The 206,598-nt window shown below is 47.7% G+C and overlaps 3 protein-coding genes, 1 long non-coding RNA gene and 1 other non-coding gene across 33 annotated transcripts; 2 read left to right on the forward strand and 3 right to left on the reverse strand.

Moving 5' to 3' along the window:
• Positions 1-47,642: 47,642 nt before the first annotated feature.
• On the reverse strand, positions 47,643-48,804 carry LOC145528531 (uncharacterized). Its single transcript, XR_014070487.1, has 2 exons — positions 48,367-48,804; positions 47,643-48,251 (listed from the first exon to the last, which is right to left on the reverse strand). It is a non-coding gene; the product is annotated as an uncharacterized LOC145528531 (long non-coding RNA).
• Positions 48,805-95,111: 46,307 nt separating this feature from the next.
• Positions 95,112-95,184, reverse strand: TRNAR-UCG (transfer RNA arginine (anticodon UCG)). The gene has a single exon. It is a non-coding gene; the product is annotated as a tRNA-Arg (tRNA).
• Positions 95,185-95,430: 246 nt separating this feature from the next.
• Positions 95,431-112,589, forward strand: POLG (DNA polymerase gamma, catalytic subunit). 9 transcript variants are annotated; one of them, XR_014070488.1, is made up of 23 exons: positions 95,431-95,580; positions 96,312-97,079; positions 99,914-100,109; positions 101,001-101,165; positions 101,262-101,408; positions 101,554-101,633; positions 102,444-102,626; positions 102,732-102,886; positions 103,111-103,237; positions 104,147-104,383; positions 105,304-105,424; positions 105,577-105,663; positions 105,964-106,071; positions 106,846-107,006; positions 107,707-107,760; positions 107,861-107,978; positions 108,368-108,503; positions 108,602-108,848; positions 109,797-109,919; positions 110,035-110,203; positions 110,331-110,465; positions 111,381-111,541; positions 112,075-112,589. XR_014070488.1 is itself a non-coding variant. In XM_081547188.1 (23 exons), the coding sequence occupies exons 2-23, from the start codon at positions 96,472-96,474 to the stop codon at positions 112,131-112,133; spliced, it is 3,651 nt and encodes a 1,216-aa protein (XP_081403314.1). In that variant the 5' UTR covers positions 95,431-95,580; positions 96,312-96,471; the 3' UTR covers positions 112,134-112,589. The 9 variants fall into 9 exon arrangements, 7 of the variants coding, with proteins under 7 accessions (XP_081403314.1, XP_081403316.1, XP_081403315.1 ...); XR_014070489.1 differs by having other exon boundaries at positions 104,204-104,383; XM_081547188.1 differs by having other exon boundaries at positions 110,331-110,539.
• FANCI (FA complementation group I) lies at positions 111,805-175,862 on the reverse strand. 20 transcript variants are annotated; one of them, XM_081547167.1, is made up of 38 exons: positions 175,794-175,862; positions 173,026-173,128; positions 167,049-167,121; positions 163,888-164,018; positions 163,302-163,458; positions 163,164-163,221; positions 159,637-159,678; positions 159,184-159,307; positions 158,686-158,771; positions 157,002-157,128; positions 153,801-153,893; positions 153,033-153,169; positions 149,936-150,116; positions 148,472-148,559; positions 142,355-142,485; positions 141,812-141,882; positions 140,903-141,017; positions 139,321-139,443; positions 135,590-135,658; positions 131,904-132,005; positions 130,821-130,991; positions 130,623-130,744; positions 129,945-130,109; positions 129,191-129,370; positions 125,685-125,851; positions 125,276-125,352; positions 124,152-124,268; positions 121,993-122,044; positions 121,035-121,162; positions 120,864-120,932; positions 120,585-120,678; positions 120,113-120,300; positions 118,655-118,708; positions 118,446-118,505; positions 115,462-115,530; positions 113,827-113,922; positions 113,425-113,532; positions 111,805-112,499 (listed from the first exon to the last, which is right to left on the reverse strand). In XM_081547167.1, the coding sequence occupies exons 2-38, from the start codon at positions 173,107-173,109 to the stop codon at positions 112,419-112,421; spliced, it is 3,990 nt and encodes a 1,329-aa protein (XP_081403293.1). In that variant the 5' UTR covers positions 173,110-173,128; positions 175,794-175,862; the 3' UTR covers positions 111,805-112,418. The 20 variants fall into 20 exon arrangements, with proteins under 20 accessions (XP_081403293.1, XP_081403297.1, XP_081403294.1 ...); XM_081547171.1 differs by having other exon boundaries at positions 113,421-113,532; XM_081547168.1 differs by having other exon boundaries at positions 120,113-120,297; positions 175,736-175,862.
• On the forward strand, positions 139,402-200,403 carry RLBP1 (retinaldehyde binding protein 1). Of its 2 annotated transcripts, none has more exons than XM_081547195.1 (8): positions 139,402-139,483; positions 189,648-189,741; positions 190,010-190,138; positions 191,811-192,015; positions 193,892-194,070; positions 197,652-197,810; positions 199,605-199,715; positions 200,042-200,403. In XM_081547195.1, the coding sequence occupies exons 2-8, from the start codon at positions 189,730-189,732 to the stop codon at positions 200,198-200,200; spliced, it is 954 nt and encodes a 317-aa protein (XP_081403321.1). In that variant the 5' UTR covers positions 139,402-139,483; positions 189,648-189,729; the 3' UTR covers positions 200,201-200,403. The 2 variants fall into 2 exon arrangements, with proteins under 2 accessions (XP_081403321.1, XP_081403323.1); XM_081547197.1 differs by lacking the exon at positions 139,402-139,483 and adding an exon at positions 189,089-189,271.
• The last annotated feature ends 6,195 nt before the right edge of the window (positions 200,404-206,598 follow it).

The following is a 206,598-nucleotide window of genomic DNA, read 5'->3' on the forward strand; positions in this document are numbered from 1 at the left end:
TGGGGAACCAGGTAGGAAACTTACCTTTTCAGTCTACCCTTTGTACAGATGCTATATTTTAGAATGTGCTTAAAAAAAAATCAGGAAGAAAACATAACATCCTAGATAAATATCCAAGATACTTTGTTATCCAAAGTGATAAATTTAGATTTCAAAATCGTAGGTACAATATGACCCCTATTTTTGTAGAGAAAAATGTACACTGTATCTCAGTGTACAGCAAAGTGTTGCACTGTGTGCTATTTTAACTTAGTTTTATTTGACATTCTCCTGATAAAAATTCAAACAGTAGAAAAGAGGATAAATATAAAAATATACCTCCCCCTCCCGCTTCCCTCAGGTCAGCTCCCTGTTGCCTCTGTTCAGCTCATCTTACCAGAAACATTAACAGCTATTAAGTCTGGGGGCAAGACTGCAGGGGACATTTTCTTTTTTGTGCTTTTCTGAAAGTTCTAATGTTTCTCAATAAGCATATATGCTGCTAAATTGCTTCAGTCATGTCCGACTCTATGCGACCCTGTGGACTGTAGCCTGCCTGGCTCCTCTGTCCATGGGGATTCTCTAAGCAAGAATACTAGAGTGGGTCACCATGCCCCTCCTCCAGGGGATGTTCTTGACCCACGGATTGAACCCACGTCTCACACCTCCTGTATTGGCAGGCAAGTTCTCTACAACTAGCACCACCTGGGAAGCCCCAAGCATATATATTACTATGGAAATAGGAAAAAATACATACATTTTTTAAGTGCTCAGAATTAAGTGAGGCCTGCCTGGGACTCTGCTGGTGGTCCAGTGGCTAAGGCTCCAAGCCCGCAAAGAAGGGGGCTCGGGGTCCATGCCTAGTCAGGGAACTAGATCCCACGTGCTGCAAGGAAGATGGAAGACCCCACATGCCACAACTAAGGGTTTGTTTTCACATGCCCCAACTAAAGACTCCTCATGCTAAAACAAAGACTCCATGTGCCGCAACTAAGACCCAGCTGCTGCTGCTGCTGCTGCTAAGTCGCTTCAGTCATGTCCGACTCTGTGCAACCCCATAGACGGCAGCCCACCAGGCTCCCCCGTCCCTGGGATTCTCCAGGTAAGAACACTGGAATGGGTTGCCATTTCCTTCTCTAATGCATGAAAGTGAAAAGTGAAAGTGAAGTCATTCAGTTGTGTCCAACTCCTAGCAACCCCATGGACTGCGGCCTACCAGGCTCCTCCGTCCATGGGATTTTCCAAGAGTACTTGAGTGGGTTGCCATTGCCTTCTCCCTAAGACCCAGCATAGCCACATAAATAAAGAAATATTTTTTAAAATAACAATATTTTTTTTAAAGTGAAGTCTTTCTTCCTTCCTTCCTTCTTCCTTCCTTCCCTCCCTCTGTCAACTCTGGAGAAACAGGCTTGGAGCTCCTCCACCACCGTCTCCATCCACACCAACCTCCCTCACTTTTCCAAGTTCCTGGAAAGGCTTCCAGCTCCATTTTAAATAAAATTCTCCTCTTCTCCTCCTGCTCAGGCCTCATGGCCTCTACCCTCCCCTCCATCCTTAAACCTCAGCCACCCAGACCTCCTTTCAGATGCAGAGCAGAACCAGGGAAAAGAAACCTGTTGATTTTCTCGAGGGACTGAACCCGAGAATTCTGTCTTGTTCCTCCTCAGAGATTCTCCGGAAATGGATCCGAAACACAGAAAGGCAGAAGGGAAGCAGCCTGAAGACTCCTCTTTCAGGAGATCTCAAGATCTCGTGTTAAAAACAACCGGCCTTGTTAAAATCGCACCTTAATGAGGCTCCTTCCAGGCCTAATTGTCACCATGGCAATGACCCCTAGCGGCCATCTTTAATTAACTCCAAGTCAGAGTCACCAAATGAACTCCTCCAGTAAATTGTCCACCAGCCCAGGCAGTCACGCGGCCCCTCTTCTGTCCTTTGCCCTCCGGCACAAGTGATGGGGCAGAAAATTCTCAACCCTGGCTTTCCTGTCTGTTTCCTGATTCTACCTGGCAAGGTCAGGGGAGGGGCTTAGATCCATGATAATACTAGTAATAATAATAATCATAGAAATGATAAGAGCTGCAATGCTAAGATAATTTGCATTATCTCTCTTCTGAAAGATTTAATTATTTATTTTTGGCTGTTCTGGGTCTTCCTTGCTGTACGTGGGCTTTCTCTAGTTGTGGTGGAGGGGGGGCTACTCTTCCTTGTGGTGCACGGGCTTCTGGTTTTGGTGGCTTCTCTTGCGGAGCATGGGCTCTGGGTGTGCGGGCTTCAGTAGTGGTGGCTCACAGGCTTAGTTGCTCCATGGTAGGTGGGATCTTCCCAGACCAGGGATTGAACCTGTGTCCTCTGCACTGGCAGGCAGATTCTTAACCACTGGACCACCAGGGAAGCCCTGCATTATCTCTTCAGAGTAATCCTATGAGGATTGCACTTCCAGATGAGGAAACGGAGGCACAGAGAGACTCAGCCAGTAAGTGGCAGAGCTGAGATGTAAACATAGACTCTAGAGCCACCCTTGGAATCCCCCCACTGGAGATTAAGTTCGCAAGGTCACCTGCTTCTCTTGAGCACAACATATATCTGAGGTTTCCTGTCTACTGCTTTCCAGAGGCGTGATCTTGAGCCACTTGGTTCACATCTCTGAGCTTGATTCCTCATCTAGAAAAGGAAGGGGGATTCAAGTGGGTCAGGGGGTTGCAGGCGGAACAGCCTCATCAGTTCTGTTCAGTAATGACTCCCAACTCCATCAGAACCTTTCTGTTGTCTTTCCCCTGGTGTGATTTCAGAAGCAAGATGCCACAAAGGTCAAGAAATATAAATGTGATCATCTGTGCAAAGCCCTGAGCCCAGTGCCTGCCCATAGTAAGTGTTCAGTGAAAATTAGCTGTTACTGTTTTACTAAGTGAATTAAGTGGTCTCAGCTGTCCAAATGTGGTGATGGCCCTGAGAAAGACCTCCTCCAGGATAGGGCTAACAGTCGGGAACATGGGGGAAAAGGAAGCCGTGGGGATGGCGCTATTGTCACCAGTTTTAGGGTGGGTGGGTGGAAGGCTCAGGCAGCTATGGGAGAATACACTGGAAGAGCACAATATAGCTGTGGACCAAAAAGGAGAGCCACCGTCTTGCCCTGGCCTTGCCCCTAAACATGCTTCCATCAGCCTAACCAGAGCAGGTCCACTGAGGCACATTCTAGCCAGAAGGAAGCTGTAGAGGTTAATATGCACTTTCCCTCCCACCAGGAACACTCCCTGGAAGGTGCACAGGATACTTCTGCTTACACCCAATTGGCCAAAATGCAATCACATGTTCATAACTAACCCCAAGACAGGCTGAAAATGCAGTCTTCCTTTTGGGCGTGCAGGGGGAAATGGAGACAACCCAGGCTTTGCCACAAACCTTCAAGTTCTTCACAACACCCCGAGTAATATTTCTAAACTGAAATTTCTGACCATGTCTAAATCCTAAAGACAATGTCTCCCTACTGTCTTTAACATGAGCTCCAAATGTATGAGCATGGGTTGTAAAGTCCTGCTGGATCCATCTTCATTACTTCCCACTGACCCTGCATCCTAGCTACTCTGGACCACTGGCCTTCTCTAAATCAGCCGTGCTTCCGTGACTCTACCCCTGTGCCCAGGCTTGGAATGCCATTTTCTCTCATCTTCATTTAGTTAGATGATTACCTCCTCTCTAGAGACTTCCAGGGTCAGAGAGGAAGGGGTGAGCAGGACAGACAGGAAAGGCTGTGCCTTCAGACACAGGCTGGAGAAGGAAAAGGAAGTCTGCTGTCCAGGGCTAAAGCAGGGCCTGACTTGGAGGTACAGCAGCCTTACGTGTGCAGCAGGTGGCAAGCTGGGGCTACCCTTGAGTCTGTGAGATGGGAAAAGGTTATGGGTTCTAGTTAGTTCTTTGGCCCTTATTTGACAGATGAGAAAACTGAGACCCGGGACTTCCCTGCTGGTCCAGTGGCTAAGACTCTGTGCACCCTAGGCTAGGGGACAGGGTTTGATCCCTGATCAGGGAACTAGATCCCACATGCAGCTAAATTAAAAAAAAAAACAAAAAAAAAAAACTGAGACCTGAAGACAGGCAGTAACTTGCCCAAGGTCACACACAGAGGCATACCTTCGGTGATCATACCACACTTGTATTACTAGGTTTAGCCTGCATTTGGGTATTTTATGGGACAAGGGGGCAGTCTTGGGGGCATCATGCCAGGAGGTGTGGTTCATAAAGGGACTGAATGGGCAGGGGGTACCCAGAGGTCCAGTCTCTCAGTTGCAACATTGGCAGCCCCAGAAAGACATACACATACACACACACACACACACACACACACACACACAAACACACCCCATGGGGCCTGGGACCTGCACTTGGTCTGGCTCTACAGTTCTCCTATGACTTCAGGAGGGGACACAGAGCCACTCAAGAGAGGCTATGGAGGCCGAGGAGCACCCAAGGGAACCCACTCGAATCCATCTGCTCCACTTCTGCACCCGGGTACCAAGAGCATGAGGTTGGTCCTTGTCTCCATCTTTGGTGCTTGAGACTCAGGGCATCATGTGCCCTCACTAGACAGTCACAGCCATCATTCCAAAAATGAGCTCTGAGTGAGAGAGGCCACCTCTGCTTCTCAGGGCTGCTTCTCAGGGCTGCTCATCAAGGCTGCTCAGGGATCACTGCAATCCTAAGTTCTGGGGACTCTCACTGAGCCCAGGGTCCCAGAGAGAAAAACCTGCTACCATCTGCCTAAATAAGAGACCAAACAAAGCCTGACCACATCTGGGGGCATTGTTTCTTTCCCAACTTGAAAAATAAGGCAAAAAGAGATGTCTACTGCCTCCTGAAGGGAGGCTGAGCAAGAAAGGTGGCTCGGAGAGCCTCAGGTCTGGGCATGGGGCCTGCCAAAGGGTATGTGGTCCAAGGCCACTCAGACTCAGATTCACAGGTTGGAGAAAAGAAAGAATATGCCCTGATGCTCCCAGTGCCCACCCCAATCTGGTCTTTATGAGGTTAAAGGGCTGTGAAGCTCTGATCCCAGAAGGTTGGATGTCAAACCATTTCATCAGCTAGGATCTTGACTTCAAATAAAAAAGAAGAGGGAAATGAAAACTCCCCCAAACATGTGTGCCCTGAATGTCTTACTAAGGTTTAGATAGGTTCTGAGCCGATTTTAGAGGCATATAGAAGGTGAGGGCATGGTCTGCCAATGGGGCACTTACCTGGGTGAAAATATTTAGCCCAGGGTTTTACCACCTCTTGGGGTTCCTTCCCGTTGGCCTCCCTGCCAGCTCCATTTCCCTCCTCCTTAGCCTGTCTGACCATGTCAGTGCAAGCTACCATTTCCTCTTACTCTCCTGGTCTTCCCTCTGCTCACCAACTTAGACCCCCATTTCTCAAAAAGGATCTCTTTGGGGAAATATCCAAGGGTCAGTTCTCAGTCATTGTACTTGGCCTGTCAGTATATAGACACTTTCAATCTCTTTTTCCTTCTTAAGGTATTATCCCCCAGACCTCAAGGATACCACTTTCTTGTTCTCCTCCTACTCAAAGACTCTCCCTTTTGGTTTCTTTTACTGATTCTCATCTTCCTCCTCTCAAAATCAAAGTAACCCAGTGTCCAGCTCCTAGAACAATTTTTTTTCTTTCTACACTCACTCCCGATTATTCTCATCTTGCCTTGTAGTTTTAAATAAGACCTATAAGGTAACAACTTCCAGATTTAAAATTCCAGCCTGGACCTCTCCCCTGAATGCCATGTCTATAAGTACAGCTGCCTATGGGACCTTTCCCCCACCCAACTATCTGATAGGCCTCTCAGACTTAACATGTCCAGAGTCAGGCTATCTTTTTTTTTTTTTCCCAGTGGCACTGCTTGTGGGTTGTGGAATCTTAGTTCACTGACCAGGCACTGAACCCAGGCCCCTGGCAGTGAAAGCATGGAATCCTAATCACTGGACCACCAGGGAATTCCCAAGCTGATATGCTGTTGTTCAGTCACTCAGTTGTGTCCAGCTCTTTGTGACCCCATGGACTGCAGCACGCCAGGCTCCTCTGTCCTCCAGTATCTCCCGGAGTTTGCTCAAGTTCACATCCATTGAGTCAGTGATGTCATCTAACCATCTCATTCTCTGCCACCCCCTTCCTCTTCTGCCTTCAATCTTTCCTAGCATTAGGATCTTTCCCAATGAGTGGCTCTTTGTATCAGGTGGCCAGAGTATTGGAGTTTCAGCATCAGTCCTTCCAATGAATATTGAGGGCTGATTTCCTTTAGGATTTACTGGTTTGATCTCAAGCTGACATCCTCATCCCCCAGGTTCTGCTCCTCCTTCTGTCATCTCAGTTCAGGAAATAGAAGCCTTATCCTTTCAGGAGATCAGGTAAAATCCCTGTGATCATCCTTGATTCCACTATTTCTCTCATACCCCACCTCCAGTCCCTCAGCAAATCATAGCAGTTTTGTCTTCAAAATAAATGAGCAATAAGCCAATTCTCACCTATCTCCACTATCTTCATAGGTGTTTAAGATGGGAGAAGTAGGCAGGGGCTAGAATATAGAAAGAAAGGAGAGGTCTCTTGGCTGTAGCAAGAACATTAAAATTTTACTCTGAATTATATGGGAGACCATTGGAAGGTTTTAAATATGATGAGATTTGCCTCTTAAAAAAACTTCCCTGGGTACTGAGTGGGGAATGAATCGAGGCGGCAAAACTGGAAGCAGTGAAACCCATTAGGTAGCTATTGAGGTTTGGTGGCAGGATGATAATGGTGTGCATTACCTTCCTTACATGAAGAATCCCCCACCTCAATTCCCCAAGGAGGAGCCCGTCTCAGAGGCTGGTAGGAGGGCCAGGGTGTGGCTGAACCAGCTCACTCTGTGGGTAAACCCAGCAGAGGCAGTCTGTGTTTCAGCACCACTGGGTGGACAGCTCCTGCCCCATCTCAGAGCTGGGAGCCTCGGGGTTCAGCCCTCTCCCAGCGCCCTAGCCCTACGTCGAGGCAGGGGGCTAGGGGAAGTGTCCCTGAACTGGGCTTAGGCGAACATCATTCCTGTGGAAACCTCTGTTTGCTACACTCTAAAATGGAGGTGGTAACACCGCCACTCCACACCACAAGGCTGCTGCGAGGGCCAATGAGTCCACTATTCAAGGACTCTGGGCACCAGTGGATGGGGCTGCCTGGAGTGTCTGCACAGGCTCGGAGTTCATTTCCCTGACTTTTGAGAATTTAAAATGAAGCCGAATCTTCCCTTGAGGGAAGTAGCTGTTGGAAACCTAATCTGGGGTGTTTCGCCAGGCAGTTGCTGGTCTCCTACACCCCTATGTCACATCGCTGCTGACAAAGCTCTGGATAACTAACTGCTTCTCTGAGAGTTGGACAATCAGTCTGAATTGTTTCAGGCACAGTGCAGATTTTCTCCCTCCAATAGCAGTTTCTCCAGGATGAAATGGCAAGAGTTAGGGATCCCATTCCTGCCCTTCCCCTTGCTGGGCTCTAACCAAATCTAGTTTCTCTCAATGTGTTTGAACTGGTTTGGTTTTCTTATTTGGAGATTGGCAGAATTCCTTTTCGTGGAGTTGGGGCGCACCACTTGGGGTCAGCGGACCGAAGGGACCTTGCTGTGCTGGCTCAGGCGATCACAAGGCACACTCTTGCTGGATCAGGGAAGACAAAAGGCATTGCAAGATTTCCCTCTCTGAAATGAACTCTGGGTTTTGGGTCCCCACAGAGGAGCTATCTCTGAGATTTCCTGAGGGATAAGGGAGCAGAGAGTCAGACTCTAGCCTTAGGTTTACTGGCAAACTACAGCGGGAGCCAACCTGGGCATCTGGAATGGCCCCACACTGCTAACCTTGCATCAGTCTGGCTCTTCACTCTTGTCTGCAACTGCCCAAGTCCACACGGTCATCCGGCTGCCCACTCCCCACTTCCGCCTTTCTCCTTCCCTTCCCTCCAGAGTGAGGCCCAGAAGTCCTTGAGGAGCCTCCCTACACTGTGAGAGGGCTCAGTCTTTAGGCCTGCCAGTCTCCAAAGGGACCAGGGCTTAAATGTCTCAACTTCAGAACCACTCTGCCCCCAGGGGAAAATGAGGTGGATATGGAAGTGGGAAATGTGGCTGGGAGTAGGTTTCTTGGTGTGAAAATGTGGCCAGACCAAGACGTCATTCAAACTCCAGCTCCTTCTCTTTGCTCACTCACTAGGTGACCTTGGGCAAGTCTCTTTTCATTTTACTGCTCTCAGCCTCAGTTTGCCCAACTGTGAAATGGGATGAATGTGGTTCCTCCCAGGGGGCTGCTGTCAGGAGTCACTGAGATAAAGTAAGCCTTTTACCACAGCCCCAATGACTCATTAAAATGTGGGTGCCCTCCAGAAAGCGAAGTGCCTGAGGAGAATCTCAGAATTAAGGGAGACTTCTCTCACCCCAACTAGTTCATTTCCTAGTATCTCTCTAGATCTCTGTGACCTCCATTGAGGACTGGGCAGGCATGTTCACACTCATTGTACAGATGGGGAGAGTGAGGCCCTGGAGGTGACCTACCCTGTCTAGGATCCTGCTCTGGCTCCTCTGACCAAGACTCAAGATGAAGGGAAACATCCTCCCTGAGCCAGAGTTACCTTAAGTACCTCTCGTCACTTCCAGGAGCTCCAGTACCCCATTTCAGGAACTTCTAAAGGAACTTGGGAACGACTGCTCCTTCAACTTTAAATGAGGAGAAAAAGCCTCCTTAGATGAGCATGAAGATTAAATTAGATAAAAATGCAAGAGTGCGTCCAGGATTTACAGACGCCCCAAAGGAACCCACGTATCACCCCCCTTCCCCGCCGCAAGGGGCTAATGTTTTGCCTCCAAAGGGTTTATAAATGGAAACGAGTGGCTCTACTACTCCAACTCAAGTTCTCTTGGAGCCCCTGAGAGGGCAGGAGCCAGGCTCCAGACGAGTCGGTGGAGGGGCGGGGCAAACGGCATGGCCGAGGAGCCCCTAGGGCCTGCGAGGCCGCCCACACCTGCGCCCGAGTCGCTGGCTCTGACTCGTTCCTTGGGCCCCTTGGGGCGGGGAGGAAGCTGAGTAGAGGCATCCCAGACGGGTCCTCCGCTCCCACCCCTACTTGGGATTCCGGTGCCAGACCTCATCCTCACCCTCGGGGCAGGAGATCCTGTGGGTGGAGAACCCTCCTGCGGTGGGGAGAGAAGAAAACCGTCTTTGGTCATTCGTTCCTCAATGTCTGACGCCTGCATTTTCAAAGCCCAAACTCAAACTGGTTTTTAATTAGCCGCGATGATGGATTGTCAGCAGCTCTGATATTTTAAAATACCTATGAAAACAGCTATTACGTAGATAGATATGCATATATACATACCAGGACTCCCGAATTAGCTCTTCTCTCAGCTGCGGACCGCCACCGCAGGGTAGCGGCGGAGAAAACAGCGTGGCAGGAAGCGGAACGCAGAATGTCACGGTCAAGGCCAGATCGCACGTGGCATTCCCGCCTGGTGCCAAAGGGGCTCAGGTTTTACCCCTTCCCGGGTCTGCTCAGGGGTGGCGTGAAGGGCTGGGGGAAGGATACGGTTTTCACTTCCAAACTGCCCGGAAGGAGGGCCTGGCGCCCACGCCTCCCAGGCCACAAAGTCTCCCCCAGACTTTAAGCGAGAAGTACAGGGTGCCTATTCCATCCGAGCTGGTTGCTGAGGGCGCAGCGGTGAAGCAGAGCGTACGGCGGCCCTCCACCAGCGCGGGTCATCACCAACTGGGCTTCCCCAGCCCAGGCCGGTGCAGGACCCAAACCCGGGACCCTCGCGCTCAAGAAATCTGGCCTCCACGTCGGAGTTCTTTCCAAGTAAGGCGCCACACGGCTCTACCTGAGCCCCAATTTCCCGGCTATCCGACAGCTGCGGAACTCGCAGGTGCCCAGCGCACAGTGGGTGCTCCGTCGACCGTAATTCTCGCAGGAACCCGCCATGCTGCGGCGAATCGGGCTCCCCCTGCTGGCGCCCTAGGTAACGACCTGAGCTCGCACCAGCAGCGAAAACTGGAGAGCTTTTTTTTTTTTTTTTTTAAGCTAGGGGTTCCTCCAACCATTGTCTACCAACCCCGACCCCAGCCCCGCCTCCCGCCAAAGTTACACACGAGAAGATTTCGGGAAGATCTTATGTTCCTACAACTTATCCTAAATGCAAACAAAATAAAGAATGCACTCATCTACCCAACAAATATGTTCTGAGCACTCTAAGATTAACCACCTTGCATGGGTATCTGTTTCTTTCTCCAGGGGGTTTTCCTAACCCAGAGATCAAACCTAGGTCTCTCGCATTGCCTGCCGGCGGATTCTTTACCAGCTGAGTCACCAGGAAAGCCCAAGAATACTGGGAGCACTCTAAGATTAACCACCTTGAGTGGGTAGCTGTTTCCTTCTCCAGGGGATCTTCCCAACCCAGGAATTGAACTCAACCCAGGAATTGAACCGGGTTCTCCTGCATTGCAGGCAGATTTTTTATCTGCTGAGCTACCAGAGAAGGCAGATTGCTTACTAGCTGACCTACCAGGTTAACCACCTTGGCTAACACTAATTGAGTGCTTACTGCATGCAAGACATTGTTGGGCTCTTCTACATGTGTTAGTTCATTAAACGCTCACAACAGCGGTAGCAGGATGGCACTGTTATTATCTCCACTTTACAGTTGAAGATACTCAGGCTCCAAGACATGTGTCCAAGGTCACACATAGCTGGTAAATGGCTTTGAGTTTAGGCTGTCCCCAGTGCCCAGGCCATCAGCCAACACATTACATATGGGACACTGTGGTTAAAAAAAGAAAAAAGACATTGGAATTGGCTTCAAAGCAGCTTGTTCTCTAATTTCCCTGGGGAATTTCTCCTAGAAAGAGAAACAGATGAATGTTTCATCTAGAGAGAGATGTAAGGGTTTTCTTGGTCACTTCCTGGGTATGTATTTCCTTGTGGCACCAGAATAAGATGGTTTCCCCACATTTCAAAGGAGAGGTAAAGTTTAAAAAAAAAAACAAAACATTTTTCAAAACATGTAACTCACTAGCAGTTTTAAGATCCCCACCTATCCCTTCAAAATTGTACTTCTTTTCCAGAAGGGAAGAGAATGAGGCTTAATAAAATTCAGTAGCCCATTCTTCACTTCTAAGATAAGCCAGGAACCATGAAGGAAACTGACCTATCACTGCCTCAAGGTGGACCTGTCACACTCTTCCTGAGCCTCTCCTTTGTTCCTTGGGGCTGGCAACGGGCCCTGGTAAAATTACACTGTGCAGAGTTGTGTTAGAGAATGACTACCCACCATGGAGAGAGTGTGTCACAGTGAGAAAGCCACGAACCCAGATGGAAGTCCAAGACTGTTAGAGTAGAGAGAGGCCTTGGATACCAGTGACTCTATCATTTATCCAACACAGGGACTTAAAGGTGCCGCAACTGTACCTTAGGCACATGACATTAAATGGGCCACTCCAGTCCTTGATATTGATATTCCAATCTGGAAACTAGAAACTCATTTCACTGTCTTCTACTCAGCCCCAGTGTCATGCCTATACCCTGCCCCAGGCCTAAATATTGGATGTGGTTGCCCCTTTTAAGTGGAATAGGAAATGGCAACCCATCCAGTGTTCTTGCCTGGAGAAGTCCATGGACAGAGAGAGCCTGGTGGGCTACAGTCCATGAGGTCACATGGTCAGACAAGATTGACCAACTGCGCTTGCACGCATACACACCCCTTTTAAGACTCTAAGGTTTTTTATTTATTTACTTTTATTTTTGGCTCTGCTGGGTGTGGTGTTATTTTATTTTATTTTTTTGCTGCACACAGGCTTTCTCTAGTTGTGGTGAGTGGGGTTACTCTCTGGTTTCGGTGCAAGGGCTTGTCATTGCAGTGGCTTCTCTTGTTTCAGAGCATGGGCTCTAGGACTCATGGGCTTCAGTAGTTGTGCTCCTGGGCTCTAGAGTGCAGGCTCAGTAGCCGTGGTGCACCAGTTTAGCTGCCCCTCAGCACGTGGGATCTTCCTGGACCAGGGATCTAACTGGTGTCCCCTGTATTGGCAGGCAGATTCTTAACCACTGGACCACCAGGGAAGTCCAAGACACCTTAAGTTTTTTTGAAGACAGGTTTGTATGTTACTCATCATTGTACTCTGAGCTCTGAGCACAGGATCTGACACAGAAGTACAGGTGGGGCTGAACTATTAATAAACAAATACCCCCAAAGCATCCCTGACTGGTGATCATCTTGTCGCTATTTGAATCCTCCTGGAAATGGGGCACTCACTACTTCTCCATGGGAGTGCTTCCCCTGTGAGTCAGTTGGTAGGTTGGGTTCTTCCTTTTGTAGCTTCCTAGACCTAGTATCACCCACTGAGCCTTTCCTGAGACCTTTGAAAAGCTACAGATTGTATTGGAGCCCAGTTGGAAGGGGAAAACTGGAAAAGGGAGATTTCTTTTTCCATGGGGAAACCCACCTGAGCCCCAGAGGAGAATCCAGCCCATGCAGAAGTTGAACTCACACACAGGGGGTAGTTTGTTGGGGCTTACTCTTGAAACTCTCCTGAATGTCTGGTCATGAGTGTCTGGGAGAGGCTGGCCTGGCAATGCTAGAATGACACTGTAATGGCATTTCAGATCCAGAGTATTTTCCTGTATTTTCATGTCAGTGTGAGCTAAAGGATGTGCATGTGTCCACACGTGTGTGCATGACAGTCTCTGTATATGAACATAGAGATTCATTCTTGGATTTCCATCTAGGCTGGGCAGGATCCAAGAACATGACCAGAAACAAGCCTATATCCTGGGGAGGGAGAGGGGTGTGGCATCACCAGTGTGCACAAGCTGGTTAATGCCCTAGAGCCACAGAAGAAATGGGGTCCGGAAAACTCTAGGGGTATATACACACGTATGTATGAGTGTATAAGGGGCTTCCCTGGTGGCTTAGCGGTAAAGAATCTGCCTGTCAAAGAGACAGGGGTTCGATCCCTAGGTTGGGAAGATCCCTTGGAGAAGGGAATGGCAACCCACTCCAGTATTATTGCCTGGGAAATCCCATGGACAGAGGAGCCTGGTGAGCTACAGTCCATGGGGTAGCAAAGAGTTAGACACGACTTAGCGACTGAACAGCAGCATGAGTGTATAAGAATGTGTGTGTGTGTGTTCACAAAAAACTCATCTGGGTGGATAGCGTGAATGTGTAAAGACAAAGACAAAGACGAGTTGGTTCTACGTCTGGGTGACAATGCATGTGGTATGTGTGTATATTTACAAGCATTTCTAACCTGGTTTTGTGACAATTGTCATTTTGTAGCTGGTCGTGTAGGTATGCATGTAGGCATGTGTGTATGTGTTTATAATGTAATCCCAAGACTAGATATGAATAACTAGGGGTGTTTGTGTATTTAGATGCAAAACCATATTTCAGTCAGGATCTGGATGATTCTGTATGCCCATGTGTTTTTCCTGCACACCCCAGCATGTTCCATATTCCCCAGCCTCATGGACATATGTGGATGTTCTGACTACAGAGGCTGAGCCCAGGCAGGTCCCCAGGTTGGCTGAGCATGTAGGAGAGTAATTATGGGTGACTGCTGTTTACGGGCAACCTCACAGAGGCTTTGTCTGATGCCCACTCTCCATGGCCCCTAAATTCCTCATCCTGGCAGGACATAGGCTGTCCTTCCTTCCAGACCGTCTTCCCCCAAGGAGTCCCTTTAACTCGCAACCCCTTTCCCGGCCAGGAGGCTGAGAGTTGGGGGATATTCATCTCCGGGCAGGTTTTTGTTCCGTCTCATGAAAGGCCTCAATGGCTGGGAATACCATTCTAATTACAGGGAAGCCCAGCTTATGTGGGGGACACAAAGGGCTGTGGTCTCATAGCAGCTCCTTCCATCCGTCAAATAAGGCTGTCTAATGACGAGGTGAGAGCTGTGAATGCCTAAAACAAACTCGAAAAGGAGGGAAAATAAAGCCGCCGGGGGCTTAAAATATATTAAATTACCCTGATTAGGAGTCGTGGCTTTGCAGGAGCTGGTTGGAGAGGCTTCGGGTCCCGCTATTCACTGGGGGGGGAGGGGTCAGTAGGTCGGGAGGGGTTCACAGAGCCCGGCCCATTCTCATGCTAACACCAGGAACGCACTGCAGGCTTAGTGGGCTGGAAAATAGAAATGAATTTGCCATAATCCTCCTCCTCCTCCTCCCAAGCCCAGCAGAAGCCTTGCTTAATTGCAGCCCCTTAGAGCGTGCTGGGCATTGGGGCAGGGCCACACCCTGGAGCCTGGGCCCCTCAGCCTTCTCACCCCTCACTCATTTTTCCTATAGGGCAGGTTCAGGGCCTAGCAGCAGATTCCAAAGCATTGGCGGGGGCGGGGGGAGGGTGTAGTGGGCAGTGTGCATGTACATGAGTGTGCACACACACTCACCCTCCCTCCTTTCGAGGGTGCCAATATTCACAGTTATCCCTTTCCACCTATTCATGCCATGCACAAACACAAACACCCTTCCACTCCTCCAAACACACCCCTTCACACACACTTCTGTAGACACAAATGCAATTCCACACAATCAGCAGATACATGTACCCCTTCCTGGGTGAACACACACAGGCCCTGCCATATTTTCACAGGCACCCATTGCATGGACACACACTCCTCCTTCATGTGTGCCTCTGTGTGTGTCATGGACAAACAGGCTGCTTCCCAGACACAAACATATCCCTCTAGACACGTCCCCTCAAACCACAGACTTAGGACAATTTCAATGCTTACAGCAGAGGAGACTGAGGCTTAGAACACAGCCAAGGGACTGTGCCACTGGTGTCACCCTGACTGCTTCAGGCCCTCGGACTGGTCTCTTTCCTACCTGGGCCTCACTTTCCTACTGTAAAAAGGAGGGGCTTGGACTAAATGTTCTAGAAAATTACAGCCAGGGGTACATGTGTCTACAGATTGTGTGGTGTTGTATTTGTATCTACAGAAGTGTGTGCGAAGGGGTGTCTTTGGAGGAGCAAAGGGGTATTTGTGTCTGTGCATAGCATGTATAAGTGGAAAGGGATGACTGTGAAAAATCACCCCTTGGCTAGGAGGCGTCAAGGGTTAGGGGTCACTCCTCCCGCGCCTTCCCCGCCTCTGCACTCAGGTGTGCCCTCCTCAGTGCTCTCCACGGGGCACACAGTCACGATTTGCTCGTTTTCGCAGGGTTACAGACTGGAGGCCGGCCCTGGGAGTCCAGTGGCCTGCATCCGCGCACGTCCCGCTGCAGGTGGCGCTGCCGTCCCGCTCACCCCACCCACCTTCAGCAGCGCCTATCTGTGGCTCCATCCTAGCGACTCTGCGGGTTTAGGACGCCACAGAGCCCCGCAGTGCGGCGCGCGGAACCCAGGAGAGACATCCGACCCCGCGCTTCTTCTGCCCGGGACGCCCTCTGCCGGCGGATCTGAAACAGGCGCGCGCGGAGGAGGCCGGACGAATACACTTGACCCTCGGGCCTGACCCGAAGAGTCCGCGTGGCGAAATCCACTGGCCCCGGTACTGCGCTTTGCTGAGGAAAGCTAGGGAAGCGCTGGCCAGACTGGAACAGAGATTGCGAAAGTAAACTCCGCAGAGGGAGCGTGGGAACCCCAAGGCCTCGCCGCCCCTTTCCTCTCGCGATCTCTAAGAACATCCCTGTATTCTTGCCTAGAGAATTCCACAGACAAAGGAGCCTGGAGGGCTACAGCCTATGGGGTCTCACTCACTCACACACACACACACACACACACACACACACACACACACACACACTTCTTCCAGCGCCTCGCAGTGAGCCCCCGGGAATAAGTGAGCCGAGGGGTCTTACTGTCGGGGCCAGGGGCCAGAGTGGGCGGCCAGCGGCCCGCCGCCAGCTGCTGGTAAACCTGAACCAACCGGCCTCAGAGTTTCCATCTAAGCCGTGGGCGAAGGATGGCTCTGGGCAGCCGAAGAAGCCCCAGAAAGGAAAGAAACTTCCTTCCAGCCACCCCATGCAGAAAAGGCGGGGACCCTCGAAGCCTCAGAAAACTTCCCTCGACCCCCTACCCTCGGGGTCAGCCGAGGCCGCTGTCGCCCCTCCTCCCTGGAGGGCGGCGCCAAGGCTAGTTGCTGACAATAGGGGCACGGCCCCCACCCCGAAAGCGGTGGGGACAGAAAGTGCAAGTGAGATCCTCCGGGCTTGGGCACCCAGACCTGCGCCGCGGTGGGCGGGCATCACTGGGGGACCAAAGAGGCTCGGGTTTAAGATAGAGGCAGGATTGATTCACAGAACCGAGAGGTTTCAGAAAACCAGAGGGAACAGAGATGGCAGGTCCTTCCCCATCCCCTCTAAGAGTTCCATGGTAACTGCAGCGTGAAATTTTCAGGGCCACCAGTACCTCCGAGGTAGAATTAACACGCAAGGGTCTACTAAGCCTAGTTTTGAGGTCAAATAACAGGTTTCACGTGACCTCTGCACTCCCTTCCCGCGGGAGCATTTGCACTGCTCCTTCCTCAAGTCTGGATCCGCAGATTTCTGTTTTGGGGATTTATCTAGGCCAAAATTCCGGGCCTGGAAGGCCCGTGCACTCGTATCTTGGGGGCAGAGAAACTCCCCTGGGGCTACTCGTCCAGAAGAGCCCAAATGAAATGTGGGGAGAAGTTGGAGAGGCTGTTTGAGGACAAACCACGCTGCGTGGAGCGGACCTGGCTCATGATCTTCGCTGCGGCCAAAGTCTCCAGCGGAGGGCCTCGCCTGGGATTGTAGCTTTTCCCAAACGACTGTCCAGGCCTCGGGCCTGGCTGCGCCTTTGGGTAAGCGACCCAGCTCGGGACCCGCGGGGCCCTGATCCGGTGCAACTACGCTCCTCCCAGGTCTCCTGGGGAGGCTGGATCGGAGCCCCGAGGGACAGCAGTTATGGAACCAAGGGCGTGGCTGAGAAGGCTGAAAATGGGGGCGCCGACTAGAGAGGATTGAGCCCTTATTGCCCCCAAATCAGGCTTTAGCCGCGCCTTGGTGATCAGTCCCAGTATCTGGGGAAGCGCTCCTCCCGCTCCCCTAGCCCTCAGCCCCTCACTCTCCAGGCACTGTCAGCCGCCCGGGAATCTGTAGGTTCCTGTGGAAGTGCGCACAGCGACTCCATACAGTTTATTGAACGCAAATCTATTGGAGCAACGAATTCGAATTCCAGAATTTTCTCCACATAAAATAAAACTTAAAGAGGCGACACTCAACCTCTAGACCACGAGGTGGGATAGCCTCTCGCCGGCAGAGAAGGTGTTTGTTGGATGCCCTGTGGGGCGAGAGGGAGCCCCTTCCACCCGGCCCTCCCGGGGGCGCCCCGCGGCCCGCTGTCTGGTGCCCCAATTCTCAGGGAAAAGAAGGCGCCCGCCAGACTCCGCGGCCACACAAGGAGCCGCAGTGGGCTGGAGGCGGCCCAAAAGGCGCGGCGCAGAAATGCCTGGGTTCTCCCAACACAGGAGCCACCCGAGGCCAAAGTATAAGCCAGAAACTGGAGACAAGGGACTTTCGGGCCGTCCCTAGTTTAGAGCATTTCTCCCGAAGTCGCCCTCATCGTTCCCTTGTCTGCCCTCACGCCAATGGCTCACCCCATTAGTTACCTCTCTTTTATCACAAAGAGATGCGGGATCTTGTTTTGTTTTTCTAGAATATTCCAAAAAATGAGCGGCTGTATTTGGGTGAATTCCAGCGGAACCGAGCTTGCGTCCTTCGGCATGATGGAGCCGCCAGAGCTGGGGTAGGATCTCCGTGGGCCCGGGGCGGGCACCGGGAAAGGGTAGGGACTCGGGGCCACTGGCATTTCTGCTGAGAAGCGCAAGCCAGAGCTCCCGCAGCTCGCGTACCGCCGCAGCCTCTGGTTCTCATGCTAAGACCCAGCATTCTCCGCTGTCTTTAGAGGAGAACCCGGTCCCCACGGCAGGTCTCCCCCAAGCCGAGCCGGTCACACCCATCAACAGTATAGCAAGAACCCAAGGGTTCTACCCAGTCGTTGGCAAGAGACTGGAGCCTGGATTTGCAGTGGCTGCCTGCGTTCAGTATAAAAGGAACGAGCTACGAAACCCCAATAAGCTGCGATTTTCTGACTATCCCAGGTTCCTGAACCCCGTGTGACCACCGCCAGAAGCTATGCAGGGGCTGGGCAGCAGAGCTGGGCTTTCGGCAGTGGCTCTGGGCTTCTATTTGTAAAACAATAAAATCCAGAGAGCCGAATGAAAACAAAGCCATTTTAAAACGTTCGATTGGTGAAATCTCCACACTTAGCAAACACTTTGATTTTCAGAGCTGTCTGTGGCCACACGTTGGTCCAGAAAATCGATTGTGTTTCCTGGTGAATTCCAACCAGGGAACAGAGTCCTGGGAACCCGCCCCCGTGTACAAATGTTGGAAGGGATGGATGAGAGGCTAACAAGCAAGCCCCCAGGACGAAACGCCTTTGTAAACTCACTGGTGTGACTTTGCAGGCATCTACTTTTTTTTTTTTTGCCTGTTTACGCTGCTTCTATACCCTCCGTGGAGCTGCCATGGTTGTGTGGGCCTAGCAGGCCTCCCTTTTTCTTCCTGTGCTCAGGCAGAAACCTCAGCCGCTTCTGCCAGAAGCTACCGTTCGGCCCAGCCGGGCCAGAAAAGGCTCCCTTTCCTTGTACCGTGGAGATTCTTATATCCTGTGTCCTGCCTGCTCACGCCTTAACAGTCAGACACAGGTATGGGGCTCTCCTGGAGAGAGGGGAGCAGAAGATAAGACGTGCAGGGGCCCCAGCCAAGGTTGACAGGCACCACGGACACCTCGGGCCAGCGTTTCCGATATATGGCCCCATATATTGGAACTCGTGGGTTTTGGGGACTCGAGTTTGGGGACTCGTGGGTTTTGTGCAAGTGTGTCCACAGGACCCCGTAGCCAGAACACAGGACTAGCTTTTCTGAAGACTGGGCGTTCTGAAGGCTGATTTCTGTCAATGGGAGAGAGGTGGGTTATTGACCTAGCGGCCTCCTCCTCTCCATCTATTGTCGCAGCTCAATCACGCACTTACCGGAAGAAAAGCGAGTTTATCTTAGCCTGGAGGAGTCTCGTGTTGCAAGTGTGTGTGTGTGTGTGTGTGTGTGTGTGTGTGTGTGTCTAAAGGGTGGGGGAAGTTCTGCAGCCATGACTGTGCAGATGGGTTGAAGATAGACACTTTCAAAAAAGGGCCAATTTCCCCTTCACAATGAGCGCTAAGTACCTGATAAATGGGGCTGGTGTTTATTCATGAGCAGGTACTTTGGAGATGGCGATTAGAACAGCCGCCCGCGCCGCCTCGCCAAGGTACTTAAAGCCGGGCAGGTGCAACGCTGCGCGCGCCCCGAGCGCACAAAGCCGGCGGCCGCAGAGGCGCGGGGAGGGGCGTGAATGAGGGCCGCGCCGGGCCCCGAGGGCGCGCGGCGCGCAGGCACCTTAGCCCTTTGTTCCCCGCCCGAAGCCAAGGCCACTTCACCAAGGGGCGTCCCGGGAAAACCTCCCCTCTAATTACCAAGAATTCCCCTTCTTCCCTCCTCCCGGAGCCCAGCCGGGCAGCTCTCGGTCTGGCGGACGCAGGGACTCAGCGTGAGACCAGACTGGGCATTTGTGTAAACGCTGCCTGGAAGCTGGCTATTAGCTAACCAGCTAAGTAACTCAACAACTAGGAAAGCCGCAGAACCCGGGCCTGGGAACAGCGCGGGCACGCGGCTCGAGCCGCCCCCGCCGCCGAGGCGCCACCTCTGGCCGTGCGGGTAACCTCGGGCTTTCGGGTTTTGTTTCAACTCCAAGGGGAGAAAATTGGGGTCTGTTTCTTTCCACAGCTTCCTGGCGTCAAGGTCGTGGGACAGACCGGATCTCGCCCTCAGAGTGGCTCTGGAATCCCTAAGAACCGCCAGCTTTTGCCCAAGATCGGCGTCTCGGCGCGCGGGGAGAGCGCAGCTGGTGCGCGGGCCTTGGGGGACGGAGAGCCGGGTCCTCAGCCTGCCTGGCCGTGAGCGGCCGAGTATCTCCCTTGGAGTCCCATAGGGCAACCTGTGTCTCTCACCCCCCTGGGGCCCTACCCCCATCCCGGGCAGCTACGGTGCTTGGTGCTTCGTATTGGCCATGTCCGGGGGTCTGAGGCACTCAGACAGTGGAAGGGACAGTGTTGGCCTGTTGGCCTGATATCCTCAAGCTGTCTGGTTGCCTGTTTTTTTTGAAAAAATAACTGTTTTGAAAACAGATTTCTCTCCAGTCCGGAGAATCAGAGAGGAGAAATCTATTTCAAGCAAGCTGGATTACTGGTGGGGAGAAAAATTCTTTTGACTGTAAATAACAGGCAGGGACCTTACCTGACCCATCACAAGGCAGTTTTTTTCATTTTCTATCACAAATAAGAACCAGGCGGCTCTGCCGCTAGATGCAGATTGACCAGGTGATTGTAGACATTAATGTTCATTATAGATTTTTCTCGGAACCTTGGGCTTAGAATAAATTGCAGATATAAGAATCTCAATTCCCCAGAAAATCCGCCATCTGGGATGTGAGCACAAACCAAAAGTGGTAACCCAGAGGTGAGGCAGGGAGGCAGGCGGAGGCCAGTCCAGCACCGATGGACCAGGTCGCGCCGCCATCAGCCAGTCTGCAGTCCAGGGCGACCCAGAGCCAGCCCGATGGGCAGCTGCAGTTAGTTTAAAGGGATCACTAGAGAAGGAATGGATAAAGATAGTTGGATAGCATCACTGACTCGATGGACAGGAGTTTGAACAAACTCTGGGAGATGGTAAAGGACAGGGAAGCCTGGTGTGCTGCAGTCCATGGGGTCGTAAAGAGTCAGACATGACTTAGCGACTGAACAACAACAGAGAAGCAGAGCTTCCCCTTGTGTCTCCTGCTAGGACCTGAGTTTGGATCCCAGAGTGCAGTGTTATCCAGGGTTACAGCCTGCATCCCCTGCTCTAAGGGGATTGCGGGCTGCTAGCCTTGGGGAACCTGAGATGTTTAGATGCAGCCTGCTCCTTGGAGTGTCGCAATGATTCCAAGGCCATGCAAGTAGCCTCTTTGCCCGGCAGCCTGGAGTAAAAGGTATGGGGCAGTTGAGGAGCTTGGGACAGAGCCGTGCTACTCCCTACGCCCGAAAGGCATGGAGTGGATACCGCAGGGCCCTGGAGGCGAACCTGAGATGGATGTAGTGCAGCTCGGCCTCCTCTGTTCTTACCGTAAAATGGCTGCTGGCCCCGGTGTGGGACCCCAAATTTAGGCAGGAGTGAAAGATTGGAACGAGTGCGGGCGGTGGTGGAGACTACAGATGACGCATCGCAAGGCAGTTTTTATATTTCTATTCCCAAGACCTTTAACGCGCACCCAAAAAATGCAGGTGTGACCAGGAGGAGGGCCAGCAATGCTAACGCCCACGATTGACTTTCTTAGCATTACAGATTTAGAACACATCAGAAAAATAGAATGAATAGACTTCCTGGAGAAGTAGACAGGCCCGGATGTAATCTTTGGCCCTCCTCAGGTTGGCTTCCCCCAGCTGAAAGTTTGTTTTTCTAAGGAAGCCTTTTGGGCAAATGCCGTTTGTGCTCATGTGGGCGTGGGGCATCTCGCTCTAGCAAAGCCCCACTAGGCAGTCTAGTGAGTTAGGCTCTGAGGCCTGCTAAGTTGGAGCCCTGGGCAGAATCCCTCAATAGGGTGCCCCCTAAGTCTGACCTTAGACCCGCCAGTGCCAGAACTCTTTCACCAGGAAGAGCTTTATCAAGTTTTGGAAAAAGTTAGGTCAGAAGTCTCCCATGGGTTTTGTTACTCCAGCTGTTTCATCACAAATGATTCATACGTTGATCAGTTGAATGTAGCTCCTAGAAAAGCTGGGAATATCTCAGTAACCTAGCATCCTGCCCATCACCCTCCCAGTGACTGATATAGAGTGCACACTGCTGAATGCCAAGTTTTGACCAGAAGGCTTCAGACTAGAACTCGGACTCCTTGATCCGCTGGCCTCGGTATGTGTTGGCTCTTCCTGGGGTCCACCTCACACACCAGCTTCCTCCTCACAGCACCAAGGCTCACCATGGATGGAGTGGGACAAGGTAGCACTGAAGATGGAGCCTGTTGTGGGGGAACCTGAGGAAGAGGTTAACTGAGGAACCCCTTCCTGATCATCTCACATCTTCCCTCTGGGCTTGTGATGAAAGAGATGAGGTTTCTCTGACCCTGAAGAGTCTGCAGTAAAGGAAACAGCCCTTCAGCCCAACACCTTGACATGCAGGACCAGAGAGTCAGTGAGTGGGCTGAGATGTACAAGAGACTACAGGTCTGATGTCCGCTTTGACGGTGACCTTGGGAAAAGACCCTCCCCATCTTCAGTTTCCTCATCTGCCAAGGGAGGAGGGTTTTCAAGAAGACCCTTAACATCTCTAATCTGAGGCTCCAGTAAGTGTGAGAGGGGGCTGCACCGGGAACTCCTGCAGACTTCTGAGGATGCTTGGTGTCCTCCCAAGGGAGTGAACATTTCTGTCTGAAACCTGGTCCTTTGATAAACAGTGTCATAGTGGAGTTAGTGGAGCCAAGCTGCTTGGGTTCAAATCTGACCCAGATCTGCCATTTACTAGCTTTGTGGCCTTGGGACACTTGACTCTCTGGGCCTCAATTTCCTCATCTCTGAAACAGAGAATGATAATACTTAAAGGTAACTGAGCTAATCTTCATATATATATGTAATGCACCTAGAAGCATGCTGGCATGGACAAGCTGTTAAAACGATCTTCCTAGACCCTGGATGCAGTCTCATCCCTTCCCACCCCTCTTGGTTTCCTCCACTGATGGTCACTGTTTCTGTTCCTGCACCACTGTCAGGATCATAGCTCTGCCTGGGTCCAGGGAGTCTGGAAATGGGATGCAGGAGGGCAGGACACCTGTGTATTGCCCACTTGATGTGTACATTGCTCACTTGATGAGTACATTGCCCGAGGAATCTCTGCCTCAATCCTTTACTTATTTTCTGATATGGAGGGAAGCTGAGTCATCTCTCTCTCCCCTTCTCTCTCCTCAATTCCACCCATAGGCAGAAACAGCTGTGTGAAAACACATGCCCTTGGCTCTAAAGGGTGAGCAAGGAAGGGAGGCCCAGCTGATCTATCCTCACCATGAGGGATCCTGCTCAGAGGCAAGTAGGGCTGCACTGCACAAAACAATGGACATTTTCTCCACCTCTCAACACAAGAGGGAAGCCCCAAGAATACTGAGGCGGGTAGCCATTCCCTTCTCCAGGGGATCTTCCCAACTCAGGGATCTAACCTGGGTCTCCCACAGTACAGGCAGATTCTTTACTGTCTGAGCCACCAGGAATAGATGTATGTGCACTCAGTAGTGTCCGACTCTTTGTGACCCCATGGACTGTGTAGCCTGTCAGGCTCCTCTGTCCATGGAATTTTCCAGGCAAGAATACTGGAGCGGGTTGCCATTTCCTTCTCCACGGGCTTCCAGACCCAGGGATCTAATCCGAATCTCTTGCAACTCCATTAGCAGGTTCTTTACCAGTTGAGCCACCAGGGCAGCCCTGAGCCACCAGGAAACCCCTCTCTAAATACACACATACACAACTGTCAGCTCCCCAAAGGCAGGGGTTATTCTGTTTTGTTTGCTGTTGTAGCTCTAGTACCTAAAAGTGATGCCTGCCCACAGAACAAGCACTCACTAAATAACTATTAAGTCAGTGAAAGGAAGAAGTGTCCCCACTGATCAGATCAGCTTCTGTAGCAGGGTCTAGTGTTCATTTATTTTCCTCATCAAGAGGCAATGGCCAGATTTTAAAATAAGAAAGAAAGAGAGAACTCTTCATCTCAGATTTCTCTCCTTAGTCATCTTCTGGCTCAGCCTCTAATTCTCTTGATTATCTACAAAGTCCTTCTTCAAACATCTCCCCAACACATAAACATCCTTGTAAGGAGTTAGACTCCAGGAGGGACAAGATTTTAAGGGTCTGTGTTTAATTCATCACCTTCAAAGACATTGGGGATCCGTGTGCCCTCCTGGGGGTCTGTGTTATCTTGTACAGAATGGAGCAGCTGTCCTACCAGAATCCAGACACCTCCTCAGATGCCTGGTTGAAGCATGTGGAGACCAACTGGTGTCAGTGTTTTATTTTCTGAGGGGAGGGAATGTTGCTTTTTGATAATGCAACGTGACAGTAACATCGTCATTAAAGAAGACTGCTGTTAAAACAAAAATGGCTTTCCCTCTTGGAAACATTTACTACGTCTCAGGCACTGGACCAAACACAACATCTTATTTTATCCTTGCAACAGGCCCCGGAGATTGATTTACAAGCCCATTTTACAGATGAGGTAATGGAGAACGGGCAAAAGTCATATAGTTTGTAAGGGAGAGAGCCAGGGTTTGAACAGAAGATTCCAAATGTTGAGCTGTTCATCCTCACCCTCTACCTTCTTTCTCTGATAAGGAAAGCAAGAGCGTCCATGTGAAAGGTGATTTGGGAGGCATTTGCAGTGACTAGCTCAGAAACAAAGCTCAGACGTTGGTAATCAAACACAGTGAATTTGAAACTAACAGAATATTGTAAGTCAACTATACTCCAACAAAATTATTTCAAAGAAATAAAATAAAACTGCCTGCCCAAGTTCAAAGCCCAGCCGAACCACTTTCTGCTGTGATGCTGAAGACGGTTTACTTAACCCCTTCACATACCAGTTTTCTCTTCTGTAAAAGGGGGCTAATAACAAGACCCTGTCTCCTTTAGTTGGAAGGGCTGAGTTCATATATATAAATTATAAATTATTTTCTCAGCTTATATCAGAGTAGTATTTACACTGCCCTCTGCAAACTGCTGCCTTAAAGTTCCTCATTCTACCCCTCCATGAATTGGGCATCTTGGCTATTGGGACCAATATATATATATAGCAGTTTATCCAAGATGTCACGATAACCCAGAGAGAATCAGATTAGACTCAGGCCAGAAGTTCTCACGAGGAAGAGGAAGGGTCTAGAGCAGACTTTGCAGAAGGTTTTGAAGGAAAAAACGTTTCTGTTTCCCTTTTTAAAAAGATGTAAACATCTTCCCAGGCTCCTCTGACATCAGCTTGTCAGTGATGAATCATCGGGAGCAAAAAGACATGCAGTAGGTAGGTCACAGTCTCCATTTTTAGTCAACTTCCTGGTGGCCCGGCTGAAGCTTTGCAGGAGGGCCCAAGATCTGATGCAGCGCAGGAGACCTCAGCCCCTCCAAGCACTCAGAGGACTGGGTTAGATGGAGAGGGAAAGACTAACAGAGACTGAAGGCCTCCCTTCTGGTATTTCTTTTTAAAATCTTAAAACAATTTGCACAGGATTTTTTTCCTTTCTTTTTAACAGAGTACATGGACCCAGCATTTTCCTGTTAATGCTTGTTTGTGAATGAGACCTTGTATGTAACGGAACAGAGGGAAGCAGTCCCTGGGAGATCTCTCAGTTTGAACCAGTGTTTATTTAAAACAACAGCAAAAAACCCTCAGTCCTCAATGGTTCCTAAATTTATATGTATTTGATTTTTTTTTTATGAATCCATCCAGAAACCATTTCATTTATCGTGTACCAAGCCCTTGGCAGTGCAGCTGAAGATGTTAAGAGAAGCAGAGATGCGGAGGAAATCCAGGCAGATCTCCTGGAGGAGGAGACACTTGGTAAAGTTTGGCCAAGTGAAAATGGGAAGGAGTGTATTCTTGGAGGGAGAAACTTCATCATGACTAGAATTCCAGCAGTAAGAAATCTGGGAGCTACACAGAGAAGCAGGGAAGGAACGCAGAAGGGGAACAGTGTGAATTGAGGGAAAAGCCCATCTCCCCCTTTTTATCTTGTTGCTTCTAAGTGGCTGTGAATTTAGAAACCAGGTAACATGGATGTTAGGATTGTGTGTAAAACATCAGCACATAAACAACCTCAGAGTGAATATCTGACAATGAAAGGCAGGATGGGAGGGGGACAAGGTTTGGTCGCTCAGAAGAAGCCTCCTGTGCCCTTTCAGTCTCGCAGTGTGCAGATGGGTGAGGTACCAGCTAACACCTGCCCCGGCACAGAATCCAGGAACCAGCCACCGCAGGAACAGCCAGAAGTCCTAAGCCATAAAAAGGGAGGCTATCTTACGGGCCCTGCACCTCCACTAAATCACAGCCCACTCCCACCCCACCCACCACCATTTGGCCCAGGACCTTAATTTAGGTGCTGGAGATGTGGGGGGAGGGAAGGTCCGTAGTTGATTCTCCCTAGAACCGAGCCACACTCACGCCCCTCCAGTTCTCCAGAAGGGGCCTCAGGGCCTGGGGAGCTAGATTCTAACTGCGGGCCCCTCCTGCAGGATCTGAGAGAAAGCGAGGAAGAGCAAGATCAACTAGCGCGCAGAAGCGGAGACCAAGGAGGTTAAGCCGACCAGAGATAGTGAACTAGACGCCCCTGGGAAAGGCCGGCGACTTCACCGGATAGACACGGGGCATCCTTGCCCTCTGTGCCCCCCGCCCCAGGCCTGGGACCCCTCAGAGCCCTGGAGAGGCAGCGCCCCCCGCCCCCAGACCCGGCGGGGCTCCCTCCCAGCTTCCCATTCTCGTTGCAACACACCGCCCTCCGCCCTGTTCCTCTGGGTCGCAGAGTGCGGGGCTAGGGGGCGGGGCAGAAGGGGTGCGGGCGAGCCCCGCCAGGGCTTCTTACCTAGACGCGAGCATCCGTCCGACCGAGCTCGGTCTGCTGCTGGGACTGCGGGGCTGGGAAGGCTCCCACGGACTCGGATCGCGCCTACCCCCCGCCCCGAGCCCCCAGACCCTTCGGTGGCCCCGAGCTGGGGCGCCAGGACCAGGGGACAGGCGCCGCGCGGACGGAAGGAGGCGGCTCCGGCGGGGCTCGGCGGGGCGGGGCGGGGGCGTCTGCCGGGCCCCGCCCGGAGGGGACTTGGGAGCGATTCTCTCTGGAAGGACAAAGGCGGCCAGGGAAGGCTTGGCGCCCCCCACCCCCATCCCCGGGGCCTGGCCCTGAACTTGAACTTGTACTTGACACTTTGTCCGGAAGGTGGCGAGGGAACCCATCTGAACTAGGATGGGGGGTCGTCCGTCCACCTCTCTTCCTGGGGAGGGGGCGAACCCGGCCTCTTCGGCGCCCAGAGGGAGCCCCTGCCTCCCCAGGTGCCCTCAGGGCCGGGTGCGCCCCCAAGAGGCCTTAAGTTCGAGGATCGTGGGGTTCCTGCCCTCCTCTTTGGAGAATCGGGGTGCGAACCAGGCCGTGGGCCTCCCGCCCGCAGGAGTAGGAGCGGGCCCTGCGCCCCCGCCCTCCACCCCGCCCCGAGCCCGGCCCGCAGCCGGAGCCGCGCGGGGCCGGCCGGATTCTCTGCACGTCGCGTCGGCGGCCGCTATTCAGCCGCTAATTGAACGTTAATGGCAGGTGCGGATGAGGTCACCAGAGCTGGCTTTTCTCACACATTTTTCATGCAAATTCGCGAAACTCTAAACAAATTTAAATAAAAAGCTCTTTGTGCCGCGCGCCCCTCAGTCTTCTCCTCCCGCCCGGGGTCCTGGCTCCTCCCGGGGCCCCGAGCCTGCTGCCCAGCGGAGCGCGGCACGCGGCGGGGAGCCGGGCGCCCCGGGACAGCGCCGCCTGCCGGACGGCCGGGCCCACCCCGCCGCGCCGCCGGCGGCCCCGAACGCAGCCCCCAGGCGCGGTGGAGCCGGGATGAGAGACGTTTCACTAGGGTTGCCCGGCAGAGCGAGGCTGGTAGGGCGCCAGGCACTTGGGGAGGCCGCGTGGGCAGGGGTTTGAATGCTTGGCATCTGGGCAGGTGTGCCTGTGCCGACATCCTGGCTTCACCCATCCCTGCACCTACCAGCTACCTCAGCCTCACTTTCCCCGTTGATTAAGCAGGAATTAATACAGTGCCCATTTTGTATAGGAATGTCTGAGGATTAAACCATGATTTAGGACATGAGCAAGCACTTAGAACAGTGCCTGGCACAAGAAAGTCTTGATAATTGTCTGGGGTCCCAGGGCCTTGTGAAAAGGGATGCTGTGATATTGCACATTCATAGAGAACCTTGTCAGGGTCTTTCAGCAGATTTATGAAGCCTTGCATCCCATTCTGGTCACAGAAATGAGACCTGGAGCCCAGCTCTGTTGCTTCCCAGCTGCATGTGTGCATGTTTCTTAGCATCTCTGAAGCCTCCGTTAGCTACTCTGCAAAATGGGATTGACTCTTATGGCAGTGGGTGTGTTTGTCACTATGAGGATTAAATGAAAAGACACTGATGGAGGTTTGGGAGCTGCTTCAAAATCCAGAACCTACAGAACCCCACTTCTGAGGGTAGTACACCTAAGATTGCCACCCTCAAGGCTAGAGGTAAGCCTTGGGCCAGGTAGCCAATGGCTTTCATCCTCTTAGCCAGATGACCCTAGCCCAGGTCAGGGAGACACTTTCCCAGACCTTGGGAGGGCTTCTTGGATCCATACCAGAGACCCATCACACCTGACACAGCAAGAATTGTCTTTGCTAGTGGCTCTTACTTTCCTCACCCACATCCTTCACACAGAACTGACCAGACACATGGAAGGCTTTGCAAAGAAACTTTATTTGTTGTGAGTTGAGAAGAGTGTGTGTGCATGTGTGTGTTACTCACTCAGTTGTGTCCAACTGCAGTCCCATGGACTGTAGATGGCCAGGCTCCTCTGTCCATGGAGTTCTCCAGGCAAGAATACTGGAGTGGGAAGCCATTCCCTTCTCTAAGGGATCTTCCCAACCTAGGGATCAAACCCGAGTTTCCCGCATTGCAGGCAGACTCTTTACCATCTGAGCCACCAGGGAAGCCCATGGGGAAGAGAGAGGTGAGGTTTACAGGATGAGAAGAGGCTTCTCTTGCAGAACTTGCCCGAGTCCTCCCTCAGCACCATCCAGGGGGACCCCTGGCCTTGCAAGAGCCCCAGTGATTCCAGATCCCTGAGTGAGATCTCTGCTCACTGACTGCTGCTTCTGCAGCTTCAGCTTTCCTTGAGGACTTCATCAGGCCAGACTCTGGGAAGCACTGGGACAGGCCCGGGAGTGCCCATCAGGCTTCTATCAGGTCAGGGGAGAAGCAGAGTCTGCAGAAGTGTAGGTGACCTGCAGCCAGGGGACTGGGGGGCTACAGCATTTAGACCCTCTGACCCCACCCACTCCCACTTCCCATTTCCCACCAGGTGGAAGCCCTGAGCCTTCCCCAGTACCTCGCCCCCACTTTCCAACGCTCATTCAGGCTTGTCTTAATCAGCTGGGCTGTATCTTTGCCTCCAGGCCACCGCCCCCAGGAAGTCCATCTGGACAACCCTTCTGGCCCTGGACAGCTCTGGGGCCAAATCAAAGTCTCTATAATCCTCCTCCCCACCCCTCCATTGCCCAATCCAGGGCCAGGCATACTGCAGGAGCTAAATGGCATTAGGTAAACTTGGGGGAAGACCCCAGGCAAGCAATCATTTGAGGAGGTGACCTTGCAGAGGAGGGGTTAATATCTCTATGAATGGGAGGTAGCAAGGAGGGGTTCCAGCTTTGGGGACCTCCTTTTAATGGCCATGCCAAACAGGATTTGTTTGTGGTCTGGAGTAAGACTTCACAGTCCGAGAGACTTGAGTTTGAATCTCAGTTCTGGCACTAACTAGCTGTGTGACTTGGGACCTAAAACTTAATTTTTCTGGGCCTCAGTGTCCTCATCCATAGAATGGGTGGGTAACAATAATACCGACAGTCTATAAAGTTATGAGGAGTCACTGCAGCACTCTGCCCATGGTCTATTTTAAATTCTTCTTCCCTGCTCACTCTGCAAGTTCCACAGCTGATTTGGCTTGACTGTAGGTGTCGCTCAGGCCCCAGGGACTACTCTGCAATCCCATGGATTTCCCAGGGTCCTCTGGGTGGCTACCTGGTCCAGATCTATGGCCCTTTCCCCCCTCCTACCCCACCCCACCCCACCTAGGGCCCACCCAGGCCCACCAAGGCCCAATGGAGAGCTCCTCTAGTCGCTGTGGCCTGTCATGTGTGGAGTCAGACCCACACCTCCCACTCCTGAGACCTTGTGTCACTCCTCAGAGACACTTGCTGGGCCACTTGCTTTCTCTGGGGTGAAGCAAACAAGGAAGGCCAATGGCAAAATTCTCTTGGAGCTCCTACTCCAACTTGGTTAATAGAGGTTAAGCCTGATATATTCAATAGCCTCTTTACATTTCTCAGTGAAAATATTCCACAAGCATGGAAAGAAAATGGAAGACTGCATTCATTCCTTCCCACCCCCCAAAGGTAGTCTTCTAATACACACACCCAGAATCGCTTCACATATAAGCATACTTTTGACTTTTAAATACACACACATAAGATCATGTTCTTTTGCCTGTTCTGTGATTTATTCTATTCACCCAACAATATATACTGGCCAGCCTTCCATATCAGCTAATATTTAGAGACCTACCACATTCATTTTTGCAGCTGCATAGTATTTCACACAGTATGAATGGACCACAGGTTCATTTCCATTTCTTTACATTCTTAAAAAAGAAATGCTCAGATGAACATTCTTGTACATTCTTCTCTGTGAACGTCTACATGTTAACCGTATAGTAAATTTCTAGCAGTGCAATCTGCTCATAACTAAGTACATGCGTCCTTTACATTCTGATATTGCCACATTTCATACTTTCCCACCAATGGTATTTGAGTGTCTTAGAAGAGATACGTGATGGCAGAGAAAGGCATTGAGAGAGGCAGCAATGTAAGGTATAGGTCATGGAAGCATCCAACGTGCCACTGAGAATGACGCTGGCCTGGCCTGTTGCCCTGAGGGCAGTTGCCCAGTGCCTTTGTCTTGTCCGGGCCTGTGTGGTCTAGTAGTCCAGAGGTGCCCTGAGTCAGAGGGCAGTGGGCCCACAGGGGCGCTGGGAGTGGAGGGCGGGCCAGCATGGCTGGAGTCCTGCCTGAATGGTTTCCTGCAGCCATTGTCTCTGCTCTGCCTGGTCTCCTTGGGGGGAGTTTATTCAGGGGACTTTGGAGAAGAGTTGGGCAGGAGGAGGGTACGTAGCCCTCACCAAAGGCACCCAGGAATGTGCCACAGGGAGAGGAAAAGGGAGGGGAGACCCATCCCTGGGAGACACGGACGTCAAGAACCCCTGACTAATGAATAGTGAGTTTGCCCTTGAACCTCACTGGGCTTCTCCATTCTCAGGCACAGAACAAGAGCAGAGACACGTCTGAGCCCAGCTGCACGGGGACGGCGGCGGTTCATCTCAGACACTTTGACAGGCCGGGCCTTTTCGCTGCATAGCTCGGATCTGGCTCCCGGCTCCCCTGGCAACAGCACAGCGGAGTGGCCCCCAGGTCCAGGCCCTGCCTGCTGTGAGCAGGAGGAGGGAGGAAGAGGAGCACCAAGGGGAGGACAGCTGGGGAGAGGGCATCGTTAACTCCTAGAAGGCTGGAGCCCCTTGCTTGGGCAACCACCCGGCACGATGCCCTCGGTCCTTGGGGGCGGAGATGTGGGGTGGAGCTTCTGTTTGCTGGAACACCCTGCACTGAAACAGGCATACAATGTGACGAGGGCAAAAAGGGTGGCCCACAGGTCAAAGGCCAAGACCTCCGCAGGATGGATAGGGGGGTAGGGGCACGTTTCCCCATGTCCCCAGCCAAGTCCCAGAAGGGCAGGAGTGGGAGCAGAACCTGCGCTGTGCTCTCTGCCCCAGTCCTCCTCCACCATCCTGGCCCCTGACTGCTGCAGCTTCAAGACAGCAGTGACTGCATCTTCCCTTTCTGCTTGGCTCTTCCGCCTCTGATGATGGTGCATGTCCTGGAGCAAGGAGCATGGCTCTGGATTCCAATCCGGTGACCTTGGCAAGCAAGACTCACAGCTCCTCTCTGTCTCCATTTTCAGAGAAGCTGAAAAGAGGCTGTCCCATCACACTTCACAGGACAATCTAGAGATAAGAGAAATAATACGTGAGAAGGAGTTCGGCCCTCTGGGGAGGAAAGTGTCCTAGAAATCTCATTCAGGTATTATTAGGGCTGAAAGTAGGTATTTCTGCTCCCTGGGGCTGGGGGGAGGAGCTTCTTGAGGCTGTCTCATAACCTCCTCAGCAGAGCAGGCTGAAACTCAAAGGCAACAGGTTAGGAAAGGCAATCGTTTCTGTCCGTGGCCTTTGGAGGCTCAGCTTGGATGGGAAGGTAAGACAAACCCGCTGTATATTTTCGAGGAACTTTTCCTGTATCATTGCTCTGCCTTGCTGCAACTTTATGAGAAAGGTGTGGTGATCCTCATTTTAGAAGTAGGAAAAGAGAGGCTCAGAGAGGTTAAGGGCTAGCGCAAGGTCGCCCTGGTTATACAAAGACCTGAGCCCATGTCCCCTGATTCTGTGGTCTGCACATGTGTCAGCTGTATGGGTGGCAGAACCACCTGGCTGGGGTCCTGGGGAGGCGGGGGCAGGCAGTGAGAAGCAGAATTTCCCCTGTGGATTGCTTCTTGGGGCTTGGACCTTCTGAGTCTGAAGGGCCTGGCCGAGGGAAGTAGGACAGGGCAAGTCCCAAAGAGAACAATGCAAGCCCACTGTGAGGGTCTCTGGTGGCAGAGTTACAGGACACAGGCTAGCCAGGGCAAACAGAAACAGAAGAGAAGGCCCCAGATCAGAAGCTGGGAACTCAGCTAGACCTGTGCTCTCCGGACACAGTCTCGCCCCACGGCAGGTCACATCCCAGCCTCAGGTCCCAGCAGGCAGTGAGCTGGGTTTTCGTCTAAGGCCTCTGGATGAAGACGTCTCCCTGCATCCCAGGGCAATTTGGAGACCACACTGGTTGGGTTTCCTGTGAGCCAGGGGGTTGAGGCTGAGGGTTACTGGCAGGTAGCAGAAGAGAAAAAGCAGGAAGAACTTCCAGATTACAAAATGTCACAGCTAAAAGGGACCTTAGGTGTCATCCTAGCCAATGCTCCTTTGCCAAGTCCAGAAAGGGAGAGGGTTCACTCAAGGCCAGAAGAAGTCCAAGTCTCTGACTTCCAGCTAGTTAGGGTTGTGCCTTCCCATGTGACTTGGCATTCTACCAGGCCACCCTATGTCCTCAAAAGCAGGGATTTCACTAAGTGAGGCACAGAGAAGGACCAGATAAAAGAAGTTATTGCTGGTGAAGCACACCACGTGTCAAGGGGTGGATGCTGGAAGCCTGGGGCTGGGGCATATGCTGCTTTGAGACCAGAAGCCTTCCTGGAAGACACCATTGTCACCATCATGCAGGTAGGGACCACAAATCTTGCCTGGCTGATGACAAAACAGGAATGAGGAGATGGATCAGAACACAGACCAGCCCTGAAGCCTGACCCTCAATGCGTTCCAGAAGGGTCAGGGAGGAGCAATGGCTCTAGGGCAGGTGGGAGCTCCCAGGAGAAGCTTGTCCCCACAGAGCCTGACGGTGGAACCTTAGCCAGGGCAGTGTCTGGAGCTGGGAAGGACTTCTGCTCACTGCCCTTGGCTGCCGGGTCCTCTGCCAGGTGGAGCAAGGGACCCCATTCCACGCAGATCTGACCTGCTCAAAATGCAAAGGAGGTCAGGGACCCTGCGTCGTGCAGCCTTGTCAGGAACTGCCCTCGAGGGAAGTTTGTGCGCTGGCTGATGAAGGGACACCCGATGGGACAGAAAGACACAAAGACAAATGAACTTCTTTCAGCCCAGCTGTGCCCTCCCTCCTGCGCTGCTGGTTTGGGCCAGCTGCCACCTGACTGGCCGGTGTCCACAGTTAAATATCCTGCATATCACTCTGTTCTCATTCTCCGAATCATGGCTGCATCAACCAACCTTGAGAAACTCAGAACCTCCATACCTGTCCTGGACCACAGGGGATAGGAGAAAGAAGATGAGCCCTGTTTAGTGCTGAGCGACTCCACTGGGAGGTAGGAATTATTCCCATTTTACAGATGAGGGCTTAGAGGCTCTAAGACATTCAGGGGTCTGTTGCACAGTGATGCCAGAAGCAGAATGCCAATCTGGGTCTCTTGCCGGCCCCTCCTCTCCAGCCAGGGTCCCAGGCCCGGGCCATCACCAGCCTAGGGGGCTGCAAGGCTCTGAAGGGCCTGGGCCTGGGCCTAGCACCCCCACCTCATTTTCTTCCCTTCCCAAGGTTCTCTCAGGGTTCGGTGTAAGCACGGGAGGCATACTGCCCAGCACACTTGATTCGTTCTAGAACAAATCCCCCAGCCCGAGCAGCCCTGACAGCATTTTCTTGGCTAACCAGGGGGAGGAATGTCTGCCATGCTCAGAAACAGCTTCTCCTACTAAGACAGGGAGCCTGAGGATTTGGGAGCTGGGGTGAGGGTGGGGACAGCTACCAAACAATAAAACCTTAGCCAGGCAGAAAGGGTGGCAGAGCCTTAATCTTGGGAGCTTTCCTCCTGAGGAACAAAGCACAAGGTCACCCCGGCTGCACGCAGAGCCCGGGCCCCAGCTCTCCACTGGGTACCACCCATGCTGGTCCGGCCTCGGAATGGTGAGCCGCGCCTGGAATGTGATTCTCGGGCTTTGTGTGATGCTCCGTTAGCAGAGTGCAACTCCCAAGATCCCCTGTCACCCCCTAAAGCCTCTGCCAACCCATCCCCCAGCACCACACTGATCACCAGATTAAGGGGCTCAGGGCTACAGCTGAGGTAGCTAACACCCTGGAGGGAGGGAGGGGTAGGGAGGAGTGGGGAGGGGCAGGGAGGGCAGTGGGCAGCTCTCCCAAGGCCTGCCTGCACTGCCTCTTTCTCTCCCACCCCTACTGAGGGCCCTGGTCTCTGTTCCTGCCTGAGCTCTAACCTCGACACTCTTCCTCGTTTAGCTTCTGACCTCCCCTCCAGACCCCTAGATGGAGCAGGGCAGGAAGTGAGCGCACCTGCTAGGGGCTGGGACTGGCTGGAGCTCAGGGCCTCCCCAGCCAGGACTGCGCGCCCCCTGAGGGGGATCCCCGAGGTTCTCTAACCAACCACCCACCTCCAGAGCAAGGTGCACCCCCGCAGCCTGAGAGAGCAGGAGGGAGCACCAGGGATGGGGAGGATGGTGAAGAAGGGACGAGAAGGAATGTGGGCATTCGAAGCACTTCCCTAAGACCCCAACACTTCCTGAACCAATGCCATCCCCAAGCACTTAAACACAGGAAAAGAAGTTCCCTTCTGTCTGCAGAGAATCACCAGGTCTGTAAGAAATGAGATGGCTAGGTTCATAGAGACCCAATGGGAAGGAACTGGAGGTTCTGGCCCAGGAAATTTTGGACTGTGAGGGTCTCAGACTTACCTTTTCAATCACTGAGAAGCTGTGAAGAGAGGACAGGACCAGAGGGGCTGGGTGGGAGAAAGGCAAGAGAAGGGCCATGAAGCCAGCTCCCCTGGAACCTAAGACTCCTGCCCCTGGACAAGAGGGGCCATGCTCCAGGTCCCCGCTCCCTGACCTTCCAGCATTTCTGTGCAGGGCTGTGCAGACCTGGAAACTCTGACCCATAAAGTAAGTCATCTGGAGGCCCAGCCCAGCAGGCGTCCAGCCCCATCCCAGCCCCGTCCCCCATGCCAGGGCCTGCAGGGGGCGACCGGGACACACCTAGGGCCTCGGCCAGCAGCTGCTCTCACTCCAGTTTTGCATTTGCTGCCACTGCCAGGCTCTCCTCTGACAGCCGGGGCCTGCTTCCCACCACTGCAGGGCAGGGGCAGCGGAGGAGAGCCTAGGGGTCTGGGGGCAGGGGTGGTTCTGTGAGGACCTGGGCAGAGAGGCTCTGCCCACTCTGAGAGCAGAGGCCCACTCCAGTGTCCACAGGGGTAAAATCCTTCCTCTAAGCTCCGCTCACCCCCTGTCAGAATTCACTGGTCCCATGCCCGTCATTCTGCTCAGGGAGTGCAAAATCAACACAGGTTCGAAATGATCACAACCATCACAGGCTTTCCGAGTTAGAAGGAACCAAGAGATTCCTGAAGTTCTCCTTGTTCATTTTGCCAGGGATAACACCTGGATCCAGTGTGAAGGATGAACCGGCCTCCCTGGGGTCACGCAGTAAGCACTTGCTCCTGCCGCGTCTGCTCAGGCCCAGGCTCCTACAAGGGCCTAAGAGAGGGCTTCTCCGTTATACCCCAAACAAGATCCTGGTCCAACTGTGGGCGGCGGGGGTCTGGGGCCAGGGGAGGCCGTAATGCGATAAGCAGACTGGCCATCTGGCTTGGGGATGGAGGAGACTGGCCGCTTCTGCTGCCTGGTCCCAGGGGGCCCTGTGTCGCGAGAGACAGACGGCCAGATGGACGGGCGCTGGCCCGGGTCTGGGTGGAAGCCAGTGAGTTCCCTGTAGCCAGAGCTAACCAACTCTCAGACGTGGCAGGGTGGGAGCAGAGAAGGCATGGGGAGCGACGCCAGGCCCCTCTAAAATGGCAGAGACAGGAAAGCGGGCTGGGGAGCCGAGGTTCCCACCCAGGCGCAGAGCCTGGATCCCCAGGTAAGCCCCAGCCTAGCTCAGCTCCACAGCCATAAACAGGTCCCCCTCCCAGGGAAAGGCAAACACATCTCCCCTGGCACCTTCTCAGACATGCATGCAAAACTAATTAACATGGGGAGACATGCGAGCAGCCGGCCAGCTCCACACCCTCGAGTCCACGCAAACAAGGCGAGCCCTTGTCCGGGGGACGTGCACAAAGCTTTGTTGCTAATTTAGGCATCTGTCTCTGTCTGGTCTGGTCCTCCTGCCTGCGCTGGGGTTTTTCCCAGCCCCTTGGACAATGCTGGGAACAGGCTTGCCGATCCCTTATTCAAATCACACCCAGGACAATGAGCTCATTGTGCAGGCCACAGAAAAAGGGATGCTGGGGGGCGGTGTGTGTCAGGGGGTGGGCAGTGTAACCGGGCATCGGCATGGAGAAGGGTGGGGTGGCGAAGAAAATGGGAACCCAGGGAAGTGTTTACTAACACAACCCCTGCAGCTGCCATGGGCCCCTCTCCCTTCCCCCACCAGGCTGGCAGCCGGGGAGAAGTCCCGGGACTTGACTCGGAGGTGGGGGGGTCCCCGGAGTAGATGAGGGGCCTTGAATCTACTGGGCCAGTGGATACAAAGTCTGGCTCAAATCTTTGCCTTATCGCCTTCTCCCATCTTTAACAGTCTACAGATACCCCTGATTGTCCATTGCCGGTGTGCCTTTTGTAACTGAGTTTGGGGGTTCTTTCTTCTCTTACTGCTGACGGACTGCAGACGAGGAGATGGGGCTGGGGGGAGAGGTGCTGGCGGCTGCGCGGGGTGGGACCTGCTGTCTCGGCCATTGTCTTCAGGCAACATTTCATTTTCTCCTCCTTCCCCGCTAATAAATTAGAGAGGAGGCCATGAGCTTCGAAGGGACAGGCTCCCTACGGACGGCAGGCGGGCAGGTGGGAAGGCAAGTCTGTGAGCTCTTGGCAGATGGGGCTCACCCAGCGCTCGGCTGCTCACGCCACACCTGGTCAGACACTTGCACAGACTTCGACAATCAGCAGCATAAAAATACCCCATGCGTGTGTGTGTGTGTGTGTCTGTGTGTGTGTGTCTGTGTGTGTGTGTCTGTGTTCAGTCCTGTCTGACTTGCCCTACAGACTATAGCCCACCAGGCTCCATAGGATTCTCCAGGCAAGAATACTGGAGTGCCATTTCCTCCTCCAGGGGATTTTTCCAACCCAGGGATCAAACCTGCGTCTCCTGCCTTGGCAGGCGGGTTCTTTACCACTTGGGCCATCGGGGAATGCCCATATATATATACATACACACACATATATATCACATGTAAATTTATATACATTATACAAACCCCCCAAGATTCCTCAAGGGGAGATCTGGGGCTTGAGCCCTTCGTCCTAACACTTCCCCAGCTCTTGTCGCACTGAGCCCGCCGACGTAAACAGACAGGCACAGCCTGACACTGACACGCAGACATAAAAAGAAACACACACACCCAGAGGCAGCCCCAGACACACACACTGACAATGGTATAATGAATGCAGGACGGCGAGAGCATTCAGTCCAAAGCCCACATTGCTGGTCCCCGGCACCAGGGTGGCTGAAAGGTTATGGAGAGGCTGCAGGCCAGCTCCCCACAGTCTCCTGTCCCAAGCTCTCAGCTATGCAGAGCTGAGGTGCAACACCATGCCAGGCACCCAGGTGGGAGCAAATATCTCCTGAGACTGAAAGGCTTGGAACTGGACTCAGCCTTGAGTCAGGGCAGTCTGAGCTGCCCTGAAGGATTTTCTTAACAGTGAAAGAAAAGGTGTTTAAAAGTCATCTCGACTGTCCTGCATTTTGAGATATGTCTTGAAGTTGGGGCAAAGTGGAAATGTCTTAGGTCGAACCATACAAGATCACTAATACTTGACTATTTATGATCTATCAAAAAGAAATTTCATATGGGCCAACCTAACAGGCAACTGGCTTCAAGAACTATTGAGTGTATTTTTCCTTTTTAAATTTCCTCTCCAGACTGGGTTATTTTATTCTGAAAGAAGAAAAAAAAAAAACACCCAATAATCCAAGACCCAGATCTACTTTTGGAGCATCTGTCTATAGCCACATAACTACGTCGTGCAGAGACGTCACAGTAGCCGTCACAGGAATGACCTGTGAACACACACACACACACACACACGCGTGTGTGCACGCGCACACAGCCTGTGGCCTGTATCAGGCCAGGACCCACCTTGAGACTCCTCCACCAGGGCTCCTGCTTCTCCTTTCCCCATCTTCTGGCTCTGGAGCATGTCCTGGGGAGGACAGAAGGAACAGGAGACTAGAATGGCATGGGCAATGGGGCGGCCGTGCTGCTGGCTTCTTCTCCAGAGAGGTGTCCAGGCTAGCTGAGAGTCTGTGCATGTACTGGAGGAGACATCAACCACGCAGCTTTGAGACTAAAGCGTGCGCTGTCAACTGGCCACCAAATATAAACCCAAGGCCAGACTCTGCGCATATGACACTCACTCCAACTACCTGTAGGAGAGCCATGCCCAGGAAGCTAGAAGGGTGCAAGGGCACCCAGTGTGAGGAAGGCCCACTCCTTGCCAGCAGCTGGATATTTATGGTCCTGTTGCTCACAAAACACAGAATGTACCACACCTTCCCAAGAAATCACTCTCACCAATCTCTCCGGAGTTTCCCAGGGGAGGAAAGATGGAAGGTTTCAGAAGCAGAGTCCAGCAATGCCCTGCATCCCACTACCTGCTTCTTAGTTGTCCAGAGAGGAAGGCCTGTTTCACAGATGCTCATCTTGCCCACCAGTGACAGCTGGCCCATCCCAATAGAAGCTGAGAGCAAGGCACTTCCTTGAGAGCCTCCAGGTGACCTGGGATTCCAGTTCCAGACTTCACAGATCTGGAACTACCTTCCATGCAGCAGGAAGTCGCATGGTCTCTCTCACACCTCTGACAAGTACTCTGACCACAAATGCCCTGTAACACTGACGTTTTAACTTTCTAAACACATACTACATTGACCTCAACAAGAAAACCACCAAAACACGACCACCAACAAGCACAGTAAGATGAAATCTGTTTGGCCTTCCCTCTCCTGGGAGGCAAGTGAGAGAATGCGAGCCTGTAGTCGGGGCTTCAGAGATGGTAGCTGCATTTGCATGGTGGGCTCCAACCTAGCGGCTACCTGGGTGACTCTTCCAAATACCAGACGTGTTGAGAGCAGGTATCTGGGTGCCCACCACTGCTACCTTATATGCAGGTTCACCTCCCAACCACTGCACTCGGAACCCAGTCGGAGCAGAACCAGGAGAGAATTCCAGCCTTGAGGTGCCAGTGTTGGATTTCTTCTGAGGAAAAACTTTCTGCATAAGAATTAGAGGTAATTTATCATTTGATTGCATTTAAGATGTTCCTTCCCAAGCTCAGGGACTTCTCTGGTGGCTCAGACAGTAAAGAATCTGCCTGTAACGCGGGAAACCCGGGTTCTATCCCTGGGTTGGGAAGATCGCCTGGAGGAGGACACGGCAACCCAATCCACTGGAGAATCCCATGGACAGAGGAGACTGGCGGGATCCAGTCTAGCCTCAAATGTAAATTTTGATAGGTGACTGCTATGCTGATTCCTAGGATTAAAGCTGTGTTTTAAATGAAGAAAAGGCAACTGAGATGTCACAGTTCTATAAAGAACCAATGGAATCTGGAAAATTAAAGTCCTAGGCCAGGCTAAATGGCAGCTTAAGGTCACCAAGGGCAAAATATGACATGGCCTCTACCAGGCTCTGAGGGTGTGGAGAGGGGCAGGGAAGCCAGGAAGCTACAAATGGGTGAGAGCTGTCACACCCCCAGTGCCCACTAATCCAACACCCTCTGCCCAGAGCCTAGCCTTCCGGTCATGAGTGAACAGATGAAATTCTATACCACACAAGCTTTAAAGGGCTGGGCAAGGGACTGTGGTTTTCTTCTCTGTATCCTCAAGGCCTTGCCCAGAGCCTGACACAGAATGCTCGGTCAATGAAAGCTGAATGAATAAATGAATGAAGTAGAAAAAATACAATCTGGTATGGGAAGACTTCCAATTCCTGAGCTCCACGGTTCCCTTGCTAACTGGGGTATGGTTCCATGCACAGCCCAAGAAGCGCTGAAATCCAGGCCAAGAGCCAGCAGAGGTGAGAGACCCAGGGTAGATGCGTCTACTCGACTCAGGCTGACCAGGCAGCACCCCACACCCACCGTGCACGTGGTGACAAGACCGCTTCCCTCAGCCTGCCCTCCGTTGTCACTGTTCTTGGCCTCCACCATCTGACCTGGTCTTCATACCCAAATCTCTAGGTCAGTCCTGTAAGACTCATGCCTACACCTGAGCCTCTGTTCAGGGAGTCCTGCCCCTCCTCAGCCCAGAAGACCTCTTTGGCTACAATGAGCCTGCTCTGATGCTCTGCCCCACATAAATTCCTCCTCGTTTAACTTTGATGGCCTGAGTCAAGCTCTGTACATCTCCAATGTGTGCATCCTTAAGCTGCTTTCTGCCCCGAGGGCTCAGGAACGGTCAGGACTTCTCCTGGGGTTCTCTCTGGACCTCGGAGCTAGGAGCTGATGCAGTCAGGGATGCCATGACTTACTGCAGACTGACTGAGCCTGATCCCTTGCTCACCGCCTTTCCTGCTCCTTCCCTCATTCCACATGTTTGGCCCACCAGTGAAATGGCTCCCTGCAGCAGAACCTTGCTGGCTCCTCCTCCCAACACACATACACCTGCTCCAGGACAGCAGGTGGGGGATGCAAACTGACATTTCTTGAGAGCCACAAGGTTAAGTATTACTATCCCCAGCGCTACAGATGAGAGAACTGGTTGGGAGACAGAGAGTGTGCCAAGGGGTCCCAACTAGGTCAGACAGACCCCCAAAGCAAACTGAGCCACACGCACTTCCTTACACCACCATGACCTTGAAGCCTGCAATCCAACAGCAGAAGAGAGAAAAACAGACTGGAAACAACTAAAAATGGGGTAAGAGAAGCTGCAGACTCAAAGGGCGGGGGTGGCTATAAACTGGAGACCTCCTCCTTTTTGCACTGTCTCCCAGCACTCCCCACGGACATGACACATCCTCAGGGGCATGCACCACCTCTCTTGTCCTGTGCCGCCAAACTGGGTGAACGGGAAGTGGGTCTAAGGGTCTCTGCTTAAGGATAAGATTAGACAGAAGATTTGAAGACCTCTGCCTTCTCCAGAAGACAGAAGTCCGAGACTTCCCTGGGGGCTCAGTGGTTAAGAACCCATGTTCCAATGCAGAAGATAGCATGCCACCTCAGGGCATGTAACACTGCAGAAGGCAGAGCTTCTATCTTGTCCCAGGCAGGTGTAATCCCTTGGCACCATGGGCAGACTAGTGGGCTTGAATCCACCCCTGACTTCACAGACTGAAGCATAGCCAGGCTACAGACCACATGGACAATTAGGAGAAAGCCAGGGCTGGTGGGTGCTTCTCACCCCTCTGAGCACCTCACCAAGACACCCAGGGGCCCAGCACTCAGCCTTCCTACCAGGATCATCCAGGTATAATACCAGCCCAAAGCGGAGACACTACAGAGCCATCCCCTGGCAGCCCAAGTGAGCTCCTGCTGCTTTCTAAAGCCCAGGCTAACTCCTAAGGACACAAGGACTCACAGGGGACACAGATGGCCCCACCCAATGGCTCCGGCTTCTGAGACACACCTCATGCGAACACCCCAATGGCATCTGGCTTAGAAAAGAAGGGCAGATTCTAGATTACTTTTATCACTCTCTCTGCTCCCCAAGAGACAGGCGTTAAAGGAGATAAACTATGCAGAGCGTTAGCGCGGAACTTGGCACAACATAAGTGCTCAATAAATGGTTCCTGTCACCATTATCATGACTCATTACGGTTTCCTGGCTGCCCACTCCTCACCTCCCCGGCTCATGTGAGGAGCCTTCTTTTCGTAACCTCAATGCTTAACGAAGCTTAGAGGCCTTTAGCCCAGTCCAGGGTTTCCAGGGCAGGAAGTTTCAGAGATGGGGAGGTAACTGGGAGCAAGGTTGGACCCAAGGCCAGGAGTCCTCCGAGGTGAGAAGGCCCCTCTGCCCTCTGACAGCAGGATGGGCCCAGCGCCTCCCCAGAAAATCTCGCTGAAGATCTGAGGCTTGGCAGAGAGCCAGGGCAGGAGGTTTCTCCAAGAAGATGCTGGCTCTGAGCCAAGGCGCATCCCAGAAGCTTCAGCTCCCAGAGAGCAGCAGAGGCGGAGGGGAGGAGGGGTCTCCAGAAGAGGGGCAACGAGGCTCCCTCAGGCTGAAGCAAACCTGCTGCAAGTGGGTCTGGCATGAACCTGGGATGCATGGCTGTCTCTTCATGCCCTGAGGGCTCCACACATCTGGGAGATGATGAAATCACTTCGAGGACAGGAGTTGATGGGGGGACGTGTTCCACCCCGGGACCACCCTCCTGTCATCTACATCTGTGCCCCTACAAACTCCATCAGGCACCACTAAACCTCCAAGCAAAGACTCTTCTGGGGTTCCCCATTAGCTCTCTTCCCCCCACCCATCCTAAAACCTAAGAAACATGATGCTGCCTGTAGATTCAGGTCTTCTGTCTCTAAGGACTGAGGGGTGAAACATGTTAGTCACTCAGTCGTGTCTGACTCTTTGTGACTCCATGGACTGTAGTCCACCAGGCTCCTCTGTCCATGGGATTTTCCAGGCAAGAATACTGGAGTGGGTAGTCAATCCCTTCTCCAAGGGATCTTCCTGAGCCTGTGTCTCCTGCATTGCAGGCAGATTCTTTACCATCTGAGCCATTAGGTCTTCTGCCTCAAAGGACTGAGGGGTAATCCCCATTTAAAAGGCTGTACCGGCCTCCTGCCTGGCTTTTCCATGCACAGATATCTCATGGCCAGAGATCTTTCAGGGGTTGATCAGCATTAGTTACTGAGCACTGGGGCTGGAAGAGGTCTTAATTCTCTAGTCTAGCTCAATGAAAATATAAGTGGTATCACTTTAAAATTTCCTAGATACTTCCCTGGTGGTCCAGTGGCTAAGACTCTGTGCTCCCAATGCAGGGGGCCCACATTCGATCCCAGTCAGGGAACTAGAACCCATATGCCACAATTAAAAGATCCTGCATGCCCCAACTAAGACCTGGTGAAGTCAAATTAATTAATAATTTCTAGAAGCCACACCAAAAAGTAAGAACAGTTAAAACTAATTTTATTTTATTTTTTAAATATTTATTTAGCTGCGCTGGATCTTAGTTGCAGCACGCAAACTCTTAGTTGTGGCATGTGGGATCTAGTTCCCTGGCCAGAAATTGAACCCAGGCCCCCTGCATCCGGAGCGTGGAGTCTTAGCAACCAGACCACCAAAGAAGTCCAAAACTAAGTTTTATTTATTTATTTTTTAAAAAATTTTTAAATGCAGGAGGCTTTTAATAGTAAAGGGACGATTAATATAAGTTGCGTGTATGCATGCTCAAGTCACTCAGTCATGTCCGTCTCTTTGCAACCCCATGGACTATAGCCCACACCAGGCTCTTCTGTCCATGGGATTTCCCTGGCAAGAATATTGGAATGGGTTGCCATTTCCTTCTCCCTAAAAATAATTTTAATAACATATTTGAACCCAGTATTAGCATTTTAGCATGTTGCACTCACTACAACTCATGAGACCAACAATGGTTAGCATACTGGACAGCGAACTCTTGACTCCAGCAACCTCCCCCATTTTTGGAGAAGGAAGTGGCCCAAGTATCTAAGGAGAGGGCACCGGGGTAGAAACAGAGGCCCCAAACTCCATCCCTACAGCTGAGCCCATCAGCCTTTCCCTTCAGCCTCCTGGTAAATACTTGTGGCCTATGAAATAGATCATTTTATGATAAATACAATTTAAGGGGACTGTAACTTAAACCTACTTGAAATAGACAAGCCGGAGAGGAGCAGAAATAGATATACTTGACATCACGCGCTCTGCTCCAGAACAAAGACCAACAGGAAGGAACAGACGGGAGGTTCTGGGAGATCTCTGCATGGGAGGCAAGTCTTGATGAGGACCTCTGTGTGTGGCATCCGTGAGCAGGGCCACCTGGCTCCTATGGGTTGTAAATACCCACACTCCAGCCCTGGGTCTGGTGATTCTGCTACAACGTCTCCCTGGAGGAACTACCCACAAAAGCTCCTCTCTGCTTTAGAAGGCAAGAACAAGTCGTGCATTTACCCAGTGCTTCTAGTCTTCTTACTCGGAGTCGCCATGCCAACACACAGTCATAATTACCGAGGAACGCGCCAATAGTGGCAGCATTGACAAAGACACTATATCAGGGCCTGTGAGCTAAGCAAGGTCAGGCTCCTCGCGGCCCCCAGCTTCCTGCCCACTTCCTTTATTCCACTCTGATCCATCTCTTTCCCTTCATTCTCTTTCTCTCCCACCCAGATGGTCTCTGATTATATTTTCTCTGCAAAGAAAGGCGCTATGGCTCAGTGTATAAAACACTTTTATAGCAATTAGGAGACAGGTTCTCCTTTGAGTCCCGATTTTAACTTGTGGGAAAAGTCACTTGAATATCTAGGCCTCAGTTATTTCGCTGTGAATGGGGAGAATATTTTTCGGACAGTGTCTATTCAGTGGGTGGGCGCCTGCATCTAATTTACCTACTAAATTTAGAGGCTGATGCGTGTCCAGTCAACTCTAAGATCTTCTTTATGATTAGCCCCAGAGGTACCAGAAGCTCAGGGAAACAAAAGAAGGTTCAGATCAGAGAGGGAGCTGGTTCTATCTAATACCCTGAGAACAGCAGGGTTTATATCTCCTCCCAGGAAGGGTGCAAATCTCAGAAAAGGAGCCAGGAGCCGCTGAATGGTGGCCTCTATCCGATTATAAAAAGATGACTGGGATGGATGAGAACTATCAGACTAAGTGACAAGCATCCTGAGGCCCCTGTGAGAACAGGGACATGCACCCATTTAAAATGAGAGGTCAGGAAAAGAAGGCAGACAGCCATCACCCAGGCCCGACACAAGAGCGCCCCAATTTCAGAACACCCAGTGCACCAACATCTGAACTTACAAAAGAGATAAATTGGAGGCTGATGATTAGCATCACAAAATGATTATTCCCTTTGTAAAAGGCTTCACTGCAGGACTGCTTTAAATAGTGCATTTAAACCATGATCTGATTTGCTAAATTCGATTTATACACATCTACTGCCTAAGCTGGCGTGCGGCTGTATTTACATGTCTTCCCTTGGCACGGAGGAGGGGAGAGGCCAGCCATTATTTGGGGCCTTTAATCCTTGTAGACAGTAACTAAGCTGGGGAGCTGAACCCTGTTTTTCTTCCACAGCTGGGGCTTTAGTTGTAGATTGACCTCAGCTCTCCACTCTGCTATGCCTGGGCAGAGTCGGCCCAAAGATGATGGTCAGGATTGGGAAAGGGTCTGTTGGAGCCTTGCTGTCCAGGGGGACTCCTCACCAAGAAGCAGACCCCTCCCCACCTCCCCTCCACCTGCCAAACACAGCAATGACAACTTTCCAGTACAAGTTTCCAGAGAATTTGGTCTATGACAGGCTCACTAAATTTATTTAGCACCAACAGTTATCATGCCATGGGTTCAAAGGCTACCTTTTGGGAGCCATGGAAATCTGCTAATCTGTATCAGTTCTGGGGATCTGATGAGCCACAGTCTGTAACTTGTACTTAAGCTGTAGGAACCAAACCTGAGCAGGCTCAGAAAGGCTAGCTTTGCACCCAAAGAAGACAAAAGAATGGGTCCACCAGGTCTCACAGCAGCTGTGTGTGCTGGGGCCATGGGGAAACTCTCCTTACTTCACAAAAAGAGACTTGTAGGTCTCTCTGATGACATGTCCCTTCAAGACAGAAATGATCCAGGGACTTCCCTGGTGGTCCAGTGGTGAGGACCCCGTGCTTCCACTGCAGGTGTCACGAGTTCACTGGTCAGGGAACTAAGATCCCACAGACGACGGAGCCAAAACAAAATAAAAATAAGAGAGAAGTGGCCCCTTCCTGTTAGGTCCAACAATGTGATAGGAGCCGGACAACTACCAAAAGGGGGAAATATACCACCTAGTTTACACCATCTACCAAGAGCTGCTGCTGCTGCTGCTGCTGCTGCTAAGTCGCTTTAGTCGTGTCCGACTCTGTGCGACCCCATAGATGGCAGCCCACCAGGCTCCTTCGTCCCTGGGATTCTCCAGGCAAGAATATTGGAGTGGGTTGCCATTTCCTTCTCCAGTGCATGAAAGTGAAAAGTGAAAGTGAAGTCGCTCAGTCGTGTCTGACTCTTCGCGACCCCATGGGCTGTAGCCTACCAGGCTCCTCCGCCCATGGGGTTTCCCAAGAGAGATCTAGGCAATTCATGGGCTCAGGGATGTTCAAGAAACAAAGTCCCTCCAGAGGACTGAAACCAGAACGTTTCTCCATCACCAGATACTCATAGACACCCACAATGAGGAGACCAGCCTAGCATCAGGAACCAGGGCAAACAAATTCATAGTGGGGATGGAGCAGTCACTAAACACAACCAAACCACTACTGAGAACCCCAAGAAAGCCGCTCATGAGAGGATGGAAACTGGACTGGGAATCAGGACTCCTGGGTCCCATTCTTTGCTCTGCTAAGCAAACTTCATGACTTTGGGAAAAATGAATCTCTCTGGGCTGGATCCTCATCTGTGACATGAGCCGCTGACCTATGTAATCACCAAGCCTTAAATTTTCTATAAATCTTCCAGAGGAAAAAAAAAGTCCCTATCTCTAAAAATCCTGATGAGCTTCCTTTTTTGAACAAGGTTATAAATTATCATGCTTTCTTCTTTCTCTTGGCTGCTGGGAGGCTCAGAACCACAATATTAAATTAGAATATTTATTTTAGGCTCAGATGGTAAAGAATCTGCCTGCAATGAGGGAGACCCCGGTTCAATCTCTGGGTTGGGAAGATCCCCTGGAGAAGGGAAATGCTACCCACTCCAGTATTCTTGCCTGGAGAATTCCATGGACAGAGGAACCTGGCAGGCTACAGTCCATGGGGTCGCAAAAAGTCAGACACGACTGAGCGACTAACATATTTAGGCCAAGAGGACGGGGATGATGGGGTGACAGGAGCGTCCTCTTTTGTGAACCCTCATAGGTGATGTGGGGATGAGGATTTGGATTCGGGACAGGCTTGGCGTGTGTTGGAGAGATGAGACAACAACAGATGAATCCATGAGTCTGTTGTTATTTATTCAAGTGCAGTCTGTGGGTAAGAACTCAGGCTTTGGGGAAGACAGGCCTGAATCCACCTTCTGGCTCTGCCACATCTTAGCTATATAGCCAAAATCACAAAGAGGTAATCATCACCCTATGTATCAAGCTGAGACTCCGATGCATGCTTAGCAGCGGGCCAGGCACAAAGCAGGACTCAAACACAGAGAACATTACTGGAGTTTCTTTGTACGAAAGCATAGGCGTGGAACCTGCTTTAAGGCAGAAGCAGGACTGAGCTTAAAATTTTCAACCAGGTGGACGGGGTTGGGAGCACCTTAGAGCCACAGCTCTGACCTTTGGGCCGAGGCTCGGAGGGGGCGAGCTCAAAGTGGCTCCAACTGGCCAGCGGAGGACGCGACGGCCCCGAAGCAGTCCCAGATGATGCGAGCAGTGCCTCCAGGCTCGTCCTCAGTCCCCCACCACCGCGGCGCTGCCGAGACCCTCCGAGAGAATGCCGCCCCCGTCGGCGGGGCTCTCTGCTCCTCAGCCCCCTCTGTCACTCTCTTGCGCTCCGGGGCACACCCAGTCCGGGGAAGAGTGGCTACGGTCTGCTCGCCAACTCGGGCCTCGCCGTTTCAAGAAAAACCGGGCGTCAGAAATAAGAGTGCGAAGCGGGCCCGCGGCTCCGGGCTCCAATATAACCTCCCTGTCCCGCCCAGTCCGCTCCAGCCCTGCCGCAACCTGCTCGGGCCTCGGAGGAAGGCCGTCTCCGCCCCCGTCTGGTGCAGGTTAAGTGAGGCGAGCTCCAGCCTGGCGCCTCTTTCTCCAGCCGCAACGCGCAACCGCCGGGCTCCGCGTCTCCCGCCGGGTGGGAGCGCACGGAGCGGCCTGGGGACCCGGGGAGCAGCAACGGAAGGTCCGGGCGGGAGGTGAGGAGGACGGTGGCCGTTCCCCTCGCCAGCCGCCCTACCCCCCCGGGGTAATTATTGCCCGAGGGCCTGCCAAGGGCGAGCGGCGGCCGGGACACGGCGGGGCCGGGCGCGCTCGACGCGCTTCCCGCTTCTGTGGGCCCGCGGCCCGGCGAGCGCAGGGAGGGACGAGGAGGAGCTCGGCGGGGCCGCGACGCCGCGACCTACCTGGTGCCCACGCAGCCATCTTGCCGCCGCTCCTCGCGCTCTCAAAATGGCCTCCCGGGCCCCGCAGCGCGCCCCACCCGAGTCTCGGCGCCTGTCAGGAGGTCACGGCTGCGGGCCCACCGCCGCCTTTCCCGCCGACCTCGGCCCGCCCCGATGGCCTCCCGTTTGCTCAGCCCCCTTCCTCAGAGCCCACGCTGTGCGGCCTGCGGGCGCGTCTGGTTCCGAAGGCCGTAGGCCCAGGCAGTGCCCCGGGTATACACGAGGTGTGAAGGCTTACAAAGGAGTCTTGCTCAGCTTAGGCTCGCGCCACGCTGCAGCCCTCTAGTCTGTGCCGGGGACTCCATTTTCTTCAGCTCCATCCTTCCCGGGCCAGCCGCGCACACCCAGGCGGAGGGGCAAGGCGCAGGCTACTGTGGGCCTCGGCCTCCCGCGGAAAGCCGACGGTGTTGGGGGGAGAGACCGGGTGTCCAAGAAGCCAAGGCCAGAAGCGTCAGGACCGCCATTTACTTGAGGCCTACTGTGTGCTACCCGCCTGCTCCGCGCCAGCCCTGCCGAATTGTATCACAAAGCACCGCAAGCCAGAGAGTGTGTTGTTAATGGCATCTCACAAGGCGTTGGGCGTGTGTGTGTGTGTGTGTGTGTGTGTGTGTGCGCGCGCGCGCGCGCGACATTGGATCTGGGCTTAGGAAGGAAAGGGCGCCTTTCTGGTGACCCAGGTTAAAACACAGCCGCTCCACCGTCCCGAGCTTGGAATCGCCCAATCTCCAGGCCGCCGGCCGGCGAGCCGGCTCTTGGAGACAACTCAGGGCAGAGGTGGGTGCGGGAGGGCAGCTCCTCCTTCCATTCCCTGGCTCTTGGCCACTCACCTTGCCTCCGGCGCGCCCTCCTACGACAGAGCCCGTGCCCACTGCTACTTCGTGCCCACGAAGAGGGCGCCGAGTGCAGGCGGAACAGCGCCAGGAGGCAAGCGCTTGCAGGGCAGTAGCTGCAAAACAGAGCGGAGAATCAGGAGCGCGCCCCACCCCCGCCCCGCTCCTCAACCCATGCCTACCCAGAAGGGCGGCCGCGTCCACTCGGTCAGGTAGGGGCATATGCGTCCTCCAGGTCAAGACCACAGCCCAGGGAGGCCTCTGGGCGCTCTCCGCGAGTCTCTCTTGCCCGCCCAGGACTCCGGAGGGAAGACGGGCGGAGGGGAGGGGGCACTGGTGTACCGGCTAAGGGGGATTCCGGCCCGAGCTCCATATGGCCAGTGGGCCAGGCATCCACCCACCAGCAAGGGTGCCTTGAATCCCTAGGAGGTTCGCTAAGAGCTGGAGCTCCAGAAATGGAGAATCGTGAATGGGGCACTTGGGTTAGTGCAGAGCCTACAGCGCCCCAAAACGCTCCTGGCTCTCCTCACAGATGTTCATGAATCCTGAAATTCAGAACCTGCCAGAGCTGGGATGCTAGGCGCCGACTGTTAGAAATCCCCAACCCCCGAATTGACAAGGACCAACTGGTTATGCCCTCTTGGCAGAGAAAGTCAATCCCTATCCCGCTCCCTTCAAGTCTGTAGACATTTGTGTGTCCTCCCCAGCCTGCCAAACTTGGACCTTTATACCTGGTCTAGCGCCCCCCACCCCATCCCCCAGAAAACTGGGTGCACCTTGGAGTCCTGTTTTGCCTCTTAATTCAGGGGCCCAGAGGGTAATGGCAGGCACTGGTCAGTTCTTCCAGGGGGTTCTGGACATCCATTAGTGCTTTCACTCTGTCTCCAGCAGGTGGAGGTTTGAATTTCAGATCCAAGTATTCATGTGCACCCCAGTTTGACCCTGAAGGTAGCTATCATTGACTTAACACCTACGTATGCTATACTTTATTTGTATATTTTACTTAATTCTCACAGGACCCCTGGACGTGTGGGGACTATTCCCATTTCACAGATGGGGAAACAGAAGCTCAGAGAAATGTGACTTGTGAAGGATACACTGAGTTGTAATAGCTAAAGCATGTCCTCAAATCCTGCCACACAGGCATGGTCAGCCCCACCCCACCCCCAGCTGCTGCCCTTCTGAAATCTGGACTGCTGGATTATTAACCCATTCCAGGATAGTTCTGAGCTCTCCATCCTAGTGCCTCAACTCAGGATTGTCACCCCGAGTGGCAGAAAAGGTCACAGAGGAGAGCGTGTCATCCTGCTCTCCCCATGACCCGTGATGGGGAAATGCTGCAGCCCTTCTGCCCCCCAACCACCTCCCCGGAGGCATTTCCACCCTCTTTAGACTGGGTCCAGAACCTTGAGGGAACCTGGCAAAGCCTCAGGCTGGCCAGTAATCTACTCTTGATTTTTAAAATCCCAGTCTACACAGTAAAAGAATTGGGTGACTTGTATTATAATCAAGATAATTCAAGCAGGAGAAAATGAGATGAAGGGGCAGGAGGGCATGATATTTTTACACATAACCCCAGTGGAGACCTGGGGGGATTCAGGAGCTAAAAAGACGAGAGTTATGAGAAAATGCCCCTGTCTCTGGTTCTCCGCAAGAAATTTCAATCCCAATTGATAATCAGACAGGAAGCTAGCTATAACTCCCCCAGCCTCCAAGCTGAGAGGTGCTTTTTCTTTAAATGACGTTAATGTGACGTTAATGTTTTTTTTCCTTCTCTCTTTTTTATGAAACCTCTGTAAGAAACAACCTCTAATAATTAAAAAATTATGTCCATTGGACCAGAGGTGAAAGAAAGATAAAACAAAATGTTGGGGGGAAGTTTGGGCTTTTTCAGAAGAGGACCAGGGAGACAGCCCCCACCCTCAGCTGCCTGACACAGCAAAGATGGCAGCTGAAGGTTGAGATGGGGTGGGTACAGCCAGACTGGAGAGACACTAGGAACAGGGGAAATGGAGGGAACAAGAATCTGAAGTCACACACACACTCTCCAGGGGACAGAGGAGAAAGGTTCCTTTCAAAATAAACTCAAGTGGAAGAGTGGGAGACCAGCCTAACTTGGGGCAATGGCCATGGTACCCAGCCCCTCCGTTCCAGTTTGCAGTCCATCCCCACCCTAACAAGACAGAGAAGGTTTGAGAAATGCCACTCCGCACACTCCTGCAACACACAAAGAACCCGGGTTTGGCCAGAGACAGAGGAGAGCAGCTCCACTCACAGCACCTCCTAATTCATGGGGGGGGACAAAAACTAGGTTGCAAACTGATTGCAGGGGTGGGGGGAGGTGAGGCTGACCAGTGAGGGGCTCCAGTGCTTGTGCAGATGGAAACTGAAAGGAAGTTCTAATTAGCACAAAGCCGGCACCTTCCATTAATAGCTCTCCATCAGCTCCTGGATGCTGCTGATGGGAAGCAAGTTGCAAAGGCAAGTGTGAGCTTCACCTGTCCCCCATCGTTAACAGACCTCAGGTGAGATCAGGGCTGTCATGAAGGAAGACCACCCCAATCCAGCTGCCCCACCCAAACAAATCTAATTACAGGTCGGGCTTCTGGGCTCACCCAAGGGGAGCGTGTTTAACTTGACACATCCACAAACATGAAATCTAAGAAGTCCTAGCACACATTCTATGCATATGACACTTTAGATGGGTCAAACAGATCCATGGTAGGCGATAGCAGAAGGGGGTTGGGCAGGAATTGACTGGGAGGAGGCAGGAGGGAAGTTTCTAGAGTGAGGGAAATGCTGTCTTGAGTATTGGTTACAAGGATGTAAACGCACTGTACACCTATAGCTGTTTCTACGTGTAAATTATACCTCTAATAATATATATGTAGGTGTAGAAGTATGTGGCAGTATATCTCAAACATATGCACACAAAGGTCTCAGCCGATGACCGATTTCTCCATAGCCTGTGATCTCCTGGATGTGAAGGTTCACACCCTTTTCAAGGGTCACAGTAGAGAAAGGGGTCGGAGCAGATGGGGAAGTGAAGCCGCGCGCATCTCCCAGACACAGGGCCTGGGCTGGCTGGGTAGGGAGGTTGAAGGTCTGAACTGAATCAATTAGCTGCAGAAAACTTCAGAAAAGAAGTAAGGCCCTTCATAAAAACAAAGCCGCCTTCTTAATCCCCAAAGGCAATCCTTTCCCCCATTCCCATGGCCATTCCTCAGTAAACAAAGACATCCCCCCTTCGACATCCACACCTCAATATTCATTAGGAGGGGACATTAGAGACTGCATTCCAGCCTCCCTGAGTGCCCTAACGACTGGAAACCCAAGGGCAGAGGACTGAGGGGGTCTCCTCTCTCGGTCTCTCCCTCTGCTTTCTCTCCACAGCTCCTCTCCCCTTCTCACGGAGGTCTGTCCTTTCTCTCCTCCCCCTCTCCCTTTCTTTTCCTCCTTTTCTTCAAATTAGTGAATCAGCAAATCAAGGCAAAGACATCACTAACTGTACTTTGTTCATTTATTTTGACAAGTGCAGTTTAATTTTAATTATTTATGATAATACTTCATAGTAGAGGAGTAAATGTGCTGGGGTATATTTGGTAACATTAATGAAGTCTGCCTAATAGGAACCTTCACTCCAGCACCCTGCCTGGAGAGCTGCCTGCTGGAGAAGTAGGGTGAGACCAGTGGTCTGTGATAGGGTTTGCAATTTTTTTGTGGGGGCAGGGGTGGGGGTGGGATGGGGAACTTAATGGGTTTGAGGAATAGCGAAGGGAAAATTAACCCAATTCTAGAGAAGAGGCAAATATGCGAGCCCATAATCATGTATCGATGTGGACTGTATGTATTTAAACACCGAGAGAGCACACTTTGTGATAAGGAAGCCCAGCCGTGCACACATGCCACATGCATATTTACACATGAATCTCAAATATGCAAATCAGCAGAGACCCAAAGAAATTAGGCTCTGGGCAATTAAAAATTGAAATAAAAATGGAAAATGTGATACATAGAGTTCTATATCTCTTCAAAGTACCTTCTTCCTACTTATCCTACGTCTCAAGTGGGCAAACATGGTGCAAAATGTGGAAAATAATAAGAAAGGTAGAGAGGGTTTCCTTCACTGGTGATTACTTGGGAATGTTCCCTCCAGTACACACAATGAACCATGAAAAACAGGTCTCAATCAATGCAATGTTTGAAATGGGAGTGATCTTTTTATAGCTCTTCCTTAACTCTGCCGCCATCCTTAACATAACTGATTGTCATATAAGTGTATGATTCAGTTAATATGATGCAGTTTACAGATCACATATATACAAGAATGGGTATACTGTACATACGGTTGTGCAGTCATTTGGTCCAAGCACATAGATATCTGGTACACCTCAAGACATAAAGCTCCGAAGCATTTACATTATTATCTACAATAACGATAGACTTATCATAATACAATTAATGCTTAATTTTTAATGTAAAGAAATAGTTGACCCTTCATTTAAAAATAATAGGGGGGGGAAGGACCTCAAGTTTCCCTGTTTCCCATCTCTGTCTTGCTTGCTCATACTTAGGGTGGTGTAGGGACATTTCAAGAGACAGAAGTGGGTTACCTTAAGACCAACTCCACTGCCTGCCTCAAGAAGAGACCAGAATTCTCTCACAGTCTACAGACTAAATTTGGTCCAGCTCTGGGGTCAAGAATGAAAACTCAGCAATTGCTGGTTTCTCTTACTGGATGATTCCAGTGGAAAAAACCAAGGCTGCTCCTCAAGTAAGGTGTGCCAAAGGCTCAGATAAATGGGCCCCTTTCTTGGCATAGCCATGTGTGTGAGAGAGGGGTAGTAGAACCTGCCTGCGCCCATGAAATGCCTTACAACAAACAACTCCCTGCCCTCCAACCAGAGGGATGTCTTGGCCATTAGAGCAAGATCATCAGCTGGAGACACCTGGCTCCCAGCCTTCTCGCCTGGCTCCAAGCTCCTCAAGCCCGTCTCCTTAAAGCCGTGGTCTGGCTCTGGCGTGGGAAAGGCAGTTTGGAGCTTTTCACAAATCCAGTATCCCCTTGAACCAAAACCAATTAGCCTGGCCCAAGGTCCTGTCATTGAGGCCCTGGCCCTCTTTTCAAACCCCTGCAGCTCAATTGCGGTGAGGGGCTGGCCAGTGAATGCCGGGACCACTTAAAGTGGTGCTTAAGCCGGACCGGCCTGGAAGGAAGAAGCCAGCACTATAGGAGCTGCAGCGGCCCATTCTCAGAGCCACTGACCAAGGTTTTGTTCCAGGCACAGCCCCCCGCCCCTGACTCGATTTTGAAAAACCCTCCCCTCCTCTCCATTTCCCAGCTGTCTAGAGGAGAGATGAAAAGCTGGCTCTAGGAAGCCATGAGACACCCAAACTTGGCTACCCCAGACAGAGAAGACATCCCTGAGTTCTGAGTTCTGTCCCCAATCATCTTGCCCTCCCTGCTGAAGGAGGAGGTCTAACATTGATAGAGCTCCCACTGTGCACTCAGTATGTCCCATCATGAGCCTGCACACTAGCCCACCTTACGGATGATATTAAATCTAAGAAGAAGTGATTTGCCCAAAATCACAGCACTTAAGATAAGAGCAAGGCAATCTGGGGAGAGGGGAATCTGAGACCCCCAGAACACCACTCTCTGAGGAAGAGAAACACAGAAGAGGGTAAGAGGTTGACCAAGATGAGAGACAGAGGGGAACACCACCTGGAGGAATGGGAAAACTCCTGAAAGAGCAATTCCCAGCATAAGCTCAGGTCTCTACCAAGGCACTGCCCACGTCATCCATTCTCCCCCTGCCTGACCCAAGATGAACTGACCCTTGAGAGAATGGAATTGGAGTAAGGATAAGGTGCCACAGCCTTCCTCCAACCCCCCACCTGTCACCACCTTCCTGTCCAGGCGGACTGAAGACTCACCCTCTGTGATGGGCGGCACTGCCAGGGCGCCCTGACTGTCGCCATGGTGACGCGCATCCCACCCTAGGCCAGAGCTGATTGGTCACTCCATCCAGGCTGATGGAGGAGGGCTAAAGTCTAGGCGGGATGGGGGACCGAGACACCCCGACACACACACATTCAGACACACACACACACACATACGAAAAAGAGAAATGCCAAGGGGGAACTGAAGGCTATTAAAATGGCGCCGCGGCCTCTACGGGGCCGCTGCTCTGGGTGCGCATAACCGGGTTGGAGAAATCCGGGTGGTTTTCTTGACCGCGCCGCGTCGCCTGGGACCTGGAGGGCGCATGAATCCCGCTGGGGCTGCCCCGGGGCTCGAAGCAGACCCCTCCCTGCCTCTCCACGACCTAGGCGTACAGGACTGCACACCCCAGCTGGCCGGATCCGCCCCGCGCGCGGCACGTTCGGGCAGGGCGAGCGCGGAGGATTAGCCCTGAGCCTGCAGACCCGAGGGCGCGGGGCCGGCGCGTTTGGGGGTGTGAGGGCAGGGCGGGGCGGCGGCCGCGCCTCTAATCCCAGCGCTGCGTGTGGGAGCGGCCGGATCAGGGAATTAGCGCTGTAACTTCGGATTAGTAACGCTCGCTAAATGAGCGCCTAATTCCGACCCTTCATGCTTTTCAGCGTCGCGGCTGGGCCCTGAGAGGCCTTCTGGCCTCGCTCCCTCCGCGCTCTGGTTCCATTTCCCGGGAGGTCGGCCCGCGACCGTGGAGAGCTCCCTGACCAGATTAGATCAGGCCTCTGGCCAGGCCGCAGCCTGATTTTCGGCGGCGCCCATCGGTGCCAGCTTTTCATTCGCTGGGCAGAGGCCCCGGCAGGCACTCCCGGTTGGGAGTTCGTGGACTACTGAGAAGGAAGCCCTTTATGTCTCACTCCCCACGGTGGCTACTCTGATCCTTGCCCCACTAGTGGCTTGCCGTGCGACCTTTGGCGAGAAACCGGCCCTCACCGAGGTCGCTGTTATAAATGTCAAATGAAAGGGGTTAGGTAAAGAGCATTTTTGAGACCCCAACCACTCCCAGCTTCCAAGCTCCATCTTGAATTACGTTCTCAGGCTCCCTAAAGCTTTTTTGAGTGTGTAGCAGAAAAGTGGGGCAAAAATGAAGCCCAAACATGGGGAGCTTAGTGGCCAGAGGAGGCTTGGGGGAAGGCCTCCCTGGGGCATGGAGAGAAGAGCCAAGAAGGGCCAAGGCCCGGCTGGCTCCTCCAGGCCCGGAATAGCTAGATGAGGTTTGATGGGGTGAGGCATCGATTTTGACTCTGTGCCTCGGGCTTTCAGTGTCCAGAGGGGATGTCTACATGGCTCTGTTAGGGCCGGGCATTCATACCCTGAAGCCCAAATCCAGCGGGCTGGCCTCTCTCCGAGGGCCACTTCTTAGTGGGTGTGGGTTGGGGTCCGGGAGATTAGGATGCAGGCGCTCTCTGTACGCCAAAGCCCTGCCACAATCCTTTCCCTGACCCGGGGGTTTGCATCAACGAATTTTCATAAAAAGCGGAAAGAAAACCGTATTCTCTCCTGCTCAGACTCCTCCTCCCCTGACCTAGATTTCAGGACGGACCAGAGGGTTTGGGACCCTCGTGTTTAAAAACAACCAAACAAAAAACTCATTTGAATTGTGTAGACACAGCTGTGAAGGTGCAAAGCCATCAGGCTACTAGAAAGACTAGTTCTTGCAAAATAGCAAAGGATAGGGATGGTGGGAAGGAAAGATGGAAGCCCGGGACCCAGGGCCAGCTGGTTGGGAACAGAGGCAGGAAGGGCTGCTCTGGTTTCTTCCAAAATGGGGTCACGATCATTGAATAGACTCCCAGGTGTGCTGAGAGAGGAGGGCTGACCCCAGGGATGCTGCCGTGGCCTCCAGGATCCTGAAACAAAATAGCCATCCTCTCCCCACCTCTTGCCAGGAAAAAAGGGGAGGCTGGCCTTTAAAAATGGGAGGTGGGTAACACACAGGATGGGTGAAAACCTTCTACCTGGTGATTATCTCTAGGGAGGAGAAGGGGGACAGAGGGAGGGCAACCTGAATTTCCCTGCCTGATCTTTTGTTTTCTTCTTTAATTTTATGTTCAATAACTAACATATTCAAGTGGTTCATAATTCAAAAGGTGATGTGGTGGAAAGTCTCCATCCACCATTTATCTCAGCCACACAGATCCTCTCCCGAGGGCTGACGGACTTCCCTTCTGTACTATTTGAATTTTTGCCTTTTACACATATAACCCATTTTCAAAAAAAATTTTTTTTTTGTTAAGCAAAGACCAAAAAAAAAGGCTTAGAGGGATGAAAAATGGAAAAAGATTTTCTGTTATTAAAAAAGGACTGGGCAGTTTCTGAGTAAGAGGATGGGAATGATAAGCCATATAAATACCTGAGGGAGATGGTCTGGGGACTGAAGTGGGCAGAGACGGGAATAAGACCTGGGCCCAGCTCTGCAATTCTGAGCTGAGAGACCCTGAAGGAATCACTCTAGGCCTCCTGATTTGTTTCCTCCTGTATAGAAGGGAAATGGGATGGAGGGTCGTGTCTAAGCAGTGGCTCAAGTTCATTCCAGCCTGCCTGTCATAGCACTCACACACGTACATTCCTAGAAAGCCCCCCAAAACCATCAGGTCTGAACCCACATTGGCTTCTTTCTTCTCTGAAGCATGGCAGGGTGCAGGGCTGGGTCTACAGCCACTCATCCCTGGGAGCCCAGGAGGTTCCCAGGGCTTCCAGAACAAGTAAAGGTGCCAGGGAGGAAAGTGACCTGGAGGCAGATGAGGACCGCAGGAGGGACCCCAGCGCTGTGTGCTGTGTGGGAGCCTGATGCCCATGCAGTGAGCAGGGGTGCGTCCCCACACCCAGCTAAGAGGGGCTGGGAGCCTGAGTGGCCGGGTGTGCTGCATTGGGTTGCCATGGGAACGGAATGCAGATTTCCCCCAATTGCTTTTTTATTTGCTAGACATTGTAATACATCTTATGTTGCAAGGGGGTGGGGGTGGGGGTGCGGTAGAATAGTGGGAAGGCGCCAGGAGCCTGCCTGCACCCTAACCACTCCGGGAAGTTGGGGAGGCGAGGGCGGGAATGGCCGAGCCAGGGCTGGTGCAGAGGTTGGCGGCGTTGAGCTCCGTCCTTCCCGCCCGCTGGCTCGCCAGCGCTAGGTTTGTATGCAGAGCAGAGCCGGCCCGTCGGGGAGGGAGGCCCTCCGCCCCGGCCCCTAGCCATTGAGCGCACTTCTCGCCGGTTCTGCTCCGCTTCACGCTGCACACAGACCCCCCAACTGCACACAAAGGCAGCTGCCAGAGCCCGTGAAAAGTGATCAAATTATCAAGAACTTGACCTCACCGAGGGGCGAGGCTCCGGCAACCCCCAAGCCGTATGCTAATGACGCTCAGGGGCTGACTCGTCGAATAATTCGATAAAGGGCGCATTGTTAGCGGCAGGGCAGCCCCCCTGCCCACCCTTTCACTTCCCCCAACTCCCACCCCCTACCGGCCACTGTCTCTCTCCGTCCACATTTGCATCCCAAAATCCCCGTCCGCAGCTCCGGGAGAGGATTGTTCCAGCCTGATTTATGGGGTGAAGGCGAAGGCTGGCGCCTTCCCCGCCAGCGACCCCTCTGCAACCCCAACCCCCTCCCTTCCCCCGGCCCGCTCCACTTTGGGGTTCCAACTTCGGCGCTGGGGAATCGGTGGGGGCGGGGAAAGAGGAGGAGGAGTGGGGAAAGCTGGCGAGTTCCTCCAGGGTTCGGAAAGTGTCTCAGGAGACAGCCGAGGTCAGGTACCTGGTCCGGGCGCGGCCGCTCCGCCGGGCTGGAGTCCGCTGGGCCGTCACTGGGCTCCTCCGGGTTCCTCGGGCTGGTGGGGGCCGGGGCGGCCGGCGGGACGGGCGCTCGCACGCAGAAGTTGTGAGAGTCATTTCTACTTTCGGTTATCTAGCTTTATGACGGCTCTGTGGCACTCATACAGCTAGATAACCAAAGAGAGAAACGGGCCTCCCTTCGCCACCGCCGCTGCCGCGCCGCTGGCTCCACGTGCCGCTGCCCACCGGGCGCGGAAACCGGACCGGGAGCCGCTCTCGGAGCCGCTGTCGCACGCGGAGAGCCGAAGGGGACCGACAGACACACAGACACACTGACTCCCAACAGCCGAGGCCGGCAGCCCCCGCCCAGTCCTCTCCACCCCTCCCTCCATCGCCCTCCTAGAGCGTTCCTGCCCGGCTCCCCGCGCTGTGCGTCCGGGCACCGGCGCCGGCCGCCCGCTCCGACGGCGCCCCGGGGCGCACCGAGGGCACCCGCGCGGCGCGCGTCGGCAGCCCCAGGCGCCCCGGCCGCCCCCAGCGCTCTGGACTGCCAACCCTCCTCTCTCAGGCTAATCGCCCCGCGGGGAAGTGACGTCAGTCCAGGGTTGGCCAATCACAGGCCCTCATTCAAATCCCAGCCCCCTTCCCGCGCTCCGCACCACCCAGCCTTACAATGGCCTCGGCGTTCACAGCTTCCCCTCTGCGAGCGCAGGGAGCGCCCCCTCTGCTCTCAAAAGCGCTGGGGCTGCGCGCCTGGGTGCGCACCATCTGGCCTTCCCCCCAACTCCTTTGCCTTCCCCCAAGTCCCTGGGAGCCTGCCGGCCACCGCGGACCAGTAGAGTTAGGGAGCTACGGTGACAGCTTTTGGGGACGCGCTCATGGGGCGTGGTGAAGGTCTCCCTAGAACGACCAGAGATACGCGCTTGGGAGGCCAAGAGCCGAGACTAGGCGCTATTTCACCTTTAACTTGCCTTTCCCTCTCCCACGCCCTGCCCCTTGCAGTGGACCCAGCTCATGCCCTCGCGGAGACTGAGTGAGAAGGGAGGGAGGAAGTAAATGTCCTGGTGCGCGTGGGTCGGCGTCCCACCCATTAGTGCGTGCCTGGCACCCAGAGGCTCCGGAGCCGTGCGACACTCGGGCCAGGCCCTGGCGCTCAGTACCAGGCTGCTGGATCCCTCCTCTTTCTGCAAGCCTGGGAACGTACAACCGATTGTGCCCGACCCCTTGGAGATGTCCTAGGCCCGAACTGTGATGGTGGTTACATTTCTGTGCCACTGAAAAATGAAAGCACAAAGCCTTGCCTCGGTTCTCCTTCTAGGACTCTCACCACCCGCCTGGCCTATTCACTGCAAGCAGCTCCACAGGGGAAGGGGCTGCCACCCAGGACCTCCCAGAATCACCCCCAAGTAAGCCTGACACAGATCTGGAGGCCCCATTGTAGCCTTTCAGAGGTGCATGGCCAGGGGTGGCCCTTCTCGCTCACTCCAGCCATTATCCCTTTCCTCCTTGATGCTGTGGCTACCCTCCAACCTTAGGCACTGAGATTCACCTTCCCATGCCAGCCATCCCAGGGAGGCAAAAGATTAAATGTGAAAAAAAAATGTGTTATATTTGCTCCCAGATACCCCTCGCCCTGGGGGTGGGGTACTGAGTCCAAGAGCTAGGGAGAAATTTGGCAGTGGAATAGGCAGGTGGATTCTCCACTTTCAGCAGCCAACACACCAGTTTTCTGCGACCACAGACTGCTGCCACTGAGCAGAGCACCGGGGAGGTTGGGCGGAGGTCCCCATGAGGATCTATTTTCCTGGGATCCAGGGGCGCTGAGCCACTCTCAGCCAGGCAAATCTCCACAGGATGTGTTCCAAACAGGAGGGCCAAAGAGGGTGGCTTGGAAAGGATTTCACGATTTTTCTAAATATCCCTTTCTCCCTAATCTTCCCCTAAAAACACGACACATTTCCATTTTGCCAAGTTCTCAATTTTGTCAATTCCTGTCGCCCCACCACTTGTTTCATCCTGAACCTAAATCCAAGGCAGCCTGCATCCCATTCCCATCCCAGTCCACTTTTGCCAGACCAGCTGGTGTTTACACATCTCCCCCCAAATCCCATTTTGCACATACATCCCTTTTGTTCCCAGAAGGTGAACAAGAACTAGACAGAACCGCAAAGACGAGGAACAGAGAGTCTGACAGCAGCCTCCAGGAAGGAACCACCTGAATTTGGGCCTGAGACAGTTAATTCCAAAGGATTACCATAATTGGGAGGCGCCCCTTGCTTCCCCTCCTCCAGCAGCTCCAGGAACCCGCACCATCTCCCCTTCTTGGTGTGTGTGTGTGGGTGGCCTCCAGAGCCCTAGTCCTCTGGGCCACCCCGGGGTGGGAAGGGTGGGGCTGCAGAGGCAGGAAGGGGTGGAGAAGCACTGCTCACCTGCAGGAGAGGAAGGGAAGAGAGGGAGCGAGGGGGAAGAGAGCGAGGAAGGAGCCCCTCGGAGTGTGATTTAACCAGGATTCTGCACAAAATGGCTCCTCAGCGATGCTCACGGTAACACAGCGGCGACGCCGGAGGCCCGACTGGCCTGCTGAGGGCGGGTAGGGGCTCTGGGAGGAAGAATTAAAAGCCCGATTTAGACTCAGTTCAGATGCGAGAGGCCGCTGTCCTCAGGGCCACGTATCCGCTACCCTTTCTGAGAAACTGAGTCCCTTGGTAGGGAGCAGGTGAAGCCAGCCAGCAAAGGTCCCAGGCCCTGCCTGACCGGGATGCTCCCAGAATGAGCGACCCCTCCACCTTACTTGCAGCTGGCCCTTCTAGCACTGCTCCCAGGAAGGAGGCTACAGACAAATCCGACCTTGAGGGCACAGGCATTGGGACGGAGACCACTCTGGGGGGTCAGGGCTGACGTGTTCTCCTCAGGCTGGTGGCCGGCCTCCACGCACAGCTTAGACGGGGCCCAGGAAACTGCCCAGGTTGGAGCCCGCCCGGTGGAGGTGCATTGTGTGGGCCTGACACTGTTAGCTGAGGTGGCAGGCTGTTGAGCAGGCCTATTCCAAGCCCGACTGGGGACAACCCGATCTGCCCTGGCCCAGATCACTCTCTTCTCTGCACAGTGGCATCTACAGGCTTTGTCCCACGCCAAGCCCCTGGCCTTGGCCCTGGGGGCCCAGCACAGGCCTTATGGGAAAGCAGGCACTGGGGCTGACTTGAGTGCTGGGTGGGGAGATGCAGGCGCCTGTGGTGTGGCCGGGACCTGGCCATGGTGCTGAGAAGCACCGGCTGGGTCTCTCTTGCCCCCACTCCCTCTTCCTCAACCCAGTCCCAAACCAAGCTCCAGGGGCACAAGCAGCTACCAGGGAAAAAAGGAAGCGGCCCCTGAAAAGAGTCCTGCTGGCAGGTGACTCCTCAAGAGGAGGCTTCCCTCCTAGGCACCTCTTCCAAGGGCCAGAGATTTCATTTTTCATACTTGAGTCTCACCAGAGGACAGAGAGGCTCATGGGCCCCTCACACCTGCATCTACAGAAATGCCCATTCCTGCTGCAGCCACACGTGCCCTGTAGTCCTTCAGAGCCACGCAACCTGAAAACCCCTCCTCCCAAACCTGGCCCAGGCACCCATCTAGCAGCCAGCCTAAGCCAGGCGGCAGGTCCCTTGCCCACTTCTGTGCACAAGCGTTCTCATACCCACTGGCAACCTCAGCGGCTAGGGCTCCGAGACGGCTTTGGCCCAAGTTCCTGTTTCCTCTTGGTCGTTACACCACTCAGTGCAAGGGCCCTAACCACCCCACGGGAGTGTGAGCCCCACTTTAAGACACAGTGAGGTAACTGGTTAAATGGAAAGAGAGTGAGCAGTCCTGACTCCAGCCAACAGCCCTGTGCCAAACCCATTTTCCTGCTACCAGACTTGCCCTTATCCAGAGGCTGGGAGCCTGAGACCCACAGGGCTCCCCAGGCTCCAGCCCAGGCAGATGCAGCCACCAGACCTGACATTCAGCCTGGATCTTGTGCTCCCTTCCTGAGCTCCTCTGGGACTTAAATAGGAGACAACATCCCTGGTCACAACCCAGGCCAAGTCCAGAGTGCCCTTTCCCCACTCCCTCCCTTCCTTCCTCCTCCCTCAGGCTCAAGCTTTGATTAAAATGATCTTCCTATTGTCTGGAGTCTGGAAGTCCAACAGTGGACTGGCTTGGATGGATCCAGCTTCCTGCACCCAGGACCTCCACATCACCTTCATGGCCACATGGTCAGCAGGGCTGTGGTGCTCTCTTATGGCTGCCACATCCAGCCTCCCTTTCCTCAGCAGCTAAGGCTTAGACATCCAGGGTGTGGGCGCTGGGGTGACCCAGGAACCTGAAAACAGCCTTCCTGAAAAGATGTGGGCAGAGCAGCACCTCTCCTGGAGGTCCAGCTAGCATCGTTGATAGAGGCTCCTGTGGTGGAGCTTTGTATATTACCCCCACCTCAGTGCCCACCTGTCTCACCTTCTGGCCTCTGTTCCTTGATTGAAAGCCAGGCCTCCAAACTCCATTCTCTCCCTCTACATCGCTAGAGAAACCACCTTTTTCAGGGTAAGGGTGGGGGGCGCTCAGAAAGGAGTTCCCTTTCAGCCCCAGCATCTCTGTGTCTCAGTCACAAAGAATCACACTGTGTCTTTTCGGATGCATGCACAGCTCCCATGAACTGGCCCGGAGCCACTCCCAGCTTCTGCTACCTCCCTGCTTTTCTGGGGGGCCAGCCTGGCTACCGCCCCTGCCCAGACTTCTCCCAGAGAAGCCCTTCACCAGAGCCTCAGCTTCCACTGGCACCCTCATTCTTTCTCAATTCACTGGAATCCTGGCTGGAGAAAGCTGCAGACACCTCCAAACAGATCCAAGAGGCCTGTTCTGGGGCATGGAGAGGGGAGCAGAGCAGAAAGGGTTTCCCCACAACTTCCCATTACAGAAGGGGAAAGCCTGCCATAAATCTTGTCTAGAGTGGGTGCTGTGGGTTGCAATATTCCTTAAAACATTTTTCCAGAAAACCACTTTCTGGATTGTTTGGGGGGGGGCGGGGATAAGAAGGAAGAGGAGCTTTAGGGGCGGGGCGGGGGTGGAGTGGGGAAGGGGAAGGTCGGGGACTCAAGGGAACCTCACTTCGGAAACATTGCCTCCTCTCTACTCAACCTGTCGGCCGTCCCACAACTTCCATCGGCCGTGCGCCCCTCCCTGCACACCCCGAGTCCTCACCTCTGGGCGCTTCCCACTGCCCCACGACCCTTGACCTTGGCCTTGGTGATTTGTTGGGAATGGGGGGATCAGGATCCAGAGGCGGATCCCGCCTTCCACCCGCAGTCGGAGCGCACCCCTCACCCCGCCCGGCGCCAGCGGGAAGCCTGGAGCCGCCCGTGCTGCCCAAAGGGGCTGAGCAGGGACGTCCCAGCCCCCTCTCCCAGTCCAGACCAGCTTCCTAACGCTGCCCTAGGCGAGGCTACCGCCCTGGCGCCCGAGACCCCGCTCCCCAGCTTCGCTGACACACAGCAGGCAGCGGCACTTACGGACCGGGAAAGGGGCCGGGGGCCCGCGAGGCGGCGGCGGGGGTGGGGCGGCTGCGGGGACGGCGGCTCCGCGGTCCGTGATCTGGCGCGTCCCCGGGCTCAGGCCCGGCTCCGGCCGCTCTCCGGGCGCCCCGGCCCCGGCGGACGCACGGCCAAGAGCCTCCGGAGGCGAGCGCGGCAGCGGTGGTTCAGGGGCTCCCGGCGGTACGCGGCTTCTCAGGCTCTGAGCAGCTCTCAGCGCCGCCTCCTCGGGCGGGCACGGCCCGCAGTGACGTCAGCGCGGCTCCCCTCCCGTTCCCCCTCCCCTCACCCGGACCAGTGCGGAATGGAGGGGGCGGAGGCAAGCGGCGAGGGGCGCCCAGCCCCGCGCCCCGGCGCTTGCGCCCCCCGCCCCGCTCGCCTCCCAGCTTTTCCCGGGGAGTCGCGGCGCCATTCGAGACCTCCTTTCCCCTCACGCCGCCTGACTCGCGCAGAGCCACCGACAACTGAAAGCAGCGGGCTGGAAGCCTCGCTGGCAGCTCTGAGCTCAGGGACCCGGGGAGAATGGAGAGCTGGGAGGCTGGGGACGTCTCCTCTCCGGGCTGGAAGGGGAAGTCTTACCTTGTTCCCTACGCAAGTGTGGGTTAGGGTAAGGATATCCACGCCGATAGGCCGGAGCCCCCGTGGCAGCTCAGAAGGGGTGTTTTAGCATGGAGAAACGTGTCCCGTGCGGAGCGCAAGGAGCCCTCCAGCCTGGGTCCTGCCTCTCCAACGCCCAAGGCCTCCGCCTCCTCTTCCCTGCCGGCCCGCCCGGGGCTGTGCACCTGCAAACTCCACGGGCTCGGCCGACGGCGCCCCGGGGCCGCTGTCCAAATGCTGAACCCGGTCTCCTTAGAGGCTGGCTCCGATGCCCCCCTCCCCTCTTCCAGAGCGCTCACCGGGGCCGGCAGGGGGTTCTGGGACACCCAGCGCGGAGTCCCGGGAAACTTTGGTGCTCCACGCAGATGTCGGAAAGCTTCAGGGAAGGAGGCGAGCGGTTAAGGAAAGGAGGGAGCCGAGAGGGCAGGCAGAGCCGCGCGCCGTGTCGGTCGCCCAGCCCTGTCGCCGAACCGTCGTCTTCCCCCGCGCTCCCTGGCCGCGCGTCCCGGGTCCCCTCTGCTTGTGTGTTTCTCCCGCCGCCACAGCAGGGGAGGTTCCTCCGGCTGAACTTGTCAGCGGGTTTCACCATCCATCAAGAGCCAGACAGACAGGCCAAGTTCACGAGCAACGCTGTTAACCCCTTGCAAACCGAGCGCCTCCCATAAGAAGGAGCTGCCTGGCTGGGGCGCGCTCTCTCCGATTCTAGAGGCATTCATTGCCTCCCCAAAGCTGTGGTCGCCACAGCACCTTTCTTCTTTCCCGTTTCTCTCTTTCCTGAATAACTTGAGGAAAGCGCTGAAAGAGAAAAAGGTGATTTGTCTCCCCATCCCACCACCCCCAACGCATTTCCTGACCATTTTCCTGTCATTTTGTTTACTCTTTTGGTCTCCATAAACTCTCCAGTTTCTCTTCTTCTAAATTAGTTTGACAGCAGTGTAACTGAGTGCTTTTCTAACTGACTCCCCCCTTTTCTGCTTTATGACTGTTCATGGTGGGAAAAAATGAGATTTAGAAAAATATGAGATAAAAATAATAATTGGCCCTAATTTCTAACCTAGAGGCCTAACTTTAAAGGAAAAAGATAGAGAAAAAAATATTTTCATTAGAAGAATCTCTATTGCTGGTCCAGTGGGTGTGGGGGTGGGGTGAGCAGAGATGGGGAGGGCATCCATCCTTCCTGAAACGGATGGAGAAAGGAAAACAAAAATAAGCTCTGAGGAAAGGATCAGAGAGGGAGACCTCTCCAGACAGATCCTGCTAGAGGAGCCTCGGAAACCGGGAGATAGAGGGCTAGATGCAGGGACCCAGAGAGAGAGGGTACATTTAGAATCTCTACTGGAGAACAAGGGCCAGGCCCAGTCACTCCATCCCTCTCCCCATCCTTTGGCCCCCATTCTAGCATCCAAAGTCCAAGAGAAGGTTCTTATAGCCTCTCTGGGCAGCCCAGCTCCTGAGTCTGGTCCACAGTGAAAGCCTGGGGTCTGGATCCCTGCACTGGGCAAAGACTCAGTCCTGCTGGGGAACCCTAGCCTCCTCCAGGAGAACTTTCTCAGCCTCTCCCTGCCGTCCGGCAGACTTGGCCTCCCCCCACCCCCATTTCCAATTGAATTCCTGGCGTCTGGTAGCTGGCGGCAACTAGGGCGACCTACCAACTTTTCCCCTGGGCATTTTCTCACCCCCTTCCACCCCCCAGTGCTTTCTTTTCTTCTCCCAGAGCTCTTTTTGAAAGGAGGCACCCAGGCCCAGAACGTGTTCTGCAGTTTAACTACTTCCAAATTCTTTGTTCGGGTCACCCCGGGACTCCATTGTCCGCTTTTGAGAGCTCGGGGCGGGCGCGCTCCTGCCGGCGGGCCTGAATCCATTAGGCCGCTGCTCGGGTCCCTGCCGCCCATTGAGGCGCCCGCCAAACCCAGGCTCCGGCGGCCCCCTCCGGTCCTCTCCACTCCCGCGCGCCCAGCTGCCCTTTTTGGAGGCCTCGGTGGAGTCCGCCCAGGTTTATCTGGGTCTCTCCCCTTCCGAAGGGAATGGGCGCAGATGCAGGCCTAGTATGATTCTTGCTGACCCTGTCCCAGCCTGCGGGTCCTCACCCTGGGGGTTGCCGAGACCCTGTTGTCTGCCCCCCGGGCAGCTTTTGAGGAGGCCATAGTTTCGGCCTCAGGACTGGGTGGTGGGGGAACAGCCAGCGCACACCGCTGCAACTTCACCACCCTCCCCGGCTCTCCTGCAGCCCGAATTTCCCTTCCTCTCCTCCCGGCCCAGACCCCCAGCTTCCAGTTGGTTCAAGCCTCTCCTGAGTTAAGGGAGTGAAAAAAGGCAGCCCAGTGTTAGAGGAGAAGCACAGAAGGGCTCATCGGCTCTGTCCTGCGCCCACCAGGCGCCCAGTGTTCCCCTTGTAGGCCCGTCTCCTCAGCATGACAGGTCTCCTCCCAGATCACTAGGAAAAGGACAAGAGATGCTCTGGTCTGGCGCATGACTTTCAGGCTCCCAGGGTGCCAGAGGGGGCTCCCCAGCGGCCTCACCTCTCCTGCCTCAGGACCCGAGGAGAGAGAGTACCCACGAACCCCTCGGAGGGTTCAGCTCGGTGGTGCCAGCCTGGGAATCCGACTCCAATGCCTAGGCCGTAAGGCGCGCTCCAGCGAGTGTCCCTCTGGGTCCTACAGGAAGGTGTTTGTACTCTGAGCCCCCAAAAGCCAAGGAGAGACTGAGAGTTCAGCTTGAACCCAGGGGGAGAAACATCGAGATTCCAGAACCGGTGCCCAGGAAAGGGTCGGTTACTGTGAGCACGTCTTTTCCTGGCTCCCTAAGGTTCTCTTACCGCAGCCCCCATCCTACCCTCCTACTTCGGGACTATGGCGTCACAGAGTCCAGGGTGAATAGACGCCTGGCCCCAGAGGTCACTCAAACCTCTGGCTCGACCTGCTTCGTCCATTTCGAGGATCGGCACGCCCTTCCCAGGAGCAGAACTGGGGGAAAGCGGTTAGATGAGCTCATAGGCGGGCCGCGGGTAGGAGGAGGAGGACCGTACCCTTCGCTGGAGAAGGGCCCGGGGGCGCAGAGGAAGAGCGCTGGATGGTGGGCTACGCAGGCGGAGAAGGGAGGGCGGGTGGGCGGCCTCTTTTGCACGATGTCTCCCACGAAGCCCCGCGACTCGGACCCCTGGGCCGGGACCGCGGGGGGAAGCGGAGACTTCGAGGAACCGACTGCGGCCTAGATGGATGGCGGTGAGGCCAGACTAGCGCCCCTGGAGTCTCTTCTGCCGCCCGCGCAATGCCACCTGGACACCCTCCTTGCCACCGGGTTCCAGACCCGAATCTGGAGAGGCTGAAACCCTCGCACGCCCAAGTCCTGGCCATGCAATGCCAGGACTCTTGCAGGACGCAGGAGTTATGAGGATATCCCGGCCTCCCACCCTAAGCCCTCCTGTTCTTTCCGCGTGTCCGCGGTCCTCCTGTTCACTGTGTTGACCTCGCCGCCCTCCGGAGCGCGGCTCGGCGCGCTGTCCAACAACGCCCTCTTGCGGTAGTTCCCTGGAAGTACAGGCGCACAGCGGCGCGGGCCGGAAAGCCTCCAGATCCGCGAGGCGCCAGCCTGATGGTTTAAGGTTGTCTCTTCTCACCCCTGGCTCCTCTAGTCCCCTCAGCCTGCACGCCCATCAGCCGCTCGCGTGCACGGGGCCCTCTCACAGGAAACAGGCACTCAGGTAATGGAAACAACAGTGAGGCAGCCAGTCTGCAAGCCTAAAGCTCACCTGTTATACCTAGGACTGGGGTCTCTGCTATTCTGGCAACCTTCAGAAAGATCCCATGAAGACCAAGGGGGATCAGGCAAGATCAGGACCTCCCCCCGAGGGTTCTTGCAGCCAGGCAAGCTGTGCCTCTCTTCACTTCCCAGCTTTCCCCTCCCCACCTCTGCAAAAAGTCTGAGGAATGAGATTAGGTCTGAGGAATGAGAGATGGGCCAAGGGAACGGTGGGATCTGTGGACAAAGCCTGGGGTTTGGAGAGTCTTGAGTTCCAAGAGAGTTGGAGTTGGAGAGTCTAGGCTCACACCTCCAGTGGTAGGAGCATCTCTGCCCGTGCAAGCATGGTGTTCTGCTTTCTGCCTCATCATGTTTTGATAGGTTCTTGACATGCATTCAACAGAGCTGAGCTCCAACTACATGCCTCTGGGAACAAAGCTCAGAGAGGGGAGGTAACTTGCTGGAAGTCACACAGCTAGAAGTTGCTGGAGCTGGGATTCACCTTCAGACGCACGCCACCCTACCTCCATCTCTCCTCTTTCACCTGAATGATTTCAGAGGTCTCCCGGCTGGAGCTCCTCTTCAGAACTCAGCCCCCTCCAATATGTCATCCACACTTCTGGACGAGGACCCTTCTAAGATGCCAGTCTGGTTGTTCATGTCTCCTGCTTGCTCAGAATCCTTCAGTGGGTTCTGCTACTTTCAAAATAAAAGCCCAAGTTCCTCAGAAGCATTCAAGCTCCCCCTGTGACCTGACTTGTGACCCCTTCTCTGGGTCCCCAACACTCCCGCCATCCCAGATGTCTTCACTGCCCCAGGGCCCACATCTTGCACCACTCAATCCCTGCGTTTGTGTGACCAACCCATTCCTCTGCCTGTAATACTCCTCTGTCCTGAGTATCTTTTGGATTCTAGGCAAATGTCACCTCCTCCATAAAACCTTCTGACTCAGACATAGCTCCCTTCACATAAAAGACCAGAGGGGCCTAAGTGGCCCGTTGGGGCTACTCTCTAGTTGTGGTGTGCAGGCTTCTCACTGTGGTGTCTTCTCCTGTTGCAGAGCACAGGCTCTAGGGCACGTGGGTCTCAGTAGTTGAGGCGTGTGGGCTCAGTTGCCGTGGTGCACGTGGAGTCTTCCTGGACTAGGGATTGAACTTGTGTCCCTTGCATTGGCAGGCAGACTCATCCACTGGTCCATCAGGGAAGTCCTAAGTGGACGTCTGCACCTCCTGCGTTCTTTCCTCCCCGTGATGATCCGTTGATTATATCAGGCATGGCCACTGGCCCCCTGAGCCTGATTTCTGGCCCAGGTGGAGTCTCTCCTGAGCACTGAAGTGAGAGCAGGCTGAGCAGGTCTGCCTGGGCCTGATGGATGCTGTGTCAGCCTAGGCGATGGGAGCAGAGACGCTGAGAAGAGAATGGAGCCAATGGACAGAGAAAACCTCCCAGGGCTCCAGGAAGAGAGGGCCTGAGACTTTCTCAGAGAGTTTCCGCCCCTCCCTGACAGGAGAGTCTTGCAATAAGCCTGTATCCATTGGCCTGCTTCTGTTCTCTGCCCCTGACAGCTTCCTGACCCAGAAAAAAAAAACCCTCCTGTCAAGCCTGGCCTTCCTCCCTCGTGTGCGTGGGCACCTCCTGGCAATGGGCACATCTCTCGGAAGCGGTCCTCCTGACCACCTGGCAAGATTCACACTTGGCGTAATGCGGGCGCTTCTGTTGCGCCTGCTGCGTAGCGCCACCGTGTGGCAATTCTGAGAAACACAGCCTGCCGTCCACTGGCGAGCCAGCCCGGGAAAAATGTGCTTATTGATTAACGTTTAAAATGTTTTAGAGTTTGCATTTTTCAGATGTGTTCAGGGGTGAGAGTTTGCTAACAGTTAATTGAGTGAGAACAAACCAGTCGATCCTAAAGGAAATCAACCCTGAATATTCATTGGAAGGACAGTTGCTGAAGCCAAAGCTCCGATACTTTGGCCACCTGATGCAAAGAGCTGACTCATTGGAAAAGACCCTGATGCTGGGAAAGACTGAGGGCAGGAGGAGAAGGGGGCAACAGAGGATGAGATGGTTGGATGGAATCGTTGACTCAATGAACTTGACTTTGAGCCAACTCCTGGGAGATGGTGAAGGACAGGGAAGCTTGGCGTTCTGTAGTCCATAGGGTTACATCCAACACAACTTATCGACTGAACAGCAACAATAATTGAGTGAGTGTGCTATCCTAGCACTTTATGATTAATCTTCACAGCCATCCTTATTCCAAGAGGTTCTTTCTCTCCTCATTCAACAGATAGGGAAACCGAGGTACAGAGAGGTTAAGTCATTTGCCCCGTCACAGGTGGGCACTGGATGTGAATCCAGAGTCCACGTTCTTTACCACTATATTACACTGCCTCTTAGTAATAGTTTTCCATTGTCCCACTTCCTGTTCAAATCATCCAAATGTTCTTAAAAAAAAATAAAAACCAGGCAGCACTTTTTGTCGTTGTTGTTTAGTCACTTCAGTCCTATGCAACTCTTTGTGACCCCATGGACTGTAGCCCGCCACGCTCCTCTGTCCATGGGATTTCCCAGGCAAGGATACTGGAGTGGGTTGCCATTTCCTTCTCCAGGGGATCTTCCTGATCCGGGGGTCAAACCTGCCTCTCCTGTGTCTCCGGAATTGGCAGACAGATTCTTTACCTTCTCAGACTCTATTGTACATCTTGTCTGTTTGCTCTACACAACTGTGAGCCCAATGAGGGAAGAAATCCTGTCTTACTCATCTCCACATTTTCAGTTCCTAACACAGAAGACACGGGCAGCATCTCTAACAGATGACTTTTTTTTTTTACGCTTTTATCTATGGCTGCATGGGTCTCCATTGCTTCTCGAGGGCTTTCTGTAGCTGTGAGCAGGGGGTGCTCTTCATTATGGCTCATTGCAGTGGCTTCTCTTGCTTTGGAGCATGGGCTCTAGGGTGTGTGGGCTTCAGTAGTTGCAGCTCTTGGCCTCAGTAGTTGTGGCACACGGGCTTTAGTTGCTCCCGCACATGTGGAATCTTCCCAGACCAGAGACTGAACCCGTGTCCCCTGCATTGATTGGCAGGTGGATTCCCACTCACTGTACCATCAGGGAAGTCCAGGCAACATCTTTAGAAGCTGCACCCTTCAAGAGATAAGAAGCTGCCGAAATGCGCTGCATATTTCTGCTTATTTTCACTACTCCAATGGCAAATTCTGGCATTTCTCTTCCAGAGACAGCAACAAGTCTTTGAATTATTGCATGTAAACTTCCTCACACAGTGTATTCTAGAGCAGGTTTTAGACAAAAAAAAAATTGGAGCTTCCTTGTGGACCACAGGCTGCTGTCTCCTTCTTAGTGCATCCTGAGAGACTAGGGTTATGCAAGTCAGAGATTTCAGGAACTTGATCTGCACAAACAGGAAATGGGCTTCCTGCTGAGGTAGTGAGCTCCCTGTTGTTGGAGGTATGTAAGCAGAGTCAAGAGGATGGGGGAGACAGACAGGGATGCCCTCAGGCCACAGTTCATCTGGGGCTTCATGAACCATGTTGAAGTACATGTGTTAAGCATCCAGCCCTTGCAGACCCCACCTAGTTTTATCCTTTAATGGGTTGCTGGTCTCCATCTCCTTGCTTTCATGCCCTCATTTTCTCTTTGCCAGGCCCTTGTGATTTGGCTGCCTCGCTGTCCCTTTTGGTGATTGAAGTCACCCTCTCAGTGAAGGCCAGGGGATGCCAGCCAAGGCTTGGATACCTCCCTCAGGCCTGAAACAAGGAGACTCGGGTCCTTGCTCTGGCTTCAGAAGGAGCCTGGCAGGCACTCTCTCTCCCTGTTTGTGGACATCTCTGCCTATCTTGGTGATTGCAGTCCCCACACCTTGACAGTCCAGCTTTGACAGCTCGTAGAGCTGCCATGTTCAGCTAGGATTTCCTCCCAAGCCAGGGTCACCAGGCACAGTTGCACAGGTTGGGTGCTACATTTCTCCAGGGGGTGCCATTCATTTGCACCCCAGTGCTCCCCCCTCCCAGGGTTGCATATTGCAGAGAGGGAACCCTATCAGAACAGTGTGGTGATTTGGTCACTAAGTCATGTCCAACTTTCTGCCCTGATAGACTGCAGCCCACCAGGCTCCTCTGTCCATGGGATTTTCCAGGCAAGAACACTGGAGTGGGTTGCCGTGCCCTTCTTCAGGGGATCTTCCTGACCTAGGGATGGAACCCAGGTCTCCTGCATTGCAGGCAGATTCTTTACCACTGAGCCACCAGGGAGGCCCTTTAGGTAAGGAGAAATGTCATTTAAAAAATATATATATCCAGGGACTTCCCTGGTGGTCCAGTGGTTAAGAATCTGCCTTCCAATGTTGGGGAACTAGGATCCCACATGCCGTGGAGTAACTAAGCCCGAGTGCACCTACTGAGCCCATGTGTCACAACTAGAGCATCTGTGCGCCACAACAAAAATCCCGAGTGCTGCAACTGAGACCCAATGTAGTGAAATAAATCAATAATATTTTAAAAATACATATCCATTATTGGGATATAATCATCTTTTGAAAAAAATGAAATCCTTCATTGTTTAGGCAAAACAACCGTAGAAAGTAAAGGTGGACTAAATCTTCTCTTCTGATGGGGTCTGTAGAGAAGATCTTGATTTTCAATGGTGTGTGCAACTGGCAGGAGAGAGCAGGAGATGTTTGCGTCTTTTAAAAGGTGATCAGAGGGACTTCCCTGGCAATCAGTGGTTAGGACTCTGGGCTTCCACTGCAGAGGGCCTAGGTTTGATCCCTGGTCACAGAACTAAGTTCCTACAAGCTGTGTGGTGCAGAATGCACCCCCCTCCTCCCACAAAGAGTGATCATAGAAAAATGTTGAGAAATCTGGTTGTTCCAAAAAGTGGACAAGCTCCTGGTTGACACCTCCGAGTGTCCAGCAGGAAGTGAATGCATTTTGGAGGGCACCAGATAGGCTGGGGGAGGGTCAAATGTGGTAAAAAGGCAGGGGGCCTGGCCACCAGCAGGAGAGGTGGGCCAAGGGGTAGCTTTAGGCCCCATGTAGCCTCCAACAGCCTTCAAGAGCTCCCCCCAAAGAATACCGATGATCACGATCCTACGCCATGTAAAGGAGGAGGAAGAAAAGAACCAGCAGAGTGTTCCTGGCAGGGCTCATGTCAGTCTATCCATGCTGCATTTTGGGTGTCCTACATGGTTCCAAAAACAGAGTCAGCACTTAGCGTCCCCTGAGGCCTCTCTCCTTGTGGATGGCTGTCCTCTCTTCCCCGAGTTTTCACATGGTCTCTCCTCTGTGCTGTCTGCGTGCTATCCCCTCTTCCTATCAGAACACCAGTCAGATTGGACTACAGCCCACTCTGAGGACCTCACTGCAACTTGATTACCAGCCTGCCGGGGCCATTGTGGATTTGGGACAGAGGGGTCATCACCATGCAAAGACCATGTCCATCCATGTCCTAGGGCATGAGGTCCACGTCCGCAGGTCTTACCTGGTCACCAGGTCACTGGACTCTCTTGCTCCCCCTCCCCAACAGTCCCCACCACCATCCTTGCCTGAAGCCTGGTGTGTGTGGCTCCTTGAGGGACCCACTGTCTTCTGATCCACACTCACCTGTCTTCACCCCGCATGTGCTCAGAAATCTGCCATAGGCTCCTTTTAGCCCTCAAGTCCCACATTTACCCTGGAAACTTGGATTGTTCCAGGCTGACACTTGCCCCAATTTCAGCCTGGTTGGGGAGAGAGGTTCTGTTATTTCACACTTCCCTTGTCCTGTCTCTGCTCTCTGGCCAGCCAGGGCCAGCAGTGGGCATCGCCTCACTCCTAGCTAGAGCAAGTCATAAGACCCATCCCTGCAAAGGCCTGTTTTCATCTGTCCAAAGCCCTTCTGTCTTAGAGACAGCCTGGCTCTAGATCAGGACAGATTTTGTGGCATAAACCCACCACGTTCCCAGCAGCCTGTGCAGGCGGCATCTGTGGGTGTTCACGTCTCAGCTAAATGGAAAGGCAGCGATGCCACCCTTCTGTGCCACATGGGCGACTCCCAGCCCTGCTCACTAGTTAGTCATCACCTTGGCAGAACCCGCAGATCCACATAAACCATCTGGAATGAGGAAGGCCAAGTGAAGCGAGAAATCAGTGGAAAATAGCCGAGTGTCCAGGCAGTCACAAATATTCTTGTGTAAAGGAATATGTGCAGGCACAGAAAAATAATCACTTGATAGTGTCGGATGAAAGACAGGGGTGTGGGTGCACTGCTCACACTGAAAATGACAAATATAGCAACTTCACAAAGTGCACCCACTGAAACGTCAGCAGTGATTATCTCCGGGTAATGGGCTTGGAATATTCAAATTCTCTTTTTTTGTTGGTCAGTGTGAGGGTGGTGGTGAGGACCAGCTTGGGTCTAAATGGGATTCAGACAGTCTGGGCTGGACTTGTGGATTAGGCTATTTGCATGTGACCTCTGGGAACTACAATTCTAGTTCCACAATCCCACCAACCGGGATTCTTCTTCTTCTTCTTCTTTTTTTTTAACATCTATTTGTTTATTTGGCTGCCCCGGGGTCTTAGTAGCGTCATGCAGAATCTTTGTTGTGTGTGTGGGATCTTTAGCTGCACCATGTGGGAATAAGTTCTCTGACCAGGGATCGAACCCAGGCCCCCTGCATTGGGAGTGCAGAGTCTTAGCCACTGGACCACCGGGGAAGTGCCCATCAACCAGGATTCTGGTGACTCATTCTAAGGTGTGTAGGAGGTTTCCCCTCATCACCAGGCAATCTGTTGCTCACCAGCTGGGTGTCGTGTAATCCCACTCAATCTGACACTGTGGAGATAGCATCAGACTCCACAGGTTACGGGCTCAGGTCCGCAAGATCACCCTCCATTGTGGGTGTCCGTTGCAAGTCCCTGTTGTCACCTGGGCTTCTGACTGACTGGCTATAAATCAGAGGTTTCCATGACCCGTTCCTTGGGTTTGATGAAATTGCTAGAATGGCTCACAGAACTCAGGAAACTCATTGACTCACTAGACCACTTGTGTATTACAAAGGGCATTAAAGAATGTGAGTCAACAATCAGGGGAAGAGAGACACAGGACAAGACCCTGAATAAAGGAGCCTGTGTCCTTGAGAAGTCTGGGGAGTTTGGGGCCCAGCAAGGTAGCATGTAGAAGAGTTCTGGTTCATCAACCTGCAAGCTCCCTGAACCCTCTCCTTTTGGATTTTTCTGGCAGCTTCATGGCATAGGCGGGATTGATTAATACATTGATCATTGGTGATTGATTCCTCCTCCAGCCTCACTGTCCTTCCTGGAAATCAAGGGGTGAGACTGAAAATTCCACCCCTCTGTTCAGTGTTGGTTCCTCTGGCCACCAGCCCCCCATCTTTAGAGGATTTCCAAAAGTCACCCCATTAGCATAAACCCAGAGGTGGCGGAAAGGGGCTTGTGAATAATGAGACAAACATTTAACTTTTACAGCTCTGAAGTGATTTCAGGAACTGAGATTGTTCTTGTTGTTGTTTAGTCACTAAGTCATGTCCGACTCTTTGTGACCCCATGGACTGTAGCTCCCAGGCTCCTCTGTCCTTGGGATTCTCCAGGCAAGAATACTGGAGTGGGTTGCCATTTCCTTCTCCAGGGGATCTTCCCAACCCAGGGACCGAACTCATATCTCCTGCTTGGCAGGCAGATTCTTTACCACTGAGCCACCAGGAAGCCCCCAGGAACTGAGAACAAGAGACTAAATATTATAACAAAAGATGCTGTCATAGCTTTCATCGCTCAGGAAATTCCAAGGGTTTGGAAAGCTATGAGCCAGGAACCATGGATAAGGACCAAATAAATGTACATTTCTTATAAATCACAACATCACAGGAATCTTCTGAAAGTTTATAAATTCTACAATAATGATAGCTAACATCCATATTCATTATAAGGGACTAGATATTTGCCAAGCAGTTTGTTTGATTTTGATGCCTACATAACCTTGGTATCCCTATCTTACAGATGAGGAAACTGAGGCCAAGAGAGGTTGAGTAGCTCATCTAAGGTCACACGGTGCTAAGAGCCCAGCTTTCAACCACTCTCTCTGCATGCTCATGCTCCGTCATGTCCTTCTGTGACCCCATGGACTCTAGCCCACCAGGCCTCTCTGTCCATGGGATTCTCCAGGCAAGAATACTGGAGTGGGTTGCCATTTCCTCCTTCAGGGGATCTTCCTGACCCAGGGATCCAACCCACGTCTCCTGTGTCTCCTGCGTTGCAGGCGGGTTCTTTACCCATTGAGATTTCAGGGAAGCCCCACTCTGACCACCCTTCAGATTCCTCTGTGGTTTTGAGAATGACCTCCCTCCATCTTCCCATCAGAGAAGCCAGGCGCTCAGGGTGCCATGCTGGGGGCTAGCTGGCATGCAGACAGGCCTCAGTGAACTGACAGATGGTGTGATTTGTCCTTGAATCCATATGAGATGTCCCCAGAGGTTCTGAGGAGTACCTGAGGGTAAGGGCTGGGGTCATGGTCGACCTCATCCATCAGAGGGCAGAAAGAATGAAAACCACAACCACAGAAAGCTAACCAAACTGATCACATGGATCACAGCCTTGTCTAACTCAATGAAACTGTGAGCCTCACCCGGTAGGGAGAATCAGTAATGTCAGTAATTCCAGCTGTACCCACAAGGTGCCGCCACCAGGAGAAAGAGCTTACTGCTTTTTTTTTTTTTTCTGTTGCATGGAACTTTGTTCAGTCTCTCAGTCATGTCCAACTCTTTGCGATCGCATGGACTGCAGCACACCAGGTTTTCCTGTCCTTCACCATCTCCCAGAGGTTGCTCAAACACATGTCCACTGAGTCGATGATGCCATCCAACCATCTTGTCCTCTGTTGTCCCCTTCGTCTCCCCGATCTTTCCCAGCGTCAGGGTCTTTCCTGATTCAGCTCTTTGCATCATGTGGCCAAAGTATTGGGAACTTCAGCTTCAGCATCCATCCTTCCAATGAATATTCAGGGTCGAATTCCTTTAGGATTGACTGTTTTGATTGCCTTGCTGTCCAAGGGACTCTCAAGAGTCTTCTCCAACACCATAGTTCAAAAGCATCAATTCTTCGGTGCCCAGCCTTTTTTATGGCCCAACTCATCCTGATCCATCAGAGGGCAGACAGAATGAAAACCACAATCACAAACTAACCAAACTGATCACATGGATCACAGCCTTGCCTAACGCAATGAAACTATGAGCCATGCTGTGTGTAGGCCACCCAAGACAGACAGGTCCTGGTGGAGAGTTCTGACAAAATGTGGTCCACCAGAGGAGGGAATGGCAAACTACTTCACATTCCTGCCTTGAGAACCCCATGAAGAGTATGAGAAGGCATGGAACTTTAAAAAATTACAAAAGTGATCCACACCTCTCATAACAAAGCAGATGTGTATAAAGAAAATGCTTCATCATCCCCTCACCCCTTACTCTTCCCCAGGAAAGTCAGGTTGACCCTCTCCACTCTTCTCTGAGTTCCAACAAACATAAAACACAGAGGTGGAGGATTTTTTTTTTTTAATCTTTGCCTTACTTGTTTATTTACTTTTTACAATATGGGGTCATCCTGTAGTCAGTACTTTTCAACCTTCAGTCTTCATTGAACTGTCACGGGCATCCCTCTAGATTAGAGAACGGAGGATGCTCATTATCCAGTAGTCATGTTCTGTGCTGCTGCTGCTGCTGCTAAGTCGCTTCAGTCGTGTCCGACTCTGTGCCGACCCCATAGACGGCAGCCGACCAGGCTCCCCTGTCCCTGGGATTCTCCAGGCGAGAACACTGGAGTGGGTTGCCATTTCCTTCTCCAATGCATGAAAGTGAAAAGTGAAAGTGAAGTCGCTCAGTCGTGTCTGACTCTTAGCGACCCCCTGGACTGCAGCCCATCAGGCCCCTCCGTCCATGGGATTTTCCAGGCAAGAGTACTGGAGTGGGGTGCCATTGCCTTCTCCGGTCATGCTCTGTAAAAACCCTCAAAACCAGGGAAGAAGCGAAGGCTGAACCAGCTCTCCTAGGGCAACGTGGGGTTGGATTCCTGCCAACCTTGGGTCACTGCATTTTTCTCAGTGGATCGATAGGTAAGTATATAGCCTTGTTTGGGGGGATGTTTCTACTTAAAGACATCTTTTTAATGTGTAATGTTGGTTCATTAATGTTGCACTCAGGGTCAATAGCTCTATGACTTATGTCTGAAAAAAGCTAATTGAATGACCGTATTTTCACCTTAAGGCCCATCACATGCTGATTCTGCTTAGGAACACCTGACAGTGTTTCATCCACCTCTAGGCTTGGGGGTCATTATAAAGATCAAAATCGCCTACCAAAAAAAAATGCATAAGTGTGAAAAAAAACTATTCTGCGTAAATTACCAAAAGGACACTTGTTTGGGACCTGAGAGCTGAAAGGAGAAGGCAGAACTCTGCCTTACTGGGCCTCAGCTAGAAACACCAGCGCCCGGCCACTCAGATTTTTCTCAGTTCTGCTCATGTTGGTGAATGACCGTGAAAATCCCACAGGTATTGATTTTGGGGGTTACAAGTATATGCTAGAGAACATGTGAATTCACAAATACAGAATCCGTGAATTATGAGTATGGATAGTGTTTTTTTTTCTTTTTTCCTTTTTTGGGTGCTCTGGGTCTCCCTTCCTGCGCGTGGGCTTTCTCTAGATCCAGTGAGCTGGGGCCACTCTCTAGCTGTAGCTTGCGGGCTTCTCATGCAGGCGGCTTCTCTTGTTGCCGAGCCGGATTCTAGGTGTGCAGGCTCAGTAGTTGTGGCTCACAGGCCTGGTAGTTCGGGGCATGGGATCTTCCTGGACCAGGGATCGAACCGGTGTCCCTTGCATTGCCAGGAGGTCTCTTTTTAAAAAAGAAATGTTATCTATTTACTTTTGGCTGTGCGGGTCTTCGTTGCTGCATGGGCTTTTTCTCTAGTTGTGGCGAGTGGGGGCTCCTCTCTGGTTGTGGTGCTCAGCCTTCTCTGTTGCGGAGCACAGGCTCTAGGGCACGTGGGCTCAGTGGTTGTGGCACATGGGCTTAGGTGCTCCTATCATGTGAGATCTTCTTGGACCAAGGATCGAACCCATGTCTCCTGCTTTGGCAAGTGGATTCTTTACCACTGAGCCACCAGGGAAGTCCTGGCAGGAGGACTCTTAGCCACTGGACCATCAGGGAAGTCCTGGATTGTATATTGATTAAGACATATTTTCTAAAATTTCTACAGTTCATCTGTGGGGTTTTTTTTGAGTGGGGAGGGGTGGTAAACAGAGAAAAAAATATTGCTTACTTAAAAAAAAAAGGCAAGGGTTGGGGGAGTGGTTGAGCTTTCATCTCCACTATTAATTCCATTTGCCACCCTGGTCCTCCATGCAGAGTTAAAGGGGAAGCAGTCACTTCAAATGGAGGTGGCCCTTGGCTTGGGCTGTGGCAAGTGGGTGAGGGGGTTGGGGGAGTGGAAGGCCACAACTCTGTCCACAAGGCACACAGAACTTTGACGAGGGCAGGGAGCTGGGCAGTGTCCCGAGTTTTCTGCTCCTGAGGGCTCACCTGGTTGTGAGGGAGGCAAGGAGGCATTTTCTCCCCATTTCACAGATGAGCGATGGTGGTTCTTAGAGGTCCCCTTCTGCGGTCACGTAGCACTGGACGTGGCCCACCACTGGCTCAGGCTCTTCACATGATGCTTTCTCCCAACATCCATGGAGTCGGTGCTGCTCTGCGGCCTCTGGGGGCTAAGTGAAAGTTGCTCGGTCGTGTCCAACTCATTTAACTCCATGGACTATCCATGGAATTCTCCAGGCCAGAATACTGGAGTGGGTAGCCTTTATCCTTCTCCAGGGCATCTTCCCAACCCAGGGATCGAACTGAGGTCTCCCACATTGCAGGCAGATTCTTTACCAGCTGAGCCACCAGGGAAGCCCTTGGAAAATTCTGGGGGCTAAGCCCCTGGAAAATAGTGTATTTTTCCCTTTCCTCCTAGGTGGGTCTGGCTAGAGAACCTGGAGGGCCTAACGGGCTGCCCCCAAGAGCGACTGAGCCTGTAAGCAAAGCCAAGCAGAGGCCTATGAACAGAAGGAATTTGAACCCTGACACCACATGTTGAAGCCGTGTGACCTCCAGCAGAGTATGCCGGACCTCCCCGGGCCCGAGCCCTCCTCTCTAGAAGTGGGAAGCCTTGACTCCAGAGGGAGCCTGTAAGGTTTCACTGCAGTAACAGGGGCTGATTCCACACTCGGAAAGGCTCTGGGTGTGTTCCCCCTTCTCCAGAGCTGGCTGGCCCAGCGGCAGGGCAGGTGATGGCAGGCTGGGGCTAAAGAAGGTGGCCAAACGCTTTTTCATCATTTGGCCCATCCTTCTGAATGCAGTGACCCAAGAATGAGCCATTCCACCCGACACGGAGGGGGATGGTCTGTGTCACATCCAGGTCACACCCGGGCTCACTCCATGGCACAGGGCGTGGACTTTACAACCCCTGAAACCAAAGCCACCAGAACACCCCCTGCCCCAGACCAGCCTCTCTAGCCCCTTTATTTTACAGAGGGCAAGACTAATCACTTACAGTGCTTTTAGCTGCAGCACCAGAAACCTGATTCACACCAGTTTTGGCAGACAAAGGGGAAATGTATTGGCTTTCCCAGCCAAACTGCAGAAAGGGAAGGAGGACAGGAACCTGATGTCATCGGGGTCTTGTCTGACTCTCCTTTCCTCTCCTCTCCCTCCAGGTCAGACCAGCTTTCTCCACACTGCAGATGCACGGCTGCTGCAGATTTGAGACCTGACCGCCTCTTCTAGCTGCCATTTAAAGAAATCCCAGGCAAAGAGCCTGATGGGGTGCCTTTGGCCCACCTGCCACCTTTAGATCAGTCCCTGTGGCCAAGGAGGGGGTCTGCAGCTCTTTACAGACCACCTGTGGGAATCCATGGCTCAAGTGGTAAAGAACCCACTTACTCGGGTTCAATCCCTGGGTTGGGAATATTGCCTGGAGAAGGAAATGGCAACCACTCCAGTATTCTTGCCTGGAAAATCCCATGGGTAGAGGATCTTGGTGGGCTACAGTCCATGGGGTCACAAAGAGCTGGACACAACTGAACACACACACAGGCACATTGTGGGAAGCCAAGTGTGTGCTCAGGGTGGGTGTGAAGTATAGCATGGAGGGTCCTGCTTGAGGAACCATAGTGACTTGACTGTTGCCTGCAGTTAAGTTGAACGTATGTTAACCATGGAAGTGAGTAAAAGTCGCTCAGTCATGTCCAACTCTTTGCAACCCCATGGACTGTAGTCTGTAGAATTCTCCAGGCCAGAATACTGGAGTGGGTAGCCTTTCCCTCCTCTAGGGGATCTTCCCAACCCAGGGATTGAAGTGAGGTCTCCTGCATTGCAGGTGGATTCTTTACCAGCTGAGCCACAAGGGAAGCCCAAGAATACTGGAGTGGGTCGCCTCTCCCTTCTCCAGGGGATTTTCCCGACTCGGGAATCGAACCAGGGTCTCCTGCATTGCAGGCGGATTCTTTATCAATTGAGCTATCAGGGAAGCCCTAACCGTGGAAGTAGATAATAATATTATATGAAGGGGTGGGGATCACTTCTTTTTCTCTTTAATTGAATCACTGCTTTTCTTTTTAGTTTTCTTTTTAGTATTATTTTTGAACAATAACAAGTTCATCATTCGAAATTCAAGAGCTGGGAATTCTCTGAAGGTCTGGTGGCTAAGGCTCCATGTTCTCAACACAGGGGGCCACGGTTCAATCCCTGGTCAGGGAACTGGATCCCACATGCTTCATGTAAGAGTTTGCATGCCACAACTAAGGACCCCGCATGCCACAACTTAGACCTGGTGCAGCCAAACAAATAAATACTTAACAAAAAATATATATTTTTTTAATTCAAAAGCTACCGCAGGATTGAAGTGAAGATTCTCCCTGTGTCTCGCCTGGGGGCATTGATGGTGCCAGTTTTCTTGCATTTTAGGGGAAGGCGAGGAGCCCTGAGAGGTCCCCTCAGGATGTCCAGGGTGGAGGGGAGGTCACTGGGAGGACCAAGTGCCAGTGTTTGCTGCTCCCATCAGGCCCTGGATGTGCCTGCTTTCTCGGTGGGCCCGGCCTCCCCGGCTGAGCCCTGGGAGAAGCTCGGGTGACCCTGGTGCTGCGGCGTGTCAGCAGCTTCCACAACGCCCTCCCCTTCTCACCTCCGCCTGCTGGGGCTTAGGTTCCAATTTTTAAGGCTGGCCTGATCATGGCCTGCCCCACCCCGGGGTCTCTTCACAGCCCTTCAGACCCAGGACTGGCAGGAGGCTGAAGCACCCAAACTGGGTGGTCAGACTCTGCTGTCTACCAGGTATGGGTAGCTGAAGGGACCACACTCACTCAGGAGGCACCGAAGCAGAACAGCCAAACCCCACACACCTCGATGGGTGAGGGGTGAGGAGCCCTGTGCCGGTGGGTCGGGGCGGCCGCCTTTGCTCTCTGACCCTGCAGTGAGGCCATCGTTTTCCCCTGGGTTCCCCTCTCAGACACCAGTCACACTTCAGTGGCCTTGGTTTCCATCTGGGAGTCACTGAGTCTCTCTGCAAACCCAGGGAGGGGCAGCTGGGCCTTGTCTTCTCTTGCTGTGGGTCCTGGAATTATACACCCTGCCCAGGACCCCCACACCGGCGGCATAGCCCTTGTCTGGAGCCACCAGGCTTCCCCAGCAAAGTCTTCTGAGTTCTTCCGTTTGCCTGATCCAGGCCTGCCCTCCTGCCCAAGGTCGCTGGGAGGTCCAAGAGGCCGCTGGTCCCTGAGCTGAGGTTTCTCAAGCCCAGGCCTTCAGCTACTCTTTCCTGCAGCCTCTCAACTCCTGTGAGTAGGGGTCAGGAGGTTTGGTTTGCTGACACTTTTTAGGAGTAGCCCAGCAGTCCCTCTCCTAGATCCCCATTCTTGGGAACCCACAGAAATTTGTGTGAGAACTTGGCCATAAACCTCAATGGAGCCCTTGTTGTCCTCAGAGCATGGGTCAGGCCCAGGGTAACGAAGAAACAGCTCCTGCTCTCAATGCTGGGAGCCAACGTGCAATTCCCAGAGGCCCTTGCAACTGGGGTTCTGGCTGTAATTTATATTCTGCCTGTGAGATACACATATGAGAGATCTGAGAGGCCAGAGAGAGGCAGGGACCGCCTCCCTGTGGCCTCCGCACAGACCAGCACGCTCTGGCTGACATGATGGTTGTCGCAGCCCAATTTGGTATGTCACTCTCTAGTTGCTGGATTCGCATTGTGGCGGCAGCCACAGTGGTAGCCGTGGCAACAGTGGCCCCCTTCCCTCTAGAATCTGGCTCCAGGTCCCCGCTGCAGTGGTGTGACCTTGAAGCAAGTCACCCGAGACACCCATTCTGCCAGCCCGTCCACCATCTTTATTCTTGCTGATGAAGTCCTGTACCGAATTTCCTCTTGCAGGGAATAGCCAGAGTGTTCCCTAGTTCCTACTCTGAATGATGTGGCTATGAAGGTGAAAAAGAATCTGTTCTCACAGGGGAGATTCATTGGTCCACGCCACAAATATTGGCTGGGCACCTTCTTCCCGCAGGTTCTGTGATGGGTGCTAAGGATATAAGGGAAACCAGACACAGCTCTCAGCGAGCTTGTGGCTGGGGTGGGTGAGGGCAGCAGGGAACTTCTTAAGCACACCATGGCCATATGATCCATACCAGAGAGCGCAATGGGAGCCCAGAGAAGGGTCCTGGCATCAGTCAGTGTTCAGTTTCAGGAAACAAAAAGCTTTCCAGATATTTTTGTTGTTGTGTTCAGTCTCTCAGTCGTGTTCGACTCTTTGCGGCCCCATGGACTGGAGCACACCAGGCTTCCCTGTCTTTCACTATCTCTCGGAGTTTGCTCAAACTCATGTCCATTGAGTCAATGATGCCATCCAACCATCTCATCCTCTGTTGCCCTCTTCTCCTCCTGCCCTCAGTCTTTCCCAGCACCAGAGTCTTTTCCAATGAGTCGTCTCTTCGCGTCAGGTAGCCAAAGTATTGGAGCTTCAGCTTCAGTGTCATATTTTTTTTAATTTATTTGTTTTAATCGGAGGATAATGACAACATTGCGATGGTTTTTGCCATACATCAATATGAATCGGCCATAGATATACGTGTGTCCCCTCCATCCTGAGCCCCCCCTCCCACCTCCCTCCTCACCTGATCCCTCCAGGTTGTCACAGAGCACCGACTTTGGGTGCCCTGTGTCACACATCAAATTTGCACTGGTTATCTATTTTACATATGGTAATGTATATGTTTCAATTCTTTCCCTTTCCAGATATTTTAATACACAAAGGACTTAGCGCAGGGAATTAGGTGCTTACAAATCTTAGGAAGGGCTGGAAGGTAGACCCTTAGCTGGGCCTCTGGAATGAACTTCCAGAACTGACCCTCCAGCAAAGCGACCATCCTGCCACAGTCACAGCCAGGCCTGCAATTTTGCACCAGTGTAGAGCACCGAGCATCGTGGGGAGAGCTCCCAGGGGTACAGCGGTAGCTCTGGTGACCTCAGGCCTCTTGTGTTTACAGATGAGAATGGCCAGGGCCCCTTCACGCTTCCTGAAAGAGTGTGCAATAGAGACACTTGGTCACTGTCTGGTTTGGATCACCCCTGTGGGCTAAGCTTCACTGCACTGACATCTAGTCTCTTTCAAACATGGCTGGCCCATAGCTACCTTGGCCCAGGTACCTGCCTGAGCCCAGTCAGTTGTGGTTGGGGGAGCACAGCTGGCTTCCTGGGGGTGGGTCTTTGGGCATGGCAAGCCCTTGTGCGCCTTCTGGCAGGAAACCCTCCCCTGTGGCTGCTGACCCCACCGGACCCTAACCTGAGCTCCTTCCTGGTTCGACGCTCTAACTAATGATCACCTGATCACAACTAACCTTGTTCAGTCACTATGTTGTGTCCGACTCTTTGTGACCCCGTGAACTGCAGCATGCCAGGCTTCCCTGTCCCTCACCATCTCCTGGAGTTTGCTCAAACTGATATCCATTGAGTCAGTGATGCCATCCAACCATCTCATCATCTGTCACCCGCTTCTCCTCTTGCCCTCAGTCTTTCCTAGCATCAGGGTCGTTTCCAGCACAACTAACCTTTGCCACCTTAAAGTCTTTCTGGGACAAAGCAGGGGATAAATAAGTAAATAGTCATGACAGTCCAAACTGAATGGTGCATTACAGGTACCAAATATGTCCGTCATTTCCCCTGAAGGACAACAGACAGAATCTTCTCTCGAAACCCTGACAATTAAATACCAAGGCAGGATGACCATTTCCTTCCCAAAGTGGGGTACTAGAGATGTTCCCCTACATGAGAAAACCTGCTCTCAGAGAGTCTTGCTCTCATTTTCCCCCCATTGAATGAATAACTTAAACCTTGTTACTGGGATGGGATGGGGTGTGTCCTCTTTTAATAGGAGAGCACGATTGTCTCTACAAAAATTCCTGGTGCTTGGAATTTAGCCCAGTATGACCAAGAAATCCCATTACTGTGCATATATGCAGAGAAAAATCATAATTTAAAAAAAAAGATGCACCCCAGTGTTCATTGCAGCACTATTTACGATAGCCAGGACATGAAGTGAAAGTGTTAGTTGCTCAGTCGTGTCCAACTCTTGGCGACGCCATGAACTGTATTCCGCCAGGCTCCTCTGTCCATGGGATTCCAGGCTAGAATACTGGAGTGGGTTGCCATGCCCTTCTCCAGGAGATCTTCCTGATCCCTGTCTCCTGCACTGCAGGCAGATTCTTTACCATCTGAGCCCCCAGGGAAGCTTTGCCAGGACATGGAAGCAACCTAAATGTCCATCAATGGAGGAATAGATAAAGATGTCATTCATATATACAATGGAATATTACTAAGCCACAAAGAGGAACAAAGTTGGGTCATTTGCAGAGATGTGATAAACCTAGAGACTGTTAAACAGAATGAAGTAAGTCAGAAAGGGAAAAACAAATATTGTATATTAATGCATGTATGTGGAATCTAGAAAAATGGTACAGATGATCTTATTTGCAAAGCAGAAGCACAGACATAGAGAACAAGTGTATGGACACTAAAAGAGAACGCGGGGTGGGAGGAACTGGGAGACTGGGATTGACATATATACAGTATTGATAGGATGCAGAACATAGATGACTAATGAGAACCCTACTCGATGTCTGTGATGACCTAAATGAGAAGGAAATCCAAAAGAACAGGGGATATATGTGTGTGTGTGTATATATATATGTATATATAACTGATTCACTTTGCTGTACCGTAGAAACTAACACCACTTTGTAAAGAAACTATACTCCAAAAAATTAGCTTAAAAAAGTAAAAGAGTTCAATCCAACATACTCCTCAAAGGAAATATCTCTGTAGGAGAGAGCTACACATTTCTTTTAATTCTGCAGCTTATATTTTGAGCATAAAATCTTTAGAGACAAACAAATAGCAAGAAACCCATTTACCTTCTCCGGCGGGCACATGGAGTGGCCACTGCAGGCTTAGGCTCTGTGCTGTTCTCATCCTGCAGGGGACACTGCTCACCAAGCTGGGCCAGGCCAGAATCTAACAGATTAGGATGTGAGATTCGCAATTTTGCAGCTGGCAAAACATGCCACAGGGCCTTCACCAGGGCTTGGAGCCCATGGATACTTCAATCCTTCAGAAACTGAGGGTTCTGCCCTTCTCTGTCTGGAAGGATGCCATGGCCCCCAGGATGGATCCTTGTGGGGATTTTTTTTTACCCAGTGATTTGTAGAACTGTTACTTCCAGAAGTTGGCATTTGTTTAGTATGTGAAGTATGTGTAAGGATGCTAATGTCTGTCAGAGAAGGCAGTTCAGTTGCCTTTCTGGTGGTGTGCACATGTGGATTGAGATGCTTGGAGCTGATCAATATTACCATTGTAAAAATGAAATTGTCTTGTTGACCCAGAACCTCCTCTTTATCTTAAACTAAGATATGTTAACCGTCTCCTTTCTGCAGAGTGTTCATGACATTTCATTCTTCTGATGGAAGAACTTACTTTCAGGTGTGGGTTTTTTTTTTTTTTTAAGGATTTTTGGAAATAATTTTATTTTTGTCTGTGCTGGATCTTTGTTGCTGTGAGGGCTGCTCTCTAGTTGTGGTGCACGGGCTTCTCATCATGGTGGCTTTTCCTGGTTGCAGAGCATGGGCTCTAGGGCACAAGGGCTTCAGTAGTTGTAACGAGTGGGCTCAGTAGTTGTGGCTCCCAGGCTCTAGACCACAGGCTCAGTAGTTGTGGCACATGGGCCTAGTTGCACGTGGGATCTTCCCCGATCAGGGATTGAACCTGTGTCCCCTGCATTGGCAGGTGAATTCTTTACCACTGAGCCGCCAGGGAAACCCTCAGTTCAGTTCAGTTGCTCAGCCGTGTTGGACTCTTTGTGACCCCATGAACCACAGCACACCAGGCCTCCCTGTCCATCACCAACTGCCAGAGTCCAGCCAAACCCATGTCCATTGTGTCAGTGATGCCATCCAACCATCTCCTCCTCTGTTGTCCCGTTCTCCTTCTGTCCTCAATCTTTCCCAGCATCAGGGTCTTTTCAAATGAGTCAGCTCTTCGCATCAGGTGGCCAAAGTATTGGAGTTTCAGCTTCATCAGTCCTTCCAATGAACACCCAGGACTGATCTCTTTTAGGATGGACTGGTTGGATCTCCTTGCAGTCCAAGGGACTCTCAAGAGTCTTCTCCAACACCACAGTTCAAAAGCATCAATTCTTCGGCACTCAGCTTTCTTTATAGTCCAACTCTCACATCCATACACGACCACTGGAAAAACCATAGCCTTGACTAGATGGACCTTTGTTGACAGAGTAATGTCTCTGCTTTTTAATACGCTGTCTAGGTTGGTCATAACTTTCCTTTCAAGGAGTAAGCGTCTTTTAATTTCATGGCTGCAATCACCATCTACAGTGATTTTGGAGCCCAGAAAAATAAAGTCAGCCACTGTTTCCACTGTTTCCCCATCTATTTGCCATGAACGCTCAGACTACCGCACAATTGCACTCATCTCACACGCTAGTAAAGTAATGCTCAAAATTCTCCAAGCCAGGCTTCAGCAATACGTGAACCGTGAACTTCCAGATGTTCAAGCTGGTGTTAGAAAAGGCAGAGGAGCCAGAGCTCAAATTGCCAATATCCGCTGAATCATCAAAAAAGCAAGAGAGTTCCAGAAAAACATTTATTTCTGCTTTATTGACTATGTCAAAGCCTTTGACTGTGTGGATCACAATAAACTGTGGAAAATTCTTCACGAGATGGGAATACCAGACCACCTGACCTGCCTCTTGAGAAACCTGTATGTAGGTCAGGAAGCAACAGTTAGAACTGGACATGGAACAACAGACTGGTTCCAAATAGGTAAACGTCAAGGCTGTGTATTGTCACCCTGCTTATTCAACTTCTATGCAGAGTACATCATGAGAAACGCTGGGCTAGAGGAAGCACAAGCTGGAATCAAGATTGCCGGGAGAAATATCAATAACCTCAGATATGCAGATGACATCACCCTTATGGCAGAAAGTGAAGAAGAACTAAAGAGCCTCTTGATGAAAGTGAAAGTGAAGAGTGAAAAAGTTGGCTTAAAGCTCAACATTCAGAAAACTAAGATCATGGCATCCGGTCCCATCACTTCATGGCAAATAGATGGGGAAGCCTTCAGGTGTGGGTTTTTGTAAATTAGTTGAATTTCTTACTGGTGTTTGTTATTTTTAAATTTTATATGTTAAATTATAATTCAATGTATTTTTAATACATAAATTAGCTATTATATACTCATTTATGTTGAAATTATATTTATGATGTGATAATTTTCAGCTTATGGTAGAAATAAATCATTTTCTTTGTAAATACTTCTCTGTATCAGAGATAGCTCCAGTATCATAAATTGTTGTGTAGCTAAGGTGAAATTAACAGCTGCAGAGCACATTGCAAATGGAAGAATCTTGTGTATTGGCCTGGTGAAATTTACTTCAGTGAAATTTAGCTGAAGATATTTTTTAAAAAAAGCTCAATCATTTATTCAGCAAATATTTAATGAGTGCTCAAGCCTGCTGGTCGCAACCACTGAGCTCCTGTGCCACAACTAGAGAATCCATGTGCTGCGACGAAAGATCCGACATGATGCAACAAAACCCGGCAACTGAGACCTGACACAGCCAAATAAGTAATTATTGAAAACAGTTACCCCTCTGAAATATGAAGCACATTTTGAAACTAGCCTATGCCTCTCATCTCGATTTTTACACCCATGCCAGGGTGATCCCACATGCGGTAGACAGAGACCTGGGACTCCGCAGGAGCTGACCTCAAACAAGCACTCCCTTTACCACGTGTTTTTGGTAGAAACAGCTCAAGAGAGATGGTTGCCTTCTGCCTTCTGAAGCCTGGTAGTGAAGGTCTTGTTATTTCAGGGACGGACGCCCTGGAGGTGCTCATAATGCTGGTACAGCTTTTACGGAGATGCTGACGTAAGAATAATCACACAGTGTATTTTGTGAGCGATTACTCTGGGCCAGGCTCTGTTCTCAGTGCTTTACACTTAGAACTCATTTGACTCTTACAGCAACTGCATGGTGCTGATGCTATAACTGCCCCGTTTTATGGATGAGGAGGCTCATGAACTGCATAGTAAATAATATTTGGTTAAGACACCTCCCCTACCCACTGCTTCATCCTGTTCCTCTTGTCTAGCTCCTTTGGGGGGTCCCACTGGTCAAGCACAAAGGAGGAAGTCTCATGAAAAATATTACTACACTCACATGTAGTACACACTGCTATATTTAAAATGAATAACCAACAAGGACCTACTGTATTGCACAGGGAAGGCTGCTCAATATTATGTAACAACCTAAATGAGAAAATAATTAAAAAAAGAATAGATACATGTATATGTATAACTGAGTCATTTTGCTGTACACCTGAAACTATCACGACATTGTTGATTAACTATATACAATATAAAAGAAAAAGTAAAAAAAAAAAAAGACCTATATCACTCAGATACAAATGTAAAATGTTTTTAAAAAATAAACTCACATTTGCTTTCTGACAAATATCAGAAGGGCCACTATTGGTGTGACCTGGGATCTTATGCCAGTTACTCTAGGGCAGGCCTGTAGCAAATCCAGAATCAAGGCTGGCTTTCTATCTTTTCAAACCTGATTTCTCACCTAAACAGGGTGTTTAGTGGGCTCGAAGAAATGCCTGGTGGGTTGGGAATCATACAGTGCTTGGGTCCTAATCCAGGCCCTGCACTGACTGTATGATTTTCGGATAAGTGAGTCAACCTCATACTTATTACTGGAGACTTTCTTTTCTCCTCTGGTTCTCTGAGATGACCTAAAGGGGTGGGATGGGGAGAAGGGAGGGAGGCTCAAGAGGGAGGAAATATATACATAATTATAACTGATTTGCACTGTTGTAGGGCAGAAACCAATACAACATTATAAAGCAATTTCCCTGCAATTGAAAAATAAATTTTTTTAAAAAAACAGAAAGACTGGGTATTAAAAAGAAAAAACAATGAACATCAACCATACCTTTCTATCCTAAGATTCAATTATACCAACCCCAAATTATTACTTTAATATAATTAATATTAATATAACTATTATAGTAATATATAGTACTAATATATAGTACTATTATAGTAATATAATCTCTCTAATAAAATAGTTAACACTGAAATAAACTAGTATTGTGTGCGTGCATGTTAAGTTGCATCCAACTCTTTGCAATTCCATGGACTGTAGCCCACCAGGCTCCTCTGTTCATGGGATTCTCCAGGCAAGAATACAGGAGTGGGTTGCCATGCCCTTCTCCAGGGGATTTTCCCAACCCAGGGATTGAACCCAAGTCTCTTATGTCTCCTGCATTGACAGGCGGGTTCTTTACCACTAGTACCACCTAGGAAGCCCCATAAATATAGTTAAAAGAAAAATCAAATAATAATAGTACCTATGTGCTAGTGGTAACGGAGAAGGCAATGGCACCCCACTCCAGTACTCTTGCCTGAAAACTCCCATGGACGGAGGAGCCTGGTAGGCTGCAGTCCATGGGGTCGCTGAGAGGTGGACACAACTGAGCGACTTCACTTTCACTTTTCCCGTTCATGCACTGGAGAAGGAAATGGCAACCCACTCCAGTATTCTTGCCTGGAGAATCCCAGGGACGGGGGAGCCTGCTGGGCTGCTGTCTGTGGGGTCGCACAGAGTTGGACAGGACTGAAGCGACTTAGCAGCAGCAGCAGCAGTGGTAAAGGACCCGCCTGCTAATGCCAGTTAGACATAAGAGATGCGAGTTTGATCTCTGGGTCTGGAAGACCTGCTGGAGGAGGATATGACAATCCACTCCAGTATTCTTGCCTGGAGAATCCCACGGACAGAGGAGTCTGGTGGGCTACAGTCCATAGGGTCACAGAGTGGGACACCACTGAAGCGACTTAGCACACGCATACCAATAGTACCAAAGGGGTCATTGAGCAGATTGAAGGAGATGCTACTCTAAAGCGTTTCGCCTGGTTCATTTGGCAGTGGTAGCTTTTGTTAAAGGTAGAACAGTGATAGTTTCTCTCTGAGGCAGAAACTGCTGAAGCTGGGCTTGGCAAAGATGACACAAAAAGGTCTTCAGGAAGGAAGCTCCCTAGAGGGACTGTGGAGGAGAAGGCAGTGACTGGAGAGTCCCTTAGTCAGCAACAGTGATGCAGAGTCGCCCCAGCCTGCATCTCCAGCCTCAGCCTGTGTCTGGCCCAGAGCCTAGGAGCAGGGGTCCTCAGTTTTCAGGGTTAGTGGGTGTTCACTGAGTAATATAGTAGAGCAGGTCTCCCTGGGTTCGAATCTTGGGAAAACTGCTACTTACCCGCTATAGGGCTTTAGGCTCCCTACTTTACCTCTCTGGGCCTCAGTGTCCTCATCAGTAAAAGGGGATAATAACAGAATCTCCATCCTAGGGCTAATGCAAGGATTAATTAATTTAGATGCCACAACTCGACATCTAATATGTGCTAGTAGTTATTACTAAGTTCCAGCCAGGTCCTGGAGCAGAGCATTCAATGAGACACAAGGTCAGTCTTCCTGGGTATTTAACAGCAGTGAAAGGGGAGATTAAAAAAAAAAAAAATCAGCTTCTGTTACACCTGAGATTCATGCTTTGCAAGAAAGTACAAAGTGTTTCGGTCTGGGCAGGGGGTTCCTAATGAATTTGTCTCTTGTTCTGTGGGAGGAGAGGTCCAGGGACTTGTAGGAAAATGTATGTGGTTTCTCAGGTATTACTCCCTTGGACAGCAAGGAGATCAAACCAGTCAGTCCTAAAGGAAATCAACCCTGAATATTCATTGGAAGAACTGATGCTGAAACTGAAGCTCCAATACCTTGGCCACCTGATGTGAAGAACTGACTCACTGGAAAAGTACCTGATGCTGGGAAAGATTGAAGGCAGAAGGAGAAAGGGATGACACAGGATGAGATGGTTGGATGGCATCATCGACTCAATAGACATGAGTTTGAGCAAGCTCCAGCAGACGGTGAAAGACAGAGAAGGCTGGCATACTGCAGTCCATGGGGTCACAAAGAGTTGGACAGGACTGAAGCTACTTAGCCCAGCACAGTATATATACTAAGTACATCTAGAACAATGTATAAGCAAAATTTCATACTTAAAACTAAAGAAAGGGGAAATGTATGGAAGGATCTAGGTTCAGTGCTACTGTGCAGTCTTCAAGCCATGTTCTAGGGCTTCTCACTGCCTCTCTGGGCATGTTCAGTTTGCAGGATCAGCGGACAGCGTGTTTTTCCCCTTGTTCAGTGGCTAAGTCGCATGGGACTCTTTGTGACCCCGTGGACTGCAGCGCACCAGGCTCCTCTGTCCTCCACTATCTCCAGGAGTTTGCTCAAATTCATGTCCATTGAGTCGGTGATGCTATCTCACCATCTCATCCTCTGCTGCCACCTTCTCCTTTCCCTGGGTATTCCCAAACCACACCCCTGAAAAATACCGAAGTCGCTTTCTCAAGTCAGTCAGTCAGTTCAGGGTGTCCTGGGCACACCTACGGCCTAGGAAGTGGGGACCGACTTTCTGCGAGTCCTGAATTTTGTCCCTAATCAGCTGTGTGTCCTCAGGCCTGTCTCAAATCTCTCCCAGCCTCACTTTCTTCATCCACCCGGCTGAGCCTTCAGGATCCAGCCTCCAGGTTCTCCTCGTCTGCGTGGGCCTGATTCTTTGCGGTACTTTACAGTTTATCAGAGGCGCCTGGAGCAACAGGAGGTGGATGGAGACAGGAGACCGCGAAGATGGAAGGCTACCCCTGCTGGCTCCTCGGGCCGGCTTGTGAGTCAGACGCGTTGGACGAGAGCTTAACACCCGGCGACAGATTTGGCTTCAAGGGGAGGCAGTATTTTTACTCATCAGAATTGACCAGGATGAAGAGAGGGAAGGGGCTTGCCTTCAAATGTGAATCTCTGTGATTCCCACGTATCAGTTGATTTAAAATCGGGGTTCCCGAAAAGGATGCTCCCGCTTCTCCACCAGTGTGGGGGTATGAGCGCGGATGGTATATTTTTTAAAAATGGACCACCACTTCCGCCCACCTCCATATAGCTGTAGCAGGTAGAGGAACAATTTCACAGGGACACTGCCGGGTGGGATGTGGGTGCAGTTACTTCGTCGGATCTGGGTGTTCCCAGACGTGAACGAGGGGGTGATAATCGGCAACCTTATTTCCATACCGTCCTGTCACTTAAATTCCTAAGAAAGGATAAGCCAAAAAGTAACTCTTTCTCTCGCGACCGCGGCAGGACTCGAACCTGCAATCTTCTGATCCGAAGTCAGACGCCTTATCCATTAGGCCACGCGGCCGCCCGCTAACTACCTCTCCTTGGACAATCTAAAAAGTATTATTACCGCCCACAGGCTTGCCTGGGACTAACCCACCTGCTTCTCGAGCAGGGGAGGTTGGACCTTGGTTCCCAGAGTTCAGCAGGGGAAGGTCCACCCGGAAGTCCTTTTCCCCCCCTGCGGGCGGACCGGTCCACTTGTGGCTCTCCTATTGGTCGCGCTGGGAGTCTCCCGCCTGCCTCTGGTAGCCGCGGGATCTAGCGGGGCACAGACGGGAAGTTGCCCCTGCCAGCGAGGAGGATCCCTCGGGTGGCGGCGCTACGCCACCCCGAGGCTGCACAGGCCGCGCGGAGGGAGCCCGGGCGTCGCCAGCCTGGGGTCGGGAGCCGCAGACCGGGAGGCACCAGGCAGACTGAGGTTTCCGGCGGGTTCGGCGCTGGGGGGCGGGCGGCCGGGTCGCTGAGCGGCGGCGCGGCCCCTCCCTCTCCAGTCTGGGAGCGCGGCCCTGGGCTGGGCGGAGGCTCGTCCCAGCGCGCACCGCGGCGCGGCCGCCGGGCGCAGGCTGGCGGCCGAGGGCCCCTGCGGCCCGCTGGGCCCGGGCGGGGGTGGGGGCCTCGCAGGACTGCTTCTCCCCCTGGCGGGCTCGAACCCGGGCGCCGGCCCCTAAGGGCGCTAGGCCTTCGGGCTGCGGCGGTCGGGGCACCTGCAGCCACTGTTTGCCGAGCACTTGCCGAGGGCCGTGCCCCGCGGCAGCTTCGCTTTGTGTGTCACCCGAACAGCAGTCCTGTATGACCGGCAGAACCCAGTCACCCCATTTTCCAGAGTAGGGAAATGGGGCCTAAGGCGCTTGCCCAAGGTCACACGTCTCGGAAGAGCTGGAGCCGGGATTCAAACCCGCGTTGTCCCCACCAGAGTCTTGCGCTCTTAACCACTACTGTCTTCTTCTCTGATGAACTTAACGTGAACCTCGGTTTTCCGAGGGGTATTGATATTTCCCAAGGTTGCTTGATGATTAACTGAGAACATACATCTAAAGGCGCCTGGCACCCTGCTTTGGGACGCAGGCAGTGCTCGCAGAAGGAGGGCTGTTGAGATCGCACGTGCACTGCATGTAGTTGGTAACACTGTACATCATCTGTCTCCTTTAGGATTTGTGGGTGGAAGGCAGGCATGGTCAGAACCATTTCCCTGGCAGGAAAGCGGAGACAGGACGTGTCCCTCTCCACGTCTCTCAGCCAGTGAACGCTGCCAAGCTGGAGCCCAAAGCCAGGTGTCCTGACGCCCACCGGGGGGCTTCCTGCACCCACCATGAGCCGCCTGCTCTGGAGGAAGGTGGCCGGCGCCACCGTCGGGCCAGGCCCGGTTCCAGCTCCGGGGCGTTGGGTCTCCAGCTCCGCCTCCGACCCCGTCCCCAGCGACGGGCCGCCGCCGCCGCCTGTGCCATCCTCGGAAGGCGGGCAGCTGCGGCACAACCCCTTGCACATCCAGATGCTCTCGAGAGGGCTCCACGAGCAGATCTTCGGGCCCGGCGGGGAGAGGCCCGGCGAGGCCGCGGTGCGCCGCAGCGTGGAGCACCTGCAGAAGCACGGGCTCTGGGGGCAGCCGGCCGCGCCCTTGCCAGACGTGGAGCTGCGCCTGCCGCCCCTCCTCGGGGGCAGCCTGGACCAGCACTTCCGCCTCCTGGCGCAGAAGCAGAGCCTGCCCTACCTGGAGGCGGCCAACTCGCTCTTGCAGGCGCAGCTGCCCCCGCGGCCCCCGAGTTGGGCCTGGGCGGAGGGCTGGACCCGGTACGGCCCCGCGGGGGAGGCCGAACCCGTGGCCATCCCCGAGGAGCGGGCCCTGGTGTTCGACGTGGAGGTCTGCTTGGCAGAGGGAACTTGCCCCACGTTGGCGGTGGCCATATCCCCCTCGGCCTGGTGAGTAGGGAGGGGCCGGGGTCAGGGGACTTGAGCCCACTTTGGGGGCCCCTACTCTGTGTCTGGTGGGTGAGTTTCCAGGGACTGTGGGCTCAGTGGTGAACTGAAATCAGCTTGACCCCAGCTTTGATAGAGCTTACTTTCTGGTGGGGAAGGTGTGGGTGGTGAAGGACACCCTAGCAAGTGTCAGGTGGTGACGGGCTCAGCAGAGTCCCAGTAACATGTTGTACTTGAGGCTGACTGGGAGACCAGTTGAGATTACCTTGATTTGGTGCCTTTACCCCTTCCCCTAATAGCTTCCTGAAAAGTTAGTCCAAGACATTTGAACAGTGTTTCTATTTGGGGATGTCAGTGGTTATTTTGGGCAGGAGAAACTTCCCTTTGGTGGGAATGTCCCAGGCAGCATAAGACACTTAGAGTCCCCACCTGCTCCCTTAAATGCCAGACCAAATCCTACCGGCCCCCATTTCAGTTTGCAAATACTCCTCCCCTCAGGTAACACCTTGCAGACCACCCCTAGCTAAGAAACACTTCTTCCATCCCCCAGCCTCCCAAGTAGGCCCACAGGCGTTTTGGTCCCCTAAATGTATATCCAATCACTCTTTTCTTTTTGAGTAACTTTCTAAGTGCTACCCAAGTTTCTTTTTCAAACAATGATGGCAGTACTGTTTCTCCCCTTTTTTATTCTTCATTCCAGGATTAAAATACTATTTACAACCTTAATGCTTTCAGGCATGGCCAGCAAAAAAAAAAAGTTGGCAGTTTCTTTATTCCTATTGGAAGCTACATCTTTGTAAAGAAAGCTGCGAAATGTTAAATATGCAGTTGAAAATGGTGAAAACATGGCTAAATAGATAAGGTAGGCATTAATGGCTGAAAAGAGCAAAACCAGATGATTCCTGATTGATTAGTTCCAGTTAAAATGAGAATCTCAGAGCTTACTATGTAACTTGATGGTCAAACTACAGGGAATACTGTCCATCATTTGAGAAAGTAAAGTAGGCTGTGGTGGCTGAAAGAAAATTAGGAAACCAGTGAAAAGAACTGTTTTTCAATCTTTCGGTCATTCTTGGCTAGTTTACTTCTAGTCCCCTCTTCCTCTCCTGACTTTTCACCTCTTTCTCTTCCTGTCCTTTCCATCATCCTCTCATTCTCATACCATTCTTGCCAGTGGTACTGGGGGGCACGGCTCAGTTTGCCTGGCAGTGGAAGTCATCACTGAGGACCAGGCTCATACAGGGCCTTCCTCATGGGATCCTGACTGTGGTGGGGGGTGGGAGGCTGGGGCCCTGACAGCAGCCCATTTAACTTGGGCACATTCCTGGCACCTGGCTGTGTAACGTCAGATACCTGAGCAGCCTGCAGTTTCCAGTGGAAGGGAGAAGCCTTGCACGGGCCAGAGGGCAGCTTCCCAAAGGCTGCAGGTGAGGGCTTTGGTCATCAGACCCGAGGGACATTGCACAGGCTGTCAGTGCTGAGCTGAGGTTCACAGGGAAAGTGTAGTGTTAATGGCGTTGGTTCTGACTCATCTTAAATATGCCAAAGGTGTTTGCATTTTGGCTTTCTTCTTTTTTATCACAAAGGAATTTAACAAGATGGTTCTCATGCACAGCTGCAGACCCAGATCTTGACACCAGTCTGGCTTTTTATTGCAAACCAAAGTCCCTGTCATCACTGCAGCCTCTGATATTTGACATCCTTCAGCCTTTTCTTCCATGTTGTTATTAAGGGCTTTGGCATGCTAAATTGAGAGGGAAGGAGGTTGCAACTTGAGTTCCTGAGTGTTTTCCCATTATTTGGGGTGTGGGTTAGATCTCACCAGGTTTGAAATTAGGAACCACTTTTTGCTAGTAATCTCCTCCCCTAGAGAAACCAGTTTTACGTTTGTTGTTACTTGTTGTGGCAGATAACCCCTCTTCCCCTCCATAAGGGAGATAGGGAGCTTGTTTGCAGCTTGGTGGCCACACAGGTGGCCTCGTCACTCACTTTGGTGCTGAGTGGCCTTGACCTTTTGGCGTGATCCATGGTTCACAAGAGGCTTTTGCTCAGTGGCCGTTTCCCCACACTTAGCCTTGTGGATCTTGAGCAACTCCAGCCTTTTCCCTAGTCATTGTCAGGCCCCCAACAGGCAGCACTCACTCCCTGTCCCCCAACCCCGCCCCCCAGCCTAGCACATACTTCTAGAACATGTGCATACATCTCCTCCTTTCTGGCACTTTCCCTGGTCTGTCACTAAGGGTGGTTGCTCAGAGGCCCAGCACCTTCTACAAGGTGCGTGACTTGCTCTTTGTCCTTCGGAATCTTTCCAGCCGTCAGATGATTCATCCTGTACATGTATGCAGCATTTGTCTTTTTTTTTTTTTTGCCACTTTCAATTAAAAAAAAATTCCACTTTGGGTCCTGTTATAATTGTCTGTCCCCTTTATTAGCTCTTTGAACAGGAGCTGTTTCGTGCTCATAGATGTGAGGGGTCGGTAACATTCATTAAGACACCTCAGAGCCAAGCACAGACTTGGTGAGCCCCAGACCTAACAGACATCTTGATGGCCAGGCTGCATGCCCATCCGGGACACCGGGGACTGTGGCGCGTAGCTGCCTTCCTCTCTGTGGAGGCGGAGAAGTAAAGAAGGCTTTGTAACTCCTCCTCACTCCCAGCACGGCCCCCGACAGCCCCCCACCCGACCTTCAGCTCTGTGAGGGTTAGGAGACCTCATCTCCCTTGTGTCCCCAGCTGCTAGCGCAGGACCTGCATGTGGTGGAAGGTGTGCAGTGGGGCTTATGGAGCGGGGCGTGCACGTCTCTGGGCTGAGCCTGCCCGCCTCTCGCCTCCTCAGGTATTCCTGGTGCAGCCGGCGGCTGGTGGAAGAGCGTTACTCTTGGACCAGCCAGCTGTCGCCGGCTGACCTCATTCCCCTGGAGGTCCCTGCCAGTGCCGGCGGCCCCGCTCAGCGAGACCAGCAGGAGCAGTTAGTGGTGGGGCACAATGTGTCCTTCGACCGAGCCCACATCCGGGAGCAGTACTTGATCCAGGTAAGCATCCCGGGCTGAGTGCAGGTCCTGCCTCGGGGTGGGCTCAGCACCCGGCTCTCAGTGGCCAGGGAAGGACTACGTCTCCTGGCTGGCACCTCCATCGCCTTTGTATCGGCTCCAGGGCCCCCTGTTGACCAGCCCTGCCCGTGGTCCCTGTGCCCAGCTCTTGGGTCCCCAGGATCCCTGGCACAGGACATGAGCTGTCACAGTACTAATGGCCCTCATCTGTGTGCAGCATTTTAGAGCTTGACCTGGGCTTTGGAGGCCACGGGCCCCACAGCCTGGGCACACGTCCTGCCTCAGCCGCTGGTGAGCAGCATGCGCTTCTTGACACCCCCGAGCCTCAGTTTCCTCTTTTGTAAAAAGAGGGAGATAGCAGAAGTTGCATCGTAGGATTGCTGAGAGGGTTTGAACAATGCACATGTCAGACACTCAGAACCCTAGTGGTAGCACTTCTTGAGTTTGTGGAAAGTGCCCCAGGAGAGGTGGGGCAGGTGGGAGTACCCTTGGCCTCTAGCTGCAGATGCTGAGGCTCGGACAGCCTTGTTAACTTGCCCAGGGCCTTATAGCTGGTGAGTGGCAGGGTGGGGCGGCCAAGCCTGATAGCTCGGAAGGCCTGGTTTAGGCCCCTCTGTTCCCAAGGTGCCCCTCAGCGCTGTTGCTGGGAAGGGCCATGTATTGGGACTGAGCCTGGCCTGTGCCTTCCAGGGTGGCTAGGATCTAGAAGGCAGGCCCCTCACAGGTGGAGGGATAAGCACGAGCAAGCTTGAAGACACTGCATCTTTAGCATCTGCCTGTGTGCTGGGAGGGGGCCTGTGGTGGGGCTGGTGGGCTGAAGCACTGAGGTGGGTTGGGCAGGCCTCTCTGCTGCAGCCTCTCCCCCCTCTTCAGGGTTCCCGCATGCGCTTCCTGGACACCATGAGCATGCACATGGCCATCTCGGGGCTGAGCAGCTTCCAGCGCAGTCTGTGGATGGCCGCCAAGCAGGGCAAGCACAAGGCCCGGCCCCCTACTCAACGAAGCCAGAAGTCCCAGAGCAAAGCCAACGGCCCAGCGGTGAGGGCACATTGGGGGTGGGGGGACCTGGTCACCAGCCTGCCCATCTGGCTCAAGGCCACTCTGACTTGCCATGTCCCTTGCTCTGGCCCCCAGATCTCGTCCTGGGACTGGCTGGACATCAGCAGTGTCAATAACCTGGCAGACGTGCACAGCCTTTACGTGGGGGGGCCTCGCCTGGAGAAGGAGCCCCGCGAGCTGTTTGTCAAGGGCAACATGAAGGACGTCCGGGAGAACTTCCAGGTATGGCAGGGGAGGGGGCTTTGTGGGTGCGGGCAGGGGTAGGCCCCTAGAGACCCTGGGAACGTAGCTGCCACACCTGACCCTGGGCCCCAGCGGCAGTAGTGGGATGACTGCCCACCCTGCGCCTTCCTGTCGCCTATGCCAGGACCTGATGCAGTACTGTGCCCAGGACGTGTGGGCCACCTATGAGGTTTTCCAGCAGCAGCTTCCACTCTTCCTGGAGAGGTGAGGGAGTGCCCCTCTGGGAACCCCTGGGGGTCAGTGGGTTCCCAGTGGGACCTGGGCCCATTGTAGCCAGGTGCTGCTGGGCCTTTCTCAGGCTGGGGCCCTCAGCCTTTCTGGCCCTAGAGCCTGGAGCTGCTCTGTCCAGGAGTGGCCACCTGGGCCTTGGACTCTGGGGTGTCTACAGTCCTAGAGGGGAGGATCCAGGCTGTGCTTATTTCATGGTCTGCTCAGCTCCCTCTCTGAACCCAGATCCTGAGCCAAGGGCTTCATGTCCATCTCGGTTATGTGTCCTGGTGAGTCAGTCTGGTGATGTGGTCAGAGTTGGAAGCCTCAGCCAGACCCAGTTCTAATCTTAATTGTCTGGTCCAGCTCATGTGACCTTGGGCAAGGCATTTGGTTTCTCTGAGTCTCAGTGGTCTTGTTTGTGAAGCACACGCAGGCATACTTGACTACTCCAGTTGTAAGGCTCTTGTATGACACTTTGTGTATGGAGTTGTTAACACAGTGTCTGGCTCCTGGTCATTACTCAGCAAGTGGCAGCCATCTCCATTTTTGTGATCTGTCATTCCCACATTATCCCTGAGGATGGAATGATATTATCCCCATTTTATAGATGAAGGAAGTTTGGCTCAGAGAGATGAAGTCACTTAAGCAGGGTCTCATGGCTGGGAAATAGGAGAGAGCTGGGGTTTAAACCCCTATCTCTCTGTCATGGGTGGTTGGGTTGAGGATTGCAAGGCCGGCTCAGGGCTTGGGCCAGAGCCTTGCCTCCCATGGTCATTTATGGCAGCCCTGGCGTTTGTCCTCAAGGTGTCCCCACCCGGTGACTCTGGCTGGCATGTTGGAGATGGGTGTCTCCTACCTGCCCGTCAACCAGAACTGGGAGCGTTACCTGGCGGAGGCACAGAGCACCTACGAGGAGCTCCAGCGGGAGATGAAGAAGTCGCTGATGGACCTGGCCAACGACGCCTGCCAGTTGCTCTCGGGAGAGAGGTAGCCAGGCCCTTGGGTGGGCAGGGTCCCCCTGCAGGGGCCGTGCAGCGGGAGGCCTGGCCTCCGGCGTGGCCTTAGCCCTGCCCTGGTGAACTGGCTGTGCAGGTACAAAGAGGACCCCTGGCTCTGGGACCTGGAGTGGGACGTGCAGGAGTTCAAGCAGAAGAAGGCGAAGAAGGGGAAGAGGAGGGAGCTGGCTGCAGCCAGCAAGTTGCCTGTCGAGGGGGCTGATGCCCCTGGGGACCCCAGGGATCAGGAAGGTGGGGAACATGGGCGGGAGGCGGGGAAGGGAGGGGCCCTGGGAAGGGCCTGGGACCCGGGGGTCCCTTGGCAGTGGTGGCTCTAGCCTTCCAGAGAAGAACCCGCGCCCCCTGCAGTGGAAGTGCAGAGTTTGAACCACTGGACTGGACCGCTGGGCAGGTCCTAGGAGGGTCTTTCTGAGACACCCTTCCCTGGTCCTGATTGTCCTCCCCACCCTGTGCAGACCCCGGCCCCCCCAGTGAGGAGGAGGAGTTCCAGCAAGACGTCACAGCCCGCACCTGCTTGGAGCAGCTGAGGGGGACCACAGACCTCCTGCCCAAGCGGCCCCAGCACCTTCCTGGACACCCAGGGTGAGCCCTGCCCCCCATATGTCCAGAGGCCACCCTGTGTCTCCCTCCACCCCGAGACACTGTATTCTGGGCCCCAGCACGGGGTAGCATGCATATGAGCCCCTGCTAATGTGCTGCCATTTGTTCCTGCCGTCTTCCTGTCCTACTCTCACCCCCGGGTCACTGGCCTTGTTCAGTGCACTAAGCACCTGTGGTGGTCTGGGCCTCACAGCAGCCTCTGAGGGGCAAAGAGGAGCATAACTCCTTTCTAGTAGCTTCTCCCTGGGAGGAGCCAGCCCGCGCTGGAGTTGATATCCGTCATGAGACAGAAGAGTCATCAGTGTCGAGGCAGAGTCTAAAACTCTGCTTGGGGAAATCAAGGAAGGCTTCCTTGAGGAGGTGACCTTCATTCTCGCCCCATAGAGTGGCAGAGATGGGAAAATAGAGGCAACCAGACTGAACAGCAGGGGGTCAAATTTGTGTTTGCCTGAGAGGAGGCCTCCTTGAATCTGTGCCCTGGGTGCCTCACTTGCCTCGTTCTGGCACTGGCTCTGGTGAACAGCCCATGAGGGATGGAGCACTGGAGGCCCTGGTGTGCTTCTGGAGCAGCAGAGGTTGGGCAGACCTGCGCGCTGCTCTGGGCAGTTTCCCTGGTGAAGTGGAACTTGGCGAGGAGTCCTGCCCTGGGCAGCGTGTATGGGTCCTAGAACAGGGGGCTGACAGAAGATCTGTCCTTGGGGGATATTTGAATTATTCTAGGGGCCTCCGTGGGGGTCCTGGCTGAGTCCCAGAGGGAGGAGGTGGTGATGGCAGGCTGAGGTCACCAGCAGGCCTGGAGATGGGTGGGCGTTGTCACGGGTGGAGAGAGCCTTCCTTGTTACATGCCGTCCTCCCCCGACTGCTGTGATGCGCTCTCTGCTGGCGGCGTAGGTGGTATCGGAAGCTGTGTCCCCGGCTTGATGACCCTGCGTGGACCCCTGGCCCCAGTCTCCTCAGCCTCCAGATGCGGGTCACACCTAAGCTCATGGCACTGACCTGGGACGGCTTCCCCCTGCACTACTCGGAGCAGCACGGCTGGGGCTACCTGGTGCCCGGGCGGCGGGACAACCTGGCTCAGGTGCCGGCCGGCAGCGCCCCCACGTCAGCTGGGGCGGCCTGTCCCCACACGTAAGGCTCTGGCTCGGGGAGGAAGGGGCTGGCGTCTCGGGACCCTTCCCCTTGTTGGAGAGACCAAGCCCAGCTCGGGCTAGGGTGCGGAGCCTGAGTCGGAGCGTCTGGCCTCTAGTTGTTTTTTGATGGTGGTCTTTCCATCCATGCCTCTGAGCCCTGTGGAGTTGAGGGTGTGGTGTTGGAGTGGGAAGGGCTGAGGCCCTAATCGTGAGCCCGCAGCCCTGCTGGCCGCATAGGAACGTGTAGAGGGCGGGCTGGAGGGCTGTTGAAAGGGAAGGGTCCGTGGGCTTTGTGTGCCTCCTTTGAGTATCATTTATTGAGTACTGGTTACATTCTGTGTTAATAAATCCTTTAGAGTGCTTCCCTCGTTTGTTCCCCAGGCAGCCGTACGAGACAGAGTGGTTATCTTCATTTTAGAGCTGGCAGAAGAAAAGGCCATGGGGAAATCAGTCTCTTGGCTAAGAACCCAAACCCTTGAGCTTTTGACAGGCAGGTGCTTGGGAGAAGCCATAGCGCATGAAGTGGCCCAGAATTGAGGGTCCTGGCTCAGCAGGGCAGTCTGACCCGGCTGTGGGGCTTGAGGCCAGAGGGATGGGGGTCAGCCTGCACCTGTGAGCCGAAGAGTGGCTGCGCTGGCAGGAGCCAGCCTGGGGCGGGCCTGGCCCTGACTCCCCACTGCCCTGCTCCCCGCACACTCTTCTCCCGAGTCAGCCCGGGCCTCGAAGCCCAGCCTGCCAGCAGTGTGCTGTCGTTTGCAGCGTATCACTCGCTGTCTGTGAGCCAGGGAGAGTGCTGTCCATTCCTGCCTCAGAGCCGCTTCTGGGGACTGAACAGGGAACGGTGGAAGGCACCCAGCGAGCGGCCTGGCCCGGAGGGGGCCCGCAGTAATCAGGCTGCGGCTGCCGTTCTCTGCGCAGAGCCATCGAGTCCCTGTACAGGAAGCACTGTCTTGAACAGGGGAAGCAGCAGCTGGAGCCTCCGCAGGCAGACCTGGCTGAGGAGTTCCTGCTGTCCGACAGCGGCGCCATGTGGCAGACGGTGAGGGCAGCTCTGGCCTCCAGGACGGGGCAGCCTTTGGGTGGGGGCCGGGCGCCAGAGGCACTCGTTTGCTCACTCACCCAGAGTGGGGCTGGCAGACGTGGGCCAACCCAGCTCCCCGCATTACTTGCTTGGTGCCTGGGCCCCTCCAGGTGGAAGAACTGGGCTGCTTGGAAGTGGAGGCCGAGGCAAAGACGGAGAACTCACGAGAGGCAGTTCCAGGTCAACCGCTAGCTCCGGTGAGCTGGGTGTCTGCTCAGGGCTTCTCGGGGTGGGTGCTGGGTAGCCACGTCCTCCTCTTGAGCCCAAGTAGCTCTTTCCCCCTCAGTTCCCAGGTCTTGGGGGGCTGGGAGATGACTGCCGTGCCCTTGGGCAGCCCCACCCTTTCTGGAGGCCAGGGAGGGAGCCCGAGACCTCATGGCCATCCTGTCATTTCCCAGCTTCGTGCTGTTTCAGGCCCTTTTCCCACCCCTACCCCATGGCCCTCGCTGAATGCAGGTGCTGGAGCAGGGCCTGATCTAGGTGTGTGGCCCCCACAGACTGCTGCTGGTGGCCCCAAAGCCAGCCAGCCAGCTTATCACCATGGCAACGGACCCTACAACGATGTGGATATCCCTGGCTGCTGGTTCTTCAAGCTGCCTCACAAGGTGTGTGTGCTGGGTCACATCTCGTTCCGTGGTGTCCTTGCTGCACTCGGGGCGCATAGTAGGCCTGCGGAGTAACTCCAAGCAGGAGATGGCCTTTCTGTGGGAATGCCAGGAGTAGAGGGGCAGAGCATGATCTCGGACAAAAGTTGCAATCTCTCTGAGCCTTTGTTTTTCTTCTAAAAATCGGGTGGCAAGGGGCCTGGTGGCAGAATTAAATGACATAGGGCTAGAAAAAAGAGAAAAACGACATGGGGCATCTCTTTGTGACCCCATGGACTGTAGCCCGCCAGGCTCCTCTGTCCATGGGATTCTTTAGGCAAGAATACTGGAGTGGGTTTCCATTTCCTTCTCCAGGAGATCTTCCCCACAGGGATTGAACCTGGGTCTCCTGCATTGCAGGCAGATTCTTTACCATCTGAGCCACCAGGGAAGTCTTCGAGCCTTTGTTTTTCTTCTAAAAATTGAGTGGCAAGGGGTCTGGTGGCAGAATTAAATGACATAGGGTGAGAAAAATTACATGGGGCGTGTCAGGGGCCTAGTACCACATCTGGTGGCTGGTGGCTGATACTGGGAAGGGAGCTGGGTTTGAGTCTGTGTGTTAGTGCCTGTGTGAATGTGTGTGTGTTTGTGCCTGTGTGTGTATGTATGTTGCAATCAGGGATTTGCCCCAGGCTGCTCTGCTTGTGGGGCAGTCTGGGCTCGGTGTTGGGCAGTGCCTACGGCACTGGGGATCCGCCGCACGCCTCTAGCCCCCAGTTCCTTTGCTCTCTGCAGGATGGAAACAACTGCAATGTGGGCAGCCCCTTCGCCAAAGACTTCCTGCCCAAGATGGAGGATGGCACCCTGCAGGCTGGCCCAGGAGGTGCCAGTGGGCCCCGGGCCTTGGAAATCAATAAAATGATCTCTTTTTGGAGGAATGCCCATAAGCGTATCAGGTGGGCTATCAGGGAGGGCAGAGACTTGCTGCTGTCCATACCTCTGACCAGGTCACTGCTCTCCTGGGATCCCTTCCCCTCCCCATCCCCAACCCCGGGGCCCCTGACAGCTGCACTACAGCGCAGGGCTCGCCTGGTCTGGAGGCCAGGCTCTCTGTGGTCCTGGTGCCGTGGGCCCACGGGCCAGGCTCTTTGCCTCTCCAGCTTCAGTTTCCTTGTTATGTAAGAAGATTGGTACCTGTAGGTCCCTGAAGGCCCCTCCCAGCTCTGTGAAGCCCCTTGTGTGAAGGGCTATTGGCCTGTAAGCTGTGTTGGGGGCTGGGTCCTAGGCCGGGAATGGCAAATGGATCGAAGTCTAGTTCCACAGTGGAGGTGGCTGCCAGCAGCACGCTCCTGTGAGAAGAGTCTGGCAAGGGCTGGTGACGTCTGCCCTGAGCGTGGAGGAAGCAGTGGTGGCAGGGCTGAAGCGGGGTGCCTCACAGTCACCCCAGGATGCGGGCAGAAGCGGCCTCAGCTGCCTGGCCATCTCCCTGAGGGCTTGTGCTTCTGGATGGTAGATGGCAGGGCCCAGCCCGAGTAGGTCAGCAGAGAGGGTTGAGGCCGGGCAAGGAGGACACGCAGCAGAGCAAGGTAGATGAGGCCATGTTGTGAGGGGGTGACTCCTGCCCCCATGGCTGTGCTCAGCAGTCTGTCCCCACAGCTCCCAGATGGTGGTGTGGCTGCCCCGGTCTGTGCTGCCCCGGGCCGTGACCAGGTATGTCCTGTCGGGGTTGTGGGAACAGGAAAGCTGAGGCAGGTCGTAAGACCAAAGCCAGCTGCAGAGATTTAGGTCCTTCCCCCCCACACCCCAACAGGCACACCAGCTATGATGAGGAAGGCCGCTACGGGGCCATCCTGCCCCAGGTGGTGACGGCCGGCACCATCACTCGACGGGCCGTGGAGCCCACGTGGCTCACTGCCAGCAATGCCCGGGTATGTGTTCTTCGTACGTCTGGTCTCCCTGGCCTTCCTCTCCTGTGTCGAGAAGCTGGGGTTGCAATGGGCCTGTACTAAGATCTGAGTCTGGCGGGACACAAGTCCAAATCTGGCATCACAGCCCCTCCATTTCTTGGGCAGATAAGTTCTGGGCACCTGCTCCTGGCCAAGCTTGCATGGCACAGCTGTTGTGGAGTCTGCATGCGGCTGAGTGTGAGCCAGGCACGGGGCAGGGGATCTTTACCTGGAACTGGCAGAGCTGGCTGCATTCCCTAAAACGATGCCCTTGGGAAGGGCCACCACATCTCAGTCTAGTCAGGCCCCGGGGTGAGCGAGAGGAGTCGCACTGGGCACCTACGTGGGGTCTGACCTCCCTCTTCCCGCAGCCTGACCGCGTAGGCAGTGAGTTGAAGGCCATGGTGCAGGCCCCACCCGGCTATGTCCTCGTGGGTGCCGACGTGGACTCCCAGGAGCTGTGGATCGCAGCTGTGCTGGGAGACGCCCACTTTGCCGGCATGCACGGTGAGCGGGAGCCAGGGCTGGAGCAGAGTGGAGGCGGCCTGAGGCCTGGCCGGTGGAGCACTTCCAAAGCCGCTTCTCACTGTTGCCCTGCCCCCCAGGCTGCACGGCCTTCGGGTGGATGACCCTGCAGGGCAGGAAAAGCAGGGGCACCGATCTACACAGCAAGACGGCGGCCACTGTGGGCATCAGCCGTGAGCATGCCAAGATCATCAACTACGGCCGCATCTACGGGGCCGGGCAGCCCTTCGCCGAGCGCCTGCTCATGCAGTTCAACCACCGGCTCACGCGGCAGGAGGCGGCTGAGAAGGCCCAGCAGATGTATGCAGTCACCAAGGGCCTCCGGCGGTGAGGGTCACCCCCTTCCCCACCCCTGGGCCTCAGGCTTGCTTTATTGTCTTTGCTGTGCCTGTCTCTCTGACCTTCCCGTTGCCTGAGCCCTCATATGACCTCTGACCTAGCTCTAGGTGGGTTGCCCTTGTGATGTTTGCTCGCTTCACAGTCCGTTTTCCTCATAAAGCTGTGCGTTTGTTATCACTGAGTGGTTGCAGGTTGCCTACCCTGCTCCTGCAGAATAAACAGTAATGTGGGGGTTGCAAACCCATATGTTCAAAGGGCATGAGAGCAGGTGGGGGGGGCAGAGTGTTGTCCAGGGAGGTGAGGGGGAGACGGGGTTGGCTGGGATGCACTAGGGCGGCATGTGCTGGTGGAGGCGAGGCAGTGATGACAGAGATGGCTGGGTCTTAGTCGTGGAGACCTTTGAAGGTGTCATGGTGTGGACTAAGGGGTGGTGGGGAAAGCCTGTTGCCCCTCTGAGCAAGTGAGTGACATGACGAGCCAGCAGGGGACTAGCCTGGTGTTGTCTGAAGCCGCAGTGAAGCTGGGAGTCGGGGGCAGCAGGGTCCGAGAAGAGTGAGCGAAGCCTGGCTGTATGTCCTGTCTTCTGCCTTTCCAAGTGCTCTCCCCACCCTTACCCGGAAATGCAGGGTGGTTGCCTTTGCTGCCTCCTGGACTACCATGACACCTGTTGGTCACTGGGAAGTGCAGGGTCTAAGGTTTAGGACAGGAATGGTCCCGTCCTTTACTGGGCTACCGTCAGGTAGCCCACAAAATCCTGGGATCCTGTCTAGGCTTTGCTTCTTCCTGCTGTGTGATCCCACAGAATCACTTAGCATCTCTGAGCCTTTTGACCTCAGGGCGGTTGTGGAAATGGAGTGGTGTTGAACACTCCTAGCCCAGGGTTTGGCACAGAACAGGCATTCCCATGGGAGTGACAGTTGTGACACTGCCCCCCAGGTTCCGGCTGTCAGATGAGGGCGAGTGGCTGGTGAAGGAGTTGGACCTCCCTGTGGACAGGTCTGAGGACGGCTGGGTTTCCCTGAAGGATCTGCGCAAGATCCAGAGAGAAGCTTCGAAGAAGTGAGAACCTTCTGTGTCTTCATATCAGTGGGAGGGTTTGGGGTGGCCCGAGGAGAGCTGGCATGCTTTTGCTCTGAGATGGTGAAACACAAAGCTTGCCCTCTTCATTCCCCAGATCGCGATGGAAGAAGTGGGAGGTGGTTGCTGAGCGAGCCTGGATGGGGGGTACAGAGTCAGAAATGTTCAACAAGCTGGAGAGCATTGCCACATCTGACATACCGCGTACCCCGGTGCTGGGCTGCCGCATCAGCCGGGCCCTGGAACCCTGTGCTGTCCGCGGGGAGGTACTGCTGCCCTCGGAACGGGGGAACGGGGGCCTCAGGGAGGGCAGGGCTCCTGTACCGCCTCCTACTCAGGAGGGAGCTGGCTGTGGTCTGAGCCTTCTCACCTGTGCCTGCCTTCCCTCCCCAGTTTATGACCAGCCGTGTGAACTGGGTGGTGCAGAGCTCCGCAGTGGACTACCTGCATCTCATGCTTGTGGCCATGAAGTGGCTGTTCGAGGAGTTCGCCATTGACGGGCGCTTCTGCATCAGCATCCACGATGAGGTTCGCTACCTGGTGCGGGAGGAGGACCGCTACCGCGCAGCCCTCGCCCTGCAAATCACCAACCTCCTGACCAGGTAGACAGGGCCCATGGCCCCTCCAGCCTGACCCTCCGCCAGATACGTGGGGCTTGGACCACACTGAGCACAGTCTGAATTTTCATCCCCCCAGGAATAAGTGTTTCCCCTTTTATCTCTGATTTTTAAAAACTGTTTAAGTCTTAAAAAGACTGGCTCAATATTTAGAAAAGATATTTGGGGATTGAAAGTGTCATATTACCAGACTATATCACTGGGGTGGTGAGGTGGGAGAGCCCAGGGAGTACTCTCAGAGAGGAGGTCTCAAACTGTGCTCCCCTCAGAATACACCTTTGTTTTGAAAATCAAATGACAGGCTTTTCTCAACTCACAGAAAATTGATATACTTTTTCATTTGTAAACATGTACTCTTAAGTGCCAAAAGTTTGTTACTCTGATTACTAACAGAAAACATTGTTAACAGGGAAGCTCAAGTATACATATTGAGTTGTATTTTCTTGTAGTAAAATCTCTAGTTTATATGGTTGGATTAACTGATGTTACAGTTCCATGTTGATCTGCCACGAAGAACCAGTTTGGGAACCATGGTCTATCCTGATTAATGGGTATATAATGAATGTTTACAGTGATCAATACTGTTGCCCTCATCTTCTGACCAAAGTGGGGAAAAAAGGTGTGTTTTGAGTCCACAGTTGTACGCGAGTATCTCAGTGGGAGGCGTTGGGCTGCTGGATGGAGGGCTGTGCTGCCCCTTCAGCTTTCTTTGCTAAGTGAACAGAGTTGGTTGGGCAGGCCCTGCCGTAAGGATACCAGGTCATCATACCGGGCTTTTGTTTATAGCAGGGACACGACTGTTGAAAGGAGATCGGGTCTCTTTCAGGTGCATGTTTGCCCACAAGCTGGGTCTGAATGATCTGCCCCAGTCAGTTGCGTTTTTCAGTACAATCGATATTGACCAGTGCCTCAGGAAGGAAGTGACCATGGATTGTAAAACTCCTTCTAACCCAACTGGGATGGAAAGGCGATACGGGATTCCCCAGGGTGAGCACACCACCTTCGTTCCTCATTACACGTGGGATGGGAGGCAGACTAGAAAGTGGTCTTGGACAACAGAGGCTCGGGGCACTAGAGGAGGATAACCCCCGTCTTGTGCTGTGTACGAGGCTGTTTCGGTTTATAACAGGCCCCGAGTCCAAAGTGAGCATAATGTTCAGATCACAAAGGCATGTGTTTCTAGAAAGGTGTTCCTAGTAAATGAAGATGTGTGACTCTGGTTTCTTTCCTCTTCAACCACACACACAAAAAAGATTTGAACAACATTTATTGTTTAAAAGTCAAAGTGCGTTCTTAGGTGACAAAATTGTGCTCTGAATGCCAAAACAAGTAAATTAGAAAGCTTAAAAAGTCTATAAAATGTATCCAAGACAAACTTATTTTATACATAAAGAAAACAGACCCTCCCCAAATATGACCCTACCATCTTGGCAATCCTTTTTGACCTTAACATTAAGCTCCTTTTCTCAGTTCTGACTGCTTCGTGAGGGGGCATCCTAACGAATTGCACTATTTTTCAGGTGAAGCGCTGGATATTTACCAGATAATTGAACTCACCAAAGGCTCCCTGGAGAAATGAAGCCAGCCTGGACTATAGCCCTGCCTGGAGACTCTGTATTTGCTCCCATGGAGCTTCATCGGGGCAGTGCAGGCTCCTAAAACTCAGGCTTTCAGCTCTGCTTTTTGCAAAAGGGCTGGCTTCAGGCCAGCCATTTTTCAGTAGCAGGACCTGCCAAGAATGATTGCCTCTAAACTGAAGGTGCAGTTGAATTCAGAACCAAGATGCCAACGTGGTACAGGCAGTAGGCCAAGGGGGCATTGTTGCTTGTTGGGTAAAAAGAAAGCAGAAGCCCCAAAGTTCACATTAACTCAGGCATTTCATTTCTTTTTTCCTTTTCTTCTTGGCTGGTTCTTTGTTCTGCCCCTCATGCTCTGATGCAGTGCCCTAGAAGGGGAGAGAAGTAATGCTCTAATGTGAGAAGCCTGTTTGGAGGCCGTGGAAATAAAAACAGAAATCCTTTATCTTCTCATCAAAGCCTGTGTTGGTCATGCTTCCTCCCCTGTCCCACTCACGGGAGGTAACTGTTGGAGATGGGGCGAGCTCTGCAGTAGAGCAAGGTGGTGCGGACTCCTTCCCTTTGGACTTCTGTGATGATGCAGGGAACACGGTGACAGAGAAGGGGCATCAAGATGCTGCAGAACTCCCCTGAACTCAAATGCCAGGTAGGCAGAGGGAGTGGACAGGGCCAGGTGTATTATGGCTTTTAGAGTGTGGTAAATGGAAGCATGTAGATTCAGAATTTTTGAGAAGCTAGAAATCCAGGGTGGTTGATGTAAACTTCCAGTTTATTTTGGATATACGTAAGGTGATAGAAATTCTAGGCACCAGAGGTAAGGAAACAATGGGTTCTGCTTCAGAGATGCTGTAGGGCTCATGGCGTGCTGTTGGGACAGGTCTGTTCCTCTCCCTTTAGTCTCAGCAGAGGGGAAAGGAGGCTAAGAAATGCACTGACCCTCATTCAGAGTAGTGGCCCTTCTGTGAATGAGGACATAGTAGAAGAGGAAAAACTGGTTTCTGAGCCAGAATGCTTAGGCTCATAATTTTCCAATAGTTTAAAAGGTTATGGGGAGAAGACCCACAGTAAGACTTTGTTTTCAACATCCCCTTTCTGGAAATGTCCACCCTAAATGTATACAAGCCTGGGAAACTTCGTGTGTGGTTCACCGTTTACAGCCTTTCTCTTGAGAATGCTTCGTTTCATCTTTGACCACCTTTTGGTCCTTTCTCTGTGGCTACTCCATAGGTTACTGACAACCAGCCAGGAGGGCAGCTGAAGCATGCTGTGCTCCAGTTAGAAGCAGGCACTGACCTCTTCATTTTCATCCTCCTCCTCCTGCCGAAGAACCACGTCCAGGACGTTTCCCTTGATCTTGAAGTCTCGTGAGGTGCTGAGCTTTATATGCTTCATCAGGTTCACCTGGGACAGGATTGTAAACACAGGCACAGTGTCTTACCAATAAAACCTGCCCAGGGCTGCCTAAGCCATCCCTGACAAACCCTTCAGTTCCTAGAGAAGCAAGGACACACCCACTAGACTTCACATCAGGTTCCCTCTGTCAATGTTTGGCTTCAGGCCATCAGATCAGAAATAGCAAAGAAACAAAAGAAATGTAGTCAACCCCCCTACCCAGTGCAGTTGTGTTGCTTCAGTTTGCCAGGTCCCCTCACAGGGTAAGTGAAAATCAGTAGAAAAATAACAGAATATGCTTACCTTTGACCTCTTAGAAAGGTGGATGAGAAATTTTTCATACTGTTCAATGGCAAAGATGAGATTAGGAATTGGCTTGGTTTCCCGAAGAGCTCTGGCCTACAGGGCAAAGAAGAGAAGACCTAAATTTGGAGTTCAGGGGTGGTAAAGTCCTTTGAAACTGCCTGTAGCAGAACTGCTCGTGGCTTTGAGGGAAAGACAGTCTGACTTCCAGTGAAATGCAGTTTTACTCATACACCAGTCATTAAGATTTTTTTTGATAGTTCAGTTTCATCAAAGGACCTAAATGCCAATGGAGATGGCAATTAGTCCTACTTGTAATTCCTAAACGTGTTTCGTAGAGGCTGGCTGAGGGAAGGACCATGTGTGGTGTCTGGCTGCCTCTGACTTGGGATTCTTGTAACAATGAGCCCACTCTGCACTAGCTCTGTTTCCGCTCTAGTCTACAGATGCATTTTCATTGCGATTCTCTCTCCCCTCAAGTTGAATTGTAGCTTGTAGATCCTTCCATATGTTTCTTATGCATATAAACATATTTTTATATTTTTTAAACTACAAATGAGGACACTGTTCTCATCTTTTTTTTTTTTCTTTAACATTATCTTAGAATTCTATATCTGAACATTTAGCTTTGTATTTTTTCATGTCTCCATAGTGTTCTACAGTATAAATGTACTATAAAAGCCAGCCCTCTTAGTGGGCATCTTAGTTTTCCCAATATTTCACTTTTACTTACAACATTGCTAGGACTGAATATACACAGGCCTTTACAATTTCTCTATTCTACAAGTAGAATCACTGCATTAAAGACTGGTGCATGTGAACGGTTATTGCCAAATGTTCCCCTTGAGAGAGGACTCAATTCTTACTTTTCCAGCAGTGCCCTGGAGAACCCACTTTCTGGCACCAATCTTTCACATCCTTTAAGGGGCACCTTTTGCACTCACTAACTTTTCCTAAAATCAGCTCCTTCCCAGTGGTTATCCTAAGCTATTTCTATTTTTAAAGAGAGCTCAAGATTTCCTGGTACTTCCTGAATAGAGCATATACATAAGAAAAAGATGTTCCATCTGAACAAAGTCCACGAGCTGAGAAGCAGCCATACACAAATAAGCACATTTTCCTCAGCTTTACTGAGATGTAATTCACGTATCAACCAGTTTACCTATTACAGTGCATACTTTTTTGAGTGTGTTTGTGCATTCACAGAGTTGTACAACCATCACCATAATTTTAGAGCATTTTCACACACCCCATCCCCACAAGAAATCCTATACCCATTTTAGCAGGCACCTTCCCAGGTTCTCTAACATCTCCCTAACTACTCCCGTTCCCCAGTTCTAGGCAACCACTAATCTTTCTTTTTAGATTTGCCTTTTCTGGGCATTTTATATAAATGGATTCATATAACATGTAGTCTTTGTCCGACTGGCTTCTTTTACTTAATGTACTTGATGTATTTTCAAGGTTCATCAGCAACCATCTTTGTTTTTTGGCTGTACTGCATGGCATGCAGGGTCCTACTTCCTTGACCAGGTATCAAACTGGTGCCCCCCTGCAGTGGAAGCGCAGAGTTCCAACCACTGGGCCACCATGCAATTCCCAGTGGCCACGTCTTGATCACTGTCAGCAACTTACCATGGCTGTGGGACCAGCAGCGGTTTTCTCCTTTTCTCCTGTACATTTTAGGCTTTTAATGTGCTTGTTCTAAAGAAAAGGAAACAAGTTCTCTCATTCCTGAAGGTTTTTCTGTAGAGCGACCAGGCTAGTGGTAATTTTATAATACGATGATTATAGTGATCAAGGGGGAACTCGTAAGGAGGCCAAGTCTGGGTGAAGAGATTATCCTGAAGCAGATGCTGGACAATGGGAAACAGTCTGGGACACTTTATAATCCTCAGATATTTTTCTGCTTTTTGTTGTTGGGAGATTTACAGTCTTGCTCTTGGATAGGTCTATCACATGGAAGTGAGGGTAGGACCCACTGTTATTAATACTAGGGCAGCCAAGGGACTGTGAGCTACAAAAGAACTGTCAAGGTGGGAGTAGGACTATGCTATGCTAAGTCGCTTCAGTCGTGTCTGACTCTGTGCGACCCCACAGACGGCAGCCCACCAGGCTCTGCCGTCCCTGGGATTCTCCAGGCAAGAATACTGGAGTGGGTTGCCATTTCTTTCTCCAGTGCATGAAAGGGAAGAGTGAAAGTGAAGTCGCTCAGTCGTGTCCGACTCTTAGTGACCCCGTGGACTGTAGCCTACCAGGCTCCTCCGTCCATGGGATTTTCCAGGCAAGAGTACTGGAGTGGGGTGCCATTGCCTTCTCCGGGAGTGACGTTCACTAAAAGGGCTGCAGAAAAGACAGGAAGCTGGAGAGGTTGTTCCAGAGCCATGTGTCTCACATGACAAGTGGTTACAGGCTCCAGAAAGGTTTAAAGGTCACAGAAGCACTTTATTTCCCTATGTTGCAGATTATCAGAATAAAGAGCTCCTGGAAAAAGGAAGAACCAATAAGGGGACCACAAAGTACAGGATTCTGATAAGGCAGGAGAGAACTGACACAGGAGTCAGAGACCACCAAACTGGGAGGTACACAAACAGGAACCTTTTACCTGAAGGGGACTTCCGTGCTCTCTAGCAATGACATACCATGCCCCATGGGACAACTAACAAGAGTTAAAAACAGAGGCCTGCAAATGGAGAGAAATTACACTACTGCAGCCATGTGAGAGAGAGGAGGCTTGGTCCACGTGGCATGCTCCGGAAAATAAGAAAATGTAGGGAATCCCAGAGATGCTGGTGTGAAGAAACTTATTTTTGGCCCTGGAAGGCAGGGTAGAGGGTGAATACTTTGTAGGGGAGGGGCAGAGAAGCAGCACAGGTAGAACTCATGTGACCAAATGGGAAGTGAGCCATCTTCCTTAAAGTTGTACCCTAGATGGACCTTGTTGAAACTCCCTAAATCAATCCCAGCTACCACCCGTTTCTGCTGATTCAGGCAGGACTAAAACTGTAGTGGGAAGAGAAGTATCCTTTAAAGGTATACAGTCCTAAGCAGGATGCTAAGCTAAGGGTTTTGGAGCAATGGCTTTCACTGCTTTCTTCTCACTGAGATCCAAGGCTATGGGAAAAAAGAAGGGGCTAAAAGAGAATAAGCAGCTCTTTGAAAATTGTGGCAAATGCAATCCAGGTTTCTACATAAAAGTTGGAGGGAGTTAATGGAACCATCGGAGAAGACAATGGCACCCCACTCCAGTACTCCTGCCTGGAAAATCCCATGGATCGTGGAGCCTGGTAGGCTACAGTCCATGGGGTCGCTGAGAGTCGGACACAGCTGAGCAACTTCATTTTCACTTTTCACTTTCATGCACTGGAGAAGGAAATGGCAACCCACTCCAGTGTTCTTGCCTGGAGAATCCCAGGGACGGAGGAGCCTGGTGGGCTGCCGTCTATGGGGTCGCACAGAGTCGGACACGACTGAAGCGACTTAGCAGCAGCAGCAATGGAACCATGGGCTCTTGACTCATTAAGCACATCTCACAAAGACAAAAAGTGCCTGTGGATCAACTGACTTGTCAAATAAGGCTTTAAGTCAAACATGGATCGAGAAGGGGAGAAATATCCAAGGAATACATAAACCAGTTTTTGTGTAATGTAGAAAAAAAGATGGCCTAAAAGGTGCCTAGTGATAAGCAGAAGAAAAGCTTGAGAATGGGTCAAACACAAAATCCCAAACCTCCCAGCATTTTACATGTCAGTGAGTATGAAGTATGGTTCTAGAGCAGGGGCTGGCCAACTACAACCAAGAGGCCAAATTCAGTTCACTGCTTGTTTTTCAAAATAAGGTTTCATTGAACACAGCCAAGCTCATTCACTATATATTGACTATGGCTGCTTTTATTCTACAACAGCAAAGTTTAGTTGTGACAATGACTCTATGGCCTGCAAAACCTAAAGCATTTACCATTTGGCCCTTTGCAGAAAGTTTGCTGACCACTGTCATGGAGTCAAAGAACCCAGTTCGAACCTCAGCTTTGCCCTTTTTTGGCCGTACCACACAGCACATGGGACATTAGTTCCCCAACCCACGCCCCCTGGGATCAAACCCACGCCCCCTGTATCAGAAGCTCGGAATCTTAACCTATCTGTTTTTGGCTTTATGTCTGACAGCTTGGGAAATGATGCTCTAAGGTCATGTTCATTTTATTGGAACAGCAAATATTTAGAGAATACCTGCCTGGTGTTGTGTTAAGCACTTTCCACAAGTCACCTCATTTGTCCTCACTATGCCTGCCATTACTTCACTCACGTTCCCAAAGGAGTGGGTTTGGAATCACCCAGAAATAAACCAAGTCACTGAGCCTAAGGATGCATGTTTCTCCTCTGCTCCAAGTGCAAACACACCAAACGCTTTTTCTCTCTAAATCAAAACTTTTTTTTTAATTTAAAGATTTTCTTGCTGCAAAGACTTCAAGCCTTGGCATGTCCTCAAATGGACACCTCTGGCTTATTGTAAATAGAAGAAACTTTATATACGCTCAGCTCAGGTGAGTGAGCAGTCTCCTAGGAATATAAGGAGTCCTTTCTCACTTGAAGATACATTGTGATACAGACTGAATCACTTACCTGTACATAAGAAATAAACGAATAGCATAGAGGGGTCAGATGTGAACCAGACAGCTTCACCTGAAGCAAAGGAGAAAGAAATCAATATAACTGATTTATAATATAAATAAAAATATATATAACTATAATATAAATCAATATAACTGATTCATTTTTAAATGGGGAATAAGATGCTTTCCCCATTCCTAGGAAAGACATTCTCAACTCACCAGTTTTTCCATATTTTTTGGAATTCCTGTGGAGCGCTGATACACCTGGAGATACTAACAAAAGATTCCAAGATTTAGTACTAGGTAAAGGCAGGACACCCACTTCTCTCCAAGGTTTCATAAAGTTCTAGGGAAAAGTGTTGGAATCTTGCATGCATGCATGCTCAGTCATGTCCAACTCGATGCGACCCTATGGACTCACCCGGCAGGCTCCTCCGTCCATGGGATTTCCCAGGCAAGAATACTGGAGTGGGTTGCCATCCCCTACTCCAGGGGATACTTTCCAACCCAGGGATTGAACCCGCATCTGTTACGTTTCCTGCACTGGCAGGCAGATTCTTTATCACTGAGCCACCTGGGAATCCAGATTTAGTATGCTATTCCCATATAGAGGTCCCATGAAACTACAGGTAGTGACTCAGTGAGCACATGGAGTATGACTACTGCTCTGGCTGGAGAGAGAAAAGAAAATCAGCTACCCAGATTCATGGAGAATCTTAGACTCCAGGCTTCCTTTTTTCCCTCCCCTAAGCTCCAAAGCTTCCCAGATAGTAGGCAATGAAAGATCTGTTTCTGACTTGTTCCATTTATTGCTTTAAAAATCCTTCAGGGTGATAGTCTCTGCATCTAGAAAGCCAATGACTTTGCTGTTTTTCCTTTAGAAAAAGCCAATAAAGATTATAGAGGTTCTCAGTATTTCTACCACAGAAGCTAGGTAGCCACACACTATAGCCAGAGCTGCATCTTCTCAGAAATGGCAGCACTGCTGTTTGGATACATGGTGTGAGCCGGTCCCCCATCTTTCTTGGGTTGTCTGTGCCTTCCTAAGTAATGTGGGTCATTGCTAGAATCAGAACTAAATTACCTAGTTCCTATCACTCTTGAATGTCTGCTGAGAATCAAAATACTGCAAATACAAAAAAAGTTTCTTGTTAATGGATACTAAGAAGCATTAACTTAAACTCAGGGCAAGTATACCTTGTATTTTCAAAAAATAAACTTATTCCCTACTTGAGTACCTGACCTGTGAGGCATTTAACACCTACTTGTTAAAGGACAGACACCTTTTCGGTGTCCAGACTGGTCTCAAATTGTCTAATTTTTTGTGTAATTGGAATCAGATTAAAAGTTTAGACTGAGTCTTAGAAGGTGTTTGAAAAGGCATTTACACTCAATCAACCGTTTACACTCAATTACACTCAATCAAGAGGCATTTACATTCATTACACTCAATCACATGAGCGACATATGCTAAAGAAATATGGAGCTCTAAAAACAGATATAGAATTATGCCTCAACTGTTATTTCCAGGCCTGTGGAGTCGTCTGCCATCTACTGGTCAAGCTGTGACTTGCAGCGATGTAGGCATGAGCTCTGCACTGGGGTGTTCAGCACCAGGGGCAGTGTCCTGGCTGGGTGGGGCAGAATGTTGGTGGTGATCCACTCTCCGATACTCACATATTTGACAAGTGCTGTAAGAGTGGTGTACATTTTGCAAAGGTCCTTTAACAAGGTGTCCACACAGCTGCCTGAAGGCAGGGCTGTCTGCAACAGCTCATGGAAAAATGTGAGCAGAGTTCCCAACTGTATGATGGTGGCTTTCTCCATGGGATGGTTTGATAAGGCTGCCTGAGAAGAGGCCTCTTCTGAAAGGAAATGAAGTTAGCATATTCAAAACTCAACTGACCTTGTTTTCTAGTTCAAGTCAAAGAGATTTAGAAACCAACTAAACATCATTAACTTGGAAGTCTGGATGCAGAATACATTAATAATTATGCTGTCATAAGCCACATTACCTTCTACTTTCATTACTCTGGAAATCTAGCACAAACGAACAGAGCTCAGAGGCTCTGCCTTTTTCTCCAGTTCAGATTTTAGTTGACTTTGCTTTGATCACAATTCCTGGAACCCCTCCTTCAACTCATGTTACCTGGTATGATTTTTTGATTCGCTTGTCCCTTAAGCTTGGTAATCAGCCAGTCCACTTCTTCTAGGACCTTCTCAGCTTTACTCAGAACAAGCAGCTGTGAAAGAAAAGAACGCCTGGCATGGCTCACTGCACACAGCTGCTGGTATAACATGACAGCCACGGCCACCCGTGGGTGGGTTACAGGCCTCAGGACTTGAGTCACTGTAATTCACTCCTCACAGGGAATAAAATGGAAGGGATGACAAAGGCTATTTCCCAAGTGTCAGGATCAACACTTACACAGACAGTAGGGGCAGCGGTTTTCAAATTCACCAATGCAAAGTGGTTTGTTTTCTCTACTTCTACATCCTGGGAACGGAAAGAGAGGTGAGATGTAATGACAGTAGTAAGGCTGTTCCCCTGGCCTCTACTCCCAACTCGGGGCGCCATACTGAAGGCTCACTATGGTACCTCGTCTATGTCTCCAAGGTGTCCATGGATATCCTGGGACAAGTCACGCAGCAGAGTAACAGGACTCTTACATGAAACATGGAGGTTGAAGAGCAAACTCAGCATGCCCTTGCAAAAGGAGGCATCCTCTAGGAGTAGGAAGGAAAGAAAATTCAGTTATAATCCCCGTCAGTCCTGTGGCAGGTGGGGGTGCCTAACTGGAATGCTAGCCTGTCATGTTGCAGGCACAACATCCCCATGCTGCACACACTCCAACCCAGGCAGCTGGCCCACAAAGGTACACTTTGACCCATGGGTGCAAACGAGGGGGATGTTTCCCATTTATTAGTCACTATCATCACATAACTAGTACACAGATCAAGAAATACCAGCACCTCAGGACACCCCTAACCTCACCAAGGTGACTGTCATTCTGCCTTGTAACCTCACATAGAGTTGTGTCTGATTTTGAACTTTACCTAAATAGAATCATACAGTAAGTACTCTTTTTGTGTCTGTCATCTGTTGAACGTTATGTACGCCAGACTCCTCCATGTCATGTGTCAGTGGAGTCTGCTCATTCTCACTGCTGTACAGTGTCCCACTGTGTGCATGCAGCACAATCCCTTGATCCGTTCTACTGCCGACAAACATTTGGGTTTGGTTTTGCCTATTAGAACAGTGCTGCTGTGAGGATTTTCCCACCTGTTTTTGCTGGAAGTGTAACTGCTTGATCGTAAGCCTATGTTTAATTTTAGTAGTTAAGTATTGCTAAACAGTTTTCCAGAGTGGTTATACCAACTGACACCTCCAGCAGCAGTGAATGAGAGGTTCAACTGCACTATATTCTTACCAACCCTTGGGATTAGTTCTGTGTATTTTTTCCTTTTGGCTACTCTGGTGAATGTGTAATTTTCTAAATGTTTGGTGGTGGTGATTTTATATAAAGCCCAAAAAGGAAATATGGCAGGAAACTTACCCCAACTGTTTTCCCTGCAAATCTCAGATGTCCAGGATAACATCTGCACAAACTAGAGATCATTCAGATATTATAGAAACATTCAAAAGACAGACCTAAGTGCTATCAGACTAGAAGAGCTCTAGGCCTTTCCAAGTCTAAGCAAATCACCTGCTAACACATGTGTCTGGCTCTAAAGTGGTACTCTACTAAAAAATAGCATAAAAATAAGTCCAAAGTTATGAGAAGAATTACTGTTTCTTTTCTTAAATATAGCCTATGACTCAATTCTCAAATGCTCTCATTAAGGGCCAAAGGTCCTGGGGCCTGGGCTGTTATTTGAGCTTCCTTGGCCCCTTCCCACCACGGTTTGGGGCTAAAGTGCTCCTCTTCCTCTTCCCATGCCCAGCACTCTATCTGAGACATCTTTTTAGGACAGTAAGCTAACAGAGGCATAGGAGAGTAAGATCCCGGCCACAGTGACAGTCAAATTAGCTGTTAGGAACCAAGAGGCCACAGGAGGTTAAAAGGGAGCAGGAATAAAAAAAAAGTGGCAAAAAAAAAAAAGAGTTGGGGAAGCTTAAGGCCTTGGACTAGTAGGTCGTGTTTCGCTAGACACACACTCAGCTTTCTGCTTCAGCAGTTGTTTGGGATAGGCTTCTAGCTACCAACACACTGAAATGCAGTGAGGTTTAAAGGTAAAATGACCAGTAAGAATTCGGGTTTTGATCTGTCAGGGAAAAAGATAACTTCAGAGGCTAAATGAAAATTCTCTGTGAACTGATATAAAAATATTTCCCAGAATACAGTGATTATTGTAGAATACAGATGTCCAGAATACAGTGTTAAATGTAATAAATAAATAAAGCAGGATGCTGAATAAGCTTTTGTGTGAAGAGGGTAGGGTTGGGAATAAGAAGCTATATTCACATTGCTATATAGGAAAAAAGAACTATTTACATAAGAAACTAAAAGATATTTACTTACTGGGGGAGAAGAACTGAACAGATGGAGGACACGGATAGAAAGGCGACTATTTCTTGCAAATCTTTTTATAATGTCTGGTTTTCAAATCATTGAACTTTATTATTACCCATTCAAAGTTAAATTAAAAAATTTTAGACACAGTACCCGAAATTATGAGGGGGTGGTAAAATTTAAAAAGTTTCTTCTTTATATTAGCCTTTCCAAATCTATTTTCTTTCAAATGTCCCCACGTTCCAATTCCCTGTGTTTCCTTCCTAGTCTTGGGCTCCTTGCAGCAAAAGTAGCAATATGAAAGATTGAAGCTGAAAGTAAAGTGGGGATGCGTTGTTCCGATCTAGGATGAAATAAGTAGCAACAGGGATTTTCTTTGGGCTACCTGTAACTAGGACAACAGGAAAATCAAGTCTGCTTTTTCAGTGCTCAAATGTCATAACATACCAGGCTGTAGTCTGGCTAGCTCTTCCTAAAGCAAGAAGGAGGCCTGCACCTCAGCACTCTCAACTTGTCTCCCCACGGGTCAGGAAGTAGATGTGGGAGGACCATACAGCCCTAGGCTCTCAAGGACTCTCTTTATCATCCTTCAGGGCAATTACTCCTGAATGGAACAGACCCACAGAATATGGCACTTCTCTTATTTCACATGTGTGAATGCTCATGTGGGTACATATATTTTTCGTGTATACGTGCAGACCCAAGCATATATACCTAAAATCTATCTGGGTATAACAGACTCTATTTTAGGACTATAATCATGCTTTCTGACTTATCATCTTTTGTTGAATATCTCCCAAACTCAGAATCAGCTAATTTTGATGAGAAAGTTAACTGCTGAATGTCAGCTACCTTGATAATTAACATACTTTCGTCTTAGAAAACACCAAGGGGGAGTGGGTAGGGAAACACAAGTTAAGAAGGTTGAAGGCCCCACAGATAAACAAAGACTTTTTTTTACAGTGCTTACTGTTTATCCTTGACAGTGGCCAAATAAACAAAAGCAGTTAACTACGTCATGGTAGAAACACTACGTGGGGTGGGGGAGGTACACCTTACAGATCTTATATTAACTCAGGAGCATAACTGGATACATGATTTTAAATAAGCCAGATTTCAAGAGGACATTTAGCTGTACACTGCAAGATGTAGTACTCCTGGCCTTCTGGGGAATGGAAGGTGGGACTGATTGGTGCTCATACCTCAGAAGAGGTGGGCTTCAGCAGCTTGGACAAGCTGGTGAGAATAGTCACCAGAAGCAGTGCTTCTTTGCTCTTAAAGTCTTCCTCTTGGCTGCTAAGTAAATTCAACAAGGACCTCTGAGAAAGGATACACAGAAACATTAGCAGACATGATACTAGCGAAGAGAAGAGACATCCAGCCAGAGATTCCTAAGGCTGGGACAGAAATGACTCAAAAATACCAAAAATCCAAGAGGATAAAATCTGGAAATAAGACCTGGATTGAGCAGGTAGTTTCCTACCCTGTTTGTGATCAGATGTCTGAGTGTTCTCTTGAGAGCTATGGACTCCTTCTCCTCCAAACCCGTGCCACATGTACATTAGGAATGAATTGTACACCCAGTTTTGTTTATCTTAGGCTGCACCATACAGCTTGTGGGATCTTAGTTCCCTGACAAGGGACAGAACAAGGGCCCAATGAAAGTGCTATGTCCCAACCGCTGATCGCCACGGAATTCCAGTGCACCCAGGTCTAGGTGGTTCAGAACTTCCTGAGGCCCATTCACTGACCTGAGGGCTAGACCATACCCCAACAATGGCATCTGTTTCCCTTTTCTCTGTTCCTCTCTCACCACCCAGAATACTGTCTTTGGTCCGTCAGTCTCTTCCCACTACAACGTAGGCTCTGTGAGGGTAGGGTTTTGTCTCTTATTCCTTACTGTATCTTCAGCACCTGAACAGTTCCTGGCACATGATAGGAACTTTAATGTTATTAAAGAAATCCTCTGGGATAAAAGATCCTGTTACGTGACAACTAGTGGTTAGAACCATCTGATAGACAAAGCCAAATTACACTCCCTACACGAGTGGGCTCCTGGCCAGCTCTTTGTATAATATCAGCTCAAACAGTGATTCTTAGAGGCAATGAGTGCTGCAGATTGGGGTGGCTTGACACACATCCTTCTTGCAATGCTTTTAAATGCATTATCTTTCATTCTCAGAGCTATGTCAAGTTGCCTGAATGATGACCCAGAAAAAATTGCTGTCCTATTAGCAGATGGTCTGCCTGTTCCCACTAGCTGGCCTGGCTAACAGTCCCTTTCTGAGGACCCACACAAAGCATAGCAGTCTCCTAGGCTTCTCACCTGAAACTGCCGGATCTGAAAAGCTGCTCTCTGAGAGACACTGACTTCCTCCTCTTCTTCCTCCTTATCTGTGGCTTCTAGGAAAGGAAAAGAACGCTATCTGCTTTGAAAGGGGCTTGGGTTTTTTTTTGGCCAAGCTAAAATTTCAGGAGGCCAAAAAAGTCTGGAGGCAGCTTTAATTATATTCCTAACATTCTGCAGCTTCTTAAGGCTATATTCCATTTCCCTGTGTCGTCTGTGGTTAAATGGAATCCAGTAAGTGCCAATTCTGAATCCACTAGATGTCACTCCTTAGCCACATTGGGACTCTTCGGAGGTGTCCTCTGCTAGGCTAACAACTGGAATCAAGAGGTTTGGTTGAGAAAGAGAAATTCAGATCGAGCCAAGTTATCAAAACTGAAATGCCCACCCAGAGCCTTGAGAAACTGATGACACTGGGGGTCGTAGAACTGCTGCACGGCACCGAGCATCTTCTGGAAGCCCTCCAAGCACAGCAGCGAGATATTCTTTCCTTTCTCTTTCTTTCCCGACTCTTCCACTGAGGTAGGGATTGAAGTGTATCTCCAAAGCAAGACCCTGGGGAAAAGTGATTTTATTTTCAAAGTCAAGTTCACTGAGATACAATTCACATACAGTAAAATTCCCATCCTGTAAATGTATGCCTCTGCTGACTCACTTCCACAGTCGTGTACTCATCCCCCTCAATCTAGATATTTCCATCACCCCAAAAGTTCTCATGTGCTCCTTTGCAGTCAGTTCTTTCTCCTTGATTTCCCAGGCAACCACTGATCTGTTTCCTGTCCCAGGGGTTTTACAATTTACAAACTAACATATAAAAATGGTATCATTCATTATGTAGCTTTTAGAGTCCGGCTTTGCTAACAGCATACGGTTTTGAGATTCACCTATGTTGTTGCATGTACTGGTAGCTTGTCCCATTTTACTGCTGAGTAGTATTCCAGGGTATGAATGTACCACAGCTTGCATATTCACCGATTTATCATCTTTAGGTTGTTTCCAGATTTTGCTGTTACAGATAAAACTACTATATACAAACTTTTATAAGAACATCTGCTTTCATTTCTTTTGGGTAAATACCTAAGAGTGGAATGGGTATATCGCAAGACAGGTGTGTGCTTAACTTTTTAAGAAATCATCAAATTATCTTCCAAAGTGGCTGCACCATTTTACATGTACGTCAACAATGTATAAGAGTTTAAATTCTGGGCATCCCTGGAGGCTTAGTGGTAAAGAATCCACCTACCAATCAGGAGACACGGGTTTGATCCCTGATCTTAGAAGATGCTACATACAATGGAGCAACTAACTACTTGAGCCTGTGCTCTAGAGCCCAGGAGCTGCAACTATTGAAGCCTGTGTGCTCAAGAGCCCCAGCTCTGCAACATGAGGAGCCACTGCAATGAGAAGCCTGTGCACTGCAACTACGGAGTAGCCTCCGCTCACTACAACTAGAGAAAAGCCCACACAGCAAGAAGACCCAGGGTAGCCAAAAACAAACACATAAATAAATATTAAAAAACCAAAAAAAACAGGAGTTTAAATTCTTCCACATCCATGACAACACTTTGGTATAGTCAATCTAAACTTTTAGGCATTTTAATAGGTGTTTACATCGAGGAAACCAGAATTGAGAGACACGTGTACTGCAATGTTCATTGCAGCACTGTTTACAATAGTCAGGACATGGAAGCAACCTAGATGTCCATCGGCAGATGAATGGATAAGAAAGCTGTGGTACATATACACAATGGAATATTATTCAGCTATTAAAAAAAAAGCATTTGAATCAGTTCTAATGGGGTGGATGAAACTGGAACCTATTATACAGAGCGAAGTCAGTCAGAAAGAAAAACACCAATACAGTATATTAATGCATATATATGGAATTTAGAAAGATGGTAACAATGACTCTATATGTGAGACAGCAAAAGAGACACAGATGTAAAGAACAGACTTTTGAACTCTGTGGGAGAAGGTGAGGGTGGGATGATTTGAGAGAATAGCATTGAAACATGTATATTATCATATGTGAAATAGATCGCCAGTCCAGGTTCGATGCATGAGACAGGGCTCTCAGGGCCAGTGCTCTGGGATGACCCTGAGGGATGGGATGGGGAGGGTGGAGGGAGGGGGGTTCAGGATGGGGAACACATGGCTGATTCATGTGAATGTATGGCAAAACCACCACAATATTGTAAAGTAATTAGTCTCCAATTAAAATAAATACATTTAAAAAAGAAAAACAAAATAGGTGTTTAGTGATATCTCATTGTGATTTTAATTTGCATTAACCTAGTGATTAATTATGTCGATCATCTTTTCATGTTCTTATTTGCCATCTATACATCTTATCTGGTAAAGTGTCTGTTAATATTCTCAATTTGACTGTTTTCTTAACAAGCTTGAGAGTTCTTTATATACTCTGGTTACCAGTCCATCATCAGACACGTGTTTTGCAAATATTTCCTGCTAATTTGTGGCTTGTCTTCTAATTTCCTTAGGAGTGTTTTTCAAGGAACAGAATTAAATTTTTAAAAAATATTGATTGTGCTTCTGGTCTTGTAACTGGGAAATTTTTTACCTAAAACAAGGTTGCAAAGGTTTTTCAGTCTTCTAGATGTTTTACAATATTTGGTTTTACACTTATGCTTCTGATTCATTTCAAGTCAGTATTTTGTTATAACATGAGGATTGGATCAAGGTTCATTTTTCTTCATATCAGTTCAGTTGCTCAGTCATGTCCGACTCTGCAACCCCATGGACTGCAGCACTCCAGGCTTCCCTGTCCATCACCAACTCCCAGAGCTTGCTCAAACTCGTATCTTTTGAGTCGGTGATGCCATCCAAACATCACATCCTCTGTCGTCCCCTTCTCCTGCCTTCAATCTTTCCCAGCATCAGGGTCTTTTCAAATGAGTCAGTTCTTCACATCAGATGGCCAAAGTACTGGAGTTTCAGCTTCAGCATCAGTCTTTCCAATGAATATTCAGGACTGACTTCCTTTAGGATGGACTGGTTTGATCCCTTGCAGTCCAAGGGACTCTCTTCTCCAACACATCAATTGATTCAAAAGCATCAATTCTTTGGCACTCAGCTTTCTTTATAGCCCAACTCTCACATCCATTTATGACTACTGGAAAAACCGTAGCTTTGACTAGACAGACCTTTGTTGGTAGTCATGTCTCTGCTTTTTAATATGCTGTCCAGGTTGGGCATAGCTTTTCTTCCAAAGAGCAAGCGTCTTTTAATTTCATTTTTTCACATATTCCTGTACAATTGTTCCAGAAACACTTGTTGAAAAGACTTTTCTTTCTGCATTCCATTACCTTGGCACCTTTGTCAAAAGTCCAAAGACCATACTTGTGTGGATCAGTTCTGAACCATCTATTTCTGTTCCACTGATTCTGGCAATACCTCACTATCTTAAATACTTATTGAATGTTCTATAAATATTAAGTCAAGCTGGATGATAGTATTGTTCGAGTCTTACACATCCTTCCTGATTTTCTATCTAATTCTACTGATTACTGAGAGAGGTACATTATTATTTGTGTATTCTCCTTCAGTATTACTGTTTTTGCCTTAAGTATTTTGAAGCTGTTATTAGGTGCTGTTAGGTACATATACATTTAAAACTGTTCTGTCTGCTTGATGAATTAGTCATTATGTAATATCCCTTTTTATTCCTGGTATTAGAATAACATTTTATATGTGGCCAACAATCCATCCCGAAACAGGACTAGGAAAAAACCCCAACATAGTGAGTGACTGCACTTTCACCTTTGGGTGTGCCCAACTTCAAACCACCTTCCTCTCCCCACCTCCTTTGCCGATTTCCTCTCTTGGAGATGCCACAGCAAGTGGAACAGGTCTCTAAGGGTGCGTGGGGCTTACCGAGTTATGTCACAGAGGCTCTGAAAGACCTTCTCTGGGTTTTGGCCATCAGGGCCACTCACATGCCCTGTTTCCTTTAGCTGCTGGACCTTCTGCAGAGCCACACTTACTGCGTAGCGCATGAACTCATTGCTGGACCTCAGAACAGACAGGCTCTCTTCATGACTCTGGGTACTGTCCCTAGACAGGAAAAAAGAGACAGAAAGATTCCCCTGCTACTGGGACCTGAAATTACATTTTCTAGGGACAGTTCACAATAGCACCCAGCCAGCTCTCAAAGATAGACTCCAGGCAGCCCATGCCAGAGTCAATGCCAAGGCTGCCTTTCTACAAATATTATTCTCAGTGTTACCTCCCTTTCTCCCCCTTCCCCCAATCCTTTAACTTTGATGAAATTTAAAGATCAGTCTTAGTTAACCTTCTTTAATGTTTTTTTTGTTGTTACCTTTTTTTTTTTAATTCAGGCTTTTCTTTCCCCTCTTTTCATGCTACTTAGGTTGATTTCTTGGAATCCATCCTATCTTTTCATCCACTAGTTCACTGTATCTGATGTTCCCTTTAGTAATTCAAAGTATCTCTTTTAAATGCCTATGTGGGATTGTTCTGCTTTAAGAAAATTACAACCCCCTTGACTTACTTTTTACTGTATATATGCTAAGAATTGTGAATCCAAACTAGGTAATATCAGTGACCCTCAGTAGGTGTTTTTACCTTCAACTTAAGGCTGTCTTTAAGCTCTTTGTTAGAACCTTACCTGAAAAGAGCTGTGAGAAGATCAGACACAAATTTCATGGACAAAAAACTATCGGTTGTTCGGTTGGCCATTTTCGTTTTGCTTTTACCAGATTTTTCATTAAGGATGTCAGAGAGCTTCTTGTAACACATAAATAAGCTCAGAATCGTTTCAAACTTAGTCTTACTGTGTAAAAGGAAAAAGAGACCACCAAGGACAGGTGTCAGAATATTATGCTTTACTTTCAAAACAGTAATAAGGAAATCACAATAAAGATGTCATACTTTAGACCCAATATTACAAATGAATGGATCTTCACTATTAACACAGCACTCCTAGGTAACACCAATCTGGGTCATTTCTTTTCCTCCTTTATTTGTATCAGTCATGGCAGAGAATGAAAGTTCAATACTACCACCAATCAAAACTTCTCTATTAAAATCAGGGGTTGTTATGTTCAAGGTCTCGGGAATGTTCAATAAAGTAAAGCCTGACGGAGAGACAAAATTCACAAGCCTGTCTGGTATGTGCTTTGATGTTCCCTGGTACAAAGAACATAGTTTGGTCTTAGGCTACAGGTCCATCTAAGAGAGAGTGTCATGGGCTCTGGTCTGTTCACACCTAGCCTATTGTTAGTGTTAAGAAAACACACTCACACACACAAAATGAACTACAAGTAGAGTTACAGTAATACCCTACCTGAAATTACTTACGAAGAAATTATATTCTATTAGAACCTCACAAATTCCCATAACAAGAGAAGCACAGATACTATTTTTGATGCCAGTACCAGTGCTCTGAGAAAAGTCTGCTGATTTGTCCTAAAAGACACAAGATAAAAATTAATAAGCCACTAAAAACCTCCATTATTCAACACAGCTTAGACTTAGCAATTACCAGTTCGAAGTCCTCTAGTTCACTCTTAATCATTCTATTTGTAATCGACTCCAACATATCATCTAAGTGTTGGTAGAACCCCTCTTCCTCCTCCTCCTCTTCTTGTTGTAATGGTACCACTCTGCTCTTATACCAGGCCAAACAGTGTTGAATACAACATAGCAGATAATCCTGTAGAAGAAAATATAATAACTGAATATTCTTGCTGAAGGATAACCTATCAAGCTGTTGATAATTGACAAATAATCCTTATCTATAAGGCTAAATAAAGTTATTCATTAGCATCACAAATTAAGTCAGTCTGGAGTTGGAAAACAAACAAACAAAAAAACAGAAAAAAATATTTGAACTAACAGAGGCATTGTTTTTCTGGCCTTTCCCAAAGGCACTGGCTTCACAAGTAGCTGACACCTAAGAATGTAACATCAGATATGCTATCTCTGATTTGGTACAAATACCAAGGAGCCAGGTTGTGAAATTAAATCCTCTCCAGCACCTTTGAGTCCCAGAGGCTATTCTAAGCATATGGGTTTAGGTTGAGGGAATCTTTGGGAGACCAACATAGCTTCTCTGACCTAGGCTGAGGACATCTCAGTTGTAAGTCACTCGGGAGTTTCAGTTTCTATCTTTCTTTCCTTTCTGAGGCTAGACGAGAATAGAAAACCAATCTGTCCCAGTTCCTCTGAAGGTTCAACAGAATGCCAGTTCTAGCTCAGGCTAAATCATACACTCCAGACTAATGAAGCAGATCCCCTGGGTTCATCTGCTTCTGGGTAACCTCCTTCTCCCAATTCTAAAGTGTATCTATTTAGTACTTGCAATCAGAGAGCCATTAATGGGAGGTAAAATGCTCCTTGGGAGAAGTGATGGATGCCTTGATTATTAGTAAAGTGTTGACATGCAGATATCTCACCACCAGAACCAAGGTGATGGGTCAGGGAAGAGTCAAGAGTAAAAATTCACTGGGAGTACCACGTGTTTCACAGAGAAGTGATCTCTTTCTGAAGCTCAACCATATCAACAGGGCTGGTAGTTTTACTTAAGAGTAAAAATAATGGTTATGGGAGGAGGAAAGAGTCTCACCAGTGGTTCCTGAAGAGAGACCTGATCTCCTTGGGTCAGAATACAAGCTTCTAATTTCAGAGGAGGCAATACATCAGGTTCTGGCTCATAGAACTGTTTCAACTGTGTATAGGAAGGAAAAAGACACCACATCTCATGAATGCTTTTTACTTTTTTAATTGGTCAAGCTAATGGCAACTTTAATGTCTAATGCCTTGTAAGACATTATTTCCCAACTGTCCAAAGAACACTGCAGGAAAATCTGTTGCTTTGGCTCAACCCTATCCCTTCCTTTGCCCTTGCATCAGGCAGTGCACTGATTGAGATCTTTCCTAGTCCACTTCATCACCTCTCCTATAAAACACCATGCTCTCTCACACCAATTATTTAATTTGTATAGGCTATCAGGCACTTTCAGTACAGCTTGGTTGTTAAGAATACAGGCTCCAGAGTCAGACTGGCTGAGTCTAAAATCCCGGTACCACCACTTATTAATTCAATAAAGGTAGATGTCTTGGTTCCTCATCTGTGAAATGAGGATATTATTAATACAAGCATAAACATTTGTATAAGATTAAATGTGCGAACACACGCAAGGAGCTTCAAATACTATTTAGCACATAACAGAGCTCAAAAAAAGTTAGTTAACTCAGCCATAAAAAAAATCAAATGATGTCATTTACAGCAAAGTAGATGGACCTGGAGATGACCATACTAAGTGAAGTCAGACTGAGAAAGACAAATACTATATGATATCACTTATATGTGGAATCTAAAATGATACAAATAAAACTTATTTACAAAACAGAAATAGATTCACAGACACAGAAAAAAAACTTATGGTTATCAAAAGGGAAAGGATAAATTAGGACTTTTGGATTAGCAGAAACAAACTATTATATATAAAATAGATAAACAAGATCCTACTGTATAGCACAGGGAATTATATTTAATATACTGTAATAACTCATAACGAAAAAGTATATGTAACTGAATAACTTTGCTGTATAACAGAAACAAATACATTGCAAATCAACTATACTTCCATAAAAAAAAATGTTAATTGCCATTTTCCTCTTTTTAACTTTTGGAGTCTATATAATTTTATTGGTCCACATACTAACCTGAGTTGGGAAGCACTGCTCTATGCTTTCAGTCATAACTTGCCATGTTAATGTGCAAATGCAGATGGACTGATCATTAGTTTGAAAGATAAAATATAACAGGATATAAATTTTATATAAGATCAGGTCCAAGGCCCACTGAAAAACTTTTGATAGTCTAAGACCTTCCAATAATTTCTCCACTTTCAAATGGAGCTTCTTTAGCAGAATTAGCAGAAAGCAATGGCATAAAAAAGGAGGAAGAGCGAGGGAAAGACAAGTTCCATTTATAGCAAAATGGTGGACTAGGGTTTAGAGAGACGCTCATGGTAAAGAACAATAAAAAATACTGCAGTAAAATTTTTATATAGATACATTTATTAAATAGATAGCTAAGATGAAAGGAAAGTAAAAGGAATCATGAAATTAAAGACAGAACCTAGGGTCCTCATGGGGTTGTATCAGAGATTGCATCTGAGAGTGATATCAGAGATTGTATCAGAGACCTTCACAGAAAGCTGAATTCTCAAAAGCAGATATCCTTAGTGGAGGAACCTAAAAAATAAATCCACCACATGGAGGAAGATAGTGGGGGGATATGTACCTACCTACCTACCTCTGACTTCAGGTGAAGGGGGAAAAGTCTCCTCAAGGACTTTCTAACCATAAGTTAGTCTCCAAATGTAGCTGGGGCTAGAATTCACATGACTTCAAATATAGGGTTATTTTAAGAGTTAAGATTGTCCACATCATTAGACAATATAGCTGAAAGTTTAAAGAAAGTGTTTAACTTTGAAACAAGTAAGGGGGAAAATAGAATAAAGGAAACTTCAAATTTTGCATAAACCAGAAAAGAGGGAACTCCCTAATCATTTTACCAAGCTCATACTAAACCAAAGAAATTCAGTATGAAAAATGAAAATTATAGGCCATTCCTTCTTGTAAAGATATATGTATGTCCTAAATGGAAACCAAACCCAGTAGTGTATAAAAAAGGTAATCAATTTGAGTTTATTCTAGGAATGCAATGTTTTTTTAAAAGATCAAATAATATAATTCATCACAGTAACAGATTAAAGGAGAAAAATCATACAGTCATCTCAATAGATATAGAAAAGCATTTGATAAAATTTAACATGCATTCAAGAGTAAAACAACAGAACTGAAATGGCAGAAAAGTAAACTTGAAGATAGATTATGAGAAACTATAAAATCTGAAGAAAACAGTGTAAAAATATTGAGGAAAAATAAACCAGGTCTCAAAGATCTGTGGAACAATATCAGGCATTCCGATATACATACCACTGAAGTCCCAGAAGGAAAGGAGAAAGAGGGGATAGGAAAAAATAATCTGATGAAATAATGAATGGACATTTCTCAAATCTGGTGACAAGCATCAAACTTACAGATCCAAATAGCTTAATCAACTCCAAATAGGAGAAACACATGCTTCAGTTCTTGAGCCAGAAGATCTGAGTTCAAATTCTAGCTCCATCACTTATTAACTGTGTAACCTTGGGCAAATTAAATTACTTAACCTCTTGGAGCCTTAAAACATAAATCCGTAAAATGGAACTAAGCAGTTATTTCACAGGGTTTTGTGAGGACTAAATGAGATCATCCACCATACACCATTCATAAATTGCTTGGCCCTCTGTAAGTGCTAAACATTAAGTACTTTTGTTATTACTATTAGTATATAATAGTCTCTTTAACTCTCAACATATATTTAAAAAAAAAAATCATATAATGAAATATTATTTAGCCATAAAAAGGAATAAAGTACTGATGTACCCTACAATACGGATGACCCCTGAAAACATGATGTTAAGTGAAAGAAGTCAGTCATAAAAGACCACACATTGTTTGACTCCATTTATATGAAATGTCCAGAACAGGCAAATCTATATAGAGAAAAAGAAGATTGATGATTGCTTAGGGGTAGAAGGTTTGAGGAAGGGCGGGAAAATTAAGAGAGGGGTAGCTAAATGGTGTGGTTTTTTCTGAGATGATAAAATGTTCTCAATTGACTATGGTGATGGTTGCACTTTGTGAATACACTAATTCAAATAAATGCTTAATAATAAATGTTGAGAGTAAAAAGGTCTTATTCACGTCAGAAATTCTTCAGCTAAATTCTTGTCATCTTGATGGTCCTTTGAAATATTTCATAATTTGCAGCTTTTTAAAAAAGCTGAGAAATACAGAAAATAACCTAATAGACACTCATGAATATGTCACTCAGATTTAAGAAATGTCAATATTTTACTGTTTTCTTCAAATCACTCTTTATCAGAAATAAACATAACAGATACTACTGCTGATGGCCTTTGTATAAATGGTTCTACAAAATGTCCTTCTGACTTAGGATGTTAACTGAGAAGGTTAATTGTCAGATGATGGCAATATGGTAGACAGATAAATAAAATGAAACAACAGGTTAATAAAATAAAACAACATGAAATAACATCATGTACCCTAGGCATGTTTGCAATGTACCAATGGACTAGTTGGGAATTATTTTATATTTTGAAAATTATGAAAAATGTCAATTATTTAATGCCTTAGTACCTGTTCCCTTATATCCATGAAAATATAATTTACCTGTGACAGCAGAGTTTGCATGACTGAGTTAGCCAGCTGAGAATTCCTTCGAAGGACATCATAGAACCCCTAAAATGAATCAGAGGACAAATAAGCTTTTTATCAGAGTCACTAGTGATTTGAACAATCTTAACTTTAAAATAATCTTGTATTTTCTTTACCTATTCTCACTTCTCTGAAAAAAAGATGGAGGCCGTATATGCTAGAGAGAGAAACAATTCAGAAAGTTTAGGTTATTGGCCTAAGCTAACGTGAGATCTCTGACAATGAGAACTGGATTATAAACTGATCATAATCCTCACAGCTGTTAGACGTCAGGTCTCTTCTGGCTCTGGGGTACTTTTCCCTTTCCCAGACCTCATTTTTCCCTCTTACCATACATTAGCAGCCTTCCTTTTTAGGGCACTCCCCCTAGTCTCCAGTGATTCAAAAGTGCCCCCTGGACCTAAGCACCCTAATGTGAATGACTATGACATTTCTTCCCATCCAAAATTTCCCAGTCTTAGTTTAAAACTGCTCAGATTAAAATCCTGGGGAGGCTTTTCTTCTTGGAACCTGAGAAAGAGGTTATACAGTCCACCAGTGAGAAACAGAAAATGAGAATTGACACCCCCCCACACTTTTTTTTTTTAAAAAAAAACAAAGGATGATCTAAAGCTCTAACAAGTATTAGGATATTCTATAAAAGTATAATGGTAATAAAAAGACAGTTGTGGTCCTGGCACAAAAATTACAGAAAAATAAAGGCATAGCATACAAACAGAAAGACTCAGTACACATAAAAGAGGCAATATATTATATCTGAAAAAAAGAAATGGCTAATCTGGAGGGAGTTGGGTCTTTATATATTAATATAAAAATTGCAGAAGAATTAAGTAGTTAAACAAAAGCATTAAAAAAAAAGAAGAAAATGTTAGTAAATATTCACTGGAAGGGTATGGACTCTACACAAAACACCGAGTAGGTATCTCAAAGGTAAAGATTACAACCAAACTGTAAAATCTAAATTTCTAGCTCTAAAATAATTATCATTAAAAAAAAGCAAATGACAATCTGGACTATACTTACAACAAGTCTGACAAAAGGTATTTATGTTAATAATACATAGAGTTTTTACAAATCAGAAGTACTGACTTAAGTCTTTGATGAATAAATGAATACCAATATCCTAAGAGATTTAGGTCTATGAGACACTACAAGGTAATTTTTTAAATCTGGAGCTAAATAAGGGTTGAGGGTTTCTTATTTTTAATACGGATGACTGTGGAGAAGAGTTAACTTAGTGGTCTGAGACTGCTATCCTGGTAAGGTCTGCTTCCAAGGTTAGCTCTTGGCTGGTGGCTGTGAATCTGGTTGATAAATAGTTTCTTATACTGATATAAAACTCCTGAAACAATGAGAAGCTTATTGTGCCTAAACTGTATAAACAATATAGTTTATGTTCTTAGAGAGGAATCTGATTTCCTGTGGACTTTACCCTATGAGCCTCTCGCTTGTGCTATTTTTTGCTTTGTATCCTTAACTATAATCTTAAGCCATGAGAACAAATATATGCTGTTTTATAGACTCCTAAAGAAATTTTTAAATAGAGGTGGTTTGGGGGAGCCCCCCCCAATACAACAAATAATTGTTCCAGCATTGTTTGTTGAAAAGACTATCCTCTTCCCATTGAATTACCACCTTGGAATCTTTGTCAAAACTCTATTGGCCAACTTTATACTTTTCCATTGTGCTGTTCATTTTAGAGGTGGTTTATATTCCATATAACTTTGAGGATCAACTTCTTAATTTCTACCAAAAAAGCCTGGGATTTCACTCAATCTACAGATCTTTCTGATACTTAAAAATATTGACAATATTGAGCATTATATTCTGTGAACACTGCATATATTCCAATTACTTAACTCTTCTTCAATTTCTCTCAGTGATATTTTGAGGTCTTCAGCGTACATATCTTGCATATACTTTGTGGATCTCTCTTTAAGTATTTTTCATCTACTATAAATATTACTTTCAATTTTGAACTGTTTGTTGCTAGTAAGCAGAACTATAATTGACTATTACATGGTTATTGATCTTGTATTCTACAACCTTACTATATCATTTTTTGTAGACTCTTTGGTATGGTCTATGTACACTATGTGAATCAAGACAGCTTTACTTCATACTTTCAAATCTGTGAGCCTTTATTTCTTTTTCTTGCCTTGTTGCATTGGATCAGACATTCACTTCAATGTAGAACAGAAGTTTTGAGAACAAATATCCTTGTTCCTGACCAGAGGAGAAACGCATTAAGTTCTCTATTTAAATTAGATGTAGGACTCATAGACACCCTTTATTAAGTTGAGAAATTTCCCCTCTAATACTCATTTGCAAAGAGTGTCTGAGATTCTCCATCACAAATAAATGTTAAAACAAAGGTATTTTTAATCATTAAAAAAAAAAAAATTCAGTGCTTGACAGCGTATGCTATAGACTTTAAAATGTTCTATCTTTAACCTGGCAATGTGGTCATTCACAGTGGTACATTACTGTCAAACATTCAATGTGGTAAAACAATATTCATAGTGAAAAACTGGAAGCCACAGAAATGCCCCCAAAATAAAGAAAAGTTAAATAAATTACTGTACATAAAGAGCACTTCTTAGCATTCAAAATTATGTGGCAAAGAACATTTAATAAAATAGGAAATGCTTACAGCATAATATTAAGAGTTAAAAACTAGAGAAATCTATGATTCCAATGTTGTATAAGTATACATATGAGTGGTAGGACTAGTGATAATAAAAAAAATTTTTTCTGTACTTTCTATATTTTTTATAATAAACCTGAAACATCCAATGTCAGGTATGGTACCTGGCAACTACGGTAGCTCAATTAATGTTCTCCATCCTATGAAGTATGTGTGCTGAAGTACACAGCATACTAAATGCTAGAAATTGTACTGCAGTCTCCCATGACTGCAGACTTTCGTTCCACTGGCTGAATTAAATCCTAATTACAAGTCAATAGTAATATTTGTTCCACTCATTTTTTGCTAATTGTACTGTCATTATGTAATCTACTCAAGACATTCTGCAAATTGTTGGAAACCAAGAGCAAAATGAAAAAGAAGCTGTTTGGGGGAATTCCCTAGCAGCTCAGCGGTTAGAACTCTGCTCTTTTATTGCTGAGGGTGTGGGTTCAATCCCTGGTCAGGGAACTAAGATCCCACAAGGCATGCAAGCATGGCCAAAAAAAAAAAAACCCCACTAAAAACACAAACAAACAAAAAAACCCAACAAGTTGTATTTATGAAAACTAAGTTGAATGTTTTGGAAAGACTTAATAAAAGTAAATCTCTAAAACTAATTTCTGATGGATTGGGGGGGGGACAATTCTAAAAACTTAGGGAAAAAACTGAACACGTTTAGAAGATTTCTCTACCAAGACTAATCTGGAGTATTTTTCATACTCAAAAGCAAAGGAACTTTTCTTTAAAACAAAAGGCTGGTAAATTAACAGTACATTTAAATATTTCAAATGAAAACATTTAACATGTTTCACCTATTCTTTATGCTTCCTCACCTTCAGTGAATTTTTGGCTAAGCATCACTAACTACTAGTCCTCACTGCACTAAATAAGAGCATATCTACTGTACTCTGATAAAGAGAAGAAAAATTATTAAAGTTAAATGGATTAGCGGAGTTGGGGAGCAGAGTACTACATCCCTTTCACCCTACTGATTTACCTCATAAAGCATGAGTCGAACATCAGCCTGTTGACCTAAGCATCTCTTCAAACTATCCATGATCTCAAGGCAAAAGGTCTCATTGGCGACAGAATTGTAACGGCTATGGATATCTATGTGGACCTGAAAGGAAGAGAGGTCAGTTCATGTAGATCTTACCTGAGTAAGTACTAACAGTTCCATTAAGGGGTAAAATGAGCTGATATTTTTGGTCAAAGAACCTTACATTTAGCTTTCCCCATATGGCAAAACCCAGGGCTGAGGCAGACATAATCATTATCCATTTTGGAATAAGAAATTTTCAAGCACTTAAAAAAAATTAACTTTCTCATTCCTTAAGATTTTCCTTGGCAATGTCACCTGCTTAGGAAGGCACACAGATTATTTCATGCCACTAGAATTTAGTAGTCATAATAAACTTGATTTTACTTAAAAGGCTAAGAATTGAGCTCTTCTGAGGGTTCCATGAACTTCTGAGAGGTTTAGAGGTAGGTAGTTTTGTTTAGATATGGACATGACAAAGAATAATATTGCCTGTTTGATTTACATAATAATTTCAGCAATTATAGACCAAGAACCCTAATCCTTACTTCAGGCATCTTAGTGAGGTAGTTAATACTGACTGAGGTCAAATCCTAGTTCTACACTTCACTGGCTATATCACTTTGGGCAAATTATTTAACCTCTCTCAGTCTCAGTTTTCTTATACTTAAATGGAGATATTAACCATACATAAATGATATCCAGTGTTCCTAATATTTAATCTATGGCATAGGTTGTAAACAAAAGTGGTAAGTCATAACAGAGCAATAAAGGATTCCTAAAGAAACTGCTATACAGATGTCTCGATTTACAAATCATATTAGTACTGAATTTAAATGACAAAGACAATTTTACTGCTGCAAAGCCTAGATTATCAAATTATTGTAAAAAGTTTTGTTTTCTAAGATTACAGGCTTCATCAGGTGTGCAAATAAACTATTAAAACTGAGGACAATAACAGTATTTAGCCAGAGGATTGGTGTGAAGGTTAAATTGAGAAAATAAATGTAAAGCACTTAGCATAGTGTCTAGCACAGTGCTGTCCATTAGAAACACAATACAAATTACAAATGCAAGCTGTATATATAATATTAAATTTTCTAGTAGCCAAATCAAAAGAGTAAAAAGAAATTGGTGAAATAATAATTTTTTTAGTATTTTACTTAACCCAACATTGCCAAAATATTATCTCAACACATAATCAAAATAAAAAATTATGAGATATTTTACACTTTTATCTCACACTAAGTCTTCAAAATCCAGTGTGTGTGTTTTACATATACAGCACAACTCAATCTGAACTAGCCACATTTCAATCAACATACAGTTCAAGAGCCAACTTGAGGCTAGCGGCTACCATACTGAAAAGCAGTTTAACTACAGCAAATTTGCCATCAGTAAGTGACGGCTGATATTATCATCATCAGACCCTCAGTTTCAGGATCATTTGTGCAACCAGAACATGAGTAAAAAAATCTTTACATCATCAACTCCTGCATCAATGCACACATGATAAGCTGGTGTGAAAAACAGTCCTTACCTGGCTAACACCGATAGACTGACTGCACTGAGAAGACGACAAGCTGCCTAAAACTTTAAAGTTCTTCAGCAACAGTAAAAACCCAGCAACTGCAGATTTTCGGGCATCAAGCTGGCTAGCTCAGGAACAGACAGAGAAGAAGTTACCAAACAGTATTGATTTCACAGGAATAGCCTTCTGTGTCAGAAAAATCCAGTTAGTTTTGTACAGAAAAAGAATGTGTGTTAATAATGAAGAACACAGCAAAATAAACATACTCAAAATAAGGCATAGCTGTTCATATCAATTAAGAGTACAGGAATTCAGCTGAATTTTTCATCTACTTAACCTCATGACACCATCTCTACTCTTCTCTATCTTGCTGACATGCTTTTGTGGGCAGTGAAAACAAATCTTGAGAGGCTGCACAATGAGTTAGTAACTCAAACTTAAGTACTAAATAGCAAAGGAAATTGTTGATTTTCTGAGTCTAAAGGAGACTTCCCTTCTACACAGAGGAGTGCAGTGCTTGGCACCTTGTAAACCCTCCATCCAGAGAAACCACTCATCTCACTGAGACTACAACATACAATGCTGGCCCATCACACACGCTTTTGGGAAAGGACTAACAAAAACTGTCAGATCTAGAATAGGGATAAATAGCATTTGGCTGCTTACTAGTTGCTCCTCTGAACACCCATGAGTGTACTATAATATGGACAATGTGATAATAATTTGGTATTTTATCCTTAAAGTAGCAAATGCTTCCCATAGTACTCATCTCATAATCCCTTTAGGAGATGGTACTGTCATCTCCATCATGTGTTAGGAATTTGCATGACTGCTGTACTAGAGGTGACTGCAGAGAGGATTTTAGGTAACACTAGAGAGCGTCAGTCACTTCCTCGGATCTCAGGGGATGCTACATACCTGGCAAACATGGCTTTCCGAAGGACAAGTATCAAGGAGTCTCTTATTGACATGCTGACTTTGAGAAGGGGCTGAAAGAGGAAGAATCAGTGTTAAAAACAGCAATTTGTTTATTAGCCTTAGCACATTTCTATTCAATACTGTCACCATTTGGCTTGTATAAGAAAGCTTGGTTCCGTTTTATAAACATACTGTAATGTTTATTGCACTTATAGTAATAAGGACAGTCAATACTAATGCTAAATTGAAACTTGTTGTGAATACCTTTATATCTACTGTCTTCAATTAATAATTTCCTAAGAGCCTTTCAATTACTTCACTAACTTGAAACAGAATCAAAGGAGAGAGAAGAGTACTATGAAGAGGGGATAAACTTGGAAAACAGACTCTAGCTCACTGCTTCTGCTCTTTTAATAGAAAGTTCTGTCTTAGAATCAAGGGAAACAGGATTTCTTATACATATGTAATTATGAAGAAATACATCAGACTTCCACTAGACAGTTCAACCTTGCTCATGAGCTGCGTAGGAGTCAAAAGACTTACCTGCACTGCCTTCAGCAGTCCTTGTACGGTTTGAACGGGCAGAAAGGACAAATAGTCAAAAGTTTCTGTAACTTTAGATGAACAACTTTGAAGAACTAACGGTGAATACTTGATGATATCTGAAAGTAGGTCTGAAAAATGGAAGCTATGATCAGTTGTCTCAAATAACTAAAGAGGTTTTAAATAAAAGAAACATAAATATGGAGAAAGAAATTTAAAAAGTTTTTTGCTCCTTTCTCAAGTAAGTCAAGTAATATACATTTCTGCTGATCCTATATACTTCAAGGTCAATGCTAACCAGATACTGTTCAAAAATTTTATGTCTAAAAGAAAGGAAGAAACTCATTATAGTGCCTGAACAAGCAGCACACAATGTCTTCATATTTCCAAGCTGAAATAAATCAATAAATATTTATGAATTTTTATTATAAACAAGCATAATAATATGGTCCTACAAGGAATATACAGAAACACAAAACATGGTCTCTCTTCCTTCAAGAATGATAATTTAGTTGAAAATCAAGAAAAAAAAATTTTTTTTTAATTTTACTTTTAATTGGAGGATAATTACTTTACAATATTGTGCTGGTTTCTGCCATACATCAACATGAATCAGCCACAGGTATACTTATGTTACCTCCCTCTGGAACCTCCCTCCCACCTTCCAAGAAAAAAATATTTTAAAAGAATAAAAGAAGTAACAAAATCATATCAAGTATCTAATAATTCCAAACACTGTTCACTGTCTATGAAACAGTAGAGAATTTAAATGGGAGTGTAAAGAAAGTGATCATTATGGGATGGTATGCTTTAGGTGAGCAAAGAGGAAAAGGAAATTTAAGCTAGATTCTAAAGAATGCACAAAGAAACAGGGAAAAGTCCAAGTAAAAGCACAGGAAGCTAAGTGCAAGACATATTCAGAGGATGGTGGGGAACTCTGCGGAGGTGGGGTAAAGGATTCAGAAAAGTAAATAACAGAAGTTAATGCTGGAAAGTGAGGTTCAATCAAATTGTCAGGGACTTTTTTGGGTTTTTTTGGCCATGCCATGTGGCATCTGGGATCTTAGTTTCAAAACCAGGGATGAACCCAGGCTCACATCAGTGAAAACACCAAGTCCTAACCACCGGACAGCCAGGGTATTCCATCAAGAACTTGAAATAAGAGGATAAAGACCTGGTAATTTATGAAAGAAGTACTGGTGATTTCTGGGTGACAGACAGATGTTTTGGGAATACTGTTCTGGTAGCAATTTGCAGGGTGAACTGCTGCACAGAGAAAAGAAAGCAGGGAAACCAGTTAGGAAGCTGTTGCAGTAGCCTGAATGGAAGGTTACAAGGTTGGGAATTAGGCAAATGGATGTCTGTGCATGGCAGGGAGGGTATAAAAAAGAAGATAAAAGGTATGAGGGAAAGAATGAGAGAACTTAGGTACCAAATGTATTCCAGAAGATTAAAAGAAATTCTAGCCTCTGGGACTCAGATATCCGTGTTTCATGTAACAGAAATAGGGACAAAGCAAAGAGGAGGTTGTTCAAAGGAAACAGTATTGCATTAAAAAAAAAAAAGCTAAATGGAAACAGCCAGCAGGAATGAAGGCACTCAGGCACTGAACTAAGCAAATAATCTTGACATAAAGATTTGGAAGCCATGCCCACAAAAGCCCACCAAAAAAAAAAACTGAAATCATGAGAACAGGGTGACATCTACAAGTAAGAGAATGTATAAAAAGAGGAAGAGACACTTTTCACCACGATGGAGTAACACTAACCAGAGTTATCTTCACTTTAAACACCTACAACAAAACAAGCCAAATCACATGAAACAACCATTTTCAAACACTAGATAATAAGGAGTACACACAATGATCCCTGAGAGAGGGAAATACATGAGGAGAGGCTTATAATTGTCCCATGTTACTGCCTGGAGAGCTTCTAGGCAGGAACACAGAGAAGAGAAACTCAGAACCCAGTGGTCTTTCTGAGTTAAAGAGACAGAGTTGAGAATTCAGGAAAGCCAAGGCAGCTAGCACTAGAAAGGAAACAGCTGCTGTGAAAGCACCCCAGAGATGTGCAGGGAGCTCTCCTTGTATGTGAGCTGTGTGCTAGTCAGTACATGTGTATGAAAAAACAACCTGACGAATGGATAAGGAAGCTGTGGTACATATACACAATGGAATATTACTCAGCCATTAAAAAAAATACATTTGAATCGGTTCTACTGAGATGGATGAAACTGGAGCCCATTATACAGAGTGAAGTAAGCCAGAAAGAAAAACAACAATACAGTATACTAATGCATATATATGGAATTTGAAAGATGGTAACGATAACCCTATATGCGAGACAGAATAAGAGACACAGATGCATAGAACAATTTTATGGACTCTGAGGGAGAAGGTGAGGGTGGGACGTTCTGGGAGAATAGCATTGAAACATGTATATTATCATATGTGAAACAGAACACCATTCCATGTTCGATGCATGAGACAAGGGCTCAGGGCCGGGGCAATGGGATGACCCAGAGGGATGGGATGGGGAGGGAGGTGGGTGGGGGGTCCAGGAAGGGGAACACATGTAAACCCATGGCTGATTCATGTCAGTGTATGGCAAAAACTACTACAATATTGTAAAGTAATTAGCCCCCAACTAAAATAAATAAATTTATAAAAAAAAAAAAGAAAAAACAACCTGAGTGAAGCTGAAAGTTACTGGTAAGGAGTAGGCAAATCGATCCTCTGAGGTCATAAAGGGCAGGAAATAGTTTATATTCACAACACTCACACTGCACACACCTCATAATATACAAGGAATGTTGCTTTAATTGCAGCATCAATCAAGTTGGCCTTAGATTAAAAGCTGTCTGGTCTTTCATAACACAACATAGAAATAATCATGAAAAGGATTAAATACTTTCCAAGAAACTTATGTGAAAGTGAAGTCGCTCAGTCGTGTCTGACTCTTTGAGACCCCATGGACTGTAGCCCACCAGGCTCCTCCATCTATGGAATTTTCTAGGCAAGAGTACTAGAGTGGGTTGCCATTTCCTTCTCCAGGGGATCTTTCCAACCCAGGGATCAAACCCAGGTCTCCCGCATTGCGGGCAGATGCTTTACCGTCTGAGCCACCAGGGAACTTAAAGCTCAAGAATATTTGAAGGAAAAAAAAATCCAGCAAATCAACAATGTGAAACTCACAAAGTCTGCCATCCAATCAAAACTTACTAATGATGCAAAGAAGCAGGAAAACACAAATAAAACAACAAAAACATATCAGAAATGACACAGTGATAGAATTAGTAGACTAAACACTTCTAAATAACCCATGGGTTAAGGAACAAATCACAAGAGAAATGAAAAAGCATTTGGAATGGAATGAAAATAAAAAACAAAATTTACAGGATGCAGCTAAAGCAATGTTTATAGGGACATTTACAGTTTAATGCCTATATCGAAAAAAGAGAAAGATCTCAAATTAATGACACATGCATTTAACCAAAGGTAGCAGACTAAACCCAAGGTAAGCAGTAGAAAGGACCCAAAAAAAGCACACAAATCAATAAAACTAAAAACAGAAAAACAACAGAGAAACTCAATGAAATGAAAAGCTGGTTCTTAGAGAAAAATCAATAAAATTGATAAACCTCTTGCTAATACAGTATTCCAATAATACTGTATTTTATGGACTCTGAAATCTAAAACTTTCATGTATCAAAAAATATTCTTCTTTTGATTTTTTCCACTCACTTTAAAAAAGCAAAATGAACCCAATGCAAGCAAGAGGAAAGAAATAATAAAAAGCAAAATTTGGTGAAATTGAAAACAAAAGAACAATAGAGAAAATTCAAACTAAAATCTCATTCTTTGAAAGGCTGTAAGCTGACAAGTTTCTAAGCCAGATTGATAAAGAAAAAAAGACAAATCACTAATATCAAGAATGCTTGAATTTGCAGACGACGTGATCTCTATGTAGAAAATCTTGAAAAATTGCTGAAAAGCTACTAGAACTAATACATGGGTTTAGCATGGCTGCAGGCGATAAGGTCAACATTAAAAAAGCAACTATTTCTACATGACAACAGTTAACAATCAAAAATTGAAAAAATTTTAAATACTATTTACAATAGTGTCAAAAAAATGAAACAGGAATCAACTGACGAAAGACACAAGATACACACACTAAAACTACAGAACAGTGTTGAAAGAAATTGAAGACCTAAATAAATGGAGAGATATGTTGTATTCATGAGTTAGAAGACTCAATATGGTTAAGATGCCAATTCTCTTCCACATTAATCCATAGATTTGAGGCAATCTCCATCAAAACTTGAGCAGACTTTTTATAAAACTTGACAAACTGATTAGGAAATTTATTTGGAAATATAAAGGACCTAGAATAGCCAAAATTATTTTGAAAGAGAACAAAGTTAAAGGACTTACACTACTGATTGTAAGACTCAATATGAAGCTATAGCAATCAAGACATAACATAGCTCACTGGAATAGAAGATTCCTAAAACAGATCCACACATATGTAGTTAGTTGATTTCAATAAAGACGCAGTGTTAACTCAATGAAGGAAAGATCATTTTTAAAGAACTGTGCTGGAACAATTGGATAGCCATAAGCAAAAAAATGAACTCTTGTTATATCACACCATACACAAAATTTAACAAAATTGGATCATACATCTAAGTATAACCGCTGAAAATATAAAGCTTCTAGTAGAAAATCTAGGAGAAACCTTAGGGACCTTGGATTTGGCAAAAAAATTTTTTAAATACATGACACAAAAAGCAGGAACTATACAAAGAAATTGATGAACTGATAACTGATAAAAATATTTGCTCTTCAAATGACATTGTTACAAAAATTAAAAGTCAAACCACAGACCAGGAGAAAATATTTGCAAAACATATATCTGACAAAGGATTTGGAAAAAATCTCAGAATTATGCTGAAAAAGCCAAACCAAAAGGAAAAAGAAAAAAAAAGTACATATTGTAGGATTCCATTTACACAAATATTTAAAATTTATAGTGACAGAAAGCAGACCAGACTAGATAGAAGGTCAGGGAAGGAAAAGAGAGATGCAAGAACAAATCAGAAAAAGGCACCAGGAAAACACTTCTGGGTGATAGATAGGTTCATGGGCTTCCCCGATGTCTCAGCAGGTAAAGAATCTGCTTGCAATGCAGGAGATGAGGGTTCAATACCCGGGGTGGGAAGATCCCCTAGAGGAGGGCATGGCAAACCACTCCAGTATTCTTGCCAGGGAAATCCCATGGACAGAGGAGCCTGGCAGGCTACAGTCCAGGAGGCTGCAAAGAGTTGGACATGACTGAAATGACTTAGCACGCACACAGATATGTTCATCTTGACTGTGGTGATAGTTTCCATGGTGTACACATATGTCAAAAGTCAAACTGTTATACTTTAAATATGTGTACATTACCATACCTCATTATACTTCAGTAAAGCTGTATGTAAAGGAAGAAAAGAAGTAGAATGAAGTGTCAAGTACAGAACTTTGGAGAACCTTGACATTTTAAGGATAGAAGAAAGAAAACCAATCTCTAAGAAGAAAGAAAAACTGATCAAAGGCAGGATAAAAAATACAAACTATCACAGTTATCAAAGAACTTCAGGAGAGTAAATAGTGTAGAATAAAAAAGAAATTAAGAAAGTTGGTGATTAAGATGAGTGGATTTAGGCATTAGGAAATATGTACTAAAAAAACAAAAAATTCAGAGTCACCAAAGAGACCAAAGAGGTTACCAAATGACCATTGATCATTCTGACCAATGAAGTCAGAATGTCAAGGGTTAAGAGAGTGGGAGGTCAATAAGTAGACAGCAGAAGGACAGCAGTCACTCAACAATTATTAAAACAAAAAAGAGAGAAAGTTGATGCAAAGTAGAAGTTTCACTCATTAATTATATGCTCCTTTCTTTCTTGACAACCATAGACAATATAAATGAATTTATATTTTACTGGCATTGTAATCAAAGATGTTGCATTAATCTACTATATCATTAAGGTTTTCTCCCAGGACCCAAAGCATTATGACATTTAAATAAAAATATTCCTGACAACTTTTTCTACCCTTTCAAAGTTCAATACCTAAGAAATGACTGATGGGGGAGGATGCTCTGGTAACAACTCTGTTGAGGATCTGCTCCAGAATTTCTTGTCTGATCATCTCATGGATCTAAAAAGAACAGAGAATCAATAAAATATTCCTTGGTGACGTTCAGCTTACAACTGTATCAATACCTATTAGGCAGAATAAAGAATAGTTTGAATATGGGTAAAACTGGACTGCTAATTTCAAAGACAAACATAATGTGAATCATCTGGCAAGAATCATGCAACTCAACTCTCATCCTGTACTCAAATGATTCATTAACCAGGCAAACTTATTAGCCTAAAAGAAAGATCACATGAAAGTCCTGCTACATGTAAGGTCTAGCAGCAAACAGGAATAACTCTATCTAGGTGTCTACTATATGCTATTGTCCATATTTCTGACAGTATGCACAACTTTTATACTAAAATTTAAAAGCCCGTAAAAAAACCCTGAAAATCTAGAAAAAATCTTCACCAACCTTGTCCTCAGTTTCCAGAAGCAGAGTAGTTGCCTTAAAAAAGTCCTGTTTTGAATTTTTACTTGAACTTTAGCTAAATTTCATACCTGAACTTGATTACTTTGGGTAGAGACTGATTTGTTTCAGTCTCTGGACTAATAATTTGATTATTAAGTAAATTCTATGTTCTACAGATACCTTGACAAAGCCAACAACTGTGTGAACCAAGTAGAACCTTGATTTTAAAAATAGATTAATTTAAAAACAAAAAATATCAAGTCTCTTATTCTAAGAATGTTTTAAAATCAGATTACTGTTAAAGAGTCATGTGTATCTAACACACAACCCTCACCCTCAAGGACTATTATATGGTATTCACTTCACTTCTGGATCAGAACATCAGATTTACATTGAAATTGACCTCCAAATAACACTGTCAGCAGATACTTTTGGTGTGTAGATACACTGAAGAATGGATGTCAAGATGACTTAAAGAAATCACTAGCAAAGCAAATTTGTTTAGCCTCAGATATGATCTTACTTAGATTGAGATAATAGTCATAATATGGTAATGAATTAAAAGAATATAAATTTCCCATTTGGGGTTCTTCAAAAACAATAAACCAATAGGCATGATTCTTCAAGTTTGATGTTCTACAGTGACCTAAAAGATTATTTTTTGTATAAGGGAATAAAAAAAAATCCAGAAATGATTTACTGCTAGAGGAAGAAGAAGAAATCATAAGGAAGCTAACTTATATTCCAAGTTCTAAGAAATGGTGAGAAAGAACAGAAATTAGAATAGATGAAAAACTCAGATAAAGAATGAGAAAGTATTTCATCAAATCACATCTATTAATGTTTCAACTATTATCCCAGTTTCTGTTCTGGGAAACTGCTACATACTCAAATTGCCCAGTCCCCCAAACTCCCAGGTGAACGCCCTATTTGTAATATAATACAACAAAATGAGGGAATGGTTGCTAAATTAGAGTCTCACCTTGAAAGTTTCCAATAGGATATTAGCTCCCAGCTTACAAGCATGCTGGTTTGGCATTCTAGAAAGACCTGAGCTGGTTTCGGCAGTTTTTCCATCAAGAATCTTCTTTGGCCCATAGGAATCCATTAAAATGAAGCCAAGTTCTACCAAGCCCTGAGTAACATGATCCCAACTATGAACACTGCAAGAAAACAAAGTTTAGTTAAGAAGAAAAACTTAATAAAATACCTTACCTCTACATTCTTTGCCATGTTACACATTTCCCAGACTTGACCTGTATAATCAACACTCCACATGAGTCTTTTCATGTACCCTTAATCTGGCAAAATTCTGAATTTTTGGATGAACAAACAGTATTGGGGGAATGGTAGGCAAGCAATCTCTACCGACAGATCACCATGAAAATCCAGAAACTATGGAACATGAAGCAACATATGGAGGTAACTGGAATATTTCAGTGTACAGATCATTAGAGATTGCCATTCAAGATGTCATGACTACATGTTAATTTCTGCTTCTACTATTCCCCTCATGCCAATAACAACACTTAGATACACATACTTACAAGTTTGCCTTCCTCTCTAGATTGAGATTCTCTATGGTGGAGAGCACACTGTAGTCATATTTTTGCTCATAGAGCCTAGCACAAATTCTGGCATATAGAAGGCACTCAGTAAATATTTATAGTAGGAACATTTATATTCATATTTATTTCATATTTATATTTATAGTAGGAATTGGACTGATGATTGACTGGATTTCAAAAGCATGAAACAAAACTACAAACAATCCTTGGAAAGCAAGAGAATCTCCGGTGATTTCACACTACTTAATGTTACCCACTATAGTGGAAATCATGTTTATAATAACCTTTATATCATTACATCTACCTGCTAAACAGCAACAAATTATAATGCAGCATTAAAGAATGAAGGAGACAGTTGCGAATAGATTCTCATAACATTCTGACAGTTTTTAAAAACAGTCACACTCTGGGGACCTGGGATCAAGATAATAAAATGAGTACATGCTCCATTTTTCCCACCCTGAATACCTACAAATGACAGAAAAGATACATAAAACTGTGTGTGAATGTCTATACGTGGTGCATGCATACAATCCACGATAACGTGGAAAAATAGTGCTTTGACTATCTAGAAATTATGAGGAATCCTTAAAAAGTGAAAGTAATAGAAGGAAAGAGGAAATCATAGACAACACTGTGCAGACTGAAAGGGTGCCTCCAAAAGTAGATGCCAAGGGCAGGTATGCTGGGAACTGGAAGGAACCCTGGGGCAACTTCTGTGGTGACTGGCTAGGATACCCTTGCATGAAGTTCGGTACACAGCAGCCTTCTCCACCTTTTTCTCCAAGACCTCACTGCATCTGGGGCCTGAGAGGCAGAGCAGCACTCTGAGAGGATGACAAACACGCTGGAGGATTAGGGAGACACCATACCTAGATTAGCCCCTGGTACATCCTACTGCTATCCTCAAATCACTGAGGTAGGGTGTGTTAAATAAGTACAGCACTCTCAGACAAACCAATGGAGAACATTAAATAAAATACTAAGGAAATAAGCAATCACCAAATACAAGAAAATAATACCACCAGGAAAGAGAAGCACCAAACTCAACAAAGAGGACCAACCCTTAAGGGAAAAGATTAATGGAACAAATAGAAGATTTTAAAAGTCTGATGAATATTCTCAGAGAAGAGAGAATATTATCACATGAAACAAAAAAATAAACTGTTATGAAAAAACAACCAAGTGGAAAATTTGGAAATAAAAAACATGATGAATAGAATGAAAACCTCAACAGATGGCCTGAGAATAAAATGCGCAGAACTGAATAAGTAACTAAAGAGTGAGCTAAGGAATTTTTATTTTATTTTGGCTATGCCAGGTGTTAGTTGGGGCATGCAGGATCTAGTTCTCCAATTAGGAATCAAACCCAGGGCTCCTGCATTGGGAGCATGGAGTCTTAGCCACTGGACCACGAGCAAAGTCCCAGGAATTTTTGTAGAACTTGACATAAAAGGACAAAAATACAGAAAGTATGAAAGAAAAATTGAGACACAGTATACAGATCAAGATATTCCAAGAGAAAAAGGAGAGAGTACTCAAAAAAAATAAAAGAAGAAAAATATTTCAAGAGGAAATACATGAATCCTTTCAGTGGAAGGGCACACCAAACACCAAGCAGAAGTCAGATGGGCCAAAGTATGAGGTTCAAAAAATAAACGTAAACAAAGAAACCAGTAAAATAATGAAGTCTAAGTAAGTATTGTTTGTTAGTAATAATGCTGAACAAGAAGGAAGTGGAGAAATAGTGCTATGCACTAAAGTTTTCATTTTGGAGAGAAGAGGCAGTTACAAGCCATTTTGCTACAAAATGTCTTATCTGTAATGTGAAAGAGTTCATATGTGATTGGTACACAGGGGAGTAAGTATAACCTAGAAGTTGTATTGGTTTGTAGGTGACTTTTTTCCTAGTACATTAATGTTTTGCACCTCCAAGTTATCTGCAGGTTAACACAAAAAATGTCAACAGGGCTAAATTCAGCAAACCAAAACCACAAAAAAAGCATGACTCACTAAAGATTGTTATAACAGCTGATGTATATTCTGAAATACAACATTAACCATGAAAGTAACAACCAGGATGGTAACCAGATTTTTTTCTATTTGGTTAAAGATAGATTTGCCTAAAACTGCTAATCAGTTGTCTAAAACTGCTAATTCAATTCCATCCATCAGTTCCAAACTCCAACAGTTACAGTAAACAAAACTGTTTTTTACTTACCTAAAAAGCCAGTGAAGACCTGGGCCAACAGAGTAGTAATAGCATGAAAGGAGCAAAGGTACCTACTTCAGTTTCGTACTCTTGCTACCAAGGTGGCCAAGAAATCAGGCCGTGGGATTTAAGAATCTTTTGATTCAGGAAAGTCTGCTTGATCAATTTTAGGGATTTAAACCTTGATATGTGAAATCAACAGCTAAAGTCAACAGTTTTCTCTGATGGGCAGAAGTATGGTACCACACTGCATTTTCTAACACTAAACAGCTTACAAACCTTATGGTTCATAAACTTACCTATTATTTACCACTTCCAAGATCATAGTTGAAACACAACATCCATGAGGAAATAGACCCTGAATATATCTTGAGCCTTGGAGAAGCTGAAGATCCTTAAAGCTTTTTACAACTGAAGACTTTAAAAAGTCAAACACCTAACATAATGAAAGAAACAGGAAAATGAAGCAAAAAATGTGTAGCCCATAGTAGAGAGTCTTAACCCTGTAACTGTTCCTACTTGCTGCCACACACGCATATCCCTATAACTGTTTCACTAGATGAACATTACACAAAAATCATGACTTTCAGTGAGAACTTAAAGGAGCTGAAGACATGCCTTTCTTGAGAGAAAAACAGCTAAAAATCTGTATTACCCACATCCAGGGAAACACATATGAGAAAAAAGGGTGAAGGATTTTATATTTTCATTCTTGGAAATACCCTATTCTCATTAATTTCAACTTGATCAAGGACTATTTCTTAGAAAGCTACAACATAATATGACTGCTATGAATACCCAGCTAAACTTGCCATTCTTGCTACTTGGACTGTGTGATGTTCCCACTGCTACTTCCATCTCAGCCCTTGGCTTGCCACACAGTCGGAAACAGAAGTATAAATCAAGTATCTGAAGAAGTCTTCAAGCAGCTCCCAGAGTATGGGCCTACACTCTTACAGGGGGATTTGCTGCTGGCAGGATGGGAGTGAAATTGTTTAGGAAAGGATAAACAGGCTCTTATACTCCTTATCAACTACAGAAGGAAACCAAAAGTCACTCATAAATACCTGTTCCTCAAATCTTTGTATTCTTGTTACAGAGAGCAAGAGGGCGATGCTGAAAGGACATATAATACTGCTGAAATCTCCTTGCTGTGCTGCCTAGAACAGATAAACCGAAAAGAAGTCATAACTTACATCTGAAAAATATAACATATCCTACTTAAAAACGGGTCCTTAAGTGGATCAGAAACCTAAAACTAAGAGCTAAAACTATAAAACTTTTGTGACTTCCCTGGCAGTGCAGCAGTTAAGACTCTGTGTTTCCAATTTAGTGCAGGTTCAATTCCTGGTTGGGGAACTAAGATCCCACATAACACAGTATGACCAAAAAAAACAGTCTATAAAAACTTTTAAAAGGAAACACAGCAGAAAATCTTCAAGACTTTGGATTAAAGATTTCTTAGATACAGTGCCAAAAACATAATTTATGTAAGTAAAAAATTGATAAACTGGGCCTCATTAAAAATCAAAACTCTGGTGCTTCAAAAGAAACACCATTAAGAAACAAGCCACAGACTGAAAAAAATATTTGCTAATTACCTACACAATAAAGGACTTGTACCCATAATATGCAAAGAAATCTTAAAACTATGTAAGTCATGCAATCAAAAGATGGGTAAAAGATTTGAATAGACAGTTCATCAAAGATATCGTTGTTGTTGCTGTTCAGCTGCTAAGTCATGTTTGACTCTGCAATACCAAAGATACCAGAATGGCCAATAAGCCGTTTTACAGCTATTAGAATAGACATAAAAAAACAGACAGTAACAAATGTTGGCCAGGATGTGGAAAAAAAAAGGAGTCCTCATACAGTGCTGGTGGCTATGTAAAATGTTGTAGCCAGTTTGGAGGACAGTTTGGTAGTTTCTGTAATATAAACATAAATGTATTACAAAACCCAGAAATCCTACTGGTAGGTATCTATCAAGAGAAACGAAAACATATGTCCCTACACAAAGACATGTATTTGGATGTTCTCAGCAGCATTATTCATAATAGCCAAAATGTAAAAACAACTGAAATGTCCATCAACTGGTGGACATCTAAACAATGGACACACACATAAATGCTACAATATGGATAAAAACCTTGAAAAATTATGCTCAATGAAAGAAGCTATACACAAAAAATTATATATTAAATGATTTCATTTATATGAAATGTCTGGGAAAGGTAAATCTATAGAAACAGGCATGAAGGATCTTACAAGGTGATGAAAATGTTCCAAAATTGAATTATGATGATGGTTGTTGCACAAGTGGGTAAACTTATGAAAAATCACTGAATTATACTTTAAAATGAGTGTATTCTACATTACATAAATTGTAACTCAATAAAGTTAAAAAATAGGTTCTTGAGCCCTAAAAGAAATGGTAGACAACAAAAGAAAAAAAGAAATCAAAGATGAATAAAACAGAAAACCAACAAACAAAAATAAAACAGTAAACAAATACAAAGCTGGTTCTTTGAAAAGAACAGTTACTAGAAACCTAAATAAAAAAAGTGTAAATAGACACAGAGAAGATAAAGGAGCTTTAAAGGCTACTTTTCACATTTGGTCTTTAAACATCTTCTCCTACAAAAGGGATCTGAGGCTCCTTGGAGAAATCAGATGGCAGGAAAGTACAGGTGTGTCTTGGATAGCTTATGCCATGGAAGTGCTCAAAGACTAACAGGGCCATGTCAGAAGGACACATAAGCCAACCTCAGGGATCCAAATGGCCAAATATGGATCACTTTGGGTACTGTATATGAGTACATGGAATTTTTAAAGGTTCATGGTTGCATAACAATATTCAAAAAAATAGAGGGAGGTATGGGGTTCTTTTCACAGAAAACCAACTAGAAGGAATGACCAATAAAAACTTCTGATTTTAATTCTACCATTTTGCAACTCCCAGTATAATTACTGATTTAGGACAAGAATCATTAATAGATGGGAAAACAAAATCTACTGTGTGAAAGGTTGCTGAGGAAAGGATGTTCACGTGTCTCAAATTATGACCCCATGGATTACTTTCTAATTACAAAGAAACATATCTTTGCAAGTGAAGAAAACTGCTGGTCATTGTCTTAATCATTTGGCTGCAAATGCCTGATACTATGAGCCTTCGGACGTGATGCAATAGAATAGTGATGGCAAAATAAAGCCTCTGGGACAAATCTAGCTTGCCACCTATTTCTGTACAGCCCATGAGCTAAGACTGCTTTTCACATTTTTAATTGTTGAGGGAAAAAAAGTCAAAGGAGTAACAGTATTTCATAACACATGAAAATTAAATAAAATTAAAACTCAGTGTCTATACAGTTTCACTGGCCCACAGCCACACTTATTCATTCATGTGTTGTCTCCAGTTGCCTTCTTGCTACAAGAGTAGTGTAGCAGTGACAGAGGCCATATCATCTGCAAAGCCTGAAAATAGTTTATCTGGTCCTTCGAGAAAATTCGCTGACTCCAACAAGAGAAAAAACACAATGGCACTTGTGACATATTCTCACCAAAAATGTTTAACTTGAATCTAATCATGAGGAGACAATAAGACAAATCTGACAGTGTGAGACACAAGAAAACTGGGCAGGATTCTTAAAAAATTCAATTAAAAAAATTCAATAAAAAGGTATTAATCCTTATTCTTACGAGACACATGTGGACATATTCAGGCACTGAAGTGTCAACATTTCGTCTTTTAAATGGTTCAGAAAAAACAGACATGAGAGAGGTGAGATAAGGTAAATGTAGCCAAATACTTAAAGAGTTTAAAACATTTCTAATTTTTATCTTACTACTTCACAAATATTTAAAAATGAATGACTTAGTTTCACAAAACCTCATGATTTACTATGAGAAAGAGACAATTTTCCCAATTCGCAAATAAGGAAACAGGTCAAGAGTGAAGTTCATATAATAATGGAGCTAAGGCTAAATTTTGTGTTTCCCAGATAACAGTCTTCATCTTTAAAAAAACAAACAAACAAAAAACACTAGAACACTTAAGGTGTGGTTTTAAAATGGGACTTGCTTAAGAATGTAGTGGTATCATCGATCTTCCACTTTCAAAGTTAAAAAAGAGACCCTCTAGACCCAGGGTCATTCTATAGTATTTCTATGTAATGGTTTCCTGTCATCAAACGGCATAAAAAGGCTTGAGTTCAAACATCCTTGTTTCATAAAGAGATCCTGGATCACCTTAAGAGTCTGGTTACTACCTTTAAGTGTCTCAGTAGTTCTCTGCCCAGCTCAAAATCCAACTTGATGGCAAACACAATGTGTAGAATAATGGTGCCTTCCACGTGACGAAGTTCATCCAATGGTACAGTAACAAGATCCAGGTACCTAAAAGATTTAACAGAAAGGTTTGAGCTATAGCTTGACCAAGAGGCAACAGTGCATTTGCTCATATGAATGAATAGAAAAACTCAGGCTGAACTAACAGGATCACTGGAGGCAGGCAGAAAGTAAAAAATCTACTGTCTTATTCTCTGCTCCTTTTCATAAAACTTCTTGAATGAACTGTCTATGGTCATTATTTCCACTTGTTTACCTCTCCCCAGTTAAATCCAATTCAATTAGGCTTCTGTGCCCTTCCTAACCTCCCTTCCAATGCTATCTGATTATCCTTGCAAGGGCTACAAACGACCTCTACATTGTCAAAACCAATAATCAAGTCTCATCTTAATTAAAGCCTCAGTAGATCTGACACGGTTGACCCCTTTCTTTCTGGAAACATGTTCTTCTCTTAGCTCCTGGGGCACTGTCACTGGCCTCAAATTATTTGTGCTAGTTCACCCTTCAAGTGGTGGAATGCCTCTGAGAGTTCAATCTTGGGTTCCTTTTCTCTTTTCACAACTTCCCTAGGTGACCCTAAAGAGCCTGCAGGCTTCAGTCCCTTCCAATCTGTATCTCTGGTCCCAACCTCTCCCTGAAACTCCAGACTGCCTGCTCAGCACCTTTTCATATAAGATACTAATACACACCTCAAACTTACATGGTAAAAACTGAGCTTATTCTCCTCTAAACCTACTGTTCTGTCAGTCTTTCCTAACTCAGTATATAAGAACAACTTCTCACCAACTGCTCAACAAAAATAACTTAAAAGTTATTCCAGGTTAGTAGACTGAGATAGGATTAAAAGCACAAATTCTGCAGACAAACTGCTTGCATTCAAATAGCAGATCCACCAATTTATGGCTATATAACCCCAGGAAATCCCTTAATTTCTCTGTGCCTTGGTTTCTGCATGCATAAAATAGAGACAAAATGGAGTTGCTATGAAGTTTAAAGTGCTAAGAACAGTACTTGGCACACAGCAAGCATTTTAGAAATATTTGCTTCAAAAAACTCTTTTCCAGCCATACCGTGCTGTGTCCTGCCTTTGGACTAACTGTTTCACTGAGAATGTTCTTTTCCTTGATCTACATATTATGGCTCTTATCTTTCAGGCTTCGCACAGCACCTTCTCAGAGAAGGTTTCCCTGACCACTCGGCCTAACATAGCTACCCTGTCACTGTCACGTCATCCACTTGAAACATATGCATAGCACTTTCCACTCTAATATTTTTCTTGCCATTTCTTTTCTCTTCTCATTAAAATTTCTCCATGACAGCAGGAACTTTGACTGGTTCATTACTGTCCCAGGTCCAATAGCTTCTGGCACAGAATAAACACTTAATAAATGCCTTTGAAGTTTGTAACTAGAGTCATTATTGCTATTTTCCAAGAAAGATTAAAATGAAAGAGTTGAAGAGACTACATTATTTTTTAACTTTATTACTGAGCAGCTAAGGGGACTAGGGAAATTCTATACTGAGGGGAAGGTAGGGACTGAAGAGTTAAGATAATGAGACAATGAATTTGGAAAAATGATTTTATTTCTATACTCTTTGACTCACTCATCACCACTTTGTTCCTTATGGTGTTGCTGATCTAGCCTGTTGAAGAAAGCTATGATTCCTGCCAAGACCCTCTTCCGGCTTCCCTGAAAAAGAATAAAACAAAATAAATAAGGGCAAGTTACAGTACTTTTCAGCTTAAAGAATTTTCAAGTATGAATTAAAATAAATTATAAGCTAGATTCACACTAAGAATTTATAGAACACTTTCATAAAAACACTTTTTGAAACTGAGTTTGAAATACATCTTAATATCAGACTCTAAGGGGCCTACAATCCACCCTTTCAGAGCTCTTCATCCCTCTTCCTACCATACACACGAGACCAGAGATAATACACATTCACTCTGGCTAAGGACCATGACATCTTTAGTAGACCAAATCATCATACGTGAAACAAAAGCTTCTATGTCCTAGTACATAAAATAAAGAATATGAATAAGCTGAATGGTACTAATCGGTCATTACACCAGAGTTAAAAAAAATATTTTATTTATACCTTTGAGGAGAGAACCAGAAGCTGATAGACCAAGGGTGGTATTTCTTGAAGATTCAATTTGGAGAACACCTTCAACACTTTTTCCACTACAAATTCCACCTCTTCTGCAGTCAGAGGGACAGCCCTGTGGATCAAAGATTCTAAAGGTTAGAGACTAATTTGGGAAATATCAGAATATTGTTAATTGCCTCTTTTGATTTTTCTCTAATGGAGAACCTTAAAGGAAGCCAGTAACCTTACCTCACCAAAGTTATCTTGGAAAAAAACAACATCAAGTTATACTTTAAGTAAGAAATTAAAGCAAAAAAGGGTGGGGGGAAATCTTGTAACAGAAAACAGAGGTACCAATACTCTTACTCAGGAAACAGTGGTATTTGAGCTTACTACATTTCAATTTCTAGCAGATGAGTTCTCACAGCAGGATTAAAAAGAAAAGGGAATGATGATACTTACTTGAACATAGAGGTGAGTCGGATTACATACTGTTGATCCCATCTGATTAAAAACGAAAAAGTTTATGTTGTTTTAACTTATTTACATGTTATTTTGTAAAATTAGCAAGGAAGAAAAGAATTAGGGCCATTTCAAGTTTGATTTGCTGCCACTAGGAAACAAGATCAAAGAAATGACATTTAAAACAATGAAATAACAGCTTTTAACCTACTGGACTGGCAAAATCAAAGCTTGATGACATTCAATGCTGGTAAGAATCTGGTAAACAAACACTTCACATACTATTTTGGGGAACATACACCGATATAATCCTTCTGGGAAGACAAGTTGGCAATACTACTTATCGACTTTAAACATGCACATAACTAAAGAGCCACCCAGCTTACTGTTAGGAATATATCCCATGTACATGCTTATAAAAGGTCACCCAGACACAAAAGGGTGTTAACTACAACATCTTTTATAATAGCAAAAAACCAAATAGCCAATATTATTTATTGGCAAAGACTAAATAATCTAACAATTAGAGATTAGCCAAATATTAGAATACTATGGAACTATTCAAAAGAATGATGATAAAGTAGTATATGCTGACATGAACATATGTGTTAAATGAAAAATGCAAGGTATATTACAATGTGGAATAAATAAACTTTTGTGTAATTAAGAATAAATGGATAAATATACATGAGCTGATACATGCTTAAAATTATTTCTGTAAGAGACATTATGTAAGGAACCATGAAAGCAGTTATCTCTGGTTTAGATAGTCTAGTTCCTTTCAATATATTGAAGTATAATCACAGTATTATATAACTTAGTATTCTATTCATTTCAGACTATACATATATATATAAATACATATTACGGATTTCTTACTATATACATATATATGTACATATATATATATATATCAGATCTGATAGACAGAGTGCCTGATGAACTATGGACAGGGGTTCGTGACATTGTACAGGAGACAGCGATCAAGACCATCTCCATGGAAAAGAAATGCAAAAAAGCAAACTGGCTGTCTGAGGAGGCCTTACAGATAGCTGGGAAGAGAAGAGAAGCGAAAAGCAAAGGAGAAAAGGAAAGATATTCCCATCTGAATGCAGAGTTCCAAAGAATAGCAAGGAAAGATAAGAAAGCATTCCTCAGAGATCAATGCAAAGAAATAGATGAAAACAACAGATTGGGAAAGACTAGAGATCTCTTCAAGAAAATTAGAGATACCGAAGGAACATTTCATGCAAAGATAGACTTGATAAAGGACAGAAATGGTATGGACATAACAGAAGCAGAAGATATTAAGAAGAGGTGGCAAGAATACACAGAACTGTACAAAAAAGATCTTCACGACCCAGATAATCTTGATGGTGTGATCACTCACCTAGAGCCAGATATCCTGGAATGTGAAGTCAAGTGGGCCTTAGAAAGCATCACTACGAACAAAGCTAGTGGAGGTGATGGAATTCCAGTTGAGCTATTTCAAATCCTCAAAGATGATGCTATGAAAGTGCTGCACTCAATATGCCAGCAAATCTGGAAAACTCAGCAGTGGCCACAGGACTGGAAAAGGTCAGTTTTCGTTCCAATCCCAAAGAAAGGCAATGCCAAAGAATGCTCAAACTACCGCACAATGGCACTCATCTCACATGCTAGTAAAGTAATGCTCAAAATTCTCCAAGCCAGGCTTTAGCAATATGTGAACCGTGAACTTCCAGATGTTCAAGCTGGTTTTAGAAAAGGCAGAGGAACCAGAGATCAAATTGCCAATATCCGCTGGATCATCGAAAAAGCAAGAGAGTTCCAGAAAAACACCTATATCTGCTTTATTGACTATGCCAAAGCCTTTGACTGTGTGGATCACAATAAACTGTGGAAAATTCTGAAAGAGATGGGAATACCAGACCATCTGACCTGTCTTTTGAGAAACCTGTATACAGGTCAGGAAGCAACAGTTAGAACTGGACATGGAACAACAGACTGGTTCCAAATAGGAGAAGGAGTACGTCAAGGCTGTATATTGTCACCCTGCTTATTTAACTTATATGCAGAGTACATCATGAGAAACGCTGGGCTGGAAGAAACACAAGCTGGAATCAAGATTGCCGGGAGAAATATCAATAACCTCAGATATGCAGATGACACCACCCTTATAGCAGAAAGTAAAGAAGAACTAAAGAGCCTCTTGATGAAAGTGAAAAGAGGAGAGTGAAAAAGTTGGCTTAAAGCTCAATGTTCAGAAAACTTAAGATCATGGCACCTGGTCCCATCACTCCATGGGAAATAGATGGGGAAACAGTGGAAACAGTGTCAGACTTTATTTTTTTGGGCTCCAAAATCACTGCTGATGGTGATTGAAGCCATGAAATTAAAAGACGCTTACTCCTTGGAAGGAAGGTTATGGCCAACCTAGATAGCATATTTAAAAGCAGAGACATTACTTTGCCAACAAATGTCCGTCTAGTCAAGGCTATGGTTTTTCCAGTGGTCATGTATGGATGTGAGAGTTGGACAGTGAAGAAAGCTGAGTGCAGAAGAATTGATGCTTTTGAACTGTGGTGTTGGAGAAGACTCTTGAGAGTCCCTTGGACTGCAAGGAGATCCAATCAATCCACTCTAAAGGAGATCAATCCTGGGTGTTCATTGGACGGACTGATGTTGAAGCTGAAACTCCAATACTTTGGCCACCTCATGCGAGGAGTTGACTCATTGGAAAAGACCCTAATGCTGAGTAGGATTGGGGGCAGGAGAAGGGGACGACAGAGGATGAGATGGTTGGATGGCATCACTGACTCGATGGACATGGGTTTGGGCAGACTCCGGGAGTTGGTGATGGACAGAGAGGCCTGGCGTGCTGCGATTCATGGGGTCGCAAAGAGTCGGACACGACTGAACGACTGAACTGAACTGATATACATATACACACAAAGATCTTTCATCTTCGCTATATGTCTTTATGTATTTCATTTTTAATAGGTATAAATTACATGGAGTGGCTCTTTCATAGCTTACATACCACAACTTACATATCTCTATTATTGTATCCTTAAGTTAGTCACAAGTTTCTGTGTTGAAATGTTCACGTATGAAGACTTTCTTATACAATGCAGTTTTTCCTTAGCGTAGACACTCGTATTTCAGGTTTAAAGATACAAATATTAGGTTTAAAGATAAAAATATCACTTATATATCCCACTCCCCCCCCAAAACGTAAAAGATAGTAGCAAGGTGACTTTCTAGCCTTGAAGACCTTGGGACTCCAAATAATACTATAGGGTTAAATTGCTGTGTTAAGATGGACAGTTAAATAAGTAGAGACTGTATGTATAATCTTAGAACAAAGAATACAACAAATAACCTCTCTCAAAAACTGATCACAGACTGAATGGTTTTATAGTGGTAAATAATAAACAAAAAAATGGACTAAAACTTCACTGATATAAATTCCCAAAATAAATGGTATTCCTTTTTTTGGTGACTTGTAGTCCTGAGACAAGTTCTTCATATTATTAAGGACTTACCTGCTAGAACAGAGGGTGTTAATCAACTGCTTCTTACATTCTTCCCCACTTAGTTCATCTAGAAATGCAAAATACATGGAAAAATAAATCCGATTAAGTGAAGAGAGAAAAAGCTACTAAAACTGGAAGAAAAATTACCTTTTCCGTAAGTCAGATTTTCCTTTTGGGTACCAAGGGCAGTGAGGATGATGGGTAACAGCTCCAAAGATTTTCCATTTGTTAGCTTGTCTTCTTTGATAGCACCAACAAACTCATTGGCTAATTCAACCAATAACTGTCCTGGAAAACGGTGAACCTAAAAGTTCATGGGATTAAAAAACATTAAACAGATATCTAGATGTTTGATACCTCTTTCCAAGAAACAGTCTTTTGCTGAGTTGACAGAACTGGCATTGAAGCCCAAAACTGGTTCTAAAAGTGATTCAGGGAATCATTCTGCTCTGGTAAAGGATTTCAAAAGGTCAGGATCTTCCATCAGTTCCCTGATGTTCTTAAATATTCCAGCTCTTGAAAGAGACACATGTCCATGATACCGGAAACATAACATAAACCTCTAGGAAGTTTATGGCTCATTCATTGGCTATTTTGTTTTAGAACGGTAGTTCTTACTTATAAGTAGGAACTACGGTGGGTTTGGGACATTTAAGTTTTCCCTCCCTTAACAAATTACAAACCCCGTTCCAAATCCAATCAAAACCAAAAAAGTTTTTGTTTTCCATCTCACCTCCAGCATTAGCAATCCTATGATTTCAGATGCTACTTCTTTCTGTAAATCCCCTGATTCCAACAACTGGATACAACAACTGTATATCTTAAGTCTCTTAAGAGCTCCAGCTTCCTCAGAACAGGGTAAACCTTATCGTTTTAAACAGGTAGTGCAGAAACAAAGAAAGAAAAAAGAAGTCTTACAAGGTTGAAGGACAAATAGGAATAACAAACAGCTTTGCAGTTGAATATAGAACTAGAATTATCAAAATACTTATTACTATGGTACTTAGAACAGCAATATTTAGGAGCTTTGAAAAAATGTTTTAATTTAGACAGAAAACTGAAATACTACCTTTACTGTACACTTCCATCCATGCCATTAATTTTTAAAATAATTTTATAGTGCAGAAGAAGGAACACCTTCTAATATTTCTTAAAGCTTTTCTGGGATCCAGTAACCCAAATTAAGTAACATACTTTACTTCAAAACATCATCACTGAGTGAAGTCAGCAGGAAAATAGAGAAAAATATCTTAAGATGAATAGAGAAAAACAAAACAAAACACACATTCAAAAATTTATTAGATACAGCTAAAGTAGAGCTTAAAACGAAACCTATAGTTGTAAATACCTATATTAAAAAAGATCTCAAATCAATAACCCAAGCTTCTACCATAAGGAATTATAAAGAGATGAAACTAAACTCAAACCAAGTGAAAAGTATATAAAAATAAAATCCGACATAAATGAAAAAGAGAATAGAAGAATAATAAAAATCAAGGAAACCAAATCTTTTTCTTTGAAAAGATAAACAAAATAGAAAAATCTTCAGACTGACCAAGAAAAAAAAGGGAGAAGAATCAAATCACTAAAATCAGGAATGAAAGAGTGGCATTACTACCAATCTTGCAGAAGTAAAAAAAAAATAAAGTAATACAATAAACAACATATGAAATGAATAAATTGCTATAGACACAAAGTATCAAAATGGACTAAAAAAGACAATAGAAAACCAGAACAGACTTATAGAGACTGAATTAGTAATAAAACCTCTTCTACAAAGAAAAGTCCAGAACCAAATGGCTTTACTGGTGAATTCACCAAACATTTAAAGAATTAACAGCAATTCTTCCAAAAAACAGAAGAGAAGGTAACATTTCCCAACTGAGCCTATGAAGTCAGTATTAACTTTATACCAAAACCAGACAAAGACATTCTAAGAAAACTATAAATGATATTCCTTGTGACTACAGATGCAAAAGTCCTCAAAAAATATTAGCAAACTAAATTCAGCAATATAAAACAAAGATTGTACTCTCTAACCAAACTGGATTTAACCCAATAACACAATACTGGTTCAACGTATGAAAATCAATTTCATATACCACATAAATAGAATAAGGGATAAAAGTCACATGACCACCTCAGCAGACAGAGAAAGCATTTGAAAATTACAGTATTGTTTCATGATTAAAAAAAAAAAACACTCAACAAACTAGGAATAGAAGGAAAATTCCTTAACCTGATAAAGGGCATCCATGAAAAACCTACAGCTAACATCATACTTACTAATAAAAAACTGAAAGATTTCCCCCTGAAATCAGGAAAAAAACAAGGATGTTCTCTCAGAATTTCTATTCAATATTCTACTGGAGGTTCCAACTGAGGTAACTAGGTTAGAAAAATAATAAAAGGCATTTAGATTGAGAAAGAAGTTAAGTTACATCTATTTGAAGATGACATAATTTTGTTTATAAGCGATCCACAAAAAAGAAACTGTTAGAACTAATATACAAGCACAGGAAGTTTGCAAGATTATGAGATCAATATACTCATCTATTGTGTTTCTATACACTAGCAGTGAACAATGAGAAGATTAAATTAAGAAAACAATCTCATTTACAATCACACCCAAAGAATAAAATACTTCAGAATAAATTTAATACAAGTAGTGCAACTTTTGTACTCTGAAAAGTACAAAATATTGTTGAAAGAAATGAAGAAGAACCTAAGTAAATGGAAAGATATACCATATTTATTAATGCAAGACATATAAAGATAGCAATACTTTCCATAGATAGATTCAACATAATCCCTACCAAAAACCCAGTTTCCGTTTTTGCAGAAATTGACAAGCTAATCTTAAAATTCATATGAGAACTCAAGGGACCCAGAATATCCAAACTAATTCTAAAAAAGAAAACAGTGGAGGACTCACACCTCCCAATTTTAAAGCTTACCACAAAGTTATTCTAATCAAGACAGTGTGGTGCTGACACAAGGAGAAACATGTAGATCAAGGGAATACAAATATGAATCCAAAAATTGATTAAAATAGTTATGAGGCAGTTTCCATAAATACTCAATAATTCATGCTACTTTGAAACTAGGATTTCCAAATCTATGATTTTAAATAAGGTAAAAAAAAAGGTTAGCTACAGAAGTGGGAGCCATGATAACCTGTTCCTAGTTTTACTCTTCTTACTTTCACTTAGTATACATAGGCAGCAGCTCCTGATTCTCCGTTACTTCCTGGTCTCTGATATTTCTACAAAACAGTCATTTTAAAAGTTTCCAAATTTTAAGTATGTGTTTTTGAACCCTTGCAAGGCAAGACCCAATTACTTGAGGGGGTAAGAAAAATAAACCAAGTTAAAATAAACTGCTAAGGGTCTAAAGCCACTTTTAATTTGTGCTTATAGAATTTTATTCTACTACAATTTACAAAATGACTGTGAGTTACAATCTGCAACAATATAAAACTGACCCTTGTTCAAGATACGAAACAAATATGCCCCACTGGGAATTAGGCATCTCTAAATAAGTCAACCAAGATATTCCATTTTGTTAACTCAGAGCTCCCTAGCCTCTTGTTAAACACAGATTAAGTACTAAACATTGCTGTTCTCCACAAGCTTAAAAGCACAAGTAAACCAAACCATATTTTATGAAGTACATCTGTTACAGGTTCCAAAACTAGCAATACAATCTCAGATAGCCACTTCTACCTGCCTTAGAAAAATTATTTAAGTCCACAAGATAATGCTATTGATTCTATAAAATCCCCAAAACAGAAAAGTTTCAGTGGGGCTTCAAGCAATATGAAAAGTAGCAACAGGAGCCAAAAGTAAACAAACACACCAGTGAACCCAGAGAGAGAAGTGGCATTATTATTACCTTTGAAGATGGCTTTCAGCAGTGCTCCAGCAGCTTTTCCTTTCACTGCCTGATTCTGAAGGAGGTCAGTCAGCTGCAAAGAAAGGAAAAGGAAAAGATACAAGTCTGGCAACAATTTCCCTACTTGAATGACCTAAACTCCCAATATGAAAAACGCTCATCTGTCAGGATCATATCTTTCAGAGATTCCAGGCATCAAAAATAACGTATGTATTCACATTATAGCAGGGTGGACCGTAAGATGATACTGGGCCGTCAAGACGAAATTTATTCATATGTTCATTCTACAAACATTTATTAAGTATTTAATCAGCACTAGGTATTGAGCTATGTTCTTGGGGATATACATTCATTCAACAAATACTCTCTGAATATGTTCTTCCTCGGCATTAGGTATACGAGAGTGAACAAGACAGACGTGATAGTCTGACTCAGTTTACGGTAGGACAGAAGGAAAAAGGTAACAGGAAAAAAATCAGAAAAAGAAATGGTTGAAAAGACTGAAATAGGCAATAGGGAGGCAATTCAGCTAGAGTAGTCAGGGAGAAAGCTTCTCTGAGGTGGAGGACATTTCCATATAGAGGATTGGAGGATGAGAAAAAGCTGGTTATGCAAAGGGGGAAAAAGAAGACACTTCAGATGAAGGTACTGTAACGTGCAAAGGTCCTGAAGGAGCAAGGAGTTTGGCTAGTTGGATGGCCTGAAAAAAAATTTAAAAGACCAATTTGGATGAAAAGTAGTAAGGAAGAGTGGTACAAGATGAATTTTGAGAGAACCAGATGCTAGGAATCTTGTAGGCAATGGTAGGAAGTTCAGATTTTTGTCCAAGTGCAATAGAAGTAACTGCAGAACGTCCAGGGTGGGACGTTCTGGGAGAGTAGCATTGAAACATGTATATTGTCATATGTGAAACAGAACACCATTCCATGTTCGATGCATGAGACAAGGGCTCAGGGCCGGGGCAATGGGATGACCCAGAGGGATGGGATGGGGAGGGAGGTGGGTGGGGGGTCCAGGAAGGGGAACACATGTAAACCCATGGCTGATTCATGTCAATGTATGGCAAAAACTATTACAATATTGTAAAGTAATTAGCCCCCAACTAAAATAAATAAATTTATTAAAAAAATAAATAAATAAATAAATAAATAATATTGGTGACACACACCAGATTTCACTTAAAAAAAAAAAAAGAAGTAACTGCAGAGAAAAGAGGAGAGGGACATGATAGATGTTTTAAAAAACAAAAAAATCAGTCTTCCTCCTCTGGTAGAAAATACATTGTGGAAGGATTTAAGAGTGAAATAGAAATATCTGTTAGGAGATTGCTACAGTGATCAAAAGAGAGATAATGGCCTACACTGACGTAATCAGGGAAGTCATGAGTTGAACTGTGTTCCCCTCCAAAATTCATGTTTAAGTTCTAATCCCCAGCACCTCAGAATGTGATTTTATTTGGGAACAGGGTCATTGTAGGTGTAATTAGTTAAGGTGAGATCATATGTGTAGGCCCTAATCCAATATGACTAATGTCCTTAGAAGAATGGGAAACTTGTACAGAAACACGTACACAGCAAGAATGCTATGTGAAGATGAAGGCAGAGACCATGGGTGGGTGACACAAGGCCAGGAATGTCAAAGATTGTCAGCAATCGACCAGAAGCTAGGCGAGAGGCATGAAATGGATAACACAGCCCTACTGGAACCAACAATGCCAACACTGGGATCCTGGACTTCTAGTCCTCAGAACTGTAAAAATAAGTAGCTACTGCAGTTTGTAGTACTTTGTAAGATGACGTACAGACGGTCCCCAACTTAAAACAATGGTTCAATGTATGATTTTCAACTTTACAGTGGTGCAAAAGTGATACACATTCAGTAGATATTATATTTCAAATTTTTATCCTTTCCTGGGCTAGTGATCAGCTTTGGGATCACAAGGATAAACAACCAATACACTTACAACCATTCTGCACTCATGCAACTATTCAGTATTTCACTTTCACAACAGTATTCAATAAACTACATGAGATATTCAAGACTTTGAATAGACTTTCAAGACTTTCAAGACTAATGTAAGTATTCTTGGCACATTTAAGGTAAGGTTAGGCTAGGATGTTTGGTAGGTGTATTAAATGCATTTTCAATTTACGATATTTTTAATGTATAATATTTTCAACTTGAAATGGGTTTGGGATATAACCCCATCTTAATTTGAAAATCGCTACACTGAAGATATATTTGAGAGCTTGATCAAGAGGACTTCACTATGGTCTGAATGTTTATGTCCCCCAAAATTCATGTGTTGGAATCTTCAGACCCACTGTAATCGTATTTGGAGGTGGAGACTTTGCGAGGTGAATAGGTGTAAGGATGGAACTCCCATAAATGGGATTAGGGCTCTTATGAGAGATCCCACAGAGCTCCCAGTCTCCTTCTACCATACGAAGGTACAATGTGAAGCCTGCAACCCAGAAGAGGGCACTAACTTGACCATACTGGAACCATCATCCAGGACTTTTGGTCTCCAGAACTATAAGAAATAACTGTTGTTATAAATCACCCAGTCTGCTGTATTTTGTTATAGCAGCCTCAATGGACTAAGACAAAGACAAATTTCCTCATGGTTTAGAAGTGAAATGGCTGTGGTGATAAAGGAAAAAGAGAAATCAAGAACTCAAAATTTCTGGCTTAAGCAACTAACTGGTAGATGGTGACACCATTTACTGACATGGTGAAAATTTGGGATTAAGCAAGCATCTAAATCTTCCAGAGGGTTTGTTAAAACAGAGAGCTCCACTTGCAGTTTCTGATTTAGCAGATCTGATGTGGGGCTTAGAACTACTATTCCTAAGATATCCAAGTAGAGATGTCAAGTTGATAACTGGATATGCCAAAGTAGAGCTCAGAAAGGAAAGAGATCAATGGGAACATGTAAGATCATCCAGGGAGAAAATGTAAAGATAAAAAAAGCACAAACATTCAGCCATTAAGCAGCAGCAACCAGCAAAAACTGAGAAGATAAGGTTGCTAATATCCAGACAAAGGACTATAACAGAGGCTAAAACCAATAAAACAGTGAATTTGATCTTTTCTACATGTGCCTGGTCTTTCTGACCGGAGTTCATCTCTCCCTTCTTAAATACTTAATAAGGAAGTAACTGACTGCTCCGCCTGGAACCTCCAATAGCCCTTGATATAACCCTTAGAGCAGAGGTTCCCAACCAGGGGTTACCCCCTCACCCCCACCCAAGGCAGGGTATACAGGGCAATGTCTAGAGACATTTTTAGTTGTTATAACTGAAAGGGTGCTGTCACCTACGGAGAAGGCAATGGCACCCCACTCCAGTACTCCTGCCTGGAGAATCCCATCGACGGAGGAGCCTGGTAGGCTGCAGTCCATGGGGTCACAAAGAGTCGGACACGACTGAGCAACTTCACTTTCACTTTTCACTTTCATGCATTGGAGAAGGAAATGGCAACCCATTCCAGTGTTCTTGCCTGGAGAATCCCAGGGACAGCAGAACCTGATGGGCTGCCGTCTATGGGGTCGCACAGAGTCGGACATGACTGAAGCGACTCGGCGGCAGCAGCAGCTGTCACCTAATGGGTGTAGGCCAGGGATGCTATTAAACATCTTACAATGCATAGGTCAACCTCCCTCAATAAAGAATTATCCAGTCTAAAATATATACAGTGCCAAGGCTGAGAAACCTGACTCTTCTTGAAAAAATTCAGTTTTAAGAGAAGGCAACGTGGCATGGGGGGAAAAACTGGCCCAGAATCAGAAGACCCGGATATGAATCCTCGCTTTGCCATGTATTAGCTTTATAACCTCAAGTTATTTCACCTCTGTTATAGTGTGTCTATTCCCTGCCTCAAAGCACTGTTAGAAGGATTACATTGGATGACAGGTAGAGAGGACCCTGCACAGGTCTAGTGCACAGCAGGTTCTCAACAAATGTTAGCTCTCTTCCACTCCTTCTGTCCTCCACTCCCGTTTTGTCCTCTTCCCTCTAGTTACATGATCTGTGGTCTTAGTTTTTGACCTTATTCAGTTACCTTTTCACTCCATTTTAAAATGCAAAAGCAAACCAAGTGTGTGTTAGTTGCTCAGTCGTGTCCAACTCTTTGCAACCCCATGGACTGTAGCCCACCAGGCTCCTCTACCCATGGGATTCTCTTAGGCAAGAATACTAGAGTGGGTTAGCCATTCTCATCTCCAGGGGATCTTCCCCACCCCGAGACTGAACCCAGGTCTCCTGCATTGCAGGCATATTCTTTACCGTCTGAGCCACCAGAGCAGCCCCAAGTAAAATTAAATATCCTTGCTATGTTGGAAGGCTTCAATTTTTTTCTTTTAGTGGACAGAATGGAACTACCAAGTTAATGACACTGTCCAAATAGATTTTTATAAGACAGGACATTCCTCATTTTCTGTTGTCTGATGCTTCCTCATAATTAGACTGAGTTTTTGCATTCTTGGCCAGAATACAAGTGATATGGTGTCCTTCTTGGAGTATCACACCTGGAGGCATGTGATACCATCTGTCCTTCACTGGTAGTATGAGTCTGATCACCCAGTCAAATGTGCTGCCTGATTTTCCCACTTTATAATTATTTTTTCCCCTCCCTCTGCAATCAGTATGCAGTTTGTGGAAGAAACTTTAAGACCAAGCAAGTATCGTGTTCCTCATCTAACTTTCCCTTGTATAATGAAAAAGCCCAGAAGCAACCTCTGATATCAGGTTCTCAAAGTCAGCATCATCAGGTATGACACATCACAAGCCCGACGATATGACACACAGTGAAAAGGGCATGGAGCCATTTCTGTGGTCTTTTTGCTAAGGATGCATGTCCTGAGTTCAATCATGAGACACATCAGACATTCAGCAAAATAATGGATCAAAACTCTTCACTGTTCTCAAAGGCAGAGAAAGACTAAGGAGCAGTCACAGATTGCAGAAAATTAGGGGAAAATTACAGTTAAGTGCAGTGTAGGATCCTGAGGGGGATTCTGGAACATAAAAAAAACAGGTATCAGTGAAAAAACTACCAGGTAAGGTTCAAATAGTCTTTAGTCTCACTAATAGTGTTGTACAAATATTAACTTTCTGGTTTGTAAAATTCTACTGAAGTTATTATGTAAGATGTTAACACTGGGGAGAGAACTATATGGAAACTCTACTATTTTTACAACTTTTCTGTAAGTCTAAAATCAGAAAATCAGTTCAAAATAAAAAGTTCAGAAAACTTCTCCCTGGATTTAGTATCCACTGCTGCTTCTGCCTGATCCAATCTTGATCATGACTATTGCCAAATGATCATTTTCTAACTTTATGGTAAGAAGAACCTTTCTCACCATTTATTTTTATTATCAATATGGACTCACAGATTTCTTTATATTTCAGTGGTTTATAATTCATAACCGAACTTTTGATGTTCACAATTCACCAATGGAAGCCCCTTCAAGCTGTCTTTATCAGGTTTAGGGCATCAATGTTATAGTTTATAAAAAGCACTTGGAAGCTTTCTTTAAGTATGTACATACCTTACGTAATATATATGCTCTAAAACAACTTGTGTAGCACTGGGACTATATAGCTCTTACCTCTGATCTCTAAAGGTTGATAGGTTTGCCAAACTATCTGGGCCTGGTATTTCTGTTGAAGTGTAACTGCTAACTTTTTTTCTTTTATGAAAATTGATCTATTTAAGCACTCCATCTCAAATTGGGTCGATTTCATTAAAATGTATGTTCCCAAGAAATTATACAGTTGTATAAATGTACACAAATGCCCTTAAGTAGCCCATGTCTCTTCGTCTCCCCCATTTCTTTACATCTATGACTTGTTATCAAATAAACCCTTGTCTCCTAAGGAGAGTAGGGGATAGATGAAGTGGCAGAATTAATTCTTCTAACATGTCCCTTATGCCTGGCATCTGCTTTTGACAGAACTTGCTTCCCAATACTCACATCATCTTCTTTCAGGGTTTGAAGAAATTCTTGTAGGCCGTCTGCTGTTTTTTCTGCTGCTAGAGATAAAATCTTCTGGTCCATTGTTGCACGTAGCAAGGAACTGAAAAGAAAAAATGTCAGAGCTGGATGAAACTACCAGAAGTAAACAAATTTGACTTTTTCCCTTCTCCACTTGTTAACTGAGTATTTCAAACATGCTATGTACACAATGGGTACTCAACAGGCTAAGGACTACCAACTGTAGGAGTAGGTGATTCTTAGCCAAACCAAAGAATCTGGAGAATCCCCTGGAATTTCCTTATTAGAAAGCTGTAGTCTAATTAAGTGGTCTCATAATTCAATTGTTCACATTTTCTTTTTTTTTTTTTAGTATCTACCCATTATGCTACCTAGAACAAAGCAGTATTGCAAATATATACTATTATCTACACATACACAATAAATGAATAAAGCAATAGCACTGTAAATGCATTTATACCAATTAAATGGTATAAAAATAAATGAGAAGTTAATAAGGCGAAGAAATAAATGTGTCTCAAACATCAAGCAGGCTTCCCAGCAAAGGAAACTTTGAGCTGGAATTTAAAGATTAAATTTAGATAGTCACCATAACCACATGGCATACATTACTGGGAAGAAAGTATTGTCAACAAAGGCCTTCATAAGAGAATCTGAAAAACTTACTCAGGGAAAATGAGTACGTAGCCTGAGGTAGAGAGTTCAACTAGAGGAGCAGTGAGAAGGAAGGCTAGTAAAAGGGTGGGGCTAAACTGTGCAAGATCTTAAATGTCAAAATAAGGAAGGTAGACCTTATTATGTAAGTAATAGTGACAAAAAGTTCTGGAGTAGAAGAGAATCTGACAAGACTGAAACAGTGTTTGAGGAAACTAAATATGGCATCAATGTGCAGATTAAAGTAGGGAGGGAATAAGGAAGAGCAGAGGCTAAGAGGCTACTGGGAGCTATTTTAGTGGTAGTGACGAAGGCTGGTGTTGGGGGCTCACTCTGGAGAGTGCAAGGGAAAGGGTGAAATGGAAGCACATTAGGCAGATAGGATTTAGTGAGCAGTGAATAGCTATGGGAGTATTACGAGAAGAGGGCATTGCAGACTGGTGGGAAGAAAACCTCCTCGTGTAACTCCTGCTGTTTTCAATCTCCCTAAATTGTACCATCATCCACCCAGCTGCTGAAACAAGAAACCTGGGCAACATTCTTAACCACTTCACCTCATCCTCCACATCCACTATCAAGTCCTGTGTCTCCAAACATCTCTCAAGTCTACTTCTGAGATCCACTACTGCCACATTATTCCAAAGTCACCATCATCTCTCACCTGAACTACTACAGTTTCCTAACTCATTCCCCACACAGCAGCTAAAATGTCTTTGAAACACAAGCCAGATTTGTGACTTATCCTCATCTTAAAAACTATTCGGTGGCTTTCCATTATTAGTCGAAAATCATGATGTCGGGATATAAAGGTTTGGTCCATACTAATTTCCTTTCATCACTCTATATTCCAGCTACACTAAACTGCTCAGTCCTTCAAACCCCAAGTTCCTCCTGCCACAGACAATTCCACATGATTTTCTGTCTGGAACTTATATAAAAATAAATACGCCTCCTTTCATCCCCTGCCCGCCAATCTTTTTATTGTTAATTCCTAAAAATCCTTCAGGTCTCAGCTCAATCCCACATTCCTTTACAAGCTCAGACTAAACACTCCCCTATTACATTCTTTCAAGGCAACTGTAATCTCTCACCATCACCACACTTTAAACATTACATTTATTATTAGATTAAGAACTACATCTCCCACTCCATCACAAACTCCAGGAGGGCAGGGGACCATGTCTGGTTTTGTTTATCACTGAATCTCCAAGACTTAGTACAATATCTAGCCCATAACAGGTGCCCAATAAATATTTGTGGGAAAAATGACATTGATCAACCTCACACCAGTCCTCTGAGGTTGGTGCTATTACTCCCAATTCAAATGAAGATCTTTTGGGATTCAGAGAAATTAAGGAACGTCCCCCAAGGTTACAAGGCTAGTAAGTTGCAGAAGTAGAACTGAAACCTAAGTCTGTCCAACTCCGGACCCCAAAACCCATGCTTTTACCTACTATTGGGGGCTCTTACCTCCAATTAGCCTTTCTATTAGGGGCTGAGTGGCAGTAGAGGATTCAGAAAAGGCATACCGACCAAAAGAGACGTCCAGTCCTAAAGGGAAGATGCTGAACTCTTTCTATTTCAGCAGGTACATTTGCTAAATTAGTTCTAAAACCAGAAGTGAGTACCACACAGATAGGTGGCTGTTTAGTCCCTGTGCGGATAGCAGACTCCTTGTCAAGAGGCCCTGAGGTTAGTGAGGCACCACGGAAGGGAGACGCCACGGGTTTAGCACCCGGGCTTCTCGGAGAGCGAGAAGTAAACAGAGAAACTATAAAACGAAGCAGCTGGTGATGTGCGCTGTGACCGAGCTACAAAGGCGAAACGGGTTTAGAGAAATGTCTCAGACGTAGGAGCTGAACGCTGAAGGAGAGGAAGAATTTAACGAGAGGGCCAAGGGTGTAGGCCGCCCGAGGAGCGGGAAAAGCTAAAGGCCGCAACGGGAGAAGCCAGGGCACACTGACTCTTTCGGGCCAAGGAAAAAGCCAGAACGCCATTCGGAAGGGGCGCCGTCCTGTCCTCCCAGACACGTTACCTTCCGGGAGCTGAGTCCCACCTCCCCTGCAACGCGCGAAGCTCCTCTAGCCGGTCACCTCCACTTCAACGCTGCCACGGAATTCCAAAAAACCCGCTCAACCTGCAGTTTCCGGCCTTCCGTTTCCCCGAGCAACGGGTCCCGCCCCCCGTGGCTTATTTCCGGTACCCAGGAGCTCGTGCGTGGAGCGTACCATTAAGATAACTGGGGGGGGGGGGGGAGCCGTGGACTCCTCAGACGTTCCCACTCAAAGTGGTGCTGGGAGGGCACAATCTCTGAACTCTAATTCGGGACCTTAGAGCGAGCAGGGGAAGTGTGGCCTGAGCATCACCATGATGTCTTGACCAGTTAAGGCCTTCTTGTGTACTATTGGGGAAAGGGTCAGAGAGAGAGGAAATGAATCAAGTGATGGCTTGTTGCATGGGAAATACCTGGAAGACAGAGGAAGGCGTCCTACTCCTTGTGCCAGAGGAGGTGCCAGTTGCCCCTGTAAAGGAAAAATAAATGTTGCGTGCAATTCCTGTTCTGCAGGAATGAAGTCTGTAGCTACTGCAGTCTCTGGTCTCAGTGTGCCTGAGGGGAAAACAGGAAACATTCTGTGTTTTGAATGCACTGATCATTAGATAGTGAAGATGCAAATCTAAGGAACAGCAGTGGCGGCCCACTCCAGTACTCTTGCCTGGGAAACCCCATGGACGGAGGAGCCTGGTGGGCTGCAGCCCATGGGGTCGCCGAGAGTCAGACACGACTGAACGAGTTCACTTTCACTTTTCACTTTGATGCACTGGAGAAGGAAATGGCAACCCATTCCAGTACTCTTGGCTGGAGAATCCCGGGACCGAGGAGCCTGGTGGGCTGCCGTCTGTGGGGTCGCACAGAGTCGGACACGACTGACATGACTTAGCAGCAGCAGCAGCAGCAGATCCTTGCATTCATTGGAAGGGCTGATGCTGAAGCTGAAGCTCCAATACTTTGGCCACCTGTTGCGAAGTACCGACTCATTGGAAAAGACCCTGATGCTGGGAAAGGTTGAGGGCAAGAGAAGAAGAGGGTAACAGAGGATGAGATGGCTGGATGACATCTCTGACTCAATGGACATGAGTTTGAGCAAACTCCAGAAGATAGTGAAAGACAGGGAAGCCTGATGTACTGCAGTTCATGGGGTCGCAAAGAGTTGGTCGTGATTTAGTGACTGAACAACAAGCTTCTTGCATCTTCCTACACATAAAAGAGCATTTAAGTCATTAACTTGAAATGGCTGGGTTTTTGTGTATGATCAGTTATCTTTTGATGTTCGATTTGATGGATGGATTTCCCACCCATCCACCTGCTGCAAAAGAATCTCATATATATCCTCCCTTAAGGGCTAGGCTGTTTCCTGGGTTATCGTTCTGTGTAAGGTCCCTGGATAAAACTTAACTCACTTTTAGGTTGTGTATTTTTCTTTCAGTTGACAGCCCTAAGATGTAAGTCCCATGTGGCTAGGGGAGTTATTGCATGCAAAACCTCAGCATTTAACACAAAGCCTGAGCTACAGTCTATGAAGTCGCAAGAGTCAGACAAGACTTGCAACTAAACCACCACCACTGGCAAAGCAATAAATATTTGTAAAACAAACAACTGACAGTAGAACAAAGAGCAATGGAGGGGAGGTTTGAGAGCCTGTATTAGGTTGAAGGGGCAGCTTGTGCAAAGGGTCCGATGGCAACAAGCAATCAAGCCCCCACTGGCTCAGGAGATGCAGGTGCTTTGGATGGAGGTGGAAAAGCAGTATTTTTCACATCAGGAGCAAGTGGGGAACAGTTAAAGGGGAAGGGCATTATTGTATTCACTTTGCAGAACGCTATTTCTGGCAGGTGAGTGCTGCAGAGATTATTCAAAAGAGATGATGGAGGTGAGGAAGACTGAAGTCAGGATCCTCTTAGGAGGCTCTAAATTGTCCTGAACAAAGGTGGTGGTGGCCCAGGCTTGGAAAAAGGTAGGAGGGGTTGAGGAATATTCAGGCTTGAGTGACAGGGGTGGAAGTGAGCAATATTGCCAATGAACTGACTCACAGGGAAGAATGCAAGTTTGAGGGTGATGTGGCTTTTAGACTTGGACTTGGCAAGTGTGAGACCATGAGATGGCATTGGAAGAAATGCCAAGATTGGGAGGTATTCAGTCTGGAGGCTGACTCCCAGTCCCTAGGGGTGGAATGGATCTACTTGGCCAGTTCTGGAAGAAACATAGCTGCTGGAAGAGAATGATGCCTCTCAGCTGTCTACTACTGCTCACGATCCTTCGTAAGCACTTTTTCACTTCTACCATATTCCTGGCCCAGTGTTGAGCTGTGATGTGTGGCTAAAGTGGGCTTCCCTTGTGGCTCAAATGGTTAAGAATTCACCTACAATGCAGGGGACCTGGGTTTGATTCCTGGGTTAGGAAGATCCCCTGGAGAAGGGAATGGCAACCCGTGCCAGTATTCTTGCCTGGAGAATCCCATGGAAAGAGGAACCTGGCAGGCTACAGTCTGTGGAGTTGCAAAGAGTCGGACACAACTGAGCGACTAAACACACATGTGGCTAAAGCACAGCAGATGAGTTGGAAGATTATTCCTGAGGGGACTCCTTTAGCTTTCCAAGGAAGAGACTTCACCTCATGGTCTCCCCACAAAACCACCCTTCCGGGATGCTTCTAGGGCAGGGCCAGCAGCCATGAATTTGTGTGTCTGTGTGGCTCAAACAGGCTCGTTTTCAGCTTCCATTTTTGCATTCCCAGGTGTACTTGCTGCATTGCCTGTGTAAGTATTTACCTACTGGCATTGACAACTAGAGGGTCTTGCCTTCCCTTTTTGCAGGAATGTATCATCTGTATTTCCTATTAGTGCTTATGGGTGTTACGTATGCAAAGGACGAGAACAGACTTAGACTCATGGCAGTGTTTTCCACCCTGGTGCAGACTTCCTTGCTAAGCAACAAATCTTACCCATCTGCTACAACCGACTGGACTCCATACACTGGGCAACTAGGTGTACACTGATTCTAGAATATACAGCCAGTTAAAAACAGGTTTACAATGCTGGAACCACATGTTTTTCAGACCTGGTTCATGTTTGGGTAATAATATTATAGCTGCTGATATTTGCAGGGCTCCAGAGAAAAAGTACAAATGGAGGCCCCCTGTCATTCCCCACTCAGTCCTGCAGTGTAAGGGCCTTCATATGCCTGCACGTGGACACTCAGTCTGAAAATCCACACCACATCTCTCCTTGAAAGCTGCCCTTGGCTACCCTTGACTACATTTGGGCGCAGAGCTATACACACTAACAGGTCCACTCCAGGAAGGGTGAACTTAGGAAGAAGTCTGTATAGATTGAGGAACTGAGCTTGGAGATGTTTGGGAAGGTACCCTGAGCATGGTCTAAAGGAGGAAATGTGGGCTTCAGAGGATATACCCTTCAAGTTCCTTGGACTCTTCATCATCAAAGAAGGGGGCCATTGAGGCACCACTAAGCCCAAGCACTCCAGTTGCCTGAGTTTAAGGATGACATTGCTTGAGGGAATCAAAGTAGTACATAAAAACAATTTTTTTTTTTTTTTAAAGAGGGAGCTTCCTTTGTAGCTCAGTGGTAAAGAATCCACCTGACAATGCAGGAGACATGGGTTCGATCCCTGATCCTGGAAGATCCCACATGCCACAGAGCAACTGAGCCAGTTCACCAAAACATCTGGACGCCCAAATGTCCACTAACAGATGAATGGATAAACAGGATGTGGTATATCCATACGGTAGAATACTATTCAGCCTTAAAAAGCGGATGAAATCCTATCACATGCTACAACATGGATGAACCCACAGGACACGTTAAGTGAAATAAACCAGTCACAAAAAGACAAATACCATATGATTCCACTCATATGAGGTATCTAAAGGAGACAAACTCCAAGAAAGAGAAATTAGAATGGAAGTGGCTTCCCTGGAAGTCCGGTGGTTAGGTATCTGAGCTTCCACTGCAAGGAGTGCAGGTTCAGTTCCTGGTTGGGGACCTAAGATACCACATGCTGTGCGGCACACACACAAAAGAAGAAAGTAGGTGGTGGTTGCCAGGGGCTGGGAGGGGGGGATTTGGGAGCTGTGTTTAGTAGGTATAGAGTTTCAGTTTTATAAGATGAAAAATTTCTGAAGATCTGTTTCTCAACAATGTGAATGTACTTAGCACTACTGAAGTGTATACTTAAAAATGGCCAAGATTTGAAAAAGATGTGCAGATGACACCACCCTTATGGCAGAAAGCGAAGAAGAACTAAAGAGTCTCTTGATGAAAGTGACAAAGGAGAGTGAAAAAGTTGGCTTAAAGTTCAACATTCAGAAAACTAAGATCATGGTGTCTTGTCCCATCACTTCATGCGAAATAGATGGGGAAACAGTGGAAACAGTGTCAGACTTTATTTTTGGGCTCCAAAATCACTGCTGATGGTGATTGCAGCCATGAAATTAAAAGACGCTTACTCCTTGGAAGGAAAGTTATGACCAACCTAGACAGCATATTTAAAAGCAGAGACATTACTTTGCCAACAAAGGTCCGTCTAGTCAAGGCTATGATTTTTCTAGTAGTCATGTATGGATGTGAGAGTTGGACGGTGAAGAAAGCTGAGTGCCGAAGAATTAATGCTTTTGAACTGTGGTGTTGGAGAAGACTCTTGAGAATCCCTTGGACTGCAAGGAGATCCAACCAGTCCATCCTAAAGGAGATCAGTCCTGGGTGTTCATTGGAAGGACTGATGTTGAAGCTGAAACTCCAATACTTTGGCCACCTCATGCGAAGTGTTGACTCATTGGAAAAGACCCTGATGCTGGGAAGGATTAGGGGCAGGAAAAGAAGGGGACGACAGAAGATGAGATGGCTAGATGACATCACTGACTCAATGGACATGAATTTGGGTAGACTCCGGGAGTTGGTGATGGACAGGGAGGCCTGGTGTGCTGCGATTCATGGGGTCACAAAGAGTCAGACACAACTGAGCGACAGAACTGAACTGAACTGAACTGAAAAAGATATTACTACCTGGGAAGTCCACAGGATTATCAAGAAGAACCAGCTGACTTCATTCTGAAGAAATTATGATTTAGAAGGGCTTAAGTTCAGAGATTTAACAGCTCACTGTTTGTATTCCCAGTGTCTGGAAAAGTGGCACATAGTGAGTGCTTCAGATACTTGTTAAATGGGTGCAAAGTTATGAACACATCCTTAGAAAAATAGGTTTTTAAATTATTTCAATGAAATAAATTTCAAAATGAAAATTTTGACTTAGGGACTTCCCTGGTGGTCTTGTGCATGCGTAGTCGCTTCGGTTGTGTCCAACTCTGCAACCCCAGGGACCATAGCCAGCCAGGCTCCCCTGTCCATGGGATTTTCTCAGCAAGAATACTTGAGTAGGTTGCCATGCTCTCCTCCAGGATATTTTCCCGACCCAGGGATTGAAACCTTGTCTCCTGAATTTCAGGCAAATTCTTTACCACTGAGCCACCAGGAAAGCCCCTCTGGTGGTCTAGTGGTTAAGAACTTGGCTTGTAATACAACGGGCACAGGTTCAATCTCTGATTAGGGAACAAAGATCCTGCAAGCCTTGCAGTGTGGCAAAAAAAAAAAAAATAGAGTTACCATAAGATCCAGCAGTCCCATTCCTGGGCATACATCCAGACAAAACTATAATTCAAAATGATACAGGCACCCAAATGTTCATTGCAGCACTATTTATGATAGCCAAGACATGGAAGCAACATAAATGTCCATCAATAGATGAATGGATAAAGAAGATGTGGTATGTACATATTAATACAATGGAATATTAGCTATAAATAGAATGAAATAATGCCATTTGCAGCAACATGGATGAATTGAGAGATTATCATACCAAGTTAAATAAGCCAGGCAAAACCAAATGTCATATGATATCACTTATATGTGGAATCTTAAAAAATTTTTCAAATGAACTTATTTATAAAACAGAAGTAGACCCACAGACATAGAAAACAAACTGACAGTTACCAAAGGGGAAAGAGGGAGGAAGGATAAATTAGGAGTTTGGGATTAACATATACACACTACTGTACATAAAATAATCACCAAGGACCTACTGTATAGCACAGGGAATATGCACAATATTTTGTAATAACTTATAAGGGAAAAGAATTTGGAAAAGACTATATATATATATATATATATATATATATAGGCTTCCCTGGTGGCTCAGTGACAAAGAATCCACCTGCCAATGCAGGAGACACAGGTTCAATTCCTGGGTTGGGAAGATCCACTGAAGAAGGAAGTGGCAACCCACTCCAGTATTCTTGCCTGGGAAATCTCATGGACAGAGGAGCCTGACGGGCTACAGTCCATGGGGTCACAAAGGAATTAGACGTGACTTAGCGACTAAACAACAGCAATATATATATATATATATATATATATGAATCACTTTGGTTTACACCTGAAACTAATACATTGTAAATCAACTATTCTTCAATTTGAAAAAAAGAAAAAGCCATTGTAACCAATTTCAAGGCTTCAAGGCAGCTAATCTTCCCTAATAAATTTAACCTTTTTTTCTTCATGAAGATTATTTCAAAGTTTCCTATCTCCTCCTTTACTCTCAGCAGATGACCTGAACTTTATACCAAATCTTTTAACTCACTGTCATAAGCACAAATTCTTCTCTTTGGCTTCTTGTAGTGATGGGAGAGTGTTCAACCAAACTGGCTATGGCTAGTACTTCTGCTGGAGCACTGAATCCTACTCTTTTCCATCTTCTCGGCAAGAAACTCACTTACTGTCACTTCCCCCTCTCTGAACTTGGTCATTGTTGTTGTTGTTCAGTTGCTCAGTTGTGTCTCTTTCCCACCCCATGGACTGCAGCACCCCAGGCTTCCCTGTCCTTCACTATCTCCCAGAGTTTGCTCAAACTCATCTTTAACCTCTCCCTTTCTACGGCTTCCTTCCTATAAACACTGCCATGACAAGATACCATAGACTGGATGGCTTAAACAAGAGACATTATTTTCTCACAGTTCTGGAGGCTGAAAACTTGAGATCAAGGGGCTAGCATGGTCAAGTTCTGGTGAGGACCCTCTTCCTGGCTTGCAGATGGCCAATTTCTCATTGCACGCTCGAGGCCTTTCTCCATGTGTTTGTGTGGAGACAGACAGTGAGCTCAGTTTGGGTCTCTTCCTCTAAATAAAGGCACTAATCTCATCACATGGACCCCAAGATCTTATCTAAATCTAATCACCTGTCAGAAGACCTGCCTCTTAATGCCAACACATTGACGGTTGGGACTTCAACATAAGAACCTGGTGGGAGACAAGCATCCAGTCCGTAGCAAATACTTGTGTCTTTTTCTTTAGTGGTGGGAGTTAAAACCAACCTGCCATCTGAAAGCACCAATTGATTTTTCCTCATATTGTTGTGTTGCATGCGTGTTCAGTCATGTGTGACTCTTTACGACTCCATGGACCGCACAAGGCTCCTCTGTCCATGGAATTTTCCTGGTAAGAATACTGGAGTGGGTTGCCATTTCCTACTCCAGGGGATCTTCCTGACCCAGGTATCAAACCCAAGTCTCCTGCGACTCCTGCATTGCAGGTAGGTTCTTTACCGCTGAGTCGCCACATATTGTTAAACCTACTAATTTGAAAATACTCTTTGAACAACATACTGATTGATTTTACTCTTCTACTTCTTGTTACTTTCATCTCTGGCACCTCCTTCTCCCCCACTGCCACAGGGCAGACTCTTTTTCATGAAATGAATGAGCATGCCTCTTGGAAAAACTGGAGCTTTTTTTTATTAAGTTTTTTTAATTCACTTTTAATTGAAGGACAAATGCTTTACAGAATTGTGCTGGTTTCTGCCAAACATCAACATGAATCAGCCATAGGTATACATATGTCCCCTCCTTCTTGAGCCTCCCTCCCACCTCCCTTCCCATCCCACCCCTCTAGGTCTTTAGAGAGCCTGGTTTGAGTTCCCTGAGTCAAACTGCAAATGCCCATTGGCTATCTGTTTTATATATGGTAATGTATGTTTCCAAGTTACTCTCTCCACACATCCCACCGTCTCTTCTCTCCGTGTCCATAAATCTGTTCTCTATGTCTATGTGTAGAACAGGAGCTTTTTATTATTTATTTTTATTTTAGGCTACACTGTGCAGCTCGCAGAATCTTTAGTTTCCTGACCAGGGATTGAACCAGGGCCCGTGGCAGTGGAAGCATGGAGTCTTAACCACTGGACCGCCAGGGAATTCCCTGGAGCTTTTTAGAGCACAAGGTGGCTGCCAGTCCTTGTGGGTCAGCCCACACTAGTTGAGGGACTCTCATTACCACTGTGTAATTTTAAGGAAGGTGTAGAATGTCCCTCAACCTGGGTTTTCCCACTTCTCAAAGCTGGGGGTTGAGGCCTGGGCCTCGCTGGGGTCCTCCTTGGCCCAGGGGAATTAGTACTGACTAAGAGAGAATGGCAATGACCAGACTCTTGTCCCCAGAAGCTGCTCCCCAGAAGAGGAGGCCACATCACCTTCCCCAGGAGCTGGGGGCAGGTGTGACTTCCCATGAGCTGTCACACCAGGGTCACTCTCACTTCTGGAGAAGAAGGCAGCCTTATGCGATGAATAATGAGAGGGCTTTAGAGGAACCAGGACTTGACTCTTTTCGAGCTGTGTGGCTTTGGGTAGGTCCCCTCACATCTTGGGACTCTGAGTTCTCTGTTCTGTGAAAAGGGGGGATTTACTCTCTACTTCACAGCAGAAAGGACAGGATCAGATAATGCTGGTAAGGCCCCTGCTGCAGTACAGAATGGGGGCACGGCGAATGCAAACCCCTCCCTCTGTGCCTCTAGCCTGGCAGAGAGAGCCGAGGACCCCACAGGGTCTGCCAGTGCGGCCTGCACAGGGCACTGTCCCCGCTCACACAGCGGCACCATTGTTCCAGCCAGAGAGGCTGGACGTGAACGTGACTCTTGAGAGGGGGGAAGGGCAGGGCAGAAGCACAGAAGGGCTGTGAGCAGAAGAATGCCACAGAAAGCTCTGCTCCTTACACAAGGCCTTGTGGCCTGTCCGCATCCTGAAAATCCCCACTCCGGTCAGGGCTGTGCCATCAACTCGAAAGTGTTCTTGGTAGAAAGGAATATTCCTCATGATGGAATCCATCACACAGTTTTTTTTTGTTGTTTTTTTTTTAAGTAATTAGTATTATTATTTTTGGCTGTACCACGTGGCATGCAGGATCTTAGTTTTCCCAACCTGGGCTCGAACCCATGTCCTCTACAGTAGAAGTGTGGAGTCTGAACCACTGGACTGCCAGGGAAGTTCCTATCATCCAGTTCTGACAGATCCTCTTCTTTGGTCTCTGGGCTTCCCAGGGGCCTCAGTGGTAAAGAATCTGCCTGCCAGTGCAAGAGATTCAGGTTCGATCCCCGGGTAGGGAAGAGCCCCTGGAGAAGGAAATGGCAACGCGATACAGGATTCTCGCCTGAAAAATTCCATGGACAGGGGAGCCTGGCGGACTACAGTCCATGGGGTCACAAAGAGTCGGACATGAACTGAGCACGCATGCATGCTTCTGGGGTCTCTATGTTTCCTTCCCACAGGGCAGCTTGAGCTCTCACCACCGCCTCCTTCCATTATCACCCTCACACTTGGTGAAGTACCTAGGGGGAAAAGAAAATCCAAGGACCCATCTATATCAGCTTGCTAAAGCTGCCGTAACAAAGTACTACAGACTGAGTGGCTTAAACAACAGAAATTCATTTTCTCACAATTCTGAAGGCTAGAAGTTTAAGGTCAAGGTGTCAGCAGGGCTGGTTTCTTTCTTTTTTGGTCATGCCACACGCGGCTTGTGGGATCTTAGTTCCTTGACCAAAAATGGAGCCTGGGCCCTGACAGTGAAATCGCCAGGGCTAGTTTCTTCTGAGACTTCTCTCCTTGGCTGGTCGATGGTGCCTTCTTCCTGGGTCTTCACGCCATCTTCCCTCTGTGTGGGTCAGTGTCCACATTCCCTCTTCTTATAAGGACACCAATGATTTGGATTAGGCCCCACTGTGATGACCTCATTTTTCCTTAATTACCTCTTGTATCTCCAAGTACAGTCGCATTCTGAGATCCTGGGGAATAGGACTTCCTCTGATGATCCCCACTGCTCTGAGGAGGAAACTGAGTCACTGAGCGGTGAAGTCACTTCTTGAAGCTAGCAGGTCCTGGAGGGGGCAATCTGGCTCCTAAGCAGGCTCTTATCACTGCTCACCACTGCCTGGAGGTGGGCCAGCCTAGTCTTGTTCTTTCCCCACACAGCCTTAACCAGTCACCTTCCCCAGTGGGCCCTGCTCCCTGCCCTACCATGCCAGGCCCTGCTGGGCTCAAGGGAGAGGGTGACCGGCCCAGATTCTCTGCTGCTGCCGTTTCCTCAATGATCACATTTCAATTTTCCCTCCGTCTCCAGCATGTCTTACCCTAGGGAGTGCTTTCTCAGACCCCCTCTGCAATGAGAGAGAGGAAGGGGAGGAGAGAATGGGACTGACCCAGATCCCACCCCCATGGCCCGGCTTCCACATGGCTGAGCAGTAACTCTGGAGCAGCCGCACACAAAGGAGGGCTTTGAGGGAGCTCCAGCTAGGCTCAAGCTGAGCCCCTCTCCCCCTTGGTGCATCACTTGCCCCAATCTGGGCCTCCCTGTGAGCCTGATTTAACCGGAAACTGTGGGCCCTGAGAAGTTCCTTGTGACCCAGTAATCCCAGCCTGCTGACTGGACCACACCCCCAGCAGAGGCAACCTCCAGACTCCCGGAGGACAGAGGCACCAGGTGTCCCAAGGAGGAGCTGCTAACTTGTCAGGTAAGTCAGTAGCAGGGGCCTGGCTGGGCCAGGAAGCTCAGGATTAGGGTGAGGAGTTTGTGGTGGGGAGACCACATTCCAGGCTGCCTCCAAAACTGAAACCAACTGGCCATTCTTCAGGTTGAGTCAGACCAACCTGATGGCAGATTTAGAAAATAAAAATATAGGTTACCCAGTTAAATGTGAATTTCAAATGAACCACCAATGCTTTTTTAGTGTAAGCGTATATGTTCTCAGTCTTTGTGACCCCGTGGACTGTAGTCCACCAGGCTCCTCTATCCATGGAATTTTTCAGACAAGAATGCTGAAGTGGGTTGCCATTTCCTACTCCAGGGGACCTTTCCAGCCCAGGGATTGAACCAGAGTCTCTTGCGTCTCATGCATTGGCAGGTGGATTCTTTACCACTGTACCATCTGGGAAGCCCTTTTTAGTATAAGTATATCCCAAATATTGTATGACACGTACTTAAACACTTCAAAACTTTTTTGTTCATCTGAAATTCATGTGTAAGTGGACATTCTGTATTTTATCTGGAAACCCTAGATGGAGGGAATAGCTTTGACATGGAGTGAGGGGTGGGTATTTTTTCCATGTATACAACTCATAAATCAATAGTTTAAAATCACAGTTAGTAGCTTGGACATATTTTATTTTTAATTTTTTGGCCATGCACAGCATGTCAGATCTTAGTTCCCCAACCAGAGATCAAACCCACATCCCCTGCGTTGGCAGCACAGAGTCTTAACCACTGGACCATCAGAGAAGTCTCCTGGGAATATTTTATTTTATTTTTTTAAAAACTTTTATTTTGTAATGGGGCATAGCCAGCTAACAATGTTGTGATAGTTTCAGTTGAACAGCGAAGGAACTCAGCTATACATACACTTGTATCCATTCTCCCGCCAATTCCCCTCCCATCCCTGGTCATGTGTTAAAAAGAGTTGCTGTACTGACTTTAACCCTTCATTTCTAAGACCCTTGACCTTGTGATGATCTGCTTAACTTTTTGGAGGTGTCTAGCTGTTGTCTCTCCCATCTGAGTCTCTCACTCGGGGAGTTCTATTAGCCTGTTACAGCAAAACCGAAGTGAGAGCACAGTTACATTTCAGTCTATCTTGTATATCTTTCTGCATATTTGGAAGTCTATCTCTCAGAAAGTTGACTTTGATTTTATTCCTGTTGGTGGATTACAGCCCCCCAGAACTTCCCTGTCCTGCTGGGGCTGCGGAGTGGGACAGGCAGGAGATGGAAGATCGTCAGATACTCCCTGGAATCTTCTAAGCCTCTCTCTGCAAGCTGGGGTAATGACCAGGATGGTGCTAAGAAAGAGAAAGGGAACTATGTTCCAGAGCAAATCACTGTGCTAGGTACTCTACAGAATTTATATGATCTTCATTACAACTCTATTTGGCAGGTGTGGTTATTATCCCCAATTTGCAGATGAGAAAACCGAGGCTCCAAAAGGTTCAACAATTTGCCTAAGATCACATGGGTGATAAATAACAAACCCTGATTCATACCTGGGTCTCTCTGACTCTAAAGGGTTTTCTGTGACACCTGCTGTCCTAAGAGTTTGCCTGGAGATATCTTGGCTCCGCTGCTGCTGCTGCTGCTAAGTCACTTCAGTCTTGTCCGACTCTGTGCGACCCCATAGACGGAAGCCCACTAGGCTCCCCCGTCCCTGGGATTCTCCAGGCAAGAACACTGGAGTGGGTTGCCACTTCCTTCTCCAATGCATGAAAGTGAAAAGTGAAAGTGAAGTTGCTCAGTCGTGTCCAACTCTTAGCGACCCCATGGACGGAAAATCCTCCATCCATGGGATTTTCCAGGCAAGAGTACTGGAGTGGGGTGCCATTGTCTTGGCTCTAGATGTCAAAAAAAGTCTTGGTGTCAGACAGACATAGGTTCAAGTCCCACCTCTGCCACTAGTCAACAGTGAACAGGTGACAGAACTGACCGACGGGAACCTGGTCAGAGGCAGGAGAGGAGTGGTGACGGGCCTGGGGATGTTTAGGTAGGAGAGGGGAAAATGTGAAAATAGAAGAATTGTCTCCAGAAATACTCAGCAGGATGTCATGTGGGCAAAGGATGAAACTTGTTCTGCTGGCCTCCCACTGCTTCTGTGTACATTATTTAATAAAATCTTCATAAACTTCCACCTCCCTTTTATAGGGGACAACCCAGATTCAGGTTAGATCACATCACTTGCAAGTGGAAGAGACAGAATTTGAACCCAGATCTGACTTCTGCCACAACAGGCTGCCTCTTGGTGCTGACGGAAAGTCACAGCTTGGTCTTGAGTCCTGATCCCTGGCTATTTCTGGCTGTGTGACCTTGGACAAGTCACCTACTCTCCTGGGCCTGTTTCCTCTTATGTAAAATGGGTATAATAATGCTGGCTCCCAGACGATGGATTTGAAAAGTGCATCACAAGGCACTGAACACGCACCCAGTTATGGTTATATAACTAGCCATTGTCCCTCCAGAGAGTGAATTCACTGGAATGGGGCCATCCACTGGGCTGGGGAGTTTCTCAGGTGCCCCTTGGGACTGAAAAAAGAGGGATACAAATGGGAAAAGGGATTGCCTTATCCCTCAGTGACCATGTAACCGAGAATGGAAGCCTGTTCTAGTTTCTCCCTGGGCCATCTCATTTTAAGACCTGAAGTTCGAGGTATATTTGTGTGTGTTCCTTCTTAGAGGGGTGTTTCCCAAAGCGTAGCCCAAGAACCACCTTATTCAGGGCCACTGGGGGTGCTGCTTTGTTTTTTTTGACTGCACCACATGGCAGGTAGGATCTTAGTTTTCCAACCAAGGATTGAACCCAGGTCCCCTGAACTGGAAGCATGGATTCTTAACCACTGGATCATGAGGGAAGTCCCTGGGATGCTGCTTTAAAATACAGATGTCTGGTCCCCAGTTCAGAGTCAGGCACAGGGCTGAGGCATCTGTGTTCCTAGCAAATGCCTCAAGTTACTCTGATGCACTCAAAAGTCTGAGATTCATAGTTCTGAAACAGTAACAGAAGAACTTCTCCATGCCTCCCCTAGGAAGGAGGCTGCCTTGAGAGGCCAAGACGGACAAAGCGGGCTTCTTTTTTGTCTGCAGCACTCTCAGTCTACCAGAGACAGCATGTCAGAGGGGGTGAGTACCCCCGTGCCCTGGGGCTCCCCTCTGTCCACCTTCCCTCCTTCCTTTTCTTCCTCGCTGTTTCTCCATTGTCTTATCTCCTCAAGGTTATGGCTTTCACCCTTCAAACCTCTTGATAGTCCCTGACCCCACTCACAGGGAGGAAGTTCAACAGTGACCTTGGGCAAAAGCTCTAGCTTGGGGTCTGAGCAGACCCATTTGGCTGGCTTGCTCAGGCTGATGGGGGCCTTTTTCTCTCTTTTCCTGGCTTCTCTCTCCTCAGGCGGGCACGTTCCGCATGGTCCCTGAAGAGGAACAGGAGCTCCGTGCCCAACTGGAGAGGCTTACAACCAAAGACCATGGACCTGTCTTTGGCCCGTGCAGCCAGCTGCCCCGCCACACCTTGCAGAAGGTGAGGTGGCCTAGGGATGTGTGAAGGGACAGGTAGGGAGGCAATAAGGGGGAATATATATTTTAAAAATATTTATTTATTTATTTGGCTGTGTCGGGTCTTAGTTGCAGCGTGTGGGATCTTTACTTGTGGTATGCAGGACCTTTTAGTCATGGTATGTGAGATCCAGTGCCCTGACCAGGAATCGAACCTGGGTTCCCCTCATTGGGTGCACAGAGTCTCAGCCACTGGACCATCATGGTAGTCCCAACATAAAGGAATACTGATAACATCCTCTCCCTGTAGAAGGGGTCCAGTACCAGCCCTCTGGGTCATTCTGGACCTAAAGGACTGGCTTGTTCTAGGGGCTATTCTGAAAGTCAGGGCCATGGTAGCAGCTGGGTCAACCAGATGTCCAGACCACCCTATTTTAAAACTATGGCACCAACAGAGTTCCCTGGAATTAATGCTGGGATCTAGGGCTTCTGGACCAGGGATCATCCTAGACTCAGACGTGAGGAACCCTGATTTGCAATGGCTTTAGAGAACACGGATACAACTGCTGCCCCCAGCTGGATAGGGAAAGGCCTGAGTCCTAATATCACACCAACTTCTACCTTGCTGTGTGACCTTGAGGAAACTGCTTTCCCTCTTTGGGTCTTGTCTTCGGTATCTATGAAAGAAGGTTGTTGGACTAGTTCAGAGATGATCAGACCGTGGCAGAGCTAGCCTGGGGTTGAGCTGGCCCTGGGGTCCTGGCTTCCATCTTTGCTGGGCATCTCAAGGGAAAGCTGCTCTGAGTTCCCCCAGACCTGCCTTCACCCCTCATGCCATCCAAGGAAAGAACCGCCCCTGGCATGCTGAGGATTTCTCCAGGCTCATCTAAGGGGAGGAATGTGAGGGAGAGGGCAGGCTGACATCTGACTGGTATCTTTATTTTTTTTTTAATTAATGGTATTTTTAATTTTGAGAAGATCAGAAATGAACCTGGGATGCAGCAGAGTGAAGCAATTAACAGTTCAACCTGAACAGGAGTTTCAGCTTCAACTCTTTTTACCTGGGTGATCTTGGGCAAGAATATCTCGACCTCTATGAGCCTCAGTCTGCTCACCCTGAGAAATGGGGGATAAGAATACAACCTTCCTGTGGCCAAGATTTAAAAACATCATGTATTGGACTTTCCTGGTGGTCCAGGGGCTAAGACTCTGCCCTCCCAGTGCAGGGGACCCGGGTTCCATTCCTCATCAGGGAACTGGGATTTCACATGCCCCAGCTAGGAGTTCGAATGTGTCTGGGTCAGTCTCTCAGTCGTGTCCGACTCTTTGCAACCCCTTGGCTCCTATGGGCTGCAACTAAGACCCAGGGCAGACAAATCAATAAAATTTTTGTAAAAAAACATATCTACAGGACTTAGCAGTGTGCTAATTCAGGGCTCCAGTAAGCACAGGTTGTTGTGTTAGAAACATTTAGCCCTTTGGCCGTCTCCTGCAAACAAACCCAGGATGAGCAGTTTGACCTAATTTTCTCCAGATGTAATGGGCAGTCTGAGCTGCTGTGCTGATGCTGCTCTCGTGGGCAGAGGAGCGATGGCACTACCTGCCGTGCCCTCTGCCTGTCTGCCGGTCTGGCACCGGGAGGAGCCTCCCACACCGCGCCTGCCTGACTTCGTGCCTGCACCCCGCCCCTGCTCCAGGCCAAGGACGAGCTGAATGAGAAGGAGGAGACCCGGGAGGAGGCTGTGCGGGAGCTGCAGGAGTTGGTGCAGGCGGAGGCGGCCTCCGGGCAGGAACTGGCGGTGGCCGTGGCGGAGAGGGTGCGGGGAAAAGACAGCGCCTTCTTCCTGCGCTTCATCCGCGCGCGCAAGTTCCACGTGGGGCGTGCCTACGAGCTGCTCAGAGGTGAGGCCCTGAGAAGGTTGCGGGGTTGGGGAATGAGGGGGAAGGTCATGAGGATGGTGTGGACCCTCATCCAGGCACTGAGGAGACTGACCACTCCACCTCCCTCCCATGCTTTGTCAAGTGACTGTATCTGAGCCTTCTCCTTCTCATCTGTAAAATGGGTGTGGGAACTGAATAGTCTCTGAGATCCTTTTCCGTTCTGACAATGAGTGAGTCTGGCAGGACCAGATTCCTGGAAATCCGGCCCCTCTTTCCACTCTCAATGAGCAGAACTTAGCCACCCAAACTGGGAGCCCAAGACATGAGAGCTTCCTCTCCAACCCCTGCTCCCTCCTTCCCCGCATCAGCCCCTCCCAGGCTTTGGCTCTGGAGCGCTGCATGGAAGGTGGGTATGAGCCTGATTCCTAGCAGGTACCCAAACCTCACTAAGAGTGGAACTGAAGATGGTGCCTGCCCTGGGAGTGAGCCTGGAGGACAGAACCTCCCTGGCCACGCCTGCTGGATGGAGACCAAGTCTTTGATACTGTTGGAGGGAACGGTGTCTGAGCAGGTGCTCTGCAGCCTAATGATTCTCCTTACTTCTTTAAAAAAGATTTTTTTTTCCATTATTCTTTTTGTTTTTTTGGCTGCGGGACCTTAGTTCCCACACCAGATATCCACCAGCGCCCCCCTGCAGTGGCAGCCTGGAATCTTAACCACTGGACTGCTAGGAAAGTCCTTCTCCTAACTCCTTCCTTCCTTCTACAAATGTTAATTCACTGCTGCTCTGTGCCAATGGCTGTTTCAGGCCAAAGGATGCAGCTGAGAACAAAGTAGACAAGAACTTCCCGCCCTCGTGGGCCTGATAGTCTAATGGTAGGAATAACAAATCAAACAATTAAAAATATACAGAGAAAAATAAAAGAGGTGGATATAAAGGACTGAGGGGTTGAAGTTTTAGGTAAAATGATTAGGAAGGCTCTAGTGCAAAGGAAACTTTTAAAGAAAAGCTAGAAAGAAGTGAGATGCCCAAGGAAAGAGCAATAAGGCAGAGGGTACAGCAAGGACAAAAAGTGGGTGGTGGGAATGTGCCTGGGGTATTGGAGGAACAGCAAGGAGGTCAGTGGCTTTCCCTTAGGCAAATGCCTCCCAAACTCCTCCTCTGGGCCTGGCTCCTCCAGGGTCTGGTGGAGGAGACAACCACAGAGAAGAAGGGACCCATTCAGGATGGCTCAGGATGGAGTTGGTGGGTGGTGGAAGTCCTGCTGAAATTAGAAGGGACTCTGTGTCTTGCCTGAGGTTTGGATTTTATCTGGGGGTTATTTCCCCACCCCTGCTCAGCTAACCCTGTGCCCAACTGAGACAGCTGTGCATCTACTCGTGGGAAAGAGAAAAATAACCAGTAATAGCTGTCCTCAGATTTAGGATTACACGTTATGTTTGTACAGTTTACTGATGGCATTTATACCCGGAAAAAATTCATGCATTTTTTTCCCACTTTTTATTTTGTATTAGGATATAGCCAGTTAATAGTATTGTGATAGTTTCAGGTGGACAGCAGAGTGACTCAGCCATCCTTCCCCCCGAACTCTGCTCACATCCAGGCTGCCACACAACGTTGAGCACAGTTCCCTGTGCTAGACAGTAGCATACCTGGAATCTTGTTTGATTATCACAGCAACTTGGTGAGATAGGCCAGTATTATCCTCCTATCTTTTGGAGGGAAAACTTGGGGTACAGAAATGTTGAGTGCCCTGCTGGATTACACACAGCATGTAGGTGAGGAGCCAGGCAGGAGCCCGGGTCTCTGCATGCCCACCATGTGCCACCCCGGGAGGGGCTGGCTCCCTGAGGGGCCGGCTCCCTGAGGGGCCTCCTCTGCTCCCCTTCTTGCCAGGCTACGTGAACTTCCGGCTGCAGTACCCAGAGCTCTTCGACAGCCTGTCGCTGGAGGCCATCCGCTGCACCGTCGAGGCTGGCTACCCTGGTGTCCTCTCCACTCGGGACAAGTATGGCCGAGTAGTCATGCTCTTCAATATTGAGAACTGGGACTCTGAAGAAATTACCTTTGATGAGGTCAGTGGGGGCTTGCCTGGTTCCCTGCCATCGCCTGGGTTGGGTTCCCTTCTCTAGATCTGGTCTCCATTGGAACCTCATTCCTGGCTCCCCAGGAGGCAAGGTTTGTGAGGGAATGTCCAGTAAACTCACGGCACCAAGCCGTTTCCAGGCAGGAAGAGAAGTCCTTGGATGTGCCGTGGCAGCTGGAAAACCCAGCAGCTTTGCGGGCAGGGCCCACTGGCCAGTACATGGCTGCCCCCTGGTATCCCTGCTGAGTGGGAGTGACAGCTGTGGGCCATGAGCTGGGATCAACCCTGCCAAATGCTGAAAGCTGAGAGCGCACCGAGAACAGGGCTTAGTGGACTGTGGACTGGGAGAGATTCTGGAAAGCATGGGTTCCAATCTGTTAAGCAGCCTGAGTTCTTTGCATTTGAGTATGTGTGTGATTTCACTTGTCAAGCCCTTAAGAGAGCTGTTGTAGTGGGGGATGTAGGGTTCATCTCTTGGGAGGACGTTGGCATGTGCCACCAAGCCTTAAAGAAAATGTACAAACTTATTTTAGAAAATGCCATCTAGTTGTCACAACAATGTGTATTTAAAAGGCCATCTTCCCCCCCCCAATGACTTGAGATGCCATCTTTATCATATTCTGCATCTTCATAGGTACTTGGATCTATTTCTGGACTTCCTACTCTGTGCCATCGGTCTGTCTTTTCATGCTCCACGCTGTTTTAATCATAGAGACAGTATCAGTTCAGTTCAGTTCAGTCGCTAAGTCATGTCCGACTCTTTGCAACCCCATGGACAGGCCTCCCTGTCCATCACCAACTCCCATAGTTTACTCAAACTCATGTCTATTGAGTCGGTGATGCCATCCAACCATCTCATCCTCTGTCGTCCCCTTCTCCTCCCACCTTCAATTTTTCCTAGCATCAGGGTCTTTCCAAATGAGTCATTTCTTCACATCAGGTGGCCAAAGTATTGGAGCTTCAGCTTCAGCATCAGTCCTTCCAATGAATATTCAGGACTGATTTCCTTTAGGATTGACTGGTTGGATCTCCTTGCAGTCCAAGGGACTCTCAAGAGTCTTCTCCAACACCACAGTTCAAATGCATCAATTCTTCGGCGCTCAGTTTTCTTTATGGTCCAACTCTCACATCCATACATGAGTACTGGAAAAACCATAGCTTTGACTAGTTGGACCTTTGTTGGCAAAGTAATGTCTCTGCTTTTTAATATGCTGTCTAGGTTGGTCATAACTTTCTTTCCAAGGAGTAAGCGTCTTTTAATTTCATGGCTGCAGTCACCATCTATAGTGATTTTGGAGCCAAATAAAATAAAGTCTGTCACTGTTTCCACTGTTTCCCCATCTATTTGCCATGAAGTGATGGGACAAGTGGATGAAGCACAAGCTGGAATCAAGACTGCAGGGAGAAATATCAATAACCTCAGATACGCAGATGATACCACCCTTATGGCAGAAAGCGAGGAAGAACTAAAGAGCCTCTTGATGAAAGTGAAAGAGGAGAGTGAAAAAGCTGGCTTAAAACTCAACATTCAGAAAACTAAGGTCATGCCATCTGGTCCCATCACTTCATGGCTGAAGTGAACTGAACTGAATTGATGGGACCAGATGCCATGATCTTAGTTTTCTGAATGTTGAGTTTTAAGCCAGCTTTTTCACTCTCCTCTTTCACTTTCATCAAGAGGCTCTTTAGTTCTTCCTCGCTTTCTGCCATAAGGGTGGTATCATCTGCGTATCTGAGGTTATTGATATTTCTTCCCAGCAATCTTGATTCCAGCTTGTGCTTCATCCAGCCCAGCGTTTCTCATGATGTACTCTGCGTATAAGTTAAATAAGCAAGGTGACAATATATAGCCTTGACGTACTCCTTTCCCTATTTGGAACGAGTGTGTTGTTCCATGTCCAGTATAGAATGTTAAATATCTGTTGGGATTAATTCAGTCCTTAATGCTCCTCTTTTTCAGGGCTTTTCTAACTATTCTTGCATGTTTACCCTCCCTAAAACAATTAGAATTAACTTGTTTGGCTCTAGGAGAAAAACCTAGAAGATTTTTATTGGAGTAACATTAATGTAAATAACAAATGAGGAGAATCAGTATCAGTATGAATGCAACATCCATGGCCTGTGGTACCATCCATAAAAAAGGGATGCCTTCCCTTTAATTAATACATTTTGAGCTTCCAGAAGTTTTTGAAAGTTTTCAATCCTTACACACATTTGTCATTAAAGTATTTATTTTATTGTTTTTGCTATTAGTGGAACTTTCTCTGCCATTATATCTCCTAATTGGTTATTTATTGCATCTATGAAGATTATTGTTTTTGTCTCTTAGTTTCATATCCTAGTGTTTTTACTAAATTTTCCTGTTATTTATGTTACTCATACAATTGATTCAGATTTCCTAAGAATGCTATAATAATTGTAATTAGAGGAAATTTTTTCTTTTCCTTTTCTAGTTCTTATGCCCCTGATTAAAACAAAAACAAAAAAAACCACCAACAAAAAAAATTTGAATGCATTGGTCAATACTTCTGTGGTGAGGAAAGTGGGCATGCTTATCTTGTTCCTGACCCTACTAGGAATGCCTGTAGTGTCTGCTACTGAATAAGATATTGGCTTTAGGACTGAGGCATACATATATCTGCTAAGGAAGAGACTTACAAATATATATTTTTCTGATTACATAAGTGATACCACTCATTTTAGAAAATACAAAAAAAAAATCACAAATTTAAAATCATCCAGAATTCTACCACCCAGAGATTTCTACCACTGACATTCTTCCAAGTCTATTTTTTTCAAGAAACCTAGAAACGTACGTGCATGCAAATACATAGACATACACATTTTTTCTTATAAACATGGATTGTACTCTACAATAATATACCATGAGTGGATATCTTTCTGTATCATTAGTCTTATATATCACTATTCCAGAATACCCCATGGTGTGAATATACCATAATTTCACCAGTCCCTTATTGCTGGACATTTAGGTTGTTCCACTATTATAATGGTATAAGGATAGACACTCTGGGATCTAACCGTGGATACGACATTGAAGATTATTTGATTATTTTCTTGGGATACATTCAGAGAGGTGGACTGTCCCAGCTCCAAGCCTGTGACAAATTACCTCTAATTTGCTTACTGGTATAGCTCTTCCCTTAAGACCTTTTTAAAAAATTTTCTTTCTTTCTTTTGGCTATGTTGGGTCTTCGTTGCTGTGTAGGCTTTTCTCTAGTTGTGGTGAGCGGGTGCTGCTCTCCAGTTTCTGTGTGCAGACTTCTCATTGCAGTGGCTTCTCTTGCTGCGGAGCACAGGCTCTAGGCACACGGGCTTCAGTAGCTGTGGCTCCCGGGCTCTAGAGCTCAGACTTAGTAGTTATGGTGCAAGGGCTTTGTTGCTTTGTGGCAAGTGGGATCTTCCCAGACCAGAGATCAAGCCCAAGTCTCCTGCATTGGCAGGTGGATTCTTTACCACTGAACCTCTAGGGAAACCCTCCCCTTAGGACCTTGAGTCTTAACTGTCCTTATGGGTTGGATCTTACAGCCCATTCACTTTGTGCCCAAGATCTTGCAGGCATACTGCTTCATCCTGGAGAAGCTTCTGGAGAATGAGGAAACTCAAATCAATGGCTTTTGCATCATTGAGAACTTCAAGGGCTTCACTATGCAGCAGGCTGCTGGACTTCGGCCTTCCGATCTCAGAAAGATGGTGGACATGCTCCAGGTGAGGCCTCAGAACTCTGTCCTGCAGGAGCCTATCATGGGTGGGGAGACTGGGAGGCAGGGTCCAGTTTTCTGGCTTAATGATGCTGGCAGGGGCCTCAGAAGGCAACTACCTAGTGCCCAAAAGAGCAGTGACAATCACAACTCCAACCACAAACACTTCATGGTGATCCACAGTTTGCCATGTATTCACATTCATCATTTCATTTACTCCTTACAAACATTCTCTCCCTGCCTCATTGCTTCATTTTACAAACCTGGAAACCTAGGCTCAGAGATTTGAGTGACTTCTCAAGGTCACACAGGTATCAAGGGGCCGAGATGGGACTTAAACTACACCTTCTGGCCTGGAATCCCATTCTCTGTTCCCTTTTGTCATGCTTTCTCCCTCTGCATGTGAATTTTTCCTGAGAAAGAGTTACCACTAATGCCCCGTGACAACTCACTCCTATATACTGATGTATCTGAAGTCCTGTCTTAGAATGGTAACAGTGACAGATTTTACTTTCTTGGGCTCCAAAATTGCTGCAGATGCTTACTTCAGCCATGAAATTAAAAGACGCTTGCTTCTTGGAAGAAAAGCTATGACCAACCTAGACAGCATATTAAAAAGCAGAGACATTACTTTGCCAACAAAGGTCCATCTAGTCAAAGCTATGGTTTTTCCAATAATCATGTATGGATGTGAGAGTTGGACCATAAAGAAAGCTGAGCACCGAAGAACTTATGCATTTAAACTGTGGTGTTGGAGAAGACTCTTGAGAGTCCCTTGGACTGCAAGGAGATCCAATCAGTCAATCCTAAAGGAAATCAGTCCTGAATATTCATTGGAAGGACTGATGCTGAAGCTGAAGCTCCAATACTTTGGCCACCTGATGTGAAGAACTGACTCATTTGAAAAGACCCTGATGCTGGGAAAGATTAAAAGCAAGAAGAGAAGGGGATGACAGAGGATGAGGTGTTTGGATGGCATCACCGACTCGATGGACATGAGTTTGAGCAAGCTCCGGGGGTTGGTGATGGACAGACAGGGAGGCCTGGCGTGCTGCAGTCCATGGGGTTGCAAAGAGTCGGACACGACTAAGCGACTGAACTGAACTGAACTGAATCTAATCTTAAATCTGCTTTGCCTTGGAAAGGAGAGATGGAAGGTGAGGGTCACGGGAGGGGATGGAGGACAATTGTTGTTGTTCAGTCGTTCAGTCGTGTCCAACTCTTTGCGACCCCATGGACTGCAGCACACCAGGCCTCCCTGTCCCTCACCATCTCCCCGAGATCGCCCAAACTCACGTCCATCGAGTTAGCGACGCCATCCAGCCATCTCATCCTCTGTCGTCCCCTTCTCCTCCTGCCTTCAATCTTTCCCAGCATCAGGGTCTTTTCCAATGAGTGGGCTCTGCGCATCAGGACAATAGGGCATGACAACAGTGTCCCTCTGGTCTATCACAGCTTGTAGTCTACTCAGCAGGCAAGTGGCTTTGAAAAAACTCGGTCACCTAAAAGCCAAGCAAGGCTGCGTTTCCATTTCCACTCCACCAATGGCAGGGTCTTGTGCATCAGCAGGAAGAGGGTTGGGCTGCCTCTGGGGCATCCTCCCTTCAGTTTGGAGCTGCGATGAAGCCAGGGCTCCCCAGGTACTGGCCTGGGGATGAAACCTGCAGTGGGCTATCCTCTGGGGCAACTGTGTGATGAGAGCTCTGTCTTCATGTCATGGGAAGAGGCAGTGTAGTGGGAGAGTGAGTGGGAACCTTTGAGGTCAAGGGGCCATGTGGTGGGATGCTATCTGTCCCTGCAGGATTCCTTCCCAGCTCGGTTCAAAGCCATCCACTTCATCTACCAGCCGTGGTACTTCACCACCACCTACAACGTGGTCAAGCCCTTCTTGAAGAGCAAATTGCTCCAGAGGGTGAGTCTGTGGCTGCACAGGGAAGGTGCCCACTGATCGTCTGGTGTGTGGGTGAGTGAGTGAATGGGCTTGTAGCAGGAAAGGGTTCAGGAGACAAGAGGGATGAGGGTGGAGGAGGAAGGAACCCCACCTAAGCCCTCCTTGGGCTCTGTACCAAGATTTGGAACCAAGTGGATCCCATGGACAGCACAGCAAGGAGGACTTTTGGGAAGGACATCACCAGGCAGAGATGGCATGTGTGCCTTTGTCCTCCTGTTCCTCTTCTCCCCCAACCTCATCCTTAGGGTGCCCCCTTGCTCAGACCCATCTCCTCTGCTTCCTTGCAGGTCTTTGTCCATGGAGAAGACCTCTCCAGCTTCTACCAGGAATTCGACGAGGACATCCTGCCCTCCGACTTCGGGGGTACACTGCCCAAGTATGATGGCAAAGCTGTTGCTGAGCAGCTCTTTGGTCCTCGGGACCAAACTGAGAACACAGCCTTCTGAGAACATCTCCTGCCATCTGACCTGTAGTTAGCATCCCTGGGCCTCTCCTCAGCTGCCCTGGACCCAGAAGGCTGTGAAAAAGGGCTTCCTGGGGTGACTGTGGTTCCCCTGAACCTCCCTAAGCTTGTGCGAACTCAGATGTCATCCTCCTCCTAAGCTGGGGTCCAATAAAAAAAGCAGGGGAACTTCCTGAGCGTGATAAAGTGAGGATAGTTGTATTTCTACTGCCTCTGAAGCTTTAGGACACAGACTTGGTGTGGGGTTGAGTTTCAAAGACACTAATCAAGCTTCTGAATGATTTCCTTTGTAATAGAGTTTTACTGTTTAGAATCTGTGAAAATAGGCAAGGAGTCTGGTTTTAAAGGTCTCTTCCTCCCTAAAAATACAAAAAATAAAAGATAAAAGAGGAGGAAAGTAAAAGTGTTAGTTGCTCAGTCCAAAAGGGGAGGGATATGAGTCCAAAGGATCTGGCAAGTATAGTGATCTTAGTGGCTGGTAGGCAGGTGAAAGGTTTTCCATGTTGAATTCTGGGGTGGAAGCAGCCTTGACGTGGCTCCATTTTGGGGTGGTCTGGTCCTCCTCCTCTGATATATGCAATGATGGTCAGGAGCTTGGACCTCCTTCAAGGGTGGCAGTTGTGTTCCCCTCCTTCTGTCTGTGGAGTCCCTCCACTAAAGCTGTCTCCTCCGGACCCCTCGCCTCCACGGATTTACAGATGGTATCTTCTCTGAGCACTCTCCCAGTCCTCAAGTCATACAGGGAAAGCTCTTATTTGTCTTTAGTCTCTCCCTACAGCAGTGAGCTTCTATTTTCAAGCTCTGCATATTTAGACAAATATAAATGCTTTTCTTTCTGTGGAGTAGGCTTTCCTCAAAACGTCTGATGATTTTTCTGTGTGTTTTGGGCATGTTGCTCCCTCTTGGGAAAGGCCTGGCTTCTTCTGGGCATGGGGCTCAGAGGCACTGACTATTTCTTCTCCCAAGGTCCTGCACTGACTTTCCCACTCACACAGACACTTGTTCCTGTTATCTGGCTTGTGGTGATGGGTGAGGGTCGACTGGCCTGGCTGTTCTCACTGAGGTACCCCAGTAATCATCCCAAGACTTTCCTGCTCTTGCCTCCTTCTGAGCACGAAAGCACCCTTGGTGCTGTGCCCACCTTTTGGTGCAAGACCTTCAGCTGTTACCTGGGCTGTGGGTTCAATCCAGTGCCCTCTGCTTTCACTCCTTTGGAAATTTCTCTGAATCCACTGAAATCTTTTTCTTGTTTTCCAGTGTGGCTATGTACATATATATGTGACTGTGCATATATATGCATTCATTTCTTGTATCTTTTCTTCATTTCTGGGATTTGTAAGTGTATGCTCATCACCCAAGTAACTTTCTCCTTTATGACTTTCACAATCAACAATCTCTATTTTCTTAAATGATATACGCACAACCTCAGAGCTGGAGGAAGAATCACAGCAAGTTATTATGGGTGGCTGACCAGTGAAGAGGCTTCCCTGGTGGCTCAGTGGTAAAGAATCTGCCTGCAATGCAGGAGACCTAGATTTGATCCCTGGGCTTGGAGGATACCCTGGAGAAGGGCATGGCAACCCACTCCAGTTTTCTTGCCTGGAGAATCCCATGGACAGAGGAGCCTGACAGGATACAGTCCATGGGATTGCAAAGAGTCAGATATGACTGAAGTGACTGAGCATGCATACACATGATCAGTGAGGATTTCTCCCAAACACTTCTTCAAATCCTTTAAAACCTGAAGCCTTTCCATATCAAACCTTACATGGAACTCTAGTATTAAGCCTGAAAAGAGTGGAGCTGCCCTGATTGAAGAGGGTTCTGCAGCCTCATCCCCAAGAGATCTAGAATATCTGGAGCTCAGAAGGTTATGTCCAGGGTGAGGGCAGAAACATGCTGCTGAGGGGGCAAGTGATAGGAGAATGGGGCTTGTATTTGCCAAGATAGGGGGCACTGGTGAGTCGACAGTACTAGTGTTGGTGAAGGCGGGGAGGGGATGAGGCTGAGTTGAAAAGATTAAAGGAATGAGACTTGTTAAAGCTTTCAAACTACACTTATAATTGTTTTGTAGAAGAGTTGTGTCCCAGATTTGAGGAAAACACTGGCTGATTCCTCTTGATTGACTCCCATCTTTCCCCTGGTCCTTTATCGCCAGAAGCCCTCCTCACCCCACTCTCTGCTTTGTGGCCACTCTAATTTACAAAGGAGATCAGGATATGGAAAACACTGCAGGCAGAGCCTCTTGGGGGCAGCTTTGGTTCTTCAGTTCAGTTCAGTCGCTCAGTCGTGTCCGACTCTTTGCAACCCCATGGACTGCAGCACGCCAGGCTTCCCTGTCCATTACCAACTCCCGGAGCTTGTTCAAACTCATGTCCATTGAGTCAGTGATGCCATCCAGCCACCTCATCCTCTGTCATCCCCTTTTCCTCCTGCTTTCAATCTTTCCCAGCATCAGGGTCTTTTCAAATGAGTCAGTTCTTCACATCAGGTGGCCAAAGTATTGGAGCTTCAGCTTCAGCATCAGTCCTTCCAATAAATATTCAGGACTGATTTCCTTTAGAATAGACTGGTTGGATCTCCTTGCAGTCCAAGGGACTCTCAAGAGTCTTCTCCAACACCACAGTTCAAAAGCATCAATTCTTCGGTGCTCAGCTTTCTTTATGATGCAGCTCTCCATACATGACATTTGGTTCTCACATCCATACATTTGGTTCTTACTCAAATCCAAATGGGATGCTGGGGTCCCCGCTAAAGTCAGCAGGGCTAGAGACTTAAGAAGGGTTTGACAGAAAAGCCCCAGGGGCTTTCTGAGGAAGTCAGTTCTGACTGTGGGCTGCTGCTGCCCCCTGCTGGCCATGCCCTGATACTGCTCCTCCATGTCCATGGATGTCCATGGCAGTCCTGGGCAGGGGCAGGCTGAGCCAGACAGACCTTGCCAGGAAGGTGGTACTGCCTTTGGGAGCAGGTGTCTGAAGACCATGAATGTTAGTGTTAAAATCTGATGTGCTCAGTTTCCCAAAAACTGAGCTGCCTAGATATGCTGGATTCCTACAAGTGACTACCACCCCCTTACTCATGAGAGAATTAGAGGGACAATAAAATACTCTTGAAAGCCACCAAATATGGGAAGGGAGATAACAAAACATGATTTTCATGACAACCATTTGCTCAGAACACCTTCCTTCTGGAGACATCTGGGATGAGGCAGGGATTCTGCACATGAAAGTAATTTGAGCCCAGCAAAAGTTGGGAGGGCTTCCCAAGTGGCTCAGTAGGTAAAGAATCCGTCTGCCAAAGCAGGAGTCGCAGGAAACACGAGTTCCATCCCTGGGTCAGGAAGATCCCGTGGAGGAGGAAATGGCAACCCACTCCAGTATTCTTGCCTGGAGAATCCCATGGACAGAGGAGGCTGGCGGGCTACAGTCCATGGGGTTGCAAAGAGTTGGACATGTCTGAGGACAGCACAACAGCAAAGTTGGGAGGTCACAGTGATGCATCACGTGGCCTTTTGGGGAAATACTGTTTGCAGATGGAAGCATTTGTTAAGGTGTGGGTGGAGGTCTCAGTAATGAAACGGGCCATCAGCTTCAGAGAATCTCTGAGCAAGACTAGCCATTGCTTAGAGTCTCGAGTTTACCTAAGGGATGCTACCTAATGCTGCTGGGTGTCCTGGCAAAGTCTTCCTGGAAGAGGGATGCTTGAACCTTAAAGTTAATCTGGGAAAGCTGAGGAGTCACCTTCAGAGTGAACTGGGCCACCTTTTATAATACTTTCCATGGTGGGCGTGGCTCTGCTGTTGAGGAAGCTTAGCAAGATAGAGAGGGGAAGCTCACAGGATACCCGGGAGCCTTCCTGCTCAAAGTGTGGTCCCAGGAGGGGATGTCTGCCCCACTTGGGAGCTTGCTAGTGATGCAGAATCTTAGTTCCCCCCACCCTAGATCTGCTGGATCATCATCTGCATTTTAGCATGATCCTTAGGGGAATGCACATAGCCAATAAGAGCTTCCAAGGCAGGGGTCTGCAACGTCCTTGCTGACTGATTCTCCTGGGAAGCTTGATGACTTGCTCAGTTGTGTCTCTTTGCAACCCCATGGGTTGCATGGGCTGTAGCCCACCAGGTTCCTCTATCCGTGAGCATTCTTAGATCGTGCTGATGCATGCCCCCCAAAACCAACACTCCCTTCCCCACTTTGTTTGTCAAAGGTTTTGCAAGACCAAGGAAGGAAGAAGACTGAGTGCAAGGTCCTTGGGGTGCGGGCGCACGGACCACAACTCTCCTGGCTGGGCCAGTGCTTGGCCCTGGGAGACCCTTAGCTTGGATTCAGACAGATATAAAGGAGAAGAAAACAGTATTACTCAACCAACCCAATCTAATCTTAATTCAGGTCATGTTCACCCAGTCTTTTCAAAGAATACTATTAGAAAAGCTTGTGAATCATGTGTGACATCTACCACTTTGACATCTCTTCTTACACTCTGTCTACATGGTTCACTTTATAGAGCAAGTGTTTAAAATGCTGATTATCTCACTCTTCCCAGGCCTTGGCTGTTTTCCCAGAGAGGATGGGCTTGTAAAGACACCTGTGGGCTGGTCATTTCTTTGGTATTTGCAAGGCTGGGTTAAAGTCAATTGTGATGAGAATTTGGTGTTTTGCCCACTTCTTTCAAGCTCGTGCTTTGGTGAAGACATGGGAAGAATCCTTTTATTTATTTTTTAAACATTTATTTTTATTAGTTAATTAGGCTGTGCCGAGTCTTAGTTGCAGCACGCAGGGTCTTCTAGTTGCAGTGTGTGGGAGCTAGTTTCCTGACCAGGGACTGAACCTGGGCCCCCTGCATTGGTAGGGTTGAGTCTTAGCCCACTGAACCACCAGGCAAGCCCCAGAAGAATCCTTTTATTCACAGATAGAAAATCTCCACTACAAATGACTGCACAGCCAGGTCACATTTTTAGTCTTTTATGTTTTTTTTTAAGTAAAGAAATTCCATTGAATCAAAGATAACAAAATTACAGCTTTTGTTTGTAATGATCTTTGTTTACCACCACACAGAATCAAAACAGAACCAAAAGTAATTTATGAGAACATAAAATGATCAAGGACACCACTGTTTAGTATAATTTCTTAATAAAGGTAAATATCCTCATATTTAGAAAAAATTGCATTGCTAGTTGCAAATCTTAAACATCTCAGTGCTGGAGGATCCTATATCCTGCCCCCACCCCCACCCCCAAATCCAGCAGCACAGAGGCCTTCAGAACACAAACTCAAAAATACATTATTTTCAGGGCAGCATTTGACGTTTCAGAAAATTAAAAACAACAACAACAAAACAAACCAAGAAACCAAAATCAAACAAAACAGAAATTTAGGAATGTGTAAGTGATGGTTCTCAAAAATCAACCTGGAAGCACATCTTGCCAACAGAAAGAAAGTGGTTCATGGGAGTCTAACCAGGAAAGGGGGGAGATGCAAACTGGCCCCCCCAACCACCCCCACCCCCCCAGCCCCTGGTGTCACTAAGGCAGCTGCAGTGGCAGAAATCAGAAGCTCAGGTACAGTGAAGGTCTTCCTGAGGCGGTGGGCAAGACCCAGATCGTCTGAGACTGGTGTGGAGAAGAGGGGACAGGAGTCTACAAGGACTTGTGCTTTAGGAAGACTAAAGAAGCCCAAAACAAAAACCAAAGGAAACCTAACTCCCATGCCTGCCTGCCCGCCCGGGGAACTCGGTCCACTCCCCACAAACAGCCTGGGAGGGAGGCGGCTGCACTGGGATTGAGGGCTCAGCCGTCATGCTAGGGGGCTGCTGGCTGTGGCACGTGGGTGGCCTGGAAGGACAGTGTCCCGTGGCAATGAAGGGTATTTCTGCAGGTGCTATATAGGTGGTCAGTCCCTAACTTACAGCAATGGATTTCTTGGCTAATGGGGACACTAGGAGGGAGGGAAGGCAGGTTATAGGCTTCGTTACTAACTGACAGAAGTTGAGTTAAAAAGACTTGAATCCAGCGGTTCGAAATTAACTTCAGCTTACTCATTAGAGATAGATGAACGTTTTATCCACATACATGCTGGGAAAAACATGGTTCAGAAAACATGATGTGTTGGGAAGAAGGGGCTGGCTCCTTCAAAAGGGGCAGCTGTCCACTGTCTGGGGTCTGAGAACCGCCGCTGAGCTGAGCTCTGCATCCTCCCTCTAAGGGCCGCTTGAGGGCCGGTGGGTGCTTGGGCTACAGCGGCCGAGGCAGCAGGAGCAGGGACACACACAGGAGGAAGCAGCTTATTTGGACAGCATTCCAGTTCTCACTGCTGCTCCCCTTCAAATAGTTTGGCAAAAGCAATCTTAGTATATGAAGGGGGTTGGTGGTGGCTCTTTTCTTCT

Source organism: Giraffa tippelskirchi, chromosome 12 (assembly GCF_054371585.1).
Source record: "Giraffa tippelskirchi isolate mGirTip1 chromosome 12, T2T-mGirTip1v1.2.pri, whole genome shotgun sequence".
In the NCBI taxonomy this organism is placed as follows: domain Eukaryota; kingdom Metazoa; phylum Chordata; class Mammalia; order Artiodactyla; family Giraffidae; genus Giraffa; species Giraffa tippelskirchi.

Bases quoted from the DNA above. Each gene is read 5' to 3' on its own strand.
- RLBP1 (XM_081547195.1), top strand. The intron at 192,016-193,891 runs GTGAGGCCCTGA...CCTTCTTGCCAG, and splicing joins TGCCTACGAGCTGCTCAGAG to GCTACGTGAACTTCCGGCTG. The intron at 197,811-199,604 runs GTGAGGCCTCAG...CTGTCCCTGCAG, and splicing joins AGATGGTGGACATGCTCCAG to GATTCCTTCCCAGCTCGGTT.
- FANCI (XM_081547167.1), bottom strand. From the start codon at position 173,109: ATGGACCAGAAGATTTTATCTCTAGCAGCAGAAAAAACAGCAGACGGC. The intron at 157,129-158,685 runs GTGAGTCAAAGA...TAAATCTTTTAG, and splicing joins AAGGAACAAAGTGGTGATGA to GTACCTGGATCTTGTTACTG. The intron at 113,923-115,461 runs GTAAGTTGCTGA...TTTGCCCTGTAG, and splicing joins CTGCTGGTCCCACAGCCATG to GCCAGAGCTCTTCGGGAAAC.
- POLG (XM_081547188.1), top strand. From the start codon at position 96,472: ATGAGCCGCCTGCTCTGGAGGAAGGTGGCCGGCGCCACCGTCGGGCCA. The intron at 109,920-110,034 runs GTGAGAACCTTC...TTCATTCCCCAG, and splicing joins CAGAGAGAAGCTTCGAAGAA to ATCGCGATGGAAGAAGTGGG. The intron at 110,204-110,330 runs GTACTGCTGCCC...TTCCCTCCCCAG, and splicing joins CCTGTGCTGTCCGCGGGGAG to TTTATGACCAGCCGTGTGAA.